This window comes from Melospiza melodia, chromosome W, assembly GCF_035770615.1.
Source record: "Melospiza melodia melodia isolate bMelMel2 chromosome W, bMelMel2.pri, whole genome shotgun sequence".
Classification (NCBI taxonomy): Eukaryota; Metazoa; Chordata; class Aves; order Passeriformes; family Passerellidae; genus Melospiza; species Melospiza melodia.
This window is the reverse complement of record NC_086225.1, coordinates 41,094,735-41,381,417: the sequence shown is the minus strand read 5'-3', so window position 1 is coordinate 41,381,417 and position 286,683 is coordinate 41,094,735. Positions and strand designations below refer to the sequence as shown.

General features: G+C 49.6%; 1 long non-coding RNA gene across 1 annotated transcript; it reads left to right on the top strand.

Annotated features, from left to right (window-relative positions):
• Positions 1-46,809: 46,809 nt before the first annotated feature.
• Positions 46,810-241,481, top strand: LOC134431500 (uncharacterized). The gene is made up of 4 exons (XR_010031001.1): positions 46,810-46,899; positions 47,017-47,342; positions 47,682-47,799; positions 241,264-241,481. It is a non-coding gene; the product is annotated as an uncharacterized LOC134431500 (long non-coding RNA).
• Positions 241,482-286,683: the final 45,202 nt, after the last annotated feature.

The window sequence follows — 286,683 nt, the reverse complement described above, 5'->3', positions numbered from 1 at the left end:
AGGGGGATGGAACAAAGTGTGTAAAAGATGGAAATGAAAAAGTGACTGTACTTCCTAAAATTGTTTGTGCAGGGACACTGAAACCTGAATTGGATTCTGTTGGGCCTGGGGTGGAGGCTGAGGTGGCTGCTTCCACTCGGGAAATTGTGGTTCCGGGGAACTCTTTTTCAGTTAAGCAAAAACATGGTTGTTCTGGTGTTTGTCAATCTATAGATACAGAGAAAGAAAAATTGGCTTTAAGGGTGGAGTCCTTTGAAAGGAAGAGATGGAAGAAACTCGCGACTGTGTTGTTGCTGAAATTCAAAAAGCTGGACTTGAAATCTCTGCAACGAAAATTCAACAAGCTTCACCTTAGAAGTACCTGGGATGGAAGATGATGGAAGACGATGGAAGACGACAATAATACCACAGAAAATTCAGATCCGAACCAGAGTCAACAACCTACAAGAGTTACAACAACTTCTAGGAGAAATCAACTGGGTCAGACCGATGCTGGGAATCACCAATGATGAACTGAGTCCGCTCTTCCATTTGCTGAGAGGAAGTTGCGACATCACTTCGCCAAGAACTTTAACCCCTGAAGCTCGTGCTGCTCTCGACAAAGTCACAGAAGCTCTTCAAAAAAGACAAGCTCATCGCTGCGTTCCTGAAAATCCTTTCTTTCTTGCAATCTTAGGAGAGAAGATGCAGCTTTGTGGTCTCATTTTCCAGTGGGATGCCGCAGAACAAGATCCTTTGTTAATAATGGAATGGGTTTTTCCTCCCTACAGGTTTTCAAAGACCATTTGCTCAGTTTTAGAAATGATTGCATACATTATATTTAAGGCTAGAACCAGATTGTTAACTTTGGCAGGTCAAGAATGTTCAGTTATCTATTTGCCATTGAAAAATGATTATTTCAATTGGGCAATGCAAAATTCTGATGATTTACAATATGCATTCTTAGGTTTTCCAGCTGTTTGTTCCATACACTATCCAGCTCACAAACTACTGCAAGCAAAATTGAGTTTCAGAGAAAAACCTAAATTAAGTGAAGAACCCTTACATGCTGTGACTCTCTTCACTGATGGCTCTGGTGAAAGCCACAAGTCCGTTGTGACTTGGTTTAATCAAAAGACTGATGTTTGGGAATCTGATATTCAAACAGTAGAGGGATCCCCTCAAATTGTTGAGCTTGCTGCAGTAGTTTGAGCTTTTCAGCTGTTTCCTCAGCCTTTTAATTTGGTCACAGATTCTGCTTATGTTGCTAATGTAGTCAGGAGAATAGAAGGTTCCATTTTAAAGGATGTTAGTAATGAAACTGTACATCGTTGGCTTTCATGTCTTTTTATAACTTTGCAATATAGAACTAATCCATATTTTGTTTCTCACATTAGGGCGCATTCTTCACTTCCTGGATTTTTAGTGGAAGGAAATGCAAGAGCGGACAAGCTGACAATGGTCATTTCTAACACATTGCCAAATATTTTTGAACAAGCAAAATTGAGTCATGCCTTTTTCCACCAAAATGCACAAGCACTCATGCGAATGTTCCAAATCACTAAAAGTCAAGCTAAAGCTATCATTCATACTTGCCCTGACTGTCAATTGGTACAACCTCCTGTTTCTACAGGAGCAATCAACCCCCGAGGCTTACAAAGCCTACAGTTGTGGCAAACAGGTGTTACTAAATAGCCTTCTTTTGGTAAATTTAAAAATATTCATGTTTCCATAGACACGTTCTCTGGTGCAGTTTTTGCTTCCCTTCACACAGGTGAAACTGGCAGCCATGCCTGTCATCATTTCCTGCAAGCTTTTGCTTCATTGGGTATACCCCAAGAAGTAAAAACTGACAATGGTCCCGCATACATATCTCAAAAATTGGCCACATTTTTAAATGAATGGGGTGTTCGACACATTTTTGGTATTCCCCACTCTCCCACAAGCCAAGCAATCATTGAAAGAACACATCAAACCTTAAAACGCATATTAGATCAACAGAGAGGGGGAACGGAAATCACCCCACAGATGAGACTGAGTAAGGCTTTGTATGGTTTTAATTTTCTAAATAGTTCAAGTACAGAACCAGATCCACCAATCTTTAGACACTTTTCAAATAGCACACAGGCAAAACTGAAAGAACATCCTCCTCTTCTAATTACAAACCCTGACTCTGGACAGATGGAAGGCCCGTTTCAATTAATAACGTGGGGCAAAGGGTATGCTTCTATTTCCACAGGTGCTGGAAGAATTAAGTGGGTTCCTGCCAAAAACGTCAAACCGTATCGCACTTCAGAACCTGTTGTCGAGCCTAGAACTGAGGAAGCAAGTACGCAGACGTGGACCGAATGGAAGGATCCCGGGTCTCGCCTGACGCCTCTTGTGCCTGACGTTCTTTGTGCATCGGTGGAACCCATGAACTCTGATTTTGTGCAATGTTATTTATGAGTATACGAATTGAATGCTGAATGTTTGTTTTACAAAGCTAGTTTTTGGCTGAAAATTTAGGTTATTGTTTTTGTTTAGAAAGAATTCTGCCAAAACTTAGTTCTTGAAAGAGATGGGGCAGAATCAAATGGTATACTTGTTTTGCTTGATGTTAATTGTTTTTTGTCCTGCAGATTTGCCTGTGGATCAACCGAAAACGAGTGTTTGGGTGACCTTAGCCAAGGCTGCCGGATCGGATACTACATGTCTGTCTAATTCGGAACCAGAAAAGCCTTTCTCAACCTGTTTGGTTGGTGTGCCAGTGAAAGAGTTTCCTTTGGTCAGAAAAGAATCCAATGGTAAACCAGGTGGAATTGACAATGGAAACAGTCCTTCCTTCAATTGGAACATTTGTTTGAAAAAACTTCTCAGGGCAGCAAATGTTTCAAACAGTTGGGATGTGTTTCTGGAGACGGACCAATATCCACGGCAATTGCCAAAAGGGTATTGGATCATTTGCGGAGACAGAGGTTGGCAAGGCATTCCAGCCCACCTTGAAGGTGGCCCTTGTAGCATTGGTATGCTTACCATAATTTCCCCCACTGACAAAGCAGTGATGAAAAAGAAACAAAGGAAAACAAGAGCTGTTCCTCATTATGATGAGAACTGTCAGAGTGATTTTATGCCTTGGAATGCCGCCAGAAGGCTTTCAGCAGGTATATTTCTACCCCAATTGGCTTCAGCTGTGGCATTGAGACAATTAGATCGAGTTGGATGTTGGCTGAGCAAACAAGCTAATGCCACATCCTCCGCAATCAGTGATATGTTGACCGATGTTGATAGTATTAGACATGCTACTCTTCAAAACAGAGCAGCCATTGATTTTCTCTTACTGGCAGAAGGACATGGTTGTGAGGAATTTGAAGGATTGTGTTGTATGAATTTGTCTGATCGTTCTGAATCCATTCACAAAAGCATTCAAAAATTAAAGGATCTGACAGCCCAAATTAAAGAAGATGGAGGTTCCTGGTTGGATGATTTGTTTAAAAATTGGAGTTTTGCACCTTGGATAAGGCACCTTTGCAAGATAGGCCTTTACATATTAGGTGTTCTAATACTGATATTGATAGTGGCACCTTGTATACTCTGTTGTCTTCGGTGAATGATGAACAAAACAGTCCGAGAAGTTTTTGTCATTCAAGCAGGAGAACTAGGAAGTAGAAGCACAGAGAGTGTACGAAATCTCACGAAAGCAGTAGATGAGGCTATTGACATGAACGAAGGTTTTGAATTAAGGCCTTGGAATCGACCAGAGTTTTTTGAACGATGCCTTGTGACTGTTGCCAAACGTGATTCACATCTCTCTTTCAGGGATTGGGTCTTCACAGCATTAAGTTGCTGTGCCGTAATATAGCAATGCTTCAGTTTAGTGAAAATAGGTCTTCAGCAGATAATAAGCAGAAATTTTGCAATAGAGCTATGAAACGCAAATAGCAAGCGACAAGAAAATGAAAGCTTCTGGGTCAAACAGAGAGGGGGAAATGTTGGAATCCATAAGGTTAGAGGATTTTTAAGAAATGGTTAAAAAGAAGTATGTAGGCCTTAGACTGGAGTTTTGTTAGCATTGCAGAAAAGTTTCCCATGCAAGCAGAAAAAGTTTTCCATGCAAGCAGAAAAGTTTCCCAAGCAGTAGACGTGACAAATAACAATAGGCTTCTGTAGAATTGGCTTTAGGATGGCAACAAAGTTATTTAATGTATATCTTTAGAAGGTTAGCATGAATAGAACTCTGTTCTTTGTCTCTTATCAACTAGTCTTTGTTTTAGCTACGATTACCTATATTTTATAAGACTGGATAGAATGCTTGTCAAGATGTGTTTTCTGTGTCTGATTGGCTGAATTCTAGTCTGAGATGATTTTATGTATTGCTGTATGAGCCCTGTTGAAGGAGACATTTTTTGGTGTGGATCAGTGAGCTGTCATGTCTCCATTTTGTATTTTGAGACCGATGTGCTGGAAATAAAAGCAAAAATCTCTTCACTGGTCTGGTTACCATGTTATCCATATTTGGATATTTTGCCGCGGCCTAGTGGGTTCCTTTTTTAAGGCGTGGGTTCCTGACACTATTGGACTTACACCTGTCCCGTCCCCCGCATATTCGTGCCTCGTGTGAGGACGTAGAATAGAAGAAAAACAAAGAAAAATCGTGGAAGTACCAGCTGCGGAGACCCAAGTGTTAACAAGGAGCACACTGTATCATCTCTCCCGCCGAAGCCAAGAAAATTGTAAGTAACTTATCTCGGGAGAGCGCTTGGGTGACGTTGGGAGGCAAAATAGAGAAAAAGAAAATTATTAAAAGAACACAAAAATGGGAACGAATTTATCAAAAGTTGAATGGGATGTTTTTCATCAATTAGAGACAATGTTACAAGAAAAAGGTCACTCTGAAATTTCAAAAACTGAGCTTAAAAACTTACTTATCTGGGTTAAAGCGAATACGCAAGATTTAAATCTGCAGTCTGCTTTTACTTTTCATTTTTGGGATCAGATAAACTGGAGAATCTATAAACTAGTCTCTCTCAAAAAAGATGAAAGCTTAAGAGAACTTATGCCGGTTTGTAGAGCGCTGTTGGAGCACTGTTTTAAACAAACTGATAATAATAAGATCAACTTGGACTCAGAAAACAAAGCTTCTGGTTCTGTCTCATTAAATTCCAGTAAACCGGAGACTGTGTGAGTATCGGAGAATGTTACAAGTGTTGTTGCAAATGCTGAAAGTATTGCTTTGAACTCTGTTGAACAAAATCTTTCTTCTCTCTCTCTGGGAAATAATGAGACTCTTTTGGACTTTTCTTTGCGTTGTTCTGTTAATGTAAAAATATGTGACTCTTGTAAGGGGGATGGAACAAAGTGTGTAAAAGATGGAAATGAAAAAGTGACTGTACTTCCTAAAATTGTTTGTGCAGGGACACTGAAACCTGAATTGGATTCTGTTGGGCCTGGGGTGGAGGCTGAGGTGGCTGCTTCCACTCGGGAAATTGTGGTTCCGGGGAACTCTTTTTCAGTTAAGCAAAAACATGGTTGTTCTGGTGTTTGTCAATCTATAGATACAGAGAAAGAAAAATTGGCTTTAAGGGTGGAGTCCTTTGAAAGGAAGAGATGGAAGAAACTCGTGACTGTGTTGTTGCTGAAATTCAAAAAGCTGGACTTGAAATCTCTGCAACGAAAATTCAACAAGCTTCACCTTAGAAGTACCTGGGATGGAAGATGATGGAAGACGATGGAAGACGACAATAATACCACAGAAAATTCAGATCCGAACCAGAGTCAACAACCTACAAGAGTTACAACAACTTCTAGGAGAAATCAACTGGGTCAGACCGATGTTGGGAATCACCAATGATGAACTGAGTCCGCTCTTCCATTTGCTGAGAGGAAGTTGCGACATCACTTCGCCAAGAACTTTAACCCCTGAAGCTCGTGCTGCTCTCGACAAAGTCACAGAAGCTCTTCAAAAAAGACAAGCTCATCGCTGCGTTCCTGAAAATCCTTTCTTTCTTGCAATCTTAGGAGAGAAGATGCAGCTTTGTGGTCTCATTTTCCAGTGGGATGCCGCAGAACAAGATCCTTTGTTAATAATGGAATGGGTTTTTCCTCCCTACAGGTTTTCAAAGACCATTTGCTCAGTTTTAGAAATGATTGCATACATTATAATTAAGGCTAGAACCAGATTGTTAACTTTGGCAGGTCAAGAATGTTCAGTTATCTATTTGCCATTGAAAAATGATTATTTCAATTGGGCAATGCAAAATTCTGATGATTTACAATATGCATTCTTAGGTTTTCCAGGTGTTTGTTCCATACACTATCCAGCTCACAAACTACTGCAAGCAAAATTGAGTTTCAGAGAAAAACCTAAATTAAGTGAAGAACCTTTACATGCTGTGACTCTCTTCACTGATGGCTCTGGTAAAAGCCACAAGTCCGTTGTGACTTGGTTTAATCAAAAGACTGATGTTTGGGAATCTGATATTCAAACAGTAGAGGGATCCCCTCAAATTGTTGAGCTTGCTGCAGTAGTTTGAGCTTTTCAGCTGTTTCCTCAGCCTTTTAATTTGGTCACAGATTCTGCTTATGTTGCTAATGTAGTCAGGAGAATAGAAGGTTCCATTTTAAAGGATGTTAGTAATGAAACTTACATCGTTGGCTTTCATGTCTTTTTATAACTTTGCAATATAGAACTAATCCATATTTTGTTTCTCACATTAGGGTGCATTCTTCACTTCCTGGATTTTTAGTGGAAGGAAATGCAAGAGCGGACAAGCTGACAATGGTCATTTCTAACACATTGCCAAATATTTTTGAACAAGCAAAATTGAGTCATGCCTTTTTCCACCAAAATGCACAAGCACTCATGCGAATGTTCCAAATCACTAAAAGTCAAGCTAAAGCTATCATTCATACTTGCCCTGACTGTCAATTGGTACAACCTCCTGTTTCTACAGGAGCAATCAACCCCCGAGGCTTACAAAGCCTACAGTTGTGGCAAACAGGTGTTACTAAATAGCCTTCTTTTGGTAAATTTAAAAATATTCATGTTTCCATAGACACGTTCTCTGGTGCAGTTTTTGCTTCCCTTCACACAGGTGAAACTGGCAGCCATGCCTGTCATCATTTCCTGCAAGCTTTTGCTTCATTGGGTATACCCCAAGAAGTAAAAACTGACAATGGTCCCGCATACATATCTCAAAAATTGGCCACATTTTTAAATGAATGGGGTGTTCGACACATTTTTGGTATTCCCCACTCTCCCACAAGCCAAGCAATCATTGAAAGAACACATCAAACCTTAAAACGCATATTAGATCAACAGAGAGGGGGAACGGAAATCACCCCACAGATGAGACTGAGTAAGGCTTTGTATGGTTTTAATTTTCTAAATAGTTCAAGTACAGAACCAGATCCACCAATCTTTAGACACTTTTCAAATAGCACACAGGCAAAACTGAAAGAACATCCTCCTCTTCTAATTAGAAACCCTGACTCTGGACAGATGGAAGGCCCGTTTCAATTAATAACGTGGGGCAAAGGGTATGCTTCTATTTCCACAGGTGCTGGAAGAATTAAGTGGGTTCCTGACAAAAACGTCAAACCGTATCGCACTTCAGAACCTGTTGTCGAGCCTAGAACTGAGGAAGCAAGTACGCAGACGTGGACCGAATGGAAGGATCCCGGGTCTCGCCTGACGCCTCTTGTGCCTGACGTTCTTTGTGCATCGGTGGAACCCATGAACTCTGATTTTGTGCAATGTTATTTATGAGTATACGAATTGAATGCTGAATGTTTGTTTTACAAAGCTAGTTTTTGGCTGAAAATTTAGGTTATTGTTTTTGTTTAGAAAGAATTCTGCCAAAACTTAGTTCTTGAAAGAGATGGGGCAGAATCAAATGGTATACTTGTTTTGCTTGATGTTAATTGTTTTTTGTCGTGCAGATTTGCCTGTGGATCAACCGAAAACGAGTGTTTGGGTGACCTTAGCCAAGGCTGCCGGATCGGATACTACATGTCTGTCTAATTCGGAACCAGAAAAGCCTTTCTCAACCTGTTTGGTTGGTGTGCCAGTGAAAGAGTTTCCTTTGGTCAGAAAAGAATCCAATGGTAAACCAGGTGGAATTGACAATGGAAACAGTCCTTCCTTCAATTGGAACATTTGTTTGAAAAAACTTCTCAGGGCAGCAAATGTTTCAAACAGTTGGGATGTGTTTCTGGAGACGGACCAATATCCACGGCAATTGCCAAAAGGGTATTGGATCATTTGCGGAGACAGAGGTTGGCAAGGCATTCCAGCCCACCTTGAAGGTGGCCCTTGTAGCATTGGTATGCTTACCATAATTGCCCCCACTGACAAAGCAGTGATGAAAAAGAAACAAAGGAAAACAAGAGCTGTTCCTCATTATGATGAGAACTGTCAGAGTGATTTTATGCCTTGGAATGCCGCCAGAAGGCTTTCAGCAGGTATATTTCTACCCCAATTGGCTTCAGCTGTGGCATTGAGACAATTAGATCGAGTTGGATGTTGGCTGAGCAAACAAGCTAATGCCACATCCTCCGCAATCAGTGATATGTTGACCGATGTTGATAGTATTAGACATGCTACTCTTCAAAACAGAGCAGCCATTGATTTTCTCTTACTGGCAGAAGGACATGGTTGTGAGGAATTTGAAGGATTGTGTTGTATGAATTTGTCTGATCGTTCTGAATCCATTCACAAAAGCATTCAAAAATTAAAGGATCTGACAGCCCAAATTAAAGAAGATGGAGGTTCCTGGTTGGATGATTTGTTTCAAAATTGGAGTTTTGCACCTTGGCTAAGGCAACTTTGCAAGATAGGCCTTTACATATTAGGTGTTCTAATACTGATATTGATAGTGGCACCTTGTATACTCTGTTGTCTTCGGTGAATGATGAACAAAACAGTCCGAGAAGTTTTTGTCATTCAAGCAGGAGAACTAGGAAGTAGAAGCACAGAGAGTGTACGAAATCTCACGAAAGCAGTAGATGAGGCTATTGACATGAACGAAGGTTTTGAATTAAGGCCTTGGAATCGACCAGAGTTTTTTGAACGATGCCTTGTGACTGTTGCCAAACGTGATTCACATCTCTCTTTCAGGGATTGGGTCTTCACAGCATTAAGTTGCTGTGCCGTAATATAGCAATGCTTCAGTTTAGTGAAAATAGGTCTTCAGCAGATAATAAGCAGAAATTTTGCAATAGAGCTATGAAACGCAAATAGCAAGCGACAAGAAAATGAAAGCTTCTGGGTCAAACAGAGAGGGGGAAATGTTGGAATCCATAAGGTTAGAGGATTTTTAAGAAATGGTTAAAAAGAAGTATGTAGGCCTTAGACTGGAGTTTTGTTAGCATTGCAGAAAAGTTTCCCATGCAAGCAGAAAAAGTTTTCCATGCAAGCAGAAAAGTTTCCCAAGCAGTAGACGTGACAAATAACAATAGGCTTCTGTAGAATTGGCTTTAGGATGGCAACAAAGTTATTTAATGTATATCTTTAGAAGGTTAGCATGAATAGAACTCTGTTCTTTGTCTCTTATCAACTAGTCTTTGTTTTAGCTACGATTACCTATGTTTTATAAGATTGGATAGAATGCTTGTCAAGATGTGTTTTCTGTGTCTGATTGGCTGAATTCTAGTTTGAGATGATTTTATGTATTGCTGTATGAGCCCTGTTGAAGGAGACATTTTTTGGTGTGGATCAGTGAGCTGTCATGTCTCCATTTTGTATTTTGAGACCGATGTGCTGGAAATAAAAGCAAAAATCTCTTCACTGGTCTGGTTACCATGTTATCCATATTTGGATATTTTGCCGCGGCCTAGTGGGTTCCTTTTTTAAGGCGTGGGTTCCTGACACTATTGGACTTATACCTGTCCCGTCCCCCGCATATTCGTGCCTCGTGTGAGGACGTAGAATAGAAGAAAAACAAAGAAAAATCGTGGAAGTACCAGCTGCGGAGACCCAAGTGTTAACAAGGAGCACACTGTATCATCTCTCCCGCCGAAGCCAAGAAAATTGTAAGTAACTTATCTCGGGAGAGCGCTTGGGTGACGTTGGGAGGCAAAATAGAGAAAAAGAAAATTATTAAAAGAACACAAAAATGGGAACGAATTTATCAAAAGTTGAATGGGATGTTTTTCATCAATTAGAGACAATGTTACAAGAAAAAGGTCACTCTGAAATTTCAAAAACTGAGCTTAAAAACTTACTTATCTGGGTTAAAGCGAATACGCAAGATTTAAATCTGCAGTCTGCTTTTACTTTTCATTTTTGGGATCAGATAAACTGGAGAATCTATAAACTAGTCTCTCTCAAAAAAGATGAAAGCTTAAGAGAACTTATGCCGGTTTGTAGAGCGCTGTTGGAGCACTGTTTTAAACAAACTGATAATAATAAGATCAACTTGGACTCAGAAAACAAAGCTTCTGGTTCTGTCTCATTAAATTCCAGTAAACCGGAGACTGTGTGAGTATCGGAGAATGTTACAAGTGTTGTTGCAAATGCTGAAAGTATTGCTTTGAACTCTGTTGAACAAAATCTTTCTTCTCTCTCTCTGGGAAAAAATGAGACTCTTTTGGACTTTTCTTTGCGTTGTTCTGTTAATGTAAAAATATGTGACTCTTGTAAGGGGGATGGAACAAAGTGTGTAAAAGATGGAAATGAAAAAGTGACTGTACTTCCTAAAATTGTTTGTGCAGGGACACTGAAACCTGAATTGGATTCTGTTGGGCCTGGGGTGGAGGCTGAGGTGGCTGCTTCCACTCGGGAAATTGTGGTTCCGGGGAACTCTTTTTCAGTTAAGCAAAAACATGGTTGTTCTGGTGTTTGTCAATCTATAGATACAGAGAAAGAAAAATTGGCTTTAAGGGTGGAGTCCTTTGAAAGGAAGAGATGGAAGAAACTCGCGACTGTGTTGTTGCTGAAATTCAAAAAGCTGGACTTGAAATCTCTGCAACGAAAATTCAACAAGTTTCACCTTAGAAGTACCTGGGATGGAAGATGATGGAAGACGATGGAAGACGACAATAATACCACAGAAAATTCAGATCCGAACCAGAGTCAACAACCTACAAGAGTTACAACAACTTCTAGGAGAAATCAACTGGGTCAGACCGATGCTGGGAATCACCAATGATGAACTGAGTCCGCTCTTCCATTTGCTGAGAGGAAGTTGCGACATCACTTCGCCAAGAACTTTAACCCCTGAAGCTCGTGCTGCTCTCGACAAAGTCACAGAAGCTCTTCAAAAAAGACAAGCTCATTGCTGCGTTCCTGAAAATCCTTTCTTTCTTGCAATCTTAGGAGAGAAGATGCAACTTTGTGGTCTCATTTTCCAGTGGGATGCCGCAGAACAAGATCCTTTGTTAATAATGGAATGGGTTTTTCCTCCCTACAGGTTTTCAAAGACCATTTGCTCAGTTTTAGAAATGATTGCATACATTATAATTAAGGCTAGAACCAGATTGTTAACTTTGGCAGGTCAAGAATGTTCAGTTATCTATTTGCCATTGAAAAATGATTATTGAAATTGGGCAATGCAAAATTCTGATGATTTACAATATGCATTCTTAGGTTTTCCAGGTGTTTGTTCCATACACTATCCGGCTCACAAACTACTGCAAGCAAAATTGAGTTTCAGAGAAAAACCTAAATTAAGTGAAGAACCTTTACATGCTGTGACTCTCTTCACTGATGGCTCTGGTAAAAGCCACAAGTCCGTTGTGACTTGGTTTAATCAAAAGACTGATGTTTGGGAATCTGATATTCAAACAGTAGAGGGATCCCCTCAAATTGTTGAGCTTGCTGCAGTAGTTTGAGCTTTTCAGCTGTTTCCTCAGCCTTTTAATTTGGTCACAGATTCTGCTTATGTTGCTAATGTAGTCAGGAGAATAGAAGGTTCCATTTTAAAGGATGTTAGTAATGAAACTTACATCGTTGGCTTTCATGTCTTTTTATAACTTTGCAATATAGAACTAATCCATATTTTGTTTCTCACATTAGGGCGCATTCTTCACTTCCTGGATTTTTAGTGGAAGGAAATGCAAGAGCGGACAAGCTGACAATGGTCATTTCTAACACATTGCCAAATATTTTTGAACAAGCAAAATTGAGTCATGCCTTTTTCCACCAAAATGCACAAGCACTCATGCGAATGTTCCAAATCACTAAAAGTCAAGCTAAAGCTATCATTCATACTTGCCCTGACTGTCAATTGGTACAACCTCCTGTTTCTACAGGAGCAATCAACCCCCGAGGCTTACAAAGCCTACAGTTGTGGCAAACAGGTGTTACTAAATAGCCTTCTTTTGGTAAATTTAAAAATATTCATGTTTCCATAGACACGTTCTCTGGTGCAGTTTTTGCTTCCCTTCACACAGGTGAAACTGGCAGCCATGCCTGTCATCATTTCCTGCAAGCTTTTGCTTCATTGGGTATACCCCAAGAAGTAAAAACTGACAATGGTCCCGCATACATATCTCAAAAATTGGCCACATTTTTAAATGAATGGGGTGTTCGACACATTTTTGGTATTCCCCACTCTCCCACAAGCCAAGCAATCATTGAAAGAACACATCAAACCTTAAAACGCATATTAGATCAACAGAGAGGGGGAACGGAAATCACCCCACAGATGAGACTGAGTAAGGCTTTGTATGGTTTTAATTTTCTAAATAGTTCAAGTACAGAACCAGATCCACCAATCTTTAGACACTTTTCAAATAGCACACAGGCAAAACTGAAAGAACATCCTCCTCTTCTAATTGGAAGCCCTGACTCTGGACAGATGGAAGGCCCGTTTCAATTAATAACGTGGGGCAAAGGGTATGCTTCTATTTCCACAGGTGCTGGAAGAATTAAGTGGGTTCCTGACAAAAACGTCAAACCGTATCGCACTTCAGAACCTGTTGTCGAGCCTAGAACTGAGGAAGCAAGTACGCAGACGTGGACCGAATGGAAGGATCCCGGGTCTCGCCTGACGCCTCTTGTGCCTGACGTTCTTTGTGCATCGGTGGAACCCATGAACTCTGATTTTGTGCAATGTTATTTATGAGTATACGAATTGAATGCTGAATGTTTGTTTTACAAAGCTAGTTTTTGGCTGAAAATTTAGGTTATTGTTTTTGTTTAGAAAGAATTCTGCCAAAACTTAGTTCTTGAAAGAGATGGGGCAGAATCAAATGGTATACTTGTTTTGCTTGATGTTAATTGTTTTTTGTCGTGCAGATTTGCCTGTGGATCAACCGAAAACGAGTGTTTGGGTGACCTTAGCCAAGGCTGCCGGATCGGATACTACATGTCTGTCTAATTCGGAACCAGAAAAGCCTTTCTCAACCTGTTTGGTTGGTGTGCCAGTGAAAGAGTTTCCTTTGGTCAGAAAAGAATCCAATGGTAAACCAGGTGGAATTGACAATGGAAACAGTCCTTCCTTCAATTGGAACATTTGTTTGAAAAAACTTCTCAGGGCAGCAAATGTTTCAAACAGTTGGGATGTGTTTCTGGAGACGGACCAATATCCACGGCAATTGCCAAAAGGGTATTGGATCATTTGCGGAGACAGAGGTTGGCAAGGCATTCCAGCCCACCTTGAAGGTGGCCCTTGTAGCATTGGTATGCTTACCATAATTGCCCCCACTGCCAAAGCAGTGATGAAAAAGAAACAAAGGAAAACAAGAGCTGTTCCTCATTATGATGAGAACTGTCAGAGTGATTTTATGCCTTGGAATGCCGCCAGAAGGCTTTCAGCAGGTATATTTCTACCCCAATTGGCTTCAGCTGTGGCATTGAGACAATTAGATCGAGTTGGATGTTGGCTGAGCAAACAAGCTAATGCCACATCCTCCGCAATCAGTGATATGTTGACCGATGTTGATAGTATTAGACATGCTACTCTTCAAAACAGAGCAGCCATTGATTTTCTCTTACTGGCAGAAGGACATGGTTGTGAGGAATTTGAAGGATTGTGTTGTATGAATTTGTCTGATCGTTCTGAATCCATTCACAAAAGCATTCAAAAATTAAAGGATCTGACAGCCCAAATTAAAGAAGATGGAGGTTCCTGGTTGGATGATTTGTTTCAAAATTGGAGTTTTGCACCTTGGCTAAGGCAACTTTGCAAGATAGGCCTTTACATATTAGGTGTTCTAATACTGATATTGATAGTGGCACCTTGTATACTCTGTTGTGTTCGGCGAATGATGAACAAAATAGTCCGAGAAGTTTTTGTCATTCAAGCAGGAGAACTAGGAAGCAGAAGCACAGAGAGTGTACGAAATCTCACGAAAGCAGTAGATGAGGGTATTGACATGAACGAAGGTTTTGAATTAAGGCCTTGGAATCGACCAGAGTTTTTTGAACGATGCCTTGTGACTGTTGCCAAACGTGATTCACATCTCTCTTTCAGGGATTGGGTCTTCACAGCATTAAGTTGCTGTGCCGTAATATAGCAATGCTTCAGTTTAGTGAAAATAGGTCTTCAGCAGATAATAAGCAGAAATTTTGCAATAGAGCTATGAAACGCAAATAGCAAGCGACAAGAAAATGAAAGCTTCTGGGTCAAACAGAGAGGGGGAAATGTTGGAATCCATAAGGTTAGAGGATTTTTAAGAAATGGTTACAAAGAAGTATGTAGGCCTTAGACTGGAGTTTTGTTAGCATTGCAGAAAAGTTTCCCATGCAAGCAGAAAAAGTTTTCCATGCAAGCAGAAAAGTTTCCCAAGCAGTAGACGTGACAAATAACAATAGGCTTCTGTAGAATTGGCTTTAGGATGGCAACAAAGTTATTTAATGTATATCTTTAGAAGGTTAGCATGAATAGAACTCTGTTCTTTGTCTCTTATCAACTAGTCTTTGTTTTAGCTACGATTACCTATGTTTTATAAGATTGGATAGAATGCTTGTCAAGATGTGTTTTCTGTGTCTGATTGGCTGAATTCTAGTTTGAGATGATTTTATGTATTGCTGTATGAGCCCTGTTGAAGGAGACATTTTTTGGTGTGGATCAGTGAGCTGTCATGTCTCCATTTTGTATTTTGAGACCGATGTGCTGGAAATAAAAGCAAAAATCTCTTCACTGGTCTGGTTACCATGTTATCCATATTTGGATATTTTGCCGCGGCCTAGTGGGTTCCTTTTTTAAGGCGTGGGTTCCTGACACTATTGGACTTATACCTGTCCCGTCCCCCGCATATTGGTGCCTCGTGTGAGGACGTAGAATAGAAGAAAAACAAAGAAAAATCGTGGAAGTACCAGCTGCGGAGACCCAAGTGTTAACAAGGAGCACACTGTATCATCTCTCCCGCCGAAGCCAAGAAAATTGTAAGTAACTTATCTCGGGAGAGCGCTTGGGTGACGTTGGGAGGCAAAATAGAGAAAAAGAAAATTATTAAAAGAACACAAAAATGGGAACGAATTTATCAAAAGTTGAATGGGATGTTTTTCATCAATTAGAGACAATGTTACAAGAAAAAGGTCACTCTGAAATTTCAAAAACTGAGCTTAAAAACTTACTTATCTGGGTTAAAGCGAATACGCAAGATTTAAATCTGCAGTCTGCTTTTACTTTTCATTTTTGGGATCAGATAAACTGGAGAATCTATAAACTAGTCTTTCTCAAAAAAGATGAAAGCTTAAGAGAACTTATGCCGGTTTGTAGAGCGCTGTTGGAGCACTGTTTTAAACAAACTGATAATAATAAGATCAACTTGGACTCAGAAAACAAAGCTTCTGGTTCTGTCTCATTAAATTCCAGTAAACCGGAGACTGTGTGAGTATCGGAGAATGTTACAAGTGTTGTTGCAAATGCTGAAAGTATTGCTTTGAACTCTGTTGAACAAAATCTTTCTTCTCTCTCTCTGGGAAAAAATGAGACTCTTTTGGACTTTTCTTCGCGTTGTTCTGTTAATGTAAAAATATGTGACTCTTGTAAGGGGGATGGAACAAAGTGTGTAAAAGATGGAAATGAAAAAGTGACTGTACTTCCTAAAATTGTTTGTGCAGGGACACTGAAACCTGAATTGGATTCTGTTGGGCCTGGGGTGGAGGCTGAGGTGGCTGCTTCCACTCGGGAAATTGTGGTTCCGGGGAACTCTTTTTCACTTAAGCAAAAACATGGTTGTTCCGGTGTTTGTCAATCTATAGATACAGAGAAAGAAAAATTGGCTTTAAGGGTGGAGTCCTTTGAAAGGAAGAGATGGAAGAAACTCGCGACTGTGTTGTTGCTGAAATTCAAAAAGCTGGACTTGAAATCTCTGCAACGAAAATTCAACAAGTTTCACCTTAGAAGTACCTGGGATGGAAGATGATGGAAGACGATGGAAGACGACAATAATACCACAGAAAATTCAGATCCGAACCAGAGTCAACAACCTACAAGAGTTACAACAACTTCTAGGAGAAATCAACTGGGTCAGACCGATGCTGGGAATCACCAATGATGAACTGAGTCCGCTCTTCCATTTGCTGAGAGGAAGTTGCGACATCACTTCGCCAAGAACTTTAACCCCTGAAGCTCGTGCTGCTCTCGACAAAGTCACAGAAGCTCTTCAAAAAAGACAAGCTCATCGCTGCGTTCCTGAAAATCCTTTCTTTCTTGCAATCTTAGGAGAGAAGATGCAACTTTGTGGTCTCATTTTCCAGTGGGATGCCGCAGAACAAGATCCTTTGTTAATAATGGAATGGGTTTTTCCTCCCTACAGGTTTTCAAAGACCATTTGCTCAGTTTTAGAAATGATTGCATACATTATAATTAAGGCTAGAACCAGATTGTTAACTTTGGCAGGCCAAGAATGTTCAGTTATCTATTTGCCATTGAAAAATGATTATTTCAATTGGGCAATGCAAAATTCTGATGATTTACAATATGCATTCTTAGGTTTTCCAGGTGTTTGTTCCATACACTATCCAGCTCACAAACTACTGCAAGCAAAATTGAGTTTCAGAGAAAAACCTAAATTAAGTGAAGAACCTTTACATGCTGTGACTCTCTTCACTGATGGCTCTGGTAAAAGCCACAAGTCCGTTGTGACTTGGTTTAATCAAAAGACTGATGTTTGGGAATCTGATATTCAAACAGTAGAGGGATCCCCTCAAATTGTTGAGCTTGCTGCAGTAGTTTGAGCTTTTCAGCTGTTTCCTCAGCCTTTTAATTTGGTCACAGATTCTGCTTATGTTGCTAATGTAGTCAGGAGAATAGAAGGTTCCATTTTAAAGGATGTTAGTAATGAAACTGTACATCGTTGGCTTTCATGTCTTTTTATAACTTTGCAATATAGAACTAATCCATATTTTGTTTCTCACATTAGGGCGCATTCTTCACTTCCTGGATTTTTAGTGGAAGGAAATGCAAGAGCGGACAAGCTGACAATGGTCATTTCTAACACATTGCCAAATATTTTTGAACAAGCAAAATTGAGTCATGCCTTTTTCCACCAAAATGCACAAGCACTCATGCGAATGTTCCAAATCACTAAAAGTCAAGCTAAAGCTATCATTCATACTTGCCCTGACTGTCAATTGGTACAACCTCCTGTTTCTACAGGAGCAATCAACCCCCGAGGCTTACAAAGCCTACAGTTGTGGCAAACAGGTGTTACTAAATAGCCTTCTTTTGGTAAATTTAAAAATATTCATGTTTCCATAGACACGTTCTCTGGTGCAGTTTTTGCTTCCCTTCACACAGGTGAAACTGGCAGCCATGCCTGTCATCATTTCCTGCAAGCTTTTGCTTCATTGGGTATACCCCAAGAAGTAAAAACTGACAATGGTCCCGCATACATATCTCAAAAATTGGCCACATTTTTAAATGAATGGGGTGTTCGACACATTTTTGGTATTCCCCACTCTCCCACAAGCCAAGCAATCATTGAAAGAACACATCAAACCTTAAAACGCATATTAGATCAACAGAGAGGGGGAACGGAAATCACCCCACAGATGAGACTGAGTAAGGCTTTGTATGGTTTTAATTTTCTAAATAGTTCAAGTACAGAACCAGATCCACCAATCTTTAGACACTTTTCAAATAGCACACAGGCAAAACTGAAAGAACATCCTCCTCTTCTAATTGGAAGCCCTGACTCTGGACAGATGGAAGGCCCGTTTCAATTAATAACGTGGGGCAAAGGGTATGCTTCTATTTCCACAGGTGCTGGAAGAATTAAGTGGGTTCCTGACAAAAACGTCAAACCGTATCGCACTTCAGAACCTGTTGTCGAGCCTAGAACTGAGGAAGCAAGTACGCAGACGTGGACCGAATGGAAGGATCCCGGGTCTCGCCTGACGCCTCTTGTGCCTGACGTTCTTTGTGCATCGGTGGAACCCATGAACTCTGATTTTGTGCCAATGTTATTTATGAGTATACGAATTGAATGCTGAATGTTTGTTTTACAAAGCTAGTTTTTGGCTGAAAATTTAGGTTATTGTTTTTGTTTAGAAAGAATTCTGCCAAAACTTAGTTCTTGAAAGAGATGGGGCAGAATCAAATGGTATACTTGTTTTGCTTGATGTTAATTGTTTTTTGTCGTGCAGATTTGCCTGTGGATCAACCGAAAACGAGTGTTTGGGTGACCTTAGCCAAGGCTGCCGGATCGGATACTACATGTCTGTCTAATTCGGAACCAGAAAAGCCTTTCTCAATCTGTTTGGTTGGTGTGCCAGTGAAAGAGTTTCCTTTGGTCAGAAAAGAATCCAATGGTAAACCAGGTGGAATTGACAATGGAAACAGTCCTTCCTTCAATTGGAACATTTGGTCCAACAAACTTCTCAGGGCAGCAAATGTTTCAAACAGTTGGGATGTATTTCTGGAGACGGACCAATATCCACGGCAATTGCCAAAAGGAAATTGGATCATTTGCGGAGACAGAGGTTGGCAAGGCATTCCAGCCCACCTTGAAGGTGGCCCTTGTAGCATTGGTATGCTTACCATAATTGCCCCCACTGCCAAAGCAGTGATGAAAAAGAAACAAAGGAAAACAAGAGCTGTTCCTCATTATGATGAGAACTGTCAGAGTGATTTTATGCCTTGGAATGCCGCCAGAAGGCTTTCAGCAGGTATATTTCTACCCCAATTGGCTTCAGCTGTGGCATTGAGACAATTAGATCGAGTTGGATGTTGGCTGAGCAAACAAGCTAATGCCACATCCTCCGCAATCAGTGATATGTTGACCGATGTTGATAGTATTAGACATGCTACTCTTCAAAACAGAGCAGCCATTGATTTTCTCTTACTGGCAGAAGGACATGGTTGTGAGGAATTTGAAGGATTGTGTTGTATGAATTTGTCTGATCGTTCTGAATCCATTCACAAAAGCATTCAAAAATTAAAGGATCTGACAGCCCAAATTAAAGAAGATGGAGGTTCCTGGTTGGATGATTTGTTTCAAAATTGGAGTTTTGCACCTTGGCTAAGGCAACTTTGCAAGATAGGCCTTTACATATTAGGTGTTCTAATACTGATATTGATAGTGGCACCTTGTATACTCTGTTGTGTTCGGCGAATGATGAACAAAACAGTCCGAGAAGTTTTTGTCATTCAAGCAGGAGAACTAGGAAGTAGAAGCACAGAGAGTGTACGAAATCTCATGAAAGCAGTAGATGAGGGTATTGACATGAACGAAGGTTTTGAATTAAGGCCTTGGAATCGACCAGAGTTTTTTGAACTATGCCTTGTGACTGTTGCCAAACGTGATTCACATCTCTCTTTCAGGGATTGGGTCTTCACAGCATTAAGTTGCTGTGCTGTAATATAGCAATGCTTCAGTTTAGTGAAAATAGGTCTTCAGCAGATAATAAGCAGAAATTTTGCAATAGAGCTATGAAACGCAAATAGCAAGCGACAAGAAAATGAAAGCTTCTGGGTCAAACAGAGAGGGGGAAATGTTGGAATCCATAAGGTTAGAGGATTTTTAAGAAATGGTTAAAAAGAAGTATGTAGGCCTTAGACTGGAGTTTTGTTAGCATTGCAGAAAAGTTTCCCATGCAAGCAGAAAAAGTTTTCCATGCAAGCAGAAAAGTTTCCCAAGCAGTAGACGTGACAAATAACAATAGGCTTCTGTAGAATTGGCTTTAGGATGGCAACAAAGTTATTTAATGTATATCTTTAGAAGGTTAGCATGAATAGAACTCTGTTCTTTGTCTCTTATCAACTAGTCTTTGTTTTAGCTACGATTACCTATGTTTTATAAGATTGGATAGAATGCTTGTCAAGATGTGTTTTCTGTGTCTGATTGGCTGAATTCTAGTCTGAGATGATTTTATGTATTGCTGTATGAGCCCTGTTGAAGGAGACATTTTTTGGTGTGGATCAGTGAGCTGTCATGTCTCCATTTTGTATTTTGAGACCGATGTGCTGGAAATAAAAGCAAAAATCTCTTCACTGGTCTGGTTACCATGTTATCCATATTTGGATATTTTGCCGCGGCCTAGTGGGTTCCTTTTTTAAGGCGTGGGTTCCTGACACTATTGGACTTATACCTGTCCCGTCCCCCGCATATTCGTGCCTCGTGTGAGGACGTAGAATAGAAGAAAAACAAAGAAAACTCGTGGAAGTACCAGCTGCGGAGACCCAAGTGTTAACAAGGAGCACACTGTATCATCTCTCCCGCCGAAGCCAAGAAAATTGTAACTTATCTCGGGAGAGCGCTTGGGTGACGTTGGGAGGCAAAATAGAGAAAAAGAAAATTATTAAAAGAACACAAAAATGGGAACGAATTTATCAAAAGTTGAATGGGATGTTTTTCATCAATTAGAGACAATGTTACAAGAAAAAGGTCACTCTGAAATTTCAAAAACTGAGCTTAAAAACTTACTTATCTGGGTTAAAGCGAATACGCAAGATTTAAATCTGCAGTCTGCTTTTACTTTTCATTTTTGGGATCAGATAAACTGGAGAATCTATAAACTAGTCTCTCTCAAAAAAGATGAAAGCTTAAGAGAACTTATGCCGGTTTGTAGAGCGCTGTTGGAGCACTGTTTTAAACAAACTGATAATAATAAGATCAACTTGGACTCAGAAAACAAAGCTTCTGGTTCTGTCTCATTAAATTCCAGTAAACCGGAGACTGTGTGAGTATCGGAGAATGTTACAAGTGTTGTTGCAAATGCTGAAAGTATTGCTTTGAACTCTGTTGAACAAAATCTTTCTTCTCTCTCTCTGGGAAAAAATGAGACTCTTTTGGACTTTTCTTTGCGTTGTTCTATTAATGTAAAAATATGTGACTCTTGTAAGGGGGATGGAACAAAGTGTGTAAAAGATGGAAATGAAAAAGTGACTGTACTTCCTAAAATTGTTTGTGCAGGGACACTGAAACCTGAATTGGATTCTGTTGGGCCTGGGGTGGAGGCTGAGGTGGCTGCTTCCACTCGGGAAATTGTGGTTCCGGGGAACTCTTTTTCAGTTAAGCAAAAACATGGTTGTTCTGGTGTTTGTCAATCTATAGATACAGAGAAAGAAAAATTGGCTTTAAGGGTGGAGTCCTTTGAAAGGAAGAGATGGAAGAAACTCGCGACTGTGTTGTTGCTGAAATTCAAAAAGCTGGACTTGAAATCTCTGCAATGAAAATTCAACAAGTTTCACCTTAGAAGTACCTGGGATGGAAGATGATGGAAGACGATGGAAGACGACAATAATACCACAGAAAATTCAGATCCGAACCAGAGTCAACAACTTACAAGAGTTACAACAACTTCTAGGAGAAATCAACTGGGTCAGACCGATGCTGGGAATCACCAATGATGAACTGAGTCCGCTCTTCCATTTGCTGAGAGGAAGTTGCGACATCACTTCGCCAAGAACTTTAACCCCTGAAGCTCGTGCTGCTCTCGACAAAGTCACAGAAGCTCTTCAAAAAAGACAAGCTCATCGCTGCGTTCCTGAAAATCCTTTCTTTCTTGCAATCTTAGGAGAGAAGATGCAGCTTTGTGGTCTCATTTTCCAGTGGGATGCCGCAGAACAAGATCCTTTGTTAATAATGGAATGGGTTTTTCCTCCCTACAGGTTTTCAAAGACCATTTGCTCAGTTTTAGAAATGATTGCATACATTATAATTAAGGCTAGAACCAGATTGTTAACTTTGGCAGGTCAAGAATGTTCAGTTATCTATTTGCCATTGAAAAATGATTATTTCAATTGGGCAATGCAAAATTCTGATGATTTACAATATGCATTCTTAGGTTTTCCAGGTGTTTGTTCCATACACTATCCAGCTCACAAACTACTGCAAGCAAAATTGAGTTTCAGAGAAAAACATAAATTAAGTGAAGAACCTTTACATGCTGTGACTCTCTTCACTGATGGCTCTGGTAAAAGCCACAAGTCCGTTGTGACTTGGTTTAATCAAAAGACTGATGTTTGGGAATCTGATATTCAAACAGTAGAGGGATCCCCTCAAATTGTTGAGCTTGCTGCAGTAGTTTGAGCTTTTCAGCTGTTTCCTCAGCCTTTTAATTTGGTCACAGATTCTGCTTATGTTGCTAATGTAGTCAGGAGAATAGAAGGTTCCATTTTAAAGGATGTTAGTAATGAAACTGTACATCGTTGGCTTTCATGTCTTTTTATAACTTTGCAATATAGAACTAATCCATATTTTGTTTCTCACATTAGGGCGCATTCTTCACTTCCTGGATTTTTAGTGGAAGGAAATGCAAGAGCGGACAAGTTGACAATGGTCATTTCTAACACATTGCCAAATATTTTTGAACAAGCAAAATTGAGTCATGCCTTTTTCCACCAAAATGCACAAGCACTCATGCGAATGTTCCAAATCACTAAAAGTCAAGCTAAAGCTATCATTCATACTTGCCCTGACTGTCAATTGGTACAACCTCCTGTTTCTACAGGAGCAATCAACCCCCGAGGCTTACAAAGCCTACAGTTGTGGCAAACAGGTGTTACTAAATAGCCTTCTTTTGGTAAATTTAAAAATATTCATGTTTCCATAGACACGTTCTCTGGTGCAGTTTTTGCTTCCCTTCACACAGGTGAAACTGGCAGCCATGCCTGTCATCATTTCCTGCAAGCTTTTGCTTCATTGGGTATACCCCAAGAAGTAAAAACTGACAATGGTCCCGCATACATATCTCAAAAATTGGCCACATTTTTAAATGAATGGGGTGTTCGACACATTTTTGGTATTCCCCACTCTCCCACAAGCCAAGCAATCATTGAAAGAACACATCAAACCTTAAAACGCGTATTAGATCAACAGAGAGGGGGAACGGAAATCACCCCACAGATGAGACTGAGTAAGGCTTTGTATGGTTTTAATTTTCTAAATAGTTCAAGTACAGAACCAGATCCACCAATCTTTAGACACTTTTCAAATAGCACACAGGCAAAACTGAAAGAACATCCTCCTCTTCTAATTAGAAACCCTGACTCTGGACAGATGGAAGGCCCGTTTCAATTAATAACGTGGGGCAAAGGGTATGCTTCTATTTCCACAGGTGCTGGAAGAATTAAGTGGGTTCCTGACAAAAACGTCAAACCGTATCGCACTTCAGAACCTGTTGTCGAGCCTAGAACTGAGGAAGCGAGTACGCAGACGTGGACCGAATGGAAGGATCCCGGGTCTCGCCTGACGCCTCTTGTGCCTGACGTTCTTTGTGCATCGGTGGAACCCATGAACTCTGATTTTGTGCCAATGTTATTTATGAGTATACGAATTGAATGCTGAATGTTTGTTTTACAAAGCTAGTTTTTGGCTGAAAATTTAGGTTATTGTTTTTGTTTAGAAAGAATTCTGCCAAAACTTAGTTCTTGAAAGAGATGGGGCAGAATCAAATGGTATACTTGTTTTGCTTGATTTTAATTGTTTTTTGTCGTGCAGATTTGCCTGTGGATCAACCGAAAACGAGTGTTTGGGTGACCTTAGCCAAGGCTGCCGGATCGGATACTACATGTCTGTCTAATTCGGAACCAGAAAAGCCTTTCTCAACCTGTTTGGTTGGTGTGCCAGTGAAAGAGTTTCCTTTGGTCAGAAAAGAATCCAATGGTAAACCAGGTGGAATTGACAATGGAAACAGTCCTTCCTTCAATTGGAACATTTGTTTGAAAAAACTTCTCAGGGCAGCAAATGTTTCAAACAGTTGGGATGTGTTTCTGGAGACGGACCAATATCCACGGCAATTGCCAAAAGGGTATTGGATCATTTGCGGAGACAGAGGTTGGCAAGGCATTCCAGCCCACCTTGAAGGTGGCCCTTGTCAAGATGTGTTTTCTGTGTCTGATTGGCTGAATTCTAGTCTGAGATGATTTTATGTATTGCTGAATGAGCCCTGTTGAAGGAGACATTTTTGGTGTGGTTCATCTTGACAAGCATTCTATCCAATCTTATAAAACATAGGTAATCATAGCTAAAACAAAGACTAGTTGATAAGAGACAAAGAACAGAGTTCTATTCATGCTAGCCTTCTAAAGATATACATTAAATAACCTTGTTGCCATCCTAAAGCCAATTCTACAGAAGCCTATTGTTATTTGTCATGTCTACTGCTTGGGAAACTTTTCTGCTTGCATGGAAAACTTTTTCTGTTTGCATGGGAAACTTTTCTGCAATGCTAACAAAACTCCAGTCTAAGGCCTACATACTTCTTTTTAACCATTTCTTAAAAATCCTCTAACCTTATGGATTCCAACATTTCCCCCTCTCTGTTTGACCCAGAAGCTTTCATTTTCTTGTCGCTTGCTATTTGTGTTTCATAGCTCTATTGCAAAATTTCTGCTTATTATCTGCTGAAGGCCTATTTTCACTAAACTGAAGCATTGCTATATTACGGCACAGCAACTTAATGTTGTGAAGACCCAATCCCTGAAAGATAGATATGAATCACGTTTGGCAACAGTCACAAGGCATCGTTCAAAAAACTCTGGTCGATTCCAAGGCCTTAATTCAAAACCTTCGTTCATGTCAATACCCTCATCTACTGCTTTCATGAGATTTCGTACACTCTCTGTGCTTCTACTTCCTAGTTCTCCTGCTTGAATGACAAAAACTTCTCGGACTGTTTTGTTCATCATTCGCCGAACACAAAAGAGTATACAAGGTGCCACTATCAATATCAGTATTAGAACACCTAATATGTAAAGACCTATCTTGCAAAGTTGCCTTAGCCAAGGTGCAAAACTCCAATTTTGAAACAAATCATCCAACCAGGAACCTCCATCTTCTTTAATTTGGGCTATCAGATCCTTTAATTTTTGAATGCTTTTGTGAATGGATTCAGAACGATCAGACAAATTCATACAACACAATCCTTCAAATTCCTCACAACCATGTCCTTGTGCCAGTAAGAGAAAATCAATGGCTGCTCTGTTTTGAAGAGTAGCATGTCTAATACTATCAACATCGGTCAACATATCACTGATTGCGGAGGATGTGGCATTAGCTTGTTTGCTCAGCCAACATCCAACTCGATCTAATTGTCTCAATGCCACAGTTGAAGCCAATTGGGGTAGAAATATACCTGCTGAAAGCCTTCTGGCAGCATTCCAAGGCATAAAATCACTCTGACAGTTCTCATCATAATGAGGAACAGCTCTTGTTTTCCTTTGTTTCTTTTTCATCACTGCTTTGGCAGTGGGGGCAATTATGGTAAGCATACCAATGCTACAAGGGCCACCTTCAAGGTGGGCTGGAATGCCTTGCCAACCTCTGTCTCCGCAAATGATCCAATACCCTTCTGGCAATTGCCGTGGATATTGGTCCGTCTCCAGAAACACATCCCAACTGTTTGAAACATTTGCTGCCCTGAGAAGTTTTTTCAAACAAATGTTCCAATTGAAGGAAGGACTGTTTCCATTGTCAATTCCACCTGGTTTACCATTGGATTCTTTTCTGACCAAAGGAAACTCTTTCACTGGCACACCAACCAAACAGGTTGAGAAAGGCTTTTCTGGTTCCGAATTAGACAGACATATAGTATCCGATCCGGCAGCCTTGGCTAAGGTCACCCAAACATTCGTTTTCGGTTGATCCACAGGCAAATCTGCACGACAAAAAACAATTAAAATCAAGCAAAACAAGTATACCATTTGATTCTGCCCCATCTCTTTCAAGAACTAAGTTTTGGCAGAATTCTTTCTAAACAAAAACAATAACCTAAATTTTCAGCCAAAAACTAGCTTTGTAAAACAAACATTCAGCATTCAATTCGTGTACTCATAAATAACATTGCACAAAATCAGAGTTCATGGGTTCCACCGATGCACAAAGAACGTCAGGCACAAGAGGCGTCAGGCGAGACCCGGGATCCTTCCATTCGGTCCACGTCTGCGTACTTGCTTCCTCAGTTCTAGGCTCGACAACAGGTTCTGAAGTGCGATACGGTTTGACGTTTTTGGCAGGAACCCACTTAATTCTTCCAGCACCTGTGGAAATAGAAGCATACCCTTTGCCCCACGTTATTAATTGAAACGGGCCTTCCATCTGTCCAGAGTCAGGGCTTCCAATTAGAAGAGGAGGATGTTCTTTCAGTTTTGCCTGTGTGCTATTTGAAAAGTGTCTAAAGATTGGTGGATCTGGTTCTGTACTTGAACTATTTAGAAAATTAAAACCATACAAAGCCTTACTCAGTCTCATCTGTGGGGTGATTTCCGTTCCCCCTCTCTGTTGATCTAATATGCGTTTTAAGGTTTGATGTGTTCTTTCAATGATTGCTTGGCTTGTGGGAGAGTGGGGAATACCAAAAATGTGTCGAACACCCCATTCATTTAAAAATGTGGCCAATTTTTGAGATATGTATGCGGGACCATTGTCAGTTTTTACTTCTTGGGGTATACCCAATGAAGCAAAAGCTTGCAGGAAATGATGACAGGCATGGCTGCCAGTTTCACCTGTGTGAAGGGAAGCAAAAACTGCACCAGAGAACGTGTCTATGGAAACATGAATATTTTTAAATTTACCAAAAGAAGGCTATTTAGTAACACCTGTTTGCCACAACTGTAGGCTTTGTAAGCCTCGGGGGTTGATTGCTCCTGTAGAAACAGGAGGTTGTACCAATTGACAGTCAGGGCAAGTATGAATGATAGCTTTAGCTTGACTTTTAGTGATTTGGAACATTCGCATGAGTGCTTGTGCATTTTGGTGGAAAAAGGCATGACTCAATTTTGCTTGTTCAAAAATATTTGGCAATGTGTTAGAAATGACCATTGTCAGCTTGTCCGCTCTTGCATTTCCTTCCACTAAAAATCCAGGAAGTGAAGAATGCGCCCTAATGTGAGAAACAAAATATGGATTAGTTCTATATTGCAAAGTTATAAAAAGACATGAAAGCCAACGATGTAAGTTTCATTACTAACATCCTTTAAAATGGAACCTTCTATTCTCCTGACTACATTAGCAACATAAGCAGAATCTGTGACCAAATTAAAAGGCTGAGGAAACAGCTGAAAAGCTCAAACTACTGCAGCAAGCTCAACAATTTGAGGGGATCCCTCTACTGTTTGAATATCAGATTCCCAAACATCAGTCTTTTGATTAAACCAAGTCACAACGGACTTGTGGCTTTTACCAGAGCCATCAGTGAAGAGAGTCACAGCATGTAAAGGTTCTTCACTTAATTTATGTTTTTCTCTGAAACTCAATTTTGCTTGCAGTAGTTTGTGAGCTGGATAGTGTATGGAACAAACAGCTGGAAAACCTAAGAATGCATATTGTAAATCATCAGAATTTTGCATTGCCCAATTGAAATAATCATTTTTCAATGGCAAATAGATAACTGAACATTCTTGGCCTGCCAAAGTTAACAATCTGGTTCTAGCCTTAATTATAATGTATGCAATCATTTCTAAAACTGAGCAAATGGTCTTTGAAAACCTGTAGGGAGGAAAAACCCATTCCATTATTAACAAAGGATCTTGTTCTGCGGCATCCCACTGGAAAATGAGACCACAAAGTTGCATCTTCTCTCCTAAGATTGCAAGAAAGAAAGGATTTTCAGGAACGCAGCGATGAGCTTGTCTTTTTTGAAGAGCTTCTGTGACTTTGTCGAGAGCAGCACGAGCTTCAGGGGTTAAAGTTCTTGGCGAAGTGATGTCGCAACTTCCTCTCAGCAAATGGAAGAGCGGACTCAGTTCATCATTGGTGATTCCCAGCATCGGTCTGACCCAGTTGATTTCTCCTAGAAGTTGTTGTAACTCTTGTAGGTTGTTGACTCTGGTTCGGATCTGAATTTTCTGTGGTATTATTGTCGTCTTCCATCGTCTTCCATCATCTTCCATCCCAGGTACTTCTAAGGTGAAACTTGTTGAATTTTCGTTGCAGAGATTTCAAGTCCAGCTTTTTGAATTTCAGCAACAACACAGTCGCGAGTTTCTTCCATCTCTTCCTTTCAAAGGACTCCACCCTTAAAGCCAATTTTTCTTTCTCTGTATCTATAGATTGACAAACACCAGAACAACCATGTTTTTGCTTAACTGAAAAAGAGTTCCCCGGAACCACAATTTCCCGAGTGGAAGAAGCCACCTCAGCCTCCACCCCAGGCCCAACAGAATCCAATTCAGGTTTCAGTGTCCCTGCACAAACAATTTTAGGAAGTACAGTCACTTTTTCATTTCCATCTTTTACACACTTTGTTCCATCCCCCTTACAAGAGTCACATATTTTTACATTAACAGAACAACGCGAAGAAAAGTCCAAAAGAGTCTCATTTTTTCCCAGAGAGAGAGAAGAAAGATTTTGTTCAACAGAGTTCAAAGCAATACTTTCAGCATTTGCAACAACACTTGTAACATTCTCCGATACTCACACAGTCTCCGGTTTACTGGAATTTAATGAGACAGAACCAGAAGCTTTGTTTTCTGAGTCCAAGTTGATCTTATTATTATCAGTTTGTTTAAAACAGTGCTCCAACAGCGCTCTACAAACCGGCATAAGTTCTCTTAAGCTTTCATCTTTTTTGAGAGAGACTAGTTTATAGATTCTCCAGTTTATCTGATCCCAAAAATGAAAAGTAAAAGCAGACTGCAGATTTAAATCTTGCGTATTCGCTTTAACCCAGATAAGTAAGTTTTTAAGCTCAGTTTTTGAAATTTCAGAGTGACCTTTTTCTTGTAACATTGTCTCTAATTGATGAAAAACATCCCATTCAACTTTTGATAAATTCGTTCCCATTTTTGTGTTCTTTTAATAATTTTCTTTTTCTCTATTTTGCCTCCCAACGTCACCCAAGCGCTCTCCCGAGATAAGTTACTTACAATTTTCTTGGCTTCGGCGGGAGAGATGATACAGTGTGCTCCTTGTTAACACTTGGGTCTCCGCAGCTGGTACTTCCACGATTTTTCTTTGTTTTTCTTCTATTCTACGTCCTCACACGAGGCACGAATATGCGGGGGACGGGACAGGTATAAGTCCAATAGTGTCAGGAACCCACGCCTTAAAAAAGGAACCCACTAGGCCGCGGCAAAATATCCAAATATGGATAACATGGTAACCAGACCAGTGAAGAGATTTTTGCTTTTATTTCCAGCACATCGGTCTCAAAATACAAAATGGAGACATGACAGCTCACTGATCCACACCAAAAAATGTCTCCTTCAACAGGGCTCATACAGCAATACATAAAATCATCTCAGACTAGAATTCAGCCAATCAGACACAGAAAACACATCTTGACAAGCATTCTATCCAGTCTTATAAACATAGGTAATCGTAGCTAAAACAAAGACTAGTTGATAAGAGACAAAGAACAGAGTTCTATTCATGCTAACCTTCTAAAGATATACATTAAATAACTTTGTTGCCATCCTAAAGCCAATTCTACAGAAGCCTATTGTTATTTGTCACGTCTACTGCTTGGGAAACTTTTCTGCTTGCATGGAAAACTTTTTCTGCTTGCATGGGAAACTTTTCTGCAATGCTAACAAAACTCCAGTCTAAGGCCTACATACTTCTTTTTAACCATTTCTTAAAAATCCTCTAACCTTATGGATTCCAACATTTCCCCCTCTCTGTTTTACCCAGAAGCTTTCATTTTCTTGTCGCTTGCTATTTGCGTTTCATAGCTCTATTGCAAAATTTCTGCTTATTATCTGCTGAAGACCTATTTTCACTAAACTGAAGCATTGCTATATTACGGCACAGCAACTTAATGCTGTGAAGACCCAATCCCTGAAAGAGAGATATGAATCACGTTTGGCAACAGTCACAAGGCATCGTTCAAAAAACTCTGGTCGATTCCAAGGCCTTAATTCAAAACCTTCGTTCATGTCAATACCCTCATCTACTGCTTTCATGAGATTTCGTACACTCTCTGTGCTTCTACTTCCTAGTTCTCCTGCTTGAATGACAAAAACTTCTCGGACTGTTTTGTTCATCATTCGCCGAACACAACAGAGTATACAAGGTGCCACTATCAATATCAGTATTAGAACACCTAATATGTAAAGACCTATCTTGCAAAGTTGCCTTAGCCAAGGTGCAAAACTCCAATTTTGAAACAAATCATCCAACCAGGAACCTCCATCTTCTTTAATTTGGGCTGTCAGATCCTTTAATTTTTGAATGCTTTTGTGAATGGATTCAGAACGATCAGACAAATTCATACAACACAATCCTTCAAATTCCTCACAACCATGTCCTTCTGCCAGTAAGAGAAAATCAATGGCTGCTCTGTTTTGAAGAGTAGCATGTCTAATACTATCAACATCGGTCAACATATCACTGATTGCGGAGGATGTGGCATTAGCTTGTTTGCTCAGCCAACATCCAACTCGATCTAATTGTCTCAATGCCACAGCTGAAGCCAATTGGGGTAGAAATATACCTGCTGAAAGCCTTCTGGCGGCATTCCAAGGCATAAAATCACTCTGACAGTTCTCATCATAATGAGGAACAGCTCTTGTTTTCCTTTGTTTCTTTTTCATCACTGCTTTGGAAGTGGGGGCAATTATGGTAAGCATACCAATGCTACAAGGGCCACCTTCAAGGTGGGCTGGAATGCCTTGCCAACCTCTGTCTCCGCAAATGATCCAATACCCTTTTGGCAATTGCCGTGGATATTGGTCCGTCTCCAGAAACACATCCCAACTGTTTGAAACATTTGCTGCCCTGAGAAGTTTTTTCAAACAAATGTTCCAATTGAAGGAAGGACTGTTTCCATTGTCAATTCCACCTGGTTTACCATTGGATTCTTTTCTGACCAAAGGAAACTCTTTCACTGGCACACCAACCAAACAGGTTGAGAAAGGCTTTTCTGGTTCCGAATTAGACAGACATGTAGTATCCGATCCAGCAGCCTTGGCTAAGGTCACCCAAACACTCGTTTTCGGTTGATCCACAGGCAAATCTGCACGACAAAAAACAATTAACATCAAGCAAAACAAGTATACCATTTGATTCTGCCCCATCTCTTTCAAGAACTAAGTTTTGGCAGAATTCTTTCTAAACAAAAACAATAACCTAAATTTTCAGCCAAAAACTAGCTTTGTAAAACAAACATTCAGCATTCAATTCGTGTACTCATAAATAACATTGCACAAAATCAGAGTTCATGGGTTCCACCGATGCACAAAGAACGTCAGGCACAAGAGGCGTCAGGCGAGACCCGGGATCCTTCCATTCGGTCCACGTCTGCGTACTTGCTTCCTCAGTTCTAGGCTCGACAACAGGTTCTGAAGTGCGATACGGTTTGACGTTTTTGGCAGGAACCCACTTAATTCTTCCAGCACCTGTGGAAATAGAAGCATACCCTTTGCCCCACGTTATTAATTGAAACGGGCCTTCCATCTGTCCAGAGTCAGGGTTTCTAATTAGAAGAGGAGGATGTTCTTTCAGTTTTGCCTGTGTGCTATTTGAAAAGTGTCTAAAGATTGGTGGATCTGGTTCTGTACTTGAACTATTTAGAAAATTAAAACCATACAAAGCCTTACTCAGTCTCATCTGTGGGGTGATTTCCGTTCCCCCTCTCTGTTGATCTAATATGCGTTTTAAGGTTTGATGTGTTCTTTCAATGATTGCTTGGCTTGTGGGAGAGTGGGGAATACCAAAAATGTGTCGAACACCCCATTCATTTAAAAATGTGGCCAATTTTTGAGATATGTATGCGGGACCATTGTCAGTTTTTACTTCTTGGGGTATACCCAATGAAGCAAAAGCTTGCAGGAAATGATGACAGGCATGGCTGCCAGTTTCACCTGTGTGAAGGGAAGCAAAAACTGCACCAGAGAACGTGTCTATGGAAACATGAATATTTTTAAATTTACCAAAAGAAGGCTATTTAGTAACACCTGTTTGCCACAACTGTAGGCTTTGTAAGCCTCGGGGGTTGATTGCTCCTGTAGAAACAGGAGGTTGTACCAATTGACAGTCAGGGCAAATATGAATGATAGCTTTAGCTTGACTTTTAGTGATTTGGAACATTCGCATGAGTGCTTGTGCATTTTGGTGGAAAAAGGCATGACTCAATTTTGCTTGTTCAAAACTATTTGGCAATGTGTTAGAAATGACCATTGTCAGCTTGTCTGCTCTTGCATTTCCTTCCACTAAAAATCCAGGAAGTGAAGAATGCGCCCTAATGTGAGAAACAAAATATGGATTAGTTCTATATTGCAAAGTTATAAAAAGACATGAAAGCCAACGATGTAAAGTTTCATTACTAACATCCTTTAAAATGGAACCTTCTATTCTCCTGACTACATTAGCAACATAAGCAGAATCTGTGACCAAATTAAAAGGCTGAGGAAACAGCTGAAAAGCTCAAACTACTGCAGCAAGCTCAACAATTTGAGGGGATCCCTCTACTGTTTGAATATCAGATTCCCAAACATCAGTCTTTTGATTAAACCAAGTCACAACGGACTTGTGGCTTTTACCAGAGCCATCAGTGAAGAGAGTCACAGCATGTAAAGGTTCTTCACTTAATTTATGTTTTTCTCTGAAACTCAATTTTGCTTGCAGTAGTTTGTGAGCTGGATAGTGTATGGAACAAACACCTGGAAAACCTAAGAATGCATATTGTAAATCATCAGAATTTTGCATTGCCCAATTGAAATAAGCATTTTTCAATGGCAAATAGATAACTGAACATTCTTGACCTGCCAAAGTTAACAATCTGGTTCTAGCCTTAATTATAATGTATGCAATCATTTCTAAAACTGAGCAAATGGTCTTTGAAAACCTGTAGGGAGGAAAAACCCATTCCATTATTAACAAAGGATCTTGGTCTGTGGCATCCCACTGGAAAATGAGACCACAAAGCTGCATCTTCTCTCCTAAGATTGCAAGAAAGAAAGGATTTTCAGGAACGCAGCGATGAGCTTGTCTTTTTTGAAGAGCTTCTGTGACTTTGTCGAGAGCAGCACGAGCTTCAGGGGTTAAAGTTCTTGGCGAAGTGATGTCGCAACTTCCTCTCAGCAAATGGAAGAGCGGACTCAGTTCATCATTGGTGATTCCCAGCATCGGTCTGACCCAGTTGATTTCTCCTAGAAGTTGTTGTAACTCTTGTAGGTTGTTGACTCTGGTTCGGATCTGAATTTTCTGTGGTATTATTGTCGTCTTCCATCGTCTTCCATCATCTTCCATCCCAGGTACTTCTAAGGTGAAACTTGTTGAATTTTCTTTGCAGAGATTTCAAGACCAGCTTTTTGAATTTCAGCAACAACACAGTCGCGAGTTTCTTCCATCTCTTCCTTTCAAAGGACTCCACCCTTAAAGCCAATTTTTCTTTCTCTGTATCTATAGATTGACAAACACCAGAACAACCATGTTTTTGCTTAACTGAAAAAGAGTTCCCCGGAACCACAATTTCCCGAGTGGAAGAAGCCACCTCAGCCTCCACCCCAGGCCCAACAGAATCCAATTCAGGTTTCAGTGTCCCTGCACAAACAATTTTAGGAAGTACAGTCACTTTTTCATTTCCATCTTTTACACACTTTGTTCCATCCCCCTTACAAGAGTCACATATTTTTACATTAACAGAACAACGCGAAGAAAAGTCCAAAAGAGTCTCATTTTTTCCCAGAGAGAGAGAAGAAAGATTTTGTTCAACAGAGTTCAAAGCAATACTTTCAGCATTTGCAACAACACTTGTAACATTCTCCGATACTCACACAGTCTCCGGTTTACTGGAATTTAATGAGACAGAACCAGAAGCTTTGTTTTCTGAGTCCAAGTTGATCTTATTATTATCAGTTTGTTTAAAACAGTGCTCCAACAGCGCTCTACAAACCGGCTAAGTTCTCTTAAGCTTTCATCTTTTTTGAGAAAGACTAGTTTATAGATTCTCCAGTTTATCTGATCCCAAAAATGAAAAGTAAAAGCAGACTGCAGATTTAAATCTTGCGTATTCGCTTTAACCCAGATAAGTAAGTTTTTAAGCTCAGTTTTTGAAATTTCAGAGTGACCTTTTTCTTGTAACATTGTCTCTAATTGATGAAAAACATCCCATTCAACTTTTGATAAATTCGTTCCCATTTTTGTGTTCTTTTAATAATTTTCTTTTTCGCTATTTTGCCTCCCAACGTCACCCAAGCGCTCTCCCGAGATAAGTTACTTACAATTTTCTTGGCTTCGGCGGGAGAGATGATACAGTATGCTCCTTGTTAACACTTGGGTCTCCGCAGCTGGTACTTCCACGATTTTTCTTTGTTTTTCTTCTATTCTACGTCCTCACACGAGGCACGAATATGCGGGGGACGGGACAGGTATAAGTCCAATAGTGTCAGGAACCCACGCCTTAAAAAAGGAACCCACTAGGCCGCGGCAAAATATCCAAATATGGATAACATGGTAACCAGACCAGTGAAGAGATTTTTGCTTTTATTTCCAGCACATCGGTCTCAAAATACAAAATGGAGACATGACAGCTCACTGATCCACACCAAAAAATGTCTCCTTCAACAGGGCTCATACAGCAATACATAAAATCATCTCAGACTAGAATTCAGCCAATCAGACACAGAAAACACATCTTGACAAGCATTCTATCCAGTCTTATAAACATAGGTAATCGTAGCTAAAACAAAGACTAGTTGATAAGAGACAAAGAACAGAGTTCTATTCATGCTAACCTTCTAAAGATATACATTAAATAACTTTGTTGCCATCCTAAAGCCAATTCTACAGAAGCCTATTGTTATTTGTCACGTCTACTGCTTGGGAAACTTTTCTGCTTGCATGGAAAACTTTTTCTGCTTGCATGGGAAACTTTTCTGCAATGCTAACAAAACTCCAGTCTAAGGCCTACATACTTCTTTTTAACCATTTCTTAAAAATCCTCTAACCTTATGGATTCCAACATTTCCCCCTCTCTGTTTTACCCAGAAGCTTTCATTTTCTTGTCGCTTGCTATTTGCGTTTCATAGCTCTATTGCAAAATTTCTGCTTATTATCTGCTGAAGACCTATTTTCACTAAACTGAAGCATTGCTATATTACGGCACAGCAACTTAATGCTGTGAAGACCCAATCCCTGAAAGAGAGATATGAATCACGTTTGGCAACAGTCACAAGGCATCGTTCAAAAAACTCTGGTCGATTCCAAGGCCTTAATTCAAAACCTTCGTTCATGTCAATACCCTCATCTACTGCTTTCGTGAGATTTCGTACACTCTCTGTGCTTCTACTTCCTAGTTCTCCTGCTTGAATGACAAAAACTTCTCGGACTGTTTTGTTCATCATTCGCCGAACACAACAGAGTATACAAGGTGCCACTATCAATATCAGTATTAGAACACCTAATATGTAAAGACCTATCTTGCAAAGTTGCCTTAGCCAAGGTGCAAAACTCCAATTTTGAAACAAATCATCCAACCAGGAACCTCCATCTTCTTTAATTTGGGCTGTCAGATCCTTTAATTTTTGAATGCTTTTGTGAATGGATTCAGAACGATCAGACAAATTCATACAACACAATCCTTCAAATTCCTCACAACCATGTCCTTCTGCCAGTAAGAGAAAATCAATGGCTGCTCTGTTTTGAAGAGTAGCATGTCTAATACTATCAACATCGGTCAACATATCACTGATTGCGGAGGATGTGGCATTAGCTTGTTTGCTCAGCCAACATCCAACTCGATCTAATTGTCTCAATGCCACAGCTGAAGCCAATTGGGGTAGAAATATACCTGCTGAAAGCCTTCTGGCGGCATTCCAAGGCATAAAATCACTCTGACAGTTCTCATCATAATGAGGAACAGCTCTTGTTTTCCTTTGTTTCTTTTTCATCACTGCTTTGGAAGTGGGGGCAATTATGGTAAGCATACCAATGCTACAAGGGCCACCTTCAAGGTGGGCTGGAATGCCTTGCCAACCTCTGTCTCCGCAAATGATCCAATACCCTTTTGGCAATTGCCGTGGATATTGGTCCGTCTCCAGAAACACATCCCAACTGTTTGAAACATTTGCTGCCCTGAGAAGTTTTTTCAAACAAATGTTCCAATTGAAGGAAGGACTGTTTCCATTGTCAATTCCACCTGGTTTACCATTGGATTCTTTTCTGACCAAAGGAAACTCTTTCACTGGCACACCAACCAAACAGGTTGAGAAAGGCTTTTCTGGTTCCGAATTAGACAGACATGTAGTATCCGATCCAGCAGCCTTGGCTAAGGTCACCCAAACACTCGTTTTCGGTTGATCCACAGGCAAATCTGCACGACAAAAAACAATTAACATCAAGCAAAACAAGTATACCATTTGATTCTGCCCCATCTCTTTCAAGAACTAAGTTTTGGCAGAATTCTTTCTAAACAAAAACAATAACCTAAATTTTCAGCCAAAAACTAGCTTTGTAAAACAAACATTCAGCATTCAATTCGTGTACTCATAAATAACATTGCACAAAATCAGAGTTCATGGGTTCCACCGATGCACAAAGAACGTCAGGCACAAGAGGCGTCAGGCGAGACCCGGGATCCTTCCATTCGGTCCACGTCTGCGTACTTGCTTCCTCAGTTCTAGGCTCGACAACAGGTTCTGAAGTGCGATACGGTTTGACGTTTTTGTCAGGAACCCACTTAATTCTTCCAGCACCTGTGGAAATAGAAGCATACCCTTTGCCCCACGTTATTAATTGAAACGGGCCTTCCATCTGTCCAGAGTCAGGGTTTCTAATTAGAAGAGGAGGATGTTCTTTCAGTTTTGCCTGTGTGCTATTTGAAAAGTGTCTAAAGATTGGTGGATCTGGTTCTGTACTTGAACTATTTAGAAAATTAAAACCATACAAAGCCTTACTCAGTCTCATCTGTGGGGTGATTTCCGTTCCCCCTCTCTGTTGATCTAATATGCGTTTTAAGGTTTGATGTGTTCTTTCAATGATTGCTTGGCTTGTGGGAGAGTGGGGAATACCAAAAATGTGTCGAACACCCCATTCATTTAAAAATGTGGCCAATTTTTGAGATATGTATGCGGGACCATTGTCAGTTTTTACTTCTTGGGGTATACCCAATGAAGCAAAAGCTTGCAGGAAATGATGACAGGCATGGCTGCCAGTTTCACCTGTGTGAAGGGAAGCAAAAACTGCACCAGAGAACGTGTCTATGGAAACATGAATATTTTTAAATTTACCAAAAGAAGGCTATTTAGTAACACCTGTTTGCCACAACTGTAGGCTTTGTAAGCCTCGGGGGTTGATTGCTCCTGTAGAAACAGGAGGTTGTACCAATTGACAGTCAGGGCAAATATGAATGATAGCTTTAGCTTGACTTTTAGTGATTTGGAACATTCGCATGAGTGCTTGTGCATTTTGGTGGAAAAAGGCATGACTCAATTTTGCTTGTTCAAAACTATTTGGCAATGTGTTAGAAATGACCATTGTCAGCTTGTCCGCTCTTGCATTTCCTTCCACTAAAAATCCAGGAAGTGAAGAATGCGCCCTAATGTGAGAAACAAAATATGGATTAGTTCTATATTGCAAAGTTATAAAAAGACATGAAAGCCAACGATGTAAAGTTTCATTACTAACATCCTTTAAAATGGAACCTTCTATTCTCCTGACTACATTAGCAACATAAGCAGAATCTGTGACCAAATTAAAAGGCTGAGGAAACAGCTGAAAAGCTCAAACTACTGCAGCAAGCTCAACAATTTGAGGGGATCCCTCTACTGTTTGAATATCAGATTCCCAAACATCAGTCTTTTGATTAAACCAAGTCACAACGGACTTGTGGCTTTTACCAGAGCCATCAGTGAAGAGAGTCACAGCATGTAAAGGTTCTTCACTTAATTTATGTTTTTCTCTGAAACTCAATTTTGCTTGCAGTAGTTTGTGAGCTGGATAGTGTATGGAACAAACACCTGGAAAACCTAAGAATGCATATTGTAAATCATCAGAATTTTGCATTGCCCAATTGAAATAAGCATTTTTCAATGGCAAATAGATAACTGAACATTCTTGACCTGCCAAAGTTAACAATCTGGTTCTAGCCTTAATTATAATGTATGCAATCATTTCTAAAACTGAGCAAATGGTCTTTGAAAACCTGTAGGGAGGAAAAACCCATTCCATTATTAACAAAGGATCTTGGTCTGTGGCATCCCACTGGAAAATGAGACCACAAAGCTGCATCTTCTCTCCTAAGATTGCAAGAAAGAAAGGATTTTCAGGAACGCAGCGATGAGCTTGTCTTTTTTGAAGAGCTTCTGTGACTTTGTCGAGAGCAGCACGAGCTTCAGGGGTTAAAGTTCTTGGCGAAGTGATGTCGCAACTTCCTCTCAGCAAATGGAAGAGCGGACTCAGTTCATCATTGGTGATTCCCAGCATCGGTCTGACCCAGTTGATTTCTCCTAGAAGTTGTTGTAACTCTTGTAGGTTGTTGACTCTGGTTCGGATCTGAATTTTCTGTGGTATTATTGTCGTCTTCCATCGTCTTCCATCATCTTCCATCCCAGGTACTTCTAAGGTGAAACTTGTTGAATTTTCTTTGCAGAGATTTCAAGACCAGCTTTTTGAATTTCAGCAACAACACAGTCGCGAGTTTCTTCCATCTCTTCCTTTCAAAGGACTCCACCCTTAAAGCCAATTTTTCTTTCTCTGTATCTATAGATTGACAAACACCAGAACAACCATGTTTTTGCTTAACTGAAAAAGAGTTCCCCGGAACCACAATTTCCCGAGTGGAAGAAGCCACCTCAGCCTCCACCCCAGGCCCAACAGAATCCAATTCAGGTTTCAGTGTCCCTGCACAAACAATTTTAGGAAGTACAGTCACTTTTTCATTTCCATCTTTTACACACTTTGTTCCATCCCCCTTACAAGAGTCACATATTTTTACATTAACAGAACAACGCGAAGAAAAGTCCAAAAGAGTCTCATTTTTTCCCAGAGAGAGAGAAGAAAGATTTTGTTCAACAGAGTTCAAAGCAATACTTTCAGCATTTGCAACAACACTTGTAACATTCTCCGATACTCACACAGTCTCCGGTTTACTGGAATTTAATGAGACAGAACCAGAAGCTTTGTTTTCTGAGTCCAAGTTGATCTTATTATTATCAGTTTGTTTAAAACAGTGCTCCAACAGCGCTCTACAAACCGGCTAAGTTCTCTTAAGCTTTCATCTTTTTTGAGAAAGACTAGTTTATAGATTCTCCAGTTTATCTGATCCCAAAAATGAAAAGTAAAAGCAGACTGCAGATTTAAATCTTGCGTATTCGCTTTAACCCAGATAAGTAAGTTTTTAAGCTCAGTTTTTGAAATTTCAGAGTGACCTTTTTCTTGTAACATTGTCTCTAATTGATGAAAAACATCCCATTCAACTTTTGATAAATTCGTTCCCATTTTTGTGTTCTTTTAATAATTTTCTTTTTCGCTATTTTGCCTCCCAACGTCACCCAAGCGCTCTCCCGAGATAAGTTACTTACAATTTTCTTGGCTTCGGCGGGAGAGATGATACAGTATGCTCCTTGTTAACACTTGGGTCTCCGCAGCTGGTACTTCCACGATTTTTCTTTGTTTTTCTTCTATTCTACGTCCTCACACGAGGCACGAATATGCGGGGGACGGGACAGGTATAAGTCCAATAGTGTCAGGAACCCACGCCTTAAAAAAGGAACCCACTAGGCCGCGGCAAAATATCCAAATATGGATAACATGGTAACCAGACCAGTGAAGAGATTTTTGCTTTTATTTCCAGCACATCAGTCTCAAAATACAAAATGGAGACATGACAGCTCACTGATCCACACCAAAAAATGTCTCCTTCAACAGGGCTCATACAGCAATACATAAAATCATCTCAGACTAGAATTCAGCCAATCAGACACAGAAAACACATCTTGACAAGCATTCTATCCAATCTTATAAAACATAGGTAATCGTAGCTAAAACAAAGACTAGTTGATAAGAGACAAAGAACAGAGTTCTATTCATGCTAACCTTCTAAAAATATACATTAAATAACCTTGTTGCAATCCTAAAGCCAATTCTACAGAAGCCTATTGTTATTTGTCACGTCTACTGCTTGGGAAACTTTTCTGCTTGCATGGAAAACTTTTTCTGCTTGCATGGGAAACTTTTCTGCAATGCTAACAAAACTCCAGTCTAAGGCCTACATACTTCTTTTTAACCATTTCTTAAAAATCCTCTAACCTTATGGATTCCAACATTTCCCCCTCTCTGTTTGACCCAGAAGCTTTCATTTTCTTGTCGCTTGCTATTTGTGTTTCATAGCTCTATTGCAAAATTTCTGCTTATTATCTGCTGAAGACCTATTTTCACTAAACTGAAGCATTGCTATATTACGGCACAGCAACTTAATGCTGTGAAGACACAATCCCTGATAGAGAGATATGAATCACATTTGGCAACAGTCACAAGGCATCGTTCAAAAAACTCTGGTCGATTCCAAGGCCTTAATTCAAAACCTTCGTGCATGTCAATACCCTCATCTACTGCTTTCATGAGATTTCGTACACTCTCTGTGCTTCTACTTCCTAGTTCTCCTGCTTGAATGACAAAAACTTCTCGGACTGTTTTGTTCATCATTCGCCGAAGACAACAGAGTATACAAGGTGCCACTATCAATATCAGTATTAGAACACCTAATATGTAAAGGCCTATCTTGCAAAGTTGCCTTAGCCAAGGGGCAAAACTCCAATTTTGAAACAAATCATCCAACCAGGAACCTCCATCTTCTTTGATTTGGGCTGTCAGATCCTTTAATTTTTGAATGCTTTTGTGAATGGATTCAGAACGATCAGACAAATTCATACAACACAATCCTTCAAATTCCTCACAACCATGTCCTTCTGCCAGTAAGAGAAAATCAATGGCTGCTCTGTTTTGAAGAGTAGCATGTCTAATACTATCAACATCGGTCAACATATCACTGATTGCGGAGGATGTGGCATTAGCTTGTTTGCTCAGCCAACATCCAACTCGATCTAATTGTCTCAATGCCACAGCTGAAGCCAATTGGGGTAGAAATATACCTGCTGAAAGCCTTCTGGCGGCATTCCAAGGCATAAAATCACTCTGACAGTTCTCATCATAATGAGGAACAGCTCTTGTTTTCCTTTGTTTCTTTTTCATCACTGCTTTGGCAGTGGGGGCAATTATGGTAAGCATACCAATGCTACAAGGGCCACCTTCAAGGTGGGCTGGAATGCCTTGCCAACCTCTGTCTCCGCAAATGATCCAATACCCTTCTGGCAATTGCCGTGGATATTGGTCCGTCTCCAGAAACACATCCCAACTGTTTGAAACATTTGCTGCCCTGAGAAGTTTTTTCAAACAAATGTTCCAATTGAAGGAAGGACTGTTTCCATTGTCAATTCCACCTGGTTTACCATTGGATTCTTTTCTGACCAAAGGAAACTCTTTCACTGGCACACCAACCAAACAGGTTGAGAAAGGCTTTTCTGGTTCCGAATTAGACAGACATATAGTATCCGATCCGGCAGCCTTGGCTAAGGTCACCCAAACACTCGTTTTCGGTAGATCCACAGGCAAATCTGCACGACAAAAAACAATTAAAATCAAGCAAAACAAGTATACCATTTGATTCTGCCCCATCTCTTTCAAGAACTAAGTTTTGGCAGAATTCTTTCTAAACAAAAACAATAACCTAAATTTTCAGCCAAAAATTAGCTTCGTTAAAAAAACATTCAGCATTCAATTCGTATACTCATAAATAACATTGGCACAAAATCAGAGTTCATGGGTTCCACCGATGCACAAAGAACGTCAGGCACAAGAGGCGTCAGGCGAGACCCGGGATCCTTCCATTCGGTCCATGTCTGCGTACTCGCTTCCTCAGTTCTAGGCTCGACAACAGGTTCTGAAGTGCGATACGGTTTGACGTTTTTGTCAGGAACCCACTTAATTCTTCCAGCACCTGTGGAAATAGAAGCATACCCTTTGCCCCACGTTATTAATTGAAACGGGCCTTCCATCTGTCCAGAGTCAGGGTTTCTAATTAGAAGAGGAGGATGTTCTTTCAGTTTTGCCTGTGTGCTATTTGAAAAGTGTCTAAAGATTGGTGGATCTGGTTCTGTACTTGAACTATTTAGAAAATTAAAACCATACAAAGCCTTACTCAGTCTCATCTGTGGGGTGATTTCCGTTCCCCCTCTCTGTTGATCTAATATGCGTTTTAAGGTTTGATGTGTTCTTTCAATGATTGCTTGGCTTGTGGGAGAGTGGGGAATACCAAAAATGTGTCGAACACCCCATTCATTTAAAAATGTGGCCAATTTTTGAGATATGTATGCGGGACCATTGTCAGTTTTTACTTCTTGGGGTATACCCAATGAAGCAAAAGCTTGCAGGAAATGATGACAGGCATGGCTGCCAGTTTCACCTGTGTGAAGGGAAGCAAAAACTGCACCAGAGAACGTGTCTATGGAAACATGAATATTTTTAAATTTACCAAAAGAAGGCTATTTAGTAACACCTGTTTGCCACAACTGTAGGCTTTGTAAGCCTCGGGGGTTGATTGCTCCTGTAGAAACAGGAGGTTGTACCAATTGACAGTCAGGGCAAGTATGAATGATAGCTTTAGCTTGACTTTTAGTGATTTGGAACATTCGCATGAGTGCTTGTGCATTTTGGTGGAAAAAGGCATGACTCAATTTTGCTTGTTCAAAACTATTTGGCAATGTGTTAGAAATGACCATTGTCAGCTTGTCCGCTCTTGCATTTCCTTCCACTAAAAATCCAGGAAGTGAAGAATGCGCCCTAATGTGAGAAACAAAATATGGATTAGTTCTATATTGCAAAGTTATAAAAAGACATGAAAGCCAACGATGTAAAGTTTCATTACTAACATCCTTTAAAATGGAACCTTCTATTCTCCTGACTACATTAGCAACATAAGCAGAATCTGTGACCAAATTAAAAGGCTGAGGAAACAGTATAAACTATAAATATATATAAAATATCAACTATCCATAAGAAGGAATAAAAGCTCTGTGTCACGTGCAGCAGTAGAAAATTTCAGGCTCCCAGGGAATAAATAGTTTTCTTTAAATCATTTTCGTTTTGGAGTTTTTTTTTTTACTCCCGGGTAGCCTGAAAGTTTCTACTGCTGCTTTTTTATTCTAAAGGTGGAAAGGTAAACCAAGATCAGAAATACAAGAAAGGCAAAGGGAAGGATAGGGAAGGATAGGGAAGGGAAGGGAAGGGAAGGGAAGGGAAGGGAAGGGAAGGGAAGGGAAGGGAAGGGAAGGAAAGGAAAGGAAAGGAAAGGAAAGGAAAGGAAAGGAAAGGAAAGGAAAGGAAAGGAAAGGAAAGGAAAGGAAAGGAAAGGAAAGGAAAGGAAAGGAAAGGAAAGGAAAGGAAGCAGGAGAGCAAGAAGGAAGGGAAGTGGTGAAAAAAAAAACCGAGTGAAAAAAGTAAAAAGAGTTGGAGGGAAAAAGAGAGGGCATTCGGGAGGAGCGGTGCTGCCTCAGGTGCTTCCCCGCCCTGGGGCGAAGGACCCGTTTGATGCCCGGGAGGGACTGCAGCTCCCGGTGGCGGGGGACGGAGCCGTGGCTGTCAGCCCGAGACTACAACTCCCGGCAGGCCCTGCTGCCAGCGCGGCGTGTGACGCAACGGCTGACGCGGCACATGAGTGGCTGGCGTGCCAGGCGGCCGCGCGGGGCTGTGCGCGCGCAGCTGCCGGCGCCTCTCCCGCGCGGGACAGCGACGCTGGAGGGGCGGAGCCTCCGTCTGGCCGCCCGCACCGAGCTGAGCAGCGCGGAAGGAGCGTCCGCCCGGTTCCTCGGCGTCACTCAGCGGTGCCGGGGGCGGGGGCGCTTCCGCCCGCCGATGGCGGAGGGCGAGGCGGTGCTTTGCTGCCGCGGGCCGGGAGCTGCAGGAGCCGCCCCGGGCGAGCGGCGCCGGGCGCTCCCGCGGTCCCGGTGGGGCGGCTGCCCTCGGGCTGGCGGAGGCGCCGGAGGAGCCCCCGAGCTGCAGCCGTCTCCCTCGGGCTGCTGCCGGTGCTGCGGGCGGCGGCGGCTCCGCCGCGTGTTGGGTGCTGCGAGCAGGGAGCGCTGCGATATCGCCGGCATTACGGGGCTGCTGCCTGCGTTAGTGCTCGCGGCTCTTTGTGCCATGGAAACGGATGGAGCGGCACTGAGCGGGACACCCAGAGATGGCCGGGAGAATGCCCAGCGCAGAGAGCGGGCGGGCTGTATGCTTCAGATGGCACAGGTGCGAGCTGCAAAGTCACCCCCCCTTCCGCCCCTGCCCTCCCGAGCCCCGGGGAAAATGCTTTCCAGCATTGTCGAGCTTCTGAAAGACAAAACTTGTGATTTGACACTAGCATCCAGAAAAGGTTTCTGTCTAGATTAGCAAATGCCTGAATTGTTCTTGGTTATATCCCATGACCGGTTTTAGGCAGTGACTTTATACTGCTTTTAGGATTTTCTTGTACACTGGTGAGAAAATAGGCAGGTCTGATAGTGGTTTCACTTTTTTTCTACTTCACGTTCCATAAGATTCTTTTATCCAAGCGATTGTTTTAAAATTCTACTGTAAGCGTTTGTGGTTCACTTTTTTTTTCTTTGCAGCACCCGGGCCTTTTTTTTTTTCTCTAAATCGGGAGTAAATATAGCTGAGTAAAATTACCTTGGTTATCTTCCTTCTTTTTAAACTTAATTGTTTTTATTAATAATTCTATTTGAATATGCAGAAAAAGTGGGTATGTCCTGTAATCTATGCTGGCTTTTCTCGTTTACAGGGTACTCACAAAATATGTCTCCCTTAGTGTCCCACAGAAACATTCTGGGTGAAATCTGAATTAAGGTATGTTTTTTCAAATAAGTAATCAGTTTAGATATTTGCCTGTGTACCTTTTCCTGTAATTCAGAGCTTGCGTTCTGTGGGTTTTATGATAAACCTGTAAAACATCTAAGAATGGTTTTGCAAGTCTGAATCGTTGAAGGCAGCAATAAGTGGATTTAGAGCCTGTTCTTGAGCAGACAAAGGGAAAAAGTGTGACTTTGATGCTGAACTTGTCATTTTTCATTTGACTTGCCTTTAATTATTGAAGAAGAGAGAGAACTAGGAAAAGAAATAGAATTGGGTTTTGAGCACTCCTAAAAAGCTCACCATGATTCTGTGTAGAGCCAAAGTGAAGGATGATGGAACAGAGCTCTGTGCATTAGAAGGAAATAAACCTGATGTCCACACAGAGTCTTACTAATTTCTGTTCTTAAAATGCAAAATAAGTTTAGGAAGTGTTGGAAGTTAGTATTTTGGGAAAGAAATGGCAGTTCCGCAAAACATTCCATTCCATTGAACAGAGGCTCTGGGAACGATTCATGTTGTAACTGCTGTCACTGCAATCAGTTGGTGGTTCAGCCTTGAAACGTGCACTTGGCCTTCTATAAAGCACTGTTTTGTTTGCCTTTCAGTGCTATGAGTCTTGATAAATTGGAGAAGTGCCCAAGAGAAATTCATCATCCTGAGATACAAAAGGTAGGAAGTGACTTTTTTTGGTTTGGTTCTTTTTCTTTATTATTTTCTGGAAATAGAAGTAATTAAGTATAGATAGTACTGGTTTGTTTCTTCCAGTAGCTGATAATACTAATACCAATAATAATAATAATAAGAGTAAAGTAATACTACTTAAACTGTCTTTATTTATCCATTGAACTGGCCATTTCAAATCTAAACTTCTAAACACAAATCTTGTTGAAACTTTAATAGGAGTGGGCTAAAGATCCTGGTTTTGTTTACAGGATTTATTGATTTATTTGTTCATGAAGTGCAAGAGGTAAGTACAAGCCTAACTACCCTCTAGCTCACAGACCTGCCCGGTGAATAGAGCTTTGTTTTTTTGATGGGCTTGTGATGACTTTGAGATCAATTGCTCATTCATTACAGTAAAAAAAAAAAAAAAATTGTTTTGAACATGACAGCAAAAATAACTTTAAGCACAACTTAATAATAATAGATCACCAATTTTAGTTAATAATTTTATGCTATACTCTTGGGTGAGGGAAGACTCGGACACTCAATATGAGATCAGCAAGCTATGTTTATTGCAGAGAGTATCAGACACTTATACAGCACATAATAAGCTTATGAATATTCTGTAAGCCAAGCGATCTATTGGTTAAACTATACCATCAACTCTTCCTCATTCCTTTGGGCCTACATTCCCTATTTCCCACGTCTCTCTGTCTACTTGTTATCCTACCCAGCTAGGCCCAGGCACACGCTATCTTGCAGGTGCAAAACTCAAACTACCTGTGTTCGGTACTTTCCCAGCTCCTGGTCAGCTAACAAGCGAATGTCTGTGTGACCTCTGTCATGGAGCCATTTCTCCACACTATACTATCAAAGTTTAAAGGTAAATTATTATATATTAGGAGATGGTATAAAGTGTATGTTGTAATGTGTAGGATATATACAAAGATACATACTTGAAAGTCCTAGAGGAAACAAATTTTTATGCCTTCTGTTTGACTGTTTGTCATATATTTGGTTTTATTTCCCAGGGATCAGTGAATTTTAACTCTGGAGTCCTCTATGCTAAGGATGCTCAGCTTACAGATGATGAAATGTTCAGTAATGGTGAGTTTTTCACCTTCTCCTTCATTGTTTTGCTCATCTGAATAAAAAAAAAAAAGGCAAGATTAAAGAAAAAGCAATAGTTTTATTATTTTTACCCTGTTATGTCTGTTTCCTCAGTATTTGCTGGAGCTGTGCTTACCCAAGGTTTGGGTAAAACAAGCTTTGGGTTCCTTCTGTCTCACTGGGAGTTGCCCAATTCAGTTGCATCTGGTGAAATTCACCCTGAGACCTTACAGAACTAGCTCCAACTACGTGAGAGCCATTTGCAGTTCTCTCCAGACACCTGGAGAATGGGCGACGTTTCTGAGGATCCGGCGAGCATGCTTCTGTCAAAACTCAGTCTGTGAAATTTCTGGGGAAAACACTTCTGTGTCCTGAAGGGTTCAAACTCTGGTGAGGATCCAGTTATCAGGTGCTCACCTGGATGGTTCCAGCTCCCAAAGGTAACACTTGTACTCTTGCCCTGTAGTTTACATCTATTGTATTTTTGTTATTTTGCAAGATTTTTTGTCTTTGCAAAATATTGTGCATTTCACTCTTTGGAACCTCTCAGATGGTTCTTTGGTGCAGCACCACCCCACGGGACACTTGGCTGCTGTCCTGAAGGGGTTGGTCGCTGGAATTGTAAATCCTGGAGAGTTTGTAAGTCTACTGTCCCCAGGGAGGTATCATGCTTTGTTTATTTCTGTTCTGTTGGTTAGGCGCTGCTTTTGTTGCAAGTATGAATTTCAAACTGCCCTGTTCTTATTTTAACTGTTTTCCTGGTTCTCTCCGCACGGCAGGGAAAGGCTCTCGTATCCTTGTCGTCGGGCTCAGTGCTGTCCAAGAAGATACAGAGACTAAAAAAATCATAAGAAGCAAAATATGACTGCAGGGAAAAGAAGCTGGAGAGAACAGAAGGTGATATTGTTATCCTTACCCTGTATTAGAAACATCCGCTGTGCTTTGATGCTGGCAGCTGCCAGGGGCTTGTTAGCTCTTTGTAGGCAGGTGTAGGTGTTCACTTGTAGGTGTTTTCTCTGGACAAGTCAATTCAAACTTTGCTAAGCTTACATTTGAAAATTACTCTCTAGAACAGTCCAGCATGACATGCTGGATGTCGTCTCCCAGAGGGACCCAAAACTGCCATAAATTTCACAGGGAGGGGTGGGTGTAGAATACTAAAACCTGTCAAGGTTTTCATTTTTATAGGTATTGGCAAAGAAAAGGAATTTATCTCTAAATTCATTTGGAAAGAAACCCTCTCTCTATCCACTTATTTGTATACAGGAATGTAGGAAACTGACTAGAGATGGGTAATAGCTTTGAAAATAAAGACATAAGTTTTATCTAGGAATGAACCAATCAAGTGCCCTGAAAGCATGAGAACAGCTGCAGGGGCTGAAGGGAACAGAAAGGGTTCTATCTCATGAACAGAGGTACCTTTTCCTTACAGGTGCTTGTGCTGTAGTTTGCATTCTGCTTCCTAACATTTCTAGTGTGACAGGGTTTACCATAGAGACAATCTGCCAGGAGGTAGCGCTTTGGGGGGTATGACAGTCCTGGGTGTGTATTCTGAACTCCTTCAGAATGTTAGGTTTGGAGTATTTCTTATCTCAGGAAAACAGCAGTCTTTTGCATCTGCATATCAGCTGTTGAAATTTTGGGTTCAATTTCTTGAATCACAAATGTCATAGGATTCCTCCCAGATGGCAGCTGTCATGAAGTATGGCTCTTCTTGGTCTTGGGTTTCAGGGGCTGTTTCCAAAGTGACCTACAGACATTGGAATGAAATCATTATTTACTGTGTAAAAGAATCACTCTCCAAAGCATCAGCCAGGGTCTAAATGTGCCATTCTGCCTTTTAAAAGTACCAACATCACAGGATTTTTCTCAGATTAAAGCTTCCATGGAGTCGGATCTCTCAAGCCTGGCCCTTGAGAATTGTGGGCCTCCTGTGAACTGGTCTTGCCAGAAGGGCTTGCTGAGTTTTCCATTGTGTGGAAAAGAGATCCCATTTGCAGCCTGAAGCCTCATGTTTCCTGTAGGATTTCCACTCCTAGAATTGCACACTTTGAAGGATTTCTTATAGCAGAAGTTTTTTGGGAACTAGGACTCTGGCTGGATTTGGGTCTCTGGACTCTCAGGTGAAGTGACCTTGAGACACTAGGGCGTGCAGATTTCCTTGCTGTTGTAAAGAGCTATTGTTCGCACCCAGGAGCCATGGTCTGAATGGGGGTGTCACCTCTTAAATTTGCAAATGTCACAGGATTTCTTCTAAATGAATGGTGCTAAGAACATAAGGTCTGGCTGGCTTTCGACTTAGAGGCGCCTCCTCTAAATTGGTCTTCAGACGCTAGGTTGGAAAGTGTTCCTACATATGCCAAATAGCCCTTGCTATGCAATTAATAAGCTTCAAATTACCATGGAGTTGCTGCCCCTGCAAAGATTTTGGCAGAGCCTGGTTGTGGTGCCCCACTCCACTCCACCACCCTTAGCAGGTCCTTATGGTTGCATGGGGAATCATCGTGGAGCATGCCAACCCAGCTCCATCCTGGGAACAGCACCTGTATTTTACCCTAAAATTTCTGTCCCATTATAGCTCCTGTTAGGATACAAATGTAACTTCTCGGTTTCCACTGATTTTACCCCCAGTCATCTTTCCATACAGACATTGCTCCACTCCCCAGAGGATTATTGTGAGCAGATGTGAGCTCTGCTGTCCCTTTGGACTGACAAAGACAGAGGTTTTGTCCCAAGTTGCTTTTGAACCTGTCCTGCACCCGTTACGAGTCCTCAGTCTCCTGCAATTTTGTGGGTCAGTCACATGTAAAACAGCACAGCTGGCTGGCATGCTTTGCTCATGAGGGGAGACAAGAGAAGAATCCCTCTGCTCACACCAGACCTGCAGCTGCCAAACCTCACCAAAGCACCTGAGGAGCCCCCAGGGACTGATGGTACAGAAGGGAGGTGATGGAGGACAGCACAGCAGGCAGCCTGCCCTCCATCTGGCTGTGAAGAAGGCAGGGCTGGGAACTGTCAGCAACATCCCAGCAGGTCTGGCTGATGGTGCCACCCTGAGGGCTTCCCCTGCCTTTGGGCAGTCCCAGCTGCTGCAGCTCACTTGACAGAGACTCATTGTCTATACTGTGCTTGGCTGCACTGGAGATGATGAAGCCGAGGACAGCAATGGTTGCCTTCACATCCCCTGACTGCAGATGGGAAGGAGGGCGAGCTCTGTCACCTTGGGAAGGCCTCTGCAGAGTCACTGCTGCCCGTCTCTGGAGCGTGGCTCCATCGGGGGACCGTGGTAAGGACAGCAGTGCTCACCTAACTGCGCACCTGAGGACAGCTTCAGGACCTTGTCATACTGTGGGAGAGCAGAGCTTCACAGTAAACACCAGCTAACACACTGACTGCCAGTGTTAACACTAACAGTTCTTACCTAAATATTAATACTAGTAACACTTACTATGCGTATTATTAATCCTAGTAGAGGCTGGTAGCGTTCTTTAGGCTGAGGCTTGCATGAAGAATACAAAATTAATTAACGTTGCTGATTATGCTATTGTGTTGAAATACTTGGCCTCCACTGCGGTAGCCCCACGCTTACCTCGATGGCCTCCCCCAGCAGGTCCCAAAACACCTGGATGCAGATCAGCTTAAGCTTCACTGATGTGATAAACAGAGTTCACTCTTTATAATTTTTAAAATTTTAATAAAGGATAAAAGGACAAAATAATCCAGCACTGGGATGCTTTTAGCACACAGCCAAAGAGCACAGAGGTAGCTTAAAAACATGTTCACTATATACTGTTACATTGCTGAGGTTACAGGCATATTCATTAACTTACACATTATTCAAACATTCCTTTGACTTTTTGATGTTCCAGGAACTCTCTTGTTTGGTTTTAACCTCTGACTTGTCTGCAGAACGTTCTGTAAATTAGGTCTACATATTTTATTTCTTCCTGTAGTTTTATCCTGTTGCTTCACACTCCCTGATAACACTGGTAAGAGTCGATAAATCCTTCCTGGATGCTTAAGCTTTTTGTGTCACTATTATCTTATCACTTGGTAGGGGCAGTCTGCAGTTATAAGAAACAGAATAATTGCTTTACACCATTTTCTGAGTTAGTTACATAGAAGTATTTTAGTTTCTATTTTAACATTTTGCCTACCATATATTTATCACGCTACTATTCACATGAAATATACAGTGCATACATAAACTGGCATATTACACTATACAAAGCAGTTCAAAGTAAGTATAAGTTTTACCACATCAAAATACTTGTAATGCAAAAAGCTAATCTATGAATGTGAAAGCCAGTATTGTTTTATCATCTATAACATCCGACGACGAGGGTGAGCAGCGGGCCCGCAGCAGGCGGCGGGCGGGCAGGGGGACGCGGGCACTTAACTTTGGCCAGGGTGCTGATCTCGGCCAGGCGGGGCAGGCCAAGTCCCCGCAGAAGCGGAAGCACTGCGGTAGAAGAGGCACCCAGAGCCCGCAGCGGGCGCTGCACGCCCTCCCCGCTCCCGAGCCCTCTCCTGACCAAATCGCCGCCGCTCCCTGGTCCGCGCTGCTGTCGCAAAGACGACCCGGAACCCCTCCCGGGCTACACTCCTCTCCGCCTCCTGCCCCGAGTGCCGATGGGGCGCTCCGGTAGGCGCTCTGCGGGGGTCTTTTCGCCGGGATCTGGGCACGAGAGAGGGCCGGAGAAGGGGACGGGGGTTTCGCGAGCGGGACCGCCACCGCCGCCGCCTGCGAGCCCTTCGGGCAGCCCGAGCTCCGCCCCACGCTCCCACGGGCCGCAGCCTGACGGCTCCCAAGCCTGCCAATCACGGCCCGTCTTTCTCTGTCCGCCCTGTCCAATCACAGCCGCCCTTTCAAACCGGAAGCGGTCCCGCCAATCTCAGCCCGCTCAGTCGTGGCTTGACCCGTCAGACTGGCCCCGCTCGCCCGTACGCCTGAGGTGCCGCTCCTGCCACTGCTGCTTTGGGAGCCGGCGGAGCAGTGTCCCTGCTGCCGCTGCCTCGGCAGGCGCTGTTGCGGACGGGAAGGGCGGCCGGGAGCTTCCAGTTCAGGTCCTGGTCGGGATCAGGTTCTGGTCCAGGGAAACGGGCAGGCGGCGGGGAGCGGGCGGACGCGGCCACAGCAATGGCGGCGGCGGGAGCAGCACTTGAGGGGACCGCGGGGAGTCGCGGAGCAGAGCGCGGCGGGAATGGGCGGGCTGGGATTGGTGGAGCCGGCAGGCGCTGCCTCGGGTTGTGATTGGCTGGCTGTCCGCCCGTGGGGCATAAATAGCGTGCGTTGGGGCGGCAGTGGCGTCAGTTCGGCGGTGAAGCTGGGAGAGACGGGAGCTCGGGAGCTGCAGATGCGCGATCTGAGGAGCGGCGCTGCGCCAGGACGGGACCCCCGCGGCAGCTGATCCGGGGAGCGCTGGTGAGCACGGACGCGACGCCTGCGGCAGTATCTGGGGGCCGGCCGTGTCCAGTTCTTTCTGCCGCGCCCTGCGTGGCTCGGGTAGCCGACGGCTGGTGTGGGGCCTGGAGTGGCGCGGTGGGGGGGGGGGGGCACCGCCTGCTGTCACTGGGGACTGGGAAGTAGCCGCTTCGCGGTTTCTGGATTTAAAGAAATGTTCAGAATACGAGGAATAAAGCTTGCTTTTTGTATTTTTATTACTTTATTTTGTTTTTACTTGTAATGTTTTTCTTTCTTAATTGTGTTATTTTAGTATTGCCCGTTTTAATACATCTTTTTGGTTTGATTTGTTTTCTTTACTGGATATCTCATGTTAATTCGGTAAGGGTTGTGGGACTGGGGCTGAAACACCAGTTGTGAGAGCAGTGGGGACATAAAACCCCAGGGTGTGGAATAATGATTTTGGCATGAGTCAGGCCCAAAACAATGTGGAGTGGTGGAAATGCTGAGGCCAGATAAATGCCATGGGAGGAAGGCATGGAGCTGCAGCACAGGGCCTGCAGGTTATGCCTGGGGGTTCCCAGCCCCTGCCCTGTGGTACCAACGAGGGGCTGAGGGTGTGGGGGCTCAGAGGGTTCTAGGGCCCAAGAACCAGCCCAAGAGTGCCTTTTGGGATGGGGAGGAAGGAGTCCAGTGGCTCTTCCCAGCCCCTGGAGCTGCCTGAGGGGAGGTGAGGGGGCCTTTGTGCACGTGCTGGGCAGAGAGCCAGGGTGAGGGGGAGGGTGGATGTTGAGCTTCAGGCCTCCAGTGTCCCCAGAGTTGGGATGCCACTTAGGGTTGCCACTTAGGGCTGGGTGGGTGGATGGGACAGCTTCTAGAGACACTGAAATTGAAATGATGGCAGTAACTGATTTGTGGCCTTATGAACAGCCCCAAGGTGCAGTGAGAAGCATGAGCAGCTTTTAGCTGCAGCCAGTAGGAAGCTGAGGAGCTGCAGCTGAGGCAGCAGAGCTGGAGGAGACAGAAATATGGTAGGGTTTGATGTAAAACCTCTGTGGGGCTGGGATAGGGATTGTGGAGTGGGGAGGTGAACTGCATGGTTGGAATTGAAATTGCTGTAAGGGCTGTGATCTGAGCTCAAGAACTAGAGCTAAAACAAAGATCCTGTCCTGAGAAGCACAAGTAGTATTGTGTGGCACTACTGCGAAAATGTTGAGCAGGAAGTGTAAGAGAAGAGCTGGCAGTTAAATAAAGCTTGTGGGACTGGAGCTGAAATCACTGGGGACGGGGTGGGGACTGCAGTGCTGCAGAAACCGTCACTGCTAGAAGGGATACTCACTGTGGATCTGAGGACTAAACGCAGAATGGGACACAGAGCTGGAAGAAGGGAGCTGGCAGTAAAATAAAGCTTGTGGGTCAAGAACTGAAAGAGCTGGAATCACTGGGCCTGGTCTTATCATTGTGGGACTGGGATCGGGTCTGCACACAACATGGGAACTATAGGGCTGGCACAGAGACGATAAAATAAAGCTTGTGGGTCAAGAGCTGAAAGAGCATAAATCACTGGGCCTGCTATTGTCATAATTGTGGCACTGGTATTTTGTGTGTTAATGTGTTAATTGTAGCTTAACACATCACATCAACCTTAAGGCTGGTAAAGGCAGTGTATTGTTCTTGCGCCGAGATCACTGTAGGCCTGTGACAAGGATGCAGGGGGTGGGTATTGCCACTAATAGTAGAACAGGATGTGTGGAGTGGGGAAAGGGGGCCGCAAGCTTGCGCCTGAAAACCCCGTCGATGGTAGAATATTGCCTGTGCCTGTGAGGGCACCTCTTGGGGCGCACTGTGGGGCTGGGAAGTGGACTGCGCGGCTGGCAATTTGAATGAAAATGGCAAAGGCACTAGACCTGTGAACGGGGCTGCGGGCATCCAGGAGAACTTATGCAGGGGTGTGCAAAGTGACTGGGGACTGCTCGGTGGGAGATAAAATCACTGCAGGGCTAGCATATGGATGGTGGGGTGGGCTTCCAGAGGCTCGTGCCAGAGCTGAATTGTCGCCGAGCTGGAGCCAAGAGCCAGATGCTGCCATTTGAAGCTGGAGAAACACAGAGCTGGGGCTGGAAGAAGAGAGCTGGCAGTAAAATAAAGCTTATGGGTCAAGAGCTGAAAGAGCTGGAGTCACTGCGCCTGCTCTTGTCATCCTTTGGGGACTGGGATTGTAGCTTAACACATCACAGCAACCTTAGGGCTGGTAAAGGCAGTGTATTGTTCTTGCGCCGAGATCACTCTAGGCCTGTGACATGGATGCAGGGGCTGGGTATTGCCACTAATAGTAGAACAGGATGTGTGGAGTGGGGAAAGGGGGCCGCAAGCTTGCGCCTGAATACCCCGTCGATGGTAGAATATTGCCTGTGCCTGTGATGGCACCTCTTGGGGCGCGCTGTGGGGTTGGGAAGTGGACTGCGGGGCTGGCAATTTGAATGAAAATGGCAAAGGCACTAGACCTGTGAACGGGGCTGCGGGCATCCAGGAGAACTTATGCAGGGGTGTGCAAAGTGACTGGGGACTGCTCGGTGGGAGCTAAAATCACTGCGGGGCTAGCATATGGATTGTGGGCTGGGCTTCCAGAGGCTCGTGCCAGAGCTGAATTGTCGCCGAGCTGGAGCCAAGAGCCAGATGCTGCCATTTGAAGCTGGAGAAACACAGAGCTGGGGCTGGAAGAAGAAAGCTGGCAGTAAAATAAAGCTTATGGGTCAAGAGCTGAAAGAGCTGGAGTCACTTCGCCTGCTCTTGTAATCTTTTGGGAACTGGAATTGTAGCTTAACACATCACAGCAACCTTAGGGCTGGTAAAGGCAGTGTATTGTTCTTGCGCCAAGATCACTCTAGGCCTGTGACATGGATGCAGGGGCTGGGTATTGCCACTAATAGTAGAACAGGATGTGTGGAGTGGGGAAAGGGGTCCGCAAGCTTGCGCCTGAATACCCCGTCATGGTAAAATATTGCCTGTGCCTGTGATGGCACCTCTTAAGGTGCGGCTGAAATTTCTGTGGGGCTGGGAAGTGGACTGCGCGGCTGGCAATTTGAATGAAAATGGCAAAGGCACTAGACCTGTGAACGGGGCTGCGGGCATCCAGGAGAACTTATGCAGGGGTGTGCAAAGTGACTGGGGACTGCTCGGTGGGAGCTAAAATCACTGCGGGGCTAGCATATGGATGGTGGGGTGGCCTTCCAGAGGCTCGTGCCAGAGCTGAATTGTCGCCGAGCTGGAGCCAAGAGCCAGATGCTGCCATTTGAATCTGGAGAAACACAGAGCTGGGGCTGGAAGAAGAGAGCTGGCAGTAAAATAAAGCTTATGGGTCAAGAGCTGAAAGAGCTGGAGTCACTGCGCCTGCTCTTGTCATCCTTTGGGGACTGGAATGGTAGCTTAACACATCACAGCAACCTTAGGGCTGGTAAAGGCAGTGTATTGTTCTTGCGCCGAGATCACTCTAGGCCTGTGACATGGATGCAGGGGCTGGGTATTGCCACTAATAGTAGAACAGGATGTGTGGAGTGGGGAAAGGGGGCCGCAAGCTTGCGCCAGAAAACCCCGTCGATGGTAGAATATTGCCTGTGCCTGTGATGGCACCTCTTGGGGCGCACTGTGGGGCTGGGAAGTGGACTGCGGGGCTGGCAATTTGAATGAAAATGGCAAAGGCACTAGACCTGTGAACGGGGCTGCGGGCATCCAGGAGAACTTATGCAGGGGTGTGCAAAGTGACTGGGGACTGCTCGGTGGGAGCTAAAATCACTGCGGGGCTAGCATATGGATGGTGGGGTGGGCTTCCAGAGGCTCGTGCCAGAGCTGAATTGTCGCCGAGCTGGAGCCAAGAGCCAGATGCTGCCATTTGAAGCTGGAGAAACACAGAGCTGGGGCTGGAAGAAGAGAGCTGGCAGTAAAATAAAGCTTATGGGTCAAGAGCTGAAAGAGCTGGAGTCACTGCGCCTGCTCTTGTCATCCTTTGGGGACTTGAATTGTAGCTTAACACATCACAGCAACCTTAGGGCTGGTAAAGGCAGTGTATTGTTCTTGCGCCGAGATCACTCTAGGCCTGTGACATGGATGCAGGGGCTGGGTATTGCCACTAATAGTAGAACAGGATGTGTGGAGTGGGGAAAGGGGGCCGCAAGCTTGCGCCTGAATACCCCGTCGATGGTAGAATATTGCCTGTGCCTGTGATTGCACCTCTTGGGGTGCGGCTGAAATCTCTGTGGGGCTGGGAAGTGGACTGCGAGGCTGGCAATTTGAATGAAAATGGCAAAGGCACTAGACCTGTGAACGGGGCTGCGGGCATCCAGGAGAACTTATGCAGGGGTGTGCAAAGTGACTGGGGACTTCTCGGTGGGAGATAAAATCACTGCGGGGCTAGCATATGGATGGTGGGGTGGGCTGCCAGAGGCTCGTGCCAGAGCTGAATTGTCGCCGAGCTGGAGCCAAGAGCCAGATGCAGCCATTTGAAGCTGGAGAAACATAGAGCTGGGGCTGGAAGAAGAGAGCTGGCAGTAAAATAAAGCTTATGAGTTAAGAGGTGAAAGAGCTGGAGTCACTGCGCCTGCTCTTGTCATCCTTTGGGGACTGGAATTGTAGCTTAACACATCACAGCAACCTTAGGGCTGGTAAAGGCAGTGTATTGTTCTTGCGCCGAGATCACTCTAGGCCTGTGACATGGATGCAGGGGCTGGGTATTGCCACTAATAGTAGAACAGGATGTGTGGAGTGGGGAAAGGGGGCCGCACGCTTGCGCCTGAAAACCTCGTCAATGGTAGAATATTGCCTGTGATGGCACCTCTTGGGGCGCACTGTGGGGCTGGGAAGTGGACTGCGGGGCTGGCAATTTGAATGAAAATGGCAAAGGCACTAGACCTGTGAACGGGGCTGCGGGCATCCAGGAGAACTTATTCAGGGGTGTGCAAAGTGACTGGGGACTGCTCGGTGGGAGCTAAAATCACTGCGGGGCTAGCATATGGATGGTGGGGTGGGCTTCCAGAGGCTCGTGCCAGAGCTGAATTGTCGCCGAGCTGGAGCCAAGAGCCAGATGCTGCCATTTGAAGCTGGAGAAACACAGAGCTGGGGCTGGAAGAAGAGAGCTGGCAGTAAAATAAAGCTTATGGGTCAAGAGCTGAAAGAGCTGGAGTCACTGCGCCTGCTCTTGTCATCCTTTGGGGACTTGAATTGTAGCTTAACACATCACAGCAACCTTAGGGCTGGTAAAGGCAGTGTATTGTTCTTGCGCCAAGATCACTCTAGGCCTGTGACATGGATGCAGGGGCTGGGTATTGCCACTAATAGTAGAACAGGATGTGTGGAGTGGGGAAAGGGGGCCGCAAGCTTGCGCCTGAAAACCCCGTCGATGGTAGAATATTGCCTGTGCCTGTGATGGCACCTCTTGGGGTGCGGCTGAAATCTCTGTGGGGCTGGGAAGTGGACTGCGGGGCTGGCAATTTGAATGAAAATGGCAAAGGCACTAGACCTGTGAACGGGGCTGCGGGCATCCAGGAGAACTTATGCAGGGGTGTGCAAAGTGACTGGGGACTGCTCGGTGGGAGCTAAAATCACTGCGGGGCTAGCATATGGATGGTGGGGTGGCCTTCCAGAGGCTCGTGCCAGAGCTGAATTGTCGCCGAGCTGGAGCCAAGAGCCAGATGCTGCCATTTGAATCTGGAGAAACACAGAGCTGGGGCTGGAAGAAGAGAGCTGGCAGTAAAATAAAGCTTATGGGTCAAGAGCTGAAAGAGCTGGAGTCACTGCGCCTGCTCTTGTCATCCTTTGGGGACTGGGATTGTAGCTTAACACATCACAGCAACCTTAGGGCTGGTAAAGGCAGTGTATTGTTCTTGCGCCGAGATCACTCTAGGCCTGTGACATGGATGCAGGGGCTGGGTATTGCCACTAATAGTAGAACAGGATGTGTGGAGTGGGGAAAGGGGGCCGCAAGCTTGCGCCTGAATACCCCATCGATGGTAGAATATTGCCTGTGCCTGTGATGGCACCTCTTGGGGCGCACTGTGGGGCTGGGAAGTGGACTGCGGGGCTGGCAATTTGAATGAAAATGGCAAAGGCACTAGACCTGTGAACGGGGCTGCGGGCATCCAGGAGAACTTATGCAGGGGTGTGCAAAGTGAGTGGGGACTGCTCGGGGGGAGCTAAAATCACTGCGAGGCTAGCATATGGATGGTGGGGTGGCCTTCCAGAGGCTCGTGCCAGAGCTGAATTGTTGCCGAGCTGGAGCCAAGAGCCAGATGCTGCCATTTGAAGCTGGAGAAACACAGAGCTGGGGCTGGAAGAAGAGAGCTGGCAGTAAAATAAAGCTTATGGGTCAAGAGCTGAAAGAGCTGGAGTCACTGCGCCTGCTCTTGTCATCCTTTGGGGACTGGGATTGTAGCTTAACACATCACAGCAACCTTAGGGCTGGTAAAGGCAGTGTATTGTTCTTGCGCCGAGATCACTCTAGGCCTGTGACATGGATGCAGGGGCTGGGTATTGCCACTAATAGTAGAACAGGATGTGTGGAGTGGGGAAAGGGGGCCGCAAGCTTGCGCCTGAATACCCCGTCGATGGTAGAATATTGCCTGTGCCTGTGATGGCACCTATTGGGGTGCGGCTGAAATCTCTGTGGGGCTGGGAAGTGGACTGCGGGGCTGGCAATTTGAATGAAAATGGCAAAGGCACTAGACCTGTGAACGGGGCTGCGGGCATCCAGGAGAACTTATGCTGGGGTGTGCAAAGTGACTGGGGACTGCTCGGTGGGAGCTAAAATCACTGCGGGGCTAGCATATGGATGGTGGGGTGGGCTTCCAGAGGCTCGTGCCAGAGCTGAATTGTCGCCGAGCTGGAGCCAAGAGCCAGATGCTGCCATTTGAAGCTGGAGAAACACAGAGCTGGGGCTGGAAGAAGAGAGCTGGCAGTAAAATAAAGCTTATGGGTCAAGAGCTGAAAGAGCTGGAGTCACTGCGCCTGCTCTTGTCATACTTTGGGGACTGGAATGGTAGCTTAACACATCACAGCAACCTTAGGGCTGGTAAAGGCAGTGTATTGTTCTTGCGCCGAGATCACTCTAGGCCTGTGACATGGATGCAGGGGCTGGGTATTGCCACTAATAGTAGAACAGGATGTGTGGAGTGGGGAAAGGGGGCCGCAAGCTTGCGCCAGAAAACCCCGTCGATGGTAGAATATTGCCTGTGCCTGTGATGGCACCTCTTGGGGCGCACTTTGGGGCTGGGAAGTGGACTGCGGGGCTGGCAATTTGAATGAAAATGGCAAAGGCACTAGACCTGTGAACGGGGCTGCGGGCATCCAGGAGAACTTATGCAGGGGTGTGCAAAGTGACTGGGGACTGCTCGGTGGGAGCTAAAATCACTGCGGGGCTAGCATATGGATGGTGGGGTGGGCTTCCAGAGGCTCGTGCCAGAGCTGAATTGTCGCCGAGCTGGAGCCAAGAGCCAGATGCAGCCATTTGAAGCTGGAGAAACACAGAGCTGGGGCTGGAAGAAGAGAGCTGGCAGTAAAATAAAGCTTATGGGTCAAGAGCTGAAAGAGCTGGAGTCACTGCGCCTGCTCTTGTCATCCTTTGGGGACTTGAATTGTAGCTTAACACATCACAGCAACCTTAGGGCTGGTAAAGGCAGTGTATTGTTCTTGCGCCGAGATCACTCTAGGCCTGTGACATGGATGCAGGGGCTGGGTATTGCCACTAATAGTAGAACAGGATGTGTGGAGTGGGGAAAGGGGGCCGCAAGCTTGCGCCTGATTACCCCGTCATGGTAGAATATTGCCTGTGCCTGTGATGGCACCTCTTGGGGTGCGGCTGAAATCTCTGTGGGGCTGGGAAGTGGACTGCGGGGCTGGCAATTTGAATGAAAATGGCAAAGGCACTAGACCTGTGAACGGGGCTGCGGGCATCCAGGAGAACTTATGCAGGGGTGTGCAAAGTGACTGGGGACTTCTCGGTGGGAGATAAAATCACTGCGGGGCTAGCATATGGATGGTGGGGTGGGCTGCCAGAGGCTCGTGCCAGATCTGAATTTTCGCCGAGCTGGAGCCAAGAGCCAGATGCAGCCATTTGAAGCTGGAGAAACATAGAGCTGGGGCTGGAAGAAGAGAGCTGGCAGTAAAATAAAGCTTATGAGTTAAGAGGTGAAAGAGCTGGAGTCACTGCGCCTGCTCTTGTCATCCTTTGGGGACTGGAATTGTAGCTTAACACATCACAGCAACCTTAGGGCTGGTAAAGGCAGTGTATTGTTCTTGCGCCGAGATCACTCTAGGCCTGTGACATGGATGCAGGGGCTGGGTATTGCCACTAATAGTAGAACAGGATGTGTGGAGTGGGGAAAGGGGGCCGCACGCTTGCGCCTGAAAACCTCGTCAATGGTAGAATATTGCCTGTGATGGCACCTCTTGGGGCGCACTGTGGGGCTGGGAAGTGGACTGCGGGGCTGGCAATTTGAATGAAAATGGCAAAGGCACTAGACCTGTGAACGGGGCTGCGGGCATCCAGGAGAACTTATGCAGGGGTGTGCAAAGTGACTGGGGACTGCTCGGTGGGAGCTAAAATCACTGCGGGGCTAGCATATGGATGGTGGGGTGGGCTTCCAGAGGCTCGTGCCAGAGCTGAATTGTTGCCGAGCTGGAGCCAAGAGCCAGATGCTGCCATTTGAAGCTGAAGAAACACAGAGCTGGGCCTGGAAGAAGAGAGCTGGCAGTAAAATAAAGCTTATGTGTCAAGAGATGAAAGAGCTGGAGTCACTGCGCCTGCTCTTGTCATCCTTTGGGGACTGGAATTGTAGCTTAACACATCACAGCAACCTTAGGGCTGGTAAAGGCAGTGTATTGTTCTTGCGCCGAGATCACTCTAGGCCTGTGACATGGATGCAGGGGCTGGGTATTGCCACTAATAGTAGAACAGGATGTGTGGAGTGGGGAAAGGGGGCCGCAAGCTTGCGCCAGAAAACCCCGTCGATGGTAGAATATTGCCTGTGCCTGTGATGGCACCTCTTGGGGCGCACTGTGGGGCTGGGAAGTGGACTGCGGGGCTGGCAATTTGAATGAAAATGGCAAAGGCACTAGACCTGTGAACGGGGCTGCGGGCATCCAGGAGAACTTATGCAGGGGTGTGCAAAGTGACTGGGGACTGCTCGGTGGGAGCTAAAATCACTGCGGGGCTAGCATATGGATGGTGGGGTGGGCTTCCAGAGGCTCGTGCCAGAGCTGAATTGTCGCCGAGCTGGAGCCAAGAGCCAGATGCTGCCATTTGAAGCTGGAGAAACACAGAGCTGGGGCTGGAAGAAGAGAGCTGGCAGTAAAATAAAGCTTATGGGTCAAGAGCTGAAAGAGCTGGAGTCACTGCGCCTGCTCTTGTCATCCTTTGGGGACTTGAATTGTAGCTTAACACATCACAGCAACCTTAGGGCTGGTAAAGGCAGTGTATTGTTCTTGCGCCGAGATCACTCTAGGCCTGTGACATGGATGCAGGGGCTGGGTATTGCCACTAATAGTAGAACAGGATGTGTGGAGTGGGGAAAGGGGGCCGCAAGCTTGCGCCTGAATACCCCGTCGATGGTAGAATATTGCCTGTGCCTGTGATGGCACCTCTTGGGGTGCGGCTGAAATCTCTGTGGGGCTGGGAAGTGGACTGCGAGGCTGGCAATTTGAATGAAAATGGCAAAGGCACTAGACCTGTGAACGGGGCTGCGGGCATCCAGGAGAACTTATGCAGGGGTGTGCAAAGTGACTGGGGACTTCTCGGTGGGAGATAAAATCACTGCGGGGCTAGCATATGGATGGTGGGGTGGGCTGCCAGAGGCTCGTGCCAGAGCTGAATTGTCGCCGAGCTGGAGCCAAGAGCCAGATGCAGCCATTTGAAGCTGGAGAAACATAGAGCTGGGGCTGGAAGAAGAGAGCTGGCAGTAAAATAAAGCTTATGAGTTAAGAGGTGAAAGAGCTGGAGTCACTGCGCCTGCTCTTGTCATCCTTTGGGGACTGGAATTGTAGCTTAACACATCACAGCAACCTTAGGGCTGGTAAAGGCAGTGTATTGTTCTTGCGCCGAGATCACTCTAGGCCTGTGACATGGATGCAGGGGCTGGGTATTGCCACTAATAGTAGAACAGGATGTGTGGAGTGGGGAAAGGGGGCCGCACGCTTGCGCCTGAAAACCTCGTCAATGGTAGAATATTGCCTGTGATGGCACCTCTTGGGGCGCACTGTGGGGCTGGGAAGTGGACTGCGGGGCTGGCAATTTGAATGAAAATGGCAAAGGCACTAGACCTGTGAACGGGGCTGCGGGCATCCAGGAGAACTTATGCAGGGGTGTGCAAAGTGACTGGGGACTGCTCGGTGGGAGCTAAAATCACTGCGGGGCTAGCATATGGATGGTGGGGTGGGCTTCCAGAGGCTCGTGCCAGAGCTGAATTGTCGCCGAGCTGGAGCCAAGAGCCAGATGCTGCCATTTGAAGCTGGAGAAACACAGAGCTGGGGCTGGAAGAAGAGAGCTGGCAGTAAAATAAAGCTTATGGGTCAAGAGCTGAAAGAGCTGGAGTCACTGCGCCTGCTCTTGTCATCCTTTGGGGACTTGAATTGTAGCTTAACACATCACAGCAACCTTAGGGCTGGTAAAGGCAGTGTATTGTTCTTGCGCCAAGATCACTCTAGGCCTGTGACATGGATGCAGGGGCTGGGTATTGCCACTAATAGTAGAACAGGATGTGTGGAGTGGGGAAAGGGGGCCGCAAGCTTGCGCCTGAAAACCCCGTCGATGGTAGAATATTGCCTGTGCCTGTGATGGCACCTCTTGGGGTGCGGCTGAAATCTCTGTGGGGCTGGGAAGTGGACTGCGGGGCTGGCAATTTGAATGAAAATGGCAAAGGCACTAGACCTGTGAACGGGGCTGCGGGCATCCAGGAGAACTTATGCAGGGGTGTGCAAAGTGACTGGGGACTGCTCGGTGGGAGCTAAAATCACTGCGGGGCTAGCATATGGATGGTGGGGTGGCCTTCCAGAGGCTCGTGCCAGAGCTGAATTGTCGCCGAGCTGGAGCCAAGAGCCAGATGCTGCCATTTGAATCTGGAGAAACACAGAGCTGGGGCTGGAAGAAGAGAGCTGGCAGTAAAATAAAGCTTATGGGTCAAGAGCTGAAAGAGCTGGAGTCACTGCGCCTGCTCTTGTCATCCTTTGGGGACTGGGATTGTAGCTTAACACATCACAGCAACCTTAGGGCTGGTAAAGGCAGTGTATTGTTCTTGCGCCGAGATCACTCTAGGCCTGTGACATGGATGCAGGGGCTGGGTATTGCCACTAATAGTAGAACAGGATGTGTGGAGTGGGGAAAGGGGGCCGCAAGCTTGCGCCTGAATACCCCATCGATGGTAGAATATTGCCTGTGCCTGTGATGGCACCTCTTGGGGCGCACTGTGGGGCTGGGAAGTGGACTGCGGGGCTGGCAATTTGAATGAAAATGGCAAAGGCACTAGACCTGTGAACGGGGCTGCGGGCATCCAGGAGAACTTATGCAGGGGTGTGCAAAGTGAGTGGGGACTGCTCGGGGGGAGCTAAAATCACTGCGAGGCTAGCATATGGATGGTGGGGTGGCCTTCCAGAGGCTCGTGCCAGAGCTGAATTGTTGCCGAGCTGGAGCCAAGAGCCAGATGCTGCCATTTGAAGCTGGAGAAACACAGAGCTGGGGCTGGAAGAAGAGAGCTGGCAGTAAAATAAAGCTTATGGCTCAAGAGCTGAAAGAGCTGGAGTCACTGCGCCTGCTCTTGTCATCCTTTGGGGACTGGGATTGTAGCTTAACACATCACAGCAACCTTAGGGCTGGTAAAGGCAGTGTATTGTTCTTGCGCCGAGATCACTCTAGGCCTGTGACATGGATGCAGGGGCTGGGTATTGCCACTAATAGTAGAACAGGATGTGTGGAGTGGGGAAAGGGGTCCGCAAGCTTGCGCCTGAATACCCCGTCGATGGTAGAATATTGCCTGTGCCTGTGATGGCACCTATTGGGGTGCGGCTGAAATCTCTGTGGGGCTGGGAAGTGGACTGCGGGGCTGGCAATTTGAATGAAAATGGCAAAGGCACTAGACCTGTGAACGGGGCTGCGGGCATCCAGGAGAACTTATGCAGGGGTGTGCAAAGTGACTGGGGACTGCTCGGTGGGAGCTAAAATCACTGCGGGGCTAGCATATGGATGGTGGGGTGGGCTTCCAGAGGCTCGTGCCAGAGCTGAATTGTCGCCGAGCTGGAGCCAAGAGCCAGATGCTGCCATTTGAAGCTGGAGAAACACAGAGCTGGGGCTGGAAGAAGAGAGCTGGCAGTAAAATAAAGCTTATGGGTCAAGAGCTGAAAGAGCTGGAGTCACTGCGCCTGCTCTTGTCATACTTTGGGGACTGGAATGGTAGCTTAACACATCACAGCAACCTTAGGGCTGGTAAAGGCAGTGTATTGTTCTTGCGCCGAGATCACTCTAGGCCTGTGACATGGATGCAGGGGCTGGGTATTGCCACTAATAGTAGAACAGGATGTGTGGAGTGGGGAAAGGGGGCCGCAAGCTTGCGCCAGAAAACCCCGTCGATGGTAGAATATTGCCTGTGCCTGTGATGGCACCTCTTGGGGCGCACTTTGGGGCTGGGAAGTGGACTGCGGGGCTGGCAATTTGAATGAAAATGGCAAAGGCACTAGACCTGTGAACGGGGCTGCGGGCATCCAGGAGAACTTATGCAGGGGTGTGCAAAGTGACTGGAGACTGCTCGGTGGGAGCTAAAATCACTGCGGGGCTAGCATATGGATGGTGGGGTGGGCTTCCAGAGGCTCGTGCCAGAGCTGAATTGTCGCCGAGCTGGAGCCAAGAGCCAGATGCAGCCATTTGAAGCTGGAGAAACACAGAGCTGGGGCTGGAAGAAGAGAGCTGGCAGTAAAATAAAGCTTATGGGTCAAGAGCTGAAAGAGCTGGAGTCACTGCGCCTGCTCTTGTCATCCTTTGGGGACTTGAATTGTAGCTTAACACATCACAGCAACCTTAGGGCTGGTAAAGGCAGTGTATTGTTCTTGCGCCGAGATCACTCTAGGCCTGTGACATGGATGCAGGGGCTGGGTATTGCCACTAATAGTAGAACAGGATGTGTGGAGTGGGGAAAGGGGGCCGCAAGCTTGCGCCTGAATACCCCGTCATGGTAGAATATTGCCTGTGCCTGTGATGGCACCTCTTGGGGTGCGGCTGAAATCTCTGTGGGGCTGGGAAGTGGACTGCGGGGCTGGCAATTTGAATGAAAATGGCAAAGGCACTAGACCTGTGAACGGGGCTGCGGGCATCCAGGAGAACTTATGCAGGGGTGTGCAAAGTGACTGGGGACTTCTCGGTGGGAGATAAAATCACTGCGGGGCTAGCATATGGATGGTGGGGTGGGCTGCCAGAGGCTCGTGCCAGATCTGAATTTTCGCCGAGCTGGAGCCAAGAGCCAGATGCAGCCATTTGAAGCTGGAGAAACATAGAGCTGGGGCTGGAAGAAGAGAGCTGGCAGTAAAATAAAGCTTATGAGTTAAGAGGTGAAAGAGCTGGAGTCACTGCGCCTGCTCTTGTCATCCTTTGGGGACTGGAATTGTAGCTTAACACATCACAGCAACCTTAGGGCTGGTAAAGGCAGTGTATTGTTCTTGCGCCGAGATCACTCTAGGCCTGTGACATGGATGCAGGGGCTGGGTATTGCCACTAATAGTAGAACAGGATGTGTGGAGTGGGGAAAGGGGGCCGCACGCTTGCGCCTGAAAACCTCGTCAATGGTAGAATATTGCCTGTGATGGCACCTCTTGGGGCGCACTGTGGGGCTGGGAAGTGGACTGCGGGGCTGGCAATTTGAATGAAAATGGCAAAGGCACTAGACCTGTGAACGGGGCTGCGGGCATCCAGGAGAACTTATGCAGGGGTGTGCAAAGTGACTGGAGACTGCTCGGTGGGAGCTAAAATCACTGCGGGGCTAGCATATGGATGGTGGGGTGGGCTTCCAGAGGCTCGTGCCAGAGCTGAATTGTTGCCGAGCTGGAGCCAAGAGCCAGATGCTGCCATTTGAAGCTGAAGAAACACAGAGCTGGGCCTGGAAGAAGAGAGCTGGCAGTAAAATAAAGCTTATGTGTCAAGAGATGAAAGAGCTGGAGTCACTGCGCCTGCTCTTGTCATCCTTTGGGGACTGGAATTGTAGCTTAACACATCACAGCAACCTTAGGGCTGGTAAAGGCAGTGTATTGTTCTTGCGCCGAGATCACTCTAGGCCTGTGACATGGATGCAGGGGCTGGGTATTGCCACTAATAGTAGAACAGGATGTGTGGAGTGGGGAAAGGGGGCCGCAAGCTTGCGCCTGAATACCCCGTCGATGGTAGAATATTGCCTGTGCCTGTGATGGCACCTCTTGGGGTGCGGCTGAAATCTCTGTGGGGCTCGGAAGTGGACTGTGGGGCTGGCAATTTGAATGAAAATGGCAAAGGCACTAGACCTGTGAACGGGGCTGCGGGCATCCAGGAGAACTTATGCAGGGGTGTGCAAAGTGACTGGGGACTGCTCGGTGGGAGCTAAAATCACTGCGGGGCTGGCATATGGATGGTGGGATGGGCTTCCAGAGGCTCGTGCCAGAGCTGAATTGTCGCCGAGCTGGAGCCAAGAGCCAGATGCTGCCATTTGAAGCTGGAGAAACACAGAGCTGGGGCTGGAAGAAGAGAGCTGGCAGTAAAATAAAGCTTATGGGTCAAGAGCTGAAAGAGCTGGAGTCACTGCGCCTGCTCTTGTCATCCTTTGGGGACTTGAATTGTAGCTTAACACATCACAGCAACCTTAGGGCTGGTAAAGGCAGTGTATTGTTCTTGCGCCGAGATCACTCTAGGCCTGTGACATGGATGCAGGGGCTGGGTATTGCCACTAATAGTAGAACAGGATGTGTGGAGTGGGGAAAGGGGCCGCAAGCTTGCGCCTGAATACCCCGTCGATGGTAGAATATTGCCTGTGCCTGTGATGGCACCTCTTGGGGCGCACTGTGGGGCTGGGAAGTGGACTGCGGGGCTGGCAATTTGAATGAAAATGGCAAAGGCACTAGACCTGTGAACGGGGCTGCGGGCATCCAGGAGAACTTATGCAGGGGTGTGCAAAGTGACTGGGGACTGCTCGGGGGGAGCTAAAATCACTGCGGGGCTAGCATATGGATGGTGGGGTGGCCTTCCAGAGGTTCGTGCCAGAGCTGAATTGTCACCGAGCTGGAGCCAAGAGCCAGATGCTGCCATTTGAAGCTGGAGAAACACAGAGCTGGGCCTGGAAGAAGAGAGCTGGCAGTAAAATAAAGCTTATGGGTCAAGGGCTGAAAGAGCTGGAGTCACTGCGCCTGCTCTTGTCATCCTTTGGGGTCTGGAATTGTAGCTTAACACATCACAACAACCTTAGGGCTGGTAAAGGCAGTGTATTGTTCTTGCGCCGAGATCACTCTAGGCCTGTGACATGGATGCAGGGGCTGGGTATTGCTACTAATAGTAGAACAGGATGTGTGGAGTGGGGAAAGGGGGCCGCACGCTTGCGCCTGAAAACCTCGTCAATGGTAGAATATTGCCTGTGATGGCACCTCTTGGGGCGCACTGTGGGGCTGGGAAGTGGACTGCGGGGCTGGCAATTTGAATGAAAATGGCAAAGGCACTAGACCTGTGAACGGGGCTGCGGGCATCCAGGAGAACTTATGCAGGGGTGTGCAAAGTGACTGGGGACTGCTCGGTGGGAGCTAAAATCACTGCGGGGCTAGCATATGGATGGTGGGGTGGCCTTCCAGAGGCTCGTGCCAGAGCTGAATTGTCTCCGAGCTGGAGCCAAGAGCCAGATGCTGCCATTTGAATCTGGAGAAACACAGAGCTGGGGCTGGAAGAAGAGAGCTGGCAGTAAAATAAAGCTTATGGGTCAAGAGCTGAAAGAGCTGGAGTCACTGCGCCTGCTCTTGTCATCCTTTGGGGACTTGAATTGTAGCTTAACACATCACAGCAACCTTAGGGCTGGTAAAGGCAGTGTATTGTTCTTGCGCCGAGATCACTCTAGGCCTGTGACATGGATGCAGGGGCTGGGTATTGCCACTAATAGTAGAACAGGATGTGTGGAGTGGGGAAAGGGGGCCGCACGCTTGCGCCTGAATACCCCGTCAATGGTAGAATATTGCCTGTGCCTGTGATGGCACCTCTTGGGGCGCACTGTGGGGCTGGGAAGTGGACTGCGGGGCTGGCAATTTGAATGAAAATGGCAAAGGCACTAGACCTGTGAACGGGGCTGCGGGCATCCAGGAGAACTTATGCAGGGGTGTGCAAAGTGACTGGGGACTGCTCGGTGGGAGCTAAAATCACTGAGGGGCTAGCATATGGATGGTGGGGTGGGCTTCCAGAGGCTCGTGCCAGAGCTGAATTGTCGCCGAGCTGGAGCCAAGAGCCAGATGCTGCCATTTGAAGCTGGAGAAACACAGAGCTGGGGCTGGAAGAAGAGAGCTGGCAGTAAAATAAAGCTTATGGGTCAAGAGCTGAAAGAGCTGGAGTCACTGCGCCTGCTCTTGTCATCCTTTGGGGACTTGAATTGTAGCTTAACACATCACAGCAACCTTAGGGCTGGTAAAGGCCGTGTATTGTTCTTGCGCCGAGATCACTCTAGGCCTGTGACATGGATGCAGGGGCTGGGTATTGCCACTAATAGTAGAACAGGATGTGTGGAGTGGGGAAAGGGGGCCGCAAGCTTGCGCCTGAATACCCCGTTGATGGTAGAATATTGCCTGTGCCTGTGATGGCACCTCTTGGAGTGCGGCTGAAATCTCTGTGGGGCTGGGAAGTGGACTGCGGGGCTGGCAATTTGAATGAAAATGGCAAAGGCACTAGACCTGTGAACGGGGCTGCGGGCATCCAGGAGAACTTATGCAGGGGTGTGCAAAGTGAGTGGGGACTGCTCGGGGGGAGCTAAAATCACTGCGGGGCTAGCATATGGATGGTGGGGTGGCCTTCCAGAGGTTCGTGCCAGAGCTGAATTGTCACCGAGCTGGAGCCAAGAGCCAGATGCTGCCATTTGAAGCTGGAGAAACACAGAGCTGGGCCTGGAAGAAGAGAGCTGGCAGTAAAATAAAGCTTATGGGTCAAGGGCTGAAAGAGCTGGAGTCACTGCGCCTGCTCTTGTCATCCTTTGGGGACTGGAATTGTAGCTTAACACATCACAGCAACCTTAGGGCTGGTAAAGGCAGTGTATTGTTCTTGCGCCGAGATCACTCTAGGCCTGTGACATGGATGCAGGGGCTGGGTATTGCCACTAATAGTAGAACAGGATGTGTGGAGTGGGGAAAGGGGGCCGCACGCTTGCGCCTGAAAACCTCGTCAATGGTAGAATATTGCCTGTGATGGCACCTCTTGGGGCGCACTGTGGGGCTGGGAAGTGGACTGCGGGGCTGGCAATTTGAATGAAAATGGCAAAGGCACTAGACCTGTGAACGGGGCTGCGGGCATCCAGGAGAACTTATGCAGGGGTGTGCAAAGTGAGTGGGGACTGCTCGGTGGGAGCTAAAATCACTGCGGGGCTAGCATATGGATGGTGGGGTGGCCTTCCAGAGGCTCGTGCCAGAGCTGAATTGTTGCCGAGCTGGAGCCAAGAGCCAGATGCTGCCATTTGAAGCTGGAGAAACACAGAGCTGGGCCTGGAAGAAGAGAGCTGGCAGTAAAATAAAGCTTATGGGTCAAGAGATGAAAGAGCTGGAGTCACTGCGCCTGCTCTTGTCATCCTTTGGGGACTGGAATTGTAGCTTAACACATCACAGCAACCTTAGGGCTGGTAAAGGCAGTGTATTGTTCTTGCGCCGAGATCACTCTAGGCCTGTGACATGGATGCAGGGGCTGGGTATTGCCACTAATAGTAGAACAGGATGTGTGGAGTGGGGAAAGGGGGCCGCAAGCTTGCGCCTGAAAACCCCATCGATAGTAGAATATTACCTGTTCCTGTGATGGCACCTCTTGGGGCGCACTGTGGGGCTGGGAAGTGGACTGCGGGGCTGGCAATTTGAATGAAAATGGCAAAGGCACTAGACCTGTGAACGGGGCTGCGGGCATCCAGGAGAACTTATGCAGGGGTGTGCAAAGTGACTGGGGACTGCTCGGGGGGAGCTAAAATCACTGCGGGGCTAGCATATGGATGGTGGGGTGGCCTTCCAGAGGCTCGTGCCAGAGCTGAATTGTTGCCGAGCTGGAGCCAAGAGCCAGATGCTGCCATTTGAAGCTGGAGAAACACAGAGCTGGGCCTGGAAGAAGAGAGCTGGCAGTAAAATAAAGCTTATGGGTCAAGGGCTGAAAGAGCTGGAGTCACTGCGCCTGCTCTTGTCATCCTTTGGGGACTGGAATTGTAGCTTAACACATCACAGCAACCTTAGGGCTGGTAAAGGCAGTGTATTGTTCTTGCGCCGAGATCACTCTAGGCCTGTGACATGGATGCAGGGGCTGGGTATTGCCACTAATAGTAGAACAGGATGTGTGGAGTGGGGAAAGGGGGCCGCACGCTTGCGCCTGAATACCCCGTCAATGGTAGAATATTGCCTGTGCCTGTGATGGCACCTCTTGGGGTGCGGCTGAAATCTCTGTGGGGCTGGGAAGTGGACTGCGCGGCTGGCAATTTGAATGAAAATGGCAAAGGCACTAGACCTGTGAACGGGGCTGCGGGCATCCAGGAGAACTTATGCAGGGGTGTGCAAAGTGACTGGGGACTGCTCGGTGGGAGCTAAAATCACTGCGGGGCTAGCATATGGATGGTGGGGTGGCCTTCCAGAGGCTCGTGCCAGAGCTGAATTGTCGCCGAGCTGGAGCCAAGAGCCAGATGCTGCCATTTGAATCTGGAGAAACACAGAGCTGGGGCTGGAAGAAGAGAGCTGGCAGTAAAATAAAGCTTATGGGTCAAGAGCTGAAAGAGCTGGAGTCACTGCGCCTGCTCTTGTCATCCTTTGGGGACTGGAATGGTAGCTTAACACATCACAGCAACCTTAGGGCTGGTAAAGGCAGTGTATTGTTCTTGCGCCGAGATCACTCTAGGCCTGTGACATGGATGCAGGGGCTGGGTATTGCCACTAATAGTAGAACAGGATGTGTGGAGTGGGGAAAGGGGGCCGCACGCTTGCGCCTGAAAACCTCGTCAATGGTAGAATATTGCCTGTGATGGCACCTCTTGGGGCGCACTGTGGGGCTGGGAAGTGGACTGCGCGGCTGGCAATTTGAATGAAAATGGCAAAGGCACTAGACCTGTGAACGGGGCTGCGGGCATCCAGGAGAACTTATTCAGGGGTGTGCAAAGTGACTGGGGACTGCTCGGTGGGAGCTAAAATCACTGCGGGGCTAGCATATGGATGGTGGGGTGGCCTTCCAGAGGCTCGTGCCAGAGCTGAATTGTTGCCAAGCTGGAGCCAAGAGCCAGATGCTGCCATTTGAAGCTGGAGAAACACAGAGCTGGGGCTGGAAGAAGAGAGCTGGCAGTAAAATAAAGCTTATGGGTCAAGAGCTGAAAGAGCTGGAGTCACTGCGCCTGCTCTTGTCATCCTTTGGGGACTGGAATTGTAGCTTAACACATCACAGCAACCTTAGGGCTGGTAAAGGCAGTGTATTGTTCTTGCGCCGAGATCACTCTAGGCCTGTGACATGGATGCAGGGGCTGGGTATTGCCACTAATAGTAGAACAGGATGTGTGGAGTGGGGAAAGGGGGCCGCAAGCTTGCGCCTGAATACCCCGTCGATGGTAGAATATTGCCTGTGCCTGTGATGGCACCTCTTGGGGTGCGGCTGAAATCTCTGTGGGGCTGGGAAGTGGACTGCGGGGCTGGCAATTTGAATGAAAATGGCAAAGGCACTAGACCTGTGAACGGGGCTGCGGGCATCCAGGAGAACTTATGCAGGGGTGTGCAAAGTGACTGGGGACTGCTCGGTGGGAGCTAAAATCACTGCGGGGCTAGCATATGGATGGTGGGGTGGCCTTCCAGAGGCTCGTGCCAGAGCTGAATTGTCGCCGAGCTGGAGCCAAGAGCCAGATGCTGCCATTTGAATCTGGAGAAACACAGAGCTGGGGCTGGAAGAAGAGAGCTGGCAGTAAAATAAAGCTTATGGGTCAAGAGCTGAAAGAGCTGGAGTCACTGCGCCTGCTCTTGTCATCCTTTGGGGACTGGGATTGTAGCTTAACACATCACAGCAACCTTAGGGCTGGTAAAGGCAGTGTATTGTTCTTGCGCCGAGATCACTCTAGGCCTGTGACATGGATGCAGGGGCTGGGTATTGCCACTAATAGTAGAACAGGATGTGTGGAGTGGGGAAAGGGGGCCGCAAGCTTGCGCCTGAATACCCCATCGATGGTAGAATATTGCCTGTGCCTGTGATGGCACCTCTTGGGGCGCACTGTGGGGCTGGGAAGTGGACTGCGGGGCTGGCAATTTGAATGAAAATGGCAAAGGCACTAGACCTGTGAACGGGGCTGCGGGCATCCAGGAGAACTTATGCAGGGGTGTGCAAAGTGAGTGGGGACTGCTCGGGGGGAGCTAAAATCACTGCGAGGCTAGCATATGGATGGTGGGGTGGCCTTCCAGAGGCTCGTGCCAGAGCTGAATTGTTGCCGAGCTGGAGCCAAGAGCCAGATGCTGCCATTTGAAGCTGGAGAAACACAGAGCTGGGGCTGGAAGAAGAGAGCTGGCAGTAAAATAAAGCTTATGGGTCAAGAGCTGAAAGAGCTGGAGTCACTGCGCCTGCTCTTGTCATCCTTTGGGGACTGGGATTGTAGCTTAACACATCACAGCAACCTTAGGGCTGGTAAAGGCAGTGTATTGTTCTTGCGCCGAGATCACTCTAGGCCTGTGACATGGATGCAGGGGCTGGGTATTGCCACTAATAGTAGAACAGGATGTGTGGAGTGGGGAAAGGGGTCCGCAAGCTTGCGCCTGAATACCCCGTCGATGGTAGAATATTGCCTGTGCCTGTGATGGCACCTATTGGGGTGCGGCTGAAATCTCTGTGGGGCTGGGAAGTGGACTGCGGGGCTGGCAATTTGAATGAAAATGGCAAAGGCACTAGACCTGTGAACGGGGCTGCGGGCATCCAGGAGAACTTATGCAGGGGTGTGCAAAGTGACTGGGGACTGCTCGGTGGGAGCTAAAATCACTGCGGGGCTAGCATATGGATGGTGGGGTGGGCTTCCAGAGGCTCGTGCCAGAGCTGAATTGTCGCCGAGCTGGAGCCAAGAGCCAGATGCTGCCATTTGAAGCTGGAGAAACACAGAGCTGGGGCTGGAAGAAGAGAGCTGGCAGTAAAATAAAGCTTATGGGTCAAGAGCTGAAAGAGCTGGAGTCACTGCGCCTGCTCTTGTCATACTTTGGGGACTGGAATGGTAGCTTAACACATCACAGCAACCTTAGGGCTGGTAAAGGCAGTGTATTGTTCTTGCGCCGAGATCACTCTAGGCCTGTGACATGGATGCAGGGGCTGGGTATTGCCACTAATAGTAGAACAGGATGTGTGGAGTGGGGAAAGGGGGCCGCAAGCTTGCGCCAGAAAACCCCGTCGATGGTAGAATATTGCCTGTGCCTGTGATGGCACCTCTTGGGGCGCACTTTGGGGCTGGGAAGTGGACTGCGGGGCTGGCAATTTGAATGAAAATGGCAAAGGCACTAGACCTGTGAACGGGGCTGCGGGCATCCAGGAGAACTTATGCAGGGGTGTGCAAAGTGACTGGAGACTGCTCGGTGGGAGCTAAAATCACTGCGGGGCTAGCATATGGATGGTGGGGTGGGCTTCCAGAGGCTCGTGCCAGAGCTGAATTGTCGCCGAGCTGGAGCCAAGAGCCAGATGCAGCCATTTGAAGCTGGAGAAACACAGAGCTGGGGCTGGAAGAAGAGAGCTGGCAGTAAAATAAAGCTTATGGGTCAAGAGCTGAAAGAGCTGGAGTCACTGCGCCTGCTCTTGTCATCCTTTGGGGACTTGAATTGTAGCTTAACACATCACAGCAACCTTAGGGCTGGTAAAGGCAGTGTATTGTTCTTGCGCCGAGATCACTCTAGGCCTGTGACATGGATGCAGGGGCTGGGTATTGCCACTAATAGTAGAACAGGATGTGTGGAGTGGGGAAAGGGGGCCGCAAGCTTGCGCCTGAATACCCCGTCATGGTAGAATATTGCCTGTGCCTGTGATGGCACCTCTTGGGGTGCGGCTGAAATCTCTGTGGGGCTGGGAAGTGGACTGCGGGGCTGGCAATTTGAATGAAAATGGCAAAGGCACTAGACCTGTGAACGGGGCTGCGGGCATCCAGGAGAACTTATGCAGGGGTGTGCAAAGTGACTGGGGACTTCTCGGTGGGAGATAAAATCACTGCGGGGCTAGCATATGGATGGTGGGGTGGGCTGCCAGAGGCTCGTGCCAGATCTGAATTTTCGCCGAGCTGGAGCCAAGAGCCAGATGCAGCCATTTGAAGCTGGAGAAACATAGAGCTGGGGCTGGAAGAAGAGAGCTGGCAGTAAAATAAAGCTTATGAGTTAAGAGGTGAAAGAGCTGGAGTCACTGCGCCTGCTCTTGTCATCCTTTGGGGACTGGAATTGTAGCTTAACACATCACAGCAACCTTAGGGCTGGTAAAGGCAGTGTATTGTTCTTGCGCCGAGATCACTCTAGGCCTGTGACATGGATGCAGGGGCTGGGTATTGCCACTAATAGTAGAACAGGATGTGTGGAGTGGGGAAAGGGGGCCGCACGCTTGCGCCTGAAAACCTCGTCAATGGTAGAATATTGCCTGTGATGGCACCTCTTGGGGCGCACTGTGGGGCTGGGAAGTGGACTGCGGGGCTGGCAATTTGAATGAAAATGGCAAAGGCACTAGACCTGTGAACGGGGCTGCGGGCATCCAGGAGAACTTATGCAGGGGTGTGCAAAGTGACTGGAGACTGCTCGGTGGGAGCTAAAATCACTGCGGGGCTAGCATATGGATGGTGGGGTGGGCTTCCAGAGGCTCGTGCCAGAGCTGAATTGTTGCCGAGCTGGAGCCAAGAGCCAGATGCTGCCATTTGAAGCTGAAGAAACACAGAGCTGGGCCTGGAAGAAGAGAGCTGGCAGTAAAATAAAGCTTATGTGTCAAGAGATGAAAGAGCTGGAGTCACTGCGCCTGCTCTTGTCATCCTTTGGGGACTGGAATTGTAGCTTAACACATCACAGCAACCTTAGGGCTGGTAAAGGCAGTGTATTGTTCTTGCGCCGAGATCACTCTAGGCCTGTGACATGGATGCAGGGGCTGGGTATTGCCACTAATAGTAGAACAGGATGTGTGGAGTGGGGAAAGGGGGCCGCAAGCTTGCGCCTGAATACCCCGTCGATGGTAGAATATTGCCTGTGCCTGTGATGGCACCTCTTGGGGTGCGGCTGAAATCTCTGTGGGGCTCGGAAGTGGACTGTGGGGCTGGCAATTTGAATGAAAATGGCAAAGGCACTAGACCTGTGAACGGGGCTGCGGGCATCCAGGAGAACTTATGCAGGGGTGTGCAAAGTGACTGGGGACTGCTCGGTGGGAGCTAAAATCACTGCGGGGCTGGCATATGGATGGTGGGATGGGCTTCCAGAGGCTCGTGCCAGAGCTGAATTGTCGCCGAGCTGGAGCCAAGAGCCAGATGCTGCCATTTGAAGCTGGAGAAACACAGAGCTGGGGCTGGAAGAAGAGAGCTGGCAGTAAAATAAAGCTTATGGGTCAAGAGCTGAAAGAGCTGGAGTCACTGCGCCTGCTCTTGTCATCCTTTGGGGACTTGAATTGTAGCTTAACACATCACAGCAACCTTAGGGCTGGTAAAGGCAGTGTATTGTTCTTGCGCCGAGATCACTCTAGGCCTGTGACATGGATGCAGGGGCTGGGTATTGCCACTAATAGTAGAACAGGATGTGTGGAGTGGGGAAAGGGGCCGCAAGCTTGCGCCTGAATACCCCGTCGATGGTAGAATATTGCCTGTGCCTGTGATGGCACCTCTTGGGGCGCACTGTGGGGCTGGGAAGTGGACTGCGGGGCTGGCAATTTGAATGAAAATGGCAAAGGCACTAGACCTGTGAACGGGGCTGCGGGCATCCAGGAGAACTTATGCAGGGGTGTGCAAAGTGACTGGGGACTGCTCGGGGGGAGCTAAAATCACTGCGGGGCTAGCATATGGATGGTGGGGTGGCCTTCCAGAGGTTCGTGCCAGAGCTGAATTGTCACCGAGCTGGAGCCAAGAGCCAGATGCTGCCATTTGAAGCTGGAGAAACACAGAGCTGGGCCTGGAAGAAGAGAGCTGGCAGTAAAATAAAGCTTATGGGTCAAGGGCTGAAAGAGCTGGAGTCACTGCGCCTGCTCTTGTCATCCTTTGGGGTCTGGAATTGTAGCTTAACACATCACAACAACCTTAGGGCTGGTAAAGGCAGTGTATTGTTCTTGCGCCGAGATCACTCTAGGCCTGTGACATGGATGCAGGGGCTGGGTATTGCTACTAATAGTAGAACAGGATGTGTGGAGTGGGGAAAGGGGGCCGCACGCTTGCGCCTGAAAACCTCGTCAATGGTAGAATATTGCCTGTGATGGCACCTCTTGGGGCGCACTGTGGGGCTGGGAAGTGGACTGCGGGGCTGGCAATTTGAATGAAAATGGCAAAGGCACTAGACCTGTGAACGGGGCTGCGGGCATCCAGGAGAACTTATGCAGGGGTGTGCAAAGTGACTGGGGACTGCTCGGTGGGAGCTAAAATCACTGCGGGGCTAGCATATGGATGGTGGGGTGGCCTTCCAGAGGCTCGTGCCAGAGCTGAATTGTCTCCGAGCTGGAGCCAAGAGCCAGATGCTGCCATTTGAATCTGGAGAAACACAGAGCTGGGGCTGGAAGAAGAGAGCTGGCAGTAAAATAAAGCTTATGGGTCAAGAGCTGAAAGAGCTGGAGTCACTGCGCCTGCTCTTGTCATCCTTTGGGGACTTGAATTGTAGCTTAACACATCACAGCAACCTTAGGGCTGGTAAAGGCAGTGTATTGTTCTTGCGCCGAGATCACTCTAGGCCTGTGACATGGATGCAGGGGCTGGGTATTGCCACTAATAGTAGAACAGGATGTGTGGAGTGGGGAAAGGGGGCCGCACGCTTGCGCCTGAATACCCCGTCAATGGTAGAATATTGCCTGTGCCTGTGATGGCACCTCTTGGGGCGCACTGTGGGGCTGGGAAGTGGACTGCGGGGCTGGCAATTTGAATGAAAATGGCAAAGGCACTAGACCTGTGAACGGGGCTGCGGGCATCCAGGAGAACTTATGCAGGGGTGTGCAAAGTGACTGGGGACTGCTCGGTGGGAGCTAAAATCACTGAGGGGCTAGCATATGGATGGTGGGGTGGGCTTCCAGAGGCTCGTGCCAGAGCTGAATTGTCGCCGAGCTGGAGCCAAGAGCCAGATGCTGCCATTTGAAGCTGGAGAAACACAGAGCTGGGGCTGGAAGAAGAGAGCTGGCAGTAAAATAAAGCTTATGGGTCAAGAGCTGAAAGAGCTGGAGTCACTGCGCCTGCTCTTGTCATCCTTTGGGGACTTGAATTGTAGCTTAACACATCACAGCAACCTTAGGGCTGGTAAAGGCCGTGTATTGTTCTTGCGCCGAGATCACTCTAGGCCTGTGACATGGATGCAGGGGCTGGGTATTGCCACTAATAGTAGAACAGGATGTGTGGAGTGGGGAAAGGGGGCCGCAAGCTTGCGCCTGAATACCCCGTTGATGGTAGAATATTGCCTGTGCCTGTGATGGCACCTCTTGGAGTGCGGCTGAAATCTCTGTGGGGCTGGGAAGTGGACTGCGGGGCTGGCAATTTGAATGAAAATGGCAAAGGCACTAGACCTGTGAACGGGGCTGCGGGCATCCAGGAGAACTTATGCAGGGGTGTGCAAAGTGAGTGGGGACTGCTCGGGGGGAGCTAAAATCACTGCGGGGCTAGCATATGGATGGTGGGGTGGCCTTCCAGAGGTTCGTGCCAGAGCTGAATTGTCACCGAGCTGGAGCCAAGAGCCAGATGCTGCCATTTGAAGCTGGAGAAACACAGAGCTGGGCCTGGAAGAAGAGAGCTGGCAGTAAAATAAAGCTTATGGGTCAAGGGCTGAAAGAGCTGGAGTCACTGCGCCTGCTCTTGTCATCCTTTGGGGACTGGAATTGTAGCTTAACACATCACAGCAACCTTAGGGCTGGTAAAGGCAGTGTATTGTTCTTGCGCCGAGATCACTCTAGGCCTGTGACATGGATGCAGGGGCTGGGTATTGCCACTAATAGTAGAACAGGATGTGTGGAGTGGGGAAAGGGGGCCGCACGCTTGCGCCTGAAAACCTCGTCAATGGTAGAATATTGCCTGTGATGGCACCTCTTGGGGCGCACTGTGGGGCTGGGAAGTGGACTGCGGGGCTGGCAATTTGAATGAAAATGGCAAAGGCACTAGACCTGTGAACGGGGCTGCGGGCATCCAGGAGAACTTATGCAGGGGTGTGCAAAGTGAGTGGGGACTGCTCGGTGGGAGCTAAAATCACTGCGGGGCTAGCATATGGATGGTGGGGTGGCCTTCCAGAGGCTCGTGCCAGAGCTGAATTGTTGCCGAGCTGGAGCCAAGAGCCAGATGCTGCCATTTGAAGCTGGAGAAACACAGAGCTGGGCCTGGAAGAAGAGAGCTGGCAGTAAAATAAAGCTTATGGGTCAAGAGATGAAAGAGCTGGAGTCACTGCGCCTGCTCTTGTCATCCTTTGGGGACTGGAATTGTAGCTTAACACATCACAGCAACCTTAGGGCTGGTAAAGGCAGTGTATTGTTCTTGCGCCGAGATCACTCTAGGCCTGTGACATGGATGCAGGGGCTGGGTATTGCCACTAATAGTAGAACAGGATGTGTGGAGTGGGGAAAGGGGGCCGCAAGCTTGCGCCTGAAAACCCCATCGATAGTAGAATATTACCTGTTCCTGTGATGGCACCTCTTGGGGCGCACTGTGGGGCTGGGAAGTGGACTGCGGGGCTGGCAATTTGAATGAAAATGGCAAAGGCACTAGACCTGTGAACGGGGCTGCGGGCATCCAGGAGAACTTATGCAGGGGTGTGCAAAGTGACTGGGGACTGCTCGGGGGGAGCTAAAATCACTGCGGGGCTAGCATATGGATGGTGGGGTGGCCTTCCAGAGGCTCGTGCCAGAGCTGAATTGTTGCCGAGCTGGAGCCAAGAGCCAGATGCTGCCATTTGAAGCTGGAGAAACACAGAGCTGGGCCTGGAAGAAGAGAGCTGGCAGTAAAATAAAGCTTATGGGTCAAGGGCTGAAAGAGCTGGAGTCACTGCGCCTGCTCTTGTCATCCTTTGGGGACTGGAATTGTAGCTTAACACATCACAGCAACCTTAGGGCTGGTAAAGGCAGTGTATTGTTCTTGCGCCGAGATCACTCTAGGCCTGTGACATGGATGCAGGGGCTGGGTATTGCCACTAATAGTAGAACAGGATGTGTGGAGTGGGGAAAGGGGGCCGCACGCTTGCGCCTGAATACCCCGTCAATGGTAGAATATTGCCTGTGCCTGTGATGGCACCTCTTGGGGTGCGGCTGAAATCTCTGTGGGGCTGGGAAGTGGACTGCGCGGCTGGCAATTTGAATGAAAATGGCAAAGGCACTAGACCTGTGAACGGGGCTGCGGGCATCCAGGAGAACTTATGCAGGGGTGTGCAAAGTGACTGGGGACTGCTCGGTGGGAGCTAAAATCACTGCGGGGCTAGCATATGGATGGTGGGGTGGCCTTCCAGAGGCTCGTGCCAGAGCTGAATTGTCGCCGAGCTGGAGCCAAGAGCCAGATGCTGCCATTTGAATCTGGAGAAACACAGAGCTGGGGCTGGAAGAAGAGAGCTGGCAGTAAAATAAAGCTTATGGGTCAAGAGCTGAAAGAGCTGGAGTCACTGCGCCTGCTCTTGTCATCCTTTGGGGACTGGAATGGTAGCTTAACACATCACAGCAACCTTAGGGCTGGTAAAGGCAGTGTATTGTTCTTGCGCCGAGATCACTCTAGGCCTGTGACATGGATGCAGGGGCTGGGTATTGCCACTAATAGTAGAACAGGATGTGTGGAGTGGGGAAAGGGGGCCGCACGCTTGCGCCTGAAAACCTCGTCAATGGTAGAATATTGCCTGTGATGGCACCTCTTGGGGCGCACTGTGGGGCTGGGAAGTGGACTGCGCGGCTGGCAATTTGAATGAAAATGGCAAAGGCACTAGACCTGTGAACGGGGCTGCGGGCATCCAGGAGAACTTATTCAGGGGTGTGCAAAGTGACTGGGGACTGCTCGGTGGGAGCTAAAATCACTGCGGGGCTAGCATATGGATGGTGGGGTGGCCTTCCAGAGGCTCGTGCCAGAGCTGAATTGTTGCCAAGCTGGAGCCAAGAGCCAGATGCTGCCATTTGAAGCTGGAGAAACACAGAGCTGGGGCTGGAAGAAGAGAGCTGGCAGTAAAATAAAGCTTATGGGTCAAGAGCTGAAAGAGCTGGAGTCACTGCGCCTGCTCTTGTCATCCTTTGGGGACTGGAATTGTAGCTTAACACATCACAGCAACCTTAGGGCTGGTAAAGGCAGTGTATTGTTCTTGCGCTGAGATCACTCTAGGCCTGTGACATGGATGCAGGGGCTGGGTATTGCCACTAACAGTAGAACAGGATGTGTGGAGTGGGGAAAGGGGGCCGCACGCTTGCGCCTGAATACCCCGTCAATGGTAGAATATTGCCTGTGCCTGTGATGGCACCTCTTGGGGTGCGGCTGAAATCTCTGTGGGGCTGGGAAGTGGACTGCGCGGCTGGCAATTTGAATGAAAATGGCAAAGGCACTAGACCTGTGAACGGGGCTGCGGGCATCCAGGAGAACTTATGCAGGGGTGTGCAAAGTGACTGGGGACTGTTCGGTGGGAGCTAAAATCACTGCGGGGCTAGCATATGGATGGTGGGGTGGCCTTCCAGAGGCTCGTGCCAGAGCTGAATTGTCGCCGAGCTGGAGCCAAGAGCCAGATGCTGCCATTTGAAGCTGGAGAAACACAGAGCTGGGGCTGGAAGAAGAGAGCTGGCAGTAAAATAAAGCTTATGGGTCAAGAGCTGAAAGAGCTGGAGTCACTGCGCCTGCTCTTGTCATCCTTTGGGGACTGGAATTGTAGCTTAACACATCACAGCAACCTTAGGGCTGGTAAAGGCAGTGTATTGTTCTTGCGCCGAGATCACTCTAGGCCTGTGACATGGATGCAGGGGCTGGGTATTGCCACTAATAGTAGAACAGGATGTGTGGAGTGGGGAAAGGGGGCCGCAAGCTTGCGCCTGAATACCCCGTCGATGGTAGAATATTGCCTGTGCCTGTGATGGCACCTCTTGGGGTGCGGCTGAAATCTCTGTGGGGCTGGGAAGTGGACTGCGGGGCTGGCAATTTGAATGAAAATGGCAAAGGCACTAGACCTGTGAACGGGGCTGCGGGCATCCAGGAGAACTTATGCAGGGGTGTGCAAAGTGACTGGGGACTGCTCGGTGGGAGCTAAAATCACTGCGGGGCTAGCATATGGATGGTGGGGTGGGCTTCCAGAGGCTTGTGCCAGAGCTGAATTGTCGCCGAGCTGGAGCCAAGAGCCAGATGCTGCCATTTGAAGCTGGAGAAACACAGAGCTGGGGCTGGAAGAAGAGAGCTGGCAGTAAAATAAAGCTTATGGGTCAAGAGCTGAAAGAGCTGGAGTCACTGCGCCTGCTCTTGTCATCCTTTGGGGACTGGAATTGTAGCTTAACACATCACAGCAACCTTAGGGCTGGTAAAGGCAGTGTATTGTTCTTGCGCCGAGATCACTCTAGGCCTGTGACATGGATGCAGGGGCTGGGTATTGCCACTAATAGTAGAACAGGACGTGTGGAGTGGGGAAAGGGGGCCGCAAGCTTGCGCCTGAAAACCCCGTCGATGGTAGAATATTGCCTGTGCCTGTGATGGCACCTCTTGGGGCGCACTGTGAGGCTGGGAAGTGGACTGCGGGGCTGGCAATTTGAATGAAAATGGCAAAGGCACTAGACCTTTGAACGGGGCTGCGGGCATCCAGGAGAACTTATGCAGGGGTGTGCAAAGTGACTGGGGACTGTTCGGTGGGAGCTAAAATCACTGCGGGGCTAGCATATGGATGGTGGGGTGGGCTTCCAGAGGCTCGTGCCAGAGCTGAATTGTCGCCGAGCTGGAGCCAAGAGCCAGATGCTGCCATTTGAAGCTGGAGAAAAACAGAGCTGGGGCTGGAAGAAGAAAGCTGGCAGAAAAATAAAGCTTATGGGTCAAGAGCTGAAAGAGCTGGAGTCACTGCGCCTGCTCTTGTCATCCTTTGGGGACTGGAATTGTAGCTTAACACATCACAGCAACCGTAGTGCTGGTAAAGGCAGTGTATTGTTCTTGCGCCGAGATCACTCTAGGCCTGTGACATGGATGCAGGGGCTGGGTATTGCCACTAATAGTAGAACAGGATGTGTGGAGTGGGGAAAGGGGGCTGCAAGCTTGTGCCTGAAAACCCCATCAATGGTAAATATTGCCTGTGCCTGTGATGGCACCTCTTGGGGTGCCGCTGAAATCTCTGTGGGGCTGGGAAGTGGACTGCGCGGCTGGCAATTTGAATGAAAATGGCAAAGGCACTAGACCTGTGAACGGGGCTGCGGGCATCCAGGAGAACTTATGCAGGGGTGTGCAAAGTGACTGGGGACTGCTCGGTGGGAGCTAAAATCACTGCGGGGCTAGCATATGGATGGTGGGGTGGGCTTCCAGAGGCTCGTGCCAGAGCTGAATTGTCGCCGAGCTGGAGCCAAGAGCCAGATGCTGCCATTTGAAGCTGGAGAAACACAGAGCTGGGGCTGGAAGAAGAGAGCTGGCAGTAAAATAAAGCTTATGGGTCAAGAGCTGAAAGAGCTGGAGTCACTGCGCCTGCTCGTGTAATCTTTTGGGAACTGGAATTGTAGCTTAACACATCACAGCAACCTTAGGGCTGGTAAAGGCAGTGTATTGTTCTTGCGCCGAGATCACTCTAGGCCTGTGACATGGATGCAGGGGCTGGGTATTGCCACTAATAGTAGAACAGGATGTGTGGAGTGGGGAAAGGGGGCCGCAAGCTTGCGCCTGAAAACCCCGTCGATGGTAGAATATTGCCTGTGCCTGTGATGGCACCTCTTGGGGTGCGGCTGAAATCTCTGTGGGGCTGGGAAGTGGACTGCGGGGCTGGCAATTTGAATGAAAATGGCAAAGGCACTAGACCTGTGAACGGGGCTGCGGGCATCCAGGAGAACTTATGCAGGGGTGTGCAAAGTGACTGGGGACTGCTCGGGGGGAGCTAAAATCACTGCGGGGCTAGCATATGGATGGTGGGGTGGGCTTCCAGAGGCTCGTGCCAGAGCTGAATTGTCGCCGAGCTGGAGCCAAGAGCCAGATGCTGCCATTTGAAGCTGGAGAAACACAGAGCTGGGGCTGGAAGAAGAGAGCTGGCAGTAAAATAAAGCTTATGGGTCAAGAGCTGAAAGAGCTGGAGTCACTGCGCCTGCTCTTGTCATCCTTTGGGGACTGGAATTGTAGCTTAACACATCACAGCAACGTTAAGGCTGGTAAAGGCAGCGTATTATTCTTGCGCCGAGATCACTCTAGGCCTGTGACATGGATGCAGGGGCTGGGTATTGCCACTAATAGTAGAACAGGACGTGTGGAGTGGGGAAAGGGGGCCGCAAGCTTGCGCCTGAATACCCCGTCGATGGTAGAATATTGCCTGTGCCTGTGATGGCACCTCTTGGGGCGCACTGTGGGGCTGGGAAGTGGACTGCGGGGCTGGCAATTTGAATGAAAATGGCAAAGGCACTAGACCTGTGAACGGGGCTGCGGGCATCCAGGAGAACTTATGCAGGGGTGTGCAAAGTGACTGGGGACTTCTCGGTCGGAGCTAAAATCACTGCAGGGCTAGAATATGGATGGTGGGCTGGGCTTCCAGAGGCTCGTGCCAGAGCTGAATTGTCTCCGAGCCTGAGCCAAGAGCCAGATGCAGCCATTTGAAGCTGGAGAAACACAGAGCTGGGGCTGGAAGAAGAGAGCTGGCAGTAAAATAAAGCTTATGAGTTAAGAGCTGAAAGAGCTGGAGTCACTGTGCCTGCTCTTGTCATCCTTTGGGGACTGGAATTGTAGCTTAACACATCACAGCAACCTTAGGGCTGGTAAAGGCAGTGTATTGTTCTTGCGCCGAGATCACTCTAGGCCTGTGACATGGATGCAGGGGCTGGGTATTGCCACTAATAGTAGAACAGGATGTGTGGAGTGGGGAAAGGGGGCCGCAAGCTTGCGCCTGAAAACCCCGTCGATGGTAGAATATTACCTGTGCCTGTGATGGCACCTCTTGGGGCGCACTGTGGGGCTGGGAAGTGGACTGCGGGGCTGGCAATTTGAATGAAAATGGCAAAGGCACTAGACCTGTGAACGGGGCTGCGGGCATCCAGGAGAACTTATTCAGGGGTGTGCAAAGTGACTGGGGACTGCTCGGTGGGAGCTAAAATCACTGCGGGGCTAGCATATGGATGGTGGGGTGGCCTTCCAGAGGCTCGTGCCAGAGCTGAATTGTCGCGAGCTGGAGCCAAGAGCCAGATGCTGCCATTTGAAGCTGGAGAAACACAGAGCTGGGCCTGGAAGAAGAGAGCTGGCAGTAAAATAAAGCTTATGGGTCAAGAGCTGAAAGAGCTGGAGTCACTGCGCCTGCTCTTGTCATCCTTTGGGGACTTGAATTGTAGCTTAACACATCACAGCAACCTTAGGGCTGGTAAAGGCAGTGTATTGTTCTTGCGCCGAGGTCACTCTAGGCCTGTGACATGGATGCAGGGGCTGGGTATTGCCACTAATAGTAGAACAGGATGTGTGGAGTGGGGAAAGGGGGCCGCAAGCTTGCGCCTGAAAACCCCGTCGATGGTAGAATATTGCCTGTGCCTGTGATGGCACCTCTTGGGGTGCGGCTGAAATCTCTGTGGGGCTGGGAAGTGGACTGCGGGGCTGGCAATTTGAATGAAAATGGCAAAGGCACTAGACCTGTGAACGGGGCTGCGGGCATCCAGGAGAACTTATGCAGGGGTGTGCAAAGTGACTGGGGACTGCTCGGTGGGAGCTAAAATCACTGCGGGGCTAGCATATGGATGGTGGGGTGGGCTTCCAGAGGCTCGTGCCAGAGCTGAATTGTCGCCGAGCTGGAGCCAAGAGCCAGATGCTGCCATTTGAAGCTGGAGAAACACAGAGCTGGGGCTGGAAGAAGAGAGCTGGCAGTAAAATAAAGCTTATTATTTTAGAGCTGAAAGAGCTGGAGTCACTGTGCCTGCTCTTGTCATCCTTTGGGGACTGGAATTGTAGCTTAACACATCACAGCAACCTTAGGGCTGGTAAAGGCAGTGTATTGTTCTTGCGCCGAGATCACTCTAGGCCTGTGACATGGATGCAGGGGCTGGGTATTGCCACTAATAGTAGAACAGGATGTGTGGAGTGGGTAAAGGGGGCCGCAAACTTGCGCCTGAAAACCCCGTTGATGGTAGAATATTGCCTGTGCCTGTGATGGCACCTCTTGGGGCGCACTGTGGGGCTGGGAAGTGGACTGCGGGGCTGGCAATTTGAATGAAAATGGCAAAGGCACTAGACCTGTGAACGGGGCTGCGGGCATCCAGGAGAACTTATGCAGGGGTGTGCAAAGTGACTGGGGACTGCTCGGTGGGAGCTAAAATCACTGCGGGGCTAGCATATGGATGGTGGGGTGGCCTTCCAGAGGCTCGTGCCAGAGCTGAATTGTTGCCGAGCTGGAGCCAAGAGCCAGATGCTGCCATTTGAAGCTGGAGAAACACAGAGCTGGGCCTGGAAGAAGAGAGCTGGCAGTAAAATAAAGCTTATGGGTCAAGAGCTGAAAGAGCTGGAGTCACTGCGCCTGCTCTTGTCATCCTTTGGGGACTTGAATTGTAGCTTAACACATCACAGCAACCTTAGGGCTGGTAAAGGCAGTGTATTGTTCTTGCGCCGAGATCACTCTAGACCTGTGACATGGATGCAGGGGCTGGGTATTGCCACTAATAGTAGAACAGGATGTGTGGAGTGGGGAAAGGGGGCCGCAAGCTTGCGCCTGAATACCCCGTCAATGGTAGAATATTGCCTGTGCCTGTGATGGCACCTCTTTGGGTGCGGCTGAAATCTGTGTAAGGCTGGGAAGTGGACTGCGCGGCTGGCAATTTGAATGAAAATGGCAAAGGCACTAGACCTGTGAACGGGGCTGCGGGCATCCAGGAGAACTTATGCAGGGGTGTGCAAAGTGACTGGGGACTGCTCGGTGGGAGCTAAAATCACTGCGGGGCTAGCATATGGATGGTGGGGTGGGCTTCCAGAGGCTCGTGCCAGAGCTGAATTGGCGCCGAGCTGGAGCCAAGAGCCAGATGCAGCCATTTTAAGCTGGAGAAACACAGAGCTGGGGCTGGAAGAAGAGAGCTGGCAGTAAAATAAAGCTTATTAGTTTAGAGCTGAAAGAGCTGGAGTCACTGTGCCTGCTCTTGTCATCCTTTGGGGACTGGAATTGTAGCTTAACACATCACAGCAACCTTAGGGCTGGTAAAGGCAGTGTATTGTTCTTGCGCCGAGATCACTCTAGGCCTGTGACATGGATGCAGGGGCTGGGTATTGCCACTAATAGTAGAACAGGATGTGTGGTATGGGGAAAGGGGGCCGCAAGCTTGCGCCTGAATACCCCGTCGATGGTAGAATATTGCCTGTGCCTGTGATGGCACCTCTTGGGGCGCACTGTGGGGCTGGGAAGTGGACTGCGGGGCTGGCAATTTGAATGAAAATGGCAAAGGCACTAGACCTGTGAACGGGGCTGCGGGCATCCAGGAGAACTTATGCAGGGGTGTGCAAAGTGACTGGGGACTGCTCGGTGGGAGCTAAAATCACTGCGGGGCTTGCATATGGATGGTGGGGTGGCCTTCCAGAGGCTCGTGCCAGAGCTGAATTGTCGCCGAGCTGGAGCCAAGAGCCAGATGCTGCCTTTTGAAGCTGGAGAAACACAGAGCTGGGGCTGGAAGAAGAGAGCTGGCAGTAAAATAAAGCTTATGGGTCAAGAGCTGAAAGAGCTGGAGTCACTGCGCCTGCTCTTGTCATCCTTTGGGGACTGGAATGGTAGCTTAACACATCACAGCAACCTTAGGGCTGGTAAAGGCAGTGTATTGTTCTTGCGCCGAGATCACTCTAGGCCTGTGACATGGATGCAGGGGCTGGGTATTGCCACTAATAGTAGAACAGGATGTGTGGAGTGGGGAAAGGGGGCCGCAAGCTTGCGCCTGAATACACCGTCGATGGTAGAATATTGCCTGTGCCTTTGATGGCACCTCTTGGGGCGCACTGTGGGGCTGGGAAGTGGACTGCGGGGCTGGCAATTTGAATGAAAATGGCAAAGGCACTAGACCTGTGAACGGGGCTGCGGGCATCCAGGAGAACTTATGCAGGGGTGTGCAAAGTGACTGGGGACTGCTCGGTGGGAGCTAAAATCACTGCGGGGCTAGCATATGGATGGTGGGGTGGGCTTCCAGAGGCTCGTGCCAGAGCTGAATTGTCGCCGAGCTGGAGCCAAGAGCCAGATGCTGCCATTTGAAGCTGGAGAAACACAGAGGTGGGGCTGGAAGAAGAGAGCTGGCAGTAAAATAAAGCTTATGGGTCAAGAGCTGAAAGAGCTGGAGTCACTGCGCCTGCTCTTGTCATCCTTTGGGGACTGGAATTGTAGCTTAACACATCACAGCAACCTTAGGGCTGGTAAAGGCAGTGTATTGTTCTTGCGCCGAGATCACTCTAGGCCTGTGACATGGATGCAGGGGCTGGGTATTGCCACTAATAGTAGAACAGGATGTGTGGAGTGGGGAAAGGGGGCCGCAAGCTTGCGCCTGAAAACCCCGTCGATGGTAGAATATTGCCTGTGCCTGTGATGGCACCTCTTGGGGTGCGGCTGAAATCTCTGTGGGGCTGGGAAGTGGACTGCGGGGCTGGCAATTTGAATGAAAATGGCAAAGGCACTAGACCTGTGAACGGGGCTGCGGGCATCCAGGAGAACTTATGCAGGGGTGTGCAAAGTGACTGGGGACTTCTCGGTGGGAGATAAAATCACTGCGGGGCTAGCATATGGATGGTGGGGTGGGCTGCCAGAGGCTCGTGCCAGAGCTGAATTGTCGCCGAGCTGGAGCCAAGAGCCAGATGCAGCCATTTGAAGCTGGAGAAACATAGAGCTGGGGCTGGAAGAAGAGAGCTGGCAGTAAAATAAAGCTAATTAGTTAAGAGGTGAAAGAGCTGGAGTCACTGTGCCTGCTCTTGTCATCCTTTGGGGACTGGAATTGTAGCTTAACACATCACAGCAACCTTAGGGCTGGTAAAGGCAGTGTATTGTTCTTGCGCCGAGATCACTCTAGGCCTGTGACATGGATGCAGGGGCTGGGTATTGCCACTAATAGTAGAACAGGATGTGTGGAGTGGGGAAAGGGGGCCGCAAGCTTGCGCCTGAATACCCCGTCGATGGTAGAATATTGCCTGTGCCTGTGATGGCACCTCTTGGGGCGCACTGTGGGGCTGGGAAGTGGACTGCGGGGCTGGCAATTTGAATGAAAATGGCAAAGGCACTAGACCTGTGAACGGGGCTGCGGGCATCCAGGAGAACTTATGCAGGGGTGTGCAAAGTGACTGGGGACTGCTCGGTGGGAGCTAAAATCACTGCGGGGCTAGCATATGGATGGTGGGGTGGGCTTCCAGAGGCTCGTGCCAGAGCTGAATTGTCGCCGAGCTGGAGCCAAGAGCCAGATGCTGCCATTTGAAGCTGGAGAAACACAGAGCTGGGGCTGGAAGAAGAGAGCTGGCAGTAAAATAAAGCTTATTATTTTAGAGCTGAAAGAGCTGGAGTCACTGTGCCTGCTCTTGTCATCCTTTGGGGACTGGAATTGTAGCTTAACACATCACAGCAACCTTAGGGCTGGTAAAGGCAGTGTATTGTTCTTGCGCCGAGATCACTCTAGGCCTGTGACATGGATGCAGGGGCTGGGTATTGCCACTAATAGTAGAACAGGATGTGTGGAGTGGGTAAAGGGGGCCGCAAACTTGCGCCTGAAAACCCCGTTGATGGTAGAATATTGCCTGTGCCTGTGATGGCACCTCTTGGGGCGCACTGTGGGGCTGGGAAGTGGACTGCGGGGCTGGCAATTTGAATGAAAATGGCAAAGGCACTAGACCTGTGAACGGGGCTGCGGGCATCCAGGAGAACTTATGCAGGGGTGTGCAAAGTGACTGGGGACTGCTCGGTGGGAGCTAAAATCACTGCGGGGCTAGCATATGGATGGTGGGGTGGCCTTCCAGAGGCTCGTGCCAGAGCTGAATTGTTGCCGAGCTGGAGCCAAGAGCCAGATGCTGCCATTTGAAGCTGGAGAAACACAGAGCTGGGCCTGGAAGAAGAGAGCTGGCAGTAAAATAAAGCTTATGGGTCAAGAGCTGAAAGAGCTGGAGTCACTGCGCCTGCTCTTGTCATCCTTTGGGGACTTGAATTGTAGCTTAACACATCACAGCAACCTTAGGGCTGGTAAAGGCAGTGTATTGTTCTTGCGCCGAGATCACTCTAGACCTGTGACATGGATGCAGGGGCTGGGTATTGCCACTAATAGTAGAACAGGATGTGTGGAGTGGGGAAAGGGGGCCGCAAGCTTGCGCCTGAATACCCCGTCAATGGTAGAATATTGCCTGTGCCTGTGATGGCACCTCTTTGGGTGCGGCTGAAATCTGTGTAAGGCTGGGAAGTGGACTGCGCGGCTGGCAATTTGAATGAAAATGGCAAAGGCACTAGACCTGTGAACGGGGCTGCGGGCATCCAGGAGAACTTATGCAGGGGTGTGCAAAGTGACTGGGGACTGCTCGGTGGGAGCTAAAATCACTGCGGGGCTAGCATATGGATGGTGGGGTGGGCTTCCAGAGGCTCGTGCCAGAGCTGAATTGGCGCCGAGCTGGAGCCAAGAGCCAGATGCAGCCATTTTAAGCTGGAGAAACACAGAGCTGGGGCTGGAAGAAGAGAGCTGGCAGTAAAATAAAGCTTATTAGTTTAGAGCTGAAAGAGCTGGAGTCACTGTGCCTGCTCTTCTCATCCTTTGGGGACTGGAATTGTAGCTTAACACATCACAGCAACCTTAGGGCTGGTAAAGGCAGTGTATTGTTCTTGCGCCGAGATCACTCTAGGCCTGTGACATGGATGCAGGGGCTGGGTATTGCCACTAATAGTAGAACAGGATGTGTGGTATGGGGAAAGGGGGCCGCAAGCTTGCGCCTGAATACCCCGTCGATGGTAGAATATTGCCTGTGCCTGTGATGGCACCTCTTGGGGCGCACTGTGGGGCTGGGAAGTGGACTGCGGGGCTGGCAATTTGAATGAAAATGGCAAAGGCACTAGACCTGTGAACGGGGCTGCGGGCATCCAGGAGAACTTATGCAGGGGTGTGCAAAGTGACTGGGGACTGCTCGGTGGGAGCTAAAATCACTGCGGGGCTTGCATATGGATGGTGGGGTGGCCTTCCAGAGGCTCGTGCCAGAGCTGAATTGTCGCCGAGCTGGAGCCAAGAGCCAGATGCTGCCTTTTGAAGCTGGAGAAACACAGAGCTGGGGCTGGAAGAAGAGAGCTGGCAGTAAAATAAAGCTTATGGGTCAAGAGCTGAAAGAGCTGGAGTCACTGCGCCTGCTCTTGTCATCCTTTGGGGACTGGAATGGTAGCTTAACACATCACAGCAACCTTAGGGCTGGTAAAGGCAGTGTATTGTTCTTGCGCCGAGATCACTCTAGGCCTGTGACATGGATGCAGGGGCTGGGTATTGCCACTAATAGTAGAACAGGATGTGTGGAGTGGGGAAAGGGGGCCGCAAGCTTGCGCCTGAATACACCGTCGATGGTAGAATATTGCCTGTGCCTTTGATGGCACCTCTTGGGGCGCACTGTGGGGCTGGGAAGTGGACTGCGGGGCTGGCAATTTGAATGAAAATGGCAAAGGCACTAGACCTGTGAACGGGGCTGCGGGCATCCAGGAGAACTTATGCAGGGGTGTGCAAAGTGACTGGGGACTGCTCGGTGGGAGCTAAAATCACTGCGGGGCTAGCATATGGATGGTGGGGTGGGCTTCCAGAGGCTCGTGCCAGAGCTGAATTGTCGCCGAGCTGGAGCCAAGAGCCAGATGCTGCCATTTGAAGCTGGAGAAACACAGAGCTGGGGCTGGAAGAAGAGAGCTGGCAGTAAAATAAAGCTTATGGGTCAAGAGCTGAAAGAGCTGGAGTCACTGCGCCTGCTCTTGTCATCCTTTGGGGACTGGAATTGTAGCTTAACACATCACAGCAACCTTAGGGCTGGTAAAGGCAGTGTATTGTTCTTGCGCCGAGATCACTCTAGGCCTGTGACATGGATGCAGGGGCTGGGTATTGCCACTAATAGTAGAACAGGATGTGTGGAGTGGGGAAAGGGGGCCGCAAGCTTGCGCCTGAATACCCCGTCGATGGTAGAATATTGCCTGTGCCTGTGATGGCACCTCTTGGGGTGCGGCTGAAATCTCTGTGGGGCTGGGAAGTGGACTGCGGGGCTGGCAATTTGAATGAAAATGGCAAAGGCACTAGACCTGTGAACGGGGCTGCGGGCATCCAGGAGAACTTATGCAGGGGTGTGCAAAGTGACTGGGGACTTCTCGGTGGGAGATAAAATCACTGCGGGGCTAGCATATGGATGGTGGGGTGGGCTGCCAGAGGCTCGTGCCAGAGCTGAATTGTCGCCGAGCTGGAGCCAAGAGCCAGATGCAGCCATTTGAAGCTGGAGAAACATAGAGCTGGGGCTGGAAGAAGAGAGCTGGCAGTAAAATAAAGCTAATTAGTTAAGAGGTGAAAGAGCTGGAGTCACTGTGCCTGCTCTTGTCATCCTTTGGGGACTGGAATTGTAGCTTAACACATCACAGCAACCTTAGGGCTGGTAAAGGCAGTGTATTGTTCTTGCGCCGAGATCACTCTAGGCCTGTGACATGGATGCAGGGGCTGGGTATTGCCACTAATAGTAGAACAGGATGTGTGGAGTGGGGAAAGGGGGCCGCAAGCTTGCGCCTGAATACCCCGTCGATGGTAGAATATTGCCTGTGCCTGTGATGGCACCTCTTGGGGCGCACTGTGGGGCTGGGAAGTGGACTGCGGGGCTGGCAATTTGAATGAAAATGGCAAAGGCACTAGACCTGTGAACGGGGCTGCGGGCATCCAGGAGAACTTATGCAGGGGTGTGCAAAGTGAGTGGGGACTGCTCGGGGGGAGCTAAAATCACTGCGGGGCTAGCATATGGATGGTGGGGTGGCCTTCCAGAGGTTCGTGCCAGAGCTGAATTGTCACCGAGCTGGAGCCAAGAGCCAGATGCTGCCATTTGAAGCTGGAGAAACACAGAGCTGGGGCTGGAAGAAGAGAGCTGGCAGTAAAATAAAGCTTATGGGTCAAGGGCTGAAAGAGCTGGAGTCACTGCGCCTGCTCTTGTCATCCTTTGGGGACTGGAATTGTAGCTTAACACATCACAGCAACCTTAGGGCTGGAAAAGGCAGTGTATTGTTCTTGCGCCGAGATCACTCTAGGCCTGTGACATGGATGCAGGGGCTGGGTATTGCCACTAATAGTAGAACAGGATGTGTGGAGTGGGGAAAGGGGGCCGCACGCTTGCGCCTGAATATCCCGTCAATGGTAGAATATTGCCTGTGCCTGTGATGGCACCTCTTGGGGTGCGGCTGAAATCTCTGTGGGGCTGGGAAGTGGACTGCGCGGCTGGCAATTTGAATGAAAATGGCAAAGGCACTAGACCTGTGAACGGGGCTGCGGGCATCCAGGAGAACTTATGCAGGGGTGTGCAAAGTGACTGGGGACTGCTCGGTGGGAGCTAAAATCACTGCGGGGCTAGCATATGGATGGTGGGGTGGCCTTCCAGAGGCTCGTGCCAGAGCTGAATTGTCGCCGAGCTGGAGCCAAGAGCCAGATGCTGCCATTTGAATCTGGAGAAACACAGAGCTGGGGCTGGAAGAAGAGAGCTGGCAGTAAAATAAAGCTTATGGGTCAAGAGCTGAAAGAGCTGGAGTCACTGCGCCTGCTCTTGTCATCCTTTGGGGACTGGAATGGTAGCTTAACACATCACAGCAACCTTAGGGCTGGTAAAGGCAGTGTATTGTTCTTGCGCCGAGATCACTCTAGGCCTGTGACATGGATGCAGGGGCTGGGTATTGCCACTAATAGTAGAACAGGATGTGTGGAGTGGGGAAAGGGGGCCGCACGCTTGCGCCTGAAAACCTCGTCAATGGTAGAATATTGCCTGTGATGGCACCTCTTGGGGCGCACTGTGGGGCTGGGAAGTGGACTGCGGGGCTGGCAATTTGAATAAAAATGGCAAAGGCACTAGACCTGTGAACGGGGCTGCGGGCATCCAGGAGAACTTATGCAGGGGTGTGCAAAGTGACTGGGGACTGCTCGGTGGGAGCTAAAATCACTGCGGGGCTAGCATATGGATGGTGGGGTGGCCTTCCAGAGGCTCGTGCCAGAGCTGAATTGTTGCCGAGCTGGAGCCAAGAGCCAGATGCTGCCATTTGAAGCTGGAGAAACACAGAGCTGGGCCTGGAAGAAGAGAGCTGGCAGTAAAATAAAGCTTATGGGTCAAGAGCTGAAAGAGCTGGAGTCACTGCGCCTGCTCTTGTCATCCTTTGGGGACTGGAATTGTAGCTTAACACATCACAGCAACCTTAGGGCTGGTAAAGGCAGTGTATTGTTCTTGCGCCGAGATCACTCTAGGCCTGTGACATGGATGCAGGGGCTGGGTATTGCCACTAATAGTAGAACAGGATGTGTGGAGTGGGGAAAGGGGGCCGCAAGCTTGCGCCTGAATACCCCGTCGATGGTAGAATATTGCCTGTGCCTGTGATGGCACCTCTTGGGGCGCACTGTGGGGCTGGGAAGTGGACTGCGGGGCTGGCAATTTGAATGAAAATGGCAAAGGCACTAGACCTGTGAACGGGGCTGCGGGCATCCAGGAGAACTTATGCAGGGGTGTGCAAAGTGACTGGGGACTGCTCGGTGGGAGCTAAAATCACTGCGGGGCTAGCATATGGATGGTGGGGTGGCCTTCCAGAGGCTCGTGCCAGAGCTGAATTGTCGCCGAGCTGGAGCCAAGAGCCAGATGCTGCCTTTTGAAGCTGGAGAAACACAGAGCTGGGGCTGGAAGAAGAGAGCTGGCAGTAAAATAAAGCTTATGGGTCAAGAGCTGAAAGAGCTGGAGTCACTGCGCCTGCTCTTGTCATCCTTTGGGGACTGGAATTGTAGCTTAACACATCACAGCAACCTTAGGGCTGGTAAAGGCAGTGTATTGTTCTTGCGCCGAGATCACTCTAGGCCTGTGACATGGATGCAGGGGCTGGGTATTGCCACTAATAGTAGAACAGGATGTGTGGAGTGGGGAAAGGGGGCCGCAAGCTTGCGCCTGAATACCCCGTCGATGGTAGAATATTGCCTGTGCCTGTGATGGCACCTCTTGGGGCGCACTGTGGGGCTGGGAAGTGGACTGCGGGGCTGGCAATTTGAATGAAAATGGCAAAGGCACTAGACCTGTGAACGGGGCTGCGGGCATCCAGGAGAACTTATGCAGGGGTGTGCAAAGTGAGTGGGGACTGCTCGGGGGGAGCTAAAATCACTGCGGGGCTAGCATATGGATGGTGGGGTGGCCTTCCAGAGGTTCGTGCCAGAGCTGAATTGTCACCGAGCTGGAGCCAAGAGCCAGATGCTGCCATTTGAAGCTGGAGAAACACAGAGCTGGGCCTGGAAGAAGAGAGCTGGCAGTAAAATAAAGCTTATGGGTCAAGGGCTGAAAGAGCTGGAGTCACTGCGCCTGCTCTTGTCATCCTTTGGGGACTGGAATTGTAGCTTAACACATCACAGCAACCTTAGGGCTGGTAAAGGCAGTGTATTGTTCTTGCGCCGAGATCACTCTAGGCCTGTGACATGGATGCAGGGGCTGGGTATTGCCACTAATAGTAGAACAGGATGTGTGGAGTGGGGAAAGGGGGCCGCACGCTTGCGCCTGAAAACCTCGTCAATGGTAGAATATTGCCTGTGATGGCACCTCTTGGGGCGCACTGTGGGGCTGGGAAGTGGACTGCGGGGCTGGCAATTTGAATGAAAATGGCAAAGGCACTAGACCTGTGAACGGGGCTGCGGGCATCCAGGAGAACTTATTCAGGGGTGTGCAAAGTGACTGGGGACTGCTCGGTGGGAGCTAAAATCACTGCGGGGCTAGCATATGGATGGTGGGGTGGCCTTCCAGAGGCTCGTGCCAGAGCTGAATTGTTGCCGAGCTGGAGCCAAGAGCCAGATGCTGCCATTTGAAGCTGGAGAAACACAGAGCTGGGCCTGGAAGAAGAGAGCTGGCAGTAAAATAAAGCTTATGGGTCAAGAGCTGAAAGAGCTGGAGTCACTGCGCCTGCTCTTGTCATCCTTTGGGGACTGGAATTGTAGCTTAACACATCACAGCAACCTTAGGGCTGGTAAAGGCAGTGTATTGTTCTTGCGCTGAGATCACTCTAGGCCTGTGACATGGATGCAGGGGCTGGGTATTGCCACTAATAGTAGAACAGGATGTGTGGAGTGGGGAAAGGGGGCCGCACGCTTGCGCCTGAATACCCCGTCAATGGTAGAATATTGCCTGTGCCTGTGATGGCACCTCTTGGGGTGCGGCTGAAATCTCTGTGGGGCTGGGAAGTGGACTGCGCGGCTGGCAATTTGAATGAAAATGGCAAAGGCACTAGACCTGTGAACGGGGCTGCGGGCATCCAGGAGAACTTATGCAGGGGTGTGCAAAGTGACTGGGGACTGCTCGGTGGGAGCTAAAATCACTGCGGGGCTAGCATATGGATGGTGGGGTGGCCTTCCAGAGGCTCGTGCCAGAGCTGAATTGTCGCCGAGCTGGAGCCAAGAGCCAGATGCTGCCATTTGAATCTGGAGAAACACAGAGCTGGGGCTGGAAGAAGAGAGCTGGCAGTAAAATAAAGCTTATGGGTCAAGAGCTGAAAGAGCTGGAGTCACTGCGCCTGCTCTTGTCATCCTTTGGGGACTGGAATGGTAGCTTAACACATCACAGCAACCTTAGGGCTGGTAAAGGCAGTGTATTGTTCTTGCGCCGAGATCACTCTAGGCCTGTGACATGGATGCAGGGGCTGGGTATTGCCACTAATAGTAGAACAGGATGTGTGGAGTGGGGAAAGGGGGCCGCACGCTTGCGCCTGAAAACCTCGTCAATGGTAGAATATTGCCTGTGATGGCACCTCTTGGGGCGCACTGTGGGGCTGGGAAGTGGACTGCGGGGCTGGCAATTTGAATGAAAATGGCAAAGGCACTAGACCTGTGAACGGGGCTGCGGGCATCCAGGAGAACTTATGCAGGGGTGTGCAAAGTGACTGGGGACTGCTCGGTGGGAGCTAAAATCACTGCGGGGCTAGCATATGGATGGTGGGGTGGCCTTCCAGAGGCTCGTGCCAGAGCTGAATTGTTGCCGAGCTGGAGCCAAGAGCCAGATGCTGCCATTTGAAGCTGGAGAAACACAGAGCTGGGCCTGGAAGAAGAGAGCTGGCAGTAAAATAAAGCTTATGGGTCAAGAGCTGAAAGAGCTGGAGTCACTGCGCCTGCTCTTGTCATCCTTTGGGGACTGGAATTGTAGCTTAACACATCACAGCAACCTTAGGGCTGGTAAAGGCAGTGTATTGTTCTTGCGCCGAGATCACTCTAGGCCTGTGACATGGATGCAGGGGCTGGGTATTGCCACTAATAGTAGAACAGGATGTGTGGAGTGGGGAAAGGGGGCCGCAAGCTTGCGCCTGAATACCCCGTCGATGGTAGAATATTGCCTGTGCCTGTGATGGCACCTCTTGGGGCGCACTGTGGGGCTGGGAAGTGGACTGCGGGGCTGGCAATTTGAATGAAAATGGCAAAGGCACTAGACCTGTGAACGGGGCTGCGGGCATCCAGGAGAACTTATGCAGGGGTGTGCAAAGTGACTGGGGACTGCTCGGTGGGAGCTAAAATCACTGCGGGGCTAGCATATGGATGGTGGGGTGGCCTTCCAGAGGCTCGTGCCAGAGCTGAATTGTCGCCGAGCTGGAGCCAAGAGCCAGATGCTGCCTTTTGAAGCTGGAGAAACACAGAGCTGGGGCTGGAAGAAGAGAGCTGGCAGTAAAATAAAGCTTATGGGTCAAGAGCTGAAAGAGCTGGAGTCACTGCGCCTGCTCTTGTCATCCTTTGGGGACTGGAATTGTAGCTTAACACATCACAGCAACCTTAGGGCTGGTAAAGGCAGTGTATTGTTCTTGCGCCGAGATCACTCTAGGCCTGTGACATGGATGCAGGGGCTGGGTATTGCCACTAATAGTAGAACAGGATGTGTGGAGTGGGGAAAGGGGGCCGCAAGCTTGCGCCTGAATACACCGTCGATGGTAGAATATTGCCTGTGCCTTTGATGGCACCTCTTGGGGCGCACTGTGGGGCTGGGAAGTGGACTGCGGGGCTGGCAATTTGAATGAAAATGGCAAAGGCACTAGACCTGTGAACGGGGCTGCGGGCATCCAGGAGAACTTATGCAGGGGTGTGCAAAGTGACTGGGGACTGCTCGGTGGGAGCTAAAATCACTGCGGGGCTAGCATATGGATGGTGGGGTGGGCTTCCAGAGGCTCGTGCCAGAGCTGAATTGTCGCCGAGCTGGAGCCAAGAGCCAGATGCTGCCATTTGAAGCTGGAGAAACACAGAGGTGGGGCTGGAAGAAGAGAGCTGGCAGTAAAATAAAGCTTATGGGTCAAGAGCTGAAAGAGCTGGAGTCACTGCGCCTGCTCTTGTCATCCTTTGGGGACTGGAATTGTAGCTTAACACATCACAGCAACCTTAGGGCTGGTAAAGGCAGTGTATTGTTCTTGCGCCGAGATCACTCTAGGCCTGTGACATGGATGCAGGGGCTGGGTATTGCCACTAATAGTAGAACAGGATGTGTGGAGTGGGGAAAGGGGGCCGCACGCTTGCGCCTGAAAACCTCGTCAATGGTAGAATATTGCCTGTGCCTGTGATGGCACCTCTTGGGGCGCACTGTGGGGCTGGGAAATGGACTGCGGGGCTGGCAATTTGAATGAAAATGGCAAAGGCACTAGACCTGTGAACGGGGCTGCGGGCATCCAGGAGAACTTATGCAGGGGTGTGCAAAGTGACTGGGGACTGCTCGGTGGGAGCTAAAATCACTGCGGGGCTAGCATATGGATGGTGGGGTGGGCTTCCAGAGGCTCGTGCCAGAGCTGAATTGTCGCCGAGCTGGAGCCAAGAGCCAGATGCTGCCATTTGAAGCTGGAGAAACACAGAGCTGGGGTTGGAAGAGGAGAGCTGGCAGTAAAATAAAGCTTATGGGTCAAGAGCTGAAAGAGCTGGAGTCACTGCGCCTGCTCTTGTCATCCTTTGGGGACTGGAATTGTAGCTTAACACATCACAGCAACCTTAGGGCTGGTAAAGGCAGTGTATTGTTCTTGCGCCGAGATCACTCTAGGCCTGTGACATGGATGCAGGGGCTGGGTATTGCCACTAATAGTAGAACAGGATGTGTGGAGTGGGGAAAGGGGGCCGCAAGCTTGCGCCTGAATACCCCGTCGATGGTAGAATATTGCCTGTGCCTGTGATGGCACCTCTTGGGGCGCACTGTGGGGCTGGGAAGTGGACTGCGGGGCTGGCAATTTGAATGAAAATGGCAAAGGCACTAGACCTGTGAACGGGGCTGCGGGCATCCAGGAGAACTTATGCAGGGGTGTGCAAAGTGACTGGGGACTGCTCGGTGGGAGCTAAAATCACTGCGGGGCTAGCATATGGATGGTGGGGTGGCCTTCCAGAGGCTCGTGCCAGAGCTGAATTGTCGCCGAGCTGGAGCCAAGAGCCAGATGCTGCCTTTTGAAGCTGGAGAAACACAGAGCTGGGGCTGGAAGAAGAGAGCTGGCAGTAAAATAAAGCTTATGGGTCAAGAGCTGAAAGAGCTGGAGTCACTGCGCCTGCTCTTGTCATCCTTTGGGGACTGGAATTGTAGCTTAACACATCACAGCAACCTTAGGGCTGGTAAAGGCAGTGTATTGTTCTTGCGCCGAGATCACTCTAGGCCTGTGACATGGATGCAGGGGCTGGGTATTGCCACTAATAGTAGAACAGGATGTGTGGAGTGGGGAAAGGGGGCCGCAAGCTTGCGCCTGAATACCCCGTCGATGGTAGAATATTGCCTGTGCCTGTGATGGCACCTCTTGGGGCGCACTGTGGGGCTGGGAAGTGGACTGCGGGGCTGGCAATTTGAATGAAAATGGCAAAGGCACTAGACCTGTGAACGGGGCTGCGGGCATCCAGGAGAACTTATGCAGGGGTGTGCAAAGTGAGTGGGGACTGCTCGGGGGGAGCTAAAATCACTGCGGGGCTAGCATATGGATGGTGGGGTGGCCTTCCAGAGGTTCGTGCCAGAGCTGAATTGTCACCGAGCTGGAGCCAAGAGCCAGATGCTGCCATTTGAAGCTGGAGAAACACAGAGCTGGGCCTGGAAGAAGAGAGCTGGCAGTAAAATAAAGCTTATGGGTCAAGGGCTGAAAGAGCTGGAGTCACTGCGCCTGCTCTTGTCATCCTTTGGGGACTGGAATTGTAGCTTAACACATCACAGCAACCTTAGGGCTGGTAAAGGCAGTGTATTGTTCTTGCGCCGAGATCACTCTAGGCCTGTGACATGGATGCAGGGGCTGGGTATTGCCACTAATAGTAGAACAGGATGTGTGGAGTGGGGAAAGGGGGCCGCACGCTTGCGCCTGAAAACCTCGTCAATGGTAGAATATTGCCTGTGATGGCACCTCTTGGGGCGCACTGTGGGGCTGGGAAGTGGACTGCGGGGCTGGCAATTTGAATGAAAATGGCAAAGGCACTAGACCTGTGAACGGGGCTGCGGGCATCCAGGAGAACTTATTCAGGGGTGTGCAAAGTGACTGGGGACTGCTCGGTGGGAGCTAAAATCACTGCGGGGCTAGCATATGGATGGTGGGGTGGCCTTCCAGAGGCTCGTGCCAGAGCTGAATTGTTGCCGAGCTGGAGCCAAGAGCCAGATGCTGCCATTTGAAGCTGGAGAAACACAGAGCTGGGCCTGGAAGAAGAGAGCTGGCAGTAAAATAAAGCTTATGGGTCAAGAGCTGAAAGAGCTGGAGTCACTGCGCCTGCTCTTGTCATCCTTTGGGGACTGGAATTGTAGCTTAACACATCACAGCAACCTTAGGGCTGGTAAAGGCAGTGTATTGTTCTTGCGCTGAGATCACTCTAGGCCTGTGACATGGATGCAGGGGCTGGGTATTGCCACTAATAGTAGAACAGGATGTGTGGAGTGGGGAAAGGGGGCCGCACGCTTGCGCCTGAATACCCCGTCAATGGTAGAATATTGCCTGTGCCTGTGATGGCACCTCTTGGGGTGCGGCTGAAATCTCTGTGGGGCTGGGAAGTGGACTGCGCGGCTGGCAATTTGAATGAAAATGGCAAAGGCACTAGACCTGTGAACGGGGCTGCGGGCATCCAGGAGAACTTATGCAGGGGTGTGCAAAGTGACTGGGGACTGCTCGGTGGGAGCTAAAATCACTGCGGGGCTAGCATATGGATGGTGGGGTGGCCTTCCAGAGGCTCGTGCCAGAGCTGAATTGTTGCCGAGCTGGAGCCAAGAGCCAGATGCTGCCATTTGAAGCTGGAGAAACACAGAGCTGGGCCTGGAAGAAGAGAGCTGGCAGTAAAATAAAGCTTATGGGTCAAGAGCTGAAAGAGCTGGAGTCACTGCGCCTGCTCTTGTCATCCTTTGGGGACTGGAATTGTAGCTTAACACATCACAGCAACCTTAGGGCTGGTAAAGGCAGTGTATTGTTCTTGCGCCGAGATCACTCTAGGCCTGTGACATGGATGCAGGGGCTGGGTATTGCCACTAATAGTAGAACAGGATGTGTGGAGTGGGGAAAGGGGGCCGCAAGCTTGCGCCTGAATACCCCGTCGATGGTAGAATATTGCCTGTGCCTGTGATGGCACCTCTTGGGGCGCACTGTGGGGCTGGGAAGTGGACTGCGGGGCTGGCAATTTGAATGAAAATGGCAAAGGCACTAGACCTGTGAACGGGGCTGCGGGCATCCAGGAGAACTTATGCAGGGGTGTGCAAAGTGACTGGGGACTGCTCGGTGGGAGCTAAAATCACTGCGGGGCTAGCATATGGATGGTGGGGTGGCCTTCCAGAGGCTCGTGCCAGAGCTGAATTGTCGCCGAGCTGGAGCCAAGAGCCAGATGCTGCCTTTTGAAGCTGGAGAAACACAGAGCTGGGGCTGGAAGAAGAGAGCTGGCAGTAAAATAAAGCTTATGGGTCAAGAGCTGAAAGAGCTGGAGTCACTGCGCCTGCTCTTGTCATCCTTTGGGGACTGGAATTGTAGCTTAACACATCACAGCAACCTTAGGGCTGGTAAAGGCAGTGTATTGTTCTTGCGCCGAGATCACTCTAGGCCTGTGACATGGATGCAGGGGCTGGGTATTGCCACTAATAGTAGAACAGGATGTGTGGAGTGGGGAAAGGGGGCCGCAAGCTTGCGCCTGAATACACCGTCGATGGTAGAATATTGCCTGTGCCTTTGATGGCACCTCTTGGGGCGCACTGTGGGGCTGGGAAGTGGACTGCGGGGCTGGCAATTTGAATGAAAATGGCAAAGGCACTAGACCTGTGAACGGGGCTGCGGGCATCCAGGAGAACTTATGCAGGGGTGTGCAAAGTGACTGGGGACTGCTCGGTGGGAGCTAAAATCACTGCGGGGCTAGCATATGGATGGTGGGGTGGGCTTCCAGAGGCTCGTGCCAGAGCTGAATTGTCGCCGAGCTGGAGCCAAGAGCCAGATGCTGCCATTTGAAGCTGGAGAAACACAGAGGTGGGGCTGGAAGAAGAGAGCTGGCAGTAAAATAAAGCTTATGGGTCAAGAGCTGAAAGAGCTGGAGTCACTGCGCCTGCTCTTGTCATCCTTTGGGGACTGGAATTGTAGCTTAACACATCACAGCAACCTTAGGGCTGGTAAAGGCAGTGTATTGTTCTTGCGCCGAGATCACTCTAGGCCTGTGACATGGATGCAGGGGCTGGGTATTGCCACTAATAGTAGAACAGGATGTGTGGAGTGGGGAAAGGGGGCCGCACGCTTGCGCCTGAAAACCTCGTCAATGGTAGAATATTGCCTGTGCCTGTGATGGCACCTCTTGGGGCGCACTGTGGGGCTGGGAAATGGACTGCGGGGCTGGCAATTTGAATGAAAATGGCAAAGGCACTAGACCTGTGAACGGGGCTGCGGGCATCCAGGAGAACTTATGCAGGGGTGTGCAAAGTGACTGGGGACTGCTCGGTGGGAGCTAAAATCACTGCGGGGCTAGCATATGGATGGTGGGGTGGGCTTCCAGAGGCTCGTGCCAGAGCTGAATTGTCGCCGAGCTGGAGCCAAGAGCCAGATGCTGCCATTTGAAGCTGGAGAAACACAGAGCTGGGGTTGGAAGAGGAGAGCTGGCAGTAAAATAAAGCTTATGGGTCAAGAGCTGAAAGAGCTGGAGTCACTGCGCCTGCTCTTGTCATCCTTTGGGGACTGGAATTGTAGCTTAACACATCACAGCAACCTTAGGGCTGGTAAAGGCAGTGTATTGTTCTTGCGCCGAGATCACTCTAGGCCTGTGACATGGATGCAGGGGCTGGGTATTGCCACTAATAGTAGAACAGGATGTGTGGAGTGGGGAAAGGGGGCCGCAAGCTTGCGCCTGAATACCCCGTCGATGGTAGAATATTGCCTGTGCCTGTGATGGCACCTCTTGGGGTGCGGCTGAAATCTCTGTGGGGCTGGGAAGTGGACTGCGGGGCTGGCAATTTGAATGAAAATGGCAAAGGCACTAGACCTGTGAACGGGGCTGCGGGCATCCAGGAGAACTTATGCAGGGGTGTGCAAAGTGACTGGGGACTTCTCGGTGGGAGATAAAATCACTGCGGGGCTAGCATATGGATGGTGGGGTGGGCTGCCAGAGGCTCGTGCCAGAGCTGAATTGTCGCCGAGCTGGAGCCAAGAGCCAGATGCAGCCATTTGAAGCTGGAGAAACATAGAGCTGGGGCTGGAAGAAGAGAGCTGGCAGTAAAATAAAGCTTATGAGTTAAGAGGTGAAAGAGCTGGAGTCACTGTGCCTGCTCTTGTCATCCTTTGGGGACTGGAATTGTAGCTTAACACATCACAGCAACCTTAGGGCTGGTAAAGGCAGTGTATTGTTCTTGCGCCGAGATCACTCTAGGCCTGTGACATGGATGCAGGGGCTGGGTATTGCCACTAATAGTAGAACAGGATGTGTGGAGTGGGGAAAGGGGGCCGCAAGCTTGCGCCTGAATACCCCGTCGATGGTAGAATATTGCCTGTGCCTGTGATGGCACCTCTTGGGGCGCACTGTGGGGCTGGGAAGTGGACTGCGCGGCTGGCAATTTGAATGAAAATGGCAAAGGCACTAGACCTGTGAACGGGGCTGCGGGCATCCAGGAGAACTTATGCAGGGGTGTGCAAAGTGACTGGGGACTGCTCGGTGGGAGCTAAAATCACTGCGGGGCTAGCATATGGATGGTGGGGTGGCCTTCCAGAGGCTCGTGCCAGAGCTGAATTGTCGCCGAGCTGGAGCCAAGAGCCAGATGCTGCCATTTGAATCTGGAGAAACACAGAGCTGGGGCTGGAAGAAGAGAGCTGGCAGTAAAATAAAGCTTATGGGTCAAGAGCTGAAAGAGCTGGAGTCACTGCGCCTGCTCTTGTCATCCTTTGGGGACTGGAATGGTAGCTTAACACATCACAGCAACCTTAGGGCTGGTAAAGGCAGTGTATTGTTCTTGCGCCGAGATCACTCTAGGCCTGTGACATGGATGCAGGGGCTGGGTATTGCCACTAATAGTAGAACAGGATGTGTGGAGTGGGGAAAGGGGGCCGCACGCTTGCGCCTGAAAACCTCGTCAATGGTAGAATATTGCCTGTGATGGCACCTCTTGGGGCGCACTGTGGGGCTGGGAAGTGGACTGCGGGGCTGGCAATTTGAATGAAAATGGCAAAGGCACTAGACCTGTGAACGGGGCTGCGGGCATCCAGGAGAACTTATGCAGGGGTGTGCAAAGTGACTGGGGACTGCTCGGTGGGAGCTAAAATCACTGCGGGGCTAGCATATGGATGGTGGGGTGGCCTTCCAGAGGCTCGTGCCAGAGCTGAATTGTTGCCGAGCTGGAGCCAAGAGCCAGATGCTGCCATTTGAAGCTGGAGAAACACAGAGCTGGGCCTGGAAGAAGAGAGCTGGCAGTAAAATAAAGCTTATGGGTCAAGAGCTGAAAGAGCTGCAGTCACTGCGCCTGCTCTTGTCATCCTTTGGGGACTGGAATTGTAGCTTAACACATCACAGCAACCTTAGGGCTGGTAAAGGCAGTGTATTGTTCTTGCGCCGAGATCACTCTAGGCCTGTGACATGGATGCAGGGGCTGGGTATTGCCACTAATAGTAGAACAGGATGTGTGGAGTGGGGAAAGGGGGCCGCAAGCTTGCGCCTGAATACCCCGTCGATGGTAGAATATTGCCTGTGCCTGTGATGGCACCTCTTGGGGCGCACTGTGGGGCTGGGAAGTGGACTGCGGGGCTGGCAATTTGAATGAAAATGGCAAAGGCACTAGACCTGTGAACGGGGCTGCGGGCATCCAGGAGAACTTATGCAGGGGTGTGCAAAGTGACTGGGGACTGCTCGGTGGGAGCTAAAATCACTGCGGGGCTAGCATATGGATGGTGGGGTGGCCTTCCAGAGGCTCGTGCCAGAGCTGAATTGTCGCCGAGCTGGAGCCAAGAGCCAGATGCTGCCTTTTGAAGCTGGAGAAACACAGAGCTGGGGCTGGAAGAAGAGAGCTGGCAGTAAAATAAAGCTTATGGGTCAAGAGCTGAAAGAGCTGGAGTCACTGCGCCTGCTCTTGTCATCCTTTGGGGACTGGAATTGTAGCTTAACACATCACAGCAACCTTAGGGCTGGTAAAGGCAGTGTATTGTTCTTGCGCCGAGATCACTCTAGGCCTGTGACATGGATGCAGGGGCTGGGTATTGCCACTAATAGTAGAACAGGATGTGTGGAGTGGGGAAAGGGGGCCGCAAGCTTGCGCCTGAATACACCGTCGATGGTAGAATATTGCCTGTGCCTTTGATGGCACCTCTTGGGGCGCACTGTGGGGCTGGGAAGTGGACTGCGGGGCTGGCAATTTGAATGAAAATGGCAAAGGCACTAGACCTGTGAACGGGGCTGCGGGCATCCAGGAGAACTTATGCAGGGGTGTGCAAAGTGACTGGGGACTGCTCGGTGGGAGCTAAAATCACTGCGGGGCTAGCATATGGATGGTGGGGTGGGCTTCCAGAGGCTCGTGCCAGAGCTGAATTGTCGCCGAGCTGGAGCCAAGAGCCAGATGCTGCCATTTGAAGCTGGAGAAACACAGAGGTGGGGCTGGAAGAAGAGAGCTGGCAGTAAAATAAAGCTTATGGGTCAAGAGCTGAAAGAGCTGGAGTCACTGCGCCTGCTCTTGTCATCCTTTGGGGACTGGAATTGTAGCTTAACACATCACAGCAACCTTAGGGCTGTTAAAGGCAGTGTATTGTTCTTGCGCCGAGATCACTCTAGGCCTGTGACATGGATGCAGGGGCTGGGTATTGCCACTAATAGTAGAACAGGATGTGTGGAGTGGGGAAAGGGGGCCGCACGCTTGCGCCTGAAAACCTCGTCAATGGTAGAATATTGCCTGTGCCTGTGATGGCACCTCTTGGGGCGCACTGTGGGGCTGGGAAATGGACTGCGGGGCTGGCAATTTGAATGAAAATGGCAAAGGCACTAGACCTGTGAACGGGGCTGCGGGCATCCAGGAGAACTTATGCAGGGGTGTGCAAAGTGACTGGGGACTGCTCGGTGGGAGCTAAAATCACTGCGGGGCTAGCATATGGATGGTGGGGTGGGCTTCCAGAGGCTCGTGCCAGAGCTGAGTTGTCGCCGAGCTGGAGCCAAGAGCCAGATGCTGCCATTTGAAGCTGGAGAAACACAGAGCTGGGGTTGGAAGAGGAGAGCTGGCAGTAAAATAAAGCTTATGGGTCAAGAGCTGAAAGAGCTGGAGTCACTGCGCCTGCTCTTGTCATCCTTTGGGGACTGGAATTGTAGCTTAACACATCACAGCAACCTTAGGGCTGGTAAAGGCAGTGTATTGTTCTTGCGCCGAGATCACTCTAGGCCTGTGACATGGATGCAGGGGCTGGGTATTGCCACTAATAGTAGAACAGGATGTGTGGAGTGGGGAAAGGGGGCCGCAAGCTTGCGCCTGAATACCCCGTCGATGGTAGAATATTGCCTGTGCCTGTGATGGCACCTCTTGGGGTGCGGCTGAAATCTCTGTGGGGCTGGGAAGTGGACTGCGGGGCTGGCAATTTGAATGAAAATGGCAAAGGCACTAGACCTGTGAACGGGGCTGCGGGCATCCAGGAGAACTTATGCAGGGGTGTGCAAAGTGACTGGGGACTTCTCGGTGGGAGATAAAATCACTGCGGGGCTAGCATATGGATGGTGGGGTGGGCTGCCAGAGGCTCGTGCCAGAGCTGAATTGTCGCCGAGCTGGAGCCAAGAGCCAGATGCAGCCATTTGAAGCTGGAGAAACATAGAGCTGGGGCTGGAAGAAGAGAGCTGGCAGTAAAATAAAGCTTATGAGTTAAGAGGTGAAAGAGCTGGAGTCACTGTGCCTGCTCTTGTCATCCTTTGGGGACTGGAATTGTAGCTTAACACATCACAGCAACCTTAGGGCTGGTAAAGGCAGTGTATTGTTCTTGCGCCGAGATCACTCTAGGCCTGTGACATGGATGCAGGGGCTGGGTATTGCCACTAATAGTAGAACAGGATGTGTGGAGTGGGGAAAGGGGGCCGCAAGCTTGCGCCTGAATACCCCGTCGATGGTAGAATATTGCCTGTGCCTGTGATGGCACCTCTTGGGGCGCACTGTGGGGCTGGGAAGTGGACTGCGGGGCTGGCAATTTGAATGAAAATGGCAAAGGCACTAGACCTGTGAACGGGGCTGCGGGCATCCAGGAGAACTTATGCAGGGGTGTGCAAAGTGAGTGGGGACTGCTCGGGGGGAGCTAAAATCACTGCGGGGCTAGCATATGGATGGTGGGGTGGCCTTCCAGAGGTTCGTGCCAGAGCTGAATTGTCACCGAGCTGGAGCCAAGAGCCAGATGCTGCCATTTGAAGCTGGAGAAACACAGAGCTGGGCCTGGAAGAAGAGAGCTGGCAGTAAAATAAAGCTTATGGGTCAAGGGCTGAAAGAGCTGGAGTCACTGCGCCTGCTCTTGTCATCCTTTGGGGACTGGAATTGTAGCTTAACACATCACAGCAACCTTAGGGCTGGTAAAGGCAGTGTATTGTTCTTGCGCCGAGATCACTCTAGGCCTGTGACATGGATGCAGGGGCTGGGTATTGCCACTAATAGTAGAACAGGATGTGTGGAGTGGGGAAAGGGGGCCGCAAGCTTGCGCCTGAATACCCCGTCGATGGTAGAATATTGCCTGTGCCTGTGATGGCACCTCTTGGGGCGCACTGTGGGGCTGGGAAGTGGACTGCGGGGCTGGCAATTTGAATGAAAATGGCAAAGGCACTAGACCTGTGAACGGGGCTGCGGGCATCCAGGAGAACTTATGCAGGGGTGTGCAAAGTGACTGGGGACTGCTCGGTGGGAGCTAAAATCACTGCGGGGCTAGCATATGGATGGTGGGGTGGGCTTCCAGAGGCTCGTGCCAGAGCTGAATTGTCGCCGAGCTGGAGCCAAGAGCCAGATGCTGCCATTTGAAGCTGGAGAAACACAGAGCTGGGGCTGGAAGAAGAGAGCTGGCAGTAAAATAAAGCTTATGGGTCAAGAGCTGAAAGAGCTGGAGTCACTGCGCCTGCTCTTGTCATCCTTTGGGGACTGGAATTGTAGCTTAACACATCACAGCAACCTTAGGGCTGGTAAAGGCAGTGTATTGTTCTTGCGCCGAGATCACTCTAGGCCTGTGACATGGATGCAGGGGCTGGGTATTGCCACTAATAGTAGAACAGGATGTGTGGAGTGGGGAAAGGGGGCCGCAAGCTTGCGCCTGAAAACCCCGTCAATGGTAGAATATTGCCTGTGCCTGTGATGGCACCTCTTGGGGCGCACTGTGGGGCTGGGAAATGGACTGCGGGGCTGGCAATTTGAATGAAAATGGCAAAGGCACTAGACCTGTGAACGGGGCTGCGGGCATCCAGGAGAACTTATGCAGGGGTGTGCAAAGTGACTGGGGACTGCTCGGTGGGAGCTAAAATCACTGCGGGGCTAGCATATGGATGGTGGGGTGGGCTTCCAGAGGCTCGTGCCAGAGCTGAATTGTCGCCGAGCTGGAGCCAAGAGCCAGATGCTGCCATTTGAAGCTGGAGAAACACAGAGCTGGGGTTGGAAGAAGAGAGCTGGCAGTAAAATAAAGCTTATGGGTCAAGAGCTGAAAGAGCTGGAGTCACTGCGCCTGCTCTTGTCATCCTTTGGGGACTTGAATTGTAGCTTAACACATCACAGCAACCTTAGGGCTGGTAAAGGCAGTGTATTGTTCTTGCGCCGAGATCACTCTAGGCCTGTGACATGGATGCAGGGGCTGGGTATTGCCACTAATAGTAGAACAGGATGTGTGGAGTGGGGAAAGGGGGCCGCAAGCTTGCGCCTGAATACCCCGTCGATGGTAGAATATTGCCTGTGCCTGTGATGGCACCTCTTGGGGTGCGGCTGAAATCTCTGTGGGGCTGGGAAGTGGACTGCGGGGCTGGCAATTTGAATGAAAATGGCAAAGGCACTAGACCTGTGAACGGGGCTGCGGGCATCCAGGAGAACTTATGCAGGGGTGTGCAAAGTGACTGGGGACTGCTCGGTGGGAGCTAAAATCACTGCGGGGCTAGCATATGGATGGTGGGGTGGCCTTCCAGAGGCTCGTGCCAGAGCTGAATTGTTGCCGAGCTGGAGCCAAGAGCCAGATGCTGCCATTTGAAGCTGGAGAAACACAGAGCTGGGCCTGGAAGAAGAGAGCTGGCAGTAAAATAAAGCTTATGGGTCAAGAGCTGAAAGAGCTGGAGTCACTGCGCCTGCTCTTGTCATCCTTTGGGGACTGGAATTGTAGCTTAACACATCACAGCAACCTTAGGGCTGGTAAAGGCAGTGTATTGTTCTTGCGCCGAGATCACTCTAGGCCTGTGACATGGATGCAGGGGCTGGGTATTGCCACTAATAGTAGAACAGGATGTGTGGAGTGGGGAAAGGGGGCCGCAAGCTTGCGCCTGAATACCCCGTCGATGGTAGAATATTGCCTGTGCCTGTGATGGCACCTCTTGGGGCGCACTGTGGGGCTGGGAAGTGGACTGCGGGGCTGGCAATTTGAATGAAAATGGCAAAGGCACTAGACCTGTGAACGGGGCTGCGGGCATCCAGGAGAACTTATGCAGGGGTGTGCAAAGTGACTGGGGACTGCTCGGTGGGAGCTAAAATCACTGCGGGGCTAGCATATGGATGGTGGGGTGGCCTTCCAGAGGCTCGTGCCAGAGCTGAATTGTCGCCGAGCTGGAGCCAAGAGCCAGATGCTGCCTTTTGAAGCTGGAGAAACACAGAGCTGGGGCTGGAAGAAGAGAGCTGGCAGTAAAATAAAGCTTATGGGTCAAGAGCTGAAAGAGCTGGAGTCACTGCGCCTGCTCTTGTCATCCTTTGGGGACTGGAATTGTAGCTTAACACATCACAGCAACCTTAGGGCTGGTAAAGGCAGTGTATTGTTCTTGCGCCGAGATCACTCTAGGCCTGTGACATGGATGCAGGGGCTGGGTATTGCCACTAATAGTAGAACAGGATGTGTGGAGTGGGGAAAGGGGGCCGCAAGCTTGCGCCTGAATACCCCGTCGATGGTAGAATATTGCCTGTGCCTGTGATGGCACCTCTTGGGGCGCACTGTGGGGCTGGGAAGTGGACTGCGGGGCTGGCAATTTGAATGAAAATGGCAAAGGCACTAGACCTGTGAACGGGGCTGCGGGCATCCAGGAGAACTTATGCAGGGGTGTGCAAAGTGACTGGGGACTGCTCGGTGGGAGCTAAAATCACTGCGGGGCTAGCATATGGATGGTGGGGTGGGCTTCCAGAGGCTCGTGCCAGAGCTGAATTGTCGCCGAGCTGGAGCCAAGAGCCAGATGCTGCCATTTGAAGCTGGAGAAACACAGAGGTGGGGCTGGAAGAAGAGAGCTGGCAGTAAAATAAAGCTTATGGGTCAAGAGCTGAAAGAGCTGGAGTCACTGCGCCTGCTCTTGTCATCCTTTGGGGACTGGAATTGTAGCTTAACACATCACAGCAACCTTAGGGCTGGTAAAGGCAGTGTATTGTTCTTGCGCCGAGATCACTCTAGGCCTGTGACATGGATGCAGGGGCTGGGTATTGCCACTAATAGTAGAACAGGATGTGTGGAGTGGGGAAAGGGGGCCGCAAGCTTGCGCCTGAAAACCCCGTCAATGGTAGAATATTGCCTGTGCCTGTGATGGCACCTCTTGGGGCGCACTGTGGGGCTGGGAAATGGACTGCGGGGCTGGCAATTTGAATGAAAATGGCAAAGGCACTAGACCTGTGAACGGGGCTGCGGGCATCCAGGAGAACTTATGCAGGGGTGTGCAAAGTGACTGGGGACTGCTCGGTGGGAGCTAAAATCACTGCGGGGCTAGCATATGGATGGTGGGGTGGGCTTCCAGAGGCTCGTGCCAGAGCTGAATTGTCGCCGAGCTGGAGCCAAGAGCCAGATGCTGCCATTTGAAGCTGGAGAAACACAGAGCTGGGGTTGGAAGAAGAGAGTTGGCAGTAAAATAAAGCTTATGGGTCAAGAGCTGAAAGAGCTGGAGTCACTGCGCCTGCTCTTGTCATCCTTTGGGGACTTGAATTGTAGCTTAACACATCACAGCAACCTTAGGGCTGGTAAAGGCAGTGTATTGTTCTTGCGCCGAGATCACTCTAGGCCTGTGACATGGATGCAGGGGCTGGGTATTGCCACTAATAGTAGAACAGGATGTGTGGAGTGGGGAAAGGGGGCCGCAAGCTTGCGCCTGAATACCCCGTCGATGGTAGAATATTGCCTGTGCCTGTGATGGCACCTCTTGGGGTGCGGCTGAAATCTCTGTGGGGCTGGGAAGTGGACTGCGGGGCTGGCAATTTGAATGAAAATGGCAAAGGCACTAGACCTGTGAACGGGGCTGCGGGCATCCAGGAGAACTTATGCAGGGGTGTGCAAAGTGACTGGGGACTGCTCGGTGGGAGCTAAAATCACTGCGGGGCTAGCATATGGATGGTGGGGTGGCCTTCCAGAGGCTCGTGCCAGAGCTGAATTGTTGCCGAGCTGGAGCCAAGAGCCAGATGCTGCCATTTGAAGCTGGAGAAACACAGAGCTGGGCCTGGAAGAAGAGAGCTGGCAGTAAAATAAAGCTTATGGGTCAAGAGCTGAAAGAGCTGGAGTCACTGCGCCTGCTCTTGTCATCCTTTGGGGACTGGAATTGTAGCTTAACACATCACAGCAACCTTAGGGCTGGTAAAGGCAGTGTATTGTTCTTGCGCCGAGATCACTCTAGGCCTGTGACATGGATGCAGGGGCTGGGTATTGCCACTAATAGTAGAACAGGATGTGTGGAGTGGGGAAAGGGGGCCGCAAGCTTGCGCCTGAATACCCCGTCGATGGTAGAATATTGCCTGTGCCTGTGATGGCACCTCTTGGGGCGCACTGTGGGGCTGGGAAGTGGACTGCGGGGCTGGCAATTTGAATGAAAATGGCAAAGGCACTAGACCTGTGAACGGGGCTGCGGGCATCCAGGAGAACTTATGCAGGGGTGTGCAAAGTGACTGGGGACTGCTCGGTGGGAGCTAAAATCACTGCGGGGCTAGCATATGGATGGTGGGGTGGCCTTCCAGAGGCTCGTGCCAGAGCTGAATTGTCGCCGAGCTGGAGCCAAGAGCCAGATGCTGCCTTTTGAAGCTGGAGAAACACAGAGCTGGGGCTGGAAGAAGAGAGCTGGCAGTAAAATAAAGCTTATGGGTCAAGAGCTGAAAGAGCTGGAGTCACTGCGCCTGCTCTTGTCATCCTTTGGGGACTGGAATTGTAGCTTAACACATCACAGCAACCTTAGGGCTGGTAAAGGCAGTGTATTGTTCTTGCGCCGAGATCACTCTAGGCCTGTGACATGGATGCAGGGGCTGGGTATTGCCACTAATAGTAGAACAGGATGTGTGGAGTGGGGAAAGGGGGCCGCAAGCTTGCGCCTGAATACCCCGTCGATGGTAGAATATTGCCTGTGCCTGTGATGGCACCTCTTGGGGCGCACTGTGGGGCTGGGAAGTGGACTGCGGGGCTGGCAATTTGAATGAAAATGGCAAAGGCACTAGACCTGTGAACGGGGCTGCGGGCATCCAGGAGAACTTATGCAGGGGTGTGCAAAGTGAGTGGGGACTGCTCGGGGGGAGCTAAAATCACTGCGGGGCTAGCATATGGATGGTGGGGTGGCCTTCCAGAGGTTCGTGCCAGAGCTGAATTGTCACCGAGCTGGAGCCAAGAGCCAGATGCTGCCATTTGAAGCTGGAGAAACACAGAGCTGGGCCTGGAAGAAGAGAGCTGGCAGTAAAATAAAGCTTATGGGTCAAGGGCTGAAAGAGCTGGAGTCACTGCGCCTGCTCTTGTCATCCTTTGGGGACTGGAATTGTAGCTTAACACATCACAGCAACCTTAGGGCTGGTAAAGGCAGTGTATTGTTCTTGCGCCGAGATCACTCTAGGCCTGTGACATGGATGCAGGGGCTGGGTATTGCCACTAATAGTAGAACAGGATGTGTGGAGTGGGGAAAGGGGGCCGCACGCTTGCGCCTGAAAACCTCGTCAATGGTAGAATATTGCCTGTGATGGCACCTCTTGGGGCGCACTGTGGGGCTGGGAAGTGGACTGCGGGGCTGGCAATTTGAATGAAAATGGCAAAGGCACTAGACCTGTGAACGGGGCTGCGGGCATCCAGGAGAACTTATTCAGGGGTGTGCAAAGTGACTGGGGACTGCTCGGTGGGAGCTAAAATCACTGCGGGGCTAGCATATGGATGGTGGGGTGGGCTTCCAGAGGCTCGTGCCAGAGCTGAATTGTTGCCGAGCTGGAGCCAAGAGCCAGATGCTGCCATTTGATGCTGGAGAAACACAGAGCTGGGCCTGGAAGAAGAGAGCTGGCAGTAAAATAAAGCTTATGGGTCAAGAGCTGAAAGAGCTGGAGTCACTGCGCCTGCTCTTGTCATCCTTTGGGGACTGGAATTGTAGCTTAACACATCACAGCAACCTTAGGGCTGGTAAAGGCAGTGTATTGTTCTTGCGCTGAGATCACTCTAGGCCTGTGACATGGATGCAGGGGCTGGGTATTGCCACTAATAGTAGAACAGGATGTGTGGAGTGGGGAAAGGGGGCCGCAAGCTTGCGCCTGAATACCCCGTCGATGGTAGAATATTGCCTGTGCCTGTGATGGCACCTCTTGGGGTGCGGCTGAAATCTCTGTGGGGCTGGGAAGTGGACTGCGGGGCTGGCAATTTGAATGAAAATGGCAAAGGCACTAGACCTGTGAACGGGGCTGCGGGCATCCAGGAGAACTTATGCAGGGGTGTGCAAAGTGACTGGGGACTTCTCGGTGGGAGATAAAATCACTGCGGGGCTAGCATATGGATGGTGGGGTGGGCTGCCAGAGGCTCGTGCCAGAGCTGAATTGTCGCCGAGCTGGAGCCAAGAGCCAGATGCAGCCATTTGAAGCTGGAGAAACATAGAGCTGGGGCTGGAAGAAGAGAGCTGGCAGTAAAATAAAGCTTATGAGTTAAGAGGTGAAAGAGCTGGAGTCACTGTGCCTGCTCTTGTCATCCTTTGGGGACTGGAATTGTAGCTTAACACATCACAGCAACCTTAGGGCTGGTAAAGGCAGTGTATTGTTCTTGCGCCGAGATCACTCTAGGCCTGTGACATGGATGCAGGGGCTGGGTATTGCCACTAATAGTAGAACAGGATGTGTGGAGTGGGGAAAGGGGGCCGCAAGCTTGCGCCTGAATACCCCGTCGATGGTAGAATATTGCCTGTGCCTGTGATGGCACCTCTTGGGGCGCACTGTGGGGCTGGGAAGTGGACTGCGGGGCTGGCAATTTGAATGAAAATGGCAAAGGCACTAGACCTGTGAACGGGGCTGCGGGCATCCAGGAGAACTTATGCAGGGGTGTGCAAAGTGAGTGGGGACTGCTCGGGGGGAGCTAAAATCACTGCGGGGCTAGCATATGGATGGTGGGGTGGCCTTCCAGAGGTTCGTGCCAGAGCTGAATTGTCACCGAGCTGGAGCCAAGAGCCAGATGCTGCCATTTGAAGCTGGAGAAACACAGAGCTGGGCCTGGAAGAAGAGAGCTGGCAGTAAAATAAAGCTTATGGGTCAAGGGCTGAAAGAGCTGGAGTCACTGCGCCTGCTCTTGTCATCCTTTGGGGACTGGAATTGTAGCTTAACACATCACAGCAACCTTAGGGCTGGTAAAGGCAGTGTATTGTTCTTGCGCCGAGATCACTCTAGGCCTGTGACATGGATGCAGGGGCTGGGTATTGCCACTAATAGTAGAACAGGATGTGTGGAGTGGGGAAAGGGGGCCGCACGCTTGCGCCTGAAAACCTCGTCAATGGTAGAATATTGCCTGTGATGGCACCTCTTGGGGCGCACTGTGGGGCTGGGAAGTGGACTGCGGGGCTGGCAATTTGAATGAAAATGGCAAAGGCACTAGACCTGTGAACGGGGCTGCGGGCATCCAGGAGAACTTATTCAGGGGTGTGCAAAGTGACTGGGGACTGCTCGGTGGGAGCTAAAATCACTGCGGGGCTAGCATATGGATGGTGGGGTGGCCTTCCAGAGGCTCGTGCCAGAGCTGAATTGTTGCCGAGCTGGAGCCAAGAGCCAGATGCTGCCATTTGATGCTGGAGAAACACAGAGCTGGGCCTGGAAGAAGAGAGCTGGCAGTAAAATAAAGCTTATGGGTCAAGAGCTGAAAGAGCTGGAGTCACTGCGCCTGCTCTTGTCATCCTTTGGGGACTGGAATTGTAGCTTAACACATCACAGCAACCTTAGGGCTGGTAAAGGCAGTGTATTGTTCTTGCGCTGAGATCACTCTAGGCCTGTGACATGGATGCAGGGGCTGGGTATTGCCACTAATAGTAGAACAGGATGTGTGGAGTGGGGAAAGGGGGCCGCAAGCTTGCGCCTGAATACCCCGTCGATGGTAGAATATTGCCTGTGCCTGTGATGGCACCTCTTGGGGTGCGGCTGAAATCTCTGTGGGGCTGGGAAGTGGACTGCGGGGCTGGCAATTTGAATGAAAATGGCAAAGGCACTAGACCTGTGAACGGGGCTGCGGGCATCCAGGAGAACTTATGCAGGGGTGTGCAAAGTGACTGGGGACTTCTCGGTGGGAGATAAAATCACTGCGGGGCTAGCATATGGATGGTGGGGTGGGCTGCCAGAGGCTCGTGCCAGAGCTGAATTGTCGCCGAGCTGGAGCCAAGAGCCAGATGCAGCCATTTGAAGCTGGAGAAACATAGAGCTGGGGCTGGAAGAAGAGAGCTGGCAGTAAAATAAAGCTTATGAGTTAAGAGGTGAAAGAGCTGGAGTCACTGTGCCTGCTCTTGTCATCCTTTGGGGACTGGAATTGTAGCTTAACACATCACAGCAACCTTAGGGCTGGTAAAGGCAGTGTATTGTTCTTGCGCCGAGATCACTCTAGGCCTGTGACATGGATGCAGGGGCTGGGTATTGCCACTAATAGTAGAACAGGATGTGTGGAGTGGGGAAAGGGGGCCGCAAGCTTGCGCCTGAATACCCCGTCGATGGTAGAATATTGCCTGTGCCTGTGATGGCACCTCTTGGGGCGCACTGTGGGGCTGGGAAGTGGACTGCGGGGCTGGCAATTTGAATGAAAATGGCAAAGGCACTAGACCTGTGAACGGGGCTGCGGGCATCCAGGAGAACTTATGCAGGGGTGTGCAAAGTGAGTGGGGACTGCTCGGGGGGAGCTAAAATCACTGCGGGGCTAGCATATGGATGGTGGGGTGGCCTTCCAGAGGTTCGTGCCAGAGCTGAATTGTCACCGAGCTGGAGCCAAGAGCCAGATGCTGCCATTTGAAGCTGGAGAAACACAGAGCTGGGCCTGGAAGAAGAGAGCTGGCAGTAAAATAAAGCTTATGGGTCAAGGGCTGAAAGAGCTGGAGTCACTGCGCCTGCTCTTGTCATCCTTTGGGGACTGGAATTGTAGCTTAACACATCACAGCAACCTTAGGGCTGGTAAAGGCAGTGTATTGTTCTTGCGCCGAGATCACTCTAGGCCTGTGACATGGATGCAGGGGCTGGGTATTGCCACTAATAGTAGAACAGGATGTGTGGAGTGGGGAAAGGGGGCCGCAAGCTTGCGCCTGAATACCCCGTCGATGGTAGAATATTGCCTGTGCCTGTGATGGCACCTCTTGGGGCGCACTGTGGGGCTGGGAAGTGGACTGCGGGGCTGGCAATTTGAATGAAAATGGCAAAGGCACTAGACCTGTGAACGGGGCTGCGGGCATCCAGGAGAACTTATGCAGGGGTGTGCAAAGTGACTGGGGACTGCTCGGTGGGAGCTAAAATCACTGCGGGGCTAGCATATGGATGGTGGGGTGGGCTTCCAGAGGCTCGTGCCAGAGCTGAATTGTCGCCGAGCTGGAGCCAAGAGCCAGATGCTGCCATTTGAAGCTGGAGAAACACAGAGGTGGGGCTGGAAGAAGAGAGCTGGCAGTAAAATAAAGCTTATGGGTCAAGAGCTGAAAGAGCTGGAGTCACTGCGCCTGCTCTTGTCATCCTTTGGGGACTGGAATTGTAGCTTAACACATCACAGCAACCTTAGGGCTGGTAAAGGCAGTGTATTGTTCTTGCGCCGAGATCACTCTAGGCCTGTGACATGGATGCAGGGGCTGGGTATTGCCACTAATAGTAGAACAGGATGTGTGGAGTGGGGAAAGGGGGCCGCAAGCTTGCGCCTGAAAACCCCGTCAATGGTAGAATATTGCCTGTGCCTGTGATGGCACCTCTTGGGGCGCACTGTGGGGCTGGGAAATGGACTGCGGGGCTGGCAATTTGAATGAAAATGGCAAAGGCACTAGACCTGTGAACGGGGCTGCGGGCATCCAGGAGAACTTATGCAGGGGTGTGCAAAGTGACTGGGGACTGCTCGGTGGGAGCTAAAATCACTGCGGGGCTAGCATATGGATGGTGGGGTGGGCTTCCAGAGGCTCGTGCCAGAGCTGAATTGTCGCCGAGCTGGAGCCAAGAGCCAGATGCTGCCATTTGAAGCTGGAGAAACACAGAGCTGGGGTTGGAAGAAGAGAGCTGGCAGTAAAATAAAGCTTATGGGTCAAGAGCTGAAAGAGCTGGAGTCACTGCGCCTGCTCTTGTCATCCTTTGGGGACTTGAATTGTAGCTTAACACATCACAGCAACCTTAGGGCTGGTAAAGGCAGTGTATTGTTCTTGCGCCGAGATCACTCTAGGCCTGTGACATGGATGCAGGGGCTGGGTATTGCCACTAATAGTAGAACAGGATGTGTGGAGTGGCGAAAGGGGGCCGCAAGCTTGCGCCTGAATACCCCGTCGATGGTAGAATATTGCCTGTGCCTGTGATGGCACCTCTTGGGGTGCGGCTGAAATCTCTGTGGGGCTGGGAAGTGGACTGCGGGGCTGGCAATTTGAATGAAAATGGCAAAGGCACTAGACCTGTGAACGGGGCTGCGGGCATCCAGGAGAACTTATGCAGGGGTGTGCAAAGTGACTGGGGACTGCTCGGTGGGAGCTAAAATCACTGCGGGGCTAGCATATGGATGGTGGGGTGGCCTTCCAGAGGCTCGTGCCAGAGCTGAATTGTTGCCGAGCTGGAGCCAAGAGCCAGATGCTGCCATTTGAAGCTGGAGAAACACAGAGCTGGGCCTGGAAGAAGAGAGCTGGCAGTAAAATAAAGCTTATGGGTCAAGAGCTGAAAGAGCTGGAGTCACTGCGCCTGCTCTTGTCATCCTTTGGGGACTGGAATTGTAGCTTAACACATCACAGCAACCTTAGGGCTGGTAAAGGCAGTGTATTGTTCTTGCGCCGAGATCACTCTAGGCCTGTGACATGGATGCAGGGGCTGGGTATTGCCACTAATAGTAGAACAGGATGTGTGGAGTGGGGAAAGGGGGCCGCAAGCTTGCGCCTGAATACCCCGTCGATGGTAGAATATTGCCTGTGCCTGTGATGGCACCTCTTGGGGCGCACTGTGGGGCTGGGAAGTGGACTGCGGGGCTGGCAATTTGAATGAAAATGGCAAAGGCACTAGACCTGTGAACGGGGCTGCGGGCATCCAGGAGAACTTATGCAGGGGTGTGCAAAGTGACTGGGGACTGCTCGGTGGGAGCTAAAATCACTGCGGGGCTAGCATATGGATGGTGGGGTGGCCTTCCAGAGGCTCGTGCCAGAGCTGAATTGTCGCCGAGCTGGAGCCAAGAGCCAGATGCTGCCTTTTGAAGCTGGAGAAACACAGAGCTGGGGCTGGAAGAAGAGAGCTGGCAGTAAAATAAAGCTTATGGGTCAAGAGCTGAAAGAGCTGGAGTCACTGCGCCTGCTCTTGTCATCCTTTGGGGACTGGAATTGTAGCTTAACACATCACAGCAACCTTAGGGCTGGTAAAGGCAGTGTATTGTTCTTGCGCCGAGATCACTCTAGGCCTGTGACATGGATGCAGGGGCTGGGTATTGCCACTAATAGTAGAACAGGATGTGTGGAGTGGGGAAAGGGGGCCGCAAGCTTGCGCCTGAATACCCCGTCGATGGTAGAATATTGCCTGTGCCTGTGATGGCACCTCTTGGGGCGCACTGTGGGGCTGGGAAGTGGACTGCGGGGCTGGCAATTTGAATGAAAATGGCAAAGGCACTAGACCTGTGAACGGGGCTGCGGGCATCCAGGAGAACTTATGCAGGGGTGTGCAAAGTGAGTGGGGACTGCTCGGGGGGAGCTAAAATCACTGCGGGGCTAGCATATGGATGGTGGGGTGGCCTTCCAGAGGTTCGTGCCAGAGCTGAATTGTCACCGAGCTGGAGCCAAGAGCCAGATGCTGCCATTTGAAGCTGGAGAAACACAGAGCTGGGCCTGGAAGAAGAGAGCTGGCAGTAAAATAAAGCTTATGGGTCAAGGGCTGAAAGAGCTGGAGTCACTGCGCCTGCTCTTGTCATCCTTTGGGGACTGGAATTGTAGCTTAACACATCACAGCAACCTTAGGGCTGGTAAAGGCAGTGTATTGTTCTTGCGCCGAGATCACTCTAGGCCTGTGACATGGATGCAGGGGCTGGGTATTGCCACTAATAGTAGAACAGGATGTGTGGAGTGGGGAAAGGGGGCCGCACGCTTGCGCCTGAAAACCTCGTCAATGGTAGAATATTGCCTGTGATGGCACCTCTTGGGGCGCACTGTGGGGCTGGGAAGTGGACTGCGGGGCTGGCAATTTGAATGAAAATGGCAAAGGCACTAGACCTGTGAACGGGGCTGCGGGCATCCAGGAGAACTTATTCAGGGGTGTGCAAAGTGACTGGGGACTGCTCGGTGGGAGCTAAAATCACTGCGGGGCTAGCATATGGATGGTGGGGTGGCCTTCCAGAGGCTCGTGCCAGAGCTGAATTGTTGCCGAGCTGGAGCCAAGAGCCAGATGCTGCCATTTGAAGCTGGAGAAACACAGAGCTGGGCCTGGAAGAAGAGAGCTGGCAGTAAAATAAAGCTTATGGGTCAAGAGCTGAAAGAGCTGGAGTCACTGCGCCTGCTCTTGTCATCCTTTGGGGACTGGAATTGTAGCTTAACACATCACAGCAACCTTAGGGCTGGTAAAGGCAGTGTATTGTTCTTGCGCTGAGATCACTCTAGGCCTGTGACATGGATGCAGGGGCTGGGTATTGCCACTAATAGTAGAACAGGATGTGTGGAGTGGGGAAAGGGGGCCGCACGCTTGCGCCTGAATACCCCGTCAATGGTAGAATATTGCCTGTGCCTGTGATGGCACCTCTTGGGGTGCGGCTGAAATCTCTGTGGGGCTGGGAAGTGGACTGCGCGGCTGGCAATTTGAATGAAAATGGCAAAGGCACTAGACCTGTGAACGGGGCTGCGGGCATCCAGGAGAACTTATGCAGGGGTGTGCAAAGTGACTGGGGACTGCTCGGTGGGAGCTAAAATCACTGCGGGGCTAGCATATGGATGGTGGGGTGGCCTTCCAGAGGCTCGTGCCAGAGCTGAATTGTCGCCGAGCTGGAGCCAAGAGCCAGATGCTGCCATTTGAATCTGGAGAAACACAGAGCTGGGGCTGGAAGAAGAGAGCTGGCAGTAAAATAAAGCTTATGGGTCAAGAGCTGAAAGAGCTGGAGTCACTGCGCCTGCTCTTGTCATCCTTTGGGGACTGGAATGGTAGCTTAACACATCACAGCAACCTTAGGGCTGGTAAAGGCAGTGTATTGTTCTTGCGCCGAGATCACTCTAGGCCTGTGACATGGATGCAGGGGCTGGGTATTGCCACTAATAGTAGAACAGGATGTGTGGAGTGGGGAAAGGGGGCCGCACGCTTGCGCCTGAAAACCTCGTCAATGGTAGAATATTGCCTGTGATGGCACCTCTTGGGGCGCACTGTGGGGCTGGGAAGTGGACTGCGGGGCTGGCAATTTGAATGAAAATGGCAAAGGCACTAGACCTGTGAACGGGGCTGCGGGCATCCAGGAGAACTTATGCAGGGGTGTGCAAAGTGACTGGGGACTGCTCGGTGGGAGCTAAAATCACTGCGGGGCTAGCATATGGATGGTGGGGTGGCCTTCCAGAGGCTCGTGCCAGAGCTGAATTGTTGCCGAGCTGGAGCCAAGAGCCAGATGCTGCCATTTGAAGCTGGAGAAACACAGAGCTGGGCCTGGAAGAAGAGAGCTGGCAGTAAAATAAAGCTTATGGGTCAAGAGCTGAAAGAGCTGGAGTCACTGCGCCTGCTCTTGTCATCCTTTGGGGACTGGAATTGTAGCTTAACACATCACAGCAACCTTAGGGCTGGTAAAGGCAGTGTATTGTTCTTGCGCCGAGATCACTCTAGGCCTGTGACATGGATGCAGGGGCTGGGTATTGCCACTAATAGTAGAACAGGATGTGTGGAGTGGGGAAAGGGGGCCGCAAGCTTGCGCCTGAATACCCCGTCGATGGTAGAATATTGCCTGTGCCTGTGATGGCACCTCTTGGGGCGCACTGTGGGGCTGGGAAGTGGACTGCGGGGCTGGCAATTTGAATGAAAATGGCAAAGGCACTAGACCTGTGAACGGGGCTGCGGGCATCCAGGAGAACTTATGCAGGGGTGTGCAAAGTGACTGGGGACTGCTCGGTGGGAGCTAAAATCACTGCGGGGCTAGCATATGGATGGTGGGGTGGCCTTCCAGAGGCTCGTGCCAGAGCTGAATTGTCGCCGAGCTGGAGCCAAGAGCCAGATGCTGCCTTTTGAAGCTGGAGAAACACAGAGCTGGGGCTGGAAGAAGAGAGCTGGCAGTAAAATAAAGCTTATGGGTCAAGAGCTGAAAGAGCTGGAGTCACTGCGCCTGCTCTTGTCATCCTTTGGGGACTGGAATTGTAGCTTAACACATCACAGCAACCTTAGGGCTGGTAAAGGCAGTGTATTGTTCTTGCGCCGAGATCACTCTAGGCCTGTGACATGGATGCAGGGGCTGGGTATTGCCACTAATAGTAGAACAGGATGTGTGGAGTGGGGAAAGGGGGCCGCAAGCTTGCGCCTGAATACACCGTCGATGGTAGAATATTGCCTGTGCCTTTGATGGCACCTCTTGGGGCGCACTGTGGGGCTGGGAAGTGGACTGCGGGGCTGGCAATTTGAATGAAAATGGCAAAGGCACTAGACCTGTGAACGGGGCTGCGGGCATCCAGGAGAACTTATGCAGGGGTGTGCAAAGTGACTGGGGACTGCTCGGTGGGAGCTAAAATCACTGCGGGGCTAGCATATGGATGGTGGGGTGGGCTTCCAGAGGCTCGTGCCAGAGCTGAATTGTCGCCGAGCTGGAGCCAAGAGCCAGATGCTGCCATTTGAAGCTGGAGAAACACAGAGCTGGGGCTGGAAGAAGAGAGCTGGCAGTAAAATAAAGTTTATGGGTCAAGAGCTGAAAGAGCTGGAGTCACTGCGCCTGCTCTTGTCATCCTTTGGGGACTGGAATTGTAGCTTAACACATCACAGCAACCTTAGGGCTGGTAAAGGCAGTGTATTGTTCTTGCGCCGAGATCACTCTAGGCCTGTGACATGGATGCAGGGGCTGGGTATTGCCACTAATAGTAGAACAGGATGTGTGGAGTGGGGAAAGGGGGCCGCAAGCTTGCGCCTGAAAACCCCGTCAATGGTAGAATATTGCCTGTGCCTGTGATGGCACCTCTTGGGGCGCACTGTGGGGCTGGGAAATGGACTGCGGGGCTGGCAATTTGAATGAAAATGGCAAAGGCACTAGACCTGTGAACGGGGCTGCGGGCATCCAGGAGAACTTATGCAGGGGTGTGCAAAGTGACTGGGGACTGCTCGGTGGGAGCTAAAATCACTGCGGGGCTAGCATATGGATGGTGGGGTGGGCTTCCAGAGGCTCGTGCCAGAGCTGAATTGTCGCCGAGCTGGAGCCAAGAGCCAGATGCTGCCATTTGAAGCTGGAGAAACACAGAGCTGGGGTTGGAAGAGGAGAGCTGGCAGTAAAATAAAGCTTATGGGTCAAGAGCTGAAAGAGCTGGAGTCACTGCGCCTGCTCTTGTCATCCTTTGGGGACTGGAATTGTAGCTTAACACATCACAGCAACCTTAGGGCTGGTAAAGGCAGTGTATTGTTCTTGCGCCGAGATCACTCTAGGCCTGTGACATGGATGCAGGGGCTGGGTATTGCCACTAATAGTAGAACAGGATGTGTGGAGTGGGGAAAGGGGGCCGCAAGCTTGCGCCTGAATACCCCGTCGATGGTAGAATATTGCCTGTGCCTGTGATGGCACCTCTTGGGGCGCACTGTGGGGCTGGGAAGTGGACTGCGGGGCTGGCAATTTGAATGAAAATGGCAAAGGCACTAGACCTGTGAACGGGGCTGCGGGCATCCAGGAGAACTTATGCAGGGGTGTGCAAAGTGAGTGGGGACTGCTCGGGGGGAGCTAAAATCACTGCGGGGCTAGCATATGGATGGTGGGGTGGCCTTCCAGAGGTTCGTGCCAGAGCTGAATTGTCACCGAGCTGGAGCCAAGAGCCAGATGCTGCCATTTGAAGCTGGAGAAACACAGAGCTGGGCCTGGAAGAAGAGAGCTGGCAGTAAAATAAAGCTTATGGGTCAAGGGCTGAAAGAGCTGGAGTCACTGCGCCTGCTCTTGTCATCCTTTGGGGACTGGAATTGTAGCTTAACACATCACAGCAACCTTAGGGCTGGTAAAGGCAGTGTATTGTTCTTGCGCCGAGATCACTCTAGGCCTGTGACATGGATGCAGGGGCTGGGTATTGCCACTAATAGTAGAACAGGATGTGTGGAGTGGGGAAAGGGGGCCGCACGCTTGCGCCTGAAAACCTCGTCAATGGTAGAATATTGCCTGTGATGGCACCTCTTGGGGCGCACTGTGGGGCTGGGAAGTGGACTGCGGGGCTGGCAATTTGAATGAAAATGGCAAAGGCACTAGACCTGTGAACGGGGCTGCGGGCATCCAGGAGAACTTATTCAGGGGTGTGCAAAGTGACTGGGGACTGCTCGGTGGGAGCTAAAATCACTGCGGGGCTAGCATATGGATGGTGGGGTGGCCTTCCAGAGGCTCGTGCCAGAGCTGAATTGTTGCCGAGCTGGAGCCAAGAGCCAGATGCTGCCATTTGAAGCTGGAGAAACACAGAGCTGGGCCTGGAAGAAGAGAGCTGGCAGTAAAATAAAGCTTATGGGTCAAGAGCTGAAAGAGCTGGAGTCACTGCGCCTGCTCTTGTCATCCTTTGGGGACTGGAATTGTAGCTTAACACATCACAGCAACCTTAGGGCTGGTAAAGGCAGTGTATTGTTCTTGTGCTGAGATCACTCTAGGCCTGTGACATGGATGCAGGGGCTGGGTATTGCCACTAATAGTAGAACAGGATGTGTGGAGTGGGGAAAGGGGGCCGCACGCTTGCGCCTGAATACCCCGTCAATGGTAGAATATTGCCTGTGCCTGTGATGGCACCTCTTGGGGTGCGGCTGAAATCTCTGTGGGGCTGGGAAGTGGACTGCGCGGCTGGCAATTTGAATGAAAATGGCAAAGGCACTAGACCTGTGAACGGGGCTGCGGGCATCCAGGAGAACTTATGCAGGGGTGTGCAAAGTGACTGGGGACTGCTCGGTGGGAGCTAAAATCACTGCGGGGCTAGCATATGGATGGTGGGGTGGCCTTCCAGAGGCTCGTGCCAGAGCTGAATTGTCGCCGAGCTGGAGCCAAGAGCCAGATGCTGCCTTTTGAAGCTGGAGAAACACAGAGCTGGGGCTGGAAGAAGAGAGCTGGCAGTAAAATAAAGCTTATGGGTCAAGAGCTGAAAGAGCTGGAGTCACTGCGCCTGCTCTTGTCATCCTTTGGGGACTGGAATTGTAGCTTAACACATCACAGCAACCTTAGGGCTGGTAAAGGCAGTGTATTGTTCTTGCGCCGAGATCACTCTAGGCCTGTGACATGGATGCAGGGGCTGGGTATTGCCACTAATAGTAGAACAGGATGTGTGGAGTGGGGAAAGGGGGCCGCAAGCTTGCGCCTGAATACCCCGTCGATGGTAGAATATTGCCTGTGCCTGTGATGGCACCTCTTGGGGCGCACTGTGGGGCTGGGAAGTGGACTGCGCGGCTGGCAATTTGAATGAAAATGGCAAAGGCACTAGACCTGTGAACGGGGCTGCGGGCATCCAGGAGAACTTATGCAGGGGTGTGCAAAGTGACTGGGGACTGCTCGGGGGGAGCTAAAATCACTGCGGGGCTAGCATATGGATGGTGGGGTGGGCTTCCAGAGGCTCGTGCCAGAGCTGAATTGTCGCCGAGCTGGAGCCAAGAGCCAGATGCTGCCATTTGAAGCTGGAGAAACACAGAGCTGGGGCTGGAAGAAGAGAGCTGGCAGTAAAATAAAGCTTATGGGTCAAGAGCTGAAAGAGCTGGAGTCACTGCGCCTGCTCTTGTCATCCTTTGGGGACTGGAATTGTAGCTTAACACATCACAGCAACGTTAAGGCTGGTAAAGGCAGCGTATTGTTCTTGCGCCGAGATTACTCTAGGCCTGTGACATGGATGCAGGGGCTGGGTATTGCCACTAATAGTAGAACAGGACGTGTGGAGTGGGGAAAGGGGGCCGCAAGCTTGCGCCTGAATACCCCGTCGATGGTAGAATATTACCTGTGCCTGTGATGGCACCTCTTGGGGCGCACTGTGGGGCTGGGAAGTGGACTGCGGGGCTGGCAATTTGAATGAAAATGGCAAAGGCACTAGACCTGTGAACGGGGCTGCGGGCATCCAGGAGAACTTATGCAGGGGTGTGCAAAGTGACTGGGGACTTCTCGGTCGGAGCTAAAATCACTGCAGTGCTAGAATATGGATGGTGGGCTGGGCTTCCAGAGGCTCGTGCCAGAGCTGAATTGTCTCCGAGCTGGAGCCAAGAGCCAGATGCAGCCATTTGAAGCTGGAGAAACACAGAGCTGGGGCTGGAAGAAGAGAGCTGGCAGTAAAATAAAGCTTATGAGTTAAGAGCTGAAAGAGCTGGAGTCACGGTGCCTGCTCTTGTCATCCTTTGGGGACTGGAATGGTAGCTTAACACATCACAGCAACCTTAGGGCTGGTAAAGGCAGTGTATTGTTCTTGCGCCGAGATCACTCTAGGCCTGTGACATGGATGCAGGGGCTGGGTATTGCCACTAATAGTAGAACAGGATGTGTGGAGTGGGGAAAGGGGGCCGCAAGCTTGCGCCTGAAAACCCCGTCAATGGTAGAATATTACCTGTGCCTGTGATGGCACCTCTTGGGGCGCACTGTGGGGCTGGGAAGTGGACTGCGGGGCTGGCAATTTGAATGAAAATGGCAAAGGCACTAGACCTGTGAACGGGGCTGCAGGCATCCAGGAGAACTTATTCAGGGGTGTGCAAAGTGACTGGGGACTGCTCGGTGGGAGCTAAAATCACTGCGGGGCTAGCATATGGATGGTGGGGTGGCCTTCCAGAGGCTCGTGCCAGAGCTGAATTGTTGTCGAGCTGGAGCCAAGAGCCAGATGCTGCCATTTGAAGCTGGAGAAACACAGAGCTGGGCCTGGAAGAAGAGAGCTGGCAGTAAAATAAAGCTTATGGGTCAAGAGCTGAAAGAGCTGGAGTCACTGCGCCTGCTCTTGTCATCCTTTGGGGACTTGAATTGTAGCTTAACACATCACAGCAACCTTAGGGCTGGTAAAGGCAGTGTATTGTTCTTGCGCCGAGGTCACTCTAGGCCTGTGACATGGATGCAGGGGCTGGGTATTGCCACTAATAGTAGAACAGGATGTGTGGAGTGGGGAAAGGGGGCCGCAAGCTTGCGCCTGAAAACCCCGTCAATGGTAGAATATTGCCTGTGCCTGTGATGGCACCTCTTGGGGTGCCGCTGAAATCTCTGTGGGGCTGGGAAGTGGACTGCGGGGCTGGCAATTTGAATGAAAATGGCAAAGGCACTAGACCTGTGAACGGGGCTGCGGGCATCCAGGAGAACTTATGCAGGGGTGTGCAAAGTGACTGGGGACTGCTCGGTGGGAGCTAAAATCACTGCGGGGCTAGCATATGGATGGTGGGGTGGCCTTCCAGAGGCTCGTGCCAGAGCTGAATTGTTGCCGAGCTGGAGCCAAGAGCCAGATGCAGCCATTTGAAGCTGGAGAAACACAGAGGTGGGGCTGGAAGAAGAGAGCTGGCAGTAAAATAAAGCTTATGGGTCAAGAGCTGAAAGAGCTGGAGTCACTGCGCCTGCTCTTGTCATCCTTTGGGGACTGGAATTGTAGCTTAACACATCACAGCAACGTTAAGGCTGGTAAAGGCAGCGTATTGTTCTTGCGCCGAGATCACTCTAGGCCTGTGACATGGATGCAGGGGCTGGGTATTGCCACTAATAGTAGAACAGGACGTGTGGAGTGGGGAAAGGGGGCCGCAAGCTTGCGCCTGAAAACCCCGTCGATGGTAGAATATTGCCTGTGCCTGTGATGGCACCTCTTGGGGCGCACTGTGGGGCTGGGAAGTGGACTGCGGGGCTGGCAATTTGAATGAAAATGGCAAAGGCACTAGACCTGTGAACGGGGCTGCGGGCATCCAGGAGAACTTATGCAGGGGTGTGCAAAGTGACTGGGGACTGCTCGGTGGGAGCTAAAATCACTGCGGGGCTAGCATATGGATGGTGGGGTGGCCTTCCAGAGGCTCGTGCCAGAGCTGAATTGTTGCCGAGCTGGAGCCAAGAGCCAGATGCTGCCATTTGAAGCTGGAGAAACACAGAGCTGGGGCTGGAAGAAGAGAGCTGGCAGTAAAATAAAGCTTATGAGTTAAGAGCTGAAAGAGCTGGAGTCACTGTGCCTGCTCTTGTCATCCTTTGGGGACTGGAATTGTAGCTTAACACATCACAGCAACCTTAGGGCTGGTAAAGGCAGTGTATTGTTCTTGCGCCGAGATCACTCTAGGCCTGTGACATGGATGCAGGGGCTGGGTATTGCCACTAATAGTAGAACAGGATGTGTGGAGTGGGGAAAGGGGGCCGCAAGCTTGCGCCTGAAAACCCCGTCGATGGTAGAATATTACCTGTGCCTGTGATGGCACCTCTTGGGGCGCACTGTGGGGCTGGGAAGTGGACTGCGGGGCTGGCAATTTGAATGAAAATGGCAAAGGCACTAGACCTGTGAACGGGGCTGCGGGCATCCAGGAGAACTTATTCAGGGGTGTGCAAAGTGACTGGGGACTGCTCGGTGGGAGCTAAAATCACTGCGGGGCTAGCATATGGATGGTGGGGTGGCCTTCCAGAGGCTCGTGCCAGAGCTGAATTGTTGTCGAGCTGGAGCCAAGAGCCAGATGCTGCCATTTGAAGCTGGAGAAACACAGAGCTGGGCCTGGAAGAAGAGAGCTGGCAGTAAAATAAAGCTTATGGGTCAAGAGCTGAAAGAGCTGGAGTCACTGCGCCTGCTCTTGTCATCCTTTGGGGACTTGAATTGTAGCTTAACACATCACAGCAACCTTAGGGCTGGTAAAGGCAGTGTATTGTTCTTGCGCCGAGGTCAATCAAGGCCTGTGACATGGATGCAGGGGCTGGGTATTGCCACTAATAGTAGAACAATATGTGTGGAGTGGGGAAAGGGGGCCGCAAGCTTGCGCCTGAAAACCCCGTCGATGGTAGAATATTGCCTGTGCCTGTGATGGCACCTCTTGGGGTGCGGCTGAAATCTCTGTGGGGCTGGGAAGTGGACTGCGGGGCTGGCAATTTGAATGAAAATGGCAAAGGCACTAGACCTGTGAACGGGGCTGCGGGCATCCAGGAGAACTTATGCAGGGGTGTGCAAAGTGACTGGGGACTGCTCGGTGGGAGCTAAAATCACTGCGGGGCTAGCATATGGATGGTGGGGTGGGCTTCCAGAGGCTCGTGCCAGAGCTGAATTGTTGCCGAGCTTGAGCCAAGAGCCAGATGCAGCCATTTGAAGCTGGAGAAACACAGAGCTGGGGCTGGAAGAAGAGAGCTGGCAGTAAAATAAAGCTTATTATTTTAGAGCTGAAAGAGCTGGAGTCACTGCGCCTGCTCTTGTCATCCTTTGGGGACTTGAATTGTAGCTTAACACATCACAGCAACCTTAGGGCTGGTAAAGGCAGTGTATTTTTCTTGCGCCGAGATCACTCTAGACCTGTGACATGGATGCAGGGGCTGGGTATTGCCACTAATAGTAGAACAGGATGGGTGGAGTGGGGAAAGGGGGCCGCAAGCTTGCGCCTGAATACCCCGTCAATGGTAGAATATTGCCTGTGCCTGTGATGGCACCTCTTGGGGTGCGGCTGAAATCTCTGTGGGGCTGGGAAGTGGACTGCGCGGCTGGCAATTTGAATGAAAATGGCAAAGGCACTAGACCTTTGAACGGGGCTGCGGGCATCCAGGAGAACTTATGCAGGGGTGTGCAAAGTGACTGGGGACTGCTCGGTGGGAGCTAAAATCACTGCGGGGCTAGCATATGGATGGTGGGGTGGGCTTCCAGAGGCTCGTGCCAGAGCTGAATTGGCGCCGAGCTGGAGCCAAGAGCCAGATGCAGCCATTTGAAGCTGGAGAAACACAGAGCTGGGGCTGGAAGAAGAGAGCTGGCAGTAAAATAAAGCTTATGAGTTAAGAGCTGAAAGAGCTGGAGTCACTGTGCCTGCTCTTGTCATCCTTTGGGGACTGGAATTGTAGCTTAACACATCACAGCAACCTTAGGGCTGGTAAAGGCAGTGTATTGTTCTTGCGCCGAGATCACTCTAGGCCTGTGACATGGATGCAGGGGCTGGGTATTGCCACTAATAGTAGAACAGGATGTGTGGAGTGGGGAAAGGGGGCCGCAAGCTTGCGCCTGAATACCCCGTCGATGGTAGAATATTGCCTGTGCCTGTGATGGCACCTCTTGGGGCGCACTGTGGGGCTGGGAAGTGGACTGCGGGGCTGGCAATTTGAATGAAAATGGCAAAGGCACTAGACCTGTGAACGGGGCTGCGGGCATCCAGGAGAACTTATGCAGGGGTGTGCAAAGTGACTGGGGACTGCTCGGTGGGAGCTAAAATCACTGCGGGGCTAGCATATGGATGGTGGGGTGGCCTTCCAGAGGCTCGTGCCAGAGCTGAATTGTTGCCGAGCTGGAGCCAAGAGCCAGATGCAGCCATTTGAAGCTGTAGAAACACAGAGCTGGGGCTGGAAGAAGAGAGCTGGCAGTAAAATAAAGCTTATGAGTTAAGAGCTGAAAGAGCTGGAGTCACTGTGCCTGCTCTTGTCATCCTTTGGGGACTGGAATTGTAGCTTAACACATCACAGCAACCTTAGGGCTGGTAAAGGCAGTGTATTGTTCTTGCGCCGAGATCACTCTAGGCCTGTGACATGGATGCAGGGGCTGGGTATTGCCACTAATAGTAGAACAGGATGTGTGGAGTGGGGAAAGGGGGCCGCAAGCTTGCGCCTGAAAACCCCGTCGATGGTAGAATATTACCTGTGCCTGTGATGGCACCTCTTGGGGCGCACTGTGGGGCTGGGAAGTGGACTGCGGGGCTGGCAATTTGAATGAAAATGGCAAAGGCACTAGACCTGTGAACGGGGCTGCGGGCATCCAGGAGAACTTATGCAGGGGTGTGCAAAGTGACTGGGGACTGCTCGGTGGGAGCTAAAATCACTGCGGGGCTAGCATATGGATGGTGGGGTGGCCTTCCAGAGGCTCGTGCCAGAGCTGAATTGTTGTCGAGCTGGAGCCAAGAGCCAGATGCTGCCATTTGAAGGTGGAGAAACACAGAGCTGGGGCTGGAAGAAGAGAGCTGGCAGTAAAATAAAGCTTATGGGTCAAGAGCTGAAAGAGCTGGAGTCACTGCGCCTGCTCTTGTCATCCTTTGGGGACTGGAATTGTAGCTTAACACATCACAGCAACGTTAAGGCTGGTAAAGGCAGCGTATTGTTCTTGCGCCGAGATCACTCTAGGCCTGTGACATGGATGCAGGGGCTGGGTATTGCCACTAATAGTAGAACAGGACGTGTGGAGTGGGGAAAGGGGGCCGCAAGCTTGCGCCTGAATACCCCGTCGATGGTAGAATATTGCCTGTGCCTGTGATGGCACCTCTTGGGGCGCACTGTGGGGCTGGGAAGTGGACTGCTGGGCTGGCAATTTGAATGAAAATGGCAAAGGCACTAGACCTGTGAACGGGGCTGCGGGCATCCAGGAGAACTTATGCAGGGGTGTGCAAAGTGACTGGGGACTTCTCGGTCGGAGCTAAAATCACTGCAGGGCAAGAATATGGATGGTGGGCTGGGCTTCCAGAGGCTCGTGCCAGAGCTGAATTGTCTCCGAGCTGGAGCCAAGAGCCAGATGCAGCCATTTGAAGCTGGAGAAACACAGAGCTGGGGCTGGAAGAAGAGAGCTGGCAGTAAAATAAAGCTTATGAGTTAAGAGCTGAAAGAGCTGGAGTCACTGTGCCTGCTCTTGTCATCCTTTGGGGACTGGAATTGTAGCTTAACACATCACAGCAACCTTAGGGCTGGTAAAGGCAGTGTATTGTTCTTGCGCCGAGATCACTCTAGGCCTGTGACATGGATGCAGGGGCTGGGTATTGCCACTAATAGTAGAACAGGATGTGTGGAGTGGGGAAAGGGGGCCGCAAGCTTGCGCCTGAATTCCCCATCGATAGTAGAATATTACTTGTGCCTGTGATGGCACCTCTTGGGGCGCACTGTGGGGCTGGGAAGTGGACTGCGGGGCTGGCAATTTGAATGAAAATGGCAAAGGCACTAGACCTGTGAACGGGGCTGCGGGCATCCAGGAGAACTTATGCAGGGGTGTGCAAAGTGACTGGGGACTGCTCGGTGGGAGCTAAAATCACTGCGGGGCTAGCATATGGATGGTGGGGTGGCCTTCCAGAGGCTCGTGCCAGAGCTGAATTGTTGCCGAGCTGGAGCCAAGAGCCAGATGTTGCCATTTGAAGCTGGAGAAACACAGAGCTGGGGCTGGAAGAAGAGAGCTGGCAGTAAAATAAAGCTTATGGGTCAAGAGCTGAAAGAGCTGGAGTCACTGCGCCTGCTCTTGTCATCCTTTGGGGACTGGAATTGTAGCTTAACACATCACAGCAACCTTAGTGCTGGTAAAGGCAGTGTATTGTTCTTGCGCCGAGATCACTCTAGGCCTGTGACATGGACGCAGGGGCTGGGTATTGCCACTAATAGTAGAACAGGATGTGTGGAGTGGGGAAAGGGGGCTGCAAGCTTGTGCCTGAAAACCCCGTCAATGGTAGAATATTGCCTGTGCCTGTGATGGCACCTCTTGGGGTGCCGCTGAAATCTCTGTGGGGCTGGGAAGTGGACTGCGCGGCTGGCAATTTGAATGAAAATGGCAAAGGCACTAGACCTGTGAACGGGGCTGCGGGCATCCAGGAGAACTAATGCAGGGGTGTGCAAAGTGACTGGGGACTGCTCGGTGGGAGCTAAAATCACTGCGGGGCTAGCATATGGATGGTGGGGTGGCCTTCCAGAGGCTCGTGCCAGAGCTGAATTGTTGTCGAGCTGGAGCCAAGAGCCAGATGCTGCCATTTGAAGCTGGAGAAACACAGAGCTGGGCCTGGAAGAAGAGAGCTGGCAGTAAAATAAAGCTTATGGGTCAAGAGCTGAAAGAGCTGGAGTCACTGCGCCTGCTCTTGTCATCCTTTGGGGACTTGAATTGTAGCTTAACACATCACAGCAACCTTAGGGCTGGTAAAGGCAGTGTATTGTTCTTGCGCCGAGGTCACTCTAGGCCTGTGACATGGATGCAGGGGCTGGGTATTGCCACTAATAGTAGAACAGGATGTGTGGAGTGGGGAAAGGGGGCCGCAAGCTTGCGCCTGAAAACCCCGTCGATGGTAGAATATTGCCTGTGCCTGTGATGGCACCTCTTGGGGCGCACTGTGGGGCTGGGAAGTGGACTGCGGGGCTGGCAATTTGAATGAAAATGGCAAAGGCACTAGACCTGTGAACGGGGCTGCGGGCATCCAGGAGAACTAATGCAGGGGTGTGCAAAGTGACTGGGGACTGCTCGGTGGGAGCTAAAATCACTGCGGGGCTAGCATATGGATGGTGGGGTGGCCTTCCAGAGGCTCGTGCCAGAGCTGAATTGTTGTCGAGCTGGAGCCAAGAGCCAGATGCTGCCATTTGAAGCTGGAGAAACACAGAGCTGGGCCTGGAAGAAGAGAGCTGGCAGTAAAATAAAGCTTATGGGTCAAGAGCTGAAAGAGCTGGAGTCACTGCGCCTGCTCTTGTCATCCTTTGGGGACTTGAATTGTAGCTTAACACATCACAGCAACCTTAGGGCTGGTAAAGGCAGTGTATTGTTCTTGCGCCGAGGTCACTCTAGGCCTGTGACATGGATGCAGGGGCTGGGTATTGCCACTAATAGTAGAACAGGATGTGTGGAGTGGGGAAAGGGGGCCGCAAGCTTGCGCCTGAAAACCCCGTCGATGGTAGAATATTGCCTGTGCCTGTGATGGCACCTCTTGGGGCGCACTGTGGGGCTGGGAAGTGGACTGCGGGGCTGGCAATTTGAATGAAAATGGCAAAGGCACTAGACCTGTGAACGGGGCTGCGGGCATCCAGGAGAACTTATGCAGGGGTGTGCAAAGTGACTGGGGACTGCTCGGTGGGAGCTAAAATCACTGCGGGGCTAGCATATGGATGGTGGGGTGGCCTTCCAGAGGCTCGTGCCAGAGCTGAATTGTTGCCGAGCTGGAGCCAAGAGCCAGATGCAGCCATTTGAAGCTGTAGAAACACAGAGCTGGGGCTGGAAGAAGAGAGCTGGCAGTAAAATAAAGCTTATGGGTCAAGAGCTGAAAGAGCTGGAGTCACTGCGCCTGCTCTTGTCATCCTTTGGGGACTGGAATTGTAGCTTAACACATCACAGCAACGTTAAGGCTGGTAAAGGCAGCGTATTGTTCTTGCGCCGAGATCACTCTAGGCCTGTGACATGGATGCAGGGGCTGGGTATTGCCACTAATAGTAGAACAGGACGTGTGGAGTGGGGAAAGGGGGCCGCAAGCTTGCGCCTGAATACCCCGTCGATGGTAGAATATTGCCTGTGCCTGTGATGGCACCTCTTGGGGCGCACTGTGGGGCTGGGAAGTGGACTGCGGGGCTGGCAATTTGAATGAAAATGGCAAAGGCACTAGACCTGTGAACGGGGCTGCGGGCATCCAGGAGAACTTATGCAGGGGTTTGCAAAGTGACTGGGGACTTCTCGGTCGGAGCTAAAATCACTGCAGGGCAAGAATATGGATGGTGGGCTGGGCTTCCAGAGGCTCGTGCCAGAGCTGAATTGTCTCCGAGCTGGAGCCAAGAGCCAGATGCAGCCATTTGAAGCTGGAGAAACACAGAGCTGGGGCTGGAAGAAGAGAGCTGGCAGTAAAATAAAGCTTATGAGTTAAGAGCTGAAAGAGCTGGAGTCACTGTGCCTGCTCTTGTCATCCTTTGGGGACTGGAATTGTAGCTTAACACATCACAGCAACCTTAGGGCTGGTAAAGGCAGTGTATTGTTCTTGCGCCGAGATCACTCTAGGCCTGTGACATGGATGCAGGGGCTGGGTATTGCCACTAATAGTAGAACAGGATGTGTGGAGTGGGGAAAGGGGGCCGCAAGCTTGCGCCTGAATTCCCCATCGATAGTAGAATATTACTTGTGCCTGTGATGGCACCTCTTGGGGCGCACTGTGGGGCTGGGAAGTGGACTGCGGGGCTGGCAATTTGAATGAAAATGGCAAAGGCACTAGACCTGTGAACGGGGCTGTGGGCATCCAGGAGAACTTATTCAGGGGTGTGCAAAGTGACTGGGGACTGCTCGGTGGGAGCTAAAATCACTGCGGGGCTAGCATATGGATGGTGGGGTGGCCTTCCAGAGGCTCGTGCCAGAGCTGAATTGTTGTCGAGCTGGAGCCAAGAGCCAGATGCTGCCATTTGAAGCTGGAGAAACACAGAGCTGGGCCTGGAAGAAGAGAGCTGGCAGTAAAATAAAGCTTATGGGTCAAGAGCTGAAAGAGCTGGAGTCACTGCGCCTGCTCTTGTCATCCTTTGGGGACTGGAATTGTAGCTTAACACATCACAGCAACCTTAGTGCTGGTAAAGGCAGTGTATTGTTCTTGCGCCAAGGTCACTCTAGGCCTGTGACATGGATGCAGGGGCTGGGTATTGCCACTAATAGTAGAACAGGATGTGTGGAGTGGGGAAAGGGGGCCGCAAGCTTGCTCCTGAATACCCCGTCGATGGTAGAATATTGCCTGTGCCTGTGATGGCACCTCTTGGGGTGCGGCTGAAATCTCTGTGGGGCTGGGAAGTGGACTGCGGGGCTGGCAATTTGAATGAAAATGGCAAAGGCACTAGACCTGTGAACGGGGCTGCGGGCATCCAGGAGAACTTATGCAGGGGTGTGCAAAGTGACTGGGGACTTCTCGGTGGGAGCTAAAATCACTGCGGGGCTAGCATATGGATGGTGGGGTGGGCTTCCAGAGGCTCGTGCCAGAGCTGAATTGTCGCCGAGCTGGAGCCAAGAGCCAGATGCAGCCATTTGAAGCTGGAGAAACACAGAGCTGGGGCTGGAAGAAGGGAGCTGGCAGTAAAATAAAGCTTATTATTTTAGAGCTGAAAGAGCTGGAGTCACTGTGCCTGCTCTTGTCATCCTTTGGGGACTGGAATTGTAGCTTAACACATCACAGCAACCTTAGGGCTGGTAAAGGCAGTGTATTGTTCTTGCGCCGAGATCACTCTAGGCCTGTGACATGGATGCAGGGGCTGGGTATTGCCACTAATAGTAGAACAGGATGTGTGGAGTGGGTAAAGGGGGCCGCAAACTTGCGCCTGAAAACCCCGTCGATGGTAGAATATTGCCTGTGCCTGTGATGGCACCTCTTGGGGCGCACTGTGGGGCTGGGAAGTGGACTGCGGGGCTGGCAATTTGAATGAAAATGGCAAAGGCACTAGACCTGTGAACGGGGCTGCGGGCATCCAGGAGAACTTATGCAGGGGTGTGCAAAGTGACTGGGGACTGCTCGGTGGGAGCTAAAATCACTGCGGGGCTAGCATATGGATGGTGGGGTGGCCTTCCAGAGGCTCGTGCCAGAGATGAATTGTCGCCGAGCTGGAGCCAAGAGCCAGATGCTGCCATTTGAAGCTGGAGAAACACAGAGCTGGGGCTGGAAGAAGAGAGCTGGCAGTAAAATAAAGCTTATGGGTCAAGAGCTGAAAGAGCTGGAGTCACTGCGCCTGCTCTTGTCATCCTTTGGGGACTTGAATTGTAGCTTAACACATCACAGCAACCTTAGGGCTGGTAAAGGCAGTGTATTGTTCTTGCGCCGAGGTCACTCTAGGCCTGTGACATGGATGCAGGGGCTGGGTATTGCCACTAATAGTAGAACAGGATGTGTGGAGTGGGGAAAGGGGGCCGCAAGCTTGCGCCTGAAAACCCCGTCGATGGTAGAATATTGCCTGTGCCTGTGATGGCACCTCTTGGGGCGCACTGTGGGGCTGGGAAGTGGACTGCGGGGCTGGCAATTTGAATGAAAATGGCAAAGGCACTAGACCTGTGAACGGGGCTGCGGGCATCCAGGAGAACTTATGCAGGGGTGTGCAAAGTGACTGGGGACTGCTCGGTGGGAGCTAAAATCACTGCGGGGCTAGCATATGGATGGTGGGGTGGCCTTCCAGAGGCTCGTGCCAGAGCTGAATTGTTGCCGAGCTGGAGCCAAGAGCCAGATGCAGCCATTTGAAGCTGTAGAAACACAGAGCTGGGGCTGGAAGAAGAGAGCTGGCAGTAAAATAAAGCTTATGAGTTAAGAGCTGAAAGAGCTGGAGTCACTGTGCCTGCTCTTGTCATCCTTTGGGGACTGGAATTGTAGCTTAACACATCACAGCAACCTTAGGGCTGGTAAAGGCAGTGTATTGTTCTTGCGCCGAGATCACTCTAGGCCTGTGACATGGATGCAGGGGCTGGGTATTGCCACTAATAGTAGAACAGGATGTGTGGAGTGGGGAAAGGGGGCCGCAAGCTTGCGCCTGAAAACCCCGTCGATGGTAGAATATTACCTGTGCCTGTGATGGCACCTCTTGGGGCGCACTGTGGGGCTGGGAAGTGGACTGCGGGGCTGGCAATTTGAATGAAAATGGCAAAGGCACTAGACCTGTGAACGGGGCTGCGGGCATCCAGGAGAACTTATGCAGGGGTGTGCAAAGTGACTGGGGACTGCTCGGTGGGAGCTAAAATCACTGCGGGGCTAGCATATGGATGGTGGGGTGGCCTTCCAGAGGCTCGTGCCAGAGCTGAATTGTCGCCGAGCTGGAGCCAAGAGCCAGATGCTGCCATTTGAAGCTGGAGAAACACAGAGCTGGGGCTGGAAGTAGAGAGCCTGCAGTAAAATAAAGCTTATGGGTCAAGAGCTGAAAGAGCTGGAGTCACTGCGCCTGCTCTTGTCATCCTTTGGGGACTGGAATTGTAGCTTAACACATCACAGCAACGTTAAGGCTGGTAAAGGCAGCGTATTGTTCTTGCGCCGAGATCACTCTAGGCCTGTGACATGGATGCAGGGGCTGGGTATTGCCACTAATAGTAGAACAGGACGTGTGGAGTGGGGAAAGGGGGCCGCAAGCTTGCGCCTGAATACCCCGTCGATGGTAGAATATTGCCTGTGCCTGTGATGGCACCTCTTGGGGCGCACTGTGGGGCTGGGAAGTGGACTGCGGGGCTGGCAATTTGAATGAAAATGGCAAAGGCACTAGACCTGTGAACGGGGCTGCGGGCATCCAGGAGAACTTATGCAGGGGTTTGCAAAGTGACTGGGGACTTCTCGGTCGGAGCTAAAATCACTGCAGGGCAAGAATATGGATGGTGGGCTGGGCTTCCAGAGGCTCGTGCCAGAGCTGAATTGTCTCCGAGCTGGAGCCAAGAGCCAGATGCAGCCATTTGAAGCTGGAGAAACACAGAGCTGGGGCTGGAAGAAGAGAGCTGGCAGTAAAATAAAGCTTATGAGTTAAGAGCTGAAAGAGCTGGAGTCACTGTGCCTGCTCTTGTCATCCTTTGGGGACTGGAATTGTAGCTTAACACATCACAGCAACCTTAGGGCTGGTAAAGGCAGTGTATTGTTCTTGCGCCGAGATCACTCTAGGCCTGTGACATGGATGCAGGGGCTGGGTATTGCCACTAATAGTAGAACAGGATGTGTGGAGTGGGGAAAGGGGGCCGCAAGCTTGCGCCTGAATTCCCCATCGATAGTAGAATATTACATGTGCCTGTGATGGCACCTCTTGGGGCGCACTGTGGGGCTGGGAAGTGGACTGCGGGGCTGGCAATTTGAATGAAAATGGCAAAGGCACTAGACCTGTGAACGGGGCTGTGGGCATCCAGGAGAACTTATTCAGGGGTGTGCAAAGTGACTGGGGACTGCTCGGTGGGAGCTAAAATCACTGCGGGGCTAGCATATGGATGGTGGGGTGGCCTTCCAGAGGCTCGTGCCAGAGCTGAATTGTTGTCGAGCTGGAGCCAAGAGCCAGATGCTGCCATTTGAAGCTGGAGAAACACAGAGCTGGGCCTGGAAGAAGAGAGCTGGCAGTAAAATAAAGCTTATGGGTCAAGAGCTGAAAGAGCTGGAGTCACTGCGCCTGCTCTTGTCATCCTTTGGGGACTGGAATTGTAGCTTAACACATCACAGCAACCTTAGGGCTGGTAAAGGCAGTGTATTGTTCTTGCGCCAAGGTCACTCTAGGCCTGTGACATGGATGCAGGGGCTGGGTATTGCCACTAATAGTAGAACAGGATGTGTGGAGTGGGGAAAGGGGGCCGCAAGCTTGCTCCTGAATACCCCGTCGATGGTAGAATATTGCCTGTGCCTGTGATGGCACCTCTTGGGGTGCGGCTGAAATCTCTGTGGGGCTGGGAAGTGGACTGCGGGGCTGGCAATTTGAATGAAAATGGCAAAGGCACTAGACCTGTGAACGGGGCTGCGGGCATCCAGGAGAACTTATGCAGGGGTGTGCAAAGTGACTGGGGACTTCTCGGTGGGAGCTAAAATCACTGCGGGGCTAGCATATGGATGGTGGGGTGGGCTTCCAGAGGCTCGTGCCAGAGCTGAATTGTCGCCGAGCTGGAGCCAAGAGCCAGATGCAGCCATTTGAAGCTGGAGAAACACAGAGCTGGGGCTGGAAGAAGGGAGCTGGCAGTAAAATAAAGCTTATTATTTTAGAGCTGAAAGAGCTGGAGTCACTGTGCCTGCTCTTGTCATCCTTTGGGGACTGGAATTGTAGCTTAACACATCACAGCAACCTTAGGGCTGGTAAAGGCAGTGTATTGTTCTTGCGCCGAGATCACTCTAGGCCTGTGACATGGATGCAGGGGCTGGGTATTGCCACTAATAGTAGAACAGGATGTGTGGAGTGGGTAAAGGGGGCCGCAAACTTGCGCCTGAAAACCCCGTCGATGGTAGAATATTGCCTGTGCCTGTGATGGCACCTCTTGGGGCGCACTGTGGGGCTGGGAAGTGGACTGCGGGGCTGGCAATTTGAATGAAAATGGCAAAGGCACTAGACCTGTGAACGGGGCTGCGGGCATCCAGGAGAACTTATGCAGGGGTGTGCAAAGTGACTGGGGACTGCTCGGTGGGAGCTAAAATCACTGCGGGGCTAGCATATGGATGGTGGGGTGGCCTTCCAGAGGCTCGTGCCAGAGATGAATTGTCGCCGAGCTGGAGCCAAGAGCCAGATGCTGCCATTTGAAGCTGGAGAAACACAGAGCTGGGGCTGGAAGAAGAGAGCTGGCAGTAAAATAAAGCTTATGGGTCAAGAGCTGAAAGAGCTGGAGTCACTGCGCCTGCTCTTGTCATCCTTTGGGGACTGGAATTGTAGCTTAACACATCACAACAACCTTAGGGCTGGTAAAGGCAGTGTATTGTTCTTGCGCCGAGATCACTCTAGGCCTGTGACATGGATGCAGGGGCTGGGTATTGCCACTAATAGTAGAACAGGACGTGTGGAGTGGGAAAGGGGGCCGCAAGCTTGCGCCTGAATACCCCGTCGATGGTAGAATATTGCCTGTGCCTGTGATGGCACCTCTTGGGGTGCGGCTGAAATCTCTGTGGGGCTGGGAAGTGGACTGCGGGGCTGGCGATTTGAATGAAAATGGCAAAGGCACTAGACCTGTGAACAGGGCTGCGGGCATCCAGGAGAACTTATGCAGGGGTGTGCAAAGTGACTGGGGACTGCTCGGTGGGAGCTAAAATCACTGCGGGGCTAGCATATGGATGGTGGGGTGGCCTTCCAGAGGCTCGTGCCAGAGCTGAATTGTCGCCGAGCTGGAGCCAAGAGCCAGATGCTGCCATTTGAAGCTGGAGAAACACAGAGCTGGGGCTGGAAGAAGAGAGCTGGCAGTAAAATAAAGCTTATGGGTCAAGGGCTGAAAGAGCTGGAGTCACTGCGACTGCTCTTGTCATCCTTTGGGGACTGGAATTGTAGCTTAACACATCACAGCAACCTTAGGGCTGGTAAAGGCAGTGTATTGTTCTAGCGCCGAGATCACTCTAGGCCTGTGACATGGATGCAGGGGCTGGGTATTGCCACTAATAGTAGAACAGGATGTGTGGAGTGGGGAAAGGGGGCCGCACGCTTGCGCCTGAAAACCTCATCAATGGTAGAATATTGCCTGCGCCTGTGATGGCACCTCTTGGGGTGCGGCTGAAATATTTGTAGGGCTGGGAAGTGGACTGCGGGGCTGGCAATTTGAATGAAAATGGCAAAGGCACTAGACCTGTGAACGGGGCTGCGGGCATCCAGGAGAACTAATGCAGGGGTCTGCAAAGTGACTGGGGACTTCTCGGTGGGAGATAAAATCACTGCCGGGCTAGCATATGGATGGTGGGGTGGGCTTCCAGAGGCTCGTGCCAGAGCTGAATTGTCGCCGAGCTGGAGCCAAGAGCCAGATGCAGCCATTTGAAGCTGGAGAAACACAGAGCTGGGGCTGGAAGAAGAGAGCTGGCAGTAAAATAAAGCTTATGAGTTAAGAGCTGAAAGAGCTGGAGTCACTGTGCCTGCTCTTGTCATCCTTTGGGGACTGGAATTGTAGCTTAACACATCACAGCAACCTTAGGGCTGGTAAAGGCAGTGTATTGTTCTTGCGCCGAGATCACTCTAGGCCTGTGACATGGATGCAGGGGCTGGGTATTGCCACTAATAGTAGAACAGGATGTGTGGAGTGGGGAAAGGGGGCCGCACGCTTGCGCCTGAAAACCTCGTCAATGGTAGAATATTGCCTGTGATGGCACCTCTTGGGGCGCACTGTGGGGCTGGGAAGTGGACTGCGGGGCTGGCAATTTGAATGAAAATGGCAAAGGCACTAGACCTGTGAACGGGGCTGCGGGCATCCAGGAGAACTTATGCAGGGGTGTGCAAAGTGACTGGGGACTGCTCGGTGGGAGCTAAAATCACTGCGGGGCTAGCATATGGATGGTGGGGTGGCCTTCCAGAGGCTCGTGCCAGAGCTGAATTGTCGCCGAGCTGGAGCCAAGAGCCAGATGCTGCCATTTGAAGCTGGAGAAACACAGAGCTGGGGCTGGAAGAAGAGAGCTGGCAGTAAAATAAAGCTTATGGGTCAAGTGCTGAAAGAGCTGGAGTCACTGCGCCTGCTCTTGTCATCCTTTGGGGACTGGAATTGTAGCTTAACACATCACAGCAACCTTAGGGCTGGTAAAGGCAGTGTATTGTTCTTGCGCCGAGATCACTCTAGGCCTGTGACATGGATGCAGGGGCTGGGTATTGCCACTAATAGTAGAACAGGACGTGTGGAGTGGGGAAAGGGGGCCGCAAGCTTGCGCCTGAATACCCCGTCGATGGTAGAATATTGCCTGTGCCTGTGATGGCACCTCTTGGGGTGCGGCTGAAATCTCTGTGGGGCTGGGAAGTGGACTGCGGGGCTGGCAATTTGAATGAAAATGGCAAAGGCACTAGACCTGTGAACGGGGCTGCGGGCATCCAGGAGAACTTATGCAGGGGTGTGCAAAGTGACTGGGGACTGCTCGGTGGGAGCTAAAATCACTGCGGGGCTAGCATATGGATGGTGGGGTGGGCTTCCAGAGGCTCGTGCCAGAGCTGAATTGTCGCCGAGCTGGAGCCAAGAGCCAGATGCTGCCATTTGAAGCTGGAGAAACACAGAGCTGGGGCTGGAAGAAGAGAGCTGGCAGTAAAATAAAGCTTATGGGTCAAGAGCTGAAAGAGCTGGAGTCACTGCGCCTGCTCTTGTCATCCTTTGGGGACTGGAATTGTAGCTTAACACATCACAGCAACCTTAGGGCTGGTAAAGGCAGTGTATTGTTCTTGCGCCGAGATCACTCTAGGCCTGTGACATGGATGCAGGGGCTGGGTATTGCCACTAATAGTAGAACAGGACGTGTGGAGTGGGGAAAGGGGGCCGCAAGCTTGCGCCTGAAAACCCCGTCGATGGTAGAATATTGCCTGTGCCTGTGATGGCACCTCTTGGGGCGCACTGTGGGGCTGGGAAGTGGACTGCGGGGCTGGCAATTTGAATGAAAATGGCAAAGGCACTAGACCTTTGAACGGGGCTGCGGGCATCCAGGAGAACTTATGCAGGGGTGTGCAAAGTGACTGGGGACTGTTCGGTGGGAGCTAAAATCACTGCGGGGCTAGCATATGGATGGTGGGGTGGGCTTCCAGAGGCTCGTGCCAGAGCTGAATTGTCGCCGAGCTGGAGCCAAGAGCCAGATGCTGCCATTTGAAGCTGGAGAAAAACAGAGCTGGGGCTGGAAGAAGAAAGCTGGCAGAAAAATAAAGCTTATGGGTCAAGAGCTGAAAGAGCTGGAGTCACTGCGCCTGCTCTTGTCATCCTTTGGGGACTGGAATTGTAGCTTAACACATCACAGCAACGTTAAGGCTGGTAAAGGCAGCGTATTGTTCTTGCGCCGAGATCACTCTAGGCCTGTGACATGGATGCAGGGGCTGGGTATTGCCACTAATAGTAGAACAGGACGTGTGGAGTGGGGAAAGGGGGCCGCAAGCTTGCGCCTGAATACCCCGTCGATGGTAGAATATTGCCTGTGCCTGTGATGGCACCTCTTGGGGCGCACTGTGGGGCTGGGAAGTGGACTGCGGGGCTGGCAATTTGAATGAAAATGGCAAAGGCACTAGACCTGTGAACGGGGCTGCGGGCATCCAGGAGAACTTATGCAGGGGTGTGCAAAGTGACTGGGGACTGCTCGGTGGGAGCTAAAATCACTGCGGGGCTAGCATATGGATGGTGGGGTGGCCTTCCAGAGGCTCGTGCCAGAGCTGAATTGTTGCCGAGCTGGAGCCAAGAGCCAGATGCAGCCATTTGAAGCTGTAGAAACACAGAGCTGGGGCTGGAAGAAGAGAGCTGGCAGTAAAATAAAGCTTATGAGTTAAGAGCTGAAAGAGCTGGAGTCACTGTGCCTGCTCTTGTCATCCTTTGGGGACTGGAATTGTAGCTTAACACATCACAGCAACCTTAGGGCTGGTAAAGGCAGTGTATTGTTCTTGCGCCGAGATCACTCTAGGCCTGTGACATGGATGCAGGGGCTGGGTATTGCCACTAATAGTAGAACAGGATGTGTGGAGTGGGGAAAGGGGGCCGCAAGCTTGCGCCTGAAAACCCCGTCGATGGTAGAATATTGCCTGTGCCTGTGATGGCACCTCTTGGGGCGCACTGTGGGGCTGGGAAGTGGACTGCGGGGCTGGCAATTTGAATGAAAATGGCAAAGGCACTAGACCTGTGAACGGGGCTGCGGGCATCCAGGAGAACTTATGCAGGGGTGTGCAAAGTGACTGGGGACTGCTCGGTGGGAGCTAAAATCACTGCGGGGCTAGCATATGGATGGTGGGGTGGCCTTCCAGAGGCTCGTGCCAGAGCTGAATTGTTGTCGAGCTGGAGCCAAGAGCCAGATGCTGCCATTTGAAGCTGGAGAAACACAGAGCTGGGGCTGGAAGAAGAGAGCTGGCAGTAAAATAAAGCTTATGGGTCAAGAGCTGAAAGAGCTGGAGTCACTGCGCCTGCTCTTGTCATCCTTTGGGGACTGGAATTGTAGCTTAACACATCACAGCAACGTTAAGGCTGGTAAAGGCAGCGTATTGTTCTTGCGCCGAGATCACTCTAGGCCTGTGACATGGATGCAGGGGCTGGGTATTGCCACTAATAGTAGAACAGGACGTGTGGAGTGGGGAAAGGGGGCCGCAAGCTTGCGCCTGAATACCCCGTCGATGGTAGAATATTGCCTGTGCCTGTGATGGCACCTCTTGGGGCGCACTGTGGGGCTGGGAAGTGGACTGCTGGGCTGGCAATTTGAATGAAAATGGCAAAGGCACTAGACCTGTGAACGGGGCTGCGGGCATCCAGGAGAACTTATGCAGGGGTGTGCAAAGTGACTGGGGACTTCTCGGTCGGAGCTAAAATCACTGCAGGGCAAGAATATGGATGGTGGGCTGGGCTTCCAGAGGCTCGTGCCAGAGCTGAATTGTCTCCGAGCTGGAGCCAAGAGCCAGATGCAGCCATTTGAAGCTGGAGAAACACAGAGCTGGGGCTGGAAGAAGAGAGCTGGCAGTAAAATAAAGCTTATGAGTTAAGAGCTGAAAGAGCTGGAGTCACTGTGCCTGCTCTTGTCATCCTTTGGGGACTGGAATTGTAGCTTAACACATCACAGCAACCTTAGGGCTGGTAAAGGCAGTGTATTGTTCTTGCGCCGAGATCACTCTAGGCCTGTGACATGGATGCAGGGGCTGGGTATTGCCACTAATAGTAGAACAGGATGTGTGGAGTGGGGAAAGGGGGCCGCAAGCTTGCGCCTGAATTCCCCATCGATAGTAGAATATTACTTGTGCCTGTGATGGCACCTCTTGGGGCGCACTGTGGGGCTGGGAAGTGGACTGCGGGGCTGGCAATTTGAATGAAAATGGCAAAGGCACTAGACCTGTGAACGGGGCTGTGGGCATCCAGGAGAACTTATTCAGGGGTGTGCAAAGTGACTGGGGACTGCTCGGTGGGAGCTAAAATCACTGCGGGGCTAGCATATGGATGGTGGGGTGGCCTTCCAGAGGCTCGTGCCAGAGCTGAATTGTTGCCGAGCTGGAGCCAAGAGCCAGATGTTGCCATTTGAAGCTGGAGAAACACAGAGCTGGGCCTGGAAGAAGAGAGCTGGCAGTAAAATAAAGCTTATGGGTCAAGAGCTGAAAGAGCTGGAGTCACTGCGCCTGCTCTTGTCATCCTTTGGGGACTGGAATTGTAGCTTAACACATCACAGCAACCTTAGTGCTGGTAAAGGCAGTGTATTGTTCTTGCGCCGAGATCACTCTAGGCCTGTGACATGGATGCAGGGGCTGGGTATTGCCACTAATAGTAGAACAGGATGTGTGGAGTGGGGAAAGGGGGCTGCAAGCTTGTGCCTGAAAACCCCGTCAATGGTAGAATATTGCCTGTGCCTGTGATGGCACCTCTTGGGGTGCCGCTGAAATCTCTGTGGGGCTGGGAAGTGGACTGCGCGGCTGGCAATTTGAATGAAAATGGCAAAGGCACTAGACCTGTGAACGGGGCTGCGGGCATCCAGGAGAACTAATGCAGGGGTGTGCAAAGTGACTGGGGACTGCTCGGTGGGAGCTAAAATCACTGCGGGGCTAGCATATGGATGGTGGGGTGGCCTTCCAGAGGCTCGTGCCAGAGCTGAATTGTTGTCGAGCTGGAGCCAAGAGCCAGATGCTGCCATTTGAAGCTGGAGAAACACAGAGCTGGGCCTGGAAGAAGAGAGCTGGCAGTAAAATAAAGCTTATGGGTCAAGAGCTGAAAGAGCTGGAGTCACTGCGCCTGCTCTTGTCATCCTTTGGGGACTTGAATTGTAGCTTAACACATCACAGCAACCTTAGGGCTGGTAAAGGCAGTGTATTGTTCTTGCGCCGAGGTCACTCTAGGCCTGTGACATGGATGCAGGGGCTGGGTATTGCCACTAATAGTAGAACAGGATGTGTGGAGTGGGGAAAGGGGGCCGCAAGCTTGCGCCTGAAAACCCCGTCGATGGTAGAATATTGCCTGTGCCTGTGATGGCACCTCTTGGGGCGCACTGTGGGGCTGGGAAGTGGACTGCGGGGCTGGCAATTTGAATGAAAATGGCAAAGGCACTAGACCTGTGAACGGGGCTGCGGGCATCCAGGAGAACTAATGCAGGGGTGTGCAAAGTGACTGGGGACTGCTCGGTGGGAGCTAAAATCACTGCGGGGCTAGCATATGGATGGTGGGGTGGCCTTCCAGAGGCTCGTGCCAGAGCTGAATTGTTGTCGAGCTGGAGCCAAGAGCCAGATGCTGCCATTTGAAGCTGGAGAAACACAGAGCTGGGGCTGGAAGAAGAGAGCTGGCAGTAAAATAAAGCTTATGGGTCAAGAGCTGAAAGAGCTGGAGTCACTGCGCCTGCTCTTGTCATCCTTTGGGGACTTGAATTGTAGCTTAACACATCACAGCAACCTTAGGGCTGGTAAAGGCAGTGTATTGTTCTTGCGCCGAGGTCACTCTAGGCCTGTGACATGGATGCAGGGGCTGGGTATTGCCACTAATAGTAGAACAGGATGTGTGGAGTGGGGAAAGGGGGCCGCAAGCTTGCGCCTGAAAACCCCGTCGATGGTAGAATATTGCCTGTGCCTGTGATGGCACCTCTTGGGGCGCACTGTGGGGCTGGGAAGTGGACTGCGGGGCTGGCAATTTGAATGAAAATGGCAAAGGCACTAGACCTGTGAACGGGGCTGCGGGCATCCAGGAGAACTTATGCAGGGGTGTGCAAAGTGACTGGGGACTGCTCGGTGGGAGCTAAAATCACTGCGGGGCTAGCATATGGATGGTGGGGTGGCCTTCCAGAGGCTCGTGCCAGAGCTGAATTGTTGCCGAGCTGGAGCCAAGAGCCAGATGCAGCCATTTGAAGCTGTAGAAACACAGAGCTGGGGCTGGAAGAAGAGAGCTGGCAGTAAAATAAAGCTTATGAGTTAAGAGCTGAAAGAGCTGGAGTCACTGTGCCTGCTCTTGTCATCCTTTGGGGACTGGAATTGTAGCTTAACACATCACAGCAACCTTAGGGCTGGTAAAGGCAGTGTATTGTTCTTGCGCCGAGATCACTCTAGGCCTGTGACATGGATGCAGGGGCTGGGTATTGCCACTAATAGTAGAACAGGATGTGTGGAGTGGGGAAAGGGGGCCGCAAGCTTGCGCCTGAAAACCCCGTCGATGGTAGAATATTACCTGTGCCTGTGATGGCACCTCTTGGGGCGCACTGTGGGGCTGGGAAGTGGACTGCGGGGCTGGCAATTTGAATGAAAATGGCAAAGGCACTAGACCTGTGAACGGGGCTGCGGGCATCCAGGAGAACTTATGCAGGGGTGTGCAAAGTGACTGGGGACTGCTCGGTGGGAGCTAAAATCACTGCGGGGCTAGCATATGGATGGTGGGGTGGCCTTCCAGAGGCTCGTGCCAGAGCTGAATTGTCGCCGAGCTGGACCAAGAGCCAGATGCTGCCATTTGAAGCTGGAGAAACACAGAGCTGGGGCTGGAAGAAGAGAGCTGGCAGTAAAATAAAGCTTATGGGTCAAGAGCTGAAAGAGCTGGAGTCACTGCGCCTGCTCTTGTCATCCTTTGGGGACTGGAATTGTAGCTTAACACATCACAGCAACGTTAAGGCTGGTAAAGGCAGCGTATTGTTCTTGCGCCGAGATCACTCTAGGCCTGTGACATGGATGCAGGGGCTGGGTATTGCCACTAATAGTAGAACAGGACGTGTGGAGTGGGGAAAGGGGGCCGCAAGCTTGCGCCTGAATACCCCGTCGATGGTAGAATATTGCCTGTGCCTGTGATGGCACCTCTTGGGGCGCACTGTGGGGCTGGGAAGTGGACTGCGGGGCTGGCAATTTGAATGAAAATGGCAAAGGCACTAGACCTGTGAACGGGGCTGCGGGCATCCAGGAGAACTTATGCAGGGGTTTGCAAAGTGACTGGGGACTTCTCGGTCGGAGCTAAAATCACTGCAGGGCAAGAATATGGATGGTGGGCTGGGCTTCCAGAGGCTCGTGCCAGAGCTGAATTGTCTCCGAGCTGGAGCCAAGAGCCAGATGCAGCCATTTGAAGCTGGAGAAACACAGAGCTGGGGCTGGAAGAAGAGAGCTGGCAGTAAAATAAAGCTTATGAGTTAAGAGCTGAAAGAGCTGGAGTCACTGTGCCTGCTCTTGTCATCCTTTGGGGACTGGAATTGTAGCTTAACACATCACAGCAACCTTAGGGCTGGTAAAGGCAGTGTATTGTTCTTGCGCCGAGATCACTCTAGGCCTGTGACATGGATGCAGGGGCTGGGTATTGCCACTAATAGTAGAACAGGATGTGTGGAGTGGGGAAAGGGGGCCGCAAGCTTGCGCCTGAATTCCCCATCGATAGTAGAATATTACTTGTGCCTGTGATGGCACCTCTTGGGGCGCACTGTGGGGCTGGGAAGTGGACTGCGGGGCTGGCAATTTGAATGAAAATGGCAAAGGCACTAGACCTGTGAACGGGGCTGTGGGCATCCAGGAGAACTTATTCAGGGGTGTGCAAAGTGACTGGGGACTGCTCGGTGGGAGCTAAAATCACTGCGGGGCTAGCATATGGATGGTGGGGTGGCCTTCCAGAGGCTCGTGCCAGAGCTGAATTGTTGTCGAGCTGGAGCCAAGAGCCAGATGCTGCCATTTGAAGCTGGAGAAACACAGAGCTGGGCCTGGAAGAAGAGAGCTGGCAGTAAAATAAAGCTTATGGGTCAAGAGCTGAAAGAGCTGGAGTCACTGCGCCTGCTCTTGTCATCCTTTGGGGACTTGAATTGTAGCTTAACACACCACAGCAACCTTAGGGCTGGTAAAGGCAGTGTATTGTTCTTGCGCCAAGGTCACTCTAGGCCTGTGACATGGATGCAGGGGCTGGGTATTGCCACTAATAGTAGAACAGGATGTGTGGAGTGGGGAAAGGGGGCCGCAAGCTTGCTCCTGAATACCCCGTCGATGGTAGAATATTGCCTGTGCCTGTGATGGCACCTCTTGGGGTGCGGCTGAAATCTCTGTGGGGCTGGGAAGTGGACTGCGGGGCTGGCAATTTGAATGAAAATGGCAAAGGCACTAGACCTGTGAACGGGGCTGCGGGCATCCAGGAGAACTTATGCAGGGGTGTGCAAAGTGACTGGGGACTTCTCGGTGGGAGCTAAAATCACTGCGGGGCTAGCATATGGATGGTGGGGTGGGCTTCCAGAGGCTCGTGCCAGAGCTGAATTGTCGCCGAGCTGGAGCCAAGAGCCAGATGCAGCCATTTGAAGCTGGAGAAACACAGAGCTGGGGCTGGAAGAAGGGAGCTGGCAGTAAAATAAAGCTTATTATTTTAGAGCTGAAAGAGCTGGAGTCACTGTGCCTGCTCTTGTCATCCTTTGGGGACTGGAATTGTAGCTTAACACATCACAGCAACCTTAGGGCTGGTAAAGGCAGTGTATTGTTCTTGCGCCGAGATCACTCTAGGCCTGTGACATGGATGCAGGGGCTGGGTATTGCCACTAATAGTAGAACAGGATGTGTGGAGTGGGTAAAGGGGGCCGCAAACTTGCGCCTGAAAACCCCGTCGATGGTAGAATATTGCCTGTGCCTGTGATGGCACCTCTTGGGGCGCACTGTGGGGCTGGGAAGTGGACTGCGGGGCTGGCAATTTGAATGAAAATGGCAAAGGCACTAGACCTGTGAACGGGGCTGCGGGCATCCAGGAGAACTAATGCAGGGGTGTGCAAAGTGACTGGGGACTGCTCGGTGGGAGCTAAAATCACTGCGGGGCTAGCATATGGATGGTGGGGTGGCCTTCCAGAGGCTCGTGCCAGAGATGAATTGTCGCCGAGCTGGAGCCAAGAGCCAGATGCTGCCATTTGAAGCTGGAGAAACACAGAGCTGGGGCTGGAAGAAGAGAGCTGGCAGTAAAATAAAGCTTATGGGTCAAGAGCTGAAAGAGCTGGAGTCACTGCGCCTGCTCTTGTCATCCTTTGGGGACTGGAATTGTAGCTTAACACATCACAACAACCTTAGGGCTGGTAAAGGCAGTGTATTGTTCTTGCGCCGAGATCACTCTAGGCCTGTGACATGGATGCAGGGGCTGGGTATTGCCACTAATAGTAGAACAGGACGTGTGGAGTGGGAAAGGGGGCCGCAAGCTTGCGCCTGAATACCCCGTCGATGGTAGAATATTGCCTGTGCCTGTGATGGCACCTCTTGGGGTGCGGCTGAAATCTCTGTGGGGCTGGGAAGTGGACTGCGGGGCTGGCGATTTGAATGAAAATGGCAAAGGCACTAGACCTGTGAACAGGGCTGCGGGCATCCAGGAGAACTTATGCAGGGGTGTGCAAAGTGACTGGGGACTGCTCGGTGGGAGCTAAAATCACTGCGGGGCTAGCATATGGATGGTGGGGTGGCCTTCCAGAGGCTCGTGCCAGAGCTGAATTGTCGCCGAGCTGGAGCCAAGAGCCAGATGCTGCCATTTGAAGCTGGAGAAACACAGAGCTGGGGCTGGAAGAAGAGAGCTGGCAGTAAAATAAAGCTTATGGGTCAAGGGCTGAAAGAGCTGGAGTCACTGCGACTGCTCTTGTCATCCTTTGGGGACTGGAATTGTAGCTTAACACATCACAGCAACCTTAGGGCTGGTAAAGGCAGTGTATTGTTCTAGCGCCGAGATCACTCTAGGCCTGTGACATGGATGCAGGGGCTGGGTATTGCCACTAATAGTAGAACAGGATGTGTGGAGTGGGGAAAGGGGGCCGCACGCTTGCGCCTGAAAACCTCATCAATGGTAGAATATTGCCTGCGCCTGTGATGGCACCTCTTGGGGTGCGGCTGAAATATTTGTAGGGCTGGGAAGTGGACTGCGGGGCTGGCAATTTGAATGAAAATGGCAAAGGCACTAGACCTGTGAACGGGGCTGCGGGCATCCAGGAGAACTAATGCAGGGGTCTGCAAAGTGACTGGGGACTTCTCGGTGGGAGATAAAATCACTGCCGGGCTAGCATATGGATGGTGGGGTGGGCTTCCAGAGGCTCGTGCCAGAGCTGAATTGTCGCCGAGCTGGAGCCAAGAGCCAGATGCAGCCATTTGAAGCTGGAGAAACACAGAGCTGGGGCTGGAAGAAGAGAGCTGGCAGTAAAATAAAGCTTATGAGTTAAGAGCTGAAAGAGCTGGAGTCACTGTGCCTGCTCTTGTCATCCTTTGGGGACTGGAATTGTAGCTTAACACATCACAGCAACCTTAGGGCTGGTAAAGGCAGTGTATTGTTCTTGCGCCGAGATCACTCTAGGCCTGTGACATGGATGCAGGGGCTGGGTATTGCCACTAATAGTAGAACAGGATGTGTGGAGTGGGGAAAGGGGGCCGCACGCTTGCGCCTGAAAACCTCGTCAATGGTAGAATATTGCCTGTGATGGCACCTCTTGGGGCGCACTGTGGGGCTGGGAAGTGGACTGCGGGGCTGGCAATTTGAATGAAAATGGCAAAGGCACTAGACCTGTGAACGGGGCTGCGGGCATCCAGGAGAACTTATGCAGGGGTGTGCAAAGTGACTGGGGACTGCTCGGTGGGAGCTAAAATCACTGCGGGGCTAGCATATGGATGGTGGGGTGGGCTTCCAGAGGCTCGTGCCAGAGCTGAATTGTCGCCGAGCTGGAGCCAAGAGCCAGATGCTGCCATTTGAAGCTGGAGAAACACAGAGCTGGGGCTGGAAGAAGAGAGCTGGCAGTAAAATAAAGCTTATGGGTCAAGTGCTGAAAGAGCTGGAGTCACTGCGCCTGCTCTTGTCATCCTTTGGGGACTGGAATTGTAGCTTAACACATCACAGCAACCTTAGGGCTGGTAAAGGCAGTGTATTGTTCTTGCGCCGAGATCACTCTAGGCCTGTGACATGGATGCAGGGGCTGGGTATTGCCACTAATAGTAGAACAGGACGTGTGGAGTGGGGAAAGGGGGCCGCAAGCTTGCGCCTGAATACCCCGTCGATGGTAGAATATTGCCTGTGCCTGTGATGGCACCTCTTGGGGTGCGGCTGAAATCTCTGTGGGGCTGGGAAGTGGACTGCGGGGCTGGCAATTTGAATGAAAATGGCAAAGGCACTAGACCTGTGAACGGGGCTGCGGGCATCCAGGAGAACTTATGCAGGGGTGTGCAAAGTGACTGGGGACTGCTCGGTGGGAGCTAAAATCACTGCGGGGCTAGCATATGGATGGTGGGGTGGGCTTCCAGAGGCTCGTGCCAGAGCTGAATTGTCGCCGAGCTGGAGCCAAGAGCCAGATGCAGCCATTTGAAGCTGGAGAAACACAGAGCTGGGGCTGGAAGAAGAGAGCTGGCAGTAAAATAAAGCTTATGAGTTAAGAGCTGAAAGAGCTGGAGTCACTGTGCCTGCTCTTGTCATCCTTTGGGGACTGGAATTGTAGCTTAACACATCACAGCAACCTTAGGGCTGGTAAAGGCAGTGTATTGTTCTTGCGCCGAGGTCACTCTAGGCCTGTGACAGGGATGCAGGGGCTGGGTATTGCCACTAATAGTAGAACAGGATGTGTGGAGTGGGTAAAGGGGGCTGCAAGGTTGCGCCTGAAAACCCCGTCGATGGTAGAATATTGCCTGTGCCTGTGATGGCACCTCTTGGGGCGCACTGTGGGGCTGGGAAGTGGACTGCGCGGCTGGCAATTTGAATGAAAATGGCAAAGGCACTAGACCTGTGAACGGGGCTGCGGGCATCCAGGAGAACTTATGCAGGGGTGTGAAAAGTGACTGGGGACTGCTCGGTGGGAGCTAAAATCACTGCGGGGCTAGCATATGGATGGTGGGGTGGCCTTCCAGAGGCTCGTGCCAGAGCTGAATTGTCGCCGAGCTGGAGCCAAGAGCCAGATGCTGCCATTTGAAGCTGGAGAAACACAGAGCTGGGGCTGGAAGAAGAGAGCTGGCAGTAAAATAAAGCTTATGGGTCAAGAGCTGAAAGAGCTGGAGTCACTGCGCCTGCTCTTGTCATCCTTTGGGGACTGGAATTGTAGCTTAACACATCACAACAACCTTAGGGCTGGTAAAGGCAGTGTATTGTTCTTGCGCCGAGATCACTCTAGGCCTGTGACATGGATGCAGGGGCTGGGTATTGCCACTAATAGTAGAACAGGACGTGTGGAGTGGGAAAGGGGGCCGCAAGCTTGCGCCTGAATACCCCGTCGATGGTAGAATATTGCCTGTGCCTGTGATGGCACCTCTTGGGGTGCGGCTGAAATCTCTGTGGGGCTGGGAAGTGGACTGCGGGGCTGGCAATTTGAATGAAAATGGCAAAGGCACTAGACCTGTGAACGGGGCTGCGGGCATCCAGGAGAACTTATGCAGGGGTGTGCAAAGTGACTGGGGACTGCTCGGTGGGAGCTAAAATCACTGCGGGGCTAGCATATGGATGGTGGGGTGGCCTTCCAGAGGCTCGTGCCAGAGCTGAATTGTCGCCGAGCTGGAGCCAAGAGCCAGATGCTGCCATTTGAAGCTGGAGAAACACAGAGCTGGGGCTGGAAGAAGAGAGCTGGCAGTAAAATAAAGCTTATGGGTCAAGAGCTGAAAGAGCTGGAGTCACTGCGCCTGCTCTTGTCATCCTTTGGGGACTGGAATTGTAGCTTAACACATCACAGCAACCTTAGGGCTGGTAAAGGCAGTGTATTGTTCTTGCGCCGAGATCACTCTAGGCCTGTGACATGGATGCAGGGGCTGGGTATTGCCACTAATAGTAGAACAGGATGTGTGGAGTGGGGAAAGGGGGCAGCAAGCTTGCGCCTGAAAACCCCGTCGATGGTAGAATATTGCCTGTGCCTGTGATGGCACCTCTTGGGGTGCGGCTGAAATCTCTGTGGGGCTGGGAAGTGGACTGCGGGGCTGGCAATTTGAATGAAAATGGCAAAGGCACTAGACCTGTGAACAGGGCTGCGGGCATCCAGGAGAACTTATGCAGGGGTGTGCAAAGTGACTGGGGACTGCTCGGTGGGAGCTAAAATCACTGCGGGGCTAGCATATGGATGGTGGGGTGGCCTTCCAGAGGCTCGTGCCAGAGCTGAATTGTCGCCGAGCTGGAGCCAAGAGCCAGATGCTGCCATTTGAAGCTGGAGAAACACAGAGCTGGGGCTGGAAGAAGAGAGCTGGCAGTAAAATAAAGCTTATGGGTCAAGGGCTGAAAGAGCTGGAGTCACTGCGACTGCTCTTGTCATCCTTTGGGGACTGGAATTGTAGCTTAACACATCACAGCAACCTTAGGGCTGGTAAAGGCAGTGTATTGTTCTAGCGCCGAGATCACTCTAGGCCTGTGACATGGATGCAGGGGCTGGGTATTGCCACTAATAGTAGAACAGGATGTGTGGAGTGGGGAAAGGGGGCCGCACGCTTGCGCCTGAAAACCTCATCAATGGTAGAATATTGCCTGTGCCTGTGATGGCACCTCTTGGGGTGCGGCTGAAATATTTGTAGGGCTGGGAAGTGGACTGCGGGGCTGGCAATTTGAATGAAAATGGCAAAGGCACTAGACCTGTGAACGGGGCTGCGGGCATCCAGGAGAACTAATGCAGGGGTCTGCAAAGTGACTGGGGACTTCTCGGTGGGAGATAAAATCACTGCCGGGCTAGCATATGGATGGTGGGGTGGGCTTCCAGAGGCTCGTGCCAGAGCTGAATTGTCGCCGAGCTGGAGCCAAGAGCCAGATGCAGCCATTTGAAGCTGGAGAAACACAGAGCTGGGGCTGGAAGAAGAGAGCTGGCAGTAAAATAAAGCTTATGAGTTAAGAGCTGAAAGAGCTGGAGTCACTGTCCCTGCTCTTGTCATCCTTTGGGGACTGGAATTGTAGCTTAACACATCACAGCAACCTTAGGGCTGGTAAAGGCAGTGTATTGTTCTTGCGCCGAGATCACTCTAGGCCTGTGACATGGATGCAGGGGCTGGGTATTGCCACTAATAGTAGAACAGGATGTGTGGAGTGGGGAAAGGGGGCCGCACGCTTGCGCCTGAAAACCTCGTCAATGGTAGAATATTGCCTGTGATGGCACCTCTTGGGGCGCACTGTGGGGCTGGGAAGTGGACTGCGGGGCTGGCAATTTGAATGAAAATGGCAAAGGCACTAGACCTGTGAACGGGGCTGCGGGCATCCAGGAGAACTTATGCAGGGGTGTGCAAAGTGACTGGGGACTGCTCGGTGGGAGCTAAAATCACTGCGGGGCTAGCATATGGATGGTGGGGTGGCCTTCCAGAGGCTCGTGCCAGAGCTGAATTGTCGCCGAGCTGGAGCCAAGAGCCAGATGCTGCCATTTGAAGCTGGAGAAACACAGAGCTGGGGCTGGAAGAAGAGAGCTGGCAGTAAAATAAAGCTTATGGGTCAAGAGCTGAAAGAGCTGGAGTCACTGCACCTGCTCTTGTCATCCTTTGGGGACTGGAATTGTAGCTTAACACATCACAGCAACCTTAGGGCTGGTAAAGGCAGTGTATTGTTCTTGCGCCGAGATCACTCTAGGCCTGTGACATGGATGCAGGGGCTGGGTATTGCCACTAATAGTAGAACAGGACGTGTGGAGTGGGGAAAGGGGGCCGCAAGCTTGCGCCTGAATACCCCGTCGATGGTAGAATATTGCCTGTGCCTGTGATGGCACCTCTTGGGGTGCGGCTGAAATCTCTGTGGGGCTGGGAAGTGGACTGCGGGGCTGGCAATTTGAATGAAAATGGCAAAGGCACTAGACCTGTGAACGGGGCTGCGGGCATCCAGGAGAACTTATGCAGGGGTGTGCAAAGTGACTGGGGACTGCTCGGTGGGAGCTAAAATCACTGCGGGGCTAGCATATGGATGGTGGGGTGGGCTTCCAGAGGCTCGTGCCAGAGCTGAATTGTCGCCGAGCTGGAGCCAAGAGCCAGATGCAGCCATTTGAAGCTGGAGAAACACAGAGCTGGGGCTGGAAGAAGAGAGCTGGCAGTAAAATAAAGCTTATGAGTTAAGAGCTGAAAGAGCTGGAGTCACTGTGCCTGCTCTTGTCATCCTTTGGGGACTGGAATTGTAGCTTAACACATCACAGCAACCTTAGGGCTGGTAAAGGCAGTGTATTGTTCTTGCGCCGAGGTCACTCTAGGCCTGTGACAGGGATGCAGGGGCTGGGTATTGCCACTAATAGTAGAACAGGATGTGTGGAGTGGGTAAAGGGGGCTGCAAGGTTGCGCCTGAAAACCCCGTCGATGGTAGAATATTGCCTGTGCCTGTGATGGCACCTCTTGGGGCGCACTGTGGGGCTGGGAAGTGGACTGCGGGGCTGGCAATTTGAATGAAAATGGCAAAGGCACTAGACCTGTGAACGGGGCTGCGGGCATCCAGGAGAACTTATGCAGGGGTGTGCAAAGTGACTGGGGACTGCTCGGTGGGAGCTAAAATCACTGCGGGGCTAGCATATGGATGGTGGGGTGGCCTTCCAGAGGCTCGTGCCAGAGCTGAATTGTCGCCGAGCTGGAGCCAAGAGCCAGATGCTGCCATTTGAAGCTGGAGAAACACAGAGCTGGGGCTGGAAGAAGAGAGCTGGCAGTAAAATAAAGCTTATGGGTCAAGAGCTGAAAGAGCTGGAGTGACTGCGCCTGCTCTTGTCATCCTTTGGGGACTGGAATTGTAGCTTAACACATCACAGCAACCTTAGGGCTGGTAAAGGCAGTGTATTGTTCTTGCGCCGAGATCACTCTAGGCCTGTGACATGGATGCAGGGGCTGGGTATTGCCACTAATAGTAGAACAGGGTGTGTGGAGTGGGGAAAGGGGGCCGCAAGCTTGCGCCTGAATACCCCGTCGATGGTAGAATATTGCCTGTGCCTGTGATGGCACCTCTTGGGGTGCGGCTGAAATCTCTGTGGGGCTGGGAAGTGGACTGCGGGGCTGGCAATTTGAATGAAAATGGCAAAGGCACTAGACCTGTGAACGGGGCTGCGGGCATCCAGGAGAACTTATGCAGGGGTGTGCAAAGTGACTGGGGACTGCTCGGTGGGAGCTAAAATCACTGCGGGGCTAGCATATGGATGGTGGGGTGGCTTTCCAGAGGCTCGTGCCAGAGCTGAATTGTCGCCGAGCTGGAGCCAAGAGCCAGATGCTGCCATTTGAAGCTGGAGAAACACAGAGCTGGGGCTGGAAGAAGAGAGCTGGCAGTAAAATAAAGCTTATGGGTCAAGAGCTGAAAGAGCTGGAGTCACTGCGCCTGCTCTTGTCATCCTTTGGGGACTGGAATTGTAGCTTAACACATCACAGCAACCTTAGGGCTGGTAAAGGCAGTGTATTGTTCTTGCGCCGAGATCACTCTAGGCCTGTGACATGGATGCAGGGGCTGGGTATTGCCACTAATAGTAGAACAGGACGTGTGGAGTGGGGAAAGGGGGCCGCAAGCTTGCGCCTGAATACCCCGTCGATGGTAGAATATTGCCTGTGCCTGTGATGGCACCTCTTGGGGTGCGGCTGAAATCTCTGTGGGGCTGGGAAGTGGACTGCGGGGCTGGCAATTTGAATGAAAATGGCAAAGGCACTAGACCTGTGAACGGGGCTGCGGGCATCCAGGAGAACTTATGCAGGGGTGTGCAAAGTGACTGGGGACTGCTCGGTGGGAGCTAAAATCACTGCGGGGCTAGCATATGGATGGTGGGGTGGGCTTCCAGAGGCTCGTGCCAGAGCTGAATTGTCGCCGAGCTGGAGCCAAGAGCCAGATGCAGCCATTTGAAGCTGGAGAAACACAGAGCTGGGGCTGGAAGAAGAGAGCTGGCAGTAAAATAAAGCTTATGAGTTAAGAGCTGAAAGAGCTGGAGTCACTGTGCCTGCTCTTGTCATCCTTTGGGGACTGGAATTGTAGCTTAACACATCACAGCAACCTTAGGGCTGGTAAAGGCAGTGTATTGTTCTTGCGCCGAGGTCACTCTAGGCCTGTGACAGGGATGCAGGGGCTGGGTATTGCCACTAATAGTAGAACAGGATGTGTGGAGTGGGTAAAGGGGGCTGCAAGGTTGCGCCTGAAAACCCCGTCGATGGTAGAATATTGCCTGTGCCTGTGATGGCACCTCTTGGGGCGCACTGTGGGGCTGGGAAGTGGACTGCGGGGCTGGCAATTTGAATGAAAATGGCAAAGGCACTAGACCTGTGAACGGGGCTGCGGGCATCCAGGAGAACTTATGCAGGGGTGTGCAAAGTGACTGGGGACTGCTCGGTGGGAGCTAAAATCACTGCGGGGCTAGCATATGGATGGTGGGGTGGCCTTCCAGAGGCTCGTGCCAGAGCTGAATTGTCGCCGAGCTGGAGCCAAGAGCCAGATGCTGCCATTTGAAGCTGGAGAAACACAGAGCTGGGGCTGGAAGAAGAGAGCTGGCAGTAAAATAAAGCTTATGGGTCAAGAGCTGAAAGAGCTGGAGTCACTGCGCCTGCTCTTGTCATCCTTTGGGGACTGGAATTGTAGCTTAACACATCACAGCAACCTTAGGGCTGGTAAAGGCAGTGTATTGTTCTTGCGCCGAGGTCACTCTAGGCCTGTGACAGGGATGCAGGGGCTGGGTATTGCCACTAATAGTAGAACAGGATGTGTGGAGTGGGTAAAGGGGGCTGCAAGGTTGCGCCTGAAAACCCCGTCGATGGTAGAATATTGCCTGTGCCTGTGATGGCACCTCTTGGGGCGCACTGTGGGGCTGGGAAGTGGACTGCGGGGCTGGCAATTTGAATGAAAATGGCAAAGGCACTAGACCTGTGAACGGGGCTGCGGGCATCCAGGAGAACTTATGCAGGGGTGTGCAAAGTGACTGGGGACTGCTCGGTGGGAGCTAAAATCACTGCGGGGCTAGCATATGGATGGTGGGGTGGCCTTCCAGAGGCTCGTGCCAGAGCTGAATTGTCGCCGAGCTGGAGCCAAGAGCCAGATGCTGCCATTTGAAGCTGGAGAAACACAGAGCTGGGGCTGGAAGAAGAGAGCTGGCAGTAAAATAAAGCTTATGGGTCAAGAGCTGAAAGAGCTGGAGTCACTGCGCCTGCTCTTGTCATCCTTTGGGGACTGGAATTGTAGCTTAACACATCACAGCAACCTTAGGGCTGGTAAAGGCAGTGTATTGTTCTTGCGCCGAGATCACTCTAGGCCTGTGACATGGATGCAGGGGCTGGGTATTGCCACTAATAGTAGAACAGCATGTGTGGAGTGGGGAAAGGGGGCAGCAAGCTTGCGCCTGAATACCCCGTCGATGGTAGAATATTGCCTGTGCCTGTGATGGCACCTCTTGGGGTGCGGCTGAAATCTCTGTGGGGCTGGGAAGTGGACTGCGCGGCTGGCAATTTGAATGAAAATGGCAAAGGCACTAGACCTGTGAACGGGGCTGCGGGCATTCAGGAGAACTTATGCAGGGGTGTGCAAAGTGACTGGGGACTGCTCGGTGGGAGCTAAAATCACTGCGGGGCTAGCATATGGATGGTGGGGTGGGCTTCCAGAGGCTCGTGCCAGAGCTGAATTGTCGCCGAGCTGGAGCCAAGAGCCAGATGCTGCCATTTGAAGCTGGAGAAACACAGAGCTGGGGCTGGAAGAAGAGAGCTGGCAGTAAAATAAAGCTTATGAGTTAAGAGCTGAAAGAGCTGGAGTCACTGTGCCTGCTCTTGTCATCCTTTGGGGACTGGAATTGTAGCTTAACACATCACAGCAACCTTAGGGCTGGTAAAGGCAGTGTATTGTTCTTGCGCCGAGATCACTCTAGGCCTGTGACATGGATGCAGGGGCTGGGTATTGCCACTAATAGTAGAACAGGACGTGTGGAGTGGGGAAAGGGGGCCGCAAGCTTGCGCCTGAATACCCCGTCGATGGTAGAATATTGCCTGTGCCTGTGATGGCACCTCTTGGGGTGCGGCTGAAATCTCTGTGGGGCTGGGAAGTGGACTGCGGGGCTGGCAATTTGAATGAAAATGGCAAAGGCACTAGACCTGTGAACGGGGCTGCGGGCATCCAGGAGAACTTATGCAGGGGTGTGCAAAGTGAGTGGGGACTGCTCGGGGGGAGCTAAAATCACTGCGGGACTAGCATATGGATGGTGGGGTGGGCTTCCAGAGGCTCGTGCCAGAGCTGAATTGTCGCCGAGCTGGAGCCAAGAGCCAGATGCTGCCATTTGAAGCTGGAGAAACACAGAGCTGGGGCTGGAAGAAGAGAGCTGGCAGTAAAATAAAGCTTATGAGTTAAGAGCTGAAAGAGCTGGAGTCACTGTGCCTGCTCTTGTCATCCTTTGGGGACTGGAATGGTAGCTTAACACATCACAGCAACCTTAGGGCTGGTAAAGGCAGTGTATTGTTCTTGCGCCGAGATCACTCTAGGCCTGTGACATGGATGCAGGGGCTGGGTATTGCCACTAATAGTAGAACAGGATGTGTGGAGTGGGGAAAGGGGGCCGCAAGCTTGCGCCTGAATACCCCATCGATAGTAGAATATTACCTGTGCCTGTGATGGCACCTCTTGGGGCGCACTGTGGGGCTGGGAAGTGGACTGCGGGGCTGGCAATTTGAATGAAAATGGCAAAGGCACTAGACCTGTGAACGGGGCTGCGGGCATCCAGGAGAACTTATGCAGGGGTGTGCAAAGTGACTGGGGACTGCTCGGTGGGAGCTAAAATCACTGCGGGGCTAGCATATGGATGGTGGGGTGGCCTTCCAGAGGCTCGTGCCAGAGCTGAATTGTCGCCGAGCTGGAGCCAAGAGCCAGATGCTGCCATTTGAAGCTGGAGAAACACAGAGCTGGGCCTGGAAGAAGAGAGCTGGCAGTAAAATAAAGCTTATGGGTCAAGAGCTGAAAGAGCTGGAGTCACTGCGCCTGCTCTTGTCATCCTTTGGGGACTGGAATTGTAGCTTAACACATCACAGCAACCTTAGGGCTGGTAAAGGCAGTGTATTGTTCTTGCGCCGAGATCACTCTAGGCCTGTGACATGGATGCAGGGGCTGGGTATTGCCACTAATAGTAGAACAGGATGTGTGGAGTGGGGAAAGGGGGCCGCACGCTTGCGCCTGAATACCCCGTCAATGGTAGAATATTGCCTGTGCCTGTGATGGCACCTCTTGGGGTGCGGCTGAAATCTCTGTGGGGCTGGGAAGTGGACTGCGCGGCTGGCAATTTGAATGAAAATGGCAAAGGCACTAGACCTGTGAACGGGGCTGCGGGCATCCAGGAGAACTTATGCAGGGGTGTGCAAAGTGACTGGGGACTGCTCGGTGGGAGCTAAAATCACTGCGGGGCTAGCATATGGATGGTGGGGTGGCCTTCCAGAGGCTCGTGCCAGAGCTGAATTGTTGCCGAGCTGGAGCCAAGAGCCAGATGCTGCCATTTGAAGCTGGAGAAACACAGAGCTGGGCCTGGAAGAAGAGAGCTGGCAGTAAAATAAAGCTTATGGGTCAAGAGCTGAAAGAGCTGGAGTCACTGCGCCTGCTCTTGTCATCCTTTGGGGACTTGAATTGTAGCTTAAAACATCACAGCAACCTTAGGGCTGGTAAAGGCAGTGTATTGTTCTTGCGCTGAGATCACTCTAGGCCTGTGACATGGATGCAGGGGCTGGGTATTGCCACTAATAGTAGAACAGGATGTGTGGAGTGGGGAAAGGGGGCCGCAAGCTTGCGCCTGAATACCCCGTCGATGGTAGAATATTGCCTGTGCCTGTGATGGCACCTCTTGGGGTGCGGCTGAAATCTCTGTGGGGCTGGGAAGTGGACTGCGGGGCTGGCAATTTGAATGAAAATGGCAAAGGCACTAGACCTGTGAACGGGGCTGCGGGCATCCAGGAGAACTTATGCAGGGGTGTGCAAAGTGACTGGGGACTGCTCGGTGGGAGCTAAAATCACTGCGGGGCTAGCATATGGATGGTGGGGTGGGCTTCCAGAGGCTCGTGCCAGAGCTGAATTGTCGCCGAGCTGGAGCCAAGAGCCAGATGCAGCCATTTGAAGCTGGAGAAACACAGAGCTGGGGCTGGAAGAAGAGAGCTGGCAGTAAAATAAAGCTTATTAGTTTAGAGCTGAAAGAGCTGCAGTCACTGTGCCTGCTCTTGTCATCCTTTGGGGACTGGAATTGTAGCTTAACACATCACAGCAACCTTAGGGCTGGTAAAGGCAGTGTATTGTTCTTGCGCCGAGATCACTCTTGGCCTTTGACATGGATGCAGGGGCTGGGTATTGCCACTAATAGTAGAACAGGATGTGTGGAGTGGGGAAAGGGGGCCGCAAGCTTGCGCCTGAAAACCCCGTCAATGGTAGAATATTGCCTGTGCCTGTGATGGCACCTCTTGGGGTGCGGCTGAAATCTCTGTGGGGCTGGGAAGTGGACTGCGGGGCTGGCAATTTGAATGAAAATGGCAAAGGCACTAGACCTGTGAACGGGGCTGCGGGCATCCAGGAGAACTTATGCAGGGGTGTGCAAGGTGACTGGGGACTTCTCGGTGGGAGATAAAATCACTGCGGGGCTAGCATATGGATGGTGGGGTGGGCTTCCAGAGGCTCGTGCCAGAGCTGAATTGTCGCCGAGCTGGAGCCAAGAGCCAGATGCAGCCATTTGAAGCTGGAGAAACACAGAGCTGGGCCTGGAAGAAGAGAGCTGGCAGTAAAATAAAGCTTATGAGTTAAGAGCTGAAAGAGCTGGAGTCACTGTGCCTGCTCTTGTCATCCTTTGGGGACTGGAATTGGAGCTTAACACATCACAGCAACCTTAGGGCTGGTAAAGGCAGTGTATTGTTCTTGCGCCGAGATCACTCTAGGCCTGTGACATGGATGCAGGGGCTGGGTATTGCCACTAATAGTAGAACAGGATGTGTGGAGTGGGGAAAGGGGGCCGCAAGCTTGCGCCTGAAAACCCCATCGATAGTAGAATATTACCTGTGCCTGTGATGGCACCTCTTGGGGCGCACTGTGGGGCTGGGAAGTGGACTGCGGGGCTGGCAATTTGAATGAAAATGGCAAAGGCACTAGACCTGTGAACGGGGCTGCGGGCATCCAGGAGAACTTATGCAGGGGTGTGCAAAGTGAGTGGGGACTGCTCGGGGGGAGCTAAAATCACTGCGGGGCTAGCATATGGATGGTGCGGTGGCCTTCCAGAGGTTCGTGCCAGAGCTGAATTGTCGCCGAGCTGGAGCCAAGAGCCAGATGCTGCCATTTGAAGCTGGAGAAACACAGAGCTGGGGCTGGAAGAAGAGAGCTGGCAGTAAAATAAAGCTTATGGGTCAAGGGCTGAAAGAGCTGGAGTCACTGCGCCTGCTCTTGTCATCCTTTGGGGACTGGAATTGTAGCTTAACACATCACAGCAACCTTAGGGCTGGTAAAGGCAGTGTATTGTTCTTGCGCCGAGATCACTCTAGGCCTGTGACATGGATGCAGGGGCTGGGTATTGCCACTAATAGTAGAACAGGACGTGTGGAGTCGGGAAAGGGGGCCGCACGCTTGCGCCTGAAAACCTCGTCAATGGTAGAATATTGCCTGTGCCTGTGATGGCACCTCTTGGGGCGCACTGTGGGGCTGGGAAGTGGACTGCGGGGCTGGCAATTTGAATGAAAATGGCAAAGGCACTAGACCTGTGAACGGGGCTGCGGGCATCCAGGAGAACTTATGCAGGGGTGTGCAAAGTGACTGGGGACTGCTCGGTGGGAGCTAAAATCACTGCGGGGCTAGCATATGGATGGTGGGGTGGCCTTCCAGAGGCTCGTGCCAGAGCTGAATTGTCGCCGAGCTGGAGCCAAGAGCCAGATGCTGCCATTTGAAGCTGGAGAAACACAGAGCTGGGCCTGGAAGAAGAGAGCTGGCAGTAAAATAAAGCTTATTAGTTTAGAGCTGAAAGAGCTGCAGTCACTGTGCCTGCTCTTGTCATCCTTTGGGGACTGGAATTGTAGCTTAACACATCACAGCAACCTTAGGGCTGGTAAAGGCAGTGTATTGTTCTTGCGCCGAGATCACTCTAGGCCTGTGACATGGATGCAGGGGCTGGGTATTGCCACTAAGAGTAGAACAGGATGTGTGGAGTGGGGAAAGGGGGCCGCACGCTTGCGCCTGAATACCCCGTCAATGGTAGAATATTGCCTGTGCCTGTGATGGCACCTCTTGGGGTGCGGCTGAAATCTCTGTGGGGCTGGGAAGTGGACTGCGCGGCTGGCAATTTGAATGAAAATGGCAAAGGCACTAGACCTGTGAACGGGGCTGCGGGCATCCAGGAGAACTTATGCAGGGGTGTGCAAAGTGACTGGGGACTGCTCGGTGGGAGCTAAAATCACTGCGGGGCTAGCATATGGATGGTGGGGTGGCCTTCCAGAGGCTCGTGCCAGAGCTGAATTGTTGCCGAGCTGGAGCCAAGAGCCAGATGCTGCCATTTGAAGCTGGAGAAACACAGAGCTGGGCCTGGAAGAAGAGAGCTGGCAGTAAAATAAAGCTTATGGGTCAAGAGCTGAAAGAGCTGGAGTCACTGCGCCTGCTCTTGTCATCCTTTGGGGACTTGAATTGTAGCTTAAAACATCACAGCAACCTTAGGGCTGGTAAAGGCAGTGTATTGTTCTTGCGCTGAGATCACTCTAGGCCTGTGACATGGATGCAGGGGCTGGGTATTGCCACTAATAGTAGAACAGGATGTGTGGAGTGGGGAAAGGGGGCCGCAAGCTTGCGCCTGAATACCCCGTCGATGGTAGAATATTGCCTGTGCCTGTGATGGCACCTCTTGGGGTGCGGCTGAAATCTCTGTGGGGCTGGGAAGTGGACTGCGGGGCTGGCAATTTGAATGAAAATGGCAAAGGCACTAGACCTGTGAACGGGGCTGCGGGCATCCAGGAGAACCTATGCAGGGGTGTGCAAAGTGACTGGGGACTGCTCGGTGGGAGCTAAAATCACTGCGGGGCTAGCATATGGATGGTGGGGTGGCCTTCCAGAGGCTCGTGCCAGAGCTGAATTGTCGCCGAGCTGGAGCCAAGAGCCAGATGCAGCCATTTGAAGCTGGAGAAACACAGAGCTGGGGCTGGAAGAAGAGAGCTGGCAGTAAAATAAAGCTTATTAGTTTAGAGCTGAAAGAGCTGCAGTCACTGTGCCTGCTCTTGTCATCCTTTGGGGACTGGAATTGTAGCTTAACACATCACAGCAACCTTAGGGCTGGTAAAGGCAGTGTATTGTTCTTGCGCCGAGATCACTCTTGGCCTTTGACATGGATGCAGGGGCTGGGTATTGCCACTAATAGTAGAACAGGATGTGTGGAGTGGGGAAAGGGGGCCGCAAGCTTGCGCCTGAATACCCCGTCGATGGTAGAATATTGCCTGTGCCTGTGATGGCACCTCTTGGGGTGCGGCTGAAATCTCTGTGGGGCTGGGAAGTGGACTGCGGGGCTGGCAATTTGAATGAAAATGGCAAAGGCACTAGACCTGTGAACGGGGCTGCGGGCATCCAGGAGAACTTATGCAGGGGTGTGCAAGGTGACTGGGGACTTCTCGGTGGGAGATAAAATCACTGCGGGGCTAGCATATGGATGGTGGGGTGGGCTTCCAGAGGCTCGTGCCAGAGCTGAATTGTCGCCGAGCTGGAGCCAAGAGCCAGATGCAGCCATTTGAAGCTGGAGAAACACAGAGCTGGGGCTGGAAGAAGAGAGCTGGCAGTAAAATAAAGCTTATGAGTTAAGAGCTGAAAGAGCTGGAGTCACTGTGCCTGCTCTTGTCATCCTTTGGGGACTGGAATTGGAGCTTAACACATCACAGCAACCTTAGGGCTGGTAAAGGCAGTGTATTGTTCTTGCGCCGAGATCACTCTAGGCCTGTGACATGGATGCAGGGGCTGGGTATTGCCACTAATAGTAGAACAGGATGTGTGGAGTGGGGAAAGGGGGCCGCAAGCTTGCGCCTGAAAACCCCATCGATAGTAGAATATTACCTGTGCCTGTGATGGCACCTCTTGGGGCGCACTGTGGGGCTGGGAAGTGGACTGCGGGGCTGGCAATTTGAATGAAAATGGCAAAGGCACTAGACCTGTGAACGGGGCTGCGGGCATCCAGGAGAACTTATGCAGGGGTGTGCAAAGTGACTGGGGACTGCTCGGTGGGAGATAAAATCACTGCGGGGCTAGCATATGGATGGTGGGGTGGCCTTCCAGAGGCTCGTGCCAGAGCTGAATTGTCGCCGAGCTGGAGCCAAGAGCCAGATGCTGCCATTTGAAGCTGGAGAAACACAGAGCTGGGGCTGGAAGAAGAGAGCTGGCAGTAAAATAAAGCTTATGGGTCAAGAGCTGAAAGAGCTGGAGTCACTGCGCCTGCTCTTGTCATCCTTTGGGGACTGGAATTGTAGCTTAACACATCACAGCAACCTTAGGGCTGGTAAAGGCAGTGTATTGTTCTTGCGCCGAGATCACTCTAGGCCTGTGACATGGATGCAGGGGCTGGGTATTGCCACTAATAGTAGAACAGGATGTGTGGAGTGGGGAAAGGGGGCTGCAAGCTTGCGCCTGAATACCCCGTCGATGGTAGAATATTGCCTGTGCCTGTGATGGCACCTCTTGGGGTGCGGCTGAAATCTCTGTGGGGCTGGGAAGTGGACTGCGGGGCTGGCAATTTGAATGAAAATGGCAAAGGCACTAGACCTGTGAACGGGGCTGCGGGCATCCAGGAGAACTTATGCAGGGGTGTGCAAAGTGACTGGGGACTGCTCGGTGGGAGCTAAAATCACTGCGGGGCTAGAATATGGATGGTGGGGTGGCCTTCCAGAGGCTCGTGCCAGAGCTGAATTGTTGCCGAGCTGGAGCCAAGAGCCAGATGCTGCCATTTGAAGCTGGAGAAACACAGAGCTGGGCCTGGAAGAAGAGAGCTGGCAGTAAAATAAAGCTTATTAGTTTAGAGCTGAAAGAGCTGCAGTCACTGTGCCTGCTCTTGTCATCCTTTGGGGACTGGAATTGTAGCTTAACACATCACAGCAACCTTAGGGCTGGTAAAGGCAGTGTATTGTTCTTGCGCCGAGATCACTCTAGGCCTGTGACATGGATGCAGGGGCTGGGTATTGCCACTAATAGTAGAACAGGACGTGTGGAGTGGGGAAAGGGGGCCGCAAGCTTGCGCCTGAATACCCCGTCGATGGTAGAATATTGCCTGTGCCTGTGATGGCACCTCTTGGGGTGCGGCTGAAATCTCTGTGGGGCTGGGAAGTGGACTGCGGGGCTGGCAATTTGAATGAAAATGGCAAAGGCACTAGACCTGTGAACGGGGCTGCGGGCATCCAGGAGAACTTATGCAGGGGTGTGCAAAGTGACTGGGGACTGCTCGGTGGGAGCTAAAATCACTGCGGGGCTAGCATATGGATGGTGGGGTGGGCTTCCAGAGGCTCGTGCCAGAGCTGAATTGTCGCCGAGCTGGAGCCAAGAGCCAGATGCAGCCATTTGAAGCTGGAGAAACACAGAGCTGGGGCTGGAAGAAGAGAGCTGGCAGTAAAATAAAGCTTATGAGTTAAGAGCTGAAAGAGCTGGAGTCACTGTGCCTGCTCTTGTCATCCTTTGGGGACTGGAATTGTAGCTTAACACATCACAGCAACCTTAGGGCTGGTAAAGGCAGTGTATTGTTCTTGCGCCGAGGTCACTCTAGGCCTGTGACAGGGATGCAGGGGCTGGGTATTGCCACTAATAGTAGAACAGGATGTGTGGAGTGGGTAAAGGGGGCCGCAAGCTTGCGCCTGAATACCCCGTCGATGGTAGAATATTGCCTGTGCCTGTGATGGCACCTCTTGGGGCGCACTGTGGGGCTGGGAAGTGGACTGCGGGGCTGGCAATTTGAATGAAAATGGCAAAGGCACTAGACCTGTGAACGGGGCTGCGGGCATCCAGGAGAACTTATGCAGGGGTGTGCAAAGTGACTGGGGACTGCTCGGTGGGAGCTAAAATCACTGCGGGGCTAGCATATGGATGGTGGGGTGGCCTTCCAGAGGCTCGTGCCAGAGCTGAATTAACGCCGAGCTGGAGCCAAGAGCCAGATGCTGCCATTTGAAGCTGGAGAAACACAGAGCTGGGGCTGGAAGAAGAGAGCTGGCAGTAAAATAAAGCTTATGGGTCAAGAGCTGAAAGAGCTGGAGTGACTGCGCCTGCTCTTGTCATCCTTTGGGGACTGGAATTGTAGCTTAACACATCACAGCAACCTTAGGGCTGGTAAAGGCAGTGTATTGTTCTTGCGCCGAGATCACTCTAGGCCTGTGACATGGATGCAGGGGCTGGGTATTGCCACTAATAGTAGAACAGGATGTGTGGAGTGGGGAAAGGGGGCCGCAAGCTTGCGCCTGAATACCCCGTCGATGGTAGAATATTGCCTGTGCCTGTGATGGCACCTCTTGGGGTGCGGCTGAAATCTCTGTGGGGCTGGGAAGTGGACTGCGCGGCTGGCAATTTGAATGAAAATGGCAAAGGCACTAGACCTGTGAACGGGGCTGCGGGCATTCAGGAGAACTTATGCAGGGGTGTGCAAAGTGAGTGGGGACTGCTCGGGGGGAGCTAAAATCACTGCGGGACTAGCATATGGATGGTGGGTTGGGCTTCCAGAGGCTCGTGCCAGAGCTGAATTGTCGCCGAGCTGGAGCCAAGAGCCAGATGCTGCCATTTGAAGCTGGAGAAACACAGAGCTGGGGCTGGAAGAAGAGAGCTGGCAGTAAAATAAAGCTTATGAGTTAAGAGCTGAAAGAGCTGGAGTCACTGTGCCTGCTCTTGTCATCCTTTGGGGACTGGAATGGTAGCTTAACACATCACAGCAACCTTAGGGCTGGTAAAGGCAGTGTATTGTTCTTGCGCCGAGATCACTCTAGGCCTGTGACATGGATGCAGGGGCTGGGTATTGCCACTAATAGTAGAACAGGATGTGTGGAGTGGGGAAAGGGGGCCGCAAGCTTGCGCCTGAATACCCCATCGATAGTAGAATTTTAGCTGTGCCTGTGATGGCACCTCTTGGGGCGCACTGTGGGGCTGGGAAGTGGACTGCGGGGCTGGCAATTTGAATGAAAATGGCAAAGGCACTAGACCTGTGAACGGGGCTGCGGGCATCCAGGAGAACTTATGCAGGGGTGTGCAAAGTGACTGGGGACTGCTCGGTGGGAGCTAAAATCACTGCGGGGCTAGAATATGGATGGTGGGGTGGCCTTCCAGAGGCTCGTGCCAGAGCTGAATTGTTGCCGAGCTGGAGCCAAGAGCCAGATGCTGCCATTTGAAGCTGGAGAAACACAGAGCTGGGCCTGGAAGAAGAGAGCTGGCAGTAAAATAAAGCTTATTAGTTTAGAGCTGAAAGAGCTGCAGTCACTGTGCCTGCTCTTGTCATCCTTTGGGGACTGGAATTGTAGCTTAACACATCACAGCAACCTTAGGGCTGGTAAAGGCAGTGTATTGTTCTTGCGCCGAGATCACTCTAGGCCTGTGACATGGATGCAGGGGCTGGGTATTGCCACTAATAGTAGAACAGGACGTGTGGAGTGGGGAAAGGGGGCCGCAAGCTTGCGCCTGAATACCCCGTCGATGGTAGAATATTGCCTGTGCCTGTGATGGCACCTCTTGGGGTGCGGCTGAAATCTCTGTGGGGCTGGGAAGTGGACTGCGTGGCTGGCAATTTGAATGAAAATGGCAAAGGCACTAGACCTGTGAACGGGGCTGCGGGCATCCAGGAGAACTTATGCAGGGGTGTGCAAAGTGACTGGGGACTGCTCGGTGGGAGCTAAAATCACTGCGGGGCTAGCATATGGATGGTGGGGTGGGCTTCCAGAGGCTCGTGCCAGAGCTGAATTGTCGCCGAGCTGGAGCCAAGAGCCAGATGCAGCCATTTGAAGCTGGAGAAACACAGAGCTGGGGCTGGAAGAAGAGAGCTGGCAGTAAAATAAAGCTTATGAGTTAAGAGCTGAAAGAGCTGGAGTCACTGTGCCTGCTCTTGTCATCCTTTGGGGACTGGAATTGTAGCTTAACACATCACAGCAACCTTAGGGCTGGTAAAGGCAGTGTATTGTTCTTGCGCCGAGGTCACTCTAGGCCTGTGACAGGGATGCAGGGGCTGGGTATTGCCACTAATAGTAGAACAGGATGTGTGGAGTGGGTAAAGGGGGCCGCAAGCTTGCGCCTGAATACCCCGTCGATGGTAGAATATTGCCTGTGCCTGTGATGGCACCTCTTGGGGCGCACTGTGGGGCTGGGAAGTGGACTGCGGGGCTGGCAATTTGAATGAAAATGGCAAAGGCACTAGACCTGTGAACGGGGCTGCGGGCATCCAGGAGAACTTATGCAGGGGTGTGCAAAGTGACTGGGGACTGCTCGGTGGGAGCTAAAATCACTGCGGGGCTAGCATATGGATGGTGGGGTGGCCTTCCAGAGGCTCGTGCCAGAGCTGAATTATCGCCGAGCTGGAGCCAAGAGCCAGATGCTGCCATTTGAAGCTGGAGAAACACAGAGCTGGGGCTGGAAGAAGAGAGCTGGCAGTAAAATAAAGCTTATGGGTCAAGAGCTGAAAGAGCTGGAGTGACTGCGCCTGCTCTTGTCATCCTTTGGGGACTGGAATTGTAGCTTAACACATCACAGCAACCTTAGGGCTGGTAAAGGCAGTGTATTGTTCTTGCGCCGAGATCACTCTAGGCCTGTGACATGGATGCAGGGGCTGGGTATTGCCACTAATAGTAGAACAGGATGTGTGGAGTGGGGAAAGGGGGCCGCAAGCTTGCGCCTGAATACCCCGTCGATGGTAGAATATTGCCTGTGCCTGTGATGGCACCTCTTGGGGTGCGGCTGAAATCTCTGTGGGGCTGGGAAGTGGACTGCGCGGCTGGCAATTTGAATGAAAATGGCAAAGGCACTAGACCTGTGAACGGGGCTGCGGGCATTCAGGAGAACTTATGCAGGGGTGTGCAAAGTGAGTGGGGACTGCTCGGGGGGAGCTAAAATCACTGCGGGACTAGCATATGGATGGTGGGTTGGGCTTCCAGAGGCTCGTGCCAGAGCTGAATTGTCGCCGAGCTGGAGCCAAGAGCCAGATGCTGCCATTTGAAGCTGGAGAAACACAGAGCTGGGGCTGGAAGAAGAGAGCTGGCAGTAAAATAAAGCTTATGAGTTAAGAGCTGAAAGAGCTGGAGTCACTGTGCCTGCTCTTGTCATCCTTTGGGGACTGGAATGGTAGCTTAACACATCACAGCAACCTTAGGGCTGGTAAAGGCAGTGTATTGTTCTTGCGCCGAGATCACTCTAGGCCTGTGACATGGATGCAGGGGCTGGGTATTGCCACTAATAGTAGAACAGGATGTGTGGAGTGGGGAAAGGGGGCCGCAAGCTTGCGCCTGAATACCCCATCGATAGTAGAATTTTAGCTGTGCCTGTGATGGCACCTCTTGGGGCGCACTGTGGGGCTGGGAAGTGGACTGCGGGGCTGGCAATTTGAATGAAAATGGCAAAGGCACTAGACCTGTGAACGGGGCTGCGGGCATCCAGGAGAACTTATGCAGGGGTGTGCAAAGTGACTGGGGACTGCTCGGTGGGAGCTAAAATCACTGCGGGGCTAGCATATGGATGGTGGGGTGGCCTTCCAGAGGCTCGTGCCAGAGCTGAATTGTCGCCGAGCTGGAGCCAAGAGCCAGATGCTGCCATTTGAAGCTGGAGAAACACAGAGCTGGGGCTGGAAGAAGAGAGCTGGCAGTAAAATAAAGCTTATGGGTCAAGAGCTGAAAGAGCTGGAGTCACTGCGCCTGCTCTTGTCATCCTTTGGGGACTGGAATTGTAGCTTAACACATCACAGCAACCTTAGGGCTGGTAAAGGCAGTGTATTGTTCTTGCGCCGAGATCACTCTAGGCCTGTGACATGGATGCAGGGGCTGGGTATTGCCACTAATAGTAGAACAGGACGTGTGGAGTGGGGAAAGGGGGCCGCAAGCTTGCGCCTGAAAACCCCGTCGATGGTAGAATATTGCCTGTGCCTGTGATGGCACCTCTTGGGGTGCGGCTGAAATCTCTGTGGGGCTGGGAAGTGGACTGCGGGGCTGGCAATTTGAATGAAAATGGCAAAGGCACTAGACCTGTGAACGGGGCTGCGGGCATCCAGGAGAACTTATGCAGGGGTGTGCAAAGTGACTGGGGACTGCTCGGTGGGAGCTAAAATCACTGCGGGGCTAGCATATGGATGGTGGGGTGGCCTTCCAGAGGCTCGTGCCAGAGCTGAATTGTTGCCGAGCTGGAGCCAAGAGCCAGATGCTGCCATTTGAAGCTGGAGAAACACAGAGCTGGGCCTGGAAGAAGAGAGCTGGCAGTAAAATAAAGCTTATGGGTCAAGAGCTGAAAGAGCTGGAGTCACTGCGCCAGCTCTTGTCATCCTTTGGGGACTTGAATTGTAGCTTAACACATCACAGCAACCTTAGGGCTGGTAAAGGCAGTGTATTGTTCTTGCGCCGAGATCACTCTAGGCCTGTGACATGGATGCAGGGGCTGGGTATTGCCACTAATAGTAGAACAGGACGTGTGGAGTGGGGAAAGTGGGCCGCAAGCTTGCGCCTGAATACCCCGTCGATGGTAGAATATTGCCTGTGCCTGTGATGGCACCTCTTGGGGTGCGGCTGAAATCTCTGTGGGGCTGGGAAGTGGACTGCGGGGCTGGCAATTTGAATGAAAATGGCAAAGGCACTAGACCTGTGAACGGGGCTGCGGGCATCCAGGAGAACTTATGCAGGGGTGTGCAAAGTGACTGGGGACTTCTCGGTGGGAGATAAAATCACTGCGGGGCTAGCATATGGATGGTGGGGTGGGCTTCCAGAGGCTCGTGCCAGAGCTGAATTGTCGCCGAGCTGGAGCCAAGAGCCAGATGCAGCCATTTGAAGCTGGAGAAACACAGAGCTGGGGCTGGAAGAAGAGAGCTGGCAGTAAAATAAAGCTTATTAGTTTAGAGCTGAAAGAGCTGCAGTCACTGTGCCTGCTCTTGTCATCCTTTGGGGACTGGAATTGTAGCTTAACACATCACAGCAACCTTAGGGCTGGTAAAGGCAGTGTATTGTTCTTGCGCCGAGATCACTCTAGGCCTGTGACATGGATGCAGGGGCTGGGTATTGCCACTAATAGTAGAACAGGATGTGTGGAGTGGGTAAAGGGGGCCGCAAGCTTGCGCCTGAATACCCCGTCGATGGTAGAATATTGCCTGTGCCTGTGATGGCACCTCTTGGGGCGCACTGTGGGGCTGGGAAGTGGACTGCGGGTTGGCAATTTGAATGAAAATGGCAAAGGCACTAGACCTGTGAACGGGGCTGCGGGCATCCAGGAGAACTTATGCAGGGGTGTGCAAAGTGACTGGGGACTGCTCGGTGGGAGCTAAAATCACTGCGGGGCTAGCATATGGATGGTGGGGTGGGCTTCCAGAGGCTTGTGCCAGAGCTGAATTGTCGCCGAGCTGGAGCCAAGAGCCAGATGCAGCCATTTGAAGCTGGAGAAACACAGAGCTGGGGCTGGAAGAAGAGAGCTGGCAGTAAAATAAAGCTTATGAGTTAAGAGCTGAAAGAGCTGGAGTCACTGTGCCTGCTCTTGTCATCCTTTGGGGACTGGAATTGTAGCTTAACACATCACAGCAACCTTAGGGCTGGTAAAGGCAGTGTATTGTTCTTGCGCCGAGATCACTCTAGGCCTGTGACATGGATGCAGGGGCTGGGTATTGCCACTAATAGTAGAACAGGATGTGTGGAGTGGGGAAAGGGGGCCGCAAGCTTGCGCCTGAAAACCCCATCGATAGTAGAATATTGCCTGTGCCTGTGATGGCACCTCTTGGGGCGCACTGTGGGGCTGGGAAGTGGACTGCGGGGCTGGCAATTTGAATGAAAATGGCAAAGGCACTAGACCTGTGAACGGGGCTGCGGGCATCCAGGAGAACTTATGCAGGGGTGTGCAAAGTGAGTGGGGACTGCTCGGGGGGAGCTAAAATCACTGCGGGGCTAGCATATGGATGGTGCGGTGGCCTTCCAGAGGTTCGTGCCAGAGCTGAATTGTCGCCGAGCTGGAGCCAAGAGCCAGATGCTGCCATTTGAAGCTGGAGAAACACAGAGCTGGGGCTGGAAGAAGAGAGCTGGCAGTAAAATAAAGCTTATGGGTCAAGGGCTGAAAGAGCTGGAGTCACTGCGCCTGCTCTTGTCATCCTTTGGGGACTGGAATTGTAGCTTAACACATCACAGCAACCTTAGGGCTGGTAAAGGCAGTGTATTGTTCTTGCGCCGAGATCACTCTAGGCCTGTGACATGGATGCAGGGGCTGGGTATTGCCACTAATAGTAGAACAGGACGTGTGGAGTCGGGAAAGGGGGCCGCACGCTTGCGCCTGAAAACCTCGTCAATGGTAGAATATTGCCTGTGCCTGTGATGGCACCTCTTGGGGCACACTGTGGGGCTGGGAAGTGGACTGCGGGGCTGGCAATTTGAATGAAAATGGCAAAGGCACTAGACCTGTGAACGGGGCTGCCGGCATCCAGGAGAACTTATGCAGGGGTGTGCAAAGTGACTGGGGACTGCTCGGTGGGAGCTAAAATCACTGCGGGGCTAGCATATAGATGGTGGGGTGGGCTTCCAGAGGCTCGTGCCAGAGCTGAATTGTCGCCGAGCTGGAGCCAAGAGCCAGATGCTGCCATTTGAAGCTGGAGAAACACAGAGCTGGGCCTGGAAGAAGAGAGCTGGCAGTAAAATAAAGCTTATGGGTCAAGAGCTGAAAGAGCTGCAGTCACTGCGCCTGCTCTTGTCATCCTTTGGGGACTGGAATTGTAGCTTAAACCCATCACAGCAACCTTAGGGCTGGTAAAGGCAGTGTATTGTTCTTGCGCCGAGATCACTCTAGGCCTGTGACATGGATGCAGGGGCTGGGTATTGCCACTAATAGTAGAACAGGATGTGTGGAGTGGGGAAAGGGGGCCGCAAGCTTGCGCCTGAAAACCCCGTCAATGGTAGAATATTTCCTGTGCCTGTGATGGCACCTCTTGGGGTGCGGCTGAAATCTCTGTGGGGCTGGGAAGTGTACTGCGGGGCTGGCAATTTGAATGAAAATGGCAAAGGCACTAGACCTGTGAACGGGGCTGCGGGCATCCAGGAGAACTTATGCAGGGGTGTGCAAAGTGACTGGGGACTGCTCGGTGGGAGCTAAAATCACTGCGGGGCTAGCATATGGATGGTGGGGTGGCCTTCCAGAGGCTTGTGCCAGAGCTGAATTGTCGCCGAGCTGGAGCCAAGAGCCAGATATTGCCATTTGAAGCTGGAGAAACACAGAGCTGGGGCTGGAAGAAGAGAGCTGGCAGTAAAATAAAGCTTATGGGTCAAGAGCTGAAAGAGCTGGAGTCACTGCGCTTGCTCTTGTAATATTTTGGGGACTGGAATTGTAGCTTAACACATCACAGCAACCTTAGGGCTGGTAAAGGCAGTGTATTGTTCTTGCGCCGAGATCACTCTAGGCCTGTGACATGGATGCAGGGGCTGGGTATTGCCACTAATAGTAGAACAGGATGTGTGGAGTGGGTAAAGGGGGCCGCAAGCTTGCGCCTGAATACCCCGTCGATGGTAGAATATTGCCTGTGCCTGTGATGGCACCTCTTGGGGCGCACTGTGGGGCTGGGAAGTAGACTGCGGGGCTGGCAATTTGAATGAAAATGGCAAAGGCACTAGACCTGTGAACGGGGCTGCGGGCATCCAGGAGAACTTATGCGTGGGTTTGCAAAGTGACTGGGGACTGCTCGGTGGGAGCTAAAATCACTGCGGGGCTAGCATATGGATGGTGGGGTGGCCTTCCAGAGGCTCGTGCCAGAGCTGAATTGTCGCCGAGCTGGAGCCAAGAGCCAGATGCTGCCATTTGAAGCTGGAGAAACACAGAGCTGGGGCTGGAAGAAGAGAGCTGGCAGTAAAATAAAGCTTATGGGTCAAGAGCTGAAAGAGCTGGAGTCACTGCGCCTGCTCTTGTCATCCTTTGGGGACTGGAATGGTAGCTTAACACATCACAGCAACCTTAGGGCTGGTAAAGGCAGTGTATTGTTCTTGCGCCGAGATCACTCTAGGCCTGTGACATGGATGCAGGGGCTGGGTATTGCCACTAATAGTAGAACAGGACGTGTGGAGTCGGGAAAGGGGGCCGCACGCTTGCGCCTGAAAACCTCGCCAATGGTAGAATATTGCCTGTGCCTGTGATGGCACCTCTTGGGGTGCGGCTGAAATCTCTGTGGGGCTGGGAAGTGTACTGCAGGGCTGGCAATTTGAATGAAAATGGCAAAGGCACTAGACCTGTGAACGGGGCTGCGGGCATCCAGGAGAACTTATGCAGGGGTGTGCAAAGTGACTGGGGACTGCTCGGTGGGAGCTAAAATCACTGCGGGGCTAGCATATGGATGGTGGGGTGGCCTTCCAGAGGCTCGTGCCAGAGCTGAATTGTCGCCGAGCTGGAGCCAAGAGCCAGATATTGCCATTTGAAGCTGGAGAAACACAGAGCTGGGGCTGGAAGAAGAGAGCTGGCAGTAAAATAAAGCTTATGGGTCAAGAGCTGAAAGAGCTGGAGTCACTGCGCTTGCTCTTGTAATATTTTGGGGACTGGAATTGTAGCTTAACACATCACAGCAACCTTAGGGCTGGTAAAGGCAGTGTATTGTTCTTGCGCCGAGATCACTCTAGGCCTGTGACATGGATGCAGGGGCTGGGTATTGCCACTAATAGTAGAACAGGATGTGTGGAGTGGGTAAAGGGGGCCGCAAGCTTGCGCCTGAATACCCCGTCGATGGTAGAATATTGCCTGTGCCTGTGATGGCACCTCTTGGGGCGCACTGTGGGGCTGGGAAGTAGACTGCGGGGCTGGCAATTTGAATGAAAATGGCAAAGGCACTAGACCTGTGAACGGGGCTGCGGGCATCTAGGAGAAGTTATGCAGGGGTGTGCAAAGTGACTGGGGACTGCTCGGTGGGAGCTAAAATCACTGCGGGGCTAGCATATGGATGGTGGGGTGGGCTTCCAGAGGCTCGTGCCAGAGCTGAATTGTCGCCGAGCTGGAGCCAAGAGCCAGATGCTGCCATTTGAAGCTGGAGAAACACAGAGCTGGGGCTGGAAGAAGAGAGCTGGCAGTAAAATAAAGCTTATGGGTCAAGAGCTGAAAGAGCTGGAGTCACTGCGCCTGCTCTTGTCATCCTTTGGGGACTGGAATTGTAGCTTAACACATCACAGCAACCTTAGGGCTGGTAAAGGCAGTGTATTGTTCTTGCGCCGAGATCACTCTAGGCCTGTGACATGGATGCAGGGGCTGGGTATTGCTACTAATAGTAGAACAGGATGTGTGGAGTGGGTAAAGGGGGCCGCAAGCTTGCGCCTGAATACCCCGTCGATGGTAGAATATTGCCTGTGCCTGTGATGGCACCTCTTGGGGCGCACTGTGGGGCTGGGAAGTAGACTGCGGGGCTGGCAATTTGAATGAAAATGGCAAAGGCACTAGACCTGTGAACGGGGCTGCGGGCATCCAGGAGAACTTATGCGTGGGTTTGCAAAGTGACTGGGGACTGCTCGGTGGGAGCTAAAATCACTGCGGGGCTAGCATATGGATGGTGGGGTGGGCTTCCAGAGGCTCGTGCCAGAGCTGAATTGTCGCCGAGCTGGAGCCAAGAGCCAGATGCTGCCATTTGAAGCTGGAGAAACACAGAGCTGGGGCTGGAAGAAGAGAGCTGGCAGTAAAATAAAGCTTATGGGTCAAGAGCTGAAAGAGCTGGAGTCACTGCGCCTGCTCTTGTCATCCTTTGGGGACTGGAATTGTAGCTTAACACATCACAGCAACCTTAGGGCTGGTAAAGGCAGTGTATTGTTCTTGCGCCGAGATCACTCTAGGCCTTTGACATGGATGCAGGGGCTGGGTATTGCCACTAATAGTAGAACAGGATGTGTGGAGTGGGGAAAGGGGGCCGCAAGCTTGCGCCTGAATACCCCGTCAATGGTAGAATATTGCCTGTGCCTGTGATGGCACCTCTTGGGGTGCGGCTGAAATCTCTGTGGGGCTGGGAAGTGGACTGCGGGTTGGCAATTTGAATGAAAATGGCAAAGGCACTAGACCTGTGAACGGGGCTGCGGGCATCCAGGAGAACTTATGCAGGGGTGTGCAAAGTGACTGGGGACTTCTCGGTGGGAGATAAAATCACTGCGGGGCTAGCATATGGATGGTGGGGTGGCCTTCCAGAGGCTCGTGCCAGAGCTGAATTGTCGCCGAGCTGGAGCCAAGAGCCAGATGCAGCCATTTGAAGCTGGAGAAACACAGAGCTGGGGCTGGAAGAAGAGAGCTGGCAGTAAAATAAAGCTTATGAGTTAAGAGCTGAAAGAGCTGGAGTCACTGTGCCTGCTCTTGTCATCCTTTGGGGACTGGAATTGTAGCTTAACACATCACAGCAACCTTAGGGCTGGTAAAGGCAGTGTATTGTTCTTGCGCCGAGATCACTCTAGGCCTGTGACATGGATGCAGGGGCTGGGTATTGCCACTAATAGTAGAACAGGATGTGTGGAGTGGGGAAAGGGGGCCGCAAGGTTGCCCCTGAATACCCCATCGATAGTAGAATATTACCTGTGCCTGTGATGGCACCTCTTGGGGCGCACTGTGGGGCTGGGAAGTGGACTGCGGGGCTGGCAATTTGAATGAAAATGGCAAAGGCACTAGACCTGTGAACGGGGCTGCGGGCATCCAGGAGAAGTTATGCAGGGGTGTGCAAAGTGACTGGGGACTGCTCGGTGGGAGCTAAAATCACTGCGGGGCTAGCATATGGATGGTGGGGTGGGCTTCCAGAGGCTCGTGCCAGAGCTGAATTGTCGCCGAGCTGGAGCCAAGAGCCAGATGCTGCCATTTGAAGCTGGAGAAACACAGAGCTGGGGCTGGAAGAAGAGAGCTGGCAGTAAAATAAAGCTTATGGGTCAAGAGCTGAAAGAGCTGGAGTCACTGCGCCTGCTCTTGTCATCCTTTGGGGACTGGAATTGTAGCTTAACACATCACAGCAACCTTAGGGCTGGTAAAGGCAGTGTATTGTTCTTGCGCCGAGATCACTCTAGGCCTGTGACATGGATGCAGGGGCTGGGTATTGCTACTAATAGTAGAACAGGATGTGTGGAGTGGGTAAAGGGGGCCGCAAGCTTGCGCCTGAATACCCCGTCGATGGTAGAATATTGCCTGTGCCTGTGATGGCACCTCTTGGGGTGCGGCTGAAATCTCTGTGGGGCTGGGAAGTGGACTGCGGGGCTGGCAATTTGAATGAAAATGGCAAAGGCACTAGACCTGTGAACGGGGCTGCGGGCATCCAGGAGAACTTATGCAGGGGTGTGCAAAGTGACTGGGGACTGCTCGGTGGGAGCTAAAATCACTGCGGGGCTAGCATATGGATGGTGGGGTGGCCTTCCAGAGGCTCGTGCCAGAGCTGAATTGTCGCCGAGCTGGAGCCAAGAGCCAGATGCTGCCATTTGAAGCTGGAGAAACACAGAGCTGGGGCTGGAAGAAGAGAGCTGGCAGTAAAATAAAGCTTATGGGTCAAGAGCTGAAAGAGCTGGAGTCACTGCGCCTGCTCTTGTCATCCTTTGGGGACTGGAATTGTAGCTTAACACATCACAGCAACCTTAGGGCTGGTAAAGGCAGTGTATTGTTCTTGCGCCGAGATCACTCTAGGCCTGTGACATGGATGCAGGGGCTGGGTATTGCCACTAATAGTAGAACAGGATGTGTGGAGTGGGGAAAAGGGGCCGCAAGCTTGCGCCTGAAAACCCCGTCGATGGTAGAATATTGCCTGTGCCTGTGATGGCACCTCTTGGGGTGCGGCTGAAATCTCTGTAATGCTGGGAAGTGGACTGCGGGGCTGGCAATTTGAATGAAAATGGCAAAGGCACTAGACCTGTGAACGGGGCTGCGGGCATCCAGGAGAACTTATGCAGGGGTGTGCAAAGTGACTGGGGACTGCTCGGTGGGAGCTAAAATCACTGCGGGGCTAGCATATGGATGGTGGGGTGGGCTTCCAGAGGCTCGTGCCAGAGCTGAATTGTCGCCGAGCTGGAGCCAAGAGCCAGATGCTGCCATTTGAAGCTGGAGAAACACAGAGCTGGGGCTGGAAGAAGAGAGCTGGCAGTAAACCAAAGCTTATGGGTCAAGAGCTGAAAGAGCTGGAGTCACTGCGCCTGCTCTTGTCATCCTTTGGGGACTGGAATGGTAGCTTAACACATCACAGCAACCTTAGGGCTGGTAAAGGCAGTGTATTGTTCTTGCGCCGAGATCACTCTAGGCCTGTGACATGGATGCAGGGGCTGGGTATTGCCACTAATAGTAGAACAGGATGTGTGGAGTGGGTAAAGGGGGCCGCAAGCTTGCGCCTGAATACCCCGTCGATGGTAGAATATTGCCTGTGCCTGTGATGGCACCTCTTGGGGTGCGGCTGAAATCTCTGTGGGGCTGGGAAGTGGACTGCGGGGCTGGCAATTTGAATGAAAATGGCAAAGGCACTAGACCTGTCAACGGGGCTGCGGGCATCCAGGAGAACTTATGCGTGGGTTTGCAAAGTGACTGGGGACTGCTCGGTGGGAGCTAAAATCACTGCGGGGCTAGCATATGGATGGTGGGGTGGGCTTCCAGAGGCTCGTGCCAGAGCTGAATTGTCGCCGAGCTGGAGCCAAGAGCCAGATGCTGCCATTTGAAGCTGGAGAAACACAGAGCTGGGGCTGGAAGAAGAGAGCTGGCAGTAAAATAAAGCTTATGGGTCAAGAGCTGAAAGAGCTGGAGTCACTGTGCCTGCTCTTGTCATCCTTTGGGGACTGGAATGGTAGCTTAACACATCACAGCAACCTTAGGGCTGGTAAAGGCAGTGTATTGTTCTTGCGCCGAGATCACTCTAGGCCTGTGACATGGATGAGGAGGCTGGGTATTGCCACTAATAGTAGAACAAGATGTGTGGAGCGGGGAAAGGGGGCCGCAAGCTTGCGCCTGTAAACCCCGTCGATGGTAGAATATTTCCTGTGCCTGTGATGGCACCTCTTGGGGTGCGGCTGAAATCTCTGTGGGGCTGGGAAGTGTACTGCGGGGCTGGCAATTTGAATGAAAATGGCAAAGGCACTAGACCTGTGAACGGGGCTGCGGGCATCCAGGAGAACTTATGCAGGGGTGTGCAAAGTGACTGGGGACTGCTCGGTGGGAGCTAAAGTCACTGCGGGGCTAGCATATGGATGGTGGGGTGGCCTTCCAGAGGCTCGTGCCAGAGCTGAATTGTCGCCGAGCTGGAGCCAAGAGCCAGATATTGCCATTTGAAGATGGAGAAACACAGAGCTGCGGCTGGAAAAAGAAAGCTGGCAGTAAAATAAAGCTTATGGGTCAAGAGCTGAAAGAGCTGGAGTCACTGCGCTTGCTCTTGTAATCTTTTGGGGACTGGAATTGTAGCTTAACACATCACAGCAACCTTAGGGCTGGTAAAGGCAGTGTATTGTTCTTGCGCCGAGATCACTCTAGGCCTGTGACATGGATGCAGGGGCTGGGTATTGCCACTAATAGTAGAACAGGATGTGTGGAGTGGGGAAAGGGGGCCGCAAGCTTGCGCCTGAATACACCGTCGATGGTAGAATATTGCCTGTGCCTGTGATGGCACCTCTTGGGGCGCACTGTGGGGCTGGGAAGTGGACTGCGGGGCTGGCAATTTGAATGAAAATGGCAAAGGCACTAGACCTGTGAACGGGGCTGCGGGCATCCAGGAGAACTTATGCGTGGGTTTGCAAAGTGACTGGGGACTGCTCGGTGGGAGCTAAAATCACTGCGGGGCTAGCATATGGATGGTGGGGTGGGCTTCCAGAGGCTCGTGCCAGAGCTGAATTGTCGCCGAGCTGGAGCCAAGAGCCAGATGCTGCCATTTGAAGCTGGAGAAACACAGAGCTGGGGCTGGAAGAAGAGAGCTGGCAGTAAAATAAAGCTTATGGGTCAAGAGCTGAAAGAGCTGCAGTCACTGCGCCTGCTCTTGTCATCCTTTGGGGACTGGAATTGTAGCTTAACACATCACAGCAACCTTAGGGCTGGTAAAGGCAGTGTATTGTTCTTGCGCCGAGATCACTCTAGGCCTGTGACATGGATGCAGGGGCTGGGTATTGCCACTAATAGTAGAACAGGATGAGTGGAGTGAGGAAAGGGGGCCGCAAGCTTGCGCCTGAATACCCCGTCGATGGTAGAATATTGCCTGTGCCTGTGATGGCACCTCTTGGGGCGCACTGTGGGGCTGGGAAGTGGACTGCGAGGCTGGCAATTTGAATGAAAATGGCAAAGGCACTAGACCTGTGAACGGGGCTGCGGGCATCCAGGAGAACTTATGCGGGGGTGTGCAAAGTGACTGGGGACTGCTCGGTGGGAGCTAAAATCACTGCGGGGCTAGCATATGGATGGTGGGGTGGGCTTCCAGAGGCTCGTGCCAGAGCTGAATTGTCGCCGAGCTGGAGCCAAGAGCCAGATGCTGCCATTTGAAGCTGGAGAAACACAGAGCTGGGGCTGGAAGAAGAGAGCTGGCAGTAAAATAAAGCTTATGGGTCAAGAGCTGAAAGAGCTGCAGTCACTGCGCCTGCTCTTGTCATCCTTTGGGGACTGGAATTGTAGCTTAACACATCACAGCAACCTTAGGGCTGGTAAAGGCAGTGTATTGTTCTTGCGCCGAGATCACTCTAGGCCTGTGACATGGATGCAGGGGCTGGGTATTGCCACTAATAGTAGAACAGGATGTGTGGAGTGGGGAAAGGGGGCCGCAAGCTTGCGCCTGAATACCCCGTCGATGGTAGAATATTGCCTGTGCCTGTGATGGCACCTCTTGGGGTGCGGCTGAAATCTCTGTGGGGCTGGGAAGTGTACTGCGGGGCTGGCAATTTGATTGAAAATGGCAAAGGCACTAGACCTGTGAACGGGGCTGCGGGCATCCAGGAGAACTTATGCAAGTGTGTGCAAAGTGACTGGGGACTGCTCGGTGGGAGCTAAAATCACTGCGGGGCTAGCATATGGATGGTGGGGTGGGCTTCCAGAGGCTCGTGCCAGAGCTGAATTGTCGCCGAGCTGGAGCCAAGAGCCAGATGCTGCCATTTGAAGCTGGAGAAACACAGAGCTGGGGCTGGAAGAAGAGAGCTGGCAGTAAAATAAAGCTTATGGGTCAAGAGCTGAAAGAGCTGGAGTCACTGCGCCTGCTCTTGTCATCCTTTGGGGACTGGAATTGTAGCTTAACACATCACAGCAACCTTAGGGCTGGTAAAGGCAGTGTATTGTTCTTGCGCCGAGATCACTCTAGGCCTGTGACATGGATGCAGGGGCTGGGTATTGCCACTAATAGTAGAACAGGATGAGTGGAGTGAGGAAAGGGGGCCGCAAGCTTGCGCCTGAAAACCCCGTCGATGGTAGAATATTGCCTGTGCCTGTGATGGCACCTCTTGGGGCGCACTGTGGGGTTGGGAAGTGGACTGCGGGGCTGGCAATTTGAATGAAAATGGCAAAGGCACTAGACCTGTGAACGGGGCTGCGGGCATCCAGGAGAACTTATGCAGGGGTGTGCAAAGTGACTGGGGACTGCTCGGTGGGAGCTAAAATCACTGCGGGACTAGCATATGGATGGTGGGGTGGGCTTCCAGAGGCTCGTGCCAGAGCTGAATTGTCGCCGAGCTGGAGCCAAGAGCCAGATGCTGCCATTTGAAGCTGGAGAAACACAGAGCTGGGGCTGGAAGAAGAGAGCTGGCAGTAAAATAAAGCTTATGGGTCAAGAGCTGAAAGAGCTGGAGTCACTGCGCCTGCTCTTGTCATCCTTTGGGGACTGGAATTGTAGCTTAACACATCACAGCAACCTTAGGGCTGGCAAAGGCAGTGTATAGTTCTTGCGCCGAGATCACTCTAGGCCTGTGACATGGATGCAGGGGCTGGGTATTGCCACTAATAGTAGAACAGGATGTGTGGAGTGGGGAAAGGGGGCCGCAAGCTTGCGCCTGAATACCCCGTCGATGGTAGAATATTGCCTGTGCCTGTGATGGCACCTCTTGGGGCGCACTGTGGGGCTGGGAAGTGGACTGCGGGGCTGGCAATTTGAATGAAAATGGCAAAGGCACTAGACCTGTGAACGGGGCTGCGGGCATCCAGGAGAACTTATGCAGGGGTGTGCAAAGTGACTGGGGACTGCTCGGTGGGAGCTAAAATCACTGCGGGGCTAGCATATGGATGGTGGGGTGGCCTTCCAGAGGCTCGTGCCAGAGCTGAATTGTCGCCGAGCTGGAGCCAAGAGCCAGATGCTGCCATTTGAAGCTGGAGAAACACAGAGCTGGGGCTGGAAGAAGAGAGCTGGCAGTAAAATAAAGCTTATGGGTCAAGAGCTGAAAGAGCTGGAGTCACTGCGCCTGCTCTTGTCATCCTTTGGGGACTGGAATTGTAGCTTAACACATCACAGCAACCTTAGGGCTGGTAAAGGCAGTGTATTGTTCTTGCGCCGAGATCACTCTAGGCCTGTGACATGGATGCAGGGGCTGGGTATTGCCACTAATAGTAGAACAGGATGTGTGGAGTGGGGAAAGGGGGCCGCAAGCTTGCGCCTGAAAACCCCGTCGATGGTAGAATATTGCCTGTGCCTGTGATGGCACCTCTTGGGGTGCCGTTGAAATCTCTGTGGGGCTGGGAAGTGGACTGCGGGGCTGGCAATTTGAATGAAAATGGCAAAGGCACTAGACCTGTGAACGGGGCTGCGGGCATCCAGGAGAACTTATGCAGGGGTGTGCAAAGTGACTGGGGACTGCTCGGTGGGAGCTAAAATCACTGCGGGGCTAGCATATGGATGGTGGGGTGGGCTTCCAGAGGCTCGTGCCAGAGCTGAATTGTCGCCGAGCTGGAGCCAAGAGCCAGATGCTGCCATTTGAAGCTGGAGAAACACAGAGCTGGGGCTGGAAGAAGAGAGCTGGCAGTAAACCAAAGCTTATGGGTCAAGAGCTGAAAGAGCTGGAGTCACTGCGCCTGCTCTTGTCATCCTTTGGGGACTGGAATGGTAGCTTAACACATCACAGCAACCTTAGGGCTGGTAAAGGCAGTGTATTGTTCTTGCGCCGAGATCACTCTAGGCCTGTGACATGGATGCAGGGGCTGGGTATTGCCACTAATAGTAGAACAGGATGTGTGGAGTGGGTAAAGGGGGCCGCAAGCTTGCGCCTGAATACCCCGTCGATGGTAGAATATTGCCTGTGCCTGTGATGGCACCTCTTGGGGTGCGGCTGAAATCTCTGTGGGGCTGGGAAGTGTACTGCGGGGCTGGCAATTTGAATGAAAATGGCAAAGGCACTAGACCTGTGAACGGGGCTGCGGGCATCCAGGAGAACTTATGCGTGGGTTTGCAAAGTGACTGGGGACTGCTCGGTGGGAGCTAAAATCACTGCGGGGCTAGCATATGGATGGTGGGGTGGGCTTCCAGAGGCTCGTGCCAGAGCTGAATTGTCGCCGAGCTGGAGCCAAGAGCCAGATGCTGCCATTTGAAGCTGGAGAAACACAGAGCTGGGGCTGGAAGAAGAGAGCTGGCAGTAAAATAAAGCTTATGGGTCAAGAGCTGAAAGAGCTGCAGTCACTGTGCCTGCTCTTGTCATCCTTTGGGGACTGGAATGGTAGCTTAACACATCACAGCAACCTTAGGGCTGGTAAAGGCAGTGTATTGTTCTTGCGCCGAGATCACTCTAGGCCTGTGACATGGATGAGGAGGCTGGGTATTGCCACTAATAGTAGAACAAGATGTGTGGAGTGGGGAAAGGGGGCCGCAAGCTTGCGCCTGTAAACCCCGTCGATGGTAGAATATTTCCTGTGCCTGTGATGGCACCTCTTGGGGTGCGGCTGAAATCTCTGTGGGGCTGGGAAGTGTACTGCGGGGCTGGCAATTTGAATGAAAATGGCAAAGGCACTAGACCTGTGAACGGGGCTGCGGGCATCCAGGAGAACTTATGCAGGGGTGTGCAAAGTGACTGGGGACTGCTCGGTGGGAGCTAAAGTCACTGCGGGGCTAGCATATGGATGGTGGGGTGGCCTTCCAGAGGCTCGTGCCAGAGCTGAATTGTCGCCGAGCTGGAGCCAAGAGCCAGATATTGCCATTTGAAGATGGAGAAACACAGAGCTGCGGCTGGAAAAAGAAAGCTGGCAGTAAAATAAAGCTTATGGGTCAAGAGCTGAAAGAGCTGGAGTCACTGCGCTTGCTCTTGTAATCTTTTGGGGACTGGAATTGTAGCTTAACACATCACAGCAACCTTAGGGCTGGTAAAGGCAGTGTATTGTTCTTGCGCCGAGATCACTCTAGGCCTGTGACATGGATGCAGGGGCTGGGTATTGCCACTAATAGTAGAACAGGATGTGTGGAGTGGGGAAAGGGGGCCGCAAGCTTGCGCCTGAAAACCCCGTCGATGGTAGAATATTGCCTGTGCCTGTGATGGCACCTCTTGGGGCGCACTGTGGGGCTGGGAAGTGGACTGCGAGGCTGGCAATTTGAATGAAAATGGCAAAGGCACTAGACCTGTGAACGGGGCTGTGGGCATCCAGGAGAACTTATGCGGGGGTGTGCAAAGTGACTGGGGACTGCTCGGTGGGAGCTAAAATCACTGCGGGGCTAGCATATGGATGGTGGGGTGGGCTTCCAGAGGCTCGTGCCAGAGCTGAATTGTCGCCGAGCTGGAGCCAAGAGCCAGATGCTGCCATTTGAAGCTGGAGAAACACAGAGCTGGGGCTGGAAGAAGAGAGCTGGCAGTAAAATAAAGCTTATGGGTCAAGAGCTGAAAGAGCTGCAGTCACTGCGCCTGCTCTTGTCATCCTTTGGGGACTGGAATTGTAGCTTAACACATCACAGCAACCTTAGGGCTGGTAAAGGCAGTGTATTGTTCTTGCGCCGAGATCACTCTAGGCCTGTGACATGGATGCAGGGGCTGGGTATTGCCACTAATAGTAGAACAGGATGTGTGGAGTGGGGAAAGGGGGCCGCAAGCTTGCGCCTGAATACCCCGTCGATGGTAGAATATTGCCTGTGCCTGTGATGGCACCTCTTGGGGTGCGGCTGAAATCTCTGTGGGGCTGGGAAGTGTACTGCGGGGCTGGCAATTTGATTGAAAATGGCAAAGGCACTAGACCTGTGAACGGGGCTGCGGGCATCCAGGAGAACTTATGCAGGTGTGTGCAAAGTGACTGGGGACTGCTCGGTGGGAGCTAAAATCACTGCGGGGCTAGCATATGGATGGTGGGGTGGGCTTCCAGAGGCTCGTGCCAGAGCTGAATTGTCGCCGAGCTGGAGCCAAGAGCCAGATGCTGCCATTTGAAGCTGGAGAAACACAGAGCTGGGGCTGGAAGAAGAGAGCTGGCAGTAAAATAAAGCTTATGGGTCAAGAGCTGAAAGAGCTGGAGTCACTGCGCCTGCTCTTGTCATCCTTTGGGGACTGGAATTGTAGCTTAACACATCACAGCAACCTTAGGGCTGGTAAAGGCAGTGTATTGTTCTTGCGCTGAGATCACTCTAGGCCTGTGACATGGATGCAGGGGCTGGGTATTGCCACTAATAGTAGAACAGGATGAGTGGAGTGAGGAAAGGGGGCCGCAAGCTTGCGCCTGAAAACCCCGTCGATGGTAGAATATTGCCTGTGCCTGTGATGGCACCTCTTGGGGCGCACTGTGGGGCTGGGAAGTGGACTGCGGGGCTGGCAATTTGAATGAAAATGGCAAAGGCACTAGACCTGTGAACGGGGCTGTGGGCATCCAGGAGAAGTTATGCAGGGGTGTGCAAAGTGACTGGGGACTGCTCGGTGGGAGCTAAAATCACTGCGGGGCTAGCATATGGATGGTGGGGTGGGCTTCCAGAGGCTCGTGCCAGAGCTGAATTGTCGCCGAGCTGGAGCCAAGAGCCAGATGCTGCCATTTGAAGCTGGAGAAACACAGAGCTGGGGCTGGAAGAAGAGAGCTGGCAGTAAAATAAAGCTTATGGGTCAAGAGCTGAAAGAGCTGGAGTCACTGCGCCTGCTCTTGTCATCCTTTGGGGACTGGAATTGTAGCTTAACACATCACAGCAACCTTAGGGCTGGTAAAGGCAGTGTATTGTTCTTGCGCCGAGATAACTCTAGGCCTGTGACATGGATGCAGGGGCTGGGTATATCCACTAATAGTAGAACAGGATGTGTGGAGTGGGGAAAAGGGGGCCGCAAGCTTGCGCCTGAATACCCCGTCAATGGTAGAATATTGCCTGTGCCTGTGATGGCACCTCTTGGTGCGCACTGTGGGGCTGGGAAGTGGACTGCGGGGCTGGCAATTTGAATGAAAATGGCAAAGGCACTAGACCTGTGAACGGGGCTGCGGGCATCCAGGAGAACTTATGCAGGGGTGTGCAAAGTGACTGGGACTGCTCGGTGGGAGCTAAAATCACTGCGGGGGCTAGCATATGGATGGTGGGGTGGGCTTCCAGGAGGCTCGTGCCAGAGCTGAATTGCCGCCGAGCTGGAGCAAGAGCCAGATGCTGCATTTGAAGCTGGAGAAACACAGAGCTGGGGCTGAAGAAGAGAGCTGGCAGTAAAATAAAGCTTATGGGTCAAGAGCTGAAAGAGCTGGAGTCACTGCGCCTGCTCTTGTCATCCTTTGGGGACTGGAATTGTAGCTTAACACATCACAGCAACCTTAGGGCTGGTAAAGGCAGTGTATTGTTCTTGCGCCGAGATCACTGTAGGCCTGTGACATGGATGCAGGGGCTGGGTATTGCCACTAATAGTAGAACAGGATGTGTGGAGTGGGGAAAGGGAGGCCGCAAGCTTGCGCCTGAAAACCCGTCGATGGTAGAATATTGCCTGTGCCTGTGATGGCACCTCTTGGGGCGCACTGTGGGGTTGGGAAGTGGACTGCGGGGCTGGCATTTGAATGAAAATGGCAAAGGCACTAGACTGTGAACGGGGCTGCGGGCATCCAGGAGAACTTATGCAGGGGTGTGCAAAGTGACTGGGGACTGCTCGGTGGGAGTAAAATCACTGCGGGACTAGCATATGGATGGTGGGGTGGGCTTCCAGAGGCTCGTGCCAGAGCTGAATTGTCGCCGAGCTGGAGCCAAGAGCCAGATGCTGCCATTTGAAGCTGGAGAAACACAGAGCTGGGGCTGGAAGAAGAGAGCTGGCAGTAAAATAAAATAAAGCTTATGGGTCAAGAGCTGAAAGAGCTGGAGTCACTGCGCCTGCTCTTGTCATCCTTTGGGGACTGGAATTGTAGCTTAACACATCACAGCAACCTTAGGGCTGGCAAAGGCAGTGTATAGTTCTTGCGCCGAGATCACTCTAGGCCTGTGACATGGATGCAGGGGCTGGGTATTGCCACTAATAATAGAACAGGATGTGTGGAGTGGGGGAAGGGGGCCGCAAGCTTGCGCCTGAATACCCCGTCGATGGTAGAATATTGCCTGTGCCTGTGATGGCACCTCTTGGGGCGCACTGTGGGGCTGGGAAGTGGACTGCGGGGCTGGCAATTTGAATGAAAATGGCAAAGGCACTAGACCTGTGAACGGGGCTGCGGGCATCCAGGAGAACTTATGCAGGGGTGTGCAAAGTGACTGGGGACTGCTCGGTGGGAGCTAAAATCACTGCGGGGCTAGCATATGGATGGTGGGGTGGCCTTCCAGAGGCTCGTGCCAGAGCTGAATTGTCGCCGAGCTGGAGCCAAGAGCCAGATGCTGCCATTTGAAGCTGGAGAAACACAGAGCTGGGGCTGGAAGAAGAGAGCTGGCAGTAAAATAAAGCTTATGGGTCAAGAGCTGAAAGAGCTGGAGTCACTGCGCCTGCTCTTGTCATCCTTTGGGGACTGGAATTGTAGCTTAACACATCACAGCAACCTTAGGGCTGGTAAAGGCAGTGTATTGTTCTTGCGCCGAGATCACTCTAGGCCTGTGACATGGATGCAGGGGCTGGGTATTGCCACTAATAGTAGAACAGGATGTGTGGAGTGGGGAAAGGGGGCCGCAAGCTTGCGCCTGAAAACCCCGTCGATGGTAGAATATTGCCTGTGCCTGTGATGGCACCTCTTGGGGTGCCGTTGAAATCTCTGTGGGGCTGGGAAGTGGACTGCGGGGCTGGCAATTTGAATGAAAATGGCAAAGGCACTAGACCTGTGAACGGGGCTGCGGGCATCCAGGAGAACTTATGCAGGGGTGTGCAAAGTGACTGGGGACTGCTCGGTGGGAGCTAAAATCACTGCGGGGCTAGCATATGGATGGTGGGGTGGGCTTCCAGAGGCTCGTGCCAGAGCTGAATTGTCGCCGAGCTGGAGCCAAGAGCCAGATGCTGCCATTTGAAGCTGGAGAAACACAGAGCTGGGGCTGGAAGAAGAGAGCTGGCAGTAAAATAAAGCTTATGGGTCAAGAGCTGAAAGAGCTGGAGTCACTGCGCCTGCTCTTGTCATCCTTTGGGGACTGGAATTGTAGCTTAACACATCACAGCAACCTTAGGGCTGGTAAAGGCAGTATATTGTTCTTGCGCCGAGATCACTCTAGGCCTGTGACATGGATGCAGGGGCTGGGTATTGCCACTAATAGTAGAACAGGATGTGTGGAGTGGGGAAAGGGGGCCGCAAGCTTGCGCCTGAAAACCCCGTCGATGGTAGAATATTGCCTGGGCCTGTGATGGCACCTCTTGGGGCGCACTGTGGGGCTGGGAAGTGGACTGCGGGGCTGGCAATTTGAATGAAAATGGCAAAGGCACTAGACCTGTGAACGGGGCTGTGGGCATCCAGGAGAACTTATGCAGGGGTGTGCAAAGTGACTGGGGACTGCTCGGTGGGAGCTAAAATCACTGCGGGGCTAGCATATGGATGGTGGGGTGGGCTTCCAGAGGCTCGTGCCAGAGCTGAATTGTCGCCGAGCTGGAGCCAAGAGCCAGATGCTGCCATTTTAAGCTGGAGAAACACAGAGCTGGGGCTGGAAGAAGAGAGCTGGCAGTAAAATAAAGCTTATGGGTCAAGAGCTGAAAGAGCTGGAGTCACTGCGCCTGCTCTTGTCATCCTTTGGGGACTGGAATTGTAGCTTAACACATCACAGCAACCTTAGGGCTGGTAAAGGCAGTGTATTGTTCTTGCGCCGAGATCACTCTAGGCCTGTGACATGGATGCATGGGCTGGGTATTGCCACTAATAGTAGAACAGGATGTGTGGAGTGGGGAAAGGGGGCCGCAAGCTTGCGCCTGAATACCCCGTCGATGGTAGAATATTGCCTGTGCCTGTGATGGCACCTCTTGGGGTGCGGCTGAAATCTCTGTGGGGCTGGGAAGTGTACTGCGGGGCTGGCAATTTGATTGAAAATGGCAAAGGCACTAGACCTGTGAACGGGGCTGCGGGCATCCAGGAGAACTTATGCAGGTGTGTGCAAAGTGACTGGGGACTGCTCGGTGGGAGCTAAAATCACTGCGGGGCTAGCATATGGATGGTGGGGTGGGCTTCCAGAGGCTCGTGCCAGAGCTGAATTGTCGCCGAGCTGGAGCCAAGAGCCAGATGCTGCCATTTGAAGCTGGAGAAACACAGAGCTGGGGCTGGAAGAAGAGAGCTGGCAGTAAAATAAAGCTTATGGGTCAAGAGCTGAAAGAGCTGGAGTCACTGCGCCTGCTCTTGTCATCCTTTGGGGACTGGAATTGTAGCTTAACACATCACAGCAACCTTAGGGCTGGTAAAGGCAGTGTATTGTTCTTGCGCCGAGATCACTCTAGGCCTGTGACATGGATGCAGGGGCTGGGTATTGCCACTAATAGTAGAACAGGATGAGTGGAGTGAGGAAAGGGGGCCGCAAGCTTGCGCCTGAAAACCCCGTCGATGGTAGAATATTGCCTGTGCCTGTGATGGCACCTCTTGGGGCGCACTGTGGGGCTGGGAAGTGGACTGCGAGGCTGGCAATTTGAATGAAAATGGCAAAGGCACTAGACCTGTGAACGGGGCTGTGGGCATCCAGGAGAAGTTATGCAGGGGTGTGCAAAGTGACTGGGGACTGCTCGGTGGGAGCTAAAATCACTGCGGGGCTAGCATATGGATGGTGGGGTGGGCTTCCAGAGGCTCGTGCCAGAGCTGAATTGTCGCCGAGCTGGAGCCAAGAGCCAGATGCTGCCATTTGAAGCTGGAGAAACACAGAGCTGGGGCTGGAAGAAGAGAGCTGGCAGTAAAATAAAGCTTATGGGTCAAGAGCTGAAAGAGCTGCAGTCACTGCGCCTGCTCTTGTCATCCTTTGGGGACTGGAATTGTAGCTTAACACATCACAGCAACCTTAGGGCTGGTAAAGGCAGTGTATTGTTCTTGCGCCGAGATCACTCTAGGCCTGTGACATGGATGCAGGGGCTGGGTATTGCCACTAATAGTAGAACAGGATGTGTGGAGTGGGGAAAGGGGGCCGCAAGCTTGCGCCTGAAAACCCCGTCGATGGTAGAATATTGCCTGTGCCTGTGATGGCACCTCTTGGTGCGCACTGTGGGGCTGGGAAGTGGACTGCGGGGCTGGCAATTTGAATGAAAATGGCAAAGGCACTAGACCTGTGAACGGGGCTGCGGGCATCCAGGAGAACTTATGCAGGGGTGTGCAAAGTGACTGGGGACTGCTCGGTGGGAGCTAAAATCACTGCGGGGCTAGCATATGGATGGTGGGGTGGGCTTCCAGAGGCTCGTGCCAGAGCTGAATTGCCGCCGAGCTGGAGCCAAGAGCCAGATGCTGCCATTTGAAGCTGGAGAAACACAGAGCTGGGGCTGGAAGAAGAGAGCTGGCAGTAAAATAAAGCTTATGGGTCAAGAGCTGAAAGAGCTGGAGTCACTGCGCCTGCTCTTGTCATCCTTTGGGGACTGGAATTGTAGCTTAACACATCACAGCAACCTTAGGGCTGGTAAAGGCAGTGTATTGTTCTTGCGCCGAGATCACTGTAGGCCTGTGACATGGATGCAGGGGCTGGGTATTGCCACTAATAGTAGAACAGGATGTGTGGAGTGGGGAAAGGGGGCCGCAAGCTTGCGCCTGAATACCCCGTCGATGGTAGAATATTGCCTGTGCCTGTGATGGCACCTCTTGGGGTGCCGTTGAAATCTCTGTGGGGCTGGGAAGTGGACTGCGGGGCTGGCAATTTGAATGAAAATGGCAAAGGCACTAGACCTGTGAACGGGGCTGCGGGCATCCAGGAGAACTTATGCAGGGGTGTGCAAAGTGACTGGGGACTGCTCGGTGGGAGCTAAAATCACTGTGGGGCTAGCATATGGATGGTGGGGTGGGCTTCCAGAGGCTCGTGCCAGAGCTAAATTGTCGCCGAGCTGGAGCCAAGAGCCAGATGCTGCCATTTGAAGCTGGAGAAACACAGAGCTGGGGCTGGAAGAAGAGAGCTGGCAGTAAAATAAAGCTTATGGGTCAAGAGCTGAAAGAGCTGGAGTCACTGCGCCTGCTCTTGTCATCCTTTGGGGACTGGAATTGTAGCTTAACACATCACAGCAACCTTAGGGCTGGTAAAGGCAGTGTATTGTTCTTGCGCCGAGATCACTGTAGGCCTGTGACATGGATGCAGGGGCTGGGTATTGCCACTAATAGTAGAACAGGATGTGTGGAGTGGGGAAAGGGGGCCGCAAGCTTGCGCCTGAAAACCCCGTCGATGGTAGAATATTGCCTGTGCCTGTGATGGCACCTCTTGGGGCGCACTGTGGGGCTGGGAAGTGGACTGCGGGGCTGGCAATTTGAATGAAAATGGCAAAGGCACTAGACCTGTGAACGGGGCTGCGGGCATCCAGGAGAACTTATGCAGGGGTGTGCAAAGTGACTGGGGACTGCTCGGTGGGAGCTAAAATCACTGCGGGGCTAGCATATGGATGGTGGGGTGGGCTTCCAGAGGCTCGTGCCAGAGCTGAATTGTCGCCGAGCTGGAGCCAATAGCCAGATGCTGCCATTTGAAGCTGGAGAAACACAGAGCTGGGGCTGGAAGAAGAGAGCTGGCAGTAAAATAAAGCTTATGGGTCAAGAGCTGAAAGAGCTGGAGTCACTGCGCCTGCTCTTGTCATCCTTTGGGGACTGGAATTGTAGCTTAACACATCACAGCAACCTTAGGGCTGGCAAAGGTAGTGTATTGTTCTTGCGCCGAGATCACTCTAGGCCTGTGACATGGATGCAGGGGCTGGGTATTGCCACTAATAGTAGAACAGGATGTGTGGAGTGGGGAAAGGGGGCCGCAAGCTTGCGCCTGAAAACCCCGTCGATGGTAGAATATTGCCTGTGCCTGTGATGGCACCTCTTGGGGCGCACTGTGGGGCTGGGAAGTGGACTGCAGGGCTGGCAATTTGAATGAAAATGGCAAAGGCACTAGACCTGTGAACGGGGCTGTGGGCATCCAGGAGAACTTATGCAGGGGTGTGCAAAGTGACTGGGGACTGCTCGGTGGGAGCTAAAATCACTGCGGGGCTAGCATATGGATGGTGGGGTGGGCTTCCAGAGGCTCGTGCCAGAGCTGAATTGTCGCCGAGCTGGAGCCAAGAGCCAGATGCTGCCATTTGAAGCTGGAGAAACACAGAGCTGGGGCTGGAAGAAGAGAGCTGGCAGTAAAATAAAGCTTATGGGTCAAGAGCTGAAAGAGCTGGAGTCACTGCGCCTGCTCTTGTCATCCTTTGGGGACTGGAATTGTAGCTTAACACATCACAGCAACCTTAGGGCTGGTAAAGGCAGTGTATTGTTCTTGCGCCGAGATCACTCTAGGCCTGTGACATGGATGCAGGGGCTGGGTATTGCCACTAATAGTAGAACAGGATGTGTGGAGTGGGGAAAGGGGGCCGCAAGCTTGCGCCTGAAAACCCCGTCGATGGTAGAATATTGCCTGTGCCTGTGATGGCACCTCTTGGGGTGCCGTTGAAATCTCTGTGTGGCTGGGAAGTGGACTGCGGGGCTGGCAATTTGAATGAAAATGGCAAAGGCACTAGACCTGTGAACGGGGCTGCGGGCATCCAGGAGAACTTATGCAGGGGTGTGCAAAGTGACTGGGGACTGCTCGGTGGGAGCTAAAATCACTGCGGGGCTAGCATATGGATGGTGGGGTGGGCTTCCAGAGGCTCGTGCCAGAGCTGAATTGTCGCCGAGCTGGAGCCAAGAGCCAGATGCTGCCATTTGAAGCTGGAGAAACACAGAGCTGGGGCTGGAAGAAGAGAGCTGGCAGTAAAATAAAGCTTATGGGTCAAGAGCTGAAAGAGCTGGAGTCACTGTGCCTGCTCTTGTCATCCTTTGGGGACTGGAATGGTAGCTTAACACATCACAGCAACCTTAGGGCTGGTAAAGGCAGTGTATTGTTCTTGCGCCGAGATCACTCTAGGCCTGTGACATGGATGAGGAGGCTGGGTATTGCCACTAATAGTAGAACAAGATGTGTGGAGCGGGGAAAGGGGGCCGCAAGCTTGCGCCTGTAAACCCCGTCGATGGTAGAATATTTCCTGTGCCTGTGATGGCACCTCTTGGGGTGCGGCTGAAATCTCTGTGGGGCTGGGAAGTGTACTGCGGGGCTGGCAATTTGAATGAAAATGGCAAAGGCACTAGACCTGTGAACGGGGCTGCGGGCATCCAGGAGAACTTATGCAGGGGTGTGCAAAGTGACTGGGGACTGCTCGGTGGGAGCTAAAGTCACTGCGGGGCTAGCATATGGATGGTGGGGTGGCCTTCCAGAGGCTCGTGCCAGAGCTGAATTGTCGCCGAGCTGGAGCCAAGAGCCAGATATTGCCATTTGAAGATGGAGAAACACAGAGCTGCGGCTGGAAAAAGAAAGCTGGCAGTAAAATAAAGCTTATGGGTCAAGAGCTGAAAGAGCTGGAGTCACTGCGCTTGCTCTTGTAATCTTTTGGGGACTGGAATTGTAGCTTAACACATCACAGCAACCTTAGGGCTGGTAAAGGCAGTGTATTGTTCTTGCGCCGAGATCACTCTAGGCCTGTGACATGGATGCAGGGGCTGGGTATTGCCACTAATAGTAGAACAGGATGTGTGGAGTGGGGAAAGGGGGCCGCAAGCTTGCGCCTGAATACACCGTCGATGGTAGAATATTGCCTGTGCCTGTGATGGCACCTCTTGGGGCGCACTGTGGGGCTGGGAAGTGGACTGCGGGGCTGGCAATTTGAATGAAAATGGCAAAGGCACTAGACCTGTGAACGGGGCTGCGGGCATCCAGGAGAACTTATGCGTGGGTTTGCAAAGTGACTGGGGACTGCTCGGTGGGAGCTAAAATCACTGCGGGGCTAGCATATGGATGGTGGGGTGGGCTTCCAGAGGCTCGTGCCAGAGCTGAATTGTCGCCGAGCTGGAGCCAAGAGCCAGATGCTGCCATTTGAAGCTGGAGAAACACAGAGCTGGGGCTGGAAGAAGAGAGCTGGCAGTAAAATAAAGCTTATGGGTCAAGAGCTGAAAGAGCTGCAGTCACTGCGCCTGCTCTTGTCATCCTTTGGGGACTGGAATTGTAGCTTAACACATCACAGCAACCTTAGGGCTGGTAAAGGCAGTGTATTGTTCTTGCGCCGAGATCACTCTAGGCCTGTGACATGGATGCAGGGGCTGGGTATTGCCACTAATAGTAGAACAGGATGAGTGGAGTGAGGAAAGGGGGCCGCAAGCTTGCGCCTGAATACCCCGTCGATGGTAGAATATTGCCTGTGCCTGTGATGGCACCTCTTGGGGCGCACTGTGGGGCTGGAAGTGGACTGCGAGGCTGGCAATTTGAATGAAAATGGCAAAGGCACTAGACCTGTGAACGGGGCTGCGGGCATCCAGGAGAACTTATGCGGGGGTGTGCAAAGTGACTGGGGACTGCTCGGTGGGAGCTAAAATCACTGCGGGGCTAGCATATGGATGGTGGGGTGGGCTTCCAGAGGCTCGTGCCAGAGCTGAATTGTCGCCGAGCTGGAGCCAAGAGCCAGATGCTGCCATTTGAAGCTGGAGAAACACAGAGCTGGGGCTGGAAGAAGAGAGCTGGCAGTAAAATAAAGCTTATGGGTCAAGAGCTGAAAGAGCTGCAGTCACTGCGCCTGCTCTTGTCATCCTTTGGGGACTGGAATTGTAGCTTAACACATCACAGCAACCTTAGGGCTGGTAAAGGCAGTGTATTGTTCTTGCGCCGAGATCACTCTAGGCCTGTGACATGGATGCAGGGGCTGGGTATTGCCACTAATAGTAGAACAGGATGTGTGGAGTGGGGAAAGGGGGCCGCAAGCTTGCGCCTGAATACCCCGTCGATGGTAGAATATTGCCTGTGCCTGTGATGGCACCTCTTGGGGTGCGGCTGAAATCTCTGTGGGGCTGGGAAGTGTACTGCGGGGCTGGCAATTTGATTGAAAATGGCAAAGGCACTAGACCTGTGAACGGGGCTGCGGGCATCCAGGAGAACTTATGCAAGTGTGTGCAAAGTGACTGGGGACTGCTCGGTGGGAGCTAAAATCACTGCGGGGCTAGCATATGGATGGTGGGGTGGGCTTCCAGAGGCTCGTGCCAGAGCTGAATTGTCGCCGAGCTGGAGCCAAGAGCCAGATGCTGCCATTTGAAGCTGGAGAAACACAGAGCTGGGGCTGGAAGAAGAGAGCTGGCAGTAAAATAAAGCTTATGGGTCAAGAGCTGAAAGAGCTGGAGTCACTGCGCCTGCTCTTGTCATCCTTTGGGGACTGGAATTGTAGCTTAACACATCACAGCAACCTTAGGGCTGGTAAAGGCAGTGTATTGTTCTTGCGCCGAGATCACTCTAGGCCATGTGACATGGATGCAGGGGCTGGGTATTGCCACTAATAGTAGAACAGGATGAGTGGAGTGAGGAAAGGGGGCCGCAAGCTTGCGCCTGAAAACCCCGTCGATGGTAGAATATTGCCTGTGCCTGTGATGGCACCTCTTGGGGCGCACTGTGGGGTTGGGAAGTGGACTGCGGGGCTGGCAATTTGAATGAAAATGGCAAAGGCACTAGACCTGTGAACGGGGCTGCGGGCATCCAGGAGAACTTATGCAGGGGTGTGCAAAGTGACTGGGGACTGCTCGGTGGGAGCTAAAATCACTGCGGGACTAGCATATGGATGGTGGGGTGGGCTTCCAGAGGCTCGTGCCAGAGCTGAATTGTCGCCGAGCTGGAGCCAAGAGCCAGATGCTGCCATTTGAAGCTGGAGAAACACAGAGCTGGGGCTGGAAGAAGAGAGCTGGCAGTAAAATAAAGCTTATGGGTCAAGAGCTGAAAGAGCTGGAGTCACTGCGCCTGCTCTTGTCATCCTTTGGGGACTGGAATTGTAGCTTAACACATCACAGCAACCTTAGGGCTGGCAAAGGCAGTGTATAGTTCTTGCGCCGAGATCACTCTAGGCCTGTGACATGGATGCAGGGGCTGGGTATTGCCACTAATAGTAGAACAGGATGTGTGGAGTGGGGAAAGGGGGCCGCAAGCTTGCGCCTGAATACCCCGTCGATGGTAGAATATTGCCTGTGCCTGTGATGGCACCTCTTGGGGCGCACTGTGGGGCTGGGAAGTGGACTGCGGGGCTGGCAATTTGAATGAAAATGGCAAAGGCACTAGACCTGTGAACGGGGCTGCGGGCATCCAGGAGAACTTATGCAGGGGTGTGCAAAGTGACTGGGGACTGCTCGGTGGGAGCTAAAATCACTGCGGGGCTAGCATATGGATGGTGGGGTGGCCTTCCAGAGGCTCGTGCCAGAGCTGAATTGTCGCCGAGCTGGAGCCAAGAGCCAGATGCTGCCATTTGAAGCTGGAGAAACACAGAGCTGGGGCTGGAAGAAGAGAGCTGGCAGTAAAATAAAGCTTATGGGTCAAGAGCTGAAAGAGCTGGAGTCACTGCGCCTGCTCTTGTCATCCTTTGGGGACTGGAATTGTAGCTTAACACATCACAGCAACCTTAGGGCTGGTAAAGGCAGTGTATTGTTCTTGCGCCGAGATCACTCTAGGCCTGTGACATGGATGCAGGGGCTGGGTATTGCCACTAATAGTAGAACAGGATGTGTGGAGTGGGGAAAGGGGGCCGCAAGCTTGCGCCTGAAAACCCCGTCGATGGTAGAATATTGCCTGTGCCTGTGATGGCACCTCTTGGGGTGCCGTTGAAATCTCTGTGGGGCTGGGAAGTGGACTGCGGGGCTGGCAATTTGAATGAAAATGGCAAAGGCACTAGACCTGTGAACGGGGCTGCGGGCATCCAGGAGAACTTATGCAGGGGTGTGCAAAGTGACTGGGGACTGCTCGGTGGGAGCTAAAATCACTGCGGGGCTAGCATATGGATGGTGGGGTGGGCTTCCAGAGGCTCGTGCCAGAGCTGAATTGTCGCCGAGCTGGAGCCAAGAGCCAGATGCTGCCATTTGAAGCTGGAGAAACACAGAGCTGGGGCTGGAAGAAGAGAGCTGGCAGTAAACCAAAGCTTATGGGTCAAGAGCTGAAAGAGCTGGAGTCACTGCGCCTGCTCTTGTCATCCTTTGGGGACTGGAATGGTAGCTTAACACATCACAGCAACCTTAGGGCTGGTAAAGGCAGTGTATTGTTCTTGCGCCGAGATCACTCTAGGCCTGTGACATGGATGCAGGGGCTGGGTATTGCCACTAATAGTAGAACAGGATGTGTGGAGTGGGTAAAGGGGGCCGCAAGCTTGCGCCTGAATACCCCGTCGATGGTAGAATATTGCCTGTGCCTGTGATGGCACCTCTTGGGGTGCGGCTGAAATCTCTGTGGGGCTGGGAAGTGTACTGCGGGGCTGGCAATTTGAATGAAAATGGCAAAGGCACTAGACCTGTGAACGGGGCTGCGGGCATCCAGGAGAACTTATGCGTGGGTTTGCAAAGTGACTGGGGACTGCTCGGTGGGAGCTAAAATCACTGCGGGGCTAGCATATGGATGGTGGGGTGGGCTTCCAGAGGCTCGTGCCAGAGCTGAATTGTCGCCGAGCTGGAGCCAAGAGCCAGATGCTGCCATTTGAAGCTGGAGAAACACAGAGCTGGGGCTGGAAGAAGAGAGCTGGCAGTAAAATAAAGCTTATGGGTCAAGAGCTGAAAGAGCTGCAGTCACTGTGCCTGCTCTTGTCATCCTTTGGGGACTGGAATGGTAGCTTAACACATCACAGCAACCTTAGGGCTGGTAAAGGCAGTGTATTGTTCTTGCGCCGAGATCACTCTAGGCCTGTGACATGGATGAGGAGGCTGGGTATTGCCACTAATAGTAGAACAAGATGTGTGGAGTGGGGAAAGGGGGCCGCAAGCTTGCGCCTGTAAACCCCGTCGATGGTAGAATATTTCCTGTGCCTGTGATGGCACCTCTTGGGGTGCGGCTGAAATCTCTGTGGGGCTGGGAAGTGTACTGCGGGGCTGGCAATTTGAATGAAAATGGCAAAGGCACTAGACCTGTGAACGGGGCTGCGGGCATCCAGGAGAACTTATGCAGGGGTGTGCAAAGTGACTGGGGACTGCTCGGTGGGAGCTAAAGTCACTGCGGGGCTAGCATATGGATGGTGGGGTGGCCTTCCAGAGGCTCGTGCCAGAGCTGAATTGTCGCCGAGCTGGAGCCAAGAGCCAGATATTGCCATTTGAAGATGGAGAAACACAGAGCTGCGGCTGGAAAAAGAAAGCTGGCAGTAAAATAAAGCTTATGGGTCAAGAGCTGAAAGAGCTGGAGTCACTGCGCTTGCTCTTGTAATCTTTTGGGGACTGGAATTGTAGCTTAACACATCACAGCAACCTTAGGGCTGGTAAAGGCAGTGTATTGTTCTTGCGCCGAGATCACTCTAGGCCTGTGACATGGATGCAGGGGCTGGGTATTGCCACTAATAGTAGAACAGGATGTGTGGAGTGGGGAAAGGGGGCCGCAAGCTTGCGCCTGAAAACCCCGTCGATGGTAGAATATTGCCTGTGCCTGTGATGGCACCTCTTGGGGCGCACTGTGGGGCTGGGAAGTGGACTGCGAGGCTGGCAATTTGAATGAAAATGGCAAAGGCACTAGACCTGTGAACGGGGCTGTGGGCATCCAGGAGAACTTATGCGGGGGTGTGCAAAGTGACTGGGGACTGCTCGGTGGGAGCTAAAATCACTGCGGGGCTAGCATATGGATGGTGGGGTGGGCTTCCAGAGGCTCGTGCCAGAGCTGAATTGTCGCCGAGCTGGAGCCAAGAGCCAGATGCTGCCATTTGAAGCTGGAGAAACACAGAGCTGGGGCTGGAAGAAGAGAGCTGGCAGTAAAATAAAGCTTATGGGTCAAGAGCTGAAAGAGCTGCAGTCACTGCGCCTGCTCTTGTCATCCTTTGGGGACTGGAATTGTAGCTTAACACATCACAGCAACCTTAGGGCTGGTAAAGGCAGTGTATTGTTCTTGCGCCGAGATCACTCTAGGCCTGTGACATGGATGCAGGGGCTGGGTATTGCCACTAATAGTAGAACAGGATGTGTGGAGTGGGGAAAGGGGGCCGCAAGCTTGCGCCTGAATACCCCGTCGATGGTAGAATATTGCCTGTGCCTGTGATGGCACCTCTTGGGGTGCGGCTGAAATCTCTGTGGGGCTGGGAAGTGTACTGCGGGGCTGGCAATTTGATTGAAAATGGCAAAGGCACTAGACCTGTGAACGGGGCTGCGGGCATCCAGGAGAACTTATGCAGGTGTGTGCAAAGTGACTGGGGACTGCTCGGTGGGAGCTAAAATCACTGCGGGGCTAGCATATGGATGGTGGGGTGGGCTTCCAGAGGCTCGTGCCAGAGCTGAATTGTCGCCGAGCTGGAGCCAAGAGCCAGATGCTGCCATTTGAAGCTGGAGAAACACAGAGCTGGGGCTGGAAGAAGAGAGCTGGCAGTAAAATAAAGCTTATGGGTCAAGAGCTGAAAGAGCTGGAGTCACTGCGCCTGCTCTTGTCATCCTTTGGGGACTGGAATTGTAGCTTAACACATCACAGCAACCTTAGGGCTGGTAAAGGCAGTGTATTGTTCTTGCGCTGAGATCACTCTAGGCCTGTGACATGGATGCAGGGGCTGGGTATTGCCACTAATAGTAGAACAGGATGAGTGGAGTGAGGAAAGGGGGCCGCAAGCTTGCGCCTGAAAACCCCGTCGATGGTAGAATATTGCCTGTGCCTGTGATGGCACCTCTTGGGGCGCACTGTGGGGCTGGGAAGTGGACTGCGAGGCTGGCAATTTGAATGAAAATGGCAAAGGCACTAGACCTGTGAACGGGGCTGTGGGCATCCAGGAGAAGTTATGCAGGGGTGTGCAAAGTGACTGGGGACTGCTCGGTGGGAGCTAAAATCACTGCGGGGCTAGCATATGGATGGTGGGGTGGGCTTCCAGAGGCTCGTGCCAGAGCTGAATTGTCGCCGAGCTGGAGCCAAGAGCCAGATGCTGCCATTTGAAGCTGGAGAAACACAGAGCTGGGGCTGGAAGAAGAGAGCTGGCAGTAAAATAAAGCTTATGGGTCAAGAGCTGAAAGAGCTGGAGTCACTGCGCCTGCTCTTGTCATCCTTTGGGGACTGGAATTGTAGCTTAACACATCACAGCAACCTTAGGGCTGGTAAAGGCAGTGTATTGTTCTTGCGCCGAGATAACTCTAGGCCTGTGACATGGATGCAGGGGCTGGGTATATCCACTAATAGTAGAACAGGATGTGTGGAGTGGGGAAAAGGGGGCCGCAAGCTTGCGCCTGAATACCCCGTCAATGGTAGAATATTGCCTGTGCCTGTGATGGCACCTCTTGGTGCGCACTGTGGGGCTGGGAAGTGGACTGCGGGGCTGGCAATTTGAATGAAAATGGCAAAGGCACTAGACCTGTGAACGGGGCTGCGGGCATCCAGGAGAACTTATGCAGGGGTGTGCAAAGTGACTGGGGACTGCTCGGTGGGAGCTAAAATCACTGCGGGGCTAGCATATGGATGGTGGGGTGGGCTTCCAGAGGCTCGTGCCAGAGCTGAATTGCCGCCGAGCTGGAGCCAAGAGCCAGATGCTGCCATTTGAAGCTGGAGAAACACAGAGCTGGGGCTGGAAGAAGAGAGCTGGCAGTAAAATAAAGCTTATGGGTCAAGAGCTGAAAGAGCTGGAGTCACTGCGCCTGCTCTTGTCATCCTTTGGGGACTGGAATTGTAGCTTAACACATCACAGCAACCTTAGGGCTGGTAAAGGCAGTGTATTGTTCTTGCGCCGAGATCACTGTAGGCCTGTGACATGGATGCAGGGGCTGGGTATTGCCACTAATAGTAGAACAGGATGTGTGGAGTGGGGAAAGGGGGCCGCAAGCTTGCGCCTGAAAACCCCGTCGATGGTAGAATATTGCCTGTGCCTGTGATGGCACCTCTTGGGGCGCACTGTGGGGTTGGGAAGTGGACTGCGGGGCTGGCAATTTGAATGAAAATGGCAAAGGCACTAGACCTGTGAACGGGGCTGCGGGCATCCAGGAGAACTTATGCAGGGGTGTGCAAAGTGACTGGGGACTGCTCGGTGGGAGCTAAAATCACTGCGGGACTAGCATATGGATGGTGGGGTGGGCTTCCAGAGGCTCGTGCCAGAGCTGAATTGTCGCCGAGCTGGAGCCAAGAGCCAGATGCTGCCATTTGAAGCTGGAGAAACACAGAGCTGGGGCTGGAAGAAGAGAGCTGGCAGTAAAATAAAGCTTATGGGTCAAGAGCTGAAAGAGCTGGAGTCACTGCGCCTGCTCTTGTCATCCTTTGGGGACTGGAATTGTAGCTTAACACATCACAGCAACCTTAGGGCTGGCAAAGGCAGTGTATAGTTCTTGCGCCGAGATCACTCTAGGCCTGTGACATGGATGCAGGGGCTGGGTATTGCCACTAATAATAGAACAGGATGTGTGGAGTGGGGGAAGGGGGCCGCAAGCTTGCGCCTGAATACCCCGTCGATGGTAGAATATTGCCTGTGCCTGTGATGGCACCTCTTGGGGCGCACTGTGGGGCTGGGAAGTGGACTGCGGGGCTGGCAATTTGAATGAAAATGGCAAAGGCACTAGACCTGTGAACGGGGCTGCGGGCATCCAGGAGAACTTATGCAGGGGTGTGCAAAGTGACTGGGGACTGCTCGGTGGGAGCTAAAATCACTGCGGGGCTAGCATATGGATGGTGGGGTGGCCTTCCAGAGGCTCGTGCCAGAGCTGAATTGTCGCCGAGCTGGAGCCAAGAGCCAGATGCTGCCATTTGAAGCTGGAGAAACACAGAGCTGGGGCTGGAAGAAGAGAGCTGGCAGTAAAATAAAGCTTATGGGTCAAGAGCTGAAAGAGCTGGAGTCACTGCGCCTGCTCTTGTCATCCTTTGGGGACTGGAATTGTAGCTTAACACATCACAGCAACCTTAGGGCTGGTAAAGGCAGTGTATTGTTCTTGCGCCGAGATCACTCTAGGCCTGTGACATGGATGCAGGGGCTGGGTATTGCCACTAATAGTAGAACAGGATGTGTGGAGTGGGGAAAGGGGGCCGCAAGCTTGCGCCTGAAAACCCCGTCGATGGTAGAATATTGCCTGTGCCTGTGATGGCACCTCTTGGGGTGCCGTTGAAATCTCTGTGGGGCTGGGAAGTGGACTGCGGGGCTGGCAATTTGAATGAAAATGGCAAAGGCACTAGACCTGTGAACGGGGCTGCGGGCATCCAGGAGAACTTATGCAGGGGTGTGCAAAGTGACTGGGGACTGCTCGGTGGGAGCTAAAATCACTGCGGGGCTAGCATATGGATGGTGGGGTGGGCTTCCAGAGGCTCGTGCCAGAGCTGAATTGTCGCCGAGCTGGAGCCAAGAGCCAGATGCTGCCATTTGAAGCTGGAGAAACACAGAGCTGGGGCTGGAAGAAGAGAGCTGGCAGTAAAATAAAGCTTATGGGTCAAGAGCTGAAAGAGCTGGAGTCACTGCGCCTGCTCTTGTCATCCTTTGGGGACTGGAATTGTAGCTTAACACATCACAGCAACCTTAGGGCTGGTAAAGGCAGTATATTGTTCTTGCGCCGAGATCACTCTAGGCCTGTGACATGGATGCAGGGGCTGGGTATTGCCACTAATAGTAGAACAGGATGTGTGGAGTGGGGAAAGGGGGCCGCAAGCTTGCGCCTGAAAACCCCGTCGATGGTAGAATATTGCCTGGGCCTGTGATGGCACCTCTTGGGGCGCACTGTGGGGCTGGGAAGTGGACTGCGGGGCTGGCAATTTGAATGAAAATGGCAAAGGCACTAGACCTGTGAACGGGGCTGTGGGCATCCAGGAGAACTTATGCAGGGGTGTGCAAAGTGACTGGGGACTGCTCGGTGGGAGCTAAAATCACTGCGGGGCTAGCATATGGATGGTGGGGTGGGCTTCCAGAGGCTCGTGCCAGAGCTGAATTGTCGCCGAGCTGGAGCCAAGAGCCAGATGCTGCCATTTTAAGCTGGAGAAACACAGAGCTGGGGCTGGAAGAAGAGAGCTGGCAGTAAAATAAAGCTTATGGGTCAAGAGCTGAAAGAGCTGGAGTCACTGCGCCTGCTCTTGTCATCCTTTGGGGACTGGAATTGTAGCTTAACACATCACAGCAACCTTAGGGCTGGTAAAGGCAGTGTATTGTTCTTGCGCCGAGATCACTCTAGGCCTGTGACATGGATGCATGGGCTGGGTATTGCCACTAATAGTAGAACAGGATGTGTGGAGTGGGGAAAGGGGGCCGCAAGCTTGCGCCTGAATACCCCGTCGATGGTAGAATATTGCCTGTGCCTGTGATGGCACCTCTTGGGGTGCGGCTGAAATCTCTGTGGGGCTGGGAAGTGTACTGCGGGGCTGGCAATTTGATTGAAAATGGCAAAGGCACTAGACCTGTGAACGGGGCTGCGGGCATCCAGGAGAACTTATGCAGGTGTGTGCAAAGTGACTGGGGACTGCTCGGTGGGAGCTAAAATCACTGCGGGGCTAGCATATGGATGGTGGGGTGGGCTTCCAGAGGCTCGTGCCAGAGCTGAATTGTCGCCGAGCTGGAGCCAAGAGCCAGATGCTGCCATTTGAAGCTGGAGAAACACAGAGCTGGGGCTGGAAGAAGAGAGCTGGCAGTAAAATAAAGCTTATGGGTCAAGAGCTGAAAGAGCTGGAGTCACTGCGCCTGCTCTTGTCATCCTTTGGGGACTGGAATTGTAGCTTAACACATCACAGCAACCTTAGGGCTGGTAAAGGCAGTGTATTGTTCTTGCGCCGAGATCACTCTAGGCCTGTGACATGGATGCAGGGGCTGGGTATTGCCACTAATAGTAGAACAGGATGAGTGGAGTGAGGAAAGGGGGCCGCAAGCTTGCGCCTGAAAACCCCGTCGATGGTAGAATATTGCCTGTGCCTGTGATGGCACCTCTTGGGGCGCACTGTGGGGCTGGGAAGTGGACTGCGAGGCTGGCAATTTGAATGAAAATGGCAAAGGCACTAGACCTGTGAACGGGGCTGTGGGCATCCAGGAGAAGTTATGCAGGGGTGTGCAAAGTGACTGGGGACTGCTCGGTGGGAGCTAAAATCACTGCGGGGCTAGCATATGGATGGTGGGGTGGGCTTCCAGAGGCTCGTGCCAGAGCTGAATTGTCGCCGAGCTGGAGCCAAGAGCCAGATGCTGCCATTTGAAGCTGGAGAAACACAGAGCTGGGGCTGGAAGAAGAGAGCTGGCAGTAAAATAAAGCTTATGGGTCAAGAGCTGAAAGAGCTGCAGTCACTGCGCCTGCTCTTGTCATCCTTTGGGGACTGGAATTGTAGCTTAACACATCACAGCAACCTTAGGGCTGGTAAAGGCAGTGTATTGTTCTTGCGCCGAGATCACTCTAGGCCTGTGACATGGATGCAGGGGCTGGGTATTGCCACTAATAGTAGAACAGGATGTGTGGAGTGGGGAAAGGGGGCCGCAAGCTTGCGCCTGAATACCCCGTCAATGGTAGAATATTGCCTGTGCCTGTGATGGCACCTCTTGGTGCGCACTGTGGGGCTGGGAAGTGGACTGCGGGGCTGGCAATTTGAATGAAAATGGCAAAGGCACTAGACCTGTGAACGGGGCTGCGGGCATCCAGGAGAACTTATGCAGGGGTGTGCAAAGTGACTGGGGACTGCTCGGTGGGAGCTAAAATCACTGCGGGGCTAGCATATGGATGGTGGGGTGGGCTTCCAGAGGCTCGTGCCAGAGCTGAATTGCCGCCGAGCTGGAGCCAAGAGCCAGATGCTGCCATTTGAAGCTGGAGAAACACAGAGCTGGGGCTGGAAGAAGAGAGCTGGCAGTAAAATAAAGCTTATGGGTCAAGAGCTGAAAGAGCTGGAGTCACTGCGCCTGCTCTTGTCATCCTTTGGGGACTGGAATTGTAGCTTAACACATCACAGCAACCTTAGGGCTGGTAAAGGCAGTGTATTGTTCTTGCGCCGAGATCACTGTAGGCCTGTGACATGGATGCAGGGGCTGGGTATTGCCACTAATAGTAGAACAGGATGTGTGGAGTGGGGAAAGGGGGCCGCAAGCTTGCGCCTGAATACCCCGTCGATGGTAGAATATTGCCTGTGCCTGTGATGGCACCTCTTGGGGTGCCGTTGAAATCTCTGTGGGGCTGGGAAGTGGACTGCGGGGCTGGCAATTTGAATGAAAATGGCAAAGGCACTAGACCTGTGAACGGGGCTGCGGGCATCCAGGAGAACTTATGCAGGGGTGTGCAAAGTGACTGGGGACTGCTCGGTGGGAGCTAAAATCACTGTGGGGCTAGCATATGGATGGTGGGGTGGGCTTCCAGAGGCTCGTGCCAGAGCTAAATTGTCGCCGAGCTGGAGCCAAGAGCCAGATGCTGCCATTTGAAGCTGGAGAAACACAGAGCTGGGGCTGGAAGAAGAGAGCTGGCAGTAAAATAAAGCTTATGGGTCAAGAGCTGAAAGAGCTGGAGTCACTGCGCCTGCTCTTGTCATCCTTTGGGGACTGGAATTGTAGCTTAACACATCACAGCAACCTTAGGGCTGGTAAAGGCAGTGTATTGTTCTTGCGCCGAGATCACTGTAGGCCTGTGACATGGATGCAGGGGCTGGGTATTGCCACTAATAGTAGAACAGGATGTGTGGAGTGGGGAAAGGGGGCCGCAAGCTTGCGCCTGAAAACCCCGTCGATGGTAGAATATTGCCTGTGCCTGTGATGGCACCTCTTGGGGCGCACTGTGGGGCTGGGAAGTGGACTGCGGGGCTGGCAATTTGAATGAAAATGGCAAAGGCACTAGACCTGTGAACGGGGCTGCGGGCATCCAGGAGAACTTATGCAGGGGTGTGCAAAGTGACTGGGGACTGCTCGGTGGGAGCTAAAATCACTGCGGGGCTAGCATATGGATGGTGGGGTGGGCTTCCAGAGGCTCGTGCCAGAGCTGAATTGTCGCCGAGCTGGAGCCAATAGCCAGATGCTGCCATTTGAAGCTGGAGAAACACAGAGCTGGGGCTGGAAGAAGAGAGCTGGCAGTAAAATAAAGCTTATGGGTCAAGAGCTGAAAGAGCTGGAGTCACTGCGCCTGCTCTTGTCATCCTTTGGGGACTGGAATTGTAGCTTAACACATCACAGCAACCTTAGGGCTGGCAAAGGTAGTGTATTGTTCTTGCGCCGAGATCACTCTAGGCCTGTGACATGGATGCAGGGGCTGGGTATTGCCACTAATAGTAGAACAGGATGTGTGGAGTGGGGAAAGGGGGCCGCAAGCTTGCGCCTGAAAACCCCGTCGATGGTAGAATATTGCCTGTGCCTGTGATGGCACCTCTTGGGGCGCACTGTGGGGCTGGGAAGTGGACTGCAGGGCTGGCAATTTGAATGAAAATGGCAAAGGCACTAGACCTGTGAACGGGGCTGTGGGCATCCAGGAGAACTTATGCAGGGGTGTGCAAAGTGACTGGGGACTGCTCGGTGGGAGCTAAAATCACTGCGGGGCTAGCATATGGATGGTGGGGTGGGCTTCCAGAGGCTCGTGCCAGAGCTGAATTGTCGCCGAGCTGGAGCCAAGAGCCAGATGCTGCCATTTGAAGCTGGAGAAACACAGAGCTGGGGCTGGAAGAAGAGAGCTGGCAGTAAAATAAAGCTTATGGGTCAAGAGCTGAAAGAGCTGGAGTCACTGCGCCTGCTCTTGTCATCCTTTGGGGACTGGAATTGTAGCTTAACACATCACAGCAACCTTAGGGCTGGTAAAGGCAGTGTATTGTTCTTGCGCCGAGATCACTCTAGGCCTGTGACATGGATGCAGGGGCTGGGTATTGCCACTAATAGTAGAACAGGATGTGTGGAGTGGGGAAAGGGGGCCGCAAGCTTGCGCCTGAAAACCCCGTCGATGGTAGAATATTGCCTGTGCCTGTGATGGCACCTCTTGGGGTGCCGTTGAAATCTCTGTGTGGCTGGGAAGTGGACTGCGGGGCTGGCAATTTGAATGAAAATGGCAAAGGCACTAGACCTGTGAACGGGGCTGCGGGCATCCAGGAGAACTTATGCAGGGGTGTGCAAAGTGACTGGGGACTGCTCGGTGGGAGCTAAAATCACTGCGGGGCTAGCATATGGATGGTGGGGTGGGCTTCCAGAGGCTCGTGCCAGAGCTGAATTGTCGCCGAGCTGGAGCCAAGAGCCAGATGCTGCCATTTGAAGCTGGAGAAACACAGAGCTGGGGCTGGAAGAAGAGAGCTGGCAGTAAAATAAAGCTTATGGGTCAAGAGCTGAAAGAGCTGGAGTCACTGCGCCTGCTCTTGTCATCCTTTGGGGACTGGAATTGTAGCTTAACACATCACAGCAACCTTAGGGCTGGTAAAGGCAGTGTATTGTTCTTGCGCCGAGATCACTGTAGGCCTGTGACATGGATGCAGGGGCTGGGTATTGCCACTAATAGTAGAACAGGATGTGTGGAGTGGGGAAAGGGGGCCGCAAGCTTGCGCCTGAAAACCCCGTCGATGGTAGAATATTGCCTGTGCCTGTGATGGCACCTCTTGGGGCGCACTGTGGGGCTGGGAAGTGGACTGCGGGGCTGGCAATTTGAATGAAAATGGCAAAGGCACTAGACCTGTGAACGGGGCTGCGGGCATCCAGGAGAACTTATGCAGGGGTGTGCAAAGTGACTGGGGACTGCTCGGTGGGAGCTAAAATCACTGCGGGGCTAGCATATGGATGGTGGGGTGGGCTTCCAGAGGCTCGTGCCAGAGCTGAATTGTCGCCGAGCTGGAGCCAATAGCCAGATGCTGCCATTTGAAGCTGGAGAAACACAGAGCTGGGGCTGGAAGAAGAGAGCTGGCAGTAAAATAAAGCTTATGGGTCAAGAGCTGAAAGAGCTGGAGTCACTGCGCCTGCTCTTGTCATCCTTTGGGGACTGGAATTGTAGCTTAACACATCACAGCAACCTTAGGGCTGGCAAAGGTAGTGTATTGTTCTTGCGCCGAGATCACTCTAGGCCTGTGACATGGATGCAGGGGCTGGGTATTGCCACTAATAGTAGAACAGGATGTGTGGAGTGGGGAAAGGGGGCCGCAAGCTTGCGCCTGAAAACCCCGTCGATGGTAGAATATTGCCTGTGCCTGTGATGGCACCTCTTGGGGCGCACTGTGGGGCTGGGAAGTGGACTGCGGGGCTGGCAATTTGAAGGAAAATGGCAAAGGCACTAGACCTGTGAACGGGGCTGTGGGCATCCAGGAGAACTTATGCAGGGGTGTGCAAAGTGACTGGGGACTGCTCGGTGGGAGCTAAAATCACTGCGGGGCTAGCATATGGATGGTGGGGTGGGCTTCCAGAGGCTCGTGCCAGAGCTGAATTGTCGCCGAGCTGGAGCCAAGAGCCAGATGCTGCCATTTGAAGCTGGAGAAACACAGAGCTGGGGCTGGAAGAAGAGAGCTGGCAGTAAAATAAAGCTTATGGGTCAAGAGCTGAAAGAGCTGGAGTCACTGCGCCTGCTCTTGTCATCCTTTGGGGACTGGAATTGTAGCTTAACACATCACAGCAACCTTAGGGCTGGTAAAGGCAGTGTATTGTTCTTGCGCCGAGATCACTGTAGGCCTGTGACATGGATGCAGGGGCTGGGTATTGCCACTAATAGTAGAACAGGATGTGTGGAGTGGGGAAAGGGGGCCGCAAGCTTGCGCCTGAAAACCCCGTCGATGGTAGAATATTGCCTGTGCCTGTCATGGCACCTCTTGGGGCGCACTGTGGGGCTGGGAAGTGGACTGCGGGGCTGGCAATTTGAATGAAAATGGCAAAGGCACTAGACCTGTGAACGGGGCTGCGGGCATCCAGGAGAACTTATGCAGGGGTGTGCAAAGTGACTGGGGACTGCTCGGTGGGAGCTAAAATCACTGCGGGACTAGCATATGGATGGTGGGGTGGGCTTCCAGAGGCTCGTGCCAGAGCTGAATTGTCGCCGAGCTGGAGCCAATAGCCAGATGCTGCCATTTGAAGCTGGAGAAACACAGAGCTGGGGCTGGAAGAAGAGAGCTGGCAGTAAAATAAAGCTTATGGGTCAAGAGCTGAAAGAGCTGGAGTCACTGCGCCTGCTCTTGTCATCCTTTGGGGACTGGAATTGTAGCTTAACACATCACAGCAACCTTAGGGCTGGCAAAGGTAGTGTATTGTTCTTGCGCCGAGATCACTCTAGGCCTGTGACATGGATGCAGGGGCTGGGTATTGCCACTAATAGTAGAACAGGATGTGTGGAGTGGGGAAAGGGGGCCGCAAGCTTGCGCCTGAATACCCCGTCGATGGTAGAATATTGCCTGTGCCTGTGATGGCACCTCTTGGGGCGCACTGTGGGGTTGGGAAGTGGACTGCGGGGCTGGCAATTTGAATGAAAATGGCAAAGGCACTAGACCTGTGAACGGGGCTGCGGGCATCCAGGAGAACTTATGCAGGGGTGTGCAAAGTGACTGGGGACTGCTCGGTGGGAGCTAAAATCACTGCGGGACTAGCATATGGATGGTGGGGTGGGCTTCCAGAGGCTCGTGCAAGAGCTGAATTGTCGCCGAGCTGGAGCCAATAGCCAGATGCTGCCATTTGAAGCTGGAGAAACACAGAGCTGGGGCTGGAAGAAGAGAGCTGGCAGTAAAATAAAGCTTATGGGTCAAGAGCTGAAAGAGCTGGAGTCACTGCGCCTGCTCTTGTCATCCTTTGGGGACTGGAATTGTAGCTTAACACATCACAGCAACCTTAGGGCTGGCAAAGGCAGTGTATTGTTCTTGCGCCGAGATCACTCTAGGCCTGTGACATGGATGCAGGGGCTGGGTATTGCCACTAATAGTAGAACAGGATGTGTGGAGTGGGGAAAGGGGGCCGCAAGCTTGCGCCTGAAAACCCCGTCGATGGTAGAATATTGCCTGTGCCTGTGATGGCACCTCTTGGGGCGCACTGTGGGGCTGGGAAGTGGACTGCGGGGCTGGCAATTTGAATGAAAATGGCAAAGGCACTAGACCTGTGAACGGGGCTGCGGGCATCCAGGAGAACTTATGCAGGGGTGTGCAAAGTGACTGGGGACTGCTCAGTGGGAGCTAAAATCACTGCGGGGCTAGCATATGGATGGTGGGGTGGCCTTCCAGAGGCTCGTGCCAGAGCTGAATTGTCGCCGAGCTGGAGCCAAGAGCCAGATGCTGCCATTTGAAGCTGGAGAAACACAGAGCTGGGGCTGGAAGAAGAGAGCTGGCAGTAAAATAAAGCTTATGGGTCAAGAGCTGAAAGAGCTGGAGTCACTGCGCCTGCTCTTGTCATCCTTTGGGGACTGGAATTGTAGCTTAACACATCACAGCAACCTTAGGGCTGGTAAAGGCAGTGTATTGTTCTTGCGCCGAGATCACTCTAGGCCTGTGACATGGATGCAGGGGCTGGGTATTGCCACTAATAGTAGAACAGGATGTGTGGAGTGGGGAAAGGGGGCCGCAAGCTTGCGCCTGAAAACCCCGTCGATGGTAGAATATTGCCTGTGCCTGTGATGGCACCTCTTGGGGTGCCGTTGAAATCTCTGCGGGGCTGGGAAGTGGACTGCGGGGCTGGCAATTTGAATGAAAATGGCAAAGGCACTAGACCTGTGAACGGGGCTGCGGGCATCCAGGAGAACTTATGCAGGGGTGTGCAAAGTGACTGGGGACTGCTCGGTGGGAGCTAAAATCACTGCGGGGCTAGCATATGGATGGTGGGGTGGGCTTCCAGAGGCTCGTGCCAGAGCTGAATTGTCGCCGAGCTAGAGCCAAGAGCCAGATGCTGCCATTTGAAGCTGGAGAAACACAGAGCTGGGGCTGGAAGAAGAGAGCTGGCAGTAAAATAAAGCTTATGGGTCAAGAGCTGAAAGAGCTGGAGTCACTGCGCCTGCTCTTGTCATCCTTTGGGGACTGGAATTGTAGCTTAACACATCACAGCAACCTTAGGGCTGGTAAAGGCAGTGTATTGTTCTTGCGCCGAGATCACTGTAGGCCTGTGACATGGATGCAGGGGCTGGGTATTGCCACTAATAGTAGAACAGGATGTGTGGAGTGGGGAAAGGGGGCCGCAAGCTTGCGCCTGAAAACCCCGTCGATGGTAGAATATTGCCTGTGCCTGTGATGGCACCTCTTGGGGCGCACTGTGGGGCTGGGAAGTGGACTGCGGGGCTGGCAATTTGAATGAAAATGGCAAAGGCACTAGACCTGTGAACGGGGCTGCGGGCATCCAGGAGAACTTATGCAGGGGTGTGCAAAGTGACTGGGGACTGCTCGGTGGGAGCTAAAATCACTGCGGGGCTAGCATATGGATGGTGGGGTGGGCTTCCAGAGGCTCGTGCCAGAGCTGAATTGTCGCCGAGCTGGAGCCAAGAGCCAGATGCTGCCATTTTAAGCTGGAGAAACACAGAGCTGGGGCTGGAAGAAGAGAGCTGGCAGTAAAATAAAGCTTATGGGTCAAGAGCTGAAAGAGCTGGAGTCACTGCGCCTGCTCTTGTCATCCTTTGGGGACTGGAATTGTAGCTTAACACATCACAGCAACCTTAGGGCTGGTAAAGGCAGTGTATTGTTCTTGCGCCGAGATCACTCTAGGCCTGTGACATGGATGCAGGGGCTGGGTATTGCCACTAATAGTAGAACAGGATGTGTGGAGTAGGGAAAGGGGGCCGCAAGCTTGCGCCTGAAAACCCCGTCGATGGTAGAATATTGCCTGTGCCTGTGATGGCACCTCTTGGGGCGCACTGTGGGGCTGGGAAGTGGACTGCGGGGCTGGCAATTTGAATGAAAATGGCAAAGGCACTAGACCTGTGAACGGGGCTGCGGGCATCCAGGAGAACTTATGCAGGGGTGTGCAAAGTGACTGGGGACTGCTCGGTGGGAGCTAAAATCACTGCGGGGCTAGCATATGGATGGTGGGGTGGGCTTCCAGAGGCTCGTGCCAGAGCTGAATTGTCGCCGAGCTGGAGCCAATAGCCAGATGCTGCCATTTGAAGCTGGAGAAACACAGAGCTGGGGCTGGAAGAAGAGAGCTGGCAGTAAAATAAAGCTTATGGGTCAAGAGCTGAAAGAGCTGGAGTCACTGCGCCTGCTCTTGTCATCCTTTGGGGACTGGAATTGTAGCTTAACACATCACAGCAACCTTAGGGCTGGTAAAGGCAGTGTATTGTTCTTGCGCCGAGATCACTGTAGGCCTGTGACATGGATGCAGGGGCTGGGTATTGCCACTAATAGTAGAACAGGATGTGTGGAGTGGGGAAAGGGGGCCGCAAGCTTGCGCCTGAAAACCCCGTCGATGGTAGAATATTGCCTGTGCCTGTGATGGCACCTCTTGGGGTGCCGTTGAAATCTCTGTGGGGCTGGGAAGTGGACTGCGGGGCTGGCAATTTGAATGAAAATGGCAAAGGCACTAGACCTGTGAACGGGGCTGCGGGCATCCAGGAGAACTTATGCAGGGGTGTGCAAAGTGACTGGGGACTGCTCGGTGGGAGCTAAAATCACTGCGGGGCTAGCATATGGATGGTGGGGTGGGCTTCCAGAGGCTCGTGCCAGAGCTGAATTGTCGCCGAGCTGGAGCCAAGAGCCAGATGCTGCCATTTGAAGCTGGAGAAACACAGAGCTGGGGCTGGAAGAAGAGAGCTGGCAGTAAAATAAAGCTTATGGGTCAAGAGCTGAAAGAGCTGGAGTCACTGCGCCTGCTCTTGTCATCCTTTGGGGACTGGAATTGTAGCTTAACACATCACAGCAACCTTAGGGCTGGCAAAGGCAGTGTATTGTTCTTGCGCCGAGATCACTCTAGGCCTGTGACATGGATGCAGGGGCTGGGTATTGCCACTAATAGTAGAACAGGATGTGTGGAGTGGGGAAAGGGGGCCGCAAGCTTGCGCCTGAAAACCCCGTCGATGGTAGAATATTGCCTGTGCCTGTGATGGCACCTCTTGGGGCGCACTGTGGGGCTGGGAAGTGGACTGCGGGGCTGGCAATTTGAATGAAAATGGCAAAGGCACTAGACCTGTGAACGGGGCTGCGGGCATCCAGGAGAACTTATGCAGGGGTGTGCAAAGTGACTGGGGACTGCTCGGTGGGAGCTAAAATCACCGCGGGGCTAGCATATGGATGGTGGGAAGGGCTTCCAGAGGCTCGTGCCAGAGCTGAATTGTCGCCAAGCTGGAGCCAAGAGCCAGATGCTGCCATTTGAAGCTGGAGAAACACAGAGCTGGGGCTGGAAGAAGAGAGCTGGCAGTAAAATAAAGCTTATGGGTCAAGAGCTGAAAGAGCTGGAGTCACTGCGCCTGCTCTTGTCATCCTTTGGGGACTGGAATTGTAGCTTAACACATCACAGCAACCTTAGGGCTGGTAAAGGCAGTGTATTGTTCTTGCGCCGAGATCACTCTAGGCCTGTGACATGGATGCAGGGGCTGGGTATTGCCACTAATAGTAGAACAGGATGTGTGGAGTGGGGAAAGGGGGCCGCAAGCTTGCGCCTGAAAACCCCGTCGATGGTAGAATATTGCCTGTGCCTGTGATGGCACCTCTTGGGGCGCACTGTGGGGCTGGGAAGTGGACTGCGGGGCTGGCAATTTGAATGAAAATGGCAAAGGCACTAGACCTGTGAACGGGGCTGCGGGCATCCAGGAGAACTTATGCAGGGGTGTGCAAAGTGACTGGGGACTGCTCGGTGGGAGCTAAAATCACTGCGGGGCTAGCATATGGATGGTGGGGTGGGCTTCCAGAGGCTCGTGCCAGAGCTGAATTGTCGCCAAGCTGGAGCCAAGAGCCAGATGCTGCCATTTGAAGCTGGAGAAACACAGAGCTGGGGCTGGAAGAAGAGAGCTGGCAGTAAAATAAAGCTTATGGGTCAAGAGCTGAAAGAGCTGGAGTCACTGCGCCTGCTCTTGTCATCCTTTGGGGACTGGAATTGTAGCTTAACACATCACAGCAACCTTAGGGCTGGTAAAGGCAGTGTATTGTTCTTGCGCCGAGATCATTCTAGGCCTGTGACATGGATGCAGGGGCTGGGTATTGCCACTAATAGTAGAACAGGATGTGTGGAGTGGGGAAAGGGGGCCGCAAGCTTGCGCCTGAAAACCCCGTCGATGGTAGAATATTGCCTGTGCCTGTGATGGCACCTCTTGGGGTGCGGCTGAAATCTCTGTGGGGCTGGGAAGTGGACTGCGGGGCTGGCAATTTGAATGAAAATGGCAAAGGCACTAGACCTGTGAACGGGGCTGCGGGCATCCAGGAGAACTTATGCAGGGGTGTGCAAAGTGACTGGGGACTGCTCGGTGGGAGCTAAAATCACTGCGGGGCTAGCATATGGATGGTGGGGTGGGCTTCCAGAGGCTCGTGCCAGAGCTGAATTGTCGCCGAGCTGGAGCCAAGAGCCAGATGCTGCCATTTGAAGCTGGAGAAACACAGAGCTGGGGCTGGAAGAAGAGAGCTGGCAGTAAAATAAAGCTTATGGGTCAAGAGCTGAAAGAGCTGGAGTCACTGCGCCTGCTCTTGTCATCCTTTGGGGACTGGAATTGTAGCTTAACACATCACAGCAACCTTAGGGCTGGTAAAGGCAGTGTATTGTTCTTGCGCCGAGATCACTCTAGGCCTGTGACATGGATGCAGGGGCTGGGTATTGCCACTAATAGTAGAACAGGATGTGTGGAGTAGGGAAAGGGGGCCGCAAGCTTGCGCCTGAAAACCCCGTCGATGGTAGAATATTGCCTGTGCCTGTGATGGCACCTCTTGGGGCGCACTGTGGGGCTGGGAAGTGGACTGCGGGGCTGGCAATTTGAATGAAAATGGCAAAGGCACTAGACCTGTGAACGGGGCTGCGGGCATCCAGGAGAAGTTATGCAGGGGTGTGCAAAGTGACTGGGGACTGCTCGGTGGGAGCTAAAATCACTGCGGGGCTAGCATATGGATGGTGGGGTGGGCTTCCAGAGGCTCGTGCCAGAGCTGAATTGTCGCCGAGCTGGAGCCAATAGCCAGATGCTGCCATTTGAAGCTGGAGAAACACAGAGCTGGGGCTGGAAGAAGAGAGCTGGCAGTAAAATAAAGCTTATGGGTCAAGAGCTGAAAGAGCTGGAGTCACTGCGCCTGCTCTTGTCATCCTTTGGGGACTGGAATTGTAGCTTAACACATCACAGCAACCTTAGGGCTGGTAAAGGCAGTGTATTGTTCTTGCGCCGAGATCACTCTAGGCCTGTGACATGGATGCAGGGGCTGGGTATTGCCACTAATAGTAGAACAGGATGTGTGGAGTGGGGAAAGGGGGCCGCAAGCTTGCGCCTGAAAACCCCGTCGATGGTAGAATATTGCCTGTGCCTGTGATGGCACCTCTTGGGGCGCACTGTGGGGCTGGGAAGTGGACTGCGGGGCTGGCAATTTGAATGAAAATGGCAAAGGCACTAGACCTGTGAACGGGGCTGCGGGCATCCAGGAGAACTTATGCAGGGGTGTGCAAAGTGACTGGGGACTGCTCGGTGGGAGCTAAAATCACTGCGGGGCTAGCATATGGATGGTGGGGTGGGCTTCCAGAGGCTCGTGCCAGAGCTGAATTGTCGCCAAGCTGGAGCCAAGAGCCAGATGCTGCCATTTGAAGCTGGAGAAACACAGAGCTGGGGCTGGAAGAAGAGAGCTGGCAGTAAAATAAAGCTTATGGGTCAAGAGCTGAAAGAGCTGGAGTCACTGCGCCTGCTCTTGTCATCCTTTGGGGACTGGAATTGTAGCTTAACACATCACAGCAACCTTAGGGCTGGTAAAGGCAGTGTATTGTTCTTGCGCCGAGATCACTCTAGGCCTGTGACATGGATGCAGGGGCTGGGTATTGCCACTAATAGTAGAACAGGATGTGTGGAGTGGGGAAAGGGGGCCGCAAGCTTGCGCCTGAAAACCCCGTCGATGGTAGAATATTGCCTGTGCCTGTGATGGCACCTCTTGGGGTGCCGTTGAAATCTCTGTGGGGCTGGGAAGTGGACTGCGGGGCTGGCAATTTGAATGAAAATGGCAAAGGCACTAGACCTGTGAACGGGGCTGCGGGCATCCAGGAGAACTTATGCAGGGGTGTGCAAAGTGACTGGGGACTGCTCGGTGGGAGCTAAAATCACTGCGGGGCTAGCATATGGATGGTGGGGTGGGCTTCCAGAGGCTCGTGCCAGAGCTGAATTGTCGCCGAGCTGGAGCCAAGAGCCAGATGCTGCCATTTGAAGCTGGAGAAACACAGAGCTGGGGCTGGAAGAAGAGAGCTGGCAGTAAAATAAAGCTTATGGGTCAAGAGCTGAAAGAGCTGGAGTCACTGCGCCTGCTCTTGTCATCCTTTGGGGACTGGAATTGTAGCTTAACACATCACAGCAACCTTAGGGCTGGTAAAGGCAGTGTATTGTTCTTGCGCCGAGATCACTCTAGGCCTGTGACATGGATGCAGGGGCTGGGTATTGCCACTAATAGTAGAACAGGATGTGTGGAGTGGGGAAAGGGGGCCGCAAGCTTGCGCCTGAAAACCCCGTCGATGGTAGAATATTGCCTGTGCCTGTGATGGCACCTCTTGGGGCGCACTGTGGGGCTGGGAAGTGGACTGCGGGGCTGGCAATTTGAATGAAAATGGCAAAGGCACTAGACCTGTGAACGGGGCTGCGGGCATCCAGGAGAACTTATGCAGGGGTGTGCAAAGTGACTGGGGACTGCTCGGTGGGAGCTAAAATCACTGCGGGGCTAGCATATGGATGGTGGGGTGGGCTTCCAGAGGCTCGTGCCAGAGCTGAATTGTCGCCGAGCTGGAGCCAATAGCCAGATGCTGCCATTTGAAGCTGGAGAAACACAGAGCTGGGGCTGGAAGAAGAGAGCTGGCAGTAAAATAAAGCTTATGGGTCAAGAGCTGAAAGAGCTGGAGTCACTGCGCCTGCTCTTGTCATCCTTTGGGGACTGGAATTGTAGCTTAACACATCACAGCAACCTTAGGGCTGGTAAAGGCAGTGTATTGTTCTTGCGCCGAGATCACTCTAGGCCTGTGACATGGATGCAGGGGCTGGGTATTGCCACTAATAGTAGAACAGGATGTGTGGAGTGGGGAAAGGGGGCCGCAAGCTTGCGCCTGAAAACCCCGTCGATGGTAGAATATTGCCTGTGCCTGTGATGGCACCTCTTGGGGCGCACTGTGGGGCTGGGAAGTGGACTGCGGGGCTGGCAATTTGAATGAAAATGGCAAAGGCACTAGACCTGTGAACGGGGCTGCGGGCATCCAGGAGAACTTATGCAGGGGTGTGCAAAGTGACTGGGGACTGCTCGGTGGGAGCTAAAATCACTGCGGGGCTAGCATATGGATGGTGGGGTGGGCTTCCAGAGGCTCGTGCCAGAGCTGAATTGTCGCCGAGCTGGAGCCAAGAGCCAGATGCTGCCATTTGAAGCTGGAGAAACACAGAGCTGGGGCTGGAAGAAGAGAGCTGGCAGTAAAATAAAGCTTATGGGTCAAGAGCTGAAAGAGCTGGAGTCACTGCGCCTGCTCTTGTCATCCTTTGGGGACTGGAATTGTAGCTTAACACATCACAGCAACCTTAGGGCTGGTAAAGGCAGTGTATTGTTCTTGCGCCGAGATCACTCTAGGCCTGTGACATGGATGCAGGGGCTGGGTATTGCCACTAATAGTAGAACAGGATGTGTGGAGTGGGGAAAGGGGGCCGCAAGCTTGCGCCTGAAAACCCCGTCGATGGTAGAATATTGCCTGTGCCTGTGATGGCACCTCTTGGGGTGCCGTTGAAATCTCTGTGGGGCTGGGAAGTGGACTGCGGGGCTGGCAATTTGAATGAAAATGGCAAAGGCACTAGACCTGTGAACGGGGCTGCGGGCATCCAGGAGAACTTATGCAGGGGTGTGCAAAGTGACTGGGGACTGCTCGGTGGGAGCTAAAATCACTGCGGGGCTAGCATATGGATGGTGGGGTGGGCTTCCAGAGGCTCGTGCCAGAGCTGAATTGTCGCCGAGCTGGAGCCAAGAGCCAGATGCTGCCATTTGAAGCTGGAGAAACACAGAGCTGGGGCTGGAAGAAGAGAGCTGGCAGTAAAATAAAGCTTATGGGTCAAGAGCTGAAAGAGCTGGAGTCACTGCGCCTGCTCTTGTCATCCTTTGGGGACTGGAATTGTAGCTTAACACATCACAGCAACCTTAGGGCTGGTAAAGGCAGTGTATTGTTCTTGCGCCGAGATCACTCTAGGCCTGTGACATGGATGCAGGGGCTGGGTATTGCCACTAATAGTAGAACAGGATGTGTGGAGTAGGGAAAGGGGGCCGCAAGCTTGCGCCTGAAAACCCCGTCGATGGTAGAATATTGCCTGTGCCTGTGATGGCACCTCTTGGGGCGCACTGTGGGGCTGGGAAGTGGACTGCGGGGCTGGCAATTTGAATGAAAATGGCAAAGGCACTAGACCTGTGAACGGGGCTGCGGGCATCCAGGAGAACTTATGCAGGGGTGTGCAAAGTGACTGGGGACTGCTCGGTGGGAGCTAAAATCACTGCGGGGCTAGCATATGGATGGTGGGGTGGGCTTCCAGAGGCTCGTGCCAGAGCTGAATTGTCGCCAAGCTGGAGCCAAGAGCCAGATGCTGCCATTTGAAGCTGGAGAAACACAGAGCTGGGGCTGGAAGAAGAGAGCTGGCAGTAAAATAAAGCTTATGGGTCAAGAGCTGAAAGAGCTGGAGTCACTGCGCCTGCTCTTGTCATCCTTTGGGGACTGGAATTGTAGCTTAACACATCACAGCAACCTTAGGGCTGGTAAAGGCAGTGTATTGTTCTTGCGCCGAGATCACTCTAGGCCTGTGACATGGATGCAGGGGCTGGGTATTGCCACTAATAGTAGAACAGGATGTGTGGAGTGGGGAAAGGGGGCCGCAAGCTTGCGCCTGAAAACCCCGTCGATGGTAGAATATTGCCTGTGCCTGTGATGGCACCTCTTGGGGTGCCGTTGAAATCTCTGTGGGGCTGGGAAGTGGACTGCGGGGCTGGCAATTTGAATGAAAATGGCAAAGGCACTAGACCTGTGAACGGGGCTGCGGGCATCCAGGAGAACTTATGCAGGGGTGTGCAAAGTGACTGGGGACTGCTCGGTGGGAGCTAAAATCACTGCGGGGCTAGCATATGGATGGTGGGGTGGGCTTCCAGAGGCTCGTGCCAGAGCTGAATTGTCGCCGAGCTGGAGCCAAGAGCCAGATGCTGCCATTTGAAGCTGGAGAAACACAGAGCTGGGGCTGGAAGAAGAGAGCTGGCAGTAAAATAAAGCTTATGGGTCAAGAGCTGAAAGAGCTGGAGTCACTGCGCCTGCTCTTGTCATCCTTTGGGGACTGGAATTGTAGCTTAACACATCACAGCAACCTTAGGGCTGGCAAAGGCAGTGTATTGTTCTTGCGCCGAGATCACTCTAGGCCTGTGACATGGATGCAGGGGCTGGGTATTGCCACTAATAGTAGAACAGGATGTGTGGAGTGGGGAAAGGGGGCCGCAAGCTTGCGCCTGAAAACCCCGTCGATGGTAGAATATTGCCTGTGCCTGTGATGGCACCTCTTGGGGCGCACTGTGGGGCTGGGAAGTGGACTGCGGGGCTGGCAATTTGAATGAAAATGGCAAAGGCACTAGACCTGTGAACGGGGCTGCGGGCATCCAGGAGAACTTATGCAGGGGTGTGCAAAGTGACTGGGGACTGCTCGGTGGGAGCTAAAATCACTGCGGGGCTAGCATATGGATGGTGGGGTGGCCTTCCAGAGGCTCGTGCCAGAGCTGAATTGTCGCCGAGCTGGAGCCAAGAGCCAGATGCTGCCATTTGAAGCTGGAGAAACACAGAGCTGGGGCTGGAAGAAGAGAGCTGGCAGTAAAATAAAGCTTATGGGTCAAGAGCTGAAAGAGCTGGAGTCACTGCGCCTGCTCTTGTCATCCTTTGGGGACTGGAATTGTAGCTTAACACATCACAGCAACCTTAGGGCTGGTAAAGGCAGTGTATTGTTCTTGCGCCGAGATCACTCTAGGCCTGTGACATGGATGCAGGGGCTGGGTATTGCCACTAATAGTAGAACAGGATGTGTGGAGTGGGGAAAGGGGGCCGCAAGCTTGCGCCTGAAAACCCCGTCGATGGTAGAATATTGCCTGTGCCTGTGATGGCACCTCTTGGGGTGCCGTTGAAATCTCTGTGGGGCTGGGAAGTGGACTGCGGGGCTGGCAATTTGAATGAAAATGGCAAAGGCACTAGACCTGTGAACGGGGCTGCGGGCATCCAGGAGAACTTATGCAGGGGTGTGCAAAGTGACTGGGGACTGCTCGGTGGGAGCTAAAATCACTGCGGGGCTAGCATATGGATGGTGGGGTGGGCTTCCAGAGGCTCGTGCCAGAGCTGAATTGTCGCCGAGCTGGAGCCAAGAGCCAGATGCTGCCATTTGAAGCTGGAGAAACACAGAGCTGGGGCTGGAAGAAGAGAGCTGGCAGTAAAATAAAGCTTATGGGTCAAGAGCTGAAAGAGCTGGAGTCACTGCGCCTGCTCTTGTCATCCTTTGGGGACTGGAATTGTAGCTTAACACATCACAGCAACCTTAGGGCTGGTAAAGGCAGTGTATTGTTCTTGCGCCGAGATCACTCTAGGCCTGTGACATGGATGCAGGGGCTGGGTATTGCCACTAATAGTAGAACAGGATGTGTGGAGTGGGGAAAGGGGGCCGCAAGCTTGCGCCTGAAAACCCCGTCGATGGTAGAATATTGCCTGTGCCTGTGATGGCACCTCTTGGGGCGCACTGTGGGGCTGGGAAGTGGACTGCGGGGCTGGCAATTTGAATGAAAATGGCAAAGGCACTAGACCTGTGAACGGGGCTGCGGGCATCCAGGAGAACTTATGCAGGGGTGTGCAAAGTGACTGGGGACTGCTCGGTGGGAGCTAAAATCACTGCGGGGCTAGCATATGGATGGTGGGGTGGGCTTCCAGAGGCTGGTGCCAGAGCTGAATTGTCGCCGAGCTGGAGCCAATAGCCAGATGCTGCCATTTGAAGCTGGAGAAACACAGAGCTGGGGCTGGAAGAAGAGAGCTGGCAGTAAAATAAAGCTTATGGGTCAAGAGCTGAAAGAGCTGGAGTCACTGCGCCTGCTCTTGTCATCCTTTGGGGACTGGAATTGTAGCTTAACACATCACAGCAACCTTAGGGCTGGCAAAGGTAGTGTATTGTTCTTGCGCCGAGATCACTCTAGGCCTGTGACATGGATGCAGGGGCTGGGTATTGCCACTAATAGTAGAACAGGATGTGTGGAGTGGGGAAAGGGGGCCGCAAGCTTGCGCCTGAAAACCCCGTCGATGGTAGAATATTGCCTGTGCCTGTGATGGCACCTCTTGGGGCGCACTGTGGGGCTGGGAAGTGGACTGCGGGGCTGGCAATTTGAATGAAAATGGCAAAGGCACTAGACCTGTGAACGGGGCTGTGGGCATCCAGGAGAACTTATGCAGGGGTGTGCAAAGTGACTGGGGACTGCTCGGTGGGAGCTAAAATCACTGCGGGGCTAGCATATGGATGGTGGGGTGGGCTTCCAGAGGCTCGTGCCAGAGCTGAATTGTCGCCAAGCTGGAGCCAAGAGCCAGATGCTGCCATTTGAAGCTGGAGAAACACAGAGCTGGGGCTGGAAGAAGAGAGCTGGCAGTAAAATAAAGCTTATGGGTCAAGAGCTGAAAGAGCTGGAGTCACTGCGCCTGCTCTTGTCATCCTTTGGGGACTGGAATTGTAGCTTAACACATCACAGCAACCTTAGGGCTGGTAAAGGCAGTGTATTGTTCTTGCGCCAAGATAACTCTAGGCCTGTGACATGGATGCAGGGGCTGGGTATTGCCACTAATAGTCGAACAGGATGTGTGGAGTGGGGAAATGGGGCCGCAAGCTTGCGCCTGAAAACTTCGTCGATGGTAGAATATTGCCTGTGCCTGTGATGGCACCTCTTGGGGTGCCGTTGAAATCTCTGTGGGGCTGGGAAGTGGACTGCGGGGCTGGCAATTTGAATGAAAATGGCAAAGGCACTAGACCTGTGAACGGGGCTGCGGGCATCCAGGAGAACTTATGCAGGGGTGTGCAAAGTGACTGGGGACTGCTCGGTGGGAGCTAAAATCACTGCGGGACTAGCATATGGATGGTGGGGTGGGCTTCCAGAGGCTCGTGCCAGAGCTGAATTGTCGCCGAGCTGGAGCCAATAGCCAGATGCTGCCATTTTAAGCTGGAGAAACACAGAGCTGGGGCTGGAAGAAGAGAGCTGGCAGTAAAATAAAGCTTATGGGTCAAGAGCTGAAAGAGCTGGAGTCACTGCGCCTGCTCTTGTCATCCTTTGGGGACTGGAATTGTAGCTTAACACATCACAGCAACCTTAGGGCTGGCAAAGGCAGTGTATTGTTCTTGCGCCGAGATCACTCTAGGCCTGTGACATGGATGCAGGGGCTGGGTAATGCCACTAATAGTAGAACAGGATGTGTGGAGTGGGGAAAGGGGGCCGCAAGCTTGCGCCTGAATACCCCGTCGATGGTAGAATATTGCCTGTGCCTGTGATGGCACCTCTTGGGGCGCACTGTGGGGCTGGGAAGTGGACTGCGGGGCTGGCAATTTGAATGAAAATGGCAAAGGCACTAGACCTGTGAACGGGGCTGCGGGCATCCAGGAGAACTTATGCAGGGGTGTGCAAAGTGACTGGGGACTGCTCGGTGGGAGCTAAAATCACTGCGGGGCTAGCATATGGATGGTGGGGTGGGCTTCCAGAGGCTCGTGCCAGAGCTGAATTGTCGCCGAGCTGGAGCCAAGAGCCAGATGCTGCCATTTGAAGCTGGAGAAACACAGAGCTGGGGCTGGAAGAAGAGAGCTGGCAGTAAAATAAAGCTTATGGGTCAAGAGCTGAAAGAGCTGGAGTCACTGCGCCTGCTCTTGTCATCCTTTGGGGACTGGAATTGTAGCTTAACACATCACAGCAACCTTAGGGCTGGTAAAGGCAGTGTATTGTTCTTGCGCCGAGATCACTCTAGGCCTGTGACATGGATGCAGGGGCTGGGTATTGCCACTAATAGTAGAACAGGATGTGTGGAGTGGGGAAAGGGGGCCGCAAGCTTGCGCCTGAAAACCCCGTCGATGGTAGAATATTGCCTGTGCCTGTGATGGCACCTCTCGGGGTGCCGTTGAAATCTCTGTGGGGCTGGGAAGTGGACTGCGGGGCTGGCAATTTGAAAATGGCAAAGGCACTAGACCTGTGAACGGGGCTGCGGGCATCCAGGAGAACTTATGCAGGGGTGTGCAAAGTGACTGGGGACTGCTCGGTGGGAGCTAAAATCACTGCGGGGCTAGCATATGGATGGTGGGGTGGGCTTCCAGAGGCTCGTGCCAGAGCTGAATTGTCGCCGAGCTGGAGCCAAGAGCCAGATGCTGCCATTTGAAGCTGGAGAAACACAGAGCTGGGGCTGGAAGAAGAGAGCTGGCAGTAAAATAAAGCTTATGGGTCAAGAGCTGAAAGAGCTGGAGTCACTGCGCCTGCTCTTGTCATCCTTTGGGGACTGGAATTGTAGCTTAACACATCACAGCAACCTTAGGGCTGGTAAAGGCAGTGTATTGTTCTTGCGCCGAGATCACTCTAGGCCTGTGACATGGATGCAGGGGCTGGGTATTGCCACTAATAGTAGAACAGGATGTGTGGAGTGGGGAAAGGGGGCCGCAAGCTTGCGCCTGAAAACCCCGTCGATGGTAGAATATTGCCTGTGCCTGTGATGGCACCTCTTGGGGCGCACTGTGGGGCTGGGAAGTGGACTGCGGGGCTGGCAATTTGAATGAAAATGGCAAAGGCACTAGACCTGTGAACGGGGCTGCGGGCATCCAGGAGAACTTATGCAGGGGTGTGCAAAGTGACTGGGGACTGCTCGGTGGGAGCTAAAATCACTGCGGGGCTAGCATATGGATGGTGGGGTGGGCTTCCAGAGGCTCGTGCCAGAGCTGAATTGTCGCCGAGCTGGAGCCAATAGCCAGATGCTGCCATTTGAAGCTGGAGAAACACAGAGCTGGGGCTGGAAGAAGAGAGCTGGCAGTAAAATAAAGCTTATGGGTCAAGAGCTGAAAGAGCTGGAGTCACTGCGCCTGCTCTTGTCATCCTTTGGGGACTGGAATTGTAGCTTAACACATCACAGCAACCTTAGGGCTGGTAAAGGCAGTGTATTGTTCTTGCGCCGAGATCACTCTAGGCCTGTGACATGGATGCAGGGGCTGGGTATTGCCACTAATAGTAGAACAGGATGTGTGGAGTGGGGAAAGGGGGCCGCAAGCTTGCGCCTGAAAACCCCGTCGATGGTAGAATATTGCCTGTGCCTGTGATGGCACCTCTTGGGGTGCCGTTGAAATCTCTGTGGGGCTGGGAAGTGGACTGCGAGGCTGGCAATTTGAATGAAAATGGCAAAGGCACTAGACCTGTGAACGGGGCTGCGGGCATCCAGGAGAACTTATGCAGGGGTGTGCAAAGTGACTGGGGACTGCTCGGTGGGAGCTAAAATCACTGCGGGACTAGCATATGGATGGTGGGGTGGGCTTCCAGAGGCTCGTGCCAGAGCTGAATTGTCGCCGAGCTGGAGCCAATAGCCAGATGCTGCCATTTTAAGCTAGAGAAACACAGAGCTGGGGCTGGAAGAAGAGAGCTGGCAGTAAAATAAAGCTTATGGGTCAAGAGCTGAAAGAGCTGGAGTCACTGCGCCTGCTCTTGTCATCCTTTGGGGACTGGAATTGTAGCTTAACACATCACAGCAACCTTAGGGCTGGCAAAGGCAGTGTATTGTTCTTGCGCCGAGATCACTCTAGGCCTGTGACATGGATGCAGGGGCTGGGTATTGCCACTAATAGTAAAACAGGATGTGTGGAGTGGGGAAAGGGGGCCGCAAGCTTGCGCCTGAATACCCCGTCGATGGTAGAATATTGCCTGTGCCTGTGATGGCACCTCTTGGGGCGCACTGTGGGGCTGGGAAGTGGACTGCGGGGCTGGCAATTTGAATGAAAATGGCAAAGGCACTAGACCTGTGAACGGGGCTGCGGGCATCCAGGAGAACTTATGCAGGGGTGTGCAAAGTGACTGGGGACTGCTCGGTGGGAGCTAAAATCACTGCGGGGCTAGCATATGGATGGTGGGGTGGCCTTCCAGAGGCTCGTGCCAGAGCTGAATTGTCGCCGAGCTGGAGCCAAGAGCCAGATGCTGCCATTTGAAGCTGGAGAAACACAGAGCTGGGGCTGGAAGAAGAGAGCTGGCAGTAAAATAAAGCTTATGGGTCAAGAGCTGAAAGAGCTGGAGTCACTGCGCCTGCTCTTGTCATCCTTTGGGGACTGGAATTGTAGCTTAACACATCACAGCAACCTTAGGGCTGGTAAAGGCAGTGTATTGTTCTTGCGCCGAGATCACTGTAGGCCTGTGACATGGATGCAGGGGCTGGGTATTGCCACTAATAGTAGAACAGGATGTGTGGAGTGGGGAAAGGGGGCCGCAAGCTTGCGCCTGAAAACCCCGTCGATGGTAGAATATTGCCTGTGCCTGTGATGGCACCTCTTGGGGTGCCGTTGAAATCTCTGTGGGGCTGGGAAGTGGACTGCGGGGCTGGCAATTTGAATGAAAATGGCAAAGGCACTAGACCTGTGAACGGGGCTGCGGGCATCCAGGAGAACTTATGCAGGGGTGTGCAAAGTGACTGGGGACTGCTCGGTGGGAGCTAAAATCACTGCGGGGCTAGCATATGGATGGTGGGGTGGGCTTCCAGAGGCTCGTGCCAGAGCTGAATTGTCGCCGAGCTGGAGCCAAGAGCCAGATGCTGCCATTTGAAGCTGGAGAAACACAGAGCTGGGGCTGGAAGAAGAGAGCTGGCAGTAAAATAAAGCTTATGGGTCAAGAGCTGAAAGAGCTGGAGTCACTGCGCCTGCTCTTGTCATCCTTTGGGGACTGGAATTGTAGCTTAACACATCACAGCAACCTTAGAACTGGTAAAGGCAGTGTATTGTTCTTGCGCCGAGATCACTGTAGGCCTGTGACATGGATGCAGGGGCTGGGTATTGCCACTAATAGTAGAACAGGATGTGTGGAGTGGGGAAAGGGGGCCGCAAGCTTGCGCCTGAAAACCCCGTCGATGGTAGAATATTGCCTGTGCCTGTGATGGCACCTCTTGGGGCGCACTGTGGGGCTGGGAAGTGGACTGCGGGGCTGGCAATTTGAATGAAAATGGCAAAGGCACTAGACCTGTGAACGGGGCTGCGGGCATCCAGGAGAACTTATGCAGGGGTGTGCAAAGTGACTGGGGACTGCTCGGTGGGAGCTAAAATCACTGCGGGGCTAGCATATGGATGGTGGGGTGGGCTTCCAGAGGCTCGTGCCAGAGCTGAATTGTCGCCGAGCTGGAGCCAATAGCCAGATGCTGCCATTTGAAGCTGGAGAAACACAGAGCTGGGGCTGGAAGAAGAGAGCTGGCAGTAAAATAAAGCTTATGGGTCAAGAGCTGAAAGAGCTGGAGTCACTGCGCCTGCTCTTGTCATCCTTTGGGGACTGGAATTGTAGCTTAACACATCACAGCAACCTTAGGGCTGGCAAAGGTAGTGTATTGTTCTTGCGCCGAGATCACTCTAGGCCTGTGACATGGATGCAGGGGCTGGGTATTGCCACTAATAGTAGAACAGGATGTGTGGAGTGGGGAAAGGGGGCCGCAAGCTTGCGCCTGAAAACCCCGTCGATGGTAGAATATTGCCTGTGCCTGTGATGGCACCTCTTGGGGCGCACTGTGGGGCTGGGAAGTGGACTGCGGGGCTGGCAATTTGAATGAAAATGGCAAAGGCACTAGACCTGTAAACGGGGCTGTGGGAATCCAGGAGAACTTATGCAGGGGTGTGCAAAGTGACTGGGGACTGCTCGGTGGGAGCTAAAATCACTGCGGGGCTAGCATATGGATGGTGGGGTGGGCTTCCAGAGGCTCGTGCCAGAGCTGAATTGTCGCCAAGCTGGAGCCAAGAGCCAGATGCTGCCATTTGAAGCTGGAGAAACACAGAGCTGGGGCTGGAAGAAGAGAGCTGGCAGTAAAATAAAGCTTATGGGTCAAGAGCTGAAAGAGCTGGAGTCACTGCGCCTGCTCTTGTCATCCTTTGGGGACTGGAATTGTAGCTTAACACATCACAGCAACCTTAGGGCTGGTAAAGGCAGTGTATTGTTCTTGCGCCGAGATCACTCTAGGCCTGTGACAGGGATGCAGGGGCTGGGTATTGCCACTAATAGTAGAACAGGATGTGTGGAGTGGGGAAAGGGGGCCGCAAGCTTGCGCCTGAAAACCCCGTCGATGGTAGAATATTGCCTGTGCCTGTGATGGCACCTCTTGGGGTGCCGTTGAAATCTCTGTGGGGCTGGGAAGTGGACTGCGGGGCTGGCAATTTGAATGAAAATGGCAAAGGCACTAGACCTGTGAACGGGGCTGCGGGCATCCAGGAGAACTTATGCAGGGGTGTGCAAAGTGACTGGGGACTGCTCGGTGGGAGCTAAAATCACTGCGGGGCTAGCATATGGATGGTGGGGTGGGCTTCCAGAGGCTCGTGCCAGAGCTGAATTGTCGCCGAGCTGGAGCCAAGAGCCAGATGCTGCCATTTGAAGCTGGAGAAACACAGAGCTGGGGCTGGAAGAAGAGAGCTGGCAGTAAAATAAAGCTTATGGGTCAAGAGCTGAAAGAGCTGGAGTCACTGCGCCTGCTCTTGTCATCCTTTGGGGACTGGAATTGTAGCTTAACACATCACAGCAACCTTAGGGCTGGTAAAGGCAGTGTATTGTTCTTGCGCCGAGATCACTGTAGGCCTGTGACATGGATGCAGGGGCTGGGTATTGCCACTAATAGTAGAACAGGATGTGTGGAGTGGGGAAAGGGGGCCGCAAGCTTGCGCCTGAAAACCCCGTCGATGGTAGAATATTGCCTGTGCCTGGGATGGCACCTCTTGGGGCGCACTGTGGGGCTGGGAAGTGGACTGCGGGGCTGGCAATTTGAATGAAAATGGCAAAGGCACTAGACCTGTGAACGGGGCTGCGGGCATCCAGGAGAACTTATGCAGGGGTGTGCAAAGTGACTGGGGACTGCTCGGTGGGAGCTAAAATCACTGCGGGGCTAGCATATGGATGGTGGGGTGGGCTTCCAGAGGCTCGTGCCAGAGCTGAATTGTCGCCGAGCTGGAGCCAATAGCCAGATGCTGCCATTTGAAGCTGGAGAAACACAGAGCTGGGGCTGGAAGAAGAGAGCTGGCAGTAAAATAAAGCTTATGGGTCAAGAGCTGAAAGAGCTGGAGTCACTGCGCCTGCTCTTGTCATCCTTTGGGGACTGGAATTGTAGCTTAACACATCACAGCAACCTTAGGGCTGGCAAAGGTAGTGTATTGTTCTTGCGCCGAGATCACTCTAGGCCTGTGACATGGATGCAGGGGCTGGGTATTGCCACTAATAGTAGAACAGGATGTGTGGAGTGGGGAAAGGGGGCCGCAAGCTTGCGCCTGAAAACCCCGTCGATGGTAGAATATTGCCTGTGACTGTGATGGCACCTCTTGGGGCGCACTGTGGGGCTGGGAAGTGGACTGCGGGGCTGGCAATTTGAATGAAAATGGCAAAGGCACTAGACCTGTGAACGGGGCTGCGGGCATCCAGGAGAACTTATGCAGGGGTGTGCAAAGTGACTGGGGACTGCTCGGTGGGAGCTAAAATCACTGCGGGGCTAGCATATGGATGGTGGGGTGGGCTTCCAGAGGCTCGTGCCAGAGCTGAATTGTCGCCAAGCTGGAGCCAAGAGCCAGATGCTGCCATTTGAAGCTGGAGAAACACAGAGCTGGGGCTGGAAGAAGAGAGCTGGCAGTAAAATAAAGCTTATGGGTCAAGAGCTGAAAGAGCTGGAGTCACTGCGCCTGCTCTTGTCATCCTTTGGGGACTGGAATTGTAGCTTAACACATCACAGCAACCTTAGGGCTGGTAAAGGCAGTGTATTGTTCTTGCGCCGAGATCACTCTAGGCCTGTGACATGGATGCAGGGGCTGGGTATTGCCACTAATAGTAGAACAGGATGTGTGGAGTGGGGAAAGGGGGCCGCAAGCTTGCGCCTGAAAACCCCGTCGATGGTAGAATATTGCCTGTGCCTGTGATGGCACCTCTTGGGGCGCACTGTGGGGCTGGGAAGTGGACTGCGGGGCTGGCAATTTGAATGAAAATGGCAAAGGCACTAGACCTGTGAACGGGGCTGCGGGCATCCAGGAGAAGTTATGCAGGGGTGTGCAAAGTGACTGGGGACTGCTCGGTGGGAGCTAAAATCACTGCGGGGCTAGCATATGGATGGTGGGGTGGGCTTCCAGAGGCTCGTGCCAGAGCTGAATTGCCGCCTAGCTGGAGCCAAGAGCCAGATGCTGCCATTTGAAGCTGGAGAAACACAGAGCTGGGACTGGAATAAGAGAGCTGGCAGAAAAATAAAGCTTATGGGTCAAGGGCTGAAAGAGCTGGAGTCACTGCGCCTGCTCTTGTCATCCTTTGGGGACTGGAATTGTATCTTAACACATCACAGCAACCTTAGGGCTGGTAAAGGCAGTGTATTGTTCTTGCGCCGAGATCACTCTAGGCCTGTGACATGGATGCAGGGGCTGGGTATTGCCACTAATAGTAGAACAGGAAGTGTGGAGTGGGGAAAGTGGGCTGCGAGCTTACACCTGAATACCCCGTCGATGGTAGAATATTGCCTGTGCCTGTGATGGCACCTCTTGGGGCGCACTGTGGGGCTGGGAAGTGGACTGCGGGGCTGGCAATTTGAATGAAAATGGCAAAGGCACTAGACCTGTGAACGGGGCTGCGGGCATCCAGGAGAAGTTATGCAGGGGTGTGCAAAGTGACTGGGGACTGCTCGGTGGGAGCTAAAATCACTGCGGGGCTAGCATATGGATGGTGGGGTGGGCTTCCAGAGGCTCGTGCCAGAGCTGAATTGTCGCCGAGCTGGAGCCAAGAGCCAGATGCTGCCATTTGAAGCTGGAGAAACACAGAGCTGGGACTGGAATAAGAGAGCTGGCAGAAAAATAAAGCTTATGGGTCAAGAGCTGAAAGAGCTGGAGTTACTGCGCCTGCTCTTGTCATCCTTTGGGGACTGGAATTGTAGCTTAACACATCACAGCAACCTTAGGGCTGGTAAAGGCAGTGTATTGTTCTTGCGCCGAGATCACTCTAGGCCTGTGACATGGATGCAGGGGCTGGGTATTGCCACTAATAGTAGAACAGGATGTGTGGAGTGGGGAAAGAAGGCCGCAAGCTTGCGCCTGAAAACCCCGTCGATGGTAGAATATTGCCTGTGCCTGTGCTGACACCTCTTGGGGTGCGGCTGAAATCTCTGTGGGGCTGGGAAGTGGACTGCGGGGCTGGCAATTTGAATGAAAATGGCAAAGGCATTTGATGGGGGTCTCAGAGCAGCACCAGGTGTGAGTGTGAAGATGGTGGGGGCTCAGAGCAGCCCAGGTGTGAGTGTGAGGATGAGGAGTAGCTCGGAGCAGCCCAGGTGTGACTGTGAGGATGATGGGGGCTCGGAGCGGCCCAGGTGTGAGTTGTTATGATGAAGGGGGTTCCGAGCAGCCCAGGTGTGAGTGTGAGGATGATGAGGGGCTGGCTCATGCCGGGGCGAGGCTGTTTTAGGGTGAGGCTTTGCCTCAGCTCTCTTTTGCATGGAGCAGCTGAGTGGAGGGGTTTATGGGCCGCTCCCGGCGCTGTCTCATGGAAGGACTGCGAGAGCTTTCCGCAGGGTCGGGGGGAACACCTGGATCCGCGCTTGGGTTCGTGGAGCATCGCTTAAAGGAGGTGCCGAGGGACGAATCTTTGTGCCGGGGAGCAGCAGCCGAACAGGTGAGCCCGTGTGGGTTTGGAGCGGGGAATTTTCTCCTTCCCCTTTGCAATTTCATCTTGCCAGTCCCTCCCCGGTTCCCCATGAACAAAAATGGAGCTTATGAAGACAAAAGGAATTAAGGAGAAGGAAGTAGCTCCTCTTCTTTTATTGTCTGCATTTGAACAGAAGGGATCCCTCTTGACTTGTGGTTTTAAGGGTGTTGATTGCAGGAAAAGCTGCCTTTTCCAGGCTGTTAGGGGTATCACAGGGGTGACAGGGAATCCCTGTGTTCTATTTTAAGGGGAATGGGAAAAGTATTCTTGTGGTGTTATGGGTTTGATTTGAAGGCAGCCACCCCGTTTTCATCACCCTCGGGTTTAAATGGAGGGGGCAGCCCTGGTGTCCCTCCTTTTCAAGGGTTTGAATGGAGGTCGAAATCCCCCTTTCCCCTCAGTCGAAGGCTTTCATTTGAGGAGCACCCCTTTTTTCTGCTGTTGTAGGGGGTGAAATTTTAGGGGAGAACGCATTTCTTTGCCCTTGTTGAAGTGAGGTGAGCCCGCCTGCGGTGTCAGTTTCGGGGTTGGCTTGCGGGAAGCCGCAGCTCCGGCAGCGTTTGCAGGGCTGCAATGGGGCTGTGCCGCTGCATTGGAGGGCGCTTCTCGTGCCCGCGGCCCGGCCCGGAACGTTCCTGGCCCGGAACATTCCCGCTCGGGAGCGCTGCTGGCATGGCCCAGGCAGCTGCCGGGGCGCACAGGGGATTTGGCGCGGCTGGGCGGGCCAAGGGCGGCAGTGGCGGAGCCGCGCCGGTGCGAGCCGTGCGGAGCCGAGCGGAGCCGGGCCGGGCAGGCCAAGGGCGGCAGAAACGGCGCGGGCGCTGCTGCGCCGGCCCGGGCGGTGCCGGCCGCTCTGTCCGCTTTGGGCGCGGGGCTCGGGTGCCGCCGGCCCCGCCGGGCCCGGTGCCAGCTCCGCCGGGCACGGGCAGCGGGTGCGGCTCCCCGGAACGGCGCCGGCCCCGCGTGCCGGAGCAGCCGCCGCAGGAGCCGCTTTCCTGCCGGGAGCCGCGCTCCGTGCAGGGCCGGCAGCGAGCGCCGGCTTCGGCCGCTCAAAGTTTGGCGGTGCCATGGTTCGGAGGCGCTTTGGAGGCCTTGATTGCATCGCTGGGTTCGGTTTGCAGCGGGTGTACGCTAAGGAATATGGTGTTCTTCCTGAGCGGCACGGTTCTCGGTGCCGGTAGGGATGATAAAGGTTCGTTTTGGATTGAGTTTTTTAGTCGGATTTTTTTTTTTTTCCCGGGGTATTATGTTTAGAAGGGCGCGCAATGGTTTTTACGGGTCGTAGCGTGAAGCAGCGGTTCGCATTTTAATTCTGTTGCGGTGGCTTTTGTTAGCGTGAGTGTGTAGTGTTTGTTTTGGGGGGCTTGAGGTAGCGTCGTGTCGTTCATTGCAGCGGGTTTTTAATCTCGATAATTGCATGTGTGTTTATCGTCTTCCAGGGTTTTTATTTATTTGGTTTGTTTGATTGTAGTGTATGTTTTATGGTTACGGGTAATTTGGGGGACATTGTTTATGGTTACGTTTGTCTTTAGTCTTTGTGTTTGTTTCTAGGTGGTATTTTTATTTTGATAGCTTGAGGCACTATGGGTTTATTCAGTTGGGAATAATTTTTTTGTTGTAAATTTAAGTCTATTTGGTTTTGGGGCTTTTTCTTTTGTGTGTCCTTTGATGAATTTGGTTGTTGTTTTTCAGTTTTAGTTTTGGGAATATGGGTATTTACATGGTGGGTCTTTTTAAGTATTTATTTGGGTAGTTGTTTTCTTAGTTTTTAGGGGTTGAGATTTTTTTTTTCCCATTTCGTTAATTAGTTCGGTTTTTAAAGTTATTTTTACACAGGATTGGTTCTTCTTTGAGTTAGTGTAGAGGCAGAATTTTGTTTATTTTTTTTAGTAACATTCAGGATCATTGGCACTGTTTGGAGTTTATTAGGCTGGTTTCATTTTTTTCAGTAGTTTCTGTGATTTGCTGTGTGTGTTTCAATAGGGTTTCCTTTTATTTTGGTTCCATTTTTCTGACCTGATGAGAATTGTTATCGAAAAGAGCGTTGTGTGGTTTTTTTGCTGGCAGTTGCTTGGCTGTTGGAGGTGTCTTGATGTTTTTGGAAGATATTGGTGGGAATTCGATGCTGTTTGTCATTTTATTTAGGAATTGCATTTTAAATGTTACATTTAAGTGTAACGCTAATTAAACAAAACAAATATATGTATTGAAGTGAGAATAAAAATCCTAAAATGTAAATCAAATCGAATATATTAAAAAAATCCATGTAACATATATCATTATATATTACAATAAGATATAATTTTAATACAGGATATGATGCATGTTTATAGATGTGTAAAAATAGATATTAGAAATAGAAACCCCAATCAAAAAATAAATATAGAAATGTATGACAAATATATGCAGACATATCTAGAAATAGAAAATATTCATAAATATAGAAAAATAAAAATTGATATAATACATAATGCAAGTAACACTGTATATAAAGTATTATAACATATTATAGGAAATATGTATAAAGTATTTCTAAATACAGTACATCAATATGTTATAGTATTTAACAAATTATAAACATACATATCAAAATTATAAATATATATATATTTTTAAAAACAGTTAAATAAAGCAGGTTTTTTATTTGCCAATAGGCAGGTTTTGATTTTAAAAATTACAAATACAAACAATATAAAGGTGGTAATCTAAGTATAGTAATATGTCATAAATACATCTAGATATGTAAAATTTAAAATTAGAGGAAAAAATTTGGTATAGGAGTAGATATGACAAGGAATTTAAATAAGCATTTAAATAAACTTCTGGAATTTTATATATATTATATATTATGATTATTGCGTCAAAAGAGACAATAAATATAAATCTGAATATAATTATACAAAGTATAAATTATACTATTTCAATGTCGCTTAAAAGAAAGGGCTTTTTTGTGTTTATTTGTTTACTGATGGGGTTTTTATTTGGAATAATGGAACTGGTATAGAAATATAAATCTAAGTATAGAAATATGCAATCAGTATATAAAGATATATATGAAAACACAAGAGATAAATAAATATCAATAATAGGAATAGACGTAATGAACTATATCAATTACTTAACGCATCAATGTCCGGTATAAATATGCATGTGAATGTAAATATAAAAAATAGAAATATAAAATATATTTCAAGATGGTTTTAAAGGAAGGGGGCTTTTTTGGCTCTTGTAGGGTAAGAGGCAGGTGTTTGGCATTTATTTTAGAGGATTTTTGAGGGCATCGCAGCTGGTCTTCTGCCCGCCTTCCCCGCCCGCCCCAGAGCGCGGCAGCAGCGCAGCCCCCCCGCACAGGCAGCCGAGGGGCGGCGGCCATGACGCGTCTCTGCCGCGGCGCAGGCGCGATCGCGACCTTGGCAGCGGCTCGGCCGGGACGCGCTCGAGCGTCCCGAGATGGCGGCACCAAGGGCGGGAGAAAGGAGCCGCGCGGCCCGTGCCCCGGACCGGCTGTTGGGCACCCCGAGGCCGCAGCGGCGGGATTGTCCGTGAGGTACGCAGTGCCGAGCCCACGGGCTGTGGGCTCAGCGGCGCCGTGGGCGGGCGGGTTCTGGGGGGCCGCTGACGGGCATTGGCGGGGGCGCTTCTCTTGGCCGAGGTAGTCGTGGTACGTCCTGTGCTGCTGGAGAGGGGTTTTGTACTGGAAAAGCTCATTTCATTTGTCCGAATGAAAATAAGCTGCCCAGTATGGCCAAGCAGACAGCAGTAAGACACTTGCTTTGGTAGAGAATTCAGTGCTTCAAAGTGGGGGGTTTATTTCATTTTAGCATGGATGACTTAATAGTCGTGACAATGCCAGCGTTACAGCCAACGTTATCAGACAGATGTGGGGGAAAAAAATACACTGATATTCCTGTGCTGGCACGCATCTGTAGCTGGGAAACAGCAGAGGAGCTGCAGTGTACAGCTGTTAGCAGCAAATTGGGGAAGAACTGGTCTGGTGAAATTTGGGGTTCAGGTTGAGGATTCATCAGTGGCTGTCAGAATGGCTCAGTGACTCTCTGCCAGGCTGGTGTGGCCTCAAAGGCTGCCCCTGCTGCTGGCAGAGTGTGTGGAGCCTCTGCTGAGCAGGCAGTGGCATCCCCCCAAACACCTTCTCACAGCAGGGACGGAGATGGACCCAGCCCAGCGCGTGGAAATGGATCTCTCCAGCTGAACGCTCAGGTGAAGCGAGCAGAGAGCGTGCCCAGCATGAACCAGGTGACCTGCACATCTCCAGGGTAATGATTCTTGCACCTTCAGAGCCACAGTATCGCTGAGCTTTTTTTTTTCCCCAGGCTTTTAATCACCTCTCAAACAGACGAATACTCCCCTTGGAGGCTGCTGTGCCCTGTGCACCGGGGAGCCTGGCAGGTGGCCCCGTTGGTGAGAGGAGGGCAGCTGCAAGCAGGCAGCCCTCAGGAAAACACGGGAGTTTCAGTGCTTTCTGATGCCTGAGGAATGGGGAGATGGCCTGAGCTCAGCAGGAGTTAAGCGCGGCCATACAGAGGCCTGGCTGTTATGATTTAAGATTGCTTATTGAATGTCTGTAGTTTCTATAGATATTTGTATATCTGTCAAAGTAGGATATAGAGCCTTGTGCAGGAGAAAAAGAACTCTTTATGTAAGATATGACCTGGGGGGGCATCGTGCCAGGCTATCCCTTCCAGATTTGGAAGGCTTCAGTGTTTTGTGTGGCGTGATGGGAAGTTTTGAAAATTAAGATTTTCTCTTTGGTGCAGGTCAGATGGGTGACGCCTGGCAGCTCGTGCACTGCCACTGTGCTAACCTGTGTGCCTTCCCTCCCTGCTCCACAGGCAGAGCAACACGGGAGCAGCAGGGAGAGGTGGCTTTGTCCTGGAGGATCCAGGAGCTCGGGGTGGATATCTGAGCCTGCAGCTCCAGGCTGCCGCAGGACCCAAGGGCTGCACACACCCAGAGCGTACAGGTACTCTCAGAAACGTGGGCTGTCGTGGCTGAGCCCTCAGGAGCTGGGAGAAGAGCAGTAACTTCCAGCCTTTTCTTTTGTCTGCTGTTCCCGTGTTCAGTCAGTCTGATTACTTCTGGGCATTTGCCCAGCAGGGTGCGAAATGCTTCAGGGGCTAAAGGGGGGGGAAAAAAGGGAAAAAGAAGCTATAATGTAAACCTCAGGAGGGAGAAGACATCTGTCAGGACAAACTCTTAAGAGAAATGGGCTGAAGAATACTTGTTTACTCAATCTTCCGTATCTGTAGCTAGTTCAAAGAGGTCTCGAAGTCCTTCCCATTAGCAGAGCAAAGGAAGAACAGAAAAGCTCTCAGCCTAAGCCATTAAAAGCAGCAGCAGCAGCAGCTTTGTGTGCTGGAGTGTGGCAGGCATTCCTAGGTTGGCTTTTTAGTTTTGCATCTAGCACTGGTAGAGGAAAGTTCTTTGCAAGGTGATAGTTCCAGCCTTGTATTGAAATGTGAGCAAAGAGGAACTTTCTCAGTTGGATTTGGGTTTATTCACAGCACTTGTGAACAGAGTTAACATTCAGATAACATGTGCAGGGAGTGTGCTGCGGGTTACCACAAGTGACAAAGGAAGTGGGACAGGGACAGGGCACTTTCCCCTTCAAGGTACTGTTTTTTTCTGGAAGAATGATGTGAGAGCAGAAAAGTTGCAATGGCATTGCAGTTCCCTGCACAGAATATACCCAGGGAGGTGAAGCACAGCCCAGTGGTGCCATTCACTGGCACCACAACTGGGAGCATCAGTGAAGTGAGGAGCACTGAGGAGCTCTCCCCTCTAGCAAACACAACAGTCATGTCAACCAGTGTCACCCTTTTCCAGACCACTGGCATGTCCTTGGGGACAATAACCTGTGTTTTTTACAGCCAGGTCTTCTGAGCTGCTGCTCACAGTGAAAAGAAACTTGTGTACAGGCACTCTGCAAAATTGCCACCTCAGATGCCACTGAAGCACAGCTTTGGCTTTCAGGCATTTCCCCTGCAAGCTGTCCCTTGTGGCGTTTCCGCACTGGATTCATTGTAAATTCATTCCTCCCATTTTTTATTTGTAATTTCCAAAGAATATCAGTTGGCTTTCACGGCCTCTTCAGGGCTCCCCAAGCTTCATACCACACCTAAATGCTCGTTTTCACTGCCTGAAGGGCTTTTCTGGCCCGAATGATTCTATGAATTTGGCCTGTACTTTAGCTTAAGGGGAAAGCTGTACATTGATTGCATTTTGGAGAAAAAGATTTGACTGTCCAGCTGTAAATTTATCTTGTGCTTTGTCTTCCAGGTTCACTCGCATTGTAATTTGCAAATGGCACGGCAAATGCCACGAGAGCAGCTGGTGAAGGTGGCTCTGAAGCAATGACAAGAATGTGCTGCAAAGTTGGGTCCAGCAGTCCAGCTTCCCGACATGGTAGGGCAGACACACCTTTTGATAAAGCATCAAACGCTGTAATTTTTATTCTTTGTGTTTGTCTGTGCTCCCATTCTGATCACCCCTTGAAGTATTATTTTTCAAAATGATATCTAGGAGAGAAATCATGTTTATTCAGGGGCAGCCATAATTTTCATCTGTTTCAAATGCACCGGGTGTGTTTTAAGCCCTGCACACACAGCGAGAGCTGCAGAGCTTGTAGTGCAGTTCACTGCAGCACTGATTTATTCTGTATTCCAGTAACCGTGCGCTGGGGTGCCAGCTAGGCTCAATAGCAGGAGCGGGAGAAGCAGACCCGAGAGGTGCTTTGGGTGGAGCCCAGCCAGGTTTCAGGCAGCCTGCAGAGTCTGCCCTTGCAGTACACACCGGTCTGCTGTTGCCATCTGCTGGAAAAATCCCTAATGGATATTTCCAAACGTGGGGAGGAGCATCTGCTCCTGTCACGGAACTGCTGGGGGCTCTTTGCCCTCGAGCTCCGTGCAGTCTGCCCAAGAACAGCGTGTGCAGCAGGCTGTTAGTGCTCTCTGCAGGGTGAAGCACCTTCAGCCAAGGTCAGTGCAAGAGCAAAACAATCCTGCCAGCAAAGCCTGCTACTAGAGAGGCAAACAATTATCCTTCCAAAGGAATTCATCCTTCTTCTCCCTTGCAACTCTCCTGTTTCATCACACCACAGAGTGGTTTGGGGTGGAAGAGATCCTGAAAACGACCTAGTTCCACCCCTGTCCTGGGCAGGCTCACCTTCCTCTCGGCCAGGGTGCTGTGCTGTCACAGATCAGGTGACAGATCTGTGGAAATTGTAATGATATTATTAAGGCGCGTCTCTTATCGCCTTGCCCTTTGTGAAGCCCGAGGCTGTCTTGTCCTAGTTTAGCTTTCTGATGTGGAGGAACAGAACTGCCACCTGATCTAGAATTTGGAAAAGACAAAAACCTGCTTTGCATCCTTGTGCCTGGAAGTCATTGTGACCCAGGGAAGTGAGGGAGGGGCTGGCTGAGGTCACTGAGGCTCTGAGATGGAGGTGAGTTTGCATTCCAGTTTATTGGAACGGAGGCTCATCAGAAGTTTCCTCGGCTATCCAAGGCACAGAGCCCTGGAGCCGAGTGAGCCTGAGCTGCTGCATGCTTGCTGTGAGCTTTGGGGTGAGCGTGCATCATTGCAGGCCTGGGATGGATTGAAATGCGCTGAGGAAACCAGAGGGGGGGAGGGAGGGAGGGAGGGAAATGCTCTGTTAACATGTGCCAATTCTTCTGTCAGACTCATCACGGCGGGACAGCGTGAGGACTGAAAGTGTAAGAAGATGTGGAGGGAAACAGAGAATCTGACAGGAGCAGCAAACGCACGAGTGCACGAATTTTGCTTTTTTGCTTGGATGTAAACTCAGGAGTTGAAAGGAATTTGGGAGTGAGAAGGGACATTTCAGAAGGAGAAGAAGAAAAAGAAGTTGTTGCTACAGTCCTGGCAAAATCTTTTGTTCTAGCTAATAAAAGAAGTTAGTTTAAAAAGCAAAAAGGAAAAAAATGTAGTGTTTTTTTTTTACTTCACTATTATATTCATTGGTGGTATATGGTGTGTTGTTTTATTTCTTGGTATTATTAACTCTGTGTAAATTGTTTTTTGAGTGAAGCTGACTTTCTGGATGGGTTGGTTTGTATTTGAGGCAGGATTAATTTCAATAGGATTCTTTCATAGGTTTCTGATGGGTATTACTGGGATTTTGGTTTTGTTTACTGTATGTATAAACATAGAGCTTTGGTAGGGCCAGCTGGGCTGCTGGAATTTTGGGTGTGAATTTATTAGATGGCTTTTGTTAAATGCAGTTTTTAATTTTTGAAATGTTTTTCAATGTAGTGGTCTTAAGGTGGTTTTTAAGAATTCATTGTATTGTTTTATCTTGTTTGTAGTTGGTGTATGATAAGGGATGTGGTGTGAGTTCTTGAACGCTATGGTTTTGGTGTTCCTAAGTTCTGATTTCTTTCTGGTTCGATAGTTTTTTTTATTTTTATTTTTTGGGACAGGGGCATTTATATGGTGGGTTTTTATAGGCAATACATTTTTTAATTTAGGTAGTGATATTTTTTAGTATTTTAATGGTTTAGGTTTTTTATTTTCATGGTTTTTATTTTTTTAATTTTTTCAAATAACTTTTATAGATTATAGGTTATTATTTGTGCATTAGCATAAAGGTAGAGCTTTGGGGACTTTTTTTAGTAATGTTTAGGGTCAGTTGTACAGTTTTGAGTCTAGTGAGTTGGTTTGATTTAATTTTTATTGGGTGTTTGTTTTTATTAGCAGTTGTGTCATTTTCGGGGTGTATTTGAGTTTTTTGGGGTTTTTGAGGTACTGGTTTAGGAGGAAGTTTATGATGAGCATGTGCGGAGGTTTTGGGCTACTTTATAGTGGGATTTAAAATTTATTTACAGTTAGGTTTATTTGAGTTTTTATTAGGGTTCAATGAGGTTGTGGGATGTTTGTTCCGTTAGAAATAGGTTTTGTTTTGATGTGCTGCGATGGGATGGGCGTGTGCTGCGTGCCGGTGCTGACAAAGGTACAGTATTGTTGTGGTTCTGGTGTGTCGGGTTAATGAACTTCTATGGTTTAATATAGAGATGAAAATAGAAATAAATATAAATTTAAAAATAAATCTAAAATTAGAGTGGTAAATATAAATATAGATAACAGATACATACATAAAACTATAATATATGGTATATAATTGGAACATATATAGGTCTATTTTATATAGATATATATACACAAAGATATATAAATATAGATTGTAAATATAAAAATATTTAAATAGAGTTAAAGTAAATTGGGGTTTTTTTTTAGGTTATAGGCTGGGGTTTTTAAATAAATGATAGAAATAAAATATAAATTCAGATATACAAATATATATAGAAATACAAATATCTATACATATTTAATTTAAATAAATATAAGTAAAAAATATATATAATACAGAAAATATATATCTATGATTATATTAGAAGGTATTCTCTCTAATATATATAATATCTATGAATAAAATAAATAAAAATATCCATATAAATATCATTATAATTTTGAAAAATAAATTTACTTCCTAAATTTTAAATCTGGTTCAAATAAAGGGGTGTCCTTGGTTTTTATTTGGTTAGAGGCAGGAGTTTTATTTTAAATAATATAAGTAATAGAGAAATGTGGATCTTAAGATAGAAATATATAATAAATATATAAAGAGAAATTGCTGAACTATGACTATAAATTTAAATATATGTAAGTAATATGAAGAGTTGTAGTATAGAATATAAATAACATTATATGGCAATATAAATTATAAATGGGAATATAAATATAAAAATATGTAAATATAGTTTAAGAGAAAGGGAATGTTTTTGCTTTTAGTTAAGTAGAGGCAGGGTTTTTATTTTGAATATTATAAGTGTTCCAGAAGTAAAAATCTTGACGCAGAAATATTTAATCAATATAAAAAATATGAATAAAAATATATAAAAAATGTAAATACCTACTCGCATCAGATGTAATATAGAATATAAATTTATTTATAAATTGACATTGGTAAAGATAAATGTAGAAGTAAGCAATATACATTAATATACATTATAAATACAAATATGAATATAAAAATTGAACATTAGAATAAAATCTATTTAAATATTGTTCAAAACAAAGGGTTGGGGTTTTTTTGTTCTTCTTGTGTTAGAGGCAGGGTTTTTATTTTAGATAATATGAATGTAGATATTATTGTTATATATTTCTAAATATTGAGATATACAATCAAGATATAAATATATATATAAACACAAAATATAAATAAATACAAATAATAGGAAGAGATGTAATGAAGAATACAAATAACAGTATACATAAGTATACATTTAAAATGTAAATGTGAATATGAACCTGAAAAATAGAATTTAAAAAAATACTTAAGTACAGTTTTGAAGAAAGGGGTTCTATCTGGCTTTAATGTGGATGGAGGCAAAGGTTTTATTTTAAATAATCCAAATGTTACAGAAGTAAAAATCGTAACAGAAATATTTACTTACTATGTAAAAATATTTATAAAAATATACAAATAAATTTAAGTTTTAGGGATATATGCAATATGGAATAAAAATGTATTTATAAAAAGAAATGTATAAATGGACAGTGTACATCAATATACATTGCAAATAGAAATGTGAATATTAATATGAAAAAATATTTTAAAAAATATTTAAATATTTCTTAAAAGAAATTGGTTTTGTTTTTGTTTTGTTTTGGTTTTTTTTTTTTTTTTTTTTGTGTTGTGTTTTGTTTTGTTTTGTTTTGTCTTTTATCCTATTAGATTAGAGGCAGAAGTCTTTTTTCCCTCTTCCCGGTTGTTTTGGGGCATTTATTTCAGAGCAGTTTTCGGCGGGGGTCGCCCCTGTTCTTTTTTGCCGCCTTCGCTGCCCGCAGCCCCGAGGCGCGCTGCGCCCCCGGCTGGGGCGGGCGGCAGTGTTGCCGCCTTGTGGGCAGAGCGCGGTACTGCAGCCGTGCACCGAGAGGCCGCCACCTTGGGAGTGGCGCGTGGCCGATGTCGCGGACTTTTGGTTGACCTTCTCAGCATGGCGGCGAAAAGGGCGGGGAAGTGGAGGACCGGGTGGGTGTAACTGGACTGCCTGCACGGAATACCGACATCGTGACGGCCCCGACGGATTTTTCTGTGGCGTTTCATGTGTACCCGAGACATGCTGTGGGCTCAGGGGCGCCGCAGGCGGGCGTATTTTGGCGAGTTTGTGAGAGGCATCTGGGTAAACGCCTCGCTGTGCCGGGGTCCTCTCACGTCCGCTTTCCCGCCCCGAGGGAACCGAGCCGGGCCGAATTGTTCCGAAGAGCCAAGTGTGGCCGAAAAGAGCCGAGTTTCACCAAAGAGCCGAGTGTGGCCGGAAACAGCCAACTTGAACCGAAGAGCCCAGTGCGGCCGAAAACAGCCGAGTTTACACCAAGAGCCGATGATAGCCGACTGGAACCGATAGCTGACTGTAGCCGACTTGAGCCGCATTTAGACAATGTGCCGAATACGACCGAGTTTAGCCAAACCGTGGGGAGTTCAGCTGAAGAGCCGAACTGAAACGAGTTTAGACCAAGAGCCGAACCAAGCCGAATTCAGCCGAGTTTCGTTAAACAGAACCGAACGACGCCGCAGCGCTCTGCCTGCAGTGCGCCGGTGCACACGGCAGGGATCGCTGTGCCTGCAGTGCGCCCGTGCACACGGCAGGGGGCGCTGTATAAAGTATAAAATATCAACTATCCATAAGAAGGAATAAAAGCTCTATGTCATGTGCAGCAGTAGAAAATTTCAGGCTCCCAGGGAATAAATAGTTTTCTTTAAATCATTTTCGTTTTGGAGTTTTTTTACTTCCAGGTAGCCTGAAAGTTACTACTGCTGCTTTTTTATTCTAAAGCTAGAAAGGAAAACCAAGATTAGAAATGCAGGGAAAGGAAGAAAGGAAGAAAGGAAGAAAGGAAGGAAGGAAGGAAGGAAGGAAGGAAGGAAGGAAGGAAGAAAGAAAGAAAGAAAGAAAGAAAGAAAGAAAGAAAGAAAGAAAGAAAGAAAGAAAGAAAGAAAGAAAGAAAGAAAGAAAGAAAGAAAGAAAGAAAGAAAGAAAGGAAAAGAAAAAAGAAAATAAGGAAAAGAAATGAAAGGAAGAAAGAAGAAAGGACAGGAAGGAAGGAAGGAAGACAGACAAAAAAAACCAAAAACCAGGAGGGCAAGGAGAAACCTAGGGAAAAAAAAAAAAAAAGAAAAAGAAAAAGAAAAGAAAAGAAAAAAACAACAAAAAACAAACCCACAGGAAAAAAACTCGGGATGGGCGAGAAACCCCCCCCTCCCCGAAAAATCCAAGATGGGCAAGAAAAATCCCAGAAATACCACAGCCAAATAAAACAGGAAAAAAAACCAAAATAAAGACAAAAACAAAAAAACCCCAAAAAAACAACAACAAGATGGGCAAGAAAAAAACGCAGAAGAAAACCCCAAGATGGGCATGAAAAAGCCCAGAATAAAGCCCCAAGATGGGCGAGAAAAATCCCAGAAAAATAAAAAAAAAAACAGAAAAAACCGTAAGAAACGCAGAGAAAAAAAAAAAAAACAGAAAAGAACCCAAGATGGGCAAGAAAAATCCCTGAAAACAGACCAGAGAAAATCCCCAAAATGGGCAAGAAATAAAATCAGAACAAAAAACCAAGATGGGGAAGAAAAAATCCAGAAAAGAAAAAAAAAAAAAAAAAAGAGAAAAAAAAAAAAAAACAACAAAAAAACACCTGAAAAAGAACGCCAAGAGGGGCAAGGAAAAACCAGAAAAAACACCAAGATGGGCAAGAAGAAACGAAGAAAAAACCCCAAGAAGTGCCAGAAAAAAATCAAGGAAAAAGGGAGTAAAAGCCCCAAGAAACAAGGCAAGAAAGAGAGGCAATAAAGGCCACCAAAAATTCAAGAAAAAACACAAGAAATGCCAGAAAAAGGTACGAAAATGGTTTTGCCAGGTGCGATCAAGGTGAGCGGGTTCAGTTTCAGGTCCAGGAGATGAACAAGTGTCAGATTAGCTTGGGGCACTGCTGTGCAATGCAGCCGTGACAGGACGTTTATCTTTAAATATAGTTTAAATAAATTGGGGATTGTTTGGCTTTTATTGGGGTATAGGCTGGAGATTTCATAAAAAATATAAAACTAGGAATCCAAATATATCATATATATGTCGATATCAAAAAATATTTAATACATATAAATATCAGTAAAAGAAATCTATTGTGTCAAAAGAATATATCTATTATTATATAAAAAGGTATTCTCTCCAATATATATAATATCTATAAATATAACAAATGAAAATTACAAATATAGATGTGAATAGAATTATGACAAACAAATTTATTTTAAAAATTTTAAATGTGTTTTTAATAGAGGGGTGTCTTTTCTTTTTATTTCGTTAGAGGCAGGGGTTTTATTTTAAATAATGTAAGTACTATAGAAATGTAAATCGACATACAGAAATATATAATAAATATATAGGGATATAAAGATATAATACCAAACTATGAATAGAAATAGAAATCTATGTAAGTAACATGAAGAGATGCAATATATAATATAATTTTTAATATACAGTAATATAAATTCTAAATATAAATGCGAATATAAGTATGAAAAATATATGATGGGGGCTCGGAGCAGCCCAGGTGTGAGCTGTGAGGATGAAGGGGGTTCCGAGCAGCCCAGGTGTGAGTGTGAGGATGATGAGGGCCGGCTCCTGCCGGGGCGAGGCTGTTTTAGAAGGAGGCTTTGCCTCAGCTCCCTTTTGCATGGAGCTGCTGAGTGGAGGGGTTTATGGGCCGCTCCCGGCGCTGTCTCATGGAAGGACTGCGAGAGCTTCCCGCAGGGTCGGGGGGAACACCTGGATCCGCGCTTGGGTACGTGGAGCATCGCTTAAAGGAGGTGCCGAGGGACGAATCTTTGTGCCGGGGAGCAGCAGCCGAACAGGTGAGCCCGTGTGGGTTTGGAGCGGGGAATTTTCTCCTTCCCCTTTGCAATTTCATCTTGCCAGTCCCTCCCCGGTTCCCCAGGAACAAAAATGGAGCTTATGAGGACAAAAGGGATTAAGGAGAAGGAAGCAGCTCCTCTTATTGTCTGCATTTGACTTGAGGGGATCCCTCTTGACTTGTGGTTTTAAGGGTGTTGATTGCAGGAAAAGCTGCCTTTGCCAGGCTGTTAGGGGTATCACAGGGGTGACAGGGAATCCCTGTGTTCTATTTTAAGGGGAATGGGAAAAGTATTCTTGTGGTGTTATGGGTTTGATTTGAAGGCAGCCACCCCATTTGCATCACCCTCGGGTTTAAATGGAGGGGGCAGCCCTGGTGTCCCTCCTTTTCAAGGGTTTTAATGGAGGTTGAAATCGCCCTTTCCCATCAGTCGAAGGCTTTCATTTGGGGAGCACCCCTTCTTTTCTGCTCTCCTAGGGGGTGAAATTGGAGGGGAGAACGCATTTCTTTGCCCTTGTTGAAGTGAGGTGAGCCCGCCTGCGGTGTCAGTTTCGGGGTTGGCTTGCGGGAAGCCGCAGCTCCGGCAGCGTTTGCAGGGCTGCAATGGGGCTGTGCCGCTGCATTGGAGGGCGCTCATCGTGCCCGCGGCCCGGCCCGGAACGTTCCTGGCCCGGAACATTCCCGCTCGGGAGCGCTGCTGGCACGGCCCGGGCAGCTGCCGGGGCGCACAGGGGATTTGGCGCGGCCGGGCCGGCCAAGGGCGGCAGTGGCGGAGCCGCGCCGGTGCGAGCCGTGCGGAGCCGAGCGGAGCCAGGCCGGGCCGGCCAAGGGCGGCAGAGGCGGCGCGGGCGCTGCTGCGCCGGCCCGGGCGGTGCTGGCCGCTCCGTCCGCTCCAGGCGCGGGGCTCGGGCGCCGCCGGTAGCCCCGGGCCCGGTGCCGGCCCCGCCGGGCACGGGCAGCGGGCGGGGCTCCCCGGGACGGCGCCGGCCCCGCGTGCCGGAGCGGCCGCCGCAGGAGCCGCTTTCCTGCCGGGAGCCGCGCTCCGTCCGGGGCCGGCAGCGAGCGCGGGCTTTGGCCGCTCAAAGTTCGGCGGTGCCGTGGCTCGGAGGCGCTTTGGAGGCGTTGATTGCATCGCTGGGTTCGGTTTGCAGCGGGTGTACGCTAAGGGATACGGTGTTCTTCCTGAGCGGCACGGTTCTCGGTGCCGGTTGGGATGATAAAGGTTTGTTTTGGATTGAGTTTTGTAGTCGGATTTTTTTTTTCCCGGGGTATTATGTTTAGAAGGGCGCGCAATGGTTTTTACGGGTCGTAGCGCGAAGCAGCGGTTCGCATTTTAATTCTGTTGCGGTGGCTTTTATTAGCGTGAGTGTGTAGTGTTTGTTTTGGGGGGCTTGAGGTAGCGTCGTGTCGTTCATTGCAGCGGGTTTTTAATCTCGATAATTGCATGTGTGTTTATCGTCTTCCAGGGTTTTTATTTATTTGGTTTGTTTGATTGTAGTGTATGTTTTATGGTTACGGGTAATTTGGGGGACATTGTTTATGGTTACGTTTGTCTTTAGTCTTTGTGTTTGTTTCTAGGTGGTATTTTTATTTTGATAGCTTGAGGCACTATGGGTTTATTCAGTGGGGAATAATTTTTTTGTTGCAGATTTATCTGGTTTTTGGTATTATTCTTGTTGTTGGTTTCTTTATTTTCCTTTTTTGTTGTTGTTGTTGTCTTTTAATGTATTTGAGTATTGTTTATCAGGGTTTTTTTTGGGAACATGGGTATTTATATGGTGGGTTTTTAAAGTATTTATTTATTTGGGTAGTTAATTTCTTAGTTTTTAGTGGTTGAGATGTTTTTCCATTTTGTTAATTAGTTCAGGTTTTAAAGTTATTTTTACAGAGGATTGTTTATTCTTTGAGTTAGTGTAGAGGTCGAATTTTGTTGTTTTTTATTTTTTTTTAGTAACGTCGTTCAGGGTGAGTGGCACTGGCTTGAGTTTAGTAGATTGGTTTGACTTTTTTTTAGTACTTTTTGTAATTTGCTGTGTGTGTTTCTATAGGATTTTCTTTTATTTTGGTTCCATTTTTCTGTCGTGATGAGAATTGTTATTGAAAAGAGTGTTCTTTGTTTTTTTGCTGACACTTGTTTGGCTGTTGGAGGTATCTTGATGTTTTTGGAAGATATTGGTGGGAATTTGATGCTGTTTGTTTTGTCATTTCATTTAGGAATTGGATTTTAAATATGCAATTATGACTCTAACTATATTGAAACAAAAGAAATAGATGTGTAGCAATGGGAATGAGCCAATTTTATTTTTATATATTCGGTCAATTTTTAAAATTTAATATGTAACATAAGTCATTATATGTTACAATAAGTTACTCTAATTTTAATAGAGTATTGTGTTTGTTTATAGATATATGAATAGAGAATATAAATGTAAATACAACCCAAACAAAAATACAAATATATAAATGTATTGCAACTATATGCAGATATATAAAAAATTAATAATAAATTGTAAATGTAAAATAACATGAATTGTAAAATATATAATACACGTAATACTGCATATATTTTATGAAAAATATTATAGGAAATGGATATAAAATAGATATAAATATGGATGTGATATATCTATCTATATCTATCATTTGTTGTATATTATGATAAATATAAATATAAAAAAAATTTAGGTAGTTTAAAATAATGGATGGTTTTGTTTTTTCTTTGCCAAAGCAGGGATTTTCGTGTAAAAATTACAAATACAAATAATATAAAGGTAGAAATATAAGTATAGAAATATACCATAAACACATTAAAGATTTATATAAAAATTAGAAATATAAGGAAAAATAGGTTGTAGCAGTAGATATGGTAAATAATTTAAAAAATAATTCCCGTACATTTTTTTAATAAGGTGCATATTATATATAGTTATTAATATAATGCATCAATATAAACTATAAATATATATAAAATATCAACTATCTATAAGAAGGAATAAAAGCTCTGTGTCATGTGCAGCAGTAGAAAATTTCAGGCTCCCAGGGAATAAATCGTTTTCTTTAAATCATTTTCGTTTTGGAGTTTTTTTTTTTACTCCCGGGTAGCCTGAAAGTTTCTACTGCTGCTTTTTTATTCTAAAGGTGGAAAGGTAAACCAAGATCAGAAATAGAAGAAAGGCAAAGGGAAGGGAAGGGAAGGGAAAGGAAAGGAAAGGAAAGGAAAGGAAAGGAAAGGAAAGGAAAGGAAAGGAAAGGAAAGGAAAGGAAAGGGAAAGGAAAGGGAAAGGGAAAGGGAAAGGAAAGGGAAAGGAAAGGAAAGGAAGCAGGAGAGCAAGAAGGAAGGGAAGTGGTGGAAAAAAAAAACCGAGTGAAAAAAGTAAAAAGAGTTGGAGGGAAAAAGAGAGGGCATTCGGGAGGAGCAGTGCTGCCTCAGGTGCTTCCCTGCCCTGGGGCGAAGGACCCGTTTGATGCCCGGGAGGGACTGCAGCTCCCGGTGGCGGGGGACGGAGCCGTGGCTGTCAGCCCGAGACTACAACTCCCGGCAGGCCGTGCTGCCTACGCGGCGTGTGACGCAGCGGCTGACGCGGCACATGAGTGGCTGGCGTGCCAGGCGGCCGCGCGGGGCTGTGCGCGCGCAGCTGCCGGCGCCTCTCCCGCGCGGGACAGCGACGCTGGAGGGGCGGAGCCTCCGTCTGGCCGCCCGCACGGAGCTGAGCTGCGCGGAAGGAGCGTCCGCCCGGTTCCTCGGCCTCACCCAGCGGTGCCGGGGGCGGGGGCGCTGCCGCCCGCCGATGGCGGAGGGCGAGGCGGTGCTTTGCTGCCGCGGGCCGGGAGCTGCAGGAGCCGCCCCGGGCGAGCGGCGCCGGGCGCTCCCGTGGTCCCGGTGGGGCGGCTGCCCTCAGGCTGGCGGAGGCGCCGGAGGAGCCCCCGAGCTGCAGCCATCTCCCTCGGGCTGCTGCCGGTGCTGCGGGCGGAGGCGGCTCCGCCGCGTGTTGGGCGTTGCGAGCAGGGAGCGCTGCGATATCGCCGGCATGACGGGGCTGCTGCCTGCGTTAGTGCTCGCGGCTCTTTGTGCCATGGAAACGGATGGAGCGGCACTGAGAGGGACACCCAGAGATGGCCGGGAGAATGCCCAGCGCAGGGAGCGGGCGGGCTGTATGCTTCGGATGGCACAGGTGCGAGCTGCAAAGTCACCCCCCCTTCCGCCCCTGCCCTCCCGAGCCCCGGGGAAAATGCTTTCCAGCATTGTCGAGCTTCTGAAAGACAAAACTTGTGATTTGACACTAGCATCCAGAAAAGGTTTCTGTCTAGATTAGCAAATGTCTAAATTGTTCTTGGTTACATCCCATGACCGGTTTTAGGCAGTGACTTTATACTGCTTTTAGGATTTTCTTGTACACTGGTGAGAAAATAGGCAGGTCTGATAGTGGTTTGACTTTTTTTCTACTTCACGTTCCATAAGATTCTTTTATCCTAGCGATTGTTTTAAAATTCTACTGTAAGCGTTTGTGGTTCACTTTTTTTTTCTTTGCAGCACCCGGGCCTTTTTTTTTTTCTCTAAATCGGGAGTAAATATAGCTGAGTAAAATTACCTTGGTTATCTTCCTTCTTTTTAAACTTAATTGTTTTTATTAATAATTCTATTTGAATATGCAGAAAAAGTGGGTATGTCCTGTAATCTATGCTAGCTTTTCTCGTTTACAGGGTACTCACAAAATATGTCTCACTTAGTGTCCCACAGAAACATTCTGGGTGAAATCTGAATTAAGGTATATGTTTTCAAATAAGTAATCAGTTTAGATATTTGCCTGTGTACGTTTTCCTGTAATTCAGAGCTTGCGTTCTGTGGGTTTTATGATAAACCTGTAAAACATGTAAGAATGGTTTTGCAAGTCTGAATCGTTGAAGGCAGCAATAAGTGGATTTAGAGCCTGTTCTTGAGCAAAGGGAAAAAGTGTGACTTTGATGCTGAACTTGTCGTTTTTCATTTGACTTGCCTTTAATTATTGAAGAAGAGAGAGAACTAGGAAAAGAAATAGAATTGGTTATTGAGCACTCCTAAAAAGCTCACCATGATTCTGTGTAGAGCCAAAGTGAAGGATGATGGAACAGAGCTCTGTGCATTAGAAGGAAATAAACCTGATGTCCACACAGAGTCTTACTAATTTCTGTTTTTAAAATGCAAAATAAGTTTAGGAAGTGTTGGAAGTTAGTATTTTGGGAAAGAAATGGCAGTTCCACAAAACATTCCATTCCATTTAAGAGAGGCCCTTGGACTGATTCATGTCTTTTTATAACTTTGCAATATAGAACTAATCCATATTTTGTTTCTCACATTAGGGCGCATTCTTCACTTCCTGGATTTTTAGTGGAAGGAAATGCAAGAGCGGACAAGCTGACAATGGTCATTTCTAACACATTGCCAAATATTTTTGAACAAGCAAAATTGAGTCATGCCTTTTTCCACCAAAATGCACAAGCACTCATGCGAATGTTCCAAATCACTAAAAGTCAAGCTAAAGCTATCATTCATACTTGCCCTGACTGTCAATTGGTACAACCTCCTGTTTCTACAGGAGCAATCAACCCCCGAGGCTTACAAAGCCTACAGTTGTGGCAAACAGGTGTTACTAAATAGCCTTCTTTTGGTAAATTTAAAAATATTCATGTTTCCATAGACACGTTCTCTGGTGCAGTTTTTGCTTCCCTTCACACAGGTGAAACTGGCAGCCATGCCTGTCATCATTTCCTGCAAGCTTTTGCTTCATTGGGTATACCCCAAGAAGTAAAAACTGACAATGGTCCCGCATACATATCTCAAAAATTGGCCACATTTTTAAATGAATGGGGTGTTCGACACATTTTTGGTATTCCCCACTCTCCCACAAGCCAAGCAATCATTGAAAGAACACATCAAACCTTAAAACGCATATTAGATCAACAGAGAGGGGGAACGGAAATCACCCCACAGATGAGACTGAGTAAGGCTTTGTATGGTTTTAATTTTCTAAATAGTTCAAGTACAGAACCAGATCCACCAATCTTTAGACACTTTTCAAATAGCACACAGGCAAAACTGAAAGAACATCCTCCTCTTCTAATTAGAAACCCTGACTCTGGACAGATGGAAGGCCCGTTTCAATTAATAACGTGGGGCAAAGGGTATGCTTCTATTTCCACAGGTGCTGGAAGAATTAAGTGGGTTCCTGCCAAAAACGTCAAACCGTATCGCACTTCAGAACCTGTTGTCGAGCCTAGAACTGAGGAAGCGAGTACGCAGACGTGGACCGAATGGAAGGATCCCGGGTCTCGCCTGACGCCTCTTGTGCCTGACGTTCTTTGTGCATCGGTGGAACCCATGAACTCTGATTTTGTGCCAATGTTATTTATGAGTATACGAATTGAATGCTGAATGTTTGTTTAACGAAGCAAATTTTTGGCTGAAAATTTAGGTTATTGTTTTTGTTTAGAAAGAATTCTGCCAAAACTTAGTTCTTGAAAGAGATGGGGCAGAATCAAATGGTATACTTGTTTTGCTTGATGTTAATTGTTTTTTGTCGTGCAGATTTGCCTGTGGATCAACCGAAAACGAATGTTTGAGTGACCTTAGCCAAGGCTGCCGGATCGGATACTATATGCCTGTCTAATTCGGAACCAGAAAAGCCTTTCTCAACCTGTTTGGTTGGTGTGCCAGTGAAAGAGTTTCCTTTGGTCAGAAAAGAATCCAATGGTAAACCAGGTGGAATTGACAATGGAAACAGTCCTTCCTTCAATTGGAACATTTGTTCGAAAAAACTTCTCAGGGCAGCAAATGTTTCAAACAGTTGGGATGTGTTTCTGGAGACGGACCAATATCCACGGCAATTGCCAAAAGGGTATTGGATCATTTGCGGAGACAGAGGTTGGCAAGGCATTCCAGCCCACCTTGAAGGTGGCCCTTGTAGCATTGGTATGCTTACCATAATTGCCCCCACTGCCAAAGCAGTGATGAAAAAGAAACAAAGGAAAACAAGAGCTGTCCCTCATTATGATGAGAACTGTCAGAGTGATTTTATGCCTTGGAATGCCGCCAGAAGGCTTTCAGCAGGTATATTTCTACCCCAATTGGCTTCAGCTGTGGCATTGAGACAATTAGATCGAGTTGGATGTTGGCTGAGCAAACAAGCTAATGCCACATCCTCCGCAATCAGTGATATGTTGACCGATGTTGATAGTATTAGACATGCTACTCTTATAAACAGAGCAGCCATTGATTTTCTCTTACTGGCACAAGGACATGGTTGTGAGGAATTTGAAGGATTGTGTTGTATGAATTTGTCTGATCGTTCTGAATCCATTCACAAAAGCATTCAAAAATTAAAGGATCTGACAGCCCAAATTAAAGAAGATGGAGGTTCCTGGTTGGATGATTTGTTTCAAAATTGGAATTTTGCACCTTGGCTAAGGCAACTTTGCAAGATAGGTCTTTACATATTAGGTGTTCTAATACTGATATTGATAGTGGCACCTTGTATACTCTGTTGTCTTCGGCGAATGATGAACAAAACAGTCCGAGAAGTTTTTGTCATTCAAGCAGGAGAATTAGGAAGTAGAAGCACAGAGAGTGTACGAAATCTCACAAAAGCTGTAGATGAGGATATTGACATGAACGAAGGTTTTGAATTAAGGCCTTGGAATCGACCAGAGTTTTTTGAACGATGCCTTGTGACTGTTGCCAAACGTGATTCATATCTCTCTTTCAGAGATTGGGTCTTCACAGCATTAAGTTGCTGTGCCGTAATATAGCAATGCTTCAGTTTAGTGAAAATAGGTCTTCAGCAGATAATAAGCAGAAATTTTGCAATAGAGCTATGAAACGCAAATAGCAAGCGACAAGAAAATGAAAGCTTCTGGGTCAAACAGAGAGGGGGAAATGTTGGAATCCATAAGGTTAGAGGATTTTTAAGAAATGGTTACAAAGAAGTATGTAGGCCTTAGACTGGAGTTTTGTTAGCATTGCAGAAAAGTTTCCCATGCAAGCAGAAAAAGTTTTCCATGCAAGCAGAAAAGTTTCCCAAGCAGTAGACGTGACAAATAACAATAGGCTTCTGTAGAATTGGCTTTAGGATGGCAACAAGGTTATTTAATGTATATCTTTAGAAGGTTAGCATGAATAGAACTCTGTTCTTTGTCTCTTATCAACTAGTCTTTGTTTTAGCTACGATTACCTATGTTTTATAAGATTGGATAGAATGCTTGTCAAGATGTGTTTTCTGTGTCTGATTGGCTGAATTCTAGTCTGAGATGATTTTATGTATTGCTGTATGAGCCCTGTTGAAGGAGACATTTTTTGGTGTGGATCAGTGAGCTGTCATGTCTCCATTTTGTATTTTGAGACTGATGTGCTGGAAATAAAAGCAAAAATCTCTTCACTGGTCTGGTTACCATGTTATCCCTATTTGGATATTTTGCCGCGGCCTAGTGGGTTCCTTTTTTAAGGCGTGGGTTCCTGACACCATAGGACTTATACCTGTCCCGTCCCCCGCATATTGGTGCCTCGTGTGAGGACGTAGAATAGAAGAAAAACAAAGAAAAATCGTGGAAGTACCAGCTGCGGAGACCCAAGTGTTAACAAGGAGCACACTGTATCATCTCTCCCGCCGAAGCCAAGAAAATTGTAAGTAACTTATCTCGGGAGAGCGCTTGGGTGACGTTGGGAGGCAAAATAGCGAAAAAGAAAATTATTAAAAGAACACAAAAATGGGAACGCATTTATCAAAAGTTGAATGGGATGTTTTTCATCAATTAGAGACAATGTTACAAGAAAAAGGTCACTCTGAAATTTCAAAAACTGAGCTTAAAAACTTACTTATCTGGGTTAAAGCGAATACGCAAGATTTAAATCTGCAGTCTGCTTTTACTTTTCATTTTTGGGATCAGATAAACTGGAGAATCTATAAACTAGTCTCTCTCAAAAAAGATGAAAGCTTAAGAGAACTTATGCCGGTTTGTAGAGCGCTGTTGGAGCGCTGTTTTAAACAAACTGATAATAATAAGATCAACTTGGACTCAGAAAACAAAGCTTCTGGTTCTGTCTCATTAAATTCCAGTAAACCAGAGACTGTGTGAGTATCGGAGAATGTTACAAGTGTTGTTGCAAATGCTGAAAGTATTGCTTTGAACTCTGTTGAACAAAATCTTTCTTCTCTCTCTCTGGGAAAAAATGAGACTCTTTTGGACTTTTCTTCGCGTTGTTCTGTTAATGTAAAAATATGTGACTCTTGTAAGGGGGATGGAACAAAGTGTGTAAAAGATGGAAATGAAAAAGTGACTGTACTTCCTAAAATTGTTTGTGCAGGGACACTGAAACCTGAATTGGATTCTGTTGGGCCTGGGGTGGAGGATGAGGTGGCTGCTTCCACTCGGGAAATTGTGGTTCCGGGGAACTCTTTTTCACTTAAGCAAAAACATGGTTGTTCTGGTGTTTGTCAATCTATAGATACAGAGAAAGAAAAATTGGCTTTAAGGGTGGAGTCCTTTGAAAGGAAGAGATGGAAGAAACTCGCGACTGTGTTGTTGCTGAAATTCAAAAAGCTGGACTTGAAATCTCTGCAATGAAAATTCAACAAGTTTCACCTTACAAGTACCTGGGATGGAAGATGACTGAGATGACAAGAAGACCACAGAAAATTCAGATCCGAACCAGAGTCAACAACCTACAAGAGTTACAACAACTTCTAGGAGAAATCAACTGGGTCAGACCGATGCTGGGAATCACCAATGATGAACTGAGTCCGCTCTTCCATTTGCTGAGAGGAAGTTGCGACATCACTTTGCCAAGAACTTTAACCCCTGAAGCTCGTGCTGCTCTCGACAAAGTCATAGAAGCTCTTCAAAAAAGACAAGCACATCGCTGCGTTCCTGAAAATCCTTTCTTTCTTGCAATCTTAGGAGAGAAGATGCAGCTTTGTGGTCTCATTTTCCAGTGGGATGCCACAGAACAAGATCCTTTGTTAATAATGGAATGGGTTTTGCATCTCTACAGGTTTTCAAAGACCATTTGTGTCACAAACACCAGAACAACCATGTTTTTGCTTAACTGAAAAAGAGTTCCCCGGAACCACAATTTCCCGAGTGGAAGCAGCCACCTCATCCTCCACCCCAGGCCCAACAGAATCCAATTCAGGTTTCAGTGTCCCTGCACAAACAATTTTAGGAAGTACAGTCACTTTTTCATTTCCATCTTTTACACACTTTGTTCCATCCCCCTTACAAGAGTCACATATTTTTACATTAACAGAACAACGCGAAGAAAAGTCCAAAAGAGTCTCATTTTTTCCCAGAGAGAGAGAAGAAAGATTTTGTTCAACAGAGTTCAAAGCAATACTTTCAGCATTTGCAACAACACTTGTAACATTCTCCGATACTCACACAGTCTCCGGTTTACTGGAATTTAATGAGACAGAACCAGAAGCTTTGTTTTCTGAGTCCAAGTTGATCTTATTATTATCAGTTTGTTTAAAACAGCGCTCCAACAGCGCTCTACAAACCGGCATAAGTTCTCTTAAGCTTTCATCTTTTTTGAGAGAGACTAGATTATAGATTCTCCAGTTTATCTGATCCCAAAAATGAAAAGTAAAAGCAGACTGCAGATTTAAATCTTGCGTATTCGCTTTAACCCAGATAAGTAAGTTTTTAAGCTCAGTTTTTGAAATTTCAGAGTGACCTTTTTCTTGTAACATTGTCTCTAATTGATGAAAAACATCCCATTCAACTTTTGATAAATTCGTTCCCATTTTTGTGTTCTTTTAATAATTTTCTTTTTCGCTATTTTGCCTCCCAACGTCACCCAAGCGCTCTCCCGAGATAAGTTACTTACAATTTTCTTGGCTTCGGCGGGAGAGATGATACAGTGTGCTCCTTGTTAACACTTGGGTCTCCGCAGCTGGTACTTCCACGATTTTTCTTTGTTTTTCTTCTATTCTACGTCCTCACACGAGGCACCAATATGCGGGGGGCGGGACAGGTATAAGTCCAATAGTGTCAGGAACCCACGCCTTAAAAAAGGAACCCACTAGGCCGCGGCAAAATATCCAAATATGGATAACATGGTAACCAGACCAGTGAAGAGATTTTTGCTTTTATTTCCAGCACATCAGTCTCAAAATACAAAATGGAGACATGACAGCTCACTGATCCACACCAAAAAATGTCTCCTTCAACAGGGCTCATACAGCAATACATAAAATCATCTCAGACTAGAATTCAGCCAATCAGACACAGAAAACACATCTTGACAAGCATTCTATCCAATCTTATAAAACATAGGTAATCGTAGCTAAAACAAAGACTAGTTGATAAGAGACAAAGAACAGAGTTCTATTCATGCTAACCTTCTAAAGATATACATTAAATAACCTTGTTGCCATCCTAAAGCCAATTCTACAGAAGCCTATTGTTATTTGTCACGTCTACTGCTTGGGAAACTTTTCTGCTTGCATGGAAAACTTTTTCTGCTTGCATGGGAAACTTTTCTGCAATGCTAACAAAACTCCAGTCTAAGGCCTACATACTTCTTTGTAACCATTTCTTAAAAATCCTCTAACCTTATGGATTCCAACATTTCCCCCTCTCTGTTTGACCCAGAAGCTTTCATTTTCTTGTCGCTTGCTATTTGCGTTTCATAGCTCTATTGCAAAATTTCTGCTTATTATCTGCTGAAGACCTATTTTCACTAAACTGAAGCATTGCTATATTACGGCACAGCAACTTAATGCTGTGAAGACCCAATCCCTGAAAGAGAGATATGAATCACGTTTGGCAACAGTCACAAGGCATTGTTCAAAAAACTCTGGTCGATTCCAAGGCCTTAATTCAAAACCTTCGTTCATGTCAATATCCTCATCTACAGCTTTTGTGAGATTTCGTACACTCTCTGTGCTTCTACTTCCTAGTTCTCCTGCTTGAATGACAAAAACTTCTCGGACTGTTTTGTTCATCATTCGCCGAACACAACAGAGTATACAAGGTGCCACTATCAATATCAGTATTAGAACACCTAATATGTAAAGACCTATCTTGCAAAGTTGCCTTAGCCAAGGTGCAAAACTCCAATTTTGAAACAAATCATCCAACCAGGAACCTCCATCTTCTTTATTTGGGCTGTCAGATCCTTTAATTTTTGAATGCTTTTGTGAATGGATTCGGAATGATCAGACAAATTCATACAACACAATCCTTCCAATTCCTCACAACCATGTCCTTGTGCCAGTAAAAGAAAATCAATGGCTGCTCTGTTTTGAAGAGTAGCATGTCTAATACTATCAACATCGGTCAACATATCACTGATTGCGGAGGATGTGGCATTAGCTTGTTTGCTCAGCCAACATCCAACTCGATCTAATTGTCTCAATGCCACAGCTGAAGCCAATTGGGGTAGAAATATACCTGCTGAAAGCCTTCTGGCGGCATTCCAAGGCATAAAATCACTCTGACAGTTCTCATCATAATGAGGAACAGCTCTTGTTTTCCTTTGTTTCTTTTTCATCACTGCTTTGGCAGTGGGGGCAATTATGGTAAGCATACCAATGCTACAAGGGCCACCTTCAAGGTGGGCTGGAATGCCTTGCCAACCTCTGTCTCCGCAAATGATCCAATACCCTTTTGGCAATTGCCGTGGATATTGGTCCGTCTCCAGAAACACATCCCAACTGTTTGAAACATTTGCTGCCCTGAGAAGTTTTTTCGAACAAATGTTCCAATTGAAGGAAGGACTGTTTCCATTGTCAATTCCACCTGGTTTACCATTGGATTCTTTTCTGACCAAAGGAAACTCTTTCACTGGCACACCAACCAAACAGGTTGAGAAAGGCTTTTCTGGTTCCGAATTAGACAGCCATATAGTATCCGATCCGGCAGCCTTGGCTAAGGTCACCCAAACACTCGTTTTCGGTTGATCCACAGGCAAATCTGCACGACAAAAAACAATTAAAATCAAGCAAAACAAGTATACCATTTGATTCTTCCCCATCTCTTTCAAGAACTAAGTTTTGGCAGAATTCTTTCTAAACAAAAACAATAACCTAAATTTTCAGCCAAAAATTAGCTTTGTTAAACAAACATTCAGCATTCAATTCGTATACTCATAAATAACATTGGCACAAAATCAGAGTTCATGGGTTCCACCGATGCACAAAGAACGTCAGGCACAAGAGGCGTCAGGCGAGACCCGGGATCCTTCCATTCGGTCCACGTCTGCGTACTCGCTTCCTCAGTTCTAGGCTCGACAACAGGTTCTGAAGTGCGATACGGTTTGACGTTTTTGGCAGGAACCCACTTAATTCTTCCAGCACCTGTGGAAATAGAAGCATACCCTTTGCCCCACGTTATTAATTGAAACGGGCCTTCCATCTGTCCAGAGTCAGGGTTTCTAATTAGAAGAGGAGGATGTTCTTTCAGTTTTGCCTGTGTGCTATTTGAAAAGTGTCTAAAGATTGGTGGGTCTGGTTCTGTACTTGAACTATTTAGAAAATTAAAACCATACAAAGCCTTACTCAGTCTCATCTGTGGGGTGATTTCCGTTCCCCCTCTCTGTTGATCTAATATGCGTTTTAAGGTTTGATGTGTTCTTTCAATGATTGCTTGGCTTGTGGGAGAGTGGGGAATACCAAAAATGTGTCGAACACCCCATTCATTTAAAAATGTGGCCAATTTTTGAGATATGTATGCGGGACCATTGTCAGTTTTTACTTCTTGGGGTATACCCAATGAAGCAAAAGCTTGCAGGAAATGATGACAGGCATGGCTGCCAGTTTCACCTGTGTGAAGGGAAGCAAAAACTGCACCAGAGAACGTGTCTATGGAAACATGAATATTTTTAAATTTACCAAAAGAAGGCTATTTAGTAACACCTGTTTGCCACAACTGTAGGCTTTGTAAGCCTCGGGGGTTGATTGCTCCTGTAGAAACAGGAGGTTGTACCAATTGACAGTCAGGGCAAGTATGAATGATAGCTTTAGCTTGACTTTTAGTGATTTGGAACATTCGCATGAGTGCTTGTGCATTTTGGTGGAAAAAGGCATGACTCAATTTTGCTTGTTCAAAAATATTTGGCAATGTGTTAGAAATGACCATTGTCAGCTTGTCCGCTCTTGCATTTCCTTCCACTAAAAATCCAGGAAGTGAAGAATGCGCCCTAATGTGAGAAACAAAATATGGATTAGTTCTATATTGCAAAGTTATAAAAAGACATGAAAGCCAACGATGTACAGTTTCATTACTAACATCCTTTAAAATGGAACCTTCTATTCTCCTGACTACATTAGCAACATAAGCAGAATCTGTGACCAAATTAAAAGGCTGAGGAAACAGCTGAAAAGCTCAAACTACTGCAGCAAGCTCAACAATTTGAGGGGATCCCTCTACTGTTTGAATATCAGATTCCCAAACATCAGTCTTTTGATTAAACCAAGTCACAACGGACTTGTGGCTTTTACCAGAGCCATCAGTGAAGAGAGTCACAGCATGTAAAGGTTCTTCACTTAATTTAGGTTTTTCTCTGAAACTCAATTTTGCTTGCAGTATTTTGTGAGCTGGATAGTGTATGGAACAAACACCTGGAAAACCTAAGAATGCATATTGTAAATCATCAGAATTTTGCATTGCCCAATTGAAATAATCATTTTTCAATGGCAAATAGATAACTGAATATTCTTGACCTGCCAAAGTTAACAATCTGGTTCTAGCCTTAATTATAATGTATGCAATCATTTCTAAAACTGAGCAAATGGTCTTTGAAAACCTGTAGGGAGGAAAAACCCATTCCATTATTAACAAAGGATCTTGTTCTGTGGCATCCCACTGGAAAATGAGACCACAAAGCTGCATCTTCTCTCCTAAGATTGCAAGAAAGAAAGGATTTTCAGGAACGCAGCGATGAGCTTGTCTTTTTTGAAGAGCTTCTGTGACTTTGTCGAGAGCAGCACGAGCTTCAGGGGTTAAAGTTCTTGGCGAAGTGATGTCGCAACTTCCTCTCAGCAAATGGAAGAGCGGACTCAGTTCATCATTGCTGATTCCCAACATCGGTCTGACCCAGTTGATTTTTCCTAGAAGTTGTTGTAACTCTTGTAGGTTGTTGACTCTGGTTCGGATCTGAATTTTCTGTGGTATTATTGTCGTCTTCCATCGTCTTCCATCATCTTCCATCACAGGTACTTCTAAGGTGAAACTTGTTGAATTTTCATTGCAGAGATTTCAAGTCCAGCTTTTTGAATTTCAGCAACAACACAGTCGCGAGTTTCTTCCATCTCTTCCTTTCAAAGGACTCCACCCTTAAAGCCAATTTTTCTTTCTCTGTATCTATAGATTGACAAACACCAGAACAACCATGTTTTTGCTTAAGTGAAAAAGAGTTCCCCGGAACCACAATTTCCCGAGTGGAAGCAGCCACCTCAGCCTCCACCCCAGGCCCAACAGAATCCAATTCAGGTTTCAGTGTCCCTGCACAAACAATTTTAGGAAGTACAGTCACTTTTTCATTTCCATCTTTTACACACTTTGTTCCATCCCCCTTACAAGAGTCACATATTTTTACATTAACAGAACAACGCGAAGAAAAGTCCAAAAGAGTCTCATTTTTTCCCAGAGAGAGAGAAGAAAGATTTTGTTCAACAGAGTTCAAAGCAATACTTTCAGCATTTGCAACAACACTTGTAACATTCTCCGATACTCACACAGTCTCCGGTTTACTGGAATTTAATGAGACAGAACCAGAAGCTTTGTTTTCTGAGTCCAAGTTGATCTTATTATTATCAGTTTGTTTAAAACAGTGCTCCAACAGCACTCTACAAACCGGCATAAGTTCTCTTAAGCTTTCATCTTTTTTGAGAGAGACTAGTTTATAGATTCTCCAGTTTATCTGATCCCAAAAATGAAAAGTAAAAGCAGACTGCAGATTTAAATCTTGCGTATTCGCTTTAACCCAGATAAGTAAGTTTTTAAGCTCAGTTTTTGAAATTTCAGAGTGACCTTTTTCTTGTAACATTGTCTCTAATTGATGAAAAACATCCCATTCAACTTTTGATAAATTCGTTCCCATTTTTGTGTTCTTTTAATAATTTTCTTTTTCTCTATTTTGCCTCCCAACGTCACCCAAGCGCTCTCCCGAGATAAGTTACTTACAATTTTCTTGGCTTCGGCGGGAGAGATGATACAGTGTGCTCCTTGTTAACACTTGGGTCTCCGCAGCTGGTACTTCCACGATTTTTCTTTGTTTTTCTTCTATTCTACGTTCTCACACGAGGCACCAATATGCGGGGGACGGGACAGGTATAAGTCCAATAGTGTCAGGAACCCACGCCTTAAAAAAGGAACCCACTAGGCCGCGGCAAAATATCCAAATATGGATAACATGGTAACCAGACCAGTGAAGAGATTTTTGCTTTTATTTCCAGCACATCGGTCTCAAAATACAAAATGGAGACATGACAGCTCACTGATCCACACCAAAAAATGTCTCCTTCAACAGGGCTCATACAGCAATACATAAAATCATCTCAGACTAGAATTCAGCCAATCAGACACAGAAAACACATCTTGACAAGCATTCTATCCAATCTTATAAAACATAGGTAATCGTAGCTAAAACAAAGACTAGTTGATAAGAGACAAAGAACAGAGTTCTATTCATGCTAACCTTCTAAAGATATATATTAAATAACTTTGTTGCCATCCTAAAGCCAATTCTACAGAAGCCTATTGTTATTTGTCACGTCTACTGCTTGGGAAACTTTTCTGCTTGCATGGAAAACTTTTTCTGCTTGCATGGGAAACTTTTCTGCAATGCTAACAAAACTCCAGTCTAAGGTCTACATACTTCTTTGTAACCATTTCTTAAAAATCCTCTAACCTTATGGATTCCAACATTTCCCCCTCTCTGTTTGACCCAGAAGCTTTCATTTTCTTGTCGCTTGCTATTTGCGTTTCATAGCTCTATTGCAAAATTTCTGCTTATTATCTGCTGAAGACCTATTTTCACTAAACTGAAGCATTGCTATATTACGGCACAGCAACTTAATGCTGTGAAGACCCAATCCCTGAAAGAGAGATATGAATCACGTTTGGCAACAGTCACAAGGCATCGTTCAAAAAACTCTGGTCGATTCCAAGGCCTTAATTCAAAACCTTCGTTCATGTCAATACCCTCATCTACTGCTTTCGTGAGATTTCGTACACTCTCTGTGCTTCTACTTCCTAGTTCTCCTGCTTGAATGACAAAAACTTCTTGGACTGTTTTGTTCATCATTCGCCGAAGACAACAGAGTATACAAGGTGCCACTATCAATATCAGTATTAGAACACCTAATATGTAAAGACCTATCTTGCAAAGTTGCCTTAGCCAAGGTGCAAAACTCCAATTTTGAAACAAATCATCCAACCAGGAACCTCCATCTTCTTTAATTTGGGCTGTCAGATCCTTTAATTTTTGAATGCTTTTGTGAATGGATTCAGAACGATCAGACAAATTCATACAACACAATCCTTCCAATTCCTCACAACCATGTCCTTGTGCCAGTAAGAGAAAATCAATGGCTGCTCTGTTTTGAAGAGTAGCATGTCTAATACTATCAACATCGGTCAACATATCACTGATTGCGGAGGATGTGGCATTAGCTTGTTTGCTCAGCCAACATCCAACTCGATCTAATTGTCTCAATGCCACAGCTGAAGCCAATTGGGGTAGAAATATACCTGCTGAAAGCCTTCTGGCGGCATTCCAAGGCATAAAATCACTCTGACAGTTCTCATCATAATGAGGAACAGCTCTTGTTTTCCTTTGTTTCTTTTTCATCACTGCTTTGGCAGTAGGGGCAATTATGGTAAGCATACCAATGCTACAAGGGCCACCTTCAAGGTGGGCTGGAATGCCTTGCCAACCTCTGTCTCCGCAAATGATCCAATACCCTTTTGGCAATTGCCGTGGATATTGGTCCGTCTGCAGAAACACATCCCAACTGTTTGAAACATTTGCTGCCCTGAGAAGTTTTTTCGAACAAATGTTCCAATTGAAGGAAGGACTGTTTCCATTGTCAATTCCACCTGGTTTACCATTGGATTCTTTTCTGACCAAAGGAAACTCTTTCACTGGCACACCAACCAAACAGGTTGAGAAAGGCTTTTCTGGTTCCGAATTAGACAGACATATAGTATCCGATCCGGCAGCCTTGGCTAAGGTCACCCAAACATTCGTTTTCGGTTGATCCACAGGCAAATCTGCACGACAAAAAACAATTAAAATCAAGCAAAACAAGTATACCATTTGATTCTGCCCCATCTCTTTCAAGAACTAAGTTTTGGCAGAATTCTTTCTAAACAAAAACAATAACCTAAATTTTCAGCCAAAAACTAGCTTTGTAAAACAAACATTCAGCATTCAATTCGTATACTCATAAATAACATTGGCACAAAATCAGAGTTCATGGGTTCCACCGATGCACAAAGAACGTCAGGCACAAGAGGCGTCAGGCGAGACCCGGGATCCTTCCATTCGGTCCACGTCTGCGTACTCGCTTCCTCAGTTCTAGGCTCGACAACAGGTTCTGAAGTGCGATACGGTTTGACGTTTTTGGCAGGAACCCACTTAATTCTTCCAGCACCTGTGGAAATAGAAGCATACCCTTTGCCCCACGTTATTAATTGAAACGGGCCTTCCATCTGTCCAGAGTCAGGGTTTCTAATTAGAAGAGGAGGATGTTCTTTCAGTTTTGCCTGTGTGCTATTTGAAAAGTGTCTAAAGATTGGTGGATCTGGTTCTGTACTTGAACTATTTAGAAAATTAAAACCATACAAAGCCTTACTCAGTCTCATCTGTGGGGTGATTTCCGTTCCCCCTCTCTGTTGATCTAATATGCGTTTTAAGGTTTGATGTGTTCTTTCAATGATTGCTTGGCTTGTGGGAGAGTGGGGAATACCAAAAATGTGTCGAACACCCCATTCATTTAAAAATGTGGCCAATTTTTGAGATATGTATGCGGGACCATTGTCAGTTTTTACTTCTTGGGGTATACCCAATGAAGCAAAAGCTTGCAGGAAATGATGACAGGCATGGCTGCCAGTTTCACCTGTGTGAAGGGAAGCAAAAACTGCACGAGAGAACGTGTCTATGGAAACATGAATATTTTTAAATTTACCAAAAGAAGGCTATTTAGTAACACCTGTTTGCCACAACTGTAGGCTTTGTAAGCCTCGGGGGTTGATTGCTCCTGTAGAAACAGGAGGTTGTACCAATTGACAGTCAGGGCAAGTATGAATGATAGCTTTAGCTTGACTTTTAGTGATTTGGAACATTCGCATGAGTGCTTGTGCATTTTGGTGGAAAAAGGCATGACTCAATTTTGCTTGTTCAAAAATATTTGGCAATGTGTTAGAAATGACCATTGTCAGCTTGTCCGCTCTTGCATTTCCTTCCACTAAAAATCCAGGAAGTGAAGAATGCGCCCTAATGTGAGAAACAAAATATGGATTAGTTCTATATTGCAAAGTTATAAAAAGACATGAAAGCCAACGATGTACAGTTTCATTACTAACATCCTTTAAAATGGAACCTTCTATTCTCCTGACTACATTAGCAACATAAGCAGAATCTGTGACCAAATTAAAAGGCTGAGGAAACAGCTGAAAAGCTCAAACTACTGCAGCAAGCTCAACAATTTGAGGGGATCCCTCTACTGTTTGAATATCAGATTCCCAAACATCAGTCTTTTGATTAAACCAAGTCACAACGGACTTGTGGCTTTTACCAGAGCCATCAGTGAAGAGAGTCACAGCATGTAAAGGTTCTTCACTTAATTTAGGTTTTTCTCTGAAACTCAATTTTGCTTGCAGTAGTTTGTGAGCTGGATAGTGTATGGAACAAACACCTGGAAAACCTAAGAATGCATATTGTAAATCATCAGAATTTTGCATTGCCCAATTGAAATAATCATTTTTCAATGGCAAATAGATAACTGAACATTCTTGACCTGCCAAAGTTAACAATCTGGTTCTAGCCTTAATTATAATGTATGCAATCATTTCTAAAACTGAGCAAATGGTCTTTGAAAACCTGTAGGGAGGAAAAACCCATTCCATTATTAACAAAGGATCTTGTTCTGTGGCATCCCACTGGAAAATGAGACCACAAAGCTGCATCTTCTCTCCTAAGATTGCAAGAAAGAAAGGATTTTCAGGAACGCAGCGATGAGCTTGTCTTTTTTGAAGAGCTTCTGTGACTTTGTCGAGAGCAGCACGAGCTTCAGGGGTTAAAGTTCTTGGCGAAGTGATGTCGCAACTTCCTCTCAGCAAATGGAAGAGCGGACTCAGTTCATCATTGCTGATTCCCAACATCGGTCTGACCCAGTTGATTTTTCCTAGAAGTTGTTGTAACTCTTGTAGGTTGTTGACTCTGGTTCGGATCTGAATTTTCTGTGGTATTATTGTCGTCTCAGTCATCTTCCATCCCAGGTACTTCTAAGGTGAAACTTGTTGAATTTTCGTTGCAGAGATTTCAAGTCCAGCTTTTTGAATTTCAGCAACAACACAGTCACGAGTTTCTTCCATCTCTTCCTTTCAAAGGACTCCACCCTTAAAGCCAATTTTTCTTTCTCTGTATCTATAGATTGACAAACACCAGAACAACCATGTTTTTGCTTAAGTGAAAAAGAGTTCCCCGGAACCACAATTTCCCGAGTGGAAGCAGCCACCTCAGCCTCCACCCCAGGCCCAACAGAATCCAATTCAGGTTTCAGTGTCCCTGCACAAACAATTTTAGGAAGTACAGTCACTTTTTCATTTCCATCTTTTACACACTTTGTTCCATCCCCCTTACAAGAGTCACATATTTTTACATTAACAGAACAACGCGAAGAAAAGTCCAAAAGAGTCTCATTTTTTCCCAGAGAGAGAGAAGAAAGATTTTGTTCAACAGAGTTCAAAGCAATACTTTCAGCATTTGCAACAACACTTGTAACATTCTCCGATACTCACACAGTCTCCGGTTTACTGGAATTTAATGAGACAGAACCAGAAGCTTTGTTTTCTGAGTCCAAGTTGATCTTATTATTATCCGTTTGTTTAAAACAGCGCTCCAACAGCGCTCTACAAACCGGCATAAGTTCTCTTAAGCTTTCATCTTTTTTGAGAGAGACTAGATTATCGATTCTCCAGTTTATCTGATCCCAAAAATGAAAAGTAAAAGCAGACTGCAGATTTAAATCTAGCGTATTTGCTTTAACCCAGATAAGTAAGTTTTTAAGCTCAGTTTTTGAAATTTCAGAGTGACTTTTTCTTGTAACATTGTCTCTAATTGATGAAAAACATCCCATTCAACTTTTGATAAATTCGTTCCCATTTTTGTGTTCTTTTAATAATTTTCTTTTTCGCTATTTTGCCTCCCAACGTCACCCAAGCGCTCTCCCGAGATAAGTTACTTACAATTTTCTTGGCTTCGGCGGGAGAGATGATACAGTGTGCTCCTTGTTAACACTTGGGTCTCCGCTGCTGGTACTTCTACAATTTTTCTTTCTTTTTCTTCTATTCTACGTCCTCACACGAGGCACCAATATGCAGGGGACGGGACAGGTATAAGTCCAATGGTGTCAGGAACCCACGCCTTAAAAAAGGAACCCACTAGGCCGCGGCAAAATATCCAAATATGGATAACATGGTAACCAGACCAGTGAAGAGATTTTTGCTTTTATTTCCAGCACATCAGTCTCAAAATACAAAATGGAGACATGACAGCTCACTGATCCACACCAAAAAATGTCTCCTTCAACAGGGCTCATACAGCAATACATAAAATCATCTCAGACTAGAATTCAGCCAATCAGACACAGAAAACACATCTTGACAAGCATTCTATCCAATCTTATAAAACATAGGTAATCGTAGCTAAAACAAAGACTAGTTGATAAGAGACAAAGAACAGAGTTCTATTCATGCTAACCTTCTAAAGATATACATTAAATAACCTTGTTGCCATCCTAAAGCCAATTCTACAGAAGCCTATTGTTATTTGTCACGTCTACTGCTTGGGAAACTTTTCTGCTTGCATGGAAAACTTTTTCTGCTTGCTTGGGAAACTTTTCTGCTTGCATGGAAAACTTTTTCTGCTTGCATGGGAAACTTTCCTGCAATGCTAACAAAACTCCAGTCTAAGGCCTACATAATTCTTTGTAACCATTTCTTAAAAATCCTCTAACCTTATGGATTCCAACATTTCCCCCTCTCTGTTTGACCCAGAAGCTTTCATTTTCTTGTCGCTTGCTATTTGCGTTTCATAGCTCTATTGCAAAATTTCTGCTTATTATCTGCTGAAGACCTATTTTCACTAAACTGAAGCATTGCTATATTACGGCACAGCAACTTAATGCTGTGAAGACCCAATCCCTGAAAGAGAGATATGAATCACGTTTGGCAACAGTCAAAAGGCATCGTTCAAAAAACTCTGGTCGATTCCAAGGCCTTAATTCAAAACCTTCGTTCATGTCAATACCCTCATCTACTGCTTTCGTGAGATTTCGTACACTCTCTGTGCTTCTACTTCCTAGTTCTCCTGCTTGAATGACAAAAACTTCTTGGACTGTTTTGTTCATCATTCGCCGAACACAACAGAGTATACAAGGTGCCACTATCAATATCAGTATTAGAACACCTAATATGTAAAGACCTATCTTGCAAAGTTGCCTTAGCCAAGGTGCAAAACTCCAATTTTGAAACAAATCATCCAACCAGGAACCTCCATCTTCTTTAATTTGGGCTGTCAGATCCTTTAATTTTTGAATGCTTTTGTGAATGGATTCAGAATGATCAGACAAATTTATACAACACAATCCTTCAAATTCCTCACAACCATGTCCTTGTGCCAGTACAAGAAAATCAATGGCTGCTCTGTTTTGAAGAGTAGCATGTCTAATACTATCAACATCGGTCAACATATCACTGATTGCGGAGGATGTGGCATTAGCTTGTTTGCTCAGCCAACATCCAACTCGATCTAATTGTCTCAATGCCACAGCTGAAGCCAATTGGGGTAGAAATATACCTGCTGAAAGCCTTCTGGCGGCATTCCAAGGCATAAAATCACTCTGACAGTTCTCATCATAATGAGGAACAGCTCTTGTTTTCCTTTGTTTCTTTTTCATCACTGCTTTGGCAGTAGGGGCAATTATGGTAAGCATACCAATGCTACAAGGGCCACCTTCAAGGTGGGCTGGAATGCCTTGCCAACCTCTGTCTCCGCAAATGATCCAATACCCTTTTGGCAATTGCCGTGGATATTGGTCCGTCTCCAGAAACACATCCCAACTGTTTGAAACATTTGCTGCCCTGAGAAGTTTTTTCGAACAAATGTTCCAATTGAAGGAAGGACTGTTTCCATTGTCAATTCCACCTGGTTTACCATTGGATTCTTTTCTGACCAAAGGAAACTCTTTCACTGGCACACCAACCAAACAGGTTGAGAAAGGCTTTTCTGGTTCCGAATTAGACAGACATATAGTATCCGATCCGGCAGCCTTGGCTAAGGTCACCCAAACATTCGTTTTCGGTTGATCCACAGGCAAATCTGCACGACAAAAAACAATTAAAATCAAGCAAAACAAGTATACCATTTGATTCTGCCCCATCTCTTTCAAGAACTAAGTTTTGGCAGAATTCTTTCTAAACAAAAACAATAACCTAAATTTTCAGCCAAAAACTAGCTTTGTAAAACAAACATTCAGCATTCAATTCGTATACTCATAAATAACATTGGCACAAAATCAGAGTTCATGGGTTCCACCGATGCACAAAGAACGTCAGGCACAAGAGGCGTCAGGCGAGACCCGGGATCCTTCCATTCGGTCCACGTCTGCGTACTCGCTTCCTCAGTTCTAGGCTCGACAACAGGTTCTGAAGTGCGATACGGTTTGACGTTTTTGGCAGGAACCCACTTAATTCTTCCAGCACCTGTGGAAATAGAAGCATACCCTTTGCCCCACGTTATTAATTGAAACGGGCCTTCCATCTGTCCAGAGTCAGGGTTTCTAATTAGAAGAGGAGGATGTTCTTTCAGTTTTGCCTGTGTGCTATTTGAAAAGTGTCTAAAGATTGGTGGATCTGGTTCTGTACTTGAACTATTTAGAAAATTAAAACCATACAAAGCCTTACTCAGTCTCATCTGTGGGGTGATTTCCGTTCCCCCTCTCTGTTGATCTAATATGCGTTTTAAGGTTTGATGTGTTCTTTCAATGATTGCTTGGCTTGTGGGAGAGTGGGGAATACCAAAAATGTGTCGAACACCCCATTCATTTTAAAATGTGGCCAATTTTTGAGATATGTATGCGGGACCATTGTCAGTTTTTACTTCTTGGGGTATACCCAATGAAGCAAAAGCTTGCAGGAAATGATGACAGGCATGGCTGCCAGTTTCACCTGTGTGAAGGGAAGCAAAAACTGCACCAGAGAACGTGTCTATGGAAACATGAATATTTTTAAATTTACCAAAAGAAGGCTATTTAGTAACACCTGTTTGCCACAACTGTAGGCTTTGTAAGCCTCGGGGGTTGATTGCTCCTGTAGAAACAGGAGGTTGTACCAATTGACAGTCAGGGCAAGTATGAATGATAGCTTTAGCTTGACTTTTAGTGATTTGGAACATTCGCATGAGTGCTTGTGCATTTTGGTGGAAAAAGGCATGACTCAATTTTGCTTGTTCAAAAATATTTGGCAATGTGTTAGAAATGACCATTGTCAGCTTGTCCGCTCTTGCATTTCCTTCCACTAAAAATCCAGGAAGTGAAGAATGCGCCCTAATGTGAGAAACAAAATATGGATTAGTTCTATATTGCAAAGTTATAAAAAGACATGAAAGCCAACGATGTAAGTTTCATTACTAACATCCTTTAAAATGGAACCTTCTATTCTCCTGACTACATTAGCAACATAAGCAGAATCTGTGACCAAATTAAAAGGCTGAGGAAACAGCTGAAAAGCTCAAACTACTGCAGCAAGCTCAACAATTTGAGGGGATCCCTCTACTGTTTGAATATCAGATTCCCAAACATCAGTCTTTTGATTAAACCAAGTCACAACGGACTTGTGGCTTTTACCAGAGCCATCAGTGAAGAGAGTCACAGCATGTAAAGGTTCTTCACTTAATTTAGGTTTTTCTCTGAAACTCAGTTTTGCTTGCAGTAGTTTGTGAGCTGGATAGTGTATGGAACAAACACCTGGAAAACCTAAGAATGCATATTGTAAATCATCAGAATTTTGCATTGCCCAATTGAAATAATCATTTTTCAATGGCAAATAGATAACTGAACATTCTTGACCTGCCAAAGTTAACAATCTGGTTCTAGCCTTAATTATAATGTATGCAATCATTTCTAAAACTGAGCAAATGGTCTTTGAAAACCTGTAGGGAGGAAAAACCCATTCCATTATTAACAAAGGATCTTGGTCTGTGGCATCCCACTGGAAAATGAGACCACAAAGCTGCATCTTCTCTCCTAAGATTGCAAGAAAGAAAGGATTTTCAGGAACGCAGCCATGAGCTTGTCTTTTTTGAAGAGCTTCTGTGACTTTGTCGAGAACAGCACGAGCTTCAGGGGTTAAAGTTCTTGGCGAAGTGATGTCGCAACTTCCTCTCAGCAAATGGAAGAGCGGACTCAGTTCATCATTGGTGATTCCCAGCATCGGTCTGACCCAGTTGATTTCTCCTAGAAGTTGTTGTAACTCTTGTAGGTTGTTGACTCTGGTTCGGATCTGAATTTTCTGTGGTATTATTGTCGTCTTCCATCATCTTCCATCACAGGTACTTCTAAGGTGAAACTTGTTGAATTTTCGTTGCAGAGATTTCAAGTCCAGCTTTTTGAATTTCAGCAACAACACAGTCGCGAGTTTCTTCCATCTCTTCCTTTCAAAGGACTCCACCCTTAAAGCCAATTTTTCTTTCTCTGTATCTATAGATTGACAAACACCAGAACAACCATGTTTTTGCTTAACTGAAAAAGAGTTCCCCGGAACCACAATTTCCCGAGTGGAAGCAGCCACCTCAGCCTCCACCCCAGGCCCAACAGAATCCAATTCAGGTTTCAGTGTCCCTGCACAAACAATTTTAGGAAGTACAGTCACTTTTTCATTTCCATCTTTTACACACTTTGTTCCATCCCCCTTACAAGAGTCACATATTTTTACATTAACAGAACAACGCGAAGAAAAGTCCAAAAGAGTCTCATTTTTTCCCAGAGAGAGAGAAGAAAGATTTTGTTCAACAGAGTTCAAAGCAATACTTTCAGCATTTGCAACAACACTTGTAACATTCTCCGATACTCACACAGTCTCCGGTTTACTGGAATTTAATGAGACAGAACCAGAAGCTTTGTTTTCTGAGTCCAAGTTGATCTTATTATTATCAGTTTGTTTAAAACAGTGCTCCAACAGCGCTCTACAAACCGGCATAAGTTCTCTAAAGCTTTCATCTTTTTTGAGAGAGACTAGATTATCGATTCTCCAGTTTATCTGATCCCAAAAATGAAAAGTAAAAGCAGACTGCAGATTTAAATCTTGCGTATTCGCTTTAACCCAGATAAGTAAGTTTTTAAGCTCAGTTTTTGAAATTTCAGAGTGACCTTTTTCTTGTAACATTGTCTCTAATTGATGAAAAACATCCCATTCAACTTTTGATAAATTCGTTCCCATTTTTGTGTTCTTTTAATAATTTTCTTTTTCTCTATTTTGCCTCCCAACGTCACCCAAGCGCTCTCCCGAGATAAGTTACTTACAATTTTCTTGGCTTCGGCGGGAGAGATGATACAGTGTGCTCCTTGTTAACACTTGGGTCTCCGCAGCTGGTACTTCCACGATTTTTCTTTGTTTTTCTTCTATTCTACGTCCTCACTCGAGGCACCAATATGCGGGGGACGGGACAGGTATAAGTCCAATAGTGTCAGGAACCCACGCCTTAAAAAAGGAACCCACTAGGCCGCGGCAAAATATCCAAATATGGATAACATGGTAACCAGACCAGTGAAGAGATTTTTGCTTTTATTTCCAGCACATCAGTCTCAAAATACAAAATGGAGACATGACAGCTCACTGATCCACACCAAAAAATGTCTCCTTCAACAGGGCTCATACAGCAATACATAAAATCATCTCAGACTAGAATTCAGCCAATCAGACACAGAAAACACATCTTGACAAGCATTCTATCCAATCTTATAAAACATAGGTAATCGTAGCTAAAACAAAGACTAGTTGATAAGAGACAAAGAACAGAGTTCTATTCATGCTAACCTTCTAAAGATATACATTAAATAACCTTGTTGCCATCCTAAAGCCAATTCTACAGAAGCCTATTGTTATTTGTCACGTCTACTGCTTGGGAAACTTTTCTGCTTGCATGGAAAACTTTTTCTGCTTGCATGGGAAACTTTCCTGCAATGCTAACAAAACTCCTGTCTAAGGCCTACATACTTCTTTGTAACCATTTCTTAAAAATCCTCTAACCTTATGGATTCCAACATTTCCCCCTCTCTGTTTGACCCAGAAGCTTTCATTTTCTTGTCGCTTGCTATTTGCGTTTCATAGCTCTATTGCAAAATTTCTGCTTATTATCTGCTGAAGACCTATTTTCACTAAACTGAAGCATTGCTATATTACGGCACAGCAACTTAATGCTGTGAAGACCCAATCCCTGAAAGAGAGATATGAATCACGTTTGGCAACAGTCAAAAGGCATCGTTCAAAAAACTCTGGTCGATTCCAAGGCCTTAATTCAAAACCTTCGTTCATGTCAATACCCTCATCTACTGCTTTCGTGAGATTTCGTACACTCTCTGTGCTTCTACTTCCTAGTTCTCCTGCTTGAATGACAAAAACTTCTCAGACTGTTTTGTTCATCATTCGCCGAACACAACAGAGTATACAAGGTGCCACTATCAATATCAGTATTAGAACACCTAATATGTAAAGACCTATCTTGCAAAGTTGCCTTAGCCAAGGTGCAAAACTCCAATTTTGAAACAAATCATCCAACCAGGAACCTCCATCTTCTTTAATTTGGGCTGTCAGATCCTTTAATTTTTGAATGCTTTTGTGAATGGATTCGGAATGATCAGACAAATTCATACAACACAATCCTTCCAATTCCTCACAACCATGTCCTTGTGCCAGTAAGAGAAAATCAATGTCTGCTCTGTTTTGAAGAGTAGCATGTCTAATACTATCAACATCAGTCCACATATCACTGATTGCGGAGGATGTGGCATTAGCTTGTTTGCTCAGCCAACATCCAACTCGATCTAATTGTCTCAATGCCACAGCTGAAGCCAATTGGGGTAGAAATATACCTGCTGAAAGCCTTCTGGCGGCATTCCAAGGCATAAAATCACTCTGACAGTTCTCATCATAATGAGGAACAGCTCTTGTTTTCCTTTGTTTCTTTTTCATCACTGCTTTGGCAGTGGGGGCAATTATGGTAAGCATACCAATGCTACAAGGGCCACCTTCAAGGTGGGCTGGAATGCCTTGCCAACCTCTGTCTCCGCAAATGATCCAATACCCTTTTGGCAATTGCCGTGGATATTGGTCCGTCTCCAGAAACACATCCCAACTGTTTGAAACATTTGCTGCCCTGAGAAGTTTTTTCGAACAAATGTTCCAATTGAAGGAAGGACTGTTTCCATTGTCAATTCCACCTGGTTTACCATTGGATTCTTTTCTGACCAAAGGAAACTCTTTCACTGGCACACCAACCAAACAGGTTGAGAAAGGCTTTTCTGGTTCCGAATTAGACAGACATATAGTATCCGATCCGGCAGCCTTGGCTAAGGTCACCCAAACACTCGTTTTCGGTTGATCCACAGGCAAATCTGCACGACAAAAAACAATTAAAATCAAGCAAAACAAGTATACCATTTGATTCTTCCCCATCTCTTTCAAGAACTAAGTTTTGGCAGAATTCTTTCTAAACAAAAACAATAACCTAAATTTTCAGCCAAAAATTAGCTTTGTAAAACAAACATTCAGCATTCAATTCGTATACTCATAAATAACATTGGCACAAAATCAGAGTTCATGGGTTCCACCGATGCACAAAGAACGTCAGGCACAAGAGGCGTCAGGCGAGACCCGGGATCCTTCCATTCGGTCCACGTCTGCGTACTCGCTTCCTCAGTTCTAGGCTCGACAACAGGTTCTGAAGTGCGATACGGTTTGACGTTTTTGGCAGGAACCCACTTAATTCTTCCAGCACCTGTGGAAATAGAAGCATACCCTTTGCCCCACATTATTAATTGAAACGGGCCTTCCATCTGTCCAGAGTCAGGGTTTCTAATTAGAAGAGGAGGATGTTCTTTCAGTTTTGCCTGTGTGCTATTTGAAAAGTGTCTAAAGATTGGTGGATCTGGTTCTGTACTTGAACTATTTAGAAAATTAAAACCATACAAAGCCTTACTCAGTCTCATCTGTGGGGTGATTTCCGTTCCCCCTCTCTGTTGATCTAATATGCGTTTTAAGGTTTGATGTGTTCTTTCAATGATTGCTTGGCTTGTGGGAGAGTGGGGAATACCAAAAATGTGTCGAACACCCCATTCATTTAAAAATGTGGCCAATTTTTGAGATATGTATGCGGGACCATTGTCAGTTTTTACTTCTTGGGGTATACCCAATGAAGCAAAAGCTTGCAGGAAATGATGACAGGCATGGCTGTCAGTTTCACCTGTGTGAAGGGAAGCAAAAATTGCACCAGAGAACGTGTCTATGGAAACATGAATATTTTTAAATTTACCAAAAGAAGGCTATTTAGTAACACCTGTTTGCCACAACTGTAGGCTTTGTAAGCCTCGGGGGTTGATTGCTCCTGTAGAAACAGGAGGTTGTACCAATTGACAGTCAGGGCAAGTATGAATGATAGCTTTAGCTTGACTTTTAGTGATTTGGAACATTCGCATGAGTGCTTGTGCATTTTGGTGGAAAAAGGCATGACTCAATTTTGCTTGTTCAAAAATATTTGGCAATGTGTTAGAAATGACCATTGTCAGCTTGTCCGCTCTTGCATTTCCTTCCACTAAAAATCCAGGAAGTGAAGAATGCGCCCTAATGTGAGAAACAAAATATGGATTAGTTCTATATTGCAAAGTTATAAAAAGACATGAAAGCCAACGATGTACAGTTTCATTACTAACATCCTTTAAAATGGAACCTTCTATTCTCCTGACTACATTAGCAACATAAGCAGAATCTGTGACCAAATTAAAAGGCTGAGGAAACAGCTGAAAAGCTCAAACTACTGCAGCAAGCTCAACAATTTGAGGGGATCCCTCTACTGTTTGAATATCAGATTCCCAAACATCAGTCTTTTGATTAAACCAAGTCACAACGGACTTGTGGCTTTTACCAGAGCCATCAGTGAAGAGAGTCACAGCATGTAAAGGTTCTTCACTTAATTTAGGTTTTTCTCTGAAACTCAATTTTGCTTGCAGTAGTTTGTGAGCTGGATAGTGTATGGAACAAACACCTGGAAAACCTAAGAATGCATATTGTAAATCATCAGAATTTTGCATTGCCCAATTGAAATAATCATTTTTCAATGGCAAATAGATAACTGAACATTCTTGACCTGCCAAAGTTAACAATCTGGTTCTAGCCTTAATTATAATGTATGCAATCATTTCTAAAACTGAGCAAATGGTCTTTGAAAACCTGTAGGGAGGAAAAACCCATTCCATTATTAACAAAGGATCTTGGTCTGTGGCATCCCACTGGAAAATGAGACCACAAAGCTGCATCTTCTCTCCTAAGATTGCAAGAAAGAAAGGATTTTCAGGAACGCAGCGATGAGCTTGTCTTTTTTGAAGAGCTTCTGTGACTTTGTCGAGAGCAGCACGAGCTTCAGGGGTTAAAGTTCTTGGCGAAGTGATGTCGCAACTTCCTCTCAGCAAATGGAAGAGCGGACTCAGTTCATCATTGGTGATTCCCAGCATCGGTCTGACCCAGTTGATTTCTCCTAGAAGTTGTTGTAACTCTTGTAGGTTGTTGACTCTGGTTCGGATCTGAATTTTCTGTGGTATTATTGTCGTCTTCCATCGTCTTCCATCATCTTCCATCCCAGGTACTTCTAAGGTGAAACTTGTTGAATTTTCGTTGCAGAGATTTCAAGTCCAGCTTTTTGAATTTCAGCAACAACACAGTCGCGAGTTTCTTCCATCTCTTCCTTTCAAAGGACTCCACCCTTAAAGCCAATTTTTCTTTCTCTGTATCTATAGATTGACAAACACCAGAACAACCATGTTTTTGCTTAACTGAAAAAGAGTTCCCCGGAACCACAATTTCCCGAGTGGAAGCAGCCACCTCAGCCTCCACCCCAGGCCCAACAGAATCCAATTCAGGTTTCAGTGTCCCTGCACAAACAATTTTAGGAAGTACAGTCACTTTTTCATTTCCATCTTTTACACACTTTGTTCCATCCCCCTTACAAGAGTCACATATTTTTACATTAACAGAACAACGCGAAGAAAAGTCCAAAAGAGTCTCATTTTTTCCCAGAGAGAGAGAAGAAAGATTTTGTTCAACAGAGTTCAAAGCAATACTTTCAGCATTTGCAACAACACTTGTAACATTCTCCGATACACACACAGTCTCCTGTTTACTGGAATTTAATGAGACAGAACCAGAAGCTTTGTTTTCTGAGTCCAAGTTGATCTTATTATTATCAGTTTGTTTAAAACAGTGCTCCAACAGCGCTCTACAAACCGGCATAAGTTCTCTAAAGCTTTCATCTTTTTTGAGAGAGACTAGATTATAGATTCTCCAGTTTATCTGATCCCAAAAATGAAAAGTAAAAGCAGACTGCAGATTTAAATCTTGCGTATTCGCTTTAACCCAGATAAGTAAGTTTTTAAGCTCAGTTTTTGAAATTTCAGAGTGACCTTTTTCTTGTAACATTGTCTCTAATTGATGAAAAACATCCCATTCAACTTTTGATAAATTCGTTCCCATTTTTGTGTTCTTTTAATAATTTTCTTTTTCTCTATTTTGCCTCCCAACGTCACCCAAGCGCTCTCCCGAGATAAGTTACTTACAATTTTCTTGGCTTCGGCGGGAGAGATGATACAGTGTGCTCCTTGTTAACACTTGGGTCTCCGCAGCTGGTACTTCCACGATTTTTCTTTGTTTTTCTTCTATTCTACGTTCTCACACGAGGCACCAATATGCGGGGGACGGGACAGGTATAAGTCCAATAGTGTCAGGAACCCACGCCTTAAAAAAGGAACCCACTAGGCCGCGGCAAAATATCCAAATATGGATAACATGGTAACCAGACCAGTGAAGAGATTTTTGCTTTTATTTCCGGCTCATCAGTCTCAAAATACAAAATGGAGACATGACAGCTCACTGATCCACACCAAAAAATGTCTCCTTCAACAGGGCTCATACAGCAATACATAAAATCATCTCAGACTAGAATTCAGCCAATCAGACACAGAAAACACATCTTGACAAGCATTCTATCCAATCTTATAAAACATAGGTAATCGTAGCTAAAACAAAGACTAGTTGATAAGAGACAAAGAACAGAGTTCTATTCATGCTAACCTTCTAAAGATATATATTAAATAACTTTGTTGCCATCCTAAAGCCAATTCTACAGAAGCCTATTGTTATTTGTCACGTCTACTGCTTGGGAAACTTTTCTGCTTGCATGGAAAACTTTTTCTGCTTGCATGGGAAACTTTTCTGCAATGCTAACAAAACTCCAGTCTAAGGCCTACATACTTCTTTGTAACCATTTCTTAAAAATCCTCTAACCTTATGGATTCCAACATTTCCCCCTCTCTGTTTGACCCAGAAGCTTTCATTTTCTTGTCGCTTGCTATTTGCGTTTCATAGCTCTATTGCAAAATTTCTGCTTATTATCTGCTGAAGACCTATTTTCACTAAACTGAAGCATTGCTATATTACGGCACAGCAACTTAATGCTGTGAAGACCCAATCCCTGAAAGAGAGATATGAATCACGTTTGGCAACAGTCAAAAGGCATCGTTCAAAAAACTCTGGTCGATTCCAAGGCCTTAATTCAAAACCTTCGTTCATGTCAATACCCTCATCTACTGCTTTCGTGAGATTTCGTACACTCTCTGTGCTTCTACTTCCTAGTTCTCCTGCTTGAATGACAAAAACTTCTCGGACTGTTTTGTTCATCATTCGCCGAACACAACAGAGTATACAAGGTGCCACTATCAATATCAGTATTAGAACACCTAATATGTAAAGACCTATCTTGCAAAGTTGCCTTAGCCAAGGTGCAAAACTCCAATTTTGAAACAAATCATCCAACCAGGAACCTCCATCTTCTTTAATTTGGGCTGTCAGATCCTTTAATTTTTGAATGCTTTTGTGAATGGATTCGGAATGATCAGACAAATTCATACAACACAATCCTTCCAATTCCTCACAACCATGTCCTTGTGCCAGTAAGAGAAAATCAATGGCTGCTCTGTTTTGAAGAGTAGCATGTCTAATACTATCAACATCGGTCAACATATCACTGATTGCGGAGGATGTGGCATTAGCTTGTTTGCTCAGCCAACATCCAACTCGATCTAATTGTCTCAATGCCACAGCTGAAGCCAATTGGGGTAGAAATATACCTGCTGAAAGCCTTCTGGCGGCATTCCAAGGCATAAAATCACTCTGACAGTTCTCATCATAATGAGGAACAGCTCTTGTTTTCCTTTGTTTCTTTTTCATCACTGCTTTGGCAGTGGGGGCAATTATGGTAAGCATACCAATGCTACAAGGGCCACCTTCAAGGTGGGCTGGAATGCCTTGCCAACCTCTGTCTCCGCAAATGATCCAATACCCTTTTGGCAATTGCCGTGGATATTGGTCCGTCTCCAGAAACACATCCCAACTGTTTGAAACATTTGCTGCCCTGAGAAGTTTTTTCAAACAAATGTTCCAATTGAAGGAAGGACTGTTTCCATTGTCAATTCCACCTGGTTTACCATTGGATTCTTTTCTGACCAAAGGAAACTCTTTCACTGGCACACCAACCAAACAGGTTGAGAAAGGCTTTTCTGGTTCCGAATTAGACAGCCATATAGTATCCGATCCGGCAGCCTTGGCTAAGGTCACCCAAACACTCGTTTTCGGTTGATCCACAGGCAAATCTGCACGACAAAAAACAATTAAAATCAAGCAAAACAAGTATACCATTTGATTCTTCCCCATCTCTTTCAAGAACTAAGTTTTGGCAGAATTCTTTCTAAACAAAAACAATAACCTAAATTTTCAGCCAAAAATTAGCTTTGTTAAACAAACATTCAGCATTCAATTCGTATACTCATAAATAACATTGGCACAAAATCAGAGTTCATGGGTTCCACCGATGCACAAAGAACGTCAGGCACAAGAGGCGTCAGGCGAGACCCGGGATCCTTCCATTCGGTCCACGTCTGCGTACTCGCTTCCTCAGTTCTAGGCTCGACAACAGGTTCTGAAGTGCGATACGGTTTGACGTTTTTGGCAGGAACCCACTTAATTCTTCCAGCACCTGTGGAAATAGAAGCATACCCTTTGCCCCACATTATTAATTGAAACGGGCCTTCCATCTGTCCAGAGTCAGGGTTTCTAATTAGAAGAGGAGGATGTTCTTTCAGTTTTGCCTGTGTGCTATTTGAAAAGTGTCTAAAGATTGGTGGATCTGGTTCTGTACTTGAACTATTTAGAAAATTAAAACCATACAAAGCCTTACTCAGTCTCATCTGTGGGGTGATTTCCGTTCCCCCTCTCTGTTGATCTAATATGCGTTTTAAGGTTTGATGTGTTCTTTCAATGATTGCTTGGCTTGTGGGAGAGTGGGGAATACCAAAAATGTGTCGAACACCCCATTCATTTAAAAATGTGGCCAATTTTTGAGATATGTATGCGGGACCATTGTCAGTTTTTACTTCTTGGGGTATACCCAATGAAGCAAAAGCTTGCAGGAAATGATGACAGGCATGGCTGTCAGTTTCACCTGTGTGAAGGGAAGCAAAAATTGCACCAGAGAACGTGTCTATGGAAACATGAATATTTTTAAATTTACCAAAAGAAGGCTATTTAGTAACACCTGTTTGCCACAACTGTAGGCTTTGTAAGCCTCGGGGGTTGATTGCTCCTGTAGAAACAGGAGGTTGTACCAATTGACAGTCAGGGCAAGTATGAATGATAGCTTTAGCTTGACTTTTAGTGATTTGGAACATTCGCATGAGTGCTTGTGCATTTTGGTGGAAAAAGGCATGACTCAATTTTGCTTGTTCAAAAATATTTGGCAATGTGTTAGAAATGACCATTGTCAGCTTGTCCGCTCTTGCATTTCCTTCCACTAAAAATCCAGGAAGTGAAGAATGCGCCCTAATGTGAGAAACAAAATATGGATTAGTTCTATATTGCAAAGTTATAAAAAGACATGAAAGCCAACGATGTACAGTTTCATTACTAACATCCTTTAAAATGGAACCTTCTATTCTCCTGACTACATTAGCAACATAAGCAGAATCTGTGACCAAATTAAAAGGCTGAGGAAACAGCTGAAAAGCTCAAACTACTGCAGCAAGCTCAACAATTTGAGGGGATCCCTCTACTGTTTGAATATCAGATTCCCAAACATCAGTCTTTTGATTAAACCAAGTCACAACGGACTTGTGGCTTTCACCAGAGCCATCAGTGAAGAGAGTCACAGCATGTAAAGGTTCTTCACTTAATTTAGGTTTTTCTCTGAAACTCAATTTTGCTTGCAGTAGTTTGTGAGCTGGATAGTGTATGGAACAAACACCTGGAAAACCTAAGAATGCATATTGTAAATCATCAGAATTTTGCATTGCCCAATTTCAATAATCATTTTTCAATGGCAAATAGATAACTGAACATTCTTGACCTGCCAAAGTTAACAATCTGGTTCTAGCCTTAATTATAATGTATGCAATCATTTCTAAAACTGAGCAAATGGTCTTTGAAAACCTGTAGGGAGGAAAAACCCATTCCATTATTAACAAAGGATCTTGTTCTGCGGCATCCCACTGGAAAATGAGACCACAAAGCTGCATCTTCTCTCCTAAGATTGCAAGAAAGAAAGGATTTTCAGGAACGCAGCGATGAGCTTGTCTTTTTTGAAGAGCTTCTGTGACTTTGTCGAGAGCAGCACGAGCTTCAGGGGTTAAAGTTCTTGGCGAAGTGATGTCGCAACTTCCTCTCAGCAAATGGAAGAGCGGACTCAGTTCATCATTGGTGATTCCCAGCATCGGTCTGACCCAGTTGATTTCTCCTAGAAGTTGTTGTAACTCTTGTAGGTTGTTGACTCTGGTTCGGATCTGAATTTTCTGTGGTATTATTGTCGTCTTCCATCGTCTTCCATCATCTTCCATCCCAGGTACTTCTAAGGTGAAACTTGTTGAATTTTCTTTGCAGAGATTTCAAGTCCAGCTTTTTGAATTTCAGCAACAACACAGTCGCGAGTTTCTTCCATCTCTTCCTTTCAAAGGACTCCACCCTTAAAGCCAATTTTTCTTTCTCTGTATCTATAGATTGACAAACACCAGAACAACCATGTTTTTGCTTAAGTGAAAAAGAGTTCCCCGGAACCACAATTTCCCGAGTGGAAGCAGCCACCTCAGCCTCCACCCCAGGCCCAACAGAATCCAATTCAGGTTTCAGTGTCCCTGCACAAACAATTTTAGGAAGTACAGTCACTTTTTCATTTCCATCTTTTACACACTTTGTTCCATCCCCCTTACAAGAGTCACATATTTTTACATTAACAGAACAACGCGAAGAAAAGTCCAAAAGAGTCTCATTTTTTCCCAGAGAGAGAGAAGAAAGATTTTGTTCAACAGAGTTCAAAGCAATACTTTCAGCATTTGCAACAACACTTGTAACATTCTCCGATACACACACAGTCTCCTGTTTACTGGAATTTAATGAGACAGAACCAGAAGCTTTGTTTTCTGAGTCCAAGTTGATCTTATTATTATCAGTTTGTTTAAAACAGTGCTCCAACAGCGCTCTACAAACCGGCATAAGTTCTCTAAAGCTTTCATCTTTTTTGAGAGAGACTAGATTATCGATTCTCCAGTTTATCTGATCCCAAAAATGAAAAGTAAAAGCAGACTGCAGATTTAAATCTTGCGTATTCGCTTTAACCCAGATAAGTAAGTTTTTAAGCTCAGTTTTTGAAATTTCAGAGTGACCTTTTTCTTGTAACATTGTCTCTAATTGATGAAAAACATCCCATTCAACTTTTGATAAATTCGTTCCCATTTTTGTGTTCTTTTAATAATTTTCTTTTTCTCTATTTTGCCTCCCAACGTCACCCAAGCGCTCTCCCGAGATAAGTTACTTACAATTTTCTTGGCTTCGGCGGGAGAGATGATACAGTGTGCTCCTTGTTAACACTTGGGTCTCCGCAGCTGGTACTTCCACGATTTTTCTTTGTTTTTCTTCTATTCTACGTTCTCACACGAGGCACCAATATGCGGGGGACGGGACAGGTATAAGTCCAATAGTGTCAGGAACCCACGCCTTAAAAAAGGAACCCACTAGGCCGCGGCAAAATATCCAAATATGGATAACATGGTAACCAGACCAGTGAAGAGATTTTTGCTTTTATTTCCGGCTCATCAGTCTCAAAATACAAAATGGAGACATGACAGCTCACTGATCCACACCAAAAAATGTCTCCTTCAACAGGGCTCATACAGCAATACATAAAATCATCTCAGACTAGAATTCAGCCAATCAGACACAGAAAACACATCTTGACAAGCATTCTATCCAATCTTATAAAACATAGGTAATCGTAGCTAAAACAAAGACTAGTTGATAAGAGACAAAGAACAGAGTTCTATTCATGCTAACCTTCTAAAGATATATATTAAATAACTTTGTTGCCATCCTAAAGCCAATTCTACAGAAGCCTATTGTTATTTGTCACGTCTACTGCTTGGGAAACTTTTCTGCTTGCATGGAAAACTTTTTCTGCTTGCATGGGAAACTTTTCTGCAATGCTAACAAAACTCCAGTCTAAGGCCTACATACTTCTTTGTAACCATTTCTTAAAAATCCTCTAACCTTATGGATTCCAACATTTCCCCCTCTCTGTTTGACCCAGAAGCTTTCATTTTCTTGTCGCTTGCTATTTGCGTTTCATAGCTCTATTGCAAAATTTCTGCTTATTATCTGCTGAAGACCTATTTTCACTAAACTGAAGCATTGCTATATTACGGCACAGCAACTTAATGTTGTGAAGACCCAATCCCTGAAAGAGAGATATGAATCACGTTTGGCAACAGTCACAAGGCATCGTTCAAAAAACTCTGGTCGATTCCAAGGCCTTAATTCAAAACCTTCGTTCATGTCAATACCCTCATCTACTGCTTTCGTGAGATTTCGTACACTCTCTGTGCTTCTACTTCCTAATTCTCCTGCTTGAATGACAAAAACTTCTCGGACTGTTTTGTTCATCATTCGCCGAAGACAACAGAGTATACAAGGTGCCACTATCAATATCAGTATTAGAACACCTAATATGTAAAGACCTATCTTGCAAAGTTGCCTTAGCCAAGGTGCAAAACTCCAATTTTGAAACAAATCATCCAACCAGGAACCTCCATCTTCTTTAATTTGGGCTGTCAGATCCTTTAATTTTTGAATGCTTTTGTGAATGGATTCAGAATGATCAGACAAATTCATACAACCCAATCCTTCAAATTCCTCACAACCATGTCCTTCTGCCAGTAAGAGAAAATCAATGGCTGCTCTGTTTTGAAGAGTAGCATGTCTAATACTATCAACATCGGTCAACATATCACTGATTGCGGAGGATGTGGCATTAGCTTGTTTGCTCAGCCAACATCCAACTCGATCTAATTGTCTCAATGCCACAGCTGAAGCCAATTGGGGTAGAAATATACCTGCTGAAAGCCTTCTGGCGGCATTCCAAGGCATAAAATCACTCTGACAGTTCTCATCATAATGAGGGACAGCTCTTGTTTTCCTTTGTTTCTTTTTCATCACTGCTTTGGCAGTGGGGGCAATTATGGTAAGCATACCAATGCTACAAGGGCCACCTTCAAGGTGGGCTGGAATGCCTTGCCAACCTCTGTCTCCGCAAATGATCCAATACCCTTTTGG